This window comes from Antedon mediterranea, chromosome 6, assembly GCF_964355755.1.
Source record: "Antedon mediterranea chromosome 6, ecAntMedi1.1, whole genome shotgun sequence".
Lineage (NCBI taxonomy): Eukaryota > Metazoa > Echinodermata > Crinoidea > Comatulida > Antedonidae > Antedon > Antedon mediterranea.
In genome coordinates, this window is record NC_092675.1 from 9858879 (window position 1) to 10126205 (window position 267327).

The 267327-nt window shown below is 32.2% G+C and overlaps 7 protein-coding genes, 1 long non-coding RNA gene and 7 other non-coding genes across 31 annotated transcripts; 5 read left to right on the top strand and 10 right to left on the bottom strand.

Annotated features, from left to right (window-relative positions):
• Positions 1–1149: 1149 nt before the first annotated feature.
• On the top strand, positions 1150–11164 carry LOC140052218 (uncharacterized). Its single transcript, XM_072097679.1, has 8 exons — positions 1150–1245; positions 3243–3985; positions 5656–5829; positions 6164–6202; positions 6911–7000; positions 7904–8018; positions 8119–9279; positions 9683–11164. The coding sequence occupies exons 2-8, from the start codon at positions 3260–3262 to the stop codon at positions 9736–9738; spliced, it is 2361 nt and encodes a 786-aa protein (XP_071953780.1). The 5' UTR covers positions 1150–1245; positions 3243–3259; the 3' UTR covers positions 9739–11164.
• Positions 11165–14021: 2857 nt separating this feature from the next.
• On the top strand, positions 14022–46968 carry LOC140052266 (uncharacterized). Its single transcript, XM_072097740.1, has 6 exons — positions 14022–14201; positions 14291–14336; positions 39911–40144; positions 40585–40788; positions 41175–41282; positions 43771–46968. Exons 1-6 carry the CDS (start codon positions 14142–14144, stop codon positions 46728–46730), a joined length of 3612 nt encoding a protein of 1203 aa, XP_071953841.1. The 5' UTR covers positions 14022–14141; the 3' UTR covers positions 46731–46968.
• On the bottom strand, positions 28856–28928 carry Trnay-aua (transfer RNA tyrosine (anticodon AUA)). Its single transcript has one exon. It is a non-coding gene; the product is annotated as a tRNA-Tyr (tRNA).
• Positions 46969–54755: 7787 nt separating the features above from the next.
• LOC140052593 (uncharacterized) lies at positions 54756–170717 on the top strand. 16 transcript variants are annotated; one of them, XM_072098225.1, is made up of 32 exons: positions 64608–64645; positions 65127–65170; positions 80774–80925; positions 81563–81657; positions 88933–89310; positions 90642–90797; positions 92501–92650; positions 108193–108459; positions 110192–110340; positions 110834–111245; positions 119059–119154; positions 121434–121544; positions 123873–124060; positions 124853–124928; positions 127084–127140; positions 128114–128212; positions 128580–128646; positions 129840–129951; positions 130735–130784; positions 132141–132352; positions 138212–138439; positions 151193–151260; positions 152210–152377; positions 152997–153046; positions 153917–154031; positions 155093–155212; positions 157351–157465; positions 161996–162186; positions 162758–162849; positions 165859–165897; positions 167376–167542; positions 168253–170717. In XM_072098225.1, the coding sequence occupies exons 4-32, from the start codon at positions 81594–81596 to the stop codon at positions 168261–168263; spliced, it is 4008 nt and encodes a 1335-aa protein (XP_071954326.1). In that variant the 5' UTR covers positions 64608–64645; positions 65127–65170; positions 80774–80925; positions 81563–81593; the 3' UTR covers positions 168264–170717. The 16 variants fall into 16 exon arrangements, with proteins under 16 accessions (XP_071954314.1, XP_071954316.1, XP_071954315.1 ...); XM_072098213.1 differs by lacking the exons at positions 64608–64645; positions 65127–65170 and adding an exon at positions 54756–54948; XM_072098215.1 differs by lacking the exons at positions 64608–64645; positions 65127–65170 and adding an exon at positions 54756–54948 and having other exon boundaries at positions 162794–162849.
• Positions 170718–171572: 855 nt separating this feature from the next.
• On the bottom strand, positions 171573–176820 carry LOC140052165 (uncharacterized). Its single transcript, XM_072097602.1, has 2 exons — positions 176534–176820; positions 171573–174314 (listed from the first exon to the last, which is right to left on the bottom strand). The coding sequence occupies exon 2, from the start codon at positions 173980–173982 to the stop codon at positions 172963–172965; it is 1020 nt and encodes a 339-aa protein (XP_071953703.1). The 5' UTR covers positions 173983–174314; positions 176534–176820; the 3' UTR covers positions 171573–172962.
• On the bottom strand, positions 175593–175682 carry Trnar-ucu (transfer RNA arginine (anticodon UCU)). Its single transcript is given in 2 exon segments — positions 175593–175628; positions 175646–175682. It is a non-coding gene; the product is annotated as a tRNA-Arg (tRNA).
• Positions 176821–177953: 1133 nt separating the features above from the next.
• On the bottom strand, positions 177954–192578 carry LOC140051527 (uncharacterized). Of its 2 annotated transcripts, none has more exons than XM_072096774.1 (7): positions 192467–192578; positions 183661–183812; positions 183424–183521; positions 183040–183234; positions 182428–182778; positions 180430–180711; positions 177954–180098 (listed from the first exon to the last, which is right to left on the bottom strand). In XM_072096774.1, the coding sequence occupies exons 2-7, from the start codon at positions 183708–183710 to the stop codon at positions 178918–178920; spliced, it is 2157 nt and encodes a 718-aa protein (XP_071952875.1). In that variant the 5' UTR covers positions 183711–183812; positions 192467–192578; the 3' UTR covers positions 177954–178917. The 2 variants fall into 2 exon arrangements, with proteins under 2 accessions (XP_071952875.1, XP_071952874.1); XM_072096773.1 differs by lacking the exon at positions 192467–192578 and adding an exon at positions 191693–191962.
• On the top strand, positions 181819–181907 carry Trnar-ucu (transfer RNA arginine (anticodon UCU)). The gene is given in 2 exon segments: positions 181819–181855; positions 181872–181907. It is a non-coding gene; the product is annotated as a tRNA-Arg (tRNA).
• A 24710-nt stretch (positions 192579–217288) lies between the features above and the next one.
• LOC140052280 (uncharacterized) lies at positions 217289–222207 on the bottom strand. The gene is made up of 3 exons (XR_011845612.1): positions 221983–222207; positions 219266–219409; positions 217289–217895 (listed from the first exon to the last, which is right to left on the bottom strand). It is a non-coding gene; the product is annotated as an uncharacterized lncRNA (long non-coding RNA).
• On the bottom strand, positions 219841–219930 carry Trnar-ucu (transfer RNA arginine (anticodon UCU)). The gene is given in 2 exon segments: positions 219841–219876; positions 219894–219930. It is a non-coding gene; the product is annotated as a tRNA-Arg (tRNA).
• On the bottom strand, positions 221136–221226 carry Trnar-ucu (transfer RNA arginine (anticodon UCU)). The gene is given in 2 exon segments: positions 221136–221171; positions 221190–221226. It is a non-coding gene; the product is annotated as a tRNA-Arg (tRNA).
• Positions 222208–222746: 539 nt separating the features above from the next.
• On the bottom strand, positions 222747–222837 carry Trnar-ucu (transfer RNA arginine (anticodon UCU)). The gene is given in 2 exon segments: positions 222747–222782; positions 222801–222837. It is a non-coding gene; the product is annotated as a tRNA-Arg (tRNA).
• A 249-nt stretch (positions 222838–223086) lies between these two features.
• Positions 223087–223179, bottom strand: Trnar-ucu (transfer RNA arginine (anticodon UCU)). Its single transcript is given in 2 exon segments — positions 223087–223124; positions 223143–223179. It is a non-coding gene; the product is annotated as a tRNA-Arg (tRNA).
• A 1701-nt stretch (positions 223180–224880) lies between these two features.
• On the top strand, positions 224881–231251 carry LOC140051132 (uncharacterized). The gene is made up of 5 exons (XM_072096253.1): positions 224881–225015; positions 226234–226385; positions 227287–227462; positions 228898–229222; positions 229379–231251. Exons 2-5 carry the CDS (start codon positions 226235–226237, stop codon positions 229744–229746), a joined length of 1020 nt encoding a protein of 339 aa, XP_071952354.1. The 5' UTR covers positions 224881–225015; position 226234; the 3' UTR covers positions 229747–231251.
• Positions 231252–255206: 23955 nt separating this feature from the next.
• On the bottom strand, positions 255207–260418 carry LOC140051826 (uncharacterized). The gene is made up of 5 exons (XM_072097146.1): positions 260336–260418; positions 256495–256622; positions 256189–256364; positions 255701–256052; positions 255207–255597 (listed from the first exon to the last, which is right to left on the bottom strand). Exons 1-5 carry the CDS (start codon positions 260365–260367, stop codon positions 255254–255256), a joined length of 1032 nt encoding a protein of 343 aa, XP_071953247.1. The 5' UTR covers positions 260368–260418; the 3' UTR covers positions 255207–255253.
• Between the last annotated feature and the right edge of the window lie 6909 nt (positions 260419–267327).

Below are 267327 nucleotides of genomic sequence, written 5' to 3' on the forward strand. Positions count from 1 at the left end.
CTGTGGATCGTATGACAGCATATCGTGACCCGTATGATAAACAACTTTAATAAACAATGAACATGTCTTTTTGAGAACATCGATGTTCTACAATTTTAATGTAAACATTTTCAAATGACGGTACACATCATTTCAATTCACACAGGAATGAAAAACATAAAGAAAATGTTAAACTAAAATATTGTGTATCTTGATCAAATAAACTTTAAAGATTAGATTAGATTTCATGTTCGTTAACAAGTGATGACATTATTAGGATTTTTACAGTACCATCCAACTATTTAAACAGCCTGGTTAGAGGGGAACAGAAAAAAGGAGGGAAGTAATAATAAAATAACATTAAATACAAATGTTTCTTACAAAAACGTCGCTCGACCTTTTGACGTCACAGTTTTAATTATTGTTCGTTCGTCATTAAATGATGTTTAAATTAATATTCTATTTATTAATTTAAGAAATAATGAGTCCATCGGCTACTGATGTATAGAACAAAAATATATCCTAAGCTAAACTATACTGTGCATATTTTGGGGTAGGAGGTTACTCCCTAAGGTCGTAGTGACCCACATAGGCCTACCCCAACGTTTTCCCGAACCTTCTTCGTACAGACGCCGACAAACGTATACACTAATCAAATAATACTTGATCTACACCAGAATATACACACACGTCCATTCGCCAAAGCTATTTACGATAGAATGATTTGACCATTATTCAATGATAATTTAAATCCATACGTTGACAGTACATCCCATAGACTCTCTTCTCCCAGACGTGCTTTGGAGTTTGAGCATGCCCAGTCCGAGTTTCCAAATACCTTTTTTTTTAGCCGCAGTAAACAAGCTACCGATGGTAACTGTTTCCTACTGATTCTGTTCTCTTCTTGAATATAAATGCCTAGATGAGCGGCGCGAAAAGATATTAGGCTACCATGTTTCAGTCAGTCTTTTTAACTATGATTATGAATCGTAAATAAGAGAGATGTAAAATTAATGAAATTTATGATTAACGTTCTGATGTTGAGGGCGTTTTACCATCCATGTGCGCGCATAATCGAATCAGGAACAAACGTAACGTGAGTGCAGAGTGGCGTCTGTATTATTAATATTACATGCAGTCGATCCTCTGAGTGCATTTTTCTGTCATGTAGCCTAGGCCTAGCTCTAGGCCTATTTCTATTTTGTTTGTCCTATGAATCAAAGAAATTACGTTCTTTTCTATAATATAAAACTAAGATCCCTAATGGTTAGTATTTTACAATTTTTTTTTATGGTTTGGGTCCGATCTTTTTACCGATTTCATTCACATTTTACCTCATAACCAGGTTAAACCTAGGCCTAGGCCTAGACTAGCTAGGCCTACTAGAGTCTAGGCCTAGGCTAGCTAAGGTAGCCTACTAGGGGCCTACACTACTACTAGTTAGGCGGATTGCCTACTAGGCTAGGCCTATTTAATAGGCTACACTAGCTAGGCCTAGAGAGCTAGTAGTAGTAGGCTCTAGACTTGCTAGTTACTTGCCTAAATTACTCAGTATTTACTATTATTAGTATTACTGTTATATTATTACTATTTATTCTACTGTCAGTGTAGTGCAGGATAGTCGCCGCCAGCTAGGCCTAGCTACGTTTTAGTAATAGCCTACTAAGGCCTATTAGTCTATACTTATTTACCTCCGCCAAGGAGGTATATATGTAATCGATCGCGTGTGTTTGTTACTTGGCCAAATTGAAAATTGGCCAAGTATGTTGATTGGTGCGGTTTGTGTGTGGGTGTGTTTGTTTGTTTGTCATCACTCTAGCGCACACAATTTTGATTCGAATGACTCCAAATTACTACCATACATGTCACCTGGTGCAAGGACGACACTGCCCAATTTTGGTGAAAATCCGGACCACGGTCCCAATTCTGGACCACTTTTAAAAATTATTTTCAGACCTGCTAGTGTTAAAAGATAGGACAGAATTTTCAAAAGCCGGTGAGCAGTCTTAAATTAACAAGTAAACTAAAATTGCATTTTCTCGAGAACTACTTGTCCAAAAAACCTCATTTTTGTACAAGAGGCAAGAGCTATAATTTGTGATTTGTAATTTTAAAACATAATTTGATTTAATATACAGGCTTTTTGATGCGAATAGTTTAAAAAACCTATTTCTTTTCATATTCACCCGTGTGTGTTTCGCGTTGCTGTTCTATTGTTAGTCGACTGAAACTATTGTTAATTGAAAGGCTTGTTACATAACCGTTACACCAAACTCGTATACACATGATAGTAGTGGATTTAGCCTAAATCACACAGCATAAGACACACACTTTTGGTGAAAATCGGGTCATGGTTATTAGGCCAATTTTGATTTGGCCAAGTATCGCGCTATGCGCGAAGGCTAGTTTGTCTGTCTGTTTGTTTGTTTGTTAGCAGGATTACTCAAAAAGTAATTACAAGGTCTTAACCAAAATGAATGTACAGATAGATATGTGGTCAAGGACCATTCCATTAAAATTTGGGACCATTTCGGACCACGGTCCCAATTCTGGACCACTTTTTAGTATACTTTTCAGACCTGCTAGTGTTAAAAGATTTTATTCAAGAAAATTTTTCAAAAGCCGGCGAGCAGTCTTAAAGTAACAAGTAAACTGTAATTGCATTTTCTCGAAAACTACTTGTCCAAAAAACTTCATTTTTGTACAAGAGGCAAGAGTTATAATTTCTGATTTGTAATTTTGAAACATAATTTTATTTAATGTGCACGTTTTTTGATGCGAGTAGTTTAAAAAAACCTATTTCTTTTCAAAGTCACTCGTTTGATTTTCGCGTTGCTGTTCTATTGTTAGCCAATGAAGCTATTGTTAATTGTTGAAAGGCTTGTTACATAACCATTACACCAAACTCGCATACACATGCTTGTATTTAAATTAGCCTAAATCAGACCCACACAAATATATATATATATATAATCTTATGTAGGAGAATTTTACAGTAGGCGGAGGTATGCACTCTCGGAGTGGCTTTCTAGTTAGGCCTTCAAATGTATTGCCATCCTACCAGTATTGCTAGTAGTACAGTATATACAAATTGATTAACTGTTTTGTACATCATCGTCATTATTAGCAACTCTCCTTTCAAGTCTCCTATTTAAGTATCTAGGCTTGGCCTACTACTAGTTAACATTTTTATATATTTACCCTACAGGGATGATTACTTACTAAATTGTTGGCAAATTCATACTGTATTTTTTATACTGTAGGTCATCACAATTAGAAGATGAATGAAACAGAAGAGGAGTTTGAACTCGAACTACTTGGCCTCAACCAAATAGACTACGAGGTCACCAGTGAAGATGAACGTCATGAAATAGAGGAAGCTCTGTATCAATCTATGCATTATGCAAAATCTATAACTGTTCATGAAAACAAAGTAATACCAACAGCAGCACATAAAATTGAAGATAAATCTAAACTTCTACAAATAGATACAGAAAAGGAGGTTATTGCAACCACCAAGGATAAGCATAACATATTGAATGAGGATAATGAACACTCAAAGTATTATTTAAACCAAACATCCAAAACAACATTAATCATTGGTAAAAATTCTATCGAAAGTACTGTTACTGAGTCGGATATCAATATTGTTGGTTTAAAATCCATCAATAAAGGCCCTACACAAAACACAGATTCTACCAAATTAAAAGAAAATTCAATGAATAAAACTATTATAAAGTCAACTAACAGATTTTTTCAGGACAGTGAATCCGAAGATGATTGTTGTCTTATTGAATCTGCAAGTGAAGATGAAAATCTTCAGGTCCATGTTGCCTCAAACTCAACAACAATCTCAACAACAATGGATGCAACAACAACACAAGTGAAAACTCCAGTCAACAAGGTGAAGAGATACTTTGCAGAACCATCGACTAAGCCTATGACAGGAACATGTTTCAATTGTAAAGAAACTGGGCATTATATGAGTGATTGTCCTCAAGAAAAGGTATGACAATGGTGATGATTGGTTCTATGTTATGATATTTAATTACTTTTTATACAAAAACTGTCTAAATACTGATTAGGTTGATTCCAAAACTGAAGACCACCCTCTGTGACATGATTTTTTTGCGAAGAATCTGATGATTGGCACCTTTTAGAGTGAGATGTTTGACAATAATTTAACTTGTATCCTGGAAATAAAAATATATAAATCTTGATCGCACTGGACTTCTTAATTTGGTCTCAAAATTAACCGAGTCGCTGGCTAAAGTGACCAACAAAAGTCCAATCTGAACACTGGCTACAATTCCCACACAGGGTTAAATTAACCAAGTAAATTATTATTATTTATAAAGTGCCTTTCCAGAAGATAAATGCGCTGTACAGAGAGATTATAAAAAACCACACAAAAAAATGAACTTACTGTCGCCAAGAACCCTTCTTGTGGCGGGGGACATGAATGTTTATAAGTTGGATGGAGAGAATATTTAAAGTTGGACAATTTTTGTCAATTGAATTATTCTCTCCATTCAATGAATACAAAACATCCATTATTTGTATTATAACACACCTACTTTTATTCAAGTTATCTATCGTTAATCATTAATGAATGCTAGGCCGGAAAGGCTGCTAGGCCATTAAAAAAGGCAATACCTCAACTTTAGATGCGAAGTAGAACAGTTATATGGCGCCCACAGCACATTGATTTCTAAACTCAGTCAATAAAAATTTCTCAAAATGTTTATAGAAAGCTCCGTTGGATATTGTGCTTCGCCAACAGAGCAAACAGAATTTCTATGTTTTTCTTAAAACAAATGACAATAAATGATACTGTACTTGACTTAAACATGAATTAGAGAAAACATTAATTGTCACCACTAGATAATCACTTTTTCATAAGATAGGGCTAATTCCAAATAACATGTGATGTAAAAATTGCAAGAATATAACATGAGCTACAGTAGCCAGCTAGGTATGTAATAGTCTGTAGAGAATCTTGATCAAGTTGATTTCGCTGATGGAGTATAGAATGTGTTTTCGCTTAGTAGGATGATTTAAGTTCACTGGCAAATGTTCATCTATGTTGATTTATGTTTTTCTTTCATTGTCATTTCGTCTGTCCCATAAATCTTATCTTTTTTATTTACTTGTAAACCAGATAATTACAGTAGTCTTAATTTTAGTTTTTGTGCCAATTAATCACATGTTTTGTTCTTTACGCTGATAGATAATCATCTGCGGCACGTCCTAATTAAAGACTTCCGATCAGTAAGCCTACAGCTTATTTCAATGGTTTTTTTCTACAATCTCTTCTTAAATGCCCTTGGGTAACAGTCGCCCACTCTCAATTTTGTTGATATTTAACCACCCTTTGGTACAGTTTTAGCTTAAACTAAAAAGTAACATTTTTCAAACTTTTGCAATTTCTCATTTGTGTCCAAATTTTAATTTAATGTTGTTGTCATTTTCATATACTAATTACTGTAATTTACAGTCAAAATCATCTAAATACCTGACACTCTTTCAAAACCAGACTGTGTATTACATTACATGTAAATATACAGCATTTTGCCAAAAAAAAAACCTGCGATTCCAATGAAGTCCTGCTTTATGCAATTTTTCTTAAAGCATAATCTCTAAAGATTGTAACAAAAACTTTTTCTTTCCTTACAGAAACCTGTAACTTGTATTTTATGTGGTCTACAGGGTCACTACTACAAGAAATGTCCAAATCAGCTGTGTTATAACTGTGACTCACCTGGTCATGAGAACAAATCCTGTAGTAAGAAACGTGTACACTGGAGCACTGTCTGCAAACGTTGCTATATGCCAGGCCACGAGATGGTTGTAAGCACTGTATAATATAATGCACTTGCCAATTATATGACCCACTACACGACCCCTGGGAGATTTTTTTTTGTCATTTAAAAATAATCATTGAGGCAGGGATCCGCCAAAAAAAACCTAAATGGTATGTCACATCAATGAACAATGGTGTGACAGTGTCAATGTCCGTCACTTTACCACCCTTCATATCATGAAAAACATGGACACATTGCGTCAAAATGGATGTGTCATTGTCGTATAAAGATTAGACAATAGAGAAAATAAATATTGTTTATGGTTTTGTACTATTAATTGGAAACATAATGTACTCACATTTGATAATTGTTCTCTTTAGGCTTGTGCTGATCGCTGGAGGCAATTTCATTTAACAACAGTAAGTTTTTTTTTTTATTTGTTTTTTCCTTTAGTTGATAAGTAATGTTTGAAATTCAACATGTGCTTTGTAGAAGTAATTGTTTGGTATATCCCTCAGAAATATCTGCCTTTTGTCTGTACCAAACAGCACAGTCATAGTTAAATTGAATATTAATTATTATTTAGAAAATTAGTAAATTTGTAATGAAAAAAAACATAAAGTACAGTTCTGTTTAGTTAAGGACTTGATATTGTATTTATGTTTTCAATATTAGAGTAGATTGTATCATTCTTTAGGTAAATATTGTATTAATTCAGTTTCTGCTGCCCCATTCATCCATTACATTACTGTTTTAAAACATCTGGCATTAAACTACTACCACCACCAAAAGCCAATCTATGTAGAACTAGGAAGTCTATTGTTGTAAATCATCGCAATCATTATGTATAATCATGGAGAAATATGGTATAATTCAAATATTTAATGATAACTCTATACTGTAATTTGGGTTTTGATTTTTAATTGTTTTAACAGTATTTTAACATTGGCCTATTAACCATATTTTATCATTGGCCTATTAACCGTATTTTATCATAGGCCTATAGCTGTTTTTTAATTTGTAGTTGTGTTGTCTTAATGATGTCTTAATTATGCCAAGCAAAAACGAGCTTCCATTTTAAGTGGACCAATAACCTTTCTTGAAATTATATATTCTTTTATTTACAGAAAGCAAAACCAAAGTTATTGTATGGTGCTGAGGAAAGTTTGCAACATAAATATTGTTACAACTGTGGTAAAGAAGGCCACTTGGGTTATGTATGTTTTATATTTATCTACTTGTTTAAAGGCACTTTTATCTACTGGAAAACTACTGTATGTTTTTGAAACAGTGACATGCTTCTAGAGAGATATCTAGAGTAATTAACATAAAGTAAAGGAAAAATGATTTAACAAATGAAAATTACAAGAAAATTTCACTAAATTATGTACAAAGTATAAGTAACAAACGTAATTTAAGGATTTAATAACAAAGAACTAGTGAAGCAATTGCAGTAATTATTTGTAAGAAGATACAAGTATGGTTGAACCAAGAAAATACATTAATTTTTTATCTATTGTCCCATTAATATATTGTTTCCAAACAACAACCCAAGGCACTATCTACTCTTTTTTTTTTCACTATCCTACTTGTTCTATGGACACTTGGGTTATGTTTCATATTTTAAATATTAATACAATGCACTACCTAAGTAGCTCTTGTCAAATGTTCTCTCGTAGACAGTCTTAAACCTAACCTAACTTAGCTAGGCATAGATTTGTAGGCCTAGCTGGTAATTTAGCTGGAGGCCTAGCCTGATGCATTCTGGTATTTATAGCGGGCCACTTAAATTAGATGAACTGATATTTTTTACCACTTAAAGATGAACAAAATTATCGCAATAGGTCTATGAAGTATTTATTTTTATATAGAATATAGTTTGGGACCTTAAATTAGATTGAAAAATGTAGGTAAAGTAGCATTAAATGAGAGTCAATTTAAGACATATAAAGTTTGATGAAATGTTGTGTTTTGCTGCAAGATATCGTCAAAACAAATAACAAATCATTTAATTATTAATATTAAATTAGTTATATTTCTATATTTTACATTGATTTGCAAAGTCTATTTCAACCCACCTCTTTTTTCAATACAGTAACAGAAATTTGAATTTCTTACAGGAATGTGAAGATGATAGAATAGACCGTTATGTAAAGGTGTACTATCCATTTGTTTGTAACTATAGCCACAGACGATTTTCATATATGAACTTCACAGAAGAGGACAGTGAGTCTAGTAAGCCAGCTTTAGTTTAAGCTGTCCACATTATTTAATTAAAAATTAATAGTTATGTAATCTAGCTTACATGACTGACTGACTGTTTTTTGTTTTTCAGAAGTGTCCTCGACCCCACAAATTGAATCTCTCTCGCCAGAAGGTGTTGATGTCTGCAGAAAAAAGAAGACGAAAACAAAATTACTTAAAACTGTTAAAGAAACAGATGTACCTCTTCAAAATTCTGCAAAGACAAAAAAGGTGGATGACAAAATTCTGAAGATCATTGATGAAAAGGAAAATGATTTAGTGACAACGACCAATTTACACATTACATCTTTGCGTGCTGGGAAGAAAAGAAAAATAGAATGTGAAAATGAGAAAGAATTTCATAAGAAAGACAATAAAAAGAAGAAAACAGAAATTGGTTTAAAAGTAACCATTTCAAAATCAAAAAAGAAAAGAAATGTTCAATGTCAAGATAATGAGAAAATAAACGAAACAACGAATATCGAAACAAAACATGATAAAAAGAAGAAAAAGAAACGCAAAAAATTGAAGAACTCACAGGAAGTTTCTAAAGATCTAGAAATTCAAGAAAATAGTAGTAGTATAAAAGGAAATAGTAAAACCCAAATAGTTGCTGACAATACACAAACAAAAAGTGTTAAGAGTAGTGAAACCAAACAGAAGGAAAAAAAGGATGATTCGAATATTATTGATGCCTCTGAAAATAAAAATGCCATGACTACAAATGTGGCATCTTGTGAAGATGAAGAAGTCATTATTCTTAAAACGGTAAAAAAAAAGAATAACATCCTAAATGAAGATGATGTGATTGTTCTAAGTAGTGACCCAGAAGTGACCAAAGATGAAGTAATTGTCATCAGTAGTGAGGATGACACAAGACAGAAAGCTGTTCAGTCTATTAAAAAGAAAAAAAATCGTAATGTTATTTTATTATCTGATCATGAAAACGGCACTGGCAACAGATTTAAAGAAAATGACACAACAAGAACTCCTTTTGCTTTAGTTTGGGGGCTTCCTGAAACGGTTAAAAATACTGTTAAACCCCTCACGAATAAAATGAAACGGATGTTTGGAAGAAATATGAAAAAAAATGACATTATGTTACAGGAGGGAAAAAGGAAGAAGAAAAGAAAAAATAGGCCAAAATCAGCTTACAATGGCAATCAATTTATATGTAATGAACCTGGGTTAGCTCCAGCAGTGCCTAGAAGAAGGCGAAAGAGGAAAATTGCATCAACATTCCGAAAGTTTGGTATGTTTTGTATGTGTTTTTGTCATTTTAGTTTGCTGTTAGGAAGATGATGTTGAAATGATACTGATACCAACCACAGGTATTAATTAATTCTCGTCCTGACAAACTGTAATTAAAAATTTATCTGCGCCAGGATAAATTGAGAGCTTTCGATTTGCAGTGACCTTATTTCATGTTCAGTTTTTGAGTTGTCGCTCGACCCAATTTTGTTGACTCTATGTCCATGTGGATTCTGATAATCGCATGTTTATGCATTTGTACAGTCGTTTGTAAAAATCAAGTGACAAAATAATGTGTTGAAATGCATAATTGACAAATTAAGATCTCCCTAATATTTCAACAACTTATCCACAGTAATCATTTGAATCTATAACTTATATGATTTCATTTTTCTTCTATGTAGGAAAGAGGCTTGGTGCGAAGTCTGAAACAGCTAGTGTGTCTTATAAAATGGAATGAATGTGACATGCAGTAAACTGAACTGAAAATTGATAACCCTCTCCCCAAACCCAGAATATCCTATTATTTCTATTTCAATTTTTTTTTATGATCCTAGGTTTCCAACCAATTGTACCTGTATTGAATAAACACATGCAATATAAAATTACCTAGTAAAAAAACAATACTATTATTTACAACAAACAAAAACATTAAATGTTCGATAATAAGCAAAGTTTATAATTTATAGTCAATGATGAGTTGAACAGCTTTGCTTGATTGTTTTGTTTACTATAAATTGATTTATTAATAATACTTAAATGTTTGACTACACTAATAATTTGATAATGACTTACTATTACTGTATTGTTATGTCGATTTAAAAATAATCATACTTAATGTTTGACATACGTTTTTTTCCTAATGTCTGTACAACATTTAGTAATAAACATTTATAGCATAAATTTAGACAACCAAACAATCCTTATCTATACTGATTATTATAGATAATCTATACAGATTATCGTTTTTGGAAAGCTCATCCCATTCCATTATTTTCATTTTTCAGTATTTATGTCTGAAAGCTGGAATGAAATATATAGGTTGGTTCCCACTTGAATACAATGATTAGACTCAGTGAGTTTACCAACAAGCAACAGTTAGATGATTTGTCAGGTCCAAGTGAGAACCAAGCTTAATACACATTATTGTTATTATTTCAGATTACGTCAATAAAAACCAATTATATAACACAACAATGGTACAGAAAGGGGTACTACACTTGCTAGCCCAGTACTTGTACACAAATTATTATTTATTAATCATGTTGTCTATTGTTAAGAAATGAAATAAAACATGTCAAAAGTACTGCTTGAGAAATGTGTTATAATAGAAGGTAAAATGATAAATAATTTAAAAATTATGATTTTTTTTTCTTGTAAAACAAATTCGGTGATAAAATAATTAATGATGCATTATGTCTAAAATTAAGTACCTCCTTTATAATTTTTATTTTGGTAAAAATAAGTTTCATTCATCAATATGCAATGGAAAATGGAAGGTAGCAACTTTAGTTTAAAAACTTGATGGACTCTGGATTATTGGGTAGTTTAGAGACAAATTGACGAACTTTAGAAAACTATTTTGTAAAATATTACTCAATCATGCACTGGAAAAAAATGTATTTCTTCAAATTTTTGTTGAATATGCCATTTTTATGTTCCATAAAATCTTTCAAAAATTGGATCGGAAAAAAAAATTATTTACCTGAAAATAAGTCAATGGGTTTTTGGTTGAATTTAACAGTTTATTTTGTCTTTTAAAAGTTTTTTTCTTTTTCTGCGGAAGTTATTAACTTATTAAAACTACAAAATAGCATATTCAAAATCTGATTTCATTAATCTTCAGTTTTTATATTGGGAACAATATATCTTTAACTTTGTAATCTCTGTGAATCAAATAAAGTTTCCTACTGGGGATTTTTTTCGAACCTGTTTTCCGAAGTTTTTGAACTGTGTTTTTTGCGACCAGTGTAGACTAGACAACTTCTCTAAACGTTTGGTAGTTGACGTAGGCCTACTCTGGGCCGGGTTGAGTTTGGCAAGAAAAGTTTACTAGCGTGTATTTCCGAGGACTACCACTCTTTGTAAGGACGATAACGTAAATGTCATACTATTATTGGTGATATGTAGGATAACATCACGTTTGCTTTGGTAAAGGATTATCTTTTTAGTAAGGGTACATTCTGTGGACAAGCGCATTATTGCGATTTTATGTTTTAAGCATAGCTGCAGAGTGACGTCTAGCATTTCGGTTACCACTTCAAGGGACAAATCGGAAATTACTTTAAAATATAATACAATATGTATGAAATTAAATAATACTAAACTTAAACAATATTATTATAATTTAAACTATATATTATACCAGGGAAGAGTGAAATTACAGTGTAATTTAACACTTCCCTCATTCTCCGAAATCTTTATGAAATATTTATGTAGCTCGTAATTGGCTCTACTCCACCCTCAAGCGTTAATCCTAAATTGGTTCAAAATTTAAAAAAGAACATCACAAAGATTAAGGAATATGTGCATTGACAACGTAGTATGCGACAACTTATCGCATTCTATTAGCCTTCAAGTCCTCATAAATCATAAATAAATTTAAATTAAAATACAAAACTTGGTAAATAATGTGAACTCGGCGAATCTTTGTAGTTTTGCTAGTGTATACGTCTTCACCCGTTTTCTGCAGTTTGCCGAATTTTGTAAACTGTTCTACATCAGAAAACATTTCTTGACAAACTTATTAGAATTTTTGGTCGAGTTTGCCAACAAACGTTTGCCAATTTAGACTGAGCAACTTCTTCAAACAGTGGCAAACAAACGTTGGGTAAGTTGTGGAGAAATAAGTTTTCCATGGTAAAAAAGTAACTCGGACCAGTGGTTTTGTTGAAGTAATGAGATATATGCCTAGGCCTAAAAGTAAAAAATAATATTCCTCCATTCATCTTCTTTCATACCCAAATGATGTATCAATTTAAGATCAATGTTAATGTCACTACTTTCCTGAATTTGGATATTTAAAGTTAGTCTATAATAATAATATTAGAAACGATGATTTTTAAACGAGCAAAAAATAATCTAATTATAATCTACACTACAATTTCTGTAGATCATAATGGCAGCACAATTTGCTTACACATTTGCGGTCTTTATAAACGGACAAATTATTTTGTGGCTATACGTTATAGTGAACTATAATATCTCTATGGTCCGTATAATTCAATCAGGGAATGTTCTGATATTTAATTTGAATAACTGCCCCCAACGTTTGTCTAAAATACTATTTCACATTATTGAATATTGATATATCACGTTATTTCAGAATAAAAATTCCATATAGGCCTTTACAACAACAAAAAGGGAAAATCACACTAACATAAGATTTTCTCCCATTTAGTGAAGAAGTTTTAAGATCGTAACAAGATAGCTCGTAGTACATAACAAGATCATTTTTTGACTATTCAAAACTCTTTAAAACCACAGACGCACTTGCGGACATGCTCGTAAAAAGAGGGAATTCTCCTCGTGCCAAACATGTTACTAGTGCTTAGGTAAGCCTAGCAACATTCTCAATGAGGAGTTGTTATAGCACATCTCAAGAGATTTGATAGTTTAAAATCGATTATTATGTTTACGCATTTTAATGTGTTATAAAAGTATATGTAAATGTCACAATGTGAGAAGGCCTACTACAGTGTATTAACCATGTAGCACATTCAACTCTCTTTATTCGTCCGAAATTCTAGTGGAAAATTTTCTGATGTTCGTTAAATCCGAAAAAAAAAAGTGTATTGCCTAATGTCGGTAGTGCAATCTACCACCCATAAAGTATAATATTCACAGTGCATTTATTATACACCGCACATCCGGTATTGCTCAACGCGCTTCCGATATTGTAACATTGTTATATAATAGCTGAGACAACAATGCCGACATTAAAAATCGCAAAAATCGATATACATACTGCCCTCTATACATGTACAATATAGTGCAGTCTCAAGAAACTCTCCTTGGGGCTCTTTCTTGTATAATATTATTAAATACATTTTTTAATGATAAAGATGCTTCTTATTTTATTTTCTAATAAATATATTTAAGTAATACAAATCATTAAAATAAAGTGCTGATATTTTTAACTTGAAAAAAGATGATGATTCCATATTCATAAAAAAATTAAATTCTTGTCATACTTTTATTATAATACAATTTTTAAATTAGTAATAGTTTATCAGTCTAAAAATATACATACGAGGTTTAATATCATAACCGATCACTATGCACATGATTTTTCTTAAGATTAGACAAATATCAATGTATTTTGAAAACGCCTATATTATTAAACTATTATAGATTGATAGTATTATATTATAAGCAATTTGTAATGATAATTATGCTTCTAATATTATATTATTAATCAAAAGAAATACAAGCGTTAACAACTTTAATTTACAGCCTTAGTCATCTGTACCGTAATTCTACTGAAGATGTATTTATTATTTTTAATAATCGCGGTCGCTACGATTAATAAATATGCACCAAAAAATGTCCAAATACATCACAACCACACACATAAAGTGATATAATTGACCATAGAATTATGTGGAAAACCTCTTTAGTATTACGAACACACAGGAAATTCACAGGATTAACCAACGTCGAGCTATTGTATAAAAAGTCTATAATGTATATTGAGAATATCCACAGCGATATGAAAAGGTTTATTTTTTACGGGTGATTGACACAATAACGAAGCATGATTCATTCAACTAAAGAAGTTGTTTACAATATTCAACACAAACCCGCCGGCGGCGTCCAGAGAACGATGCATGACGGGACCATTACGAGCCAGTTGGGCTGAAGATGGAAGATGTCGCGAAAACGGCACTGCAGTGCTCGTTAAAGATTCGTCAAGGAAGAAAGGTAATCTATTGGAAATTACTTTTAAATCGTTGTAGAGGAACATGAGTTAACTGTGCTCCTAACTGGGTGATTTTTTTTTTCTTTTGCAGTGGAAGAATCGTAGGTGTGTTTTGTCGAAACGGAGCCCTATCGCCGGTAAGTACTTGCCGTTTTCAATCTTTTAGTACGGGCTTCGTGTACTGATTAAAGACCAGTCAACCGTTACGTGTTGTTTTTTATCCTGGCTTTTCATACCCTTTGCCTACTAAGAACGTAAACAACCTATTCATTGAAACTAACTACAAAGAGTTCTATTGGCAATGCATGCTCTCTTTTGTTCAAAATTAAAACCGGTATTTGGTCTCCTTTTGCCTCTGCCCAATGAGCCTGGTTTAGTCATCCAAACACGTTTGCATTTTATATTGTAAACACTTTTCCTCTTGAAAAGTTTTTTGCATATGTCGAATTTGATTAGAAGGAAATGATGAATGGTTAAATATTGGAGAAAGCAAAAACAATACATACAAATGCATCAGCGCAGGAGAATCGTAATAACAAAAGAAAGTAATCACAAAATCTCAACATTAGTCTATCTTGTCACACACCCATCAATCAGTTTTCAGTTCAAGAAATAAAGCATATGGATAATAATACAGTAATTTCCTTATATAAAACCAGTGATTTTTATTGATACAAAAATTCAATTTTTTAGAGGGTTAAAAACTCAAACAAGCAGAATCACTCAAAACAAATTCCTTTATAATTTGTTTGTTATGTACCTAATTACTCCAGACAGCAATTAATTTGTCAAGCAATGGTTCCTTTAAAGTGAATACTGCCTTGCTGTGATATATGTCCCTAAAAGGCATCTGTTTTGGATTGTTGATTGTTGCTATCTCTTTTGTTTTTCTAATATTAAATGTGCATTTTATTAGATTAGCTTTATCCAGGTGGCATTGATCTATATTCACCAGACAAGTTGTAGGCCCAGGTTTATTTTTTTTTCTGGAATCCAACAAAATACAGTAGGCCTGTATTCAACTTTATTTTCAAATGAAAAATTAAATTAAATTCAAATTCAAATTACATAGTAGGCCTAATGTTATGATGATAAAGACTAAGGTATAAATTGGAAACAAAATATTTTCACTTTATCTGTGTTTTCCATATTTTCGTTACTAAAGTTTTAAGTATAAATAATAACTGAAATACGTAGTAGTAACCTTAAATTGCATGTGTCTTCTTATCCTCTTTTGTAAATTATTATTAGTAATTAAAATGGAACCAAATGTTAATGATGCTTTCCTTGCAGCACATGGCAAGCTGCAACAACCTGAGTATTACTGCTTTTACAGAACAAAGAATACCCTTATAAATTTTTATTCATGTGGTTTAAACCCAATTATCAACTTAATAACTATTGCATAGTATATAGCAGGTTACTAACAACCATATTATTTACTTCAATACCAGACTACTATATTTCTATAATTGTTAACTTTAATTAGGTTAACAATTACAAAGGATACAAGTGTGTTACATCTTACAATTTAGCTGTTTATTTCATACAGTACATCTGTCAGATGTAGAGGGATATGCTCTTTTTTAATATTTTTCTATTAGCAAATGAAATTGATCAATGAAACTATTTTTATATTTTGTTTTTACAAAAATGATCTGCTGTATTCCGTACACTACAGTAGTGTGTTATAATAATGATCTGGCATTTAATATACAGTAATTTTAAATTTCACAACTAAGTTTGTGGACCCACATATACTGTAGGGTCAGTACAAGGTCCTAACAATTGCAAAAATTTTATTTTTATTGAAACTATATTGTAAATTGCATCTTTTACATTACATTTATTCCAGTGACAATAAGTGATTCATTGCTATATAATATTGGAGTTAAAATTACTATGTTTAAAAAAAATGCTTTTTAAAACAACACATTGTTTCAGACATTTGTTAGACCAAGGTGCTTAGACTAAACAAGTCTGGTAAAGGCCTGCTAGGTGAGCTTTTTCCTGTTGTAAATAGCTTAGCTCTCCATAATACATAAATCATCTTTTACAAGAGCACAGTGGTATTGAGTATTCAGAATTTAATAGCAATTTGACAAAAACAACTGAGCTGTTAAATCCTATTGTTTTAAAGCTGGCCTATCCCAGTTTTAGAACCAGTTTTATATAATCTATATTTGTCAACAAGTAGTTCGATGAATATTAAAAAATTGCACTCAAAAGTTTAAAGATAAAAGCGTTTAAATTGATGTACAGTAAATACCAACGATCAATGTTCATACCTTTTACAGTACTGTAATTCATCCCGTAATAATATAATCTATAAGTATAATTAAACATTCCTTTCTAATATCCATTTATTGGACATTATTTTTAAAACACAGGCAGTTCTACTATTAAAATTATTGAATTTGATGCAATTTTTACAACCCCTTACAATACAGTATGCTGTTACGTTCACAATAGTGGAAATACCTATTTCTATGTACAGTAGAAGCTAAAATGATGAATTAACTTGTCTTGAAAAGAATGGAATGTATCATGTCCTCATGTTTTAGTACAGTTCAGTATGTTGCGTTGCGACCAATTTTTATTTTCCTATCGAGAACCAAGCTCTGTAGTTTTCATGTAAAAATTAAGAAAATGAAACTTCATTTTCTATTTAGAATATACACTCAGTCACATGGACAGCTGAAAAGCCCAGTCAATGTTACTATTCAGGGTCACTGCTAGCCTGCAATGTGACCATTTCCCCCAAGGATTATCCCAGATTGCTAACAAGCTTCTGCTTGTAAACAAATCAAGCTATAGCTCAACAATCTGCCGAGAGACTTATGAGAAAATTAACAATAGCATTTTACAGCTATTTTTAGCCAGCACTGTTGGTAAACAATCCACTAATTATTGTATAGATTTTTATTTTAGTATTATTACTGACAATCCAAAGGCCAATTACTGACAATGTAATGGGTATCAGTGGCTGGATCTCAATGGAGATGCAAAAAAAAATATGCAAGCTGCAAAATCAAAACCATAAAGTAAAACAGGCAGAAAAATAATATTAAATGACAAAAACAAGGAATGTTTATAAAATGGTGAATAGTAAATTTATTATGTTCTTTAAGCTTGAGTAACCATGACAAATATTTGTATTAAAGAATAATTTGTCATTCGGGAACACTCAATATTAAAACAGTAAAGATATTATATATATTATTTAAAAACAAAATATATATTGTTAGAAAAACCATGGCGTGTTTATGTATGAAATAAGAGTGGAAATAACATTTTAAGGCTAGAACCTTAAAATATATGAGCCTGCAAACAATTTACTGGTTCTTTATTAAAAAAAAGGGTATATTGTTTTTGATTATGTAAACATTATAGGCCTAGGCTAATATTACTGTAGTATGAGTGATTTATTGAATGCTGAATTAGTTTAAAATACTGTTATGTATCAAGATAGACCTCAGAGTACTGGTAATAAAAGTTGTTTTGATCTTTCCAGAATACCAGTAGTTTCATCAAAAGAGATGTGCTGGTCTTTTTTGGACAGTAATTGTTGTAGGATATAATAAATCATAGTGCAGTGGCTTATAATAGAGTAAATCATAGAGTTGTTGTGTATAGTTTTTGCAGACAAAAATGCTTTCTTGGTATAATGGTTTGTCCTATTTTCCGCCATGTTTTTTGACTACAGTAATATTATGCTAAAAAATTTGACTTAAAATGCACCACAGAATCGATAGACCTATCAATGTATTCTGTAGGCCTAGTACTAAGGATAAATTAATGTTATTACTTGTGTGAAAGTTACTGAAATAATAATAATATACTGTATACAGTACTGTATGCAGATATGTTTAAAATTACTTTTTTTTATAACATACAATATTAATGATCAGTAAGAGTATTTAAACTGAGCACATGCACTACTGTAAAATGATAATGCTGAAATTGATTGTTATCACCTAACCACTTCCTTAGTTTTTAATTGATAAACATGTAATCTTTATGACAATATTGGTAATTTCATCATTTATGATATCTCTATGGTTAGGCTAAAGTTCAAAATTGTGACAATATTATATATTATATGCCAATTAAAATGCCATTCAGACAAATATAACAATTTAGTACAGTAGTACTTTTCTAACAACAAATATATTATACTGTATTTATTTATTAAGTAGTTGTAATAACTAGATTTTCTAACATTGCAGTTCAAAATATTTTGTGTTTTAAGCTGCTCTCACATCACGCCTGGATTCGGTCCGGTGCCCTGAGAAAAACATTGTTGAAAATTAAAGAATTGAATTTCTAATTGATTTGGACTCTGAATTTTGGAGCGATGGATCAAGAAGACATTTGTTTCAACACATTGTACATTTTTTTTTCTTTTGACCAATCAATAGTGAGCATAAAGGACCTCATGCTATGTCATTTGAACACAAAATAAGCTTTAAAAAATCCAACCGACCTACCAAATTTCTATTTAGGTAACATCACAATTTATTTTTTAAGCCACAGTACAAACTCATGCCTTTTTTTTGGTCGAAATGCTGTCCAAAAGACTTATAATTATATAATTTAAGTTTACATTTGTATTAAAAAATGTGATTCAATGTACCTGTACCTCTCAGCAGCTTGTACAGTGAGCTATACAATTTGTTCTTAAACATTATTTTTCTATTGTCTTCAATACCGCAATGTTTGTACCAATACAGTATTGCATTTTGAAAGCTGTGTACTTGAATAGCTGTTATCGTGATCCTTTGGAATTTTGTCTATTTACAGGTAGATTCATTTGAACTTCAGTTCTATTGTCTCCTTGTGTTGTTTACCAGTTGGATGCCACAGTACAGAATGGCGATATAGTGCCAATATCTATGGCCCTGTTTCTGCTGCCAACTAAATACCGTATATTATACGGTATTTTTTGAATACCGTATATATACGGTATATTTTTGGCAGCAGAAACTGTGCTCATAAAAAATATACCGTATTTTGTATACCGTATTTTCCCCACAAAATTTGTGGATAAAATACGGTATTTACAAATTTATACCGTATTTTTTGTACCCGTTTCTGCTGCCAATAAAAAATACCGTATTTTTTTTTTACATGACAAAAGGTCACCATTCGTGTTTTTATTTTCTGTCGCTGTATACACACATGTATAGATATATTCGGCGAAAATGTGGAGCGAAGACGTCACAGTTTTACTAAATAAATGTGTGTGGGGAAGCTAAAATGTCTGACCAACTAAAAGGTAATAAAAGGGACAACCACATTTATAAAGACATTTCTAAAAAAATAAAGCAGGAGTATCGAATAGACTTGTCTCCAAAGCAAGTAAACTCAAAGCTGAAGAGCCTGCGAAAGCAGTACAACATTGCAAAATACAATAACTCGGGGAGGGAACGAATTAATTGTCCCCATTACGATGTTTTCTGTGCTCTCACAACATCTCTATCACTAGGGCTAGGCTGTTGAAAGTGAGACGTAAAACTTCCTTTATTGCGACTTTTAATTATCGATCAAATAAATGAATGGCAATTTGGGTAAAAAAGATGAAATTTAACACGACCACCCAAGAAGTATTGTTAGCAGAAACGGGGTACTAAAAAATACGGTATAAAAAATACCGTATTTTTATACCGTATTTTTATACCGTATTTTGAGCAGTTGCAGCAGAAACAGGCCCTTTAATAGGCATACATCATACAGTAATAATAATAGAGATAGTTTATTTCTATGAAATTGTCCTGATCTATATGGTAATGGTTTTTTATGTATGCTGTAATATTATTTTGAGGTTTTTGTCTATTGAAGTAAATTATTAACCAAAATCTAATGTTTTGTCATGCATTATTAATTAAAAGAAAAAAAAAAAAAAAAACTCTTTAGTCTTCTAGTACAATTGTGTTTATACAAAGAGTTCTAAACAAGAAGATGTAACTTCCATCATAAAATTTAATGTATCAAAACATACAGATAAATTATTTATAATAAAGTATAGATATCTGAAACAAGCTTTCATTTGGTCCCAAGAGAAAGTTATGAATCAGCAATCCGAGGGCCCCATGAGAACAAATCTGGCAATTAAAATGGAGAAAAACAAAGCAGCATTAGCTGTTGTGCTGTATTGTCTGAGCCTCAGGACCCATACATAGTATGCTGAATAACAGAACTGACTAATTAGTCTAGGGAACTCCTAGTAAACAACTTGCTTTATCAATTTGCATACAGATTAATTTATAGTGATTAGCAGGCCTTCTACTTTACCTGAAAGATTAAATTTTCGAAAACAAATCTGTTTCATCTAAATTCAAATTAATTCTACTAAATACATTTCTGTAAGTTTTACACCTTTGTTTTTGTAATGAAAAAACCTGAAATATACAACTCTACATTTTTTATATGCCATATTAAAATGAAATTTATTTGGAAATAGTAAGTCATATCGACCTAAATCAAAAGAAGATGAACTATTTTTGTCATAGATCCCACAATTTACTTGAAATTGTATGGAATTGAATACTACCATGTCGAGCCATCAGTTTGAATGGTTACAGCTAATGCACTCAGAAGCCTTCCGTCAAACAAAGAACAATGAATGGATAATAGGATTATTAAAATATTCCTCCTGCAGAAAGTAATAACATAAAAACATTCTGAAAAAATTAATATATATTGGAATATTATTAATAGTATCAATAATATATGAATACATTTCCGATGAAATTTTATATTTATTGTTGACAATATTAAGATTATATCATTTATAATGATTGTGAGATTTACAACATAAATTAGATAATGAATATTAAATGATAAGCAAGATATAAAGTTAAAAGATTAAAGATGTATTCTGCCCCTGACAAAATAATTCTTTCGAAATATGCCATTTTAATGTCAAATAATAGTTATCCACTTTGACCAAAAATTTGGTCGAAAAAAAAATATTTACGGTACCTGAAAAAAAATGTAATTAAAAAAAAAAATCAAATTAGCCGCCAGCCATTTACTTTGTCATTTTAATAATTGAAAACATTTTTTTTCTAAGGAAATACTGTTTAACTTTATTAAAACTACAAAATAACCTCATACAAAGTATGATTTAAGTAATCTTAATTTTTCATATATTTGGTTGACAATACCTCTTTAAATTCTAGTATGTGTAAAGAAAGAGAGAGATCAGTGTTAAGGTTCTCCATCAAAAAGGGTTTTCCATGCTTACTATGCTTTTCACCAGTAGTGTATCAGATTTGTTCAGTGAAGCATGTCTAACCATATATTGTCGAGGTGCGTTAGGGATGTTGATTTTAATCGTATCCAACAATATAGTCCGTGGACATCTGTATAAATAGCGCAAGAGTTGTGCGCTTAAGCTTATTGGTGATTTCAGCATGAAGTTTTAAATTGGCACCGAAAGTGTGCAATGTTACACAAGGTGTTAAGACGATTGTTGATTTTAATAAATGACGCATCCATTATGAAATAGAATAGCGAGAGATAAGTATACAGTATATTGCAATTTCCGTATGACTCGTCAATACATGCAGATTTCGTCAATCTCCATCCCTTATGAATTACATACATCAATTGATATTGAACTGAGATCCTAAACTAGGTGAAAAAAGTAATACGTAAAGCAAATCAATTTTAACATTTAACAAAATAGTGATCATATAGGTAGGGGAAAAAACAGTTATATTAAGTAAACTGTAGTATATTATATCATAAAAGATGTCTAAAAAAACAAATGTTTTAAAATAATCCGCTGGGATATAAAAACCATAACAATATCATTTTTAGAATATTGGTAGCAAAGTAGAGCAATGTGATCATTTTGTAACATTATGTAAATGTCAAATGTAGTTTCCTGCCTTTCTACTTATTTATAACTTGATTTACAAAGTAAATCTGAGGATTCACATTGCATGCAGATATATTTGAATTAAACTGCATGGTTGAATTATCCCAATTTGCTCAATTCAGTTTGGTAGAGAATCTGTACAGTAGAACTACCACTGATTTGGGATCCTAATCTATCTGGTGATACTATCCAATGGCACGCAGACTTTCATGAAGTTCACAATAATGTTTGCATTTTCTGAATCTAATTTTTTTTTTTGTGGTTTCTACTTCCTGGTTGCCATAGCTTCTATAGTAACTAATTCACCTTGAAACAATATTTATATTAAAGTTGCTATAACGATTACTATTAAACATTGAGAAGCTACTTTGGGCATACAGTAGTATAGCGCTCAGCTGACTAAACCATCTAGCATTTCAAAAATTATTTAAAACCATTAAATCGTTTCGTTTAAAACAATGTGCATAAAAAACCCAAATTAGTACAAAAACACCATAACCTTTTGACCTGCAAAAATATTAGCCTGAAGAATAATTTACTGATTCTTTAAAAAAATATAATTACCGGTAGAAAGATAAAGCATCATGGGATGTTTGGTAAAGGGGAAAAAGTAGAACTACTTTGTCAAGAGACCGTCTTTTTAATTACTTTAATGTTATTTATTGTAAAAAGGTGTACGGTAATTTGGACTTAAAGTTAACCACGGAAAAATTAATAGTTATGATTTAACCAATATGCAAGCTACAGTATATATTAAAGTGGAATAATAGTTGTGATGGTTTAATGATCAACATTCTCTCCGTTTCCATATATCTGAAATTGTCAAACAAGTACAGTGATGTATTCATTTAAGATTATACACCATTAGTGAGCATCATATCTGAAATATCTGTGAGGCCTATTAAGAATCATCCAGTACCTCGCAAAAAATTTACCAAGATGAAGTTATCTATCTAAAGACTATATTGATGTGATATTAATCCTATTCTGTGACTGCATTTTAATTTTCTGCTTCAATTTAAGCGAACATGGTATCCCTTCGGATATTTATTCATATGAAGTGTTTCTGAAGTTGTTTACCGATAGAATTGATTACCAGCTAACTGTATCTTCGGGATTATGTATTATTACAGATGATCGGCAAAGGGATGATTTACTTTAACAGAAAATGAGTGATAATCAATGACTAGATACGGAAGGGTTTTTATGTTTTTCTTTCTTTCTGCTTCTATAAATAACATAACAAACTATTGATCCTAATTACACTGCTATAAATTTACTCTACAGTTATATTATCAACACATTACAGAATACATAATGTAATTATATTATCATCATTTTTGTTTGTCACCTTTGAAGTAATGCTTGCTTATTTTACATGTCCAATGATGTGATAGATAAAATCCAATTATTTATTGTGTAGCTTTTTTATTAAAATTTTAGAAAACATTCCTTATGTGGTTTGGACCTAACTATTAAAGTTGTCCTCTACAGTGGGATATCTTTTCTTAAGATGTTAATGTTATTATTGCAGAAGTTTTCACTGTTTTTTTATTTAAAAAAAATTTAGATAGAAAAAGTCTTTCAGTAGGGATTATGAAGTTTCTAATTGATTATTCTAAGTAGAGGTTTCAGTGTACATTATACAACATTGAATAATATGTTGATGAAACCGATTATCACTCTTTTATAGTTACGTGCTTTTGTGATCAGCATTCCAATATGTGCCGATTTTAAATTGCTGTTAGGTCATAGCAAATATATATCAACCTATATCTAGAGAACATCACAACAACAACAACATAGTTGAAGAGATGGAATGCTTATATGACATGCATGACCCTCCAGTCACCTCTTTTCTGCTTAAAAAAAGACTTACTTTCTGGATGTGATGATGGGAAAATTTATGTGTGAATGCCACAGAATAAAACGAGCATGTTTGCAGTAATGTGTGTACTTAAATAGTTTGTACATTTATATTGATGATTCAATGTTAAGTGTACAGTATGATGTGACTACATAAATTATGCAACTTAAACTCATCCATAATTCTATGGTATATGCTGTAGAGAATTTAACAGTATGTTAAATTTAAGTTTGTGAACATCTCTAAATTCTTAGCGAATGTTATATAATTAATCAATATTTAGCAGTCATTAACTTAATGTTTTAGATTAAACAATTTGTATTAAAAAAGGTGTATAAATGAGGAGAATTTAACAAATTATGTGAACATCTCTAATTCTTAGCGAATGTTATATAATTAAGCAATATTTATCAGTCATTAAATTAATGTTAAGATTCAACAATTCTGAATTAATATATATTATTCAGGGCTGGTTTATGTGCATTACCAATAACAGTATTCACAATGTATATTAAAAGAACAAACAAAAGGTATTGCATTGCTGAAAAACTCAACAGTATTGAACAATCTATTATTTAGTGTACACTGTATAAGATAGATTCAGTATTAGATTTGGTTATTTTCATCTACTGCCCAAAAATACTGTACCAATTTTAAAATAATGTATTGATTATACTGTAAGGTATGTGAAGTAGAAATCAGCTTTAAACTGTGGATAATAAAGTGTGATGTTTTTCCCTTACTGGTCAGTGAAGATTTATTGACTTTTACCAAGGGTTATAATGTCAACAACTTAGCAAAAACAAGAGTAAATATTATGTTATACAAGGGAAGATTTCTGTTAGGAAAAACTAGTCGTCCCATATAGATGTCTGTGTGCTATATGCAAACAGCTTACCTGATAAAATAACTTGTTTGTTGACTCTAGTCTATAGTTCATTCATTGAAACAAAACATAATTGGTTATTCTGATCATAGATGGCATCTGTTTTGCAGTGTAGTCCCTTTCAGTAATAATTCAAGCACTGAATTTTTATTCCATGGAAATGTTGGAAAATAACTTTAATGTGAGTCAGATAACACCATACAGTACCTTGATAGTTACCCGGTTCCTGGGTTCTCCAAGTGTACATGTCATAAGCAAGATATTCAGACTCAGTACATGAAAACTGGACTTTTTCACCAACCGTACTAGGCTGTGGTACCCCTTCCCTTTCACCAACCGTACTAGGCTGTGGTACCCCTTCCCTATCGCACAACTGACTTGTTTCTATAAGTATCATACAATTGCAATGATTATTAATGTTGTGAGCATACCTAAACTCATTATGTATAATAGACTGTACTTCACATTAATTGTTAATGTTTTGTATGGAGATGATTCTCTGTTAGTGTCAAATTGCACGCTTACATGCATAATTACATATTTCCAAATCAATTGGATTATTCGTAACAAAGGAATATTAAAATAATGCTGAATTAAAGACTTAAAAACAGCTTTGAAAGAAAATGAAAATATAATTAGTCATTAGTACAAATAATTATTTGTGATATTTTAACAATATAAAGGAAATTACAGTTATATTAAAGACAAACCTCCAAAATTTAAAGATGTATTATCCTCTAAAACATGGGAAATGTTGAGATAAATAAAATATGACTTTTTATAAGCCATTTTGCTGTTTTATAATAAACGTTGAAGAAAAAAAAGAAGGAATAATGATTTGGTTTTAGAATGTAGTATTTTATAATTATAGTAATTAGTGTAATAATTATACAAGTGTCTGTCTTTTAACATAATTGTGTTGAATGCACTGTATATAATCATTCATTGTTGTTCCAAAACTAAATTTATTATTGCCCATGAAAATAAAAAATTGTGGTGTTTTATAGATTTTTTTTTTACTGAATGATTTAAGAGGCGATTAACTGTGCAGGGCATAGTGGGTTCAAGATTGTATTCAACATTCTGTCTGGATAGCTTCTTTTATTGGGGTATTGCTAAACACCGCAAACCCCGCAAACCCCCGCAAACCTCCAAAAAAACATAGCAAACCCCATCGAACCAACATGAAAGTGATTGAATCATGTAGTGTACAACCCACTGGGTATATCCATGTAAAAAAAAAATTAAATTTCTACTGTTAACAATTTATTTTTGGGGTAAAACATCATTTTTTGGTCAAAAATGATTGCTAAACCCCGCAAACCTCCAAAAAAATATAGCAAACCCCACCGAACCAACATAAAAGTGATTGAATCATGTAGTGTACAACCCACTGGGTATATCCATGTATAAAAAATATTAAATTTCTACTGTTAACTATTTATTTTTGGGGTAAAACATCATTTTTTGGTCAAAAATGATTGCTAATTTTTAACCAAAAAATGATGTTTTATCCGCAAAAAAGTAGTTAACAGTAGAAATTTAATATTTATATACCGAGTGGGTCGTACACTACATTATTCAATCACTTTAATGTTGGTTCGGTGGGGTTTGCTATGGTTTTTTGGAGGTTTGCGGGGTTTAACAATCATTTTTGACCAAAAAATGATGTTTTACCCCAAAAATAAGTTGTTAACAGTAGAAATTTAATTTTTTTTTTACATTGATATACCCAGTGGGTTGTACACTACATGATTCAATCACTTTTATGTTGGTTCGGTGGGGTTTGCTATGTTTTTTTGGAGGTTTGCGGGGGTTTGCGGGGTTTGCGGTGTTTAGCAATACCCCTTTTATTGGCTTAGTGTATGTCAAGTTACATTCACGACTCTCAGACACAATTGTTTTGTTGTCGGTACAACAAAGTTTTATAATGCTTGGTGTGGGTGAGTAAATGCATGAGTATGTACCCTATTATCTTGAAGAATGGAACATTCTATAGGTGCCTATTCATTATTATGTTTTTTGTTTGTTTACCATAATTGCTTTCCAGCTTTCAGAGGAAATGGTAGATTATACATTTATTTATTCAAATTGAAACATAAGTATTAAAACATAGCAACAAAAATGCTGAATTGAGTTCTAATTTACATGAGGTAAATACAATACATCAAATATTAATATATATTATTATTGTTTATTGAATTTTGTATATATATTGAGTTGCCACAGGAATAATGATACTAAAATAATTCATCTTTTAACAGAAACTCACATAACAAGGAAAAGGAAAATATAAGTCAAACCGAATAAGTATCTATATTATAAGTGAGAGAGTTTGTCTGTCTGTCTGTTTGTTTGTTCGTTATACAAAATTTTGTTACTGCACATAATCTTACATATGGGGTATCAAAATGACCGCAATTGTACCGGGAATGTTCTAAGCTATATTTCAACATCATCCGCCACCTAGGATCCAAGTTAGGGACCAAAATGTGGTCAAACTCCCCACTTTTGATGTTTGTTCGTTATACAAATTCCTGTTTCTGTACGTAACCATACGTATGGGGTATCAAAATGATGGCAATTGTACCCGGAAGGTTTTAAACTACATTTAACAAAATTCCCCCGACTCCTGCGGTTTTTGTAGGAGGGGTGGGGGCGGGGGGTGGTGTGGTGGTTTGTGATGTCATTTTTTGCTAGGGCTCGGGGCTGTAGGCTATCGAATTGTAAAATTATACTACAAAAGTTTTACAGTATTTGAATTATCCTCAGCAAGGCGTTTGGGGAAATATAGATATAGATATTTTATTCATTAACCAATATGACACCTATTCAATTACACATTTAGCAAAGTACTTTTACCATTATCCAGCTATGTATCGGTCTCTTGGATTGTCTCATTACAGACCCAGTGGGGTTGGGAGATAGGGTTTGGGAGTTTGGGTTCAGGGGATAGTGGGGATTTTGATTGCTTACACCAGAATTGTGGTTGGAAAATGTTAAAGTATTTAATCATCCCTGGGAAGCGGATGGGAGTTTGGGGTGGGGATGTAGGCCTATCACAATGACCGAAACTGTATTTGGAATGTTTTAAACTACATTTGAAAACTGCCACTGAGGGATTATGGGTTGGGAGTGATAATAACATAATCTGTTCTGGAACCGGCTTCCACACATCACCCAGTGTATCTGGGGTGTGTTTGTAGGGGGAGGAGGAGCGAAAATACTAGCGTAATGAAGTAGCCTATATGATTGGATTGTACTAGGAAAAGTTACTAAATTTGAACTGTCCAGGGGAGGAGTTAAGGTTTGTTGATGGTGGCTGGGGTGCTGAAAGGAGAAAGAAGGCTGGGGGACCGCAGTATCTAAATTACATATTTTAATTATCAACCAATATGACACCTATTTATTTACACAATTTACAACGTACTTCAACCATTATTAGACCCATCGTAGCTATGCATACTCCTCTCAATTCGAAGCTTAGGTTAAAATTGAATTTGTCCATCACTGGGAAGAATTTGTTTTTAAGAAAGAGTATGGGGTGTTATTGAAGAGGGGTGGAGGTTGGTGAGTATAGACAGATACGGCCGTCGGTTGTTATGTACTGAGAAGGCTGTAAACTAATTTTGAAACCCGCCCTGGGGCGGGTATAATTGCTAGTATTATATATTCCTGTCCACCCAGGCAGCACTTGCCAGCTTTATACTATGACGTTATCCAAATTCCTTCACTTGCACTGATGAAGGGCTAGTGTTGCCCGAAAGCTCTGCTAACTTTTCTGGCTGTTTACTTTATCGTTTTGATTTAGCTTTTCGCTTTTTATTTTTGTATCTCCATTGAGATCCAGCCACTGATACCCACAGCATTGTCATTTTTTCAGTAATTTGCCTTTGGATTTATATATATATATATATATATATATATATATATACACACATTAGGCAAATATAAATACAACAGGCAAAGAACATTAATTTGAAACGATAGGATGAGTAAATCTGTGAGAAAAAGTCGCCCCAACCGAGACTCAAACCCGGAACCTTCTGCTTTATATGCAGATGTCCTAACCATTAAACCACTGGGGCTTTCATGGTATATTTCAAATCCGATTTGATAGCGACTCTTTAAAATTCTCGGCGTGGTACAGCGGAAATATATACTGTATATGTATATTATATTATTAATTATTAAATATAAATTATGACATCATGTTCAGAATATAGGTACAGTACATAGAAAGATCAATTGCGAGGTTACAGTTAATTTTTATACATTTTTTACTTTTTTTATTATTAAACTAGTTCATTCTTTTACAAAATAATTTAATATAATATACAATATCATATAGTATAGTTGTTCATATTTCATTTAAATAGTTTTGGTGCAGTGGTTGATATTGTATAAAATATAGTAGTAGTATAGTATACAATTTGCAAAACAGGTACATGTAAATCAATTCAATTCTCAAAATTAAACTTTAAAATAGGTTATTACTAAACTTCAATTTTTTTTTTTTTAATTTTTTTTTTATTTGGTAATTCTTTTAAATCTAAACATACATCCTTATATTGAAATTCATTCATACTTACTGAAATTGAATTTCCAGAACTATATTTCTGTTTTATCAATTAATAGATTTTATAGGAATCAGCAAAAATAGGCCCTGTTTCTGCTGCCAACTAAATACCGTATATTATACGGTATTTTTTGAATACCGTATATATACGGTATATTTTTGGCAGCAGAAACTGCGCTCATAAAAAATATACCGTATTTTGTATACCGTATTTTCCCCACAAAATTTGTGGATAAAATACGGTATTTACAAATTTATACCGTATTTTTTGTACCCGTTTCTGCTGCCAATAAAAAATACCGTTTTTTTTTTTACATGACAAAAGGTCAACATTCGTGTTTTTATTTTCTGTCGCTGTCAGATGTTTTACACACGTGTAGATATATATTCGGCAAAAATGTGGAGCGAAGACGTCACAGTTTTACTAAATAAATTTGTGTGGGGAAGCTAAAATGTCTGGCCAACTAAAAGGTAATAAAAGGGACAATCACATTTATAAAGACATTTCTAAAAAAATAAAGCAGGAGTATGGAATAGACTTGTCTCCAAAGCAAGTAAACTCAAAGCTGAAGAGCCTGCGAAAGCAGTACAACATTGCAAAATACAATAACTCGGGGAGGGAACGAATTAGTTGTCCCCATTACGATGTTTTCTGTGCTCTCACAACATCTCTATCACTAGGGCTAGGCTGTTGAAAGTGAGACGTAAAACTTCCTTTAATTATCGATCAAATAAATGAATGGCAATTTGGGTAAAAAAGATGAAATTTAACACGACCACCCAAGAAGTATTGTTAGCAGAAACGGGGTACTAAAAAATACGGTATAAAAAATACCGTATTTTATACCGTATTTTTATACCGTATTTTGAGCAGTTGCAGCAGAAACAGGCCCATAGAAGGGATGAAACTAAACTAAAAGTGATTGGGCTGTAACATAATATGTATTGAAATCAATAAAACAATTTAAATGTTTTAATTTTTAAGTAACTTAACTTTAGTTATTCCAAATTTGTTTAGATATATCACAACTCTGTTCATGTTTCCAACACAACATTCCAAAGATAGTTTGTTTACTTGTTTACTACTGCATATAGTTTTAATGTATTATATTGATATTTTTAATGTTTTATATATTGTATGTGTTTTTAAGCATCAAGGAAACCAATTTCATGTTCTCCTTGTTGTGTTCATGACAATAAAGATTTATCTTATCTTATCTTATCTTATTTTATATTATCTTATCTTATCTTATTTAACAAATTTAATATACAGTAAAATAATGATATTTTTCACACGATTTTGCATTGTTTAGGAAATTATCCCAATTGACAATATTGAGAAATGCAATAACAAAATTGTGTTTACCATGTTGAAATGTGATGTGACGTTATAATAACAATAATTTAAACCGTTTCAGCAGGCAAGGTATTCTGAACAGTTTAATTCAAGCTTGCTATGTTTACAGTGATCAATAAATAAGTTGTTCCAATCTCATATAAAAAGAAAGTCATACATCTCGTCTACTTGATACCAAAATAAATTTGAGAAAAACATGCTTCAACATTCAGTTGATATAGTCACATATTATATGTGACTATATACCTATATTATACCTATGTGTATCTATGTATCACCCAAATTGTTATCGTAGAGGCAGGATTTTCACATCAGGGGAGATTCTTTATTTTGTTTTTTTTAAGTCACATAGACTTAACAAAAAATGTCTAGATATATGGTACAAAATTATTTGTTCTTTTATGACAACTTACTAATAATAAATGCACATTTGTGGTTTAATGCTATTTGTACCAATAGCCTAAATCTTTCAATAATGTTAAATTATGTTAATTGAAAATAGTGATACTTTTGATTGCATGTACTGTTGTTGTTTTTAAACAATTGATCAGGCAGCTTTTAGTCTGGTCACTTCGTTGAGTATTGTTAATAACATGTTTGTTTTTAAGTGTTTATGACCAGTAGATAAACTGTCATGAACAATATTCTCAATTATTCTAAATATATTCATTCCTTCATTGTATTTTGGGAGAAGCGTGTCCAACTAAGCTTAGTGTAGATTATAAGAGATTTTACTTTAATTGTGTTTAATTCATCCAGTTTTAGAAAGGCCAAAAATTGCTGAAGCTTTCCAAGTGCTTAATTTTATCTGTTTTTTTTTTAATTCTTTGAAGATACTATGTTTTTGCTGTTTTCTCTATAATATAGTATAAAGATTGTTGAAAATACTTTTTGTGCACAGATAAATAACACCTTGCACATTTCTGGAAAAGTAATTTAGTTTCATATGCATGGTATTTGCAATTCTGAAGTTTACAAAAATATTTTAGCAAGAATGCTAACAAAATATTATTCCAAAATGATGAATGTGTACACCTTATGAATATAAACCAATCAACAGAGAACAACTTTAATACATTAGTTATCATATCTATCTGTATATTTTTCGAATGCCGAATTCAGTGTATTAACATGCATTTATGTTAAACGGCTGAGAAGCTGCGATAAAGGCTTATTTGACCCATCAATTATTGTAAATATATTAGGCTTCAGTACATGATATTTATTAGGATATAAGCCTCACTGATAAAATTTGTTTGCTATAATGTATGTAAATGCAAAGCATATGCATGAGTGTTGTATAATAATAAAACCCAATGTATTTTATAAATTGACTGTCTTTTAAATAGAAATTAAACATTATTTGTACCTTCCTGATATTTTAGATTATACCTAATTTTCAAGGTATTGTTTAAATGCTACTAATGTGGAAGGCAAGTAAACAAACAACAATGAAGTTTGATTTAATACTTTTGGGTTAAAGAGCAAATCAAGAATAGTAGAACAAGTGAAACAAAAAGAAAGTAAAGTAAAAAAAAAAAACAGGAAGATTTAATAAATAAAATCATCTCCAATTCACTATTTTAAAATAGATTCTTTGCAGGACATTAGGATGACCTGTTTTAAAACCTTCACATTTTAATCTGGTCCTGAATGAAAATGGGGCACAAAGATTTTAGGGTTCGGGGAGCAGACAGTCTAGGTAAATAACATCAACAGAACAACAGATAGTAATTTAAAATAAATTGTACAAAAGAAGTCATGCTGTATGGCTTATTATTGTGTAAAGTTCCAAGGTCAAAAAATAAGAGAAAATACTTGAAAAATCAGAATACCTTTTGTATATGACCAGCAGTGGTTTGTGTCAATGATCGATAGTGGAATTCAAGCACAATAGTTACAAATACTTTATACAATACACTGTGTATTAAACATTATTCGGGTCAGTATAAGCCCTATCTATTCTAGGTCAGAACAACTATGTTTTGAGAAAAACAAGTTTGTTTTGCAAGTACAGCAGAAATTAGGGAAATTACAAATATTTTTCATTCACTATATAATAAAAAAAGGAAATTCGTCTATTGTACTTTTAAAGTGGATATAAGCCTTAGTTTGTATGTTTAAACACAGACAAAAAATATCGACCAAACATTTTAAATTTGTAAAGTTATTATAGTATTAGAATCAAATAGATCAAAGTGTAACATTCTCAATGAGTTGTGCCTCTTTAATTTGGAGTTACCTTGCTTATTTTAAACTATAAATGAGCGGCAAGGAATACAATTAAAACAATAGGCATTAATGTTTCTTACTACTACAAAAATGTTACTTGTATCTGTTAAAATAATATAATTGTTCTTCAGTAGGCCAAATAATGTAAAAACTAAAAATTTAAAATTTTTGTTTTCAATAGATTCTATAGTAACTTATGCAACAAAAAATAAAAATGATTAAGATGTTATATTCTCTCAAGACTAGAGAAGAAAAGTCAAAATAGCATATTTGTTGGATGATTTTAAGTGATGATTAATGGCATCCTCCCTCTGTGGTTAGCCACCCAAGCAATTTCATCATGATGATGATTTTCAAAGCTGGTACTTAAGTAAACTTCTTAGCAATGTAATGCTATCATACACTGTAGTTGTGAAACACAGATGACATCAAGCCCTAGGGATATAAAGACAGGTGCATATTTTATTTACGTAATCATGATATTTGTGTATGACTAATAAACCTGATGTTTTCAACATTTTTTATTTTAATCAGAGAATAAAAAATAAATAAACAAATATTACTTATATAAAATACCCTGTTATAAATAATAACAATAATAATAATAAAATTAATCATAATAGAGTAAATACTGTATTACTAATTAATTTAAGATATATTTTAAAAAGCAATTCACAATTATAAAAATATCTAACCATTTAGTCATTAAATTGAAAAAATATATATGAAGATAGAAATTAGATTTAGATATATAAAAATGTGCTCCTTTCCTAAATGAATAACCCAATATATATAATCAATCAATAGGTTATTTGGAATTTGTGAATTGCTAAGTACAGTAGAACTCCTCCTATTTAAGAGGCACTTTCTCATGAAACGAATGAGTGTTAATATCTACGGCCAACCCCTGATTCACGGCCAACCCCTGATTCACGGCCAACCCCTGATTCACGGCCAACCCCTGATTCACGGCCAACCCCTGATTCACGGCCAACCCCTGATTCATGACTGTTTGGTTCCAAAAGTATAGTATACTGTATGAAGCAACTATAAATTGTCATGATTAAAGTATTGTTTGTTAAAATGTTTAAAATGAGCATGTTTAGATACTATTTAGTGTAGGTGTGTTAATGTTTGTGGGGATTGAGAGAAAGGTGCTGTAGAAAAACAGGATATTGCACAATACATTGAATTAAAAGCCTTGGAAAAATTGTTTACTAAAGACCAATTAAATGTAAGTTAAATGAACTTCAGTAACTCAAAAATGTGATGACTCATCGGTTACAAAAAAGAAGTTGCTTATTTTTTATTTATTTATTAATATGTATAAATTTACAGCCATATAGAAACTTTATCCTTGTGTATTTGATGTTATGGTACTGGTGGTAATAAGGTTGAGAATGGCCCTGTTTCTGCTGCCAACTAAATACCGTATATTATACGGTATTTTTTGAATACCGTATATATACGGTATATTTTTGGCAGCAGAAACTGCGCTCATAAAAAATATACCGTATTTTGTATACCGTATTTTCCCCACAAAATTTGTGGATAAAATACGGTATTTACAAATTTATACCGTATTTTGCGTACCCGTTTCTGCTGCCAATAAAAAATACCGTATTTTTTTTTTACATGACAAAAGGTCAACATTCGTATTTTTATTTTCTGTCGCTGTCAGCTGCTTTACACACGTGTATAGATATATTCGGCGAAAATGTGGAGCGAAGACGTCACAGTTTTACTAAATAAATGTGTGTGGGGAAGCTAAAATGTCTGGCCAACTAAAAGGTAATAAAAGGGACAACCACATTTATAAAGACATTTCTAAAAAAATAAAGCAGGAGTATGGAATAGACTGGTCTCCAAAGCAAGTAAACTCAAAGCTGAAGAGCCTGCGAAGCAGTACAACATTGCAAAATACAATAACTCGGGGAGGGAACGAATTAATTGTCCCCATTACGATGTTTTCTGTGCTCTCACAACATCTCTATCACTAGGGCTAGGTTGTTGAAAGTGAGACGTAAAACTTCCTTTATTGCGACTTTTAATTATCGATCAAATAAATGAATGGCAATTTGGGTTAAAAAAGATGAAATTTAACACGACCACCCAAGAAGTATTGTTAGCAGAAACGGGGTACTAAAAAATACGGTATAAAAAATACCGTATTTTATACCGTATTTTTATACCGTATTTTAAGCAGTTGCAGCAGAAACAGGCCCAATGAAAGTAATATGAAAATAAACCAGATCATTTATGATTAAATGAAGAATTTCATAAACTCATAAACTTTATTTGCATTTATTCATGTAAACAAATTATAATAATAGTCTACTTGAAACACTACCCTAGTGTGGAAAAAATCCTAACTGTAAATTATATGTCATTTATATACCAAAATAACTAACTTCTTTCAAAACAAAGACATTGTTTTAATATGTATTTAAATGAAGTGTGAAAATAAAAATTCTCATTGGTTGTGATGGTTATTAGATAAATATCCAGTAAAATATTGCCAGAGAAGGAATATGACTCCATATGGCAGTGAATGTTGAAATTAGCATATTGAACCTTGGCACAAGTTTGTTTTTAATGAGGAACAATAACGGTGTGTGCTTGTAATGATGCTGAAAGCTTTTTCTCGCTGGAAAAATGTAATTCATTAAATAAACTACACTTATTTTTGTAAGAGACTTAACTTTCCCAAGACTTAAATTTTCTCTCTTTTTTGAACAAGTCTTCTAATTCTTGTTTTTTTATACTACTCTACTACAAAATTGTCTCCTTTTATATTGTTTAATTATAAAAAGTTATGTGAGCTTCAATGAAACACTCTTGTAAAACAACAAGTATCTACACCACCACTAAATGGTTATTAAAAGCGCTTTTTGGGGAGGATCAATAGAAACACATCGGAAGTATTTAGATGGCAATTCAATTCTGTATTACTTCCTGAAAAAATGACTTTAGAAACGATTCTAAAAACTTCACCTTTGTGATTGACAACAATAATACAGTAATATTAATATTAACATCACTTACAATTAGTAACTAACCACAGATTTTGCCATATCTTATAAGACTTGTATACTCCTGTGGTTTGTATACAAGAACAAAATCTTTTCAATATAGTCCTATTGTTAGTCAACTAAACAATAGATCTACAATACCAATATTTGGTCATTGAATTCATAAAGAAGGTCACACAAATTATTCAAGTACGTGGATATATTTCTGACATAAACAGTTAAATAAATTTTATATTATAATTTTGATGAGCATTTATACATCACCAATATAACTTTTAAAATTGTGGACATTACAGTGTCTTTCAAAACAAGCATACATAACAAGTGATATTCTTAACAAATGCTTTATTATAACTAAAGACAAAAATAAAAGCAATTTGTTAATTTGTGTGTTCTCCCCATTACATCTCTTTTAAAAAAACACCTGTTTCTCTCTTTCTGATTTTATTTCCTTTTATCCTTCTTTCATTGTTGGCATACTGTATTTTTGTATATATTATATCTTTGTTAATTTTGTGTTTTTATAGTTTATTTTGTATTTACTGTTTTTATTGTTTGAGGGTCCCTAATGATCAGCTGATGCTGGATGGACCACCCTCATAAAATATTGTTGAACTTGAAATAAATAAAAAAAAAATTAAAAAATATTTTTAGTTTATCCAGGTAAGCTAGCCAATACAACCATTGGTTTGTTTATTCAGAAGCGGAATATAATTATATTAAAAATCACTATATTTTTAAGCAATGAAAAATATGGAATTAATTATGCAAATACAAGTATAGCATGAATCCAATTCAGTTGAACTTTAAAATAGGCTTGTATGTAGACTGAATATTTAGTGTAATTATGTTGTTTGTTTGTAATGAGTCTAATAAACTTGTTTATCACATATCTCGGAACAGTGATGTATGATATTATTAGCAATAGTTAAGCACAACAATTGCATTCACTAAGTGCAATTAACCATTATATAATCATCTTGTTTATGCCAATTTTCTCATCATAATTATTGCCTAATTAGGCAACTGTGACAATTTTATTTTTGTTGTGAAAATTAAACATGTGTTAATGCACTTGAGCTATATATGAATATATTGTTTCCCAACCAGAGATGAGAGGGATTATTACTCTTCTCTGTACACTTTTGAAACAGAGATATTTCAGAGTTATTAAAAATTGATTTTACAGAACAATTGCATATTTTTACCAAGACATTTTTTTTAGGTATACAGTACAATATATATATAGTACAATGTGTTATGCCATATATGGAATGATATTTTATGCTATTATAGAATGAGAGATTACTGGCACTGGCAGGGTGTTGATTTTAAATAAAGCTGTTGAAAAATATTAGCATCCATTATACATAATAAGGACCTGTTTCTGATGATGTCAGCAAATAACAAGTTTATTATTGTGTGAATAAATCACCCCCACGTTTTCATTGCAGTAGAAATGAGGACAAATTTCTAAAAGATAATGATTGAATAAACCAAGTCAATGTGACACTTAATACTGTAGGTATTCTACCTCTTAGGTCGTGTTTATACAACACCCTAAATTTGAACACGGCTTTAATTTTTAGCGTGTTGTTCGGACCGAGGTCAACCCACCTTAACGTTTGCTGTTATACTAGAAATCATGATACCGTGTTGTACCGGAAGTTTCATCAACACGCAGTGCATGCTAGGATAAAAGGTCAAATCGTTGATCGCTTGAATTGGCTGGGTTGTCAACAATCATCGTCGCCTCCTCGCTGTCCGATGTATTCGCGCGGTTTTTACCATTTTCATTATTGTATTCGTTCACGTTTGCATTGTTGTTTATTTTGTTCTCGGTTCATTTAAATTAATAAAAGTTATTTTAAGGGTTTCATTGTTTCATCTATACACTATGGAAGAAGATGCCATTTTTGCGATTTTAGTTTTTATTCTGTTTGGAGTGGAAAACGATAGAGGCCTACTGCCACTACGAGTTGGCCCCACTAGGCTAGGCGTAAGCTTGGTTCCCTCTAGAACGTAACGCAAGGACGTAAAGGCAACGCAAGCGTTTTAACCAATGACAAGCGAAGTTATATAGACAGTTAGCAATCACAAGCGAATAAGCCATCGATTGTGATTGGTCAATTCACTTGCGTTGCGTTACGTCCTTGTGTTGCGTCGCTAGTGGGAACCACGCTTAAGACGTGGTAGGAGGATGATTGCTGGCAGCGAAGCAGCAATAAATGGGCCCAATCTTGTTAGCAACGTCGCATGACATGATTGATATTACGACCTGTTTTAACGAGAGGTCAAAATATACCCTGAGGACACTTCCAACACGGTAACGGTGACCGGGAATCCACCAAATTTTAGGATTCAGCCAAGTAGCCTTTTTTGCAATTAAAATCTCATTACACGGAATCTCTTTGTTGTTATACAACACACTTCTCGTAGGCGTGTAGAATATGCTTGTAATAGCGTGTTGTATAAGCGCGCCCTTACAGTACATGGTCACCGATATCTAGGTGAAAGTTCTTTATCAATTTGAGCATCCAAGGTTGTGATGTATTATGTGGCATTATGGATTATGTAACATTAATAAGTATTATTTTTTAATATTTTGGAAACGTTATTTTAAATGAAGCAGTTCAATTTGCCAGTTTAGGTTGCTTTGAATTTGATTGATAAATAAAACATTTAAGGTATATTTATATTGAACTCAAATAATATATAGTATTATGTAATACTACGTTGTTTACCAATTTGTAATTATTGAATGATTGTAATAAGATCTTAAATTGTTCATTCAGTTAGTAATTTGATACCAACGATGGATTTATGATATAATACAAATATGTTATGCCCTTGGGAAATAGACATATGTCTTTTATAATAACCACAGTATTCTCATGGGACATTTGGGACTTTTCAGAGCCTTGTACCCAAAGATGTTATGTTTTCCTCATAAAAACATTTTTTTTTTAAATAAAAAAAGTTTCCAACTACAGCAAGGAATAATCGGTGAACCGCGAGTAACCACATTTCACGGCAGTTACATTAAGTGACTATTAAACGGTGAAAATAATCCAGTTAGTAGTTGTGTTCAGGCTTTGATCCACACCGGCTTCTAAAAACCATTCAAACACCAGCAGAAAAGAAACTGTATATGTTGAAAGACAGTGAATAACCTTAACCTAGAAATAGTTGTTTTTATGCATAGATCTGGGCATAATTGTCTTAAAATCATTGGGTACAGTATGGTATAGATGTGAAAATATTGTAAATTCAACTCAAAAAGTGCTTTTTTTGTGTGTGCATCGCTGAGCATTCACTGACGTTCTTTAAAGACAAAACTTTATTCAGTAGAACTTGTTAAATAATCCTATTTTATAATGCTTTGTTTGTTTCTCTTAAATTTTATTTTGTACGTAGTACAATGAACTGAACTTAAGCTGAATAAATGATAAGAACATTAAAAATACCCAGGAAAGAAAAATTAGCATTCAGAATATATTATGCACTATAAATAACCAAACAAAAGCTTTGCAAAGGATTTTTCTATTAAAAATTAATATCTACAATATAATATAAAAGTATTTTTTTATCCACTATCATTCATGCATATCATGAACATTTTTATAATAAATTTGTCTGTAATTCTTTTTATTAACCAACAAATAAATAAATTTCGTTCTTAAAGTTTTCAGTGCATCTCCAGTAATTTAGAATTTGTTCTGTGCCTGTTAATTGATAATACATTTTGATATATTAACATTGATTTAAATTATTATATAGTTGAATATCAGCGCTACTGGGCTAAAACTCTCAAGTATTTACATGCGGTTACAAACCAAAATATTTTTCAATTGTTGTTTGTTTTTGCAGACCAACTCACACTTTCCTTCTATAAAGATGATGATCGTATTACAAAAGAGGTCCGCAGGGAAAGAATCATCATTACTGACAAGAACTTCTGTGGAATTGATAGCGGACACCATTACCATGGCAACTCGTACATTACCACAGTCGTGTGTGTGGATCAGATTATCGCTTTGTCATTCTACTGTTCATCAACACAATTACAGTGGTATCATAGAATAAAACACAGCTTAAAGAGTCGTAAGTTATCATTATCTTTGTCTATACTATGAATTAGGTAGGTTGAAGTAAATGTTAAACATTAATCTTATTTCACAGCGTACGTCTCGTAAGTAAACAAACTTGTGATGTTTAATAGTTTTCAAACTTCTCAGACTATGAAAAACTGTCGAACATGCAATTTTAGAACTAAACATTAATAACTCTACAGTAAATAAAATGTTGAAAATAAGAATTTAAAGGTCAATTTATATACCACAGTACCACTTTTTCTGCATACTGTTAAGTATTGTTTACATGGAATAATTCAGTAATACTAATTTTAACAGAACAGAAGAAACATAACTTTTCTGCGCTAGTATTAAGGCAAACAAAAAATATAGATACAAATAACAATATTTGTCACGCAATGTCTGTAACAATTAATGTTAAAATAATTCATATTTTTTTATTGTTTGCAGTTATTGAATATAAATGTAGAGTAGTTATACCAAACCGAGGCAAATTGCCAGCAGGCCCGGCTATGTTGTACTTTTTTGACAACCATTTTGCTATTACGTCAGAAGTACCCATACGCCTACATGGATCTTGGTATTTAGAGGACCTCCAGTGTTATGGAACTATAGCTGGAGGGCTTTTGTTTGAAGCAAAACATAAGAAACGAGGTATATTGAGAAATTGCTTAAAATATTAAAAGATACAGGTATCGATTATTGAAAACATGATTTAACTTTATACATTACAAATTAATTATACATAATCACATAAATAATCAAATTGTAATGATTTATATATATTTACTTCCATTACATTTGACAGTGAAACAACCTTTAAAAAACATAAAAGCAAAACAACAGGCTTTTAATAGTGGAATTAAAAATACAGAAATTAAGTAAATATAATGTCCTAAATGTTACTGAAGATGAATAAAAGTAGTTGGAAATATTGAATGATTGTGGCTTTCTTAATTTTTTAGATTATCATTTTAAATACAAATTAGGCTAAATGAGAACATAAATAAAATGAGTTTTTTCTGTAAATTTCTTTTCAGGGTTTAAGTACGTTTTAATGACTAATCAAGCAAATGATCTAAAAAGTCATTTTGATGCTGCTTTTAATACTTGGTTACCAAATCGGTGGTCTCATCTTTCTAGTACATGTAAGTATGATTCATTGCGTGAATCACAAATACATTATACATAACCCCAGTGTTCCTAAGTAGGAGTTGAATGTAGTGTTAAAACATATTTAACAAAAAAGTGTCTCTTAATAGGAGTGTCCACTTTATGGTAGTATCCACTTTATGGTAGTGTCCCCTTTATAGGTGCGTCCCATTTATTATAGGTGCGTCCCCTTTATAGAGGAATAGAGGTGCCCCACCCCCCCCCCCCCCCCCGCCAAATAAATAGAGGATTTACGAAGAATTATAGAGGAATATGAGTTTCCCTTTATATTAATATCACTTTATAGGGATGGCCCTTAATTGAAGTGTCCCAAAGGTAGGGTTCTGTATTGGGATTTATTTTTCTGAAACATAAAATGTTGATAGAATATATTAAGATTAATATATGAGAATATAAATCACAAATGCATTCTATTATAAACTTGTTATTTGGTTTCATTTCAAAGATAAACATATATTATTTTGTTTTTCTAAAATTAATTTTTGTATTTTGGCTATAATTATTAAACTTGTCTATAGATCAGGCCAAGGCCATAACATTTCATATGCATATATTACATATTAAAGCAATAAAAATTTATTTTTAATTAGGAACAAAAGAAATAGATTTGAGAAAGAATAACATGGCGATAAAAAACGACTTAACCTTGATATTTCTTTGCAATAAACATGTGTTCTATTGTACTTATGCTGGTACTATTCAGATAACTGTTTTTGCATTTTATTTTAGGCGGAATTGCTATATGATGACGTGGGTTATAATGCGTCATGTACAGTGCATTGTCACATTCCCCCTTTTTGATAGACTAAGAAATTTGATATATTGATCCTCTAGATACAAGTAGATTTACAAACTTACATACAGAACACATATGAGTATGAAACTGGGATTCATTTTTTTTCTAAACAAAATATATTTAGACATAGACAATTGGAAATCTATGTAATAATTATTATTATAGACAGAATAATTGACCACGTGACTACCAGGGATTACCCTAGCTCCCAGACCACCAGTCTGTTTCTCTTTCTCTTTCCCGTATCCTTTATAGTTTGCATACAAATGTACTGCTGTTATTATTATAGGACAAGTTTATTTTCTTATCAGAAGTGACAATTTCATATGCTCTGCCATTGTAGTACATTAGGCTTTAATTGTAATGACCATAACACTCAGTTTTGTTTTTAGGTCTGATAGTAAAAAATGACATTCAAAACATCTAGTCAGCACTTTATTTTCCATTTAGATTTTAGCTGTCTGTTTTAAAGATCAAAACACAATAATGCCAATGCATGCGGCACAAATTACTGTCATTATGGCACAGAAATCGTATCTATAATTATGACGGTAAAGTGGATATTTAGCTGTTTACGGATGTTTTTCAGTAGTTTAACAGTGATGACATTGGCATTAAAACGATAGTGGCATGTCAAAACCACTTTGTTATTTTGTTACTGTGGTATACAGACACAAGACAAAAATGTGTACAGTTTTTCTATCATTAAACAATTTTTATAGAATATACCATTTTTAAAAAATGTTTTAGTTTTGTTGTTGTTGTGTTTTTGTTATTTTATCAATGGATTTCATTGTAATCAAACACAAAGATTCAATTGTACGACTAAGGTAATTGTAACCTTCTAAATTCACTACAAATTCAAGTAAACAATACTTAAACAGGATATAAATAACTAGAATAAAACAATAGCATTAGTTTGTACTAATGCCTAAATCCTGTGAGATAAACAATACAATCTCACTAGTGAGCCCAAATCATACACAACAAATTCCAGGCTTTATTTTTCCAATTTATATATTTTATAGTATAATTGTATGCGAGAAATTCAATTCATGTACTGACAAACATAATCCTCTTATATCTGCAAATGCATTGGCTAGCCGCTATGTTGGCTAGATTTTTGCATACATAATGTATTGTGTTATTGCAGCTTATAGAAAAGTTGGTTAGCCCATATTCTGTGACAACAACAGCTGCTATTTAACTTCTATTGTAGATCTAAAAAGCTTAAATAGAATTAGAACATTTACTCAGCAGCTTTATTACCTATTATGTAATATATTTTAATTTTTTGTGATAACAACTTTTTTAAAAATACACATATTCATTTTATTTAATATTCAACATTTTATTAAATATTTTTTAAACTTGTACATGCGGCCTTAAAAAAAAGCTACAATAACATTTAACAAACCCTTGGTTGATATGTTTGTTGAGAAACATTTAGATTAAAATTTAAGATTAAAATTTATCATCATCAGTTTAAACTCACAAAAACAATTCAATGTACCTTTATTGTCCTGAATAATTAAAGAAGTTATTTCCATGTATTTACTAATTTCCTTATCTAATTGTATTAATATTGTAAATTTCTTTCTCAATCAACTATCGTATGTATTGAAATACCAGCGTCTAAATACATTTTCCATTCTTCTTTCCTGCAGTGTCAATTTGTGATGATCATTTCACGAGACATCGAAGTGCTACCAACAATTCAGCCTATTCACATGGTGCTCAAGATTCCAATAACCATAGAAATAATGACGGCCATGATGGCACTGGTGCTAGCAGTAGTTATTATCAAACATCAGGTGTGAGTCAAGAAGAAGGAATGGGTAGTGGAAGTATACATGAGCCTGTAAGCTCTACTTGTAGCTCAAGCAGTGGTACACCAGTGAAATCATCATCTCAGAATGGAAATACAATAAGTGCATTACATCACACTGGACATTTGTTTAATGGTAAAGAATGTAGTCAGGAATCTGGAATAGACATGCATATATTACCAGTTGTAGCACAAGATGCTAAAGTTGATGAAACAGCAGGTCTTCCTTACAAGGAACGATTGTATGAAGTTATGGCTTCTTTTAAAAATCTAAGACATGTAACTACTTCAAATTCAAATATGTCACAAACTGTACATGTATTTCCATCCAAAAATGATTCCGTTCACCATAATATGTATGTGAACATGGATGATTTACCGGAGGACGAGCGAATTGCTCGATTGAATGACAAACGTTATCTACAAGAAAAGGATGCAGAATTACTTGAGCGTGTAAAAAGAGAATGTAAAAGTCCTGAACTGGAAAGGAACTCGAAATTAATAACACCAAAATATCAAGGACTTCAAACAAACGATCAAACACAAAAGACTGATTCTCTTAATGTGCAATATGTAAAATCTTCAGAAGTACCCTCACATCTTCAAGAGCATGTGGATACATACATCTTGATTCCAGGGATTATTCCACAAACTGGTGCAGCATCCTTGCCAGCAATTGAACCTCCTCCGCTTGGACCTAAGCCAAATAAAAACAAATGCGATATCAAACCAGAGCTTGGACCTAAACCTGCGGCAATTAGACCTCCTGAGTTAGGTCCTAAACCAATTCCTGGTCCTAAACCTGGTCATGGGCCAAAACCAGAATTGGGACCAAAACCAGAGTATTGTGCGTTTCCAGAAGTATTTAGTAAAGATAGTACATTGCCAGAATTAGGACCAAAACCAGAGTATGGTGCATTACTTGAAATAGGACCAAATTCAGACTATAATAAATTTCCTGAATTAGGACCAAAACCAAGATCAGAATTTATGCAAAAATCAGAGTCAGTATCAAGAGTTGTTCAGGAGGAAATACCTGAAATTGGACCTAAACCAGTTAATCAGTGGAATGATGAAGTTCCTGAGAGTAAAACATCAGATAATTCAAAAGATAATAATATTGACAATTGTGAATCAAATGTCTGCATACCTGCTCCCTTCGAACATGATAATTTGACGATACCAACCACTGCAATTCTTCTTTCTCAAACTGTCCAGTCTGACACACATGAAATAATCCAAGATAAAGAAGCTCCCAATTTAAATGTTGCCAAGATATCAAAATCTAAGAAACAAAAACACTCTTCTCCGAAATCAAAATCAAAACGTAATATTATGAGAGGTCGTTCAGGCAGTCTCAAGAGCAAACCGGAAAGTTATGACAAGCCAATCTATCGGAATCGTTCTGCTAGTGTTATGGCTTTCCAGTTTGATCAATTTGATGGTGGTTCATCATCTTCAAGTCTGCCCTCTCCAACTGAACCATCAACAAACTTTGAGTTTTTACCTCATAAACCATCTGTTGATCTGAATGCACTGATTGAAGTAGATAGCAGTGAAATTAAAACTGAATCAGAAATTGGTAACATTCCAGAAGAAATGCCTCTTTTAACACAAGTTCCTGTTCCCCCTCTACCACCAAAATCGACAAATTCACTAAAATCTCGTAAAGCACCTCCACGACCGGCAAAACCAATTAAACATGGAAATCCATTTATGGCAGCTGATGTTCAACCGGCAATTCCGCCAAGGAAGCGTTGCCAAACAGAACCTTCCTATGCTATGTCATCTAGTGATGGTTTTTTATTAATGGATCCAAGCTCAAAAGGAGATGATGGCTATGCTCTTATGAAACCAGCGTATCTAGACAAAATCCAAAATGCCAGTGACACAACATATCATAGCCCATCATTATCGCCTTTAAAAAGTACTTTAGATGCTACTTTACCAGGTTCAATTAAAACCACTGGATCTTTTTCGCATAAATTTTCATTTAATGTGGTGCCAAATAGTCCTATACATACATCTGTTGATGTAGAGACTACGATATCAAGTAAACCACAACTCAAACGATCTGCTACTATGACAGGTTCTAGTTTAGTATCCACAAGAATGCAACGTACATATAGTTTGCATGGTGATCACCAACATGCTCATGAAAATATACGTAGAGGGAGTGTTCCTGTGTTGAAACCCGATGAAATGTCATCAGCGAATAAAGTCAAAGTTGAGAAAAGAAGAATGTCTTCTTTTCGTCCTCGCACTGATGGTGAATATCATGCTATAGATAAGAAAAAGTTTGAGAAAATTAAAAATGGTTTTTCTACTGAGAATCCTATCAGAGAAACATCTAGTAATGGAAAAAGAGAAAATGTTAAAACAATTGAAAAAGTGAACCAACTTTCAACTGATAAAGTGGAAAAATCATCTAATGTATCAGAAAATAACATGAACAACATATCATCAATTACATGCTCCACTGGTTCTAGTAACAATTCTAATAACACAGAACTTAACGATGTAGACTGTGATATGGAAAGTAATAAACAAAGTTTAACATATGGACAAAGTGGTGCTAATCACATAGAAGATAACACAATTATTGCAGAATCACAGTTTTCTTTGCTAAATTGCATTGACAGCACTGATAATAAATCTTCCCTTCAAGGATCTATAGATAAAGTTTTTGAGAAGTATTCTTCCTATAAAGTGAAACTTGTCGACAGTGAATCCAGAGAAATGGCTTCACAGGGAGAGAAAACTGACATAGATGAAATGGAAAGTACATTTATAAACTAAAGTTCAGTCTACACTATCAAACAAATTTGATGTGCCCATATATGGACAGGATGATGTCACTACCATTTTGGTCACATCACACTTTTTGTCAAACTAGTTTAATAGTGTAGACAGAGCTTAATCAACTTTAAACTACTCCATGCTCATCAATATCATCAAAAAACTTATGATTACATATTTGTTGATGTTTACTGTATGTATTGTTTATTTTCAAATTATGAAATAGAATGATGCTCTCTCAAACATTTTTTTATATTGTAAACAGAGCGTTATTTGTATTTTGGATATTCTTGCACATAAATGATTGTAGAATTTTTCCCAAACAAGTATATGTAAATTTTCGCTATTTTAACCATTGTGGTCGCATGCTCTTGATTTTTATAGTATTTTTATCTATGTGAAAATTAAGATTATGCAGAAATTAAAAACTACCAGGGTGTATAGATATGTAAATGTAATGTATATCGTTTTATTTTATTTTGTGAAACAAACAACAAAATAAAAATAATCAGCTTATATACAGAACTAAATTCTATGAAAAATACTTTGCAAAATCACAATAAATGAAATGATGTTTAAAGCTTAGCTTATTATTATCATGTGTTTGACAGCATCACAATTTTGTGATTACCTCATATAAATAACTAAGGATATATGCTAGCTTGCTGAACTAGTGTTGCATTGTGAAAACAAAGATCGCTAATATCTCTGCAAAAAAATGTTGTTGTCACAATTTTACAAATCATCTTATGTGCAAGAATTTATGATGTACCAATAATAATAATAGTGCTTACATTACTGTCATTTGTTTTGTATGTATCTAAGTTTTTAAACAATTAGTTGGTAGTGGTGCAAATAATTGGTATCTTATAAGCAAGATGAACAAAAAGCAAGTCAGCTTTTAATTAAAAATGTTTTGTGTTTGGTGCAATAATGCTGTACATATTATTCATAAATGTTATATGTTTGATTATTTTATTGATTTCTTGAATTCACCTGCAAATTGTTAAAAAATGTGTTGTTGGCCTACTATTACTGTTATACATAGATAGGTTTGATTTATAAAAACGTTTCTTGAGGCTAGCTGTGATCTACTTATCTGGTTATTAATCATGACGCACTCTCAAGGTTCATTCAGCAGTTCTGTAACATAAATCTATCTTTAGATACTTAATTATATGTTGTCCATTTGTTTGTAGTTAACAATATATTACTGTATTAACCTTGGAACAAATAATCTGCTAATTATTAGGGCAGTAAGTGAGGGAAAAAATCTATAGTCACTAATTTCACAAGGAAAGAGTGCCACTCAACTTTCTTGGTTACCTAATAAGGTTAAAAAGACGTTAAAAGCTGATTTCATATTTCTAATATATTCCTTAATATAATCTTACAAAAGTCTTTGTTGTGTTTAGTTGTAAAACTATACACTCTTTGGAAAAAAATGGAGAAGTTCAATATATACACTAAAAATTGAATAGCTATTAAATGAACAAAGCATATGACACGCAGTGTTATGGTTATCACCATCTGTCCTCGACTACGTCTGCTGTGAGACAATACATCTTAACAGTTTATTGATTAGCATATAAAAGTCTTTATGTGCTTAAAATAAAATCCTTTAAAGCAAAATTCGCAAATGACTTATTTAATTTATTTGTAAATTATACACAAAATTCTGATAATAGATTGTTCCTTTTTCTTACTCTCAAGTGAGATCATTGATATGATAGATATAATATCTGAAGGCTAGAGTAGCATCAACACTCAAGGAAATCAAACTGAAGAGTGTTCAACACTAAAATGGCTGCTCCAAATCAGCCAGTTGGATAGAGATAAGGTTATACACTTCTGTAAAGATGTTCACACATATCTTAAAATCATTATATGCAAATTGAAACCATTTTTTATCAAAAAAACTCTTCTACAAAAGGAAAATGTTGGAAAAATTGTTTTAACTGAAAAAGAAAATATTTGTATAAAATACATTTATATGTGTTTTCATGTTAATTGAAATAATATATATGTTCATTAATAATAGAAAAAGCTTACCATTTTATTTGTTGTTGTTAGATATAAGAGTATTGATTTGGTTTATGTTTATATAATTGTTCCATAAATAAGGTAGAACTAACAAAAATCATTATTATGTATACTGGTATTTATTGTTCATCAAGGCAAAACCAATATTGATTTTAAAATAAAGATTTTAAATTAGAAAATGTTTGAAATATAAAATGGAAGAAAATGTCACAAAGAAAGAATATTTTGTACGTCCATGAAAATTTAACTGTAAATTAAAAAGTAGTTTTAAAATTACCTTAACTAATACTAACCATTGGATAAATAATATATTGGTTTTCTGTTAGAGGTATTACCAATGGTTTTAATTTTCTTTTCAAATACCATTATTATTCTTACATATTTTATACAGTATAACCTTAATTTTAAATTAGGATTATTATACCTTGAATTTAACTGAATGTACAGGTTAAAAGCTAATGTGGAATATGTTATTAAACATTTTAAAAGTTACCTTTTTCTTCCGCATTTTATAATTACAGAAAATCGTTGGGAAATTAAAATAATTTTAAGTTTTAAAAAAACAATTTTAACCTTTATCCTTTTATTGGCATTCGTGTATTTTAATTAAAAATTTAAAAATAACAAAAATATGTATTTTCTACCTGAAAAATGATACTAATTATGATATTAAAATCCGTTATTGAGTTGGTTTATTGTTAAAGTTAATCTCTATAATGTGCTAAAACGTTGTTAACCAATATATGTCAAGTGTAAAACAATAGTGTATGGTGTACTTTGTAATAATAATGTACAAATGACATTTGTACATTTTTAATTAATATCAATAACTATGCTGCCTAACTGTTGGATGCAATATTAACTATAGGAGGTAAAAATCTTTGTCTTCCTACTACTCAACAATAATAATCTACCGAAATAAAGCACTATTCTTTCTTTAGAGGTCTAGTACATTAATAGTTACATTGTTTCATTTAGTATTAGGACACTTTCCTAACAACATTCACCATGTTTACATGTTAGGAACAATAATTGTTACATTGTTACTGTATTATTGACTATTGCACTACTTCACCTTTATATTATAGCATCTATTTGAATTACAGTATTTATGTATAGACATACCTTGAATTATACAACATTATTTTTTTGTGAATGGTGTTGGTGTTATTCAATGTTCTACTCCTTACTGGTCTAAATAGTTCTACTATTGGTGTAACTAGTCACAGAAAAGGTGTAGAATAAATTATTAAATCTTTTAACTTTGATAAAATTGGAAGCACAGTTAAGAGTTATTTGAGAATAACATTTAGATATCTGTCACCTAACGTTGCTATTAGCAAGTAGATGAATACATGCTAGTTGAAAATCTGGGTTATCAGTGTATGTATTTTAACCTCATACTTAAAAATAATGAAACAAGATTGGGATTATTCGAGTGTCCAATCAAACGCATCAAAGTAATTCAGTATGCATAATTGCTTCCATATATCTTGGTATGTATTGATGAGATTTTAGGTCATTTTTTAAATGAAAAAATATAGTGAAAGAAACCTTATTGTAGGCATTCATCTTTAAGGTTTCATTAATAGTATAAAACTATGGTAACAAATCTGGGTAGCATCCAAAAATAATTTTTGTATTCTGAATTTTATTATTATAAATACAATCCATGCAGAGATTTTGTCAAAAAGCATTTTTTTTTTCTAGATTCGGCAAAAAAACATTTATTGTTTGTAAGAAGTAACTGTTGATTTAACAGCTGCCTATGTAGAGTATCTATTTTAGACAATTCCATAATGTATTCAATGGTAACAAAAAGCATAAAAATTGCAATAAAACCATGATAATTTTTTCATCGTTTGACATTGCGTCTTAAATTGAAAGTGTAAAATATGTTCTTAAGGTATAGATTCACCTGTCCTTATTTTCTGTACCGTATTTGGTTAAAATATTGAATTATTACAGTTGTATTCACTAAACGTTTGGTTTAATTCTAAATATTATAATGAACAAGTTGATAATTGGAATATCATTAAGAACAAAGTAGAAACTCCAAATTATGCAAATGTATTTTATAGAATAAGTGTATACATTTGTGTGTTTGATCAATGTTTGTCAATTTATGTTGTAAGTAGTTTGTTGATGTGGTGACTTTTTTTTTTTACTTTTAAGAGATTGAATGTCACATACTGAACAAACTCATAAACCTTTAGATGTACTGTATTATTTATTTGTAATATAATATTCAGTGTTTGAAATAAGAGTATATTGTAATGCAGATATCGGGAAATAAAACAATGAAGTCACTCTACTTCACTTGTGAATAAACAACTGTTCTTTTATGTCTTGTTATTATTCGAAACGAATAAAGAAATTAATCTGGTTTCGGAAACAAATTTGTTGTTGAATCGTTTTGTTCTCTTTAATCTGTCGTATTTATAGAAAACTAGATCTGCAGTTTTCAGTAAACACTTTTGTAACTAGAGGGCGCTACAAGTTAATAGATGATAGCTGAGCTAAGACAATTTTAAATTTAATCTTAAAACATTTACAATTTAAATATAGAACTTCTAGGTCCTTGGGAAATGGCACTTTACATGATTTGAAATTACTCACAAGTCTCATATAGACAATTTTTTTAAATAGAGCTGCTAGGTCCGCGAAAATTTGTTTAAGGTGTCTGTATTATTATTTACCGGTACTAAACTTTAAAACCACAAATTGTATCCAACCAGCCCATGGTTAGGGTTGAGCAAGCTAAGTCAATTTTTGGAAAAAATATAGCTGCTTATAAATTGCACTTATACTTTGAAAATGTCAGGCCTATGCCTAAACAAGTGAACATTGGAGGTTGCGTCCGTATGCATATAAATTGGTCCCGTGTTGAAGTCCTGCATAAGATGATTTTCTTATTGTTTACCTCCGCCAAGGAGGTATATGTAATCGGTAGCGTGTGTTTGTTTGTTACTTGGCAAAAAAGAATTTTGCCGAGTATAGTATTCACTTTGTTTGTATGTATGTTTGTATGTTTGTTTGTTTGTTTGTTAGCACGATAGCGCCTACAGTTTTCAAGTTATCGTTCTGAATTTTTGGGTGTAGATAGGTATATATTGTCAGACCATGCCTATTGAAAATCAACAAAATTGGTTTATTAATAACTTCACAAATAACAAAAATGATATTATTTTCAGACCGGCTAGTGTTAAAAGATAGGAGACAACTTTCAAAAGCCGGCGAGCAGTCTTAATAACAAGTGTACTGAAATTGCATTTTCTCGAGAACTACTTGTCCAAAAAACATCATTTTTGTACAAGAGGCAAGAGTTATAAATTGTGATTTTTAATTCTAAAACAAAAGTTGATTCAGTGTACCAGCTTTTTTATACGAGTAGTTTTAAAAAAACCTATTTCTTTTCAAATTCACCCGTTTGTTTTTGGCGTTGCTGTTCTATTGTTATTCAAATTAAACTATTGTAAGTTGATAATTAGTTTTGTTAGCACCAGCGTGCGTCCTTCCTTATTTCATCAGGTATATACTTACAGAACATGCCTATTGATTTTCAGGTAAATTGATATATTACTACATGGGTTAAGGCAGAGGCGCCGCAAATACAGCTTCAAGACACTCCTCGATCATTATTCTGGTCAATCTTGATTTTAGAAAGGTCATTGTTGCAATGCCGGAGTTGTTTGTATCAAAAAATTATTTAAACAAATTATTAACCCCAGCAGGATTTTAACAATGTAAAGCTAATACCTAAAGCAAAAAAAAATGTATCTTTCAACATGCTCCGAGTCAGTGGATATATTTTGCCAAGTATTTCACTCAGTTTCTGAGTGCTTTCATTTGTTTGTTTGTTAGCAGGATTACTCAAAAAGTAATTACAAGATCTTTACCAAAATGAATATACAGATAGATATGTGGTCAAGGACCATTCCATTAAATTTTGGGACCATTGTCCCAATTCTGGACCACTTTTTAGTATACTTTTCAGACCTGCTAGTGTTAAAAGATAGGACAGAATTTTTCAAAAGCCGGCGAGCAGTCTTAAAGTAACAAGTATACTGTAATTGCATTTTCTCGAGAACTACTTGTCCAAAAAACTTCATTTTTGTACAAGAGGCAAGAGTTATAATTTGTGATTTGTAATTTTAAAACATAATTTGATTTAATGTTCACGTTTTTTGATGCCAGTAGTTTAAAAAACCTATTTTCTTTTCAAATTCACTCGTTTGATTTTCGCGTTGCTGTTCTATTGTTAGTCAACTGAAGCTATTGTTAATTGAAAGGCTTGTTACATAACCATTACACCAAACTCGCATACACATGCTTGTAGTGAAATTAGCCTAAATCACAAACAGCATTAAGACACACACAAATATATATATATTTTTTTTGACCGGAGAAATCTTATGTAGGAGAATTTTACAGTAGGCGGAGGTATGCACTCTCGGAGTGGCTTTCTAGTTATTTTATTTTTCTTTAAAAAAACCATTTTGACGTGACACAAGATTGTGATGAAAACTGACAGACAGAGAAATATAATCAGAGCAACGAAACTGTTAGGCCTATACAATGAATGAATTTAGTTCTGAGATGTTATTTTGTTTATAATACTTATTGTGTTTAAAATCAGAAGAGAAATATTGTGACCTTATATTTTACAGCTATTAAACATTTTCAACAAAACACTAATCAGCAATTTGCGATTCATTTCATTGGTAGTTTCATATTATTGAATAATACGTTGTTTTAGAATCATGTTGTGAGGGTTAGTCTATGTAACGCAGACATTTCAAGTAAACTTCTGACCAATCCAACGCGACCAGACTGTTTTTCTGATTAAAGTACGGCGGACATCCGGTGTGCTAACAGTGTAGTCAAACGTTGCGCTACGAGTACCGCATACAATACAAGTATTCTTCGTCTTCCTTGCTGAATATAGCATGAATAAAGCTACGTACTTCATGAATAAAATAAGGACTTTTTAACCTATGGCTACATTCACAATTCTTCCGTCTTTATGGTGTACGTAGATCACGTATCCATAAGGTGTCTGTGTTATTTTTATTATTTACCGGCACTAAACTTTAAAACCACAAATTGAATTAATTAATGTCTCTAACCCGGCACAAATTTGTTTTGTTCTGCCTTAGTATTTGGAATTTTGCATTGTCTAAAATATAATTGTTTTGATAAATTATTACCCAAATAATACTTTATGTTATTATCGCTTGTAGATGCCAATTTCGATACTTCGGCTTCCATACTTAGAATTTAAATTGCATGATGACTTCATTTACGCCTGACAAGAAGCTGTCCTGATTTAAAAAACCAATAGATGATTATGTGACATCAGTTTAAATAGCATAGTATAAAACTACCAAATAACGAGAGGCAAGAAATGATGATGATTTGAATCATGGCTCGCCTCTCGTTATTTGGAGTCAGTTTTATTCTATGATCCCAAAAGTCATTAGCATTTGTACATACATTGTATTAACTATCTATTTATGCGTTAACACTCGTTATCTTATATTCATCGTGATTTCTTAAGAAGCATCTCGGTGCATTTTGTATCAATTTTTGTATATCGATGTATGAAAACTAAACTGATCTTGATTGGTCAAATGTTTGCGTAATTAATATATATTCTATGCGATGCGTTCCATTCTCTGGCGAAGAACTTATAATTCTGAACCAAATTATCCTTTCACACTCACACGGAAGTGCACCATCCATGCAGGCTAGATTTATGATGAATATGATTCTAAAATGATTTATCTTGTATTGATGGATTGATAACAAACTATTTATATTGATTAATAATTAGTAATGTGTAAATACATCAAGTATTTTAATTGGTGATATGAACTAAACCAGCAATTGTTAATAATGGTATATCTAGGATTATGAGTGTATAGCGCCACCACTGTAACTCATTTGGATACAGGAGGCATCACCTCTTGAACCCCGGTTCTTTTTAAGCGGACTCCAGCTGACAGGCGAAAAGGATACTAGCTCCTGCTGTGTACTTAAAAAGTTAGTTTAAATAAAACTTTATGACTGGGAAATTATGGCTCGATTTACTGTTAAGTTGGAAGGCGGTGCACCTTGGGGATTTCGTTTAAATGGTGGACGTGATCACCAAAGACCACTCACAATATCAAAGGTAAGATAGGCCCAGACTACCTTCATCGGCGGACACTGGTACCATGGTAGTACTTAACCTGGAGTAGGACCGTTCTTCAGGACCCTACCTAGTAAAGTGGTGGTACATCGATTCCCTGATTGCCTTTACTATGGATAAAGATAATAAGATATATAAAGGTGTACTGAGAAAAGGTTGACGTAACGTCTAGGCTACTACTAGTACTAAGTTATATTGGAAATTATTCCCACCACCTGAACAATATTGACAATATTATTGTATAATGTTGGAATTCTTGGTGGTTCTTTCTTATCTTATCTAGTTATGTGTAGAGTTAGAGATAAATAAAAGATAAAGCATGTCCGTGGGTTTACTAGATAAATGCATAATACAATTTCTAATCATAAATCCAACCTACTGTGTCATAGATAAATAACAAATTAAAACAAAGTTATGTTTTAGAATTTAACTGTCAAATTATTGGTTTTCTTAAAATTTTTAATCAAAGACACAACTGTAGATATATATTTGTTCATATAGTAATAACCAACTTCACAATTAAATTAAATTAAACAAATAAATCTACATTCAAACTCAATACGTTTCACAGAATGGAATTCTTTATATGATTTACCATATTTAAAAAGGCGCCATCTTCCGTTCCGTGAATCGAAACAAACTGTGAATGTAGCTTTATACACACATACATTTTTATAGTACTTTGCTATCAAGTCAAATACAACTCTACAAAAGTCAGAAACAATTTGGGCAGCCCAAAACAATGTCTGCTTTTTGGAAAACTTTTTAGATTTTTAAAGTCTGGGTGTCAGGTAGTTTATGAAAAGACTTTTATTATAAAACAATAATTTTGTTAAAGGATCAGCTAAATACATTCTAACCATGCTTGCATGCTTCACACATACCACATCTTTTTAGTGTTTGTTTTTGTTGCAGATAGATCACATCTATAGAAAGAAGATGATTGATGACTTTGCTAATTTTTACAGAAATGCTTTAGTAATAAATTACTTGAAAACCTGACAATGTTTAGACACAACAACCTCCACAGACTGGGCTATATGTTTTTATTGTTTTTCTGATATTTACCATCATTATATTTTTCATTTTTATTATTGACTGATTACTACTACTGTTGTTCGGAGTTGTTGACTGTTTTTGCCCAACTGAGATGCTGTTTCTTAATTACGGTTTTATTGTACGCCACTGACAAATTTATAAAGTTTCTTGCTTAAGTTGCTGGTGTAATTCAGCATGCTATCCAATCAGAATGTTTTTTATAGTATTCTAGAAACTTCCAGAAGGACGAAACTTCCATTTTAACGATAAGTGTTGCCCTGTGCCTAAACAACCTTTTTAACTAAGTACAACAATAGTCGCATTCTGTTTATTTTTTCTTTCAATTACCAATTACTAATTTTACAATGTTTATTTTTATTTCATGTGTATAATAACAAACTGCATTATGCACAAACTGTTGATACAAATTTCCCCTGGGGCTAGCAAAGAAAAAGAGATGACAATAGGATATTATAGAAAGGATTCTGTTGATGTAATTTTATAGGAGGTTATAGAAAATGTGAAAAGGCATTGCCTATTGAACACTAGTGAGAGCAGACAATAGTGGGGCGTGAACAATAGGTATTATAGTATGAATCATTAGATTATAGGTGAATTTCATCTAATAGTATCTTACCTAGATATAGCAGTATGGCGTAAGTAAGGAATATCAGCCTAACATTTGGGAGGCATTGGTTCGATACATGGCGTTGCCATATTGCTTGTATCAAGGCAAGATATTTCACTTTCATTTCCTTGTCCTTCGAATGAGATGTACATTTTTGTTTTTTCAAATTTATTTCCACACATAATTAATAAAATAATAATTATATGTTACAATAAACATCATGCATTTAAAAGAAATGTGTGGCTGGTGGAAAAATAAGTTCAAATAACTGTAAGGCTTACCCACCAGAAGGTACATACATGTGTCTCTAAACAGTTGTTTGGTCCCAGTGTAATACTAAATTCTAGTTTCATTGCAACAATATACTTTACAAAGTATAAATTCATGTTTTATGTCCTTACTATTATATTACAGGTTGGCATAAAATGTATTAAACAATTTGTTGGATTCAATTCCCAATTACATTACAATAAATATAGTATTAAGTTGTTTTGGTCCATCTTACATTACTTGCTGCAACAAAATGCTCTGTATAGACCAATATCAATGCTCTGTATAGACCAATATCAATGCTCGGTATAAACATTCTTCATTTATGTAGCTAATGCTATTATAATTTTTAAAAAGCGCAACATACATAAAAAGTGTAATTTGCAGCAGTCACACATTTGGCAGCGCATGCCTTTGGAATGGGACATATAAAGGATAATTTTCTTTTTATTAGGATTGTTTATACTAGGCAAGCTGTTACACATACACCGATGCCATGATAAATGAAGATTTGCATATTATTACTTTGGTATATTCTACAAAGCATATTATAATTGCCATATCTGATTACTGAAATTGATTTTGTATGTATAGTATTTTGGTTTTTACAATTAGAAATTGGAAACTCATTTTTAAATTACTTGATAAATTAGTTTTGTTACCGAGTATAGTTGATGTATGTGGGTGCATAAGATGTAGAGGTTTATGTTAGTATCAATTGGTGTACTGTAGTACAGTATTGCATATTTTGGAGGACTACCAGAGTGAGCTACTGTCTGCTGAGATCAATTTGACCATTTGCACAAAAATGAAACAGATTTTATAGAAACCTCACCTTTCAGTAGAGCGGTTACTGTATCATACATTTGTTTTTTCTTCTCAGATTAAATTCAACTTTAATTGAATTCTAAATGATACTATAACTACGCAATTAATCAAGAGAAAGTAGTATTTGCATTTCATCAACTTATTTAGTTGTTTATTCAGCTGATTGCCATTTGACTTTCATTTATGGCCCATGCCAGCATGACATTGGACTTACACATAACAGCTTACTTATTCCAAACTTAACAGAACTTTTACTGTATACTGTAATAGATAGATGGCAGTAGTACATACATACATTAACATTATATCACACATTTCTATAACAAACTCATCATCATACTGTTTATAACATTATTGAAATAAAAAGTACATCTGTAGTACTGATAGTATAACTGTTAACATGAAGAAGATAAAAATTAGAATCATTAAGAATGAAATCGCTTTTCTTTCATGCTTAACACTGATTACATTTTACATCTAAAGTTTTTCCCTATGTTGACCCGCAATGCAACGATGGGGAAATGGACACTTTTGACACATAGTTTGTTGTTAATATACAAGTGGGAAATCCCCTATTAGGACGTGGATTTAATAACCTACAAACTGGTTCTAACGACGCTATTTTTCTGTAGTTTGCAAAGGATTGTGTAACTTGACTGAAAAACTGCGAACTTTGATGTACCGGCGGGGGGAATTTTTACAATTGAGAACATTAGAACAATAGAAAGAACAATATAAACAGGTCCATCCCAAATTACACTCATAGTGATGTTGTTCATGCCTTAGAACAATATAAACAGATCCATCCCAAATTACACTCATAGTGATGTTGTTCAGGCCTTAGAACAATATAAACAGGTCCATCCCAAATTACACTCATACTGATGTTGTTCAGGCCTTAGAACAATATAAACAGGTCCATCCCAAATTACACTCATAGTGATGTTGTTCAGGCCTTAGAACAATATAAACAGGTCCATCCCAAATTACACTCATAGTGATGTTGTTCAGGCCTTAGAACAATATAAACAGATCCATCCCAAATTACACTCATAGTGATGTTGTTCAGGCCTTAGAACAATATAAACAGATCCATCCCAAATTACACTCATAGTGATGTTGTTCAGGCCTTAGCCAGGAGAAATCTTTATTGTTCGGGAGAACCCCTTGACATTAGCATAGAACGCAAATGTGTTTACCGGCGGAAAAAGTAGGCTACGATCGTTTTGCAAATTGCGAGCGCGCTAATATTGTATTGTTATTTCCGGCCAAATAGAGGTGCCATTTATCATGATTTTTACTTGCGAGAGTATCATTTCCCGCCATCTAGTGGTGTCATTTAACAAAATTCGCTTTGCCACTGTCTGTAAGCTCAAATACGCAATGCTGGGTCGCGAGAATTCCCAAAATAGGATCATGGGGTCGCAGTCAAAAAAGGTTGCGGAACACTGATCTACTCGATATACAATGTACCTGTATTATAAATGTTGAGTAATTATTTTCATGAAATATTGATAAAAAATATGCAAAAATATAAATTTCATTCTATTAATTTATGCAAATGGTTGTTGATTTAGGAAACGGGTTTCATCATTCTATTTTATACTTTGCAAATAAATGATGTGTATTTGTGTTGCAGCTTATATGAAAACAAGATTAACAATATGCGCGTGTGGATAAACATTTTTTGAGCAACTAATGACCTTTTACATAATGACATGGTTGAATGATTATGAATACGATCAGTAATCAATAGTTAAACGGTAAACCTGATTTAGCTGTTGCAAAAAAAACATATTTGATCGACAAATACAATGACAGAAAATCCATGGTCTATTATCGTTGATTTGAATATAGTATTATCTCGTTTTGTTTCACTCATCAACACAACAGTCATTGTATAAATATGATGATAATTTGTTGAGTATGTATTTACCTTAATTTACAATACTTTTATATCACAGTATTGTTTATAGTACTGTATAATGTATATATGATAAATGAAACCAATCTTAGCCATATCCGATCCATTTTCATATAGGATTAGGAATTTAATGAATTACAGTTTACAGTATGGTTATCATTATTCTATGTCATTTTATTTCAGTATACAAAATTGGTAAACAAGCATGTCATCATTAATTGACATTGATAGATAATTTTACAAACTGATAATTCATACTGATAAAACCTTGTCATCAAAATTCTTAGTTCAATTTGATCTCCTTATTTAAACTTTATAATGCTAACTTTGTAATCTTTATAATGGTTCTTTAATCTCTGAAATTAGTAAGTGACCTTTAGGCTGGATATTAATAAAGACCTCAATATATAACTCTACAGGTGTAAAATTTGTCTTGGTATGTATATCAGAGGGGTACAATGGTGCACCCCCTTTTATAGGTGAGATTTGACCAGGTGAGATGGAAATTAGTTTCAGGTGGTATGTATTAGTTTCACCATTATGTCAGTATGAGATATGTAATTTTAATATTATAAAATCAGTGACATTATAAAATGTGTAATTTAGTCCTCCATCAGTCTATGTTGTCCACAATACACAATATGTACCTCAACTATTATTTTATAAACAGTAAGAAAAGCTAGATTATCAATTGAAAGATATGTTTTAATATTATGGTTATTAAAAAACAATTAATTTTAAATGACTTTACTGTATAGTAGTAGTAGTACAGTAGATAGTAGGACTGTGAACATTTGTACCTAGTTTGTGATTGGATAATAACTTGAACTTGACCTCTGGTATGTAACCAGGCTCATCAGTGACATCAAAAAGGTCACTTGCAACAGTCCTGCTTAAATTTCAACCTCCTGGGATGCATAGGCATTAATATTTTGATCTTTTGGCTTTCACTAGCCTTCCTGGAATTCAATTGACAGCACTAGAGAGAGAGTATCTAACACCAGTGCACATTCTAGAGGGCACGTTTATACAATATTCTAGAGGCCTGTTTATACCCTATTACACGCATATTTAACATGCCTACGAAAAGTGATTGTATAACAAAGAGATTCCGTGTAATGAGATTTTAAATGCAAAAAAAGCTACTTGTTTGAATCCCAACATTTGTAGTGTCCCCAGGGTATTGTTTTGACCTCTCATTAAATAAAAGTATGTGCTGTGAATATTTTGACCAAATCTAGTACATATTGTGCTTTTTTGCATATTTTACTTTAAAACCAATTTAGCAATTAACATTATCGCTAATAAAATATTGGCATAATTTGGCAAATTTTAACATAGTTTTATTATCCTAATTTAAAACATTTTTTTTTAATTTCAAAAGCAGATTTAAATTAAACAAACATAACTTTTAAGTATCATACTTTGATAAATCCTTATAAACTCATATTTTAACCCATATTGCATATTAATACTGTATACATGAGGAAAATACAAATTGAATATACTGATTGTCTTGTCTCATACTACTTTAATTAAAATATCAATATAACCTGTTCAACTGTTACACATATGACCTGCCTATTTATTATTAGGACATGTCTTCTATAACATTATCTATGTCCTTATAAAGCAGGGCACATTCATTAAACAACCCATGGAGTTAAAGCCATCTCCAACTGAGAACCATCCAACACCAATTAATCAATCAATCATTTCAATTAAGTTGAATTCAAGATATATCATACTGTCTGCTATTCAAAACTTTCCAAAGTTAAAGAATGTTTTTTCTTGCTATTGAATAAGAATTATTTAGACTATTATTAGACAGGCGTCTAATGATTTGGATCCAGTGTGTTGTCCCAGCATCTTGCAGATCATTATTTCCGAATCTTATCACTTAATCAGCAGGATATGATTTCTTTAAGATATAATACAGATTTACAGATTATGTATAGTAGTAGTATACTGCCAGAGAGAGATGTAATATGTTTTCAGTTCTGTACATTACATGCGTTTTATTTGTCCTTACATTTAATTAGTATTGAATATGGTTTTAAATATTAGTAGAGGGCAGTGTTCAGATAGCTAATTATTAGCATCAGGGATAAAATAGTTTTCTAGTGTCTAAATTGACACCATAACACCAAAAAAGTGAAATTTCCACTGGTTTGTGTATTTGCTCTTCAGAATGTTATTACAGTATTTAACAAAAAGATAAATAAAAAATAGTAAAAACTAAAATATTTGTCAAAATACACAGATTAACAGAAGGCCCATATGAGGATACAGATAACTCTATATTTTAATAACAAGCTTTTGTTACATCACTAATATATCGATTATCATGAAAATCAATAGTGGTCTTTTAGTATATAGCTATAGCTATTTGCAAAATAAAAGAAATCAAGACTCAATAAAAAAAAATTATGGACATTATCGTGCAAACATAAATGACATTATTTTACCGATTTTTTTTGTATGTAATCGGTATCATTGTTTCATGCTGTACTGTGCTGGAGAATGGAGCAGGTGCAAATGGTTCCTCTGCTTTTCTTATTCTTTGGGTTATCTTAGGATTTTTTATTTTGTGCGTAAAGCTTTGTCAAACTTTATCAAACTTTCTGTGACAAAAAAAAATGTGATGTGCCCATATATGGGACATGATGATGTCATATTGCTACCATATTTGGGCATAGCACACTTTTTTGTGAAACTAGTTTGATAGTGTACAGTAGATATAGCTTAAAGCAGTTAGAAACATTGTATTATAGTCACTATATAAGACTACTAATACTATTATTATTATTCACTACTGAAGAAGAGGCTATCATGTAAAATATCATAGTGATCATAATTGAAAATGAAATTAGGAAAATTCCACAGGCGTTGATAGCACCATACATGTACAAAATATTTCTTCTCAATATTATTTCGATATTCAGTAGTATCCTTATCTTTTGTCCCAAGGCCATACATACATTGTATGCTACTCTTTATAAACAGAAACACTTGATAATATTTGCCAGAGGCTATATAGTAGCCTACAGGGGGGAGATAGTCAATTCTAATTTGATGATTATACAATCTATCTATGTAGTATAGTTATAGTATGTGTCAAATCTTATGTAGGCCTAGTTATAACATTGTATGAATCAACCAAAGTTGATAATACCAGGGAAGATATAATTTTACTCTTTCCCGATAATTAATGCTCCATGTTAATACTAGGGCTATTGTGAATTATTATTATGGGGGGATTGATGAATTTAACATATGCAGTCAAGTTTAGTTAGTGTTAAATTTTGATAAAGAAATTCACAATACCCTATGCTTGTGGATACCAGCTATACTGGGGAATTCCATGGTGCAGAGATTTTTTATTTCATTTTAACGTTAAATTAATTAAAGATTATGATTTTATGTAGTATTAGTTTTATTATTTAAATAGTATTATATAAACATTATTTTTTACCTTTAAAATGTGATACAGAAAATGTATTTCAAACATTTCTGAAAATAAAAAAAAAACAAAAAGGATAAATTTAAGAGATATCAAGTTCCAATAAAACAATTTTTAAACAAAATTACAAAGTTATCAAATTTTGTAATTCTGTAAACAAAAAAGTAGCTTTTTTATGTAAATTATCAGTACAAATGCAAATCAAGCATGTGTATATGTATCAGAATAAAATAGCTATTTTTTAATCTGTTTCCATCCACTAGCTTTTTGACATCCACCCCTAGACTCATGACTCGTGCAGATCCGGAGAAATTGGGGACATTTTTTCATTGTTGTACAGTATATCACACTGAAAAATGGCACCCTTGTCTGTACAGGGTTAGCACATGTACAGTACTTACGTATACTGTTATGTGATTGATCATTGCTGAAAATACTGTATATATTATTGCAGACTGAATCTATTAAAATAAATACCTTTAGTTAAATAAATATAGGCATTCTATACACGCTATTGCATAGGCTGAATATTTTCATGTTGAAGAAGCAAGTCTCAAATGAGAATAAGCAAACATTAACAGCTAAATAATGACTATACTGTAATAGAAATGTCAATAAAAATAAATGTTTGTTTATGCCAATCCTTTCAATGCTTTATTTGTATACAAATTTGATTGACAAGATACACTGTAGAATCTATAATATTTGTCATACAACATTATATCATCAGTGTCGTAACACAGGAGGAATGCCCCTGGATTAGCACTCCTAAGAAGCCCTCCAACGCTGGGTAGTTGCATTGCAGATACTCATGCTCTGTGCCCCCTTGAGCTCTGGACCCCTTAAGCTCTGGTGCCCCTTGAGCTCTGGGCCACCTTGAGATCTGGGCCCTTTGAGCTCTAGGCCACCTTGAGATCTGGGGCCCCTTGAGCTCTGGAGCTCTGGGGCCTGTGGTTTTTCCAGTGAGCGCTTATTGTCATTCAGCCAATGTATATCATACAAAATGTGTAGCTAAAGGTTTCAGCAAAAAAAAAGCCATTCAGTTAATACGATTTCATTATTTTAATAAAAATATATAATATAAAATTCATGTAATCAATATTATGGACTTGCAGATTTAATTATCAACTGTAGGACCTAATATTCAGTTCTCTGATTCAATACCTCATTCTTAGAAATTATAATTCATGCTATAAACAAGACATTTTTAAAGGTTTAAATGTTTTCTATTATTATTATTATTATTATTATTATTCTATATGCTTCAAAGTGTGTTCCATGAAAATTGGACTTTTGAACTTAAACTTTTGAGTATATTACAAGTACAGTTATCATTAGATGATATAAATACTCTGTAGAGCACCCTCTGTTGGCCAGCTTCATTGAACTGACAACAATCAATTACCTTTTAAATCTAATGTAGCGAAGGTAAACCATGGTAAATGTATGATATCTGTCTACAGATGAAGGAGGACCTGCAGCTTCAGTAGCTTCTGTTTACAGTACCACTTTTGGATATTTATAGGCTGTGAGTATTTTATCATTCAGTATGTTATTTAATGAGAAAAATGTGCATTTTGTTATTTTTCTTGTAGCTTCTGAAATTCACTATGGTTTTTTTAAAAAAAGATTATATATCACATATGTCAAATGTGTTGTTTGTTATTAAAGCCAATAGACCTACGTTTTTTACCCAATTTAAGGTCACACTACAATTTATGTAAAAATAAATACTATATGGACCTTTCGCGATATTTTTAAAAATTTTTAATGGTTAAGTGTGACAAATATGTCAATTCTAATAATTATTTTTAGCGGTCATTTATAAATTCAAATGTGTATTAATTGCATTATGATGAATTGTAAATGCACCCATTTGCAACATATGAATGAGTGAAAGCTCAACAATTAATACCTCTAATAAAAATCGTATTATACGTTGAGCTATTGATCATTGCTTGTATGCTTAGGCAAGACACTTTACTTAATGTTTGCCTCTCTCCACCCAGGTGTGTACAACTTTTTGCTGATTATTAGCTGGTGCATTGGTGGAGTATGTTTCCATGTTGTGTGTTTGATCCAAACATTGCTAGGCTAATAATATGCACAGTGCTTAGAGGTTTCACAATTTTAGGCGCTTTATAAATCTAGGATATTATAATTTTTGTTACTGTCTCTGATGATACAATGATTGAGGTTTACAGCCTATGATCTTTATAAACTGACCTGAAGCCTTTTCTCCTGCAAAGGAGAACAAAACTCCTATTCCCTAAATACTATAAGGTCCTATTGTGATAACTTTTTTTGTCTTGTTGATTCTAATATCCATTTGCATTGCGCGCGGATTGATATTTTCGTTTTTCTTCAGTAATTCACCCACTTTTCGATCGATCGTGAAACAAAGACTGTAGTATCGTCTGTGAGCTGTCCATACTCTGTGAACATTTCATTTCTTACTCATGGTCTTGTCAGAACATCGCAAAATCTATGAAAGATTTGCTAACAGTAACACAGTGGCATGTATATCCACTTTCATTCATTTCATTTGCCATTAGAGGAAACTTGCTTGATGATTTCATAAAAATTGGTATAAAAAACTGCAATCTGATGCCCATCTAGATTTTGTAAATATTAAAAAAGTCTTACAAATAGCCAAGTACATTATATTATTAGGTACTGTATACTCATTTAAATTAAAAGAATTTTTTTTCAAAACCAATTACCTATTTACTTTAAAATTAACCTTACTAAAGTCATTCGCAATATTATTGTCCTCTAATGACCCATATGCATGCAGTTTTCTATAATAAATAATCCCTTATTTATCTAGTGTTTGCATTTTAAGCTTTCTATTCAAACTATCATATACAATAAAAACAATTAGTATTTTCTTTGACGTGGAAATTGATGGTAAATTAGGTAAATGTTGAGGATTTTTGTTAATTAACGACCTTCAATGTAATTGTCGCATATAATGCCGGTCTACAGGTATAGTGCATTTACATATTCGTATTTAACTTCACATCAGTCGACATTATCTGCACATGTTTTTGAGTGCGCAGAATAACTTTCTCGCCCGTATTCATAAACCGGACTTTAGTCGTAGTTCGAGCTAAAACTTTAAAAATGACGTCATTTTAATTCATAAACCGAACTTCAACTAAATCGCCGACTAAATCAGGCCAACCTCGACTAAATTGAGAAGGATTTTGATCGATTTTTTTTAGTCCTGGAGGGGGCAGGCTAAATGGTCGACTAAATGGTTTTTAAACGATGTTTATGAAAAACGTAACAGTCATTGAGTTGTTATATTTGCCAGATATTGAAGAATGAAATATCTATTTTTATATTAGCTTAAATTATACATTGGTATGAGTTATAATAACGAAAATCATCTTTATTTACAACCAAATACAAATTACATTATTTTCTTCGCGCAAGAAGTCCGACTTGAACTACGTCACACCATAGCGACAATGGGAGATGCGGAAATTCACCATGCGATGGTATGTTTAGGGGGCCTAGCGCTTTCTAGAAAATATGAAGGTTACTGTACCGCCATGGTTCCTAAATATATTTTGAAGATTTTGTTTGTTGTTAATCAAAAGTACTTCACTGTTAAATTAATACTGATCTTGTTCTAATAATTAACGATTAAAATTATTTTTTATGTATATAGTCCGGATGCGTAAACAGTTTTGTAAGAAAATTGAAAGTAATATCAATGCGCAAAATTTCGTCTGCTCCTCAAATACTCTCTTGTCATTGGCCAATGTATAGTCTTTGTTACCCAGACGTGTGAAACTCGACTAAAAGCTCGACTTCATTAAGTCGAACTGCAAACGTCGACTACTTCACCTATGAATCAAATTTTAAGTAATAGCTCGAACTACGACTTTTTCAAGTCGAACTTCGAACTACGACTAAAGTCCGGTTTAAGAATACGGGTGTCTGACTTGGCAGTTGTGTAGTTGCTTGGCAAGTCATGAAAATGAAATGCTTTGTTTTGACACTCTTTTATGGTTAGTAAACTGTAAAGATGTCTTTTGGTGATGTGTGGATCATTGATAATCATTATTTTTTACCAGCGTTTCACATAATTTCATGCCAAATTATAATTTTGCGTAGCTTTTTTTGTGTATACAATTAATACCCCCAATACCAGACATATACATTCTGATTTTCCAGAAAGTCTGGTATTCAGAATGTTTTTTTTAATGGTAAAAATGAATTTGGAACCTTTTGGGCCTTGAGAATAGTCTGGTTTTGGGAGAGTTACTTTTTTTGTCTGTTTCGGGTGGCTCCTCTGGTTCCTTTTTTTAGTGCCTTTGCACTGCTAACTGTATATGCTAAAATTTAATATGATACACTATTAATATTATCACTATATTGCCATTTGAAATTAAACTCTCATCAGCTTTTATGCTAATGAACCAGAGTCCGCTTATTAATGAGTCATCACCTTGTAAATTATCTTGTATAACTTCACATATTCTGTCCAAAACATTTTGATAAGTGTGTATTATAGCTCATTATGTATACTGGTAACCGGTAGTAACGACCAATACTTGAGTATTCCCTTCCAGAGGGAGAGCTATAATTGCTTTTCTAAATATAGTTAGTGCCTGGAGGATGCTATCCATACTTTGTTTTCATCAGTGTAATATAGCCAAAAGTTGTGAATTGTTTTCACATTGACCTAATGACAACTATCTGATATATCACAAAAAGTGCTTTCAAATGAACGAGTTAATTAACAAAATAAACCATCAAACATTTAGGTGGTAATGACCTTTGATAGAGTTTAAAACTATATTTGTACACTCTGGCATTTAGTTTTAAATTTATTTGTACAATTGCAATAGAAATTTTTATTTTTTTAAATTAATAAATTACATAAAATAAATATTTATTTTCAAAAAAACAGTTGCAGGTAACATATTATTTTCTGTTTACTGTATGAATAAAATAAAAAATGAACATTATTTCATTTCAGTCTTGTACTGGCTGCCTATATTTGTATTAATATTACATTCGTAACTTGAAATTCACATGGATATGTAATCAAAATCTTCTGAAAAATTATTTTCTCATAAAATATAATAATTTGGTCTAATGATTTTTTAAAAATAATAAAGTTTCTGGTTGGTATAACAAATATATTCTTTGTTATAGTTTACACAGCTATAAAGTTGTAATATGCTCCAATTTATTTACTATTTTAACGTAGAAACATACTGTAATAAGAATAAACCTTTTCATAATAATATTTCTAAAATGCTTTACTGTCAATTGTCAATTACAACAGCCAATTTATTCCTTTTCTTATATTTTTTATATTACACATTGACAGTAAATTAATTTACAACCAAAAACTTCTTTTATCAGCCAAATATTTGTTCCTTTTAGTTATAAGATCATCTTGATCATCACACTAATTAAAAGACAAATGTTTCAAAGTAGTGTACAGTGTCCTATTATTTAGGTATCTAGAGTATGATTTTATCACTCTACAGTCATTGTTTGATATAATTTTGTTATTGCCTACAGTCCTATACCCCTCATATTTCCCATACCAAGCATACTTTTAATATATGAATATTCATTAAATATGGTAATTGCCATCCTAGGAGGAAACCCCCATTCTCAACACTGTTGATTAAAACACATGGGAGGGTCAAGTCTAATACAATTACTGGGTCATCTTGGCTATAAGCAGGTGTACAGTAGGTAAGCACTTGGAATACAACCTTAGGCATATTTCTTTACATCACAAGTACTTGTGTTTTTTATATCATCAGTGGATATTATATACTGTGAGCATACAGCCAGTTACCAATTACCCTAGCTTTGTTCATCTTGTCTCTGTGTCCTGATTTGGTGAGTAGTGTTGATTCTGTGGAATGTTTGATGAATTCTTAGCCCACAAGCGCTATTTAAATTGTGATTTTAGATCTGGGTTTCTTGACTTCATAACCAAATTTAGTGTGTATACTATATATCTAAAAATCACCATTGTTGCAGTTTACTGCCAGCCAATTCCATAAGCAGTATTGTATTTGTATGCATCATTAAAACATCAAGTGTGTTGTTTTTTTTATTATTATGTATTCTATGATAGTAATACTCTATGTTCTATATGCAAAGATGTATAATATAATACCATCTGTACATTCTATGCATGATACATTCATGTAATCACGTATGTTAATGTATCTTGGTAATAAAACAAAAGAAGTTTTATTTGAAGTGCAATTTGATTATTGTTGAATTCAAGAAAAATGTTATTCATACTGAAATTATATATCATGTAACCATGGAGACAACATTTGTATGTTTGGTATTTGCTTCCAGGAAGAATTTATATTACCTCATACCTCATATCAATTGTTTGGTTAAAGACACTAGACCAGCAATTTATATTACCTCATACCTCATATCAATTGTTTGGTTGAAGACACCAGACCAGTAATTTATATTACTTCATACCTCATTCATATCAATTGTTTGGTTAAGACACTAGACCAGTAATTTATATTACCTCATACCTCATATCAATTGTTTGGTTAAGACACTAGACCAGCAATTTATATTACCTCATACCTCATATCAATTGTTTGGTTAAGACACTAGACCAGCAATTTATATTACCTCATACCTCATATCAATTGTTTGGTTAAGACACTAGACCAGTAATTTATATTACCTCCATACCTCATATCAATTGTTTTGGTTAAGACACTAGACTGCCAATTTATATTACCTCATACCTCATATCAATTGTTTGGTTAAAGACACTAGACCAGCAATTTATATTACTTCATACCTCATATCAATTGTTTGGTTAAAGACACTAGACCAGTAATTTATATTACCTCATACCTCATATCAATTGTTTGGTTAAAGACACTAGACCAGCAATTTATATTACTTCATACCTCATATCAATTGTTTGGTTAAGACACTAGACCAGCAATTTATATTACTTCATACCTCATATCAATTGTTTGGTTAAAGACACTAGACCAGCAATTTATATTACCTCCATACCTCATATCAATTGTTTGGTTAACTAGACCAGCAATTTATATTACTTCATACCTCATATCAATTGTTTGGTTAAGACACTAGACCAGCAATTTATATTACTTCATACCTCATATCAATTATTTGGTTAAAGACACTAGACCAGCAATTTATATTACTTCATACCTCATATCAATTGTTTGGTTGAAGACACTAAACCAGTAATTTATATTACCTCCATACCTCATATCAATTGTTTGGTTAAAGACACTAGACCAGCAATTTATATTACCTCATACCTCATATCAATTGTTTGGTTAAAGACACTAGACCAGCAATTTATATTACCTCCATACCTCATATCAATTGTTTGGTTAAAGAAACTAGACCAGCAATTTATATTACTTCATACCTCATATCAATTGTTTGGTTAAGACACTAGACCAGCAATTTATATTACCTCATACCTCATATCAATTGTTTGGTTAAAGAAACTAGACCAGCAATTTATATTACTTCATACCTCATATCAATTGTTTGGTTAAAGACACTAGACCAGCAATTTATATTACCTCATACCTCATATCAATTGTTTGGTTAAAGAAACTAGACCAGCAATTTATATTACTTCATACCTCATATCAATTGTTTGGTTAAGACACTAGACCAGCAATTTATATTACTTCATACCTCATATCAATTGTTTGGTTAAAGACACTAGACCAGTAATTTATATTACCTCCATACCTCATATCAATTGTTTGGTTAAAGAAACTAGACCAGCAATTTATATTACCTCATACCTCATATCAATTGTTTGGTTAAAGACACTAGACCAGCAATTTATATTACCTCCATACCTCATATCAATTGTATGGTTAAAGAAACTAGACCAGCAATTTATATTACTTCATACCTCATATCAATTGTTTGGTTAAAGAAACTAGACCAGCAATTTATATTACTTCATACCTCATATCAATTGTATGGTTAAAGACACTAGACCAGCAATTTATATTACCTCCATACCTCATATCAATTGTTTGGTTAAAGAAACTAGACCAGCAATTTATATTACCTCCATACCTCATATCAATTGTTTGGTTAAGACACTAGACCAGCAATTTATATTACCTCATACCTCATATCAATTGTTTGGTTAAAGACACTAGACCGCCAATTTATATTACCTCCATACCTCATATCAATTGTTTGGTTAAGACACTAGACTGCCAATTTATATTACCTCCATACCTCATATCAATTGTTTGGTTAAGACACTAGACCAGCAATTTATATTACCTCATACCTCATATCAATTGTTTGGTTAAAGACACTAGACCAGCAATTTATATTACCTCATACCTCATATCAATTGTTTGGTTAAGACACTAGACCAGCAATTTATATTACTTCATACCTCATATCAATTGTTTGGTTAAAGACACTAGATCAGCAATTTATATTACCTCATACCTCATATCAATTGTTTGGTTAAAGACACTAGACCAGCAATTTATATTACCTCATACCTCATATCAATTGTTTGGTTAAAGACACTAGACCGCCAATTTATATTACCTCATACCTCATATCAATTGTTTGGTTAAAGACACTAGACCAGCAATTTATATTACCTCATACCTCATATCAATTGTTTGGTTAAAGACACTAGACCAGCAATTTATATTACCTCATACCTCATATCAATTGTTTGGTTAAAGACACTAGACCAGCAATTTATATTACTTCATACCTTATATCAATTGTTTGGTTAAAGACACTAGACCGCCAATTTATATTACCTCATACCTCATATCAATTGTTTGGTTAAAGACACTAAACCAGCAATTTATATTACCTCATACCTCATATCAATTGTTTGGTTAAAGACACTAGACCAGCAATTTATATTACTTCATACCTCATATCAATTGTTTGGTTAAAGACACTAGACCAGCAATTTATATTACCTCATACCTCATATCAATTGTTTGGTTAAAGACACTAAACCAGCAATTTATATTACCTCATACCTCATATCAATTGTTTGGTTAAAGACACTAGACTAGCAATTTATATTACCTCATACCTCATATCAATTGTTTGGTTAAAGACACTAGACCAGCAATTTATATTACCTCATACCTCATATCAATTGTTTGGTTAAAGACACTAGACCAGCAATTTATATTACTTCATACCTTATATCAATTGTTTGGTTAAAGACACTAGACCGCCAATTTATATTACCTCATACCTCATATCAATTGTTTGGTTAAAGACACTAAACCAGCAATTTATATTACCTCATACCTCATATCAATTGTTTGGTTAAAGACACTAGACTAGCAATTTATATTACTTCATACCTCATATCAATTGTTTGGTTAAGACACAAGACCGCCAATTTATATTACCTCATACCTCATATCAATTGTTTGGTTAAGACACTAGACCAGCAATTTATATTACTTCATACCTCATATCAATTGTTTGGTTAAAGACACTAGACCAGCAATTTATATTACTTCATACCTCATATCAATTGTTTGGTTAAGACACTAGACCGCCAATTTATATTACCTCATACCTCATATCAATTGTTTGGTTAAAGACACTAGACCGCCAATTTATATTACCTCATACCTCATATCAATTGTTTGGTTAAAGACACTAGACCGCCAATTTATATTACCTCATACCTCATATCAATTGTTTGGTTAAAGACACTAGACCAGCAATTTATATTACCTCATACCTCATATCAATTGTTTGGTTAAAGACACTAAACCGCCAATTTATATTACCTCATACCTCATATCAATTGTTTGGTTAAAGACACTAAACCGCCAATTTATATTACCTCCATACCTCATATCAATTGTTTGGTTAAAGACACTAGACCAGCAATTTATATTACCTCATACCTCATATCAATTGTTTGGTTAAAGACACTAAACCGCCAATTTATATTACCTCATACCTCATATCAATTGTTTGGTTAAAGACACTAGACCAGCAATTTATATTACCTCATACCTCATATCAATTGTTTGGTTAAAGACACTAAACCGCCAATTTATATTACCCCATACCTCATATCAATTGTTTGGTTAAAGACACTAGACCAGCAATTTATATTACCTCATACCTCATATCAATTGTTTGGTTAAAGACACTAGACCAGCAATTTATATTACCTCATACCTCATATCAATTGTTTGGTTAAAGACACTAAACCAGCAATTTATATTACCTCATACCTCATATCAATTGTTTGGTTAAAGACACTAGACCGCCAATTTATATTACCTCATACCTCATATCAATTGTTTGGTTAAGACACTAGACCAGCAATTTATATTACTTCATACCTCATATCAATTGTTTGGTTAAAGACACTAGACCAGCAATTTATATTACTTCATACCTCATATCAATTGTTTGGTTAAGACACTAGACCGCCAATTTATATTACCTCATACCTCATATCAATTGTTTGGTTAAAGACACTAGACCGCCAATTTATATTACCTCATACCTCATATCAATTGTTTGGTTAAAGACACTAGACCGCCAATTTATATTACCTCATACCTCATATCAATTGTTTGGTTAAAGACACTAGACCAGCAATTTATATTACCTCATACCTCATATCAATTGTTTGGTTAAAGACACTAGACCAGCAATTTATATTACCTCATACCTCATATCAATTGTTTGGTTAAAGACACTAAACCAGCAATTTATATTACCTCATACCTCATATCAATTGTTTGGTTAAAGACACTAAACCGCCAATTTATATTACCTCATACCTCATATCAATTGTTTGGTTAAAGACACTAGACCAGCAATTTATATTACCTCATACCTCATATCAATTGTTTGGTTAAAGACACTAGACCAGCAATTTATATTACCTCATACCTCATATCAATTGTTTGGTTAAAGACACTAGACCAGCAATTTATATTACTTCATACCTCATATCAATTGTTTGGTTAAAGACACTAAACCAGCAATTTATATTACCTCATACCTCATATCAATTGTTTGGTTAAAGACACTAAACCGCCAATTTATATTACCTCATACCTCATATCAATTGTTTGGTTAAAGACACTAGACCAGCAATTTATATTACTTCATACCTTATATCAATTGTTTGGTTAAAGACACTAGACCGCCAATTTATATTACCTCATACCTCATATCAATTGTTTGGTTAAAGACACTAAACCAGCAATTTATATTACTTCATACCTCATATCAATTGTTTGGTTAAGACACTAGACCGCCAATTTATATTACCTCATACCTCGTATCAATTGTTTGGTTAAAGACACTAGACCGCCAATTTATATTACCTCATACCTCATATCAATTGTTTGGTTAAAGACACTAGACCGCCAATTTATATTACCTCATACCTCATATCAATTGTTTGGTTAAAGACACTAGACCGCCAATTTATATTACCTCATACCTCATATCAATTGTTTGGTTAAAGACACTAGACCAGCAATTTATATTACCTCATACCTCATATCAATTGTTTGGTTAAAGACACTAGACCGCCAATTTATATTACCTCATACCTCATATCAATTGTTTGGTTAAAGACACTAAACCGCCAATTTTGACGTTTTGTACAAATAATGCATATATAAAACTTAGTAAATACATTAAAGATGTAGGCCTATTGTCCCCCAAAAACATGAAAAATAAAGATAGGCCATTTCGCAGTTTTAATAAAGTTATTTATTTCTGTAGAAAAAAAACAATCAACGCAATTATTTCACTAATAAAAAGACAAAAGAAATGGTTAAATTTAACCAAAAACCATTGTCTGACGGACAATTGAGGTATTTTTTGCTATAAATTACATTTTTGCAGGTAAATAATTTTTCATTTTAATCCAGTTTTTAGTCAAAGTGATATGTGACATTAAAATGGCATATTCAACAAAACATTTAAAAAAATTGTTTTTTTAGTTGGACAATATATCTTTATACCAGCTTATTCCTTATATTAAATGTGTGTTCTAAGTTTTATTTTAATAAAAAGAGAAAAACAATGCACTACCTAAGTAGCTCGATGTTGGGATATATTGCGGGCCGCTAACATTATTAAAATCGACTTATTTGTCACATTTTTAACTGTTTAAAGATGAAAAAAATATCACAATAGATCCATAAAGTATTTATTTTTACATAAAATGTAGTGTGTGATTTTAAATTAGGTCAAAACATGTAGGTCTAATGTCTTTAACTTTGTAAATGTCATAAGGTTTGTTTCTATTGCAAAAAATAACTGATTAAATATATACACAAAATTGATTGGGTATTAGAATTTCATTTAACCAATTTATTAAGTGCAAGATTGGTTCAAACTTTAAATAGCACAAATATTCAGAATACAGCTTTGAATACCCAGTTTTACCTTTTGAAGCAATAAAAACAATATAGTTTTACTAAGATGTTTTATTGACAAACTCTATTCACCATTACGGTTGGTAAGGTTTTAACCGGACTACATTTTCACAGAGGCTTGACAACCCGGTGACTTGAACAGAGATTGTTTTCTTGCGAGATTTGTGCAAACTGCATATTATGAAACGTGTTACGAAACGTTATTGAAGCTTTTTTCTCAGCTATTTTGTGATACCTTTTTCATGATGTTTTCAATATTCAGGTTGCATTATTTTATTATATTTGAAAATTGGTTTATTGGTACTACAGTCTGCAACAACCTTCTTCCTCACTTAACAGAGAAATAATTTTTTCTTTGATATGCCATGCATTTGCACATGATTTAGATATAGGTTTTAAAAATATATATTTTCTATTATTAGCTGGCGATAACTACATTAGCTGGGAGACAATTTTCGTTACTACATTGCTGTTGACCATTCTCGCTGGTGTTGATTTTTATTTACTACATAAGCTGTTGGGTGTTTCTACATTAGCTGGAGGTTTTACTAAATTAGCAGAGGATTGTTCTACATTAATGGTTGTAACAAGCAGTATAGTCTGGGTTCCAGACGGAGTTTTTTCTTAATATTAGTAAAAAGATAAATATTTTGGCACATATGGCGTTTCATACGTATACTACTTGATTTTGGATACTCCGTCTGGGGAAACACGCACAAGTCACGTGGTTTGACACGAATTCTTGGTGCATACGATTATCCGGTTGACTAGTTTCAGCTGCATGCGATTGGCTACTCACTCGTACACCGTTTTAATATTCATATTTCAGAATTTCAAAGACTCGACAACTAAGATGATGCGCATGCGCTATGTTACGTTTAGACAATGTGTACTTGGTTACATTTATGAAAGTTTCTGAAGGCTAGAAATTATTTTATATGCCTAGTAGTCTGGTAAACATTTTGATGGGATTTTTCCCAAGAACATGAAAACTCGTCTTGATATGATAGGCTATAGCTTCTCCGCAAATCAAACATTGAATGGATCATTTATTACGCGGAGATAATTTTGATTTAATTCCCACCCAGACCCTGTCCTGTTCTGTGTGGTCGTGTAGCCCTGTTGTTGTGTGCCGCCGGCAGTGGTGGTATGTAGGCCTACTTTATTGGCGTTTTATTTGGCAGGTCATACGTGCGAATTGAGTAGGACCTACGAAAGAGGCCTAGGCCAAGGACTAAACAATTAATAAACAAAACAACTTGGCATTACGATTTATATTTCAACAGTCTCGATCGTACATTCAGCACTGTACGTACTCGATCTTTTTCATTTTGAAACAAAATGATCATTGGTTGATTCGAAATCCATTTACATACCGCCCGCCCCATATAGCCAAATACGGTATGATAAACTACGTCATTCTTATCGGATGTTTGCGGTCTGCAAATCGATTTCTATACCTGTTTCACAAGTCTGTATTTTCAGACAAAAATCGTGGTCGAAATAAAAACAAATAAATAAAAAAAATAGATAATACAGACTTGGGGCAAGTCTACAAGCAGTACAGTACAAGAGCCCAAACTGTTATAGTGCTTTAACATAAAAACAAAAGCAGCCATAAATAATTGAAAGGAACCCTTTTTTCAACTTAGCTCAGCATCCAGCAGTTAACTTATAAAATAAATCAATTTAATGCTTCCTCACACCTGTTCACATACCTGTTCTAATTGCTATAGTAACATGTAACATTAATTGCTATAGTAACACATAGATATAATGGTTTTAACTTCCTGGTGATGCAATGGTCAGGACCATTGAAGTTTAGCTAGCCGTTTTATTGTGATTCTGAACTATATTATGGACCTCAGTGTCAGATATATGTTTTAAAATAATGGGGATGGGACAAGAGCAACATTAAAAATGAATTGTCCTTTACTTTACTTTTTAATTATTCAGAATAAAAAATAATGCAATGTTAAAACTCATTGGATTGGCTGGAGATTATAAGGCAATTACTAATTTAATTTTGAATTTTAATTATAATTTCTAGATTTTAAAGTTTGTTAATTTTTACTTATATTATTGCACAAAATATAATATTGTATTTCGTTATATAAAATTAACATTGTTCATGCAGTGATTAACTTTAGATTTTGAATGCAAATAGATACACAATGAATAATTGTTTGAATTTGCTGGTAGGATATGCCTGATCTCAGCGCATTATGACAACATGGGAATTTATTCTTAATTATTGTGTAAATATGCAGTATGATGAAGATGATATTCAGTTTTGAAAGATGCTTTTTGCCAGAATGAAAGGACAGAAAGTAGAAAGAATAAATAAAACTAATAATAAAAAATGTAAAGTAATATGTTGATTGATCATAAACTTTTACATGATGATGACTTAATAGAGCAGTACTTGACCTGGATTGACCTCAACTGATCTCCCAGTCATTAACTCAATGATAGACATATGAAAATCTCTAGAAGGTCCAATGTGTGTAGGAATTATAAATTCCAATGAAGTAAAATTATGTCCCCATCTGCATTTTTTTGACACAACAAAAAATCTTATTTAATTATTGATTCATAAGAACTGACCCTGAAAGTCAAGGTTATTTTGTTGGGTTAAAACTAATGTGTTTTTAAATTGCTGGGGCCTAATTTCTGCAGCATCAATACAATTCATAATTATACTGACCTGCATTTTGAAACTGTTTCAATGTGTGCAGTAACTATAACATGTCAACATTACCCAACATGCAATGCATTCAAATGATCAAATGGTCAAGATGTAGGTAGTTGTCTCAAGGCCATTAAATATTAATTTGGATTTCGCCTAAAATTTGCATGATAACTAGAAAAATGGTGCCAAGATCCAATCATCGAAATATACATTTTTCCATCCCCTGAATCCATACCGATGGCCCTTGATGGCCCTCTGTCCGGTCACTGCTCGCTACCCTAGCAAAATACTCAGTATACCGGAGATTACCCAACATTGAATTGCATAACCCCCTTTCCCTATACTACACTTCTAGATCCATCCCTGTGTATAAACAAACTAACCAAAAAAATTTTCTATGCCACTACATCTTCCATTAAAAATATGTTAAAGATTTTTGCCTAAAGCTAAAAGAATATTGCAGTGAACTAGATCAACATGTAGTTACCTTTGTTCTATTAAACATGAAGTCTACAGAACATTTACAACACTTGCTAAATTTAAATTACTTGAATGCTATTTTCTTTGCGTCATCTACATTACTGTATCTCATGAGAAAAACAAATTTAATACTATTTTAAAAGTAGCAAAATCTCATCAAAATTGATGTGCCTTGAAATAATAAATTCAACTGCAGTGAATATAAATTGACAGTCTACATATCGTGTTGGCCTAATTTAGATCTGTGAATATTTATCCAATTTATTATTTTGTAAGCTATTTATTTGTATTTCCAATGAACTATTGCATTCTGTATTACAAATGTTGACTATTGAAATAATAATCATTTATTTCAAATATTTGAATCGTTCTAGTTATTAAATTTTACAATTACCCATATTAGATCATTTATAAACAATAGGTAGATAGATAGATAGATATTGTGTAAAACTTTGAGTTTATCATAGCTCCTAAACGTAATATACTGTCTACTAGCACAGAACATTAGTCGGTATAATTCTCGATAAATGTATAATTCTCGATAAATGTTCCATAACAGAGGCAAGTGTTAAAGGTTATGGAAGGCTTAAAGCATTCATTTTAAAGGCTCACTGCCCATTTTATGTGAATATCAACTGAAGATTTTGCACTTAAAATATGCAAAGAATCTGATTATATCTTTTATTTCAAACATTACTTGTAATCCTATTGATATATTAACAATATGTATTGGTATATTTATTTCTTATAGAAACACATTATTTTTGCAAATATTTATATTTAAGAATTTCTGGTAAATATCACTATGAATAAAAATTTCGAAGAGTTTCTTTTTAAAATAGATTTAATTGGAGAATTTTATAAAATGTTGTAAAATCATAGGTAACCACAAGCTGTAAAGCAAAAGGACTTTTTACTAATATACTGTATAAGTATACTGCACTTTTCAAACTATGAAACAGAGGTGAATGTGATGGTAAATAGGTGACGATTTCTCCCCTTTTGTGAACAGCCTTGTACAAATCCTAGCTAAGGGCTTTACTTTGACACACAGTTTATGAATATATTACATTATATATAGGGCTACAACTAGTTTATTGATTGTCACCATGGATACAAAAAGACCATCTTGTTTTATTGTGAGTGATAACAAATTAATCAATTTCAGTCAATTTGTTACAACAAATAGTTTTAATATGATTGGCAGGAGAAGAAGATTTATGCTTCATTACATTTTGTCAATAGAGAATATAAAAACAACTGAAACTCATGTCCAAGAGCTTCAATTTAATTCAATTCTTTTATTTACATAGTGATTATCTTTGCGTTATTTAAGGGTTGTTGGACAAGTTTAAACTGCAAAGGTTTTCAACTTCTTTAAAGGTTCATGTCGTGTCAGTGTACACATCTAGCTCATATGCACTTGCTTAACAAATACTGAACACTCACTTTATTACGAAAGAGCCAATAGATTATCCAAGCTTGAATCTAAAAAGTATACCCTCTTGGGAAAGCCTGGTTCATCCCTTGTAATTGTAATAATATTATTAATGTTGATAATATATATTTGGATCAAGGTCATTAACACTGCACAGTAGTGCAGGCAAAATTAAGTAGTCTGTAATGGCTCATCCATGATACTGTAGTTCAAGGTACAGTAATATAGGTGGCGCTATTTTTAAATAGCTGTTAAAACAGCTCTTAACCAGCTGGATTTATTATTACTGTACTCAGTAATAATGCAACACAATATGGTGTTGAATATTAATTAGAACATCCTTTACTGCAGAGAACATTATATCATGTATAATCAATATTATATTAGTTTTCCAGACCCAAAAATATGTTTTAATGTTATTTTAGTGCATGCATCAATGGTGTGAAAGATATTACTTGATACAAACAAATTAGAACTAGAATAATTATTATAGAATATTGGTAGCTATAAGTAGCATTTTGCATGATATTGTTATACATTATTTTGATTAAAACAAAAATTGTTTGATTATTTTTCCAGGTAAATCCTGGTGGAAAGGCAGCGAAAGGACAGATCTGCATTGGAGATACTTTGTTACAAATTGACGGAATTAATACAAACCACTTGGATATATTACAAGCACAGGGGATTATAAAAGCTGTTAGAGGATCTTTACAATTACAATTATTAAGGTATGAATAGTTTGATATAGTATTCTTGTTTATTGAGGAAGCAAAGTTACCCACCCCAAAACAATTCCCAGTAAAATTCTGGTCATTTGTATGGATGTGTGTAATTTGTATTAGATAGTATATATTCATACATTTTCTATCCTCAAGTACATTGTCATGACTAAAGGCCAACTCAGAGAGCATTGTATGATGAGACCTGACCAGTCAGAAAATAAAAAATGTTTAAAGTTTCCCGACGACCTAAAAAAACTATCACAAGATGACTCGTCTTGACGGAATTCAACTCAGACAGCACTGACGATTCATGACATTTGTCAGGCCTCATAAGATGCTGTGTGATTTGGGTTTAAGGGGCTTCTTGGTATAAAATAAATAGAATAGAATGGATGATCCTTTAGGATACTGCAGAAAGAAACAACCAACATGCTGTGTAAATGGAAACAGAGAGCCATAGAAAGGAATTTAACTCTGGTATCTACAGTAGGCCTATCTGCTAGCTAGTACAATATATTATTTAATGGGTCATTGGCGAATTCACTTTTTGGCAGGGTCTATATAAGAAAAAAGATACTTTTTTTCTTGGCAAGTAACATTTTTTATTATTTATTGTTTTTTTTATTTGTTCTCCAATTTGTAGGGAATACGCATCAGATACCTCAGACGACAGCATGTCAATAACCAGTACAACAAGTAGTTCATACAGAATACTTCCAAATGATCAAGTAACATCAGGTAAAGTTATGCTAATTTGTTATTATGTTATCATATTGTATCCTATTATCTTTCAAGTTAATTGATGATCAGTATGGTTGTATTTCCTCTTAAACTATGAAGTATCGTATAGACTAGTGATAACTAATCTCAACAATAAATCAAGAGAAAAATGAATCTTAACATAAGAGAAGATTTAGGGCCTGTTTCTGCTGAGCAGAAATAATCGATTATTAACCGTTTATCTTTTTTAATCGATTATTTTTGGGCAGCAGAAACAGCGCAAAATAAAATAACCGATTAAAAATAACCGATTAAAAACACTCAATCCATTGCGTGTTTTAATCGATTATTTCTTGTTTTAACCGCTTATTGCGGAGCAGTTTTGAGCTGCAACACAAATAGCGCTTATTGACCCCCATTTTGACCTCTAGAGTATGGCAAACTCAGATCATTCACATCACAAAGCATGCTGTTTATTTGCGCAATATTGACGACGATCAGCAAAACAACGATCGCGATGTAGACCGAATAACAATCAAATGTTAAACATTTGATTTTTATTATTTTGTGGGGGAGAATTATACCGAGAGACTCCAGAGGTGTTACAAGTACACCGTTACATCCCACCAACAAGTACACCGTTACATCCCACCAGTCCAGGCTAACGATGTTTTACATGTCCTTTTTTAGGCCTGTTGTCTGTTGACTTGTTTCGGTAGAAATATATAGCCTATTTATAGGCCTAGCAGGCCGAAAATAGAACCAACGAACGGCAAAACAAACTTTTCTCGCCGACGTGTCTTCTTAATATAACATCATTATTCTGTTGTATGTAGTAAGGTAGTAGGCCTAGATGTTTATTTTACAGATAATATAGCTTTACGTAAGAGTAATTTTTAATCCTACATGTGAGAGTTTCAGTCAGCGATAGGATGTAAACAAACCAAATCTCATCGGCCTTTCATAACTTGAACTGCGCTGTGGGGGAATGATGACGTGATTTTAAAAATCGATTACCTGAATAACCGATTAAAGTCGTAGCAATTTTCAATTGCAACGCGATTATTTTTGTGGTTTGCGGTGACTGGAAAAAATCAATTATTTTGATGTTTTCAGCAGAAACAGACCCTTAGAAAGAAAAAAATGTCAAACGAAGTGTTATATATTAAAGGACAGATGTGAGCAAAAATGTTTAATTGTTCATATGTTGTAGTTCATAATAAAAGTGTATCCAGCTGTTATTTTTTGGATATCTTATTAGAACACTTGATTATTTGAAAAACATTCATAAGTTTCAAGTGGGTAAAATTCCTGTTGTGAGAAACTCAAAAGATACTGAACTTTATATTCACCAGTCTAGTTTCTGATGTTGTTATATAACCAAATTTGAACTCAGGAAACTCATAAAGTGAGAATTTTATATTTCTGTTGTTATTAACTGCACATGTGTGTTTAAAAATCTATGTACTACTCTAGTGTAGCAGATTTTTAAAAAAATGCTAGACTATAATGGAGACGTTTTGTCTTGCATCATCCGCCAACTTCAAACATTTATATAACTACTGTATTGAAGATGAAGGAAAATTTATTTAAAAAGAAAATAAAATGATGCAAATAAGCATATGCACTAAATAGTTTATGTAGATAGTTACACCCATAAAACTAGACATTTATTTGATTAGGTATATGCCATTTTGCTTGTTGGAATGCTTGTTGACTAAATTAACTAGCGAGTCATATGGCCGAGCGGTTAAGGCAGGGGCGCCGTTTATCGTACCTAAAGAGCCAACAACAACATCGGCAAGGGTTCGAGGCCGACTCGCTCCTAGTTCTGGTGGTGGAACAAGTCTTCTCGGATAAGGACTATAAACCGTAGGTCCAGTGTACACAGTTATAACCTGTGTGTACTTTAAAGAACCCAGTTCATTATTCGAAAAAGAGTAGGGGGTTACCCCGGTGAACTGGTTCACACAATAGCCTCTGTATCAGGGGGATTACCACCTATCTGATAGGACAGTGATTAATTCACTATTGGTAATCCTTGGCCACAGTGCCTAAAGACATAAAATAAAATAAAAATAAATAAAACTGAGACAACAAGTCTGAAAGCTTTTTACAATTACACCAAGCATCATTTTAATGACTGGTATCTTAATACTTCATCTCTTATGAACACAACAACAGTAATTACTTTTAATGGTACAGTTTTAGACAAATTTTAACTTTATGAATTTCAGTTTCCCCATATTAATTAAGTAAATAAATAATTAGAAGGCTTAACAAAGGTTCAGCAGAATAAACATATTACTATTCAAATTAGAACGTGAATATTGATAGGTGCATATATTGTGAATCACAATGAATCATAATGGATTGAATCAAATCATTAAAACATGTAATTCATTGAAACGGAATAATTTTTGAAATTCTGTATTAAATAGTTATATACATGATAGCTTTTAATTTCAATTGAAGATAGGTGTAAACTGATTTAAAAATATCCTTAGCAATTAATAAATCTTAGATTTAAACTAATCAGACAATGTTTAGGGTAGAGGTCCCCCTAAATTCTAATCCAATCAGTGGCCTACAAACTTTCCTTGCTAAACTAAAAAAAGAGGTGCAATCTTGGTTATTCATCCACTAATTTTTCCAAATAAATGAGGTTAACATGCATGATGCCATAAATTATATTTCATATGAATCATGTAGCCTAAAAGAAATGAATCATATAGCCCTTTAGAATCCATTAAATACAATTTCAAAATATTAAATATTAATGTTATAATTATTAAACACAGCATATTGATTTTCATTCATATCTCACAGTGCATTAAAACAGTTATTAAATACTGAGTTATTGAAAAATGAATTAAATATGTAAGAAATATACTAATATGCCTTGTACTGATTTGTGACTAACATACATTAACCTGGTTTGTATCATTATATTACAGGTATTTATTTATTTTTATCTGTTATTAGGTACATACAGGAGGGTATTTGGAAATAGGTTAATAAATCTATTGTTCATTGATAAGATTTTGTCAGTTAATTCATCATATGACAGCCTACTGTACAAAATTATGCATATATACAAATTTTGCAGTGTACTGTAAATTGTAATGGTCTAGCAATTTTAATTTTGGAGTGGTTAGTCAGTCCCCACTGAATGATACCATTATCTTGGTCCTCTTGAAAATTCTTCCCTCTTGATAGTTTGGCTTCTTGGCAGTTCGTGCCCTGATGTGATATTTCTTTTCCCTGGGCTTTGACATTTCTTGCCCTTGCCATTTCTCTTGCCACTTGGTTCCCAATATTATTTGCTTAAAATGACCATATACATTGAAATTGAATAGTGGAGGAGAGTTTGTAAATCATCACTTAACATTGAATTGACATTGAATCACTACCCAATCCAATTCTAAACCTGCCTCCATTCTTTTCTCCCCAGGCACGGATTTAGGTGGGGATAATTGGCTTTAGCCCTCCAAGTTTAACAGAAATGTCTTTTTGACCTCTTTTCAAATACATGTCTGCATTCTATGTGTTGTTGATATTAATTATTCATTCTATGTATTCAAATTGATTTATGCAGCTGCACTGATTTGGTAAAACACAATTTTTTCTAGCTTTAATGACAATAAAAGCTTAAATTATTCAACCTCTCTAGTCTCAGAGAAAACAGAGACAGTTACTGAGAATCAATGTGTTCAGTTTTTCTGTCTTTTTAAAGAAAAGTAATAACAAAATTGCTAAATGAATTGTTTATTTTACTACGTATAACAATTAATTAAGCAATGTAATTCCTGTTGGGTGTGGTTTGAATACACTAAATTAAACAATAAAACAAATAATTTTCATATATTTAACCAACAAAGTAAAAAACAATTTAGAGAATAATACAAGATTACTATAACTTGAAGAGTCAGCAGTCTCATGATCCTAATTTTAATAACAATATTATGTTAACAACTAAAGAAAACATCTAACTAATATGCTACTAGAAAATAACTTCCTACGACAGAGTCGGCATTTACGGTATATAGCTTTGTGTATGTGTAGCATCAGAAAAAGTGGGAGGGGCTTTGTAAACAGGCATTAACTAAAGTAAATCCGGTAGAGAAGGGTGAACGATAATGGTACGAATGGTATTTTAAGAGGTATTGTATTATCTAATATATATAATTATTTTTCCACTGTACCTGAAAAAATAATTTTTTTTGGGGCTTTTATTCTACATATTGACTGTATGTGAAATTTGTTTAAATAATTGCTTCTTTAAGACTTGTTGTACAGAATGGTAGGTTGTTCTGAGCTATAAAAATAATTCATGAAATTAATTTTAAAACATTAAAATGACTCCTCTCACCCAAATAGCACTTTAAATATACTTTGTAATAGGGTGTAAAGCACTGAAAAGGCCTTAATTAAATTGTAAATTTGTAGTGTTATTGGGTGACGCTGAATATAACTGTATCATCGCTTCTCTTGATAAGCGTGTATCAAATGGGTCTGTAAGATTGGGCGTGAATACCATAATTGAATAATGTTTGGCAATTGGAATCATTGCACTGAATAAATTGGCTATGAATGAATTGATGAAACAGATGGGTAGAATGACTACATAAACCTACTGACTCATCCTTGACAATCGTTCTACTTCATCATTCTAAAATATGAACAATAATCCTACAAATTCAGAAACTAATCAATTTTATTTGACTCATTGTTGGTGTTTCTCATAGTCAAATGTATCACAATCTTGTACGGATCAGATAAGCAATGAATATCAGATGAAGTATCAGTAGAAGTCACTATTACCGTACCCATGTGGTAGCTTCTCGCAACCAGGGAGTAGCTTCTCATAACCAGGGCATAGCTTTTCTCCAATTCTGAAAACAAGGTTTGATGCCAATGCTCAAAGGGTCACCAATTCAGTGTTCACTTAAAAGATGTATTGTCTCCCAAAAAACATGAAAATAAAGAATAAAAAAAAAAATAGGTCATTTCCCTGTTTATCACTTCTGTTAAAAAATAGTAAATACTGTTTTCACTTAAAAAGACAAAAAATATAAATTGAACCAAAAACCCATTGACTATTTTCCCCTTTAAATCACAGTTTTTTAGGTAAATACTTTTTGAATACAGTAATTATTATACATTAAAATGGTATATTCAACAAAAAACTATTTTTTTTAGGCCCGGGGACAATACAGTTTCTAATATTACATTGTCAGTCCAGTTATGGCAGTACATCCGATGGATACAGTATATGGATAATAATAGTACTTTACTATGTGAAACGATCATCCATCTTTCAATACACTAAAATAGTTTGTATTTTGTTGTTATGCAATGCTCAATTTAATCCATATGTCCCTAAACAAATGTTAATATGTTTAATAATAAAGTTGTTATGCTTCAAGACTCTAGTATATCATTTGATAAAACTGAAAAGGCCAAATAGTTAATAAACATTTAAATGCAATTTAAGAAAAAAACCTTTAAAAAAAGCAGGTTAGACTAACAAACGGTTTTATTACTAGTATGGTAGGCTTAGCTAGCTAATTATTTTAGTCCAAATTAATACATTTTAGTTTAATAATTTTGTTTTAATTTATCAGTATCATTACAAATCCCATTGAACACTTTATTAAGCTGTGAAATTAACACAACAGGTTTATTGGAATTGATTTGGCTGAATGCACTCATAAAATTAATTAGATTAATACAGATTGAATGATATGGGTCAAAGGCCAAAAATCAATTAGCTGCATCGTTTTCACCAACAGCTGTGTTACCCGAAATATGACGTTAATGTTGTTGAATAATGTATAGCAAGCGAGACTGTACTGTATATGTAATGTTATAGTGTTATACATAGTGATGCAACAACTTTAAGTATGGTTCATATTCTTGTCAATATCAGAGGCCTGTGGCCTTATTCACCGATCACACTTAAGTGAGATATTTCCCTTAAATATTAAGTATTTCACTTAAATCAATAAATATTTATGTATTTCCCTTAAATTGTATTCACTTTAAGATAGGATATTTTTCCCTTAGCGGAAGAGTGAATGGTGAATACGGCCCCTGGTTCAATTCAGATTCTTGTCAACACCTATAAACAGAGCATCAGTATTGCTGCCTATTTACTAAAATAAACAAGAAATATTTCTTCAATCATATCATATATTACAGGAAAACTTTTTGAGTTGATTGACATTTGTTTTGTGTCTATCACCCTCTATAGTTTACATCAATATAATTGTTTTTGTTATGACAATTGTGATAATAAAGTCAGTTATCTAAATTAACAGCTTTTATTATAATAAATACTTTTCTCCACTGTGGCCTACCCGCATTTTAAGTTCAACTAAATCTGTGAAATAAAGTGTTAAAAATATAAATGAACATGATGCTTTTTGTAGCATACTTGTTATTCTCTTGAGTATTTTAACCCTTTTAATAACCCTCTACAGGAGATATATGTTTTGAGGCAGAACTTAGGTTCTTAACCCTCAAGTGACCCATTCGGATTTCATACCTCCTCTAACTCTTTAGAGTCTATGCTTACTGTACTGTACCATCGCCTATAGGGATTTGTTTAGGTGAAATCAAAAAGGATTTACCTTTTTTTTATCAATAATAATAATAATGCAATTGATCTTGGCATAGTTTCTGTTGTTGTTAAAACTCCAATACAAAATTCCTAATTCTTACTTACTTTCCATTCTTGAATTAAAGGATGGAAACCTTAAAACATTTATAGAATGTGTTTTTATTTCAAAATTCCAAAATGTTTACATGTTCTTTTTGTCTAACACACAGGAGACATTACAGTGCCAAGAATTTTTGTAAACATTTTGAAACTTCTGTACATAAATAATCAATCTAAAAAACAATCTAAATATATACAAACAATAAAATCCTTTTTGCATGCAAGTTAAATACACTGTTATGTGGTCTATTGAATAAAACCCTCCCTATCAGTACATCCTCATTTTCCCCACTGGTCTCCTTATCTGTTGAATAAGTTGTCTATTTTAAGACAATTTATGGTGTAATAACATCTTGTTATACCATAGGCCATTATGCCAGTTTTGTATTTATATATTCAATACAATTTTTATTTTGCAATGTTTGATTCTTTCTTCTTTTTCTGTAAAAGGAATTCTTATCACATTGACATTTTTCAAACATGGTTGCCAATAAATTTGTTACTGTGAATCATATTCATCAAAATTATCTTCAGGGCTGGAAATAAATCATATTTTATTTTCATGTCAGAACCTGGAGATCCAAGCAAAGTTACAATTGATGATGATGTCATCAATGTGGACGGAGTTACGCTTGAAGGGTTTAATCCTGCCAATGTCTCAGTCACTTGTACCACGACCAGAAAAGTCACCAAAATCACCCGCAGCCGTTCCCCCTCCCCAGCTCGTTTTACAAATGATGTTGAAGAACACCGGCCATACGGGTATCATGTTTACACTTCTGAAACTGAGGAAGAAGAGGTAACCCCACCGGTAACAATTTATCAGAGCCAACCTCATGTGATCAGACCAAAACCAAAGCAACCAGGACCACCGGTACCACCAACACGTGGTAACCGTCCCCAGCAATACACCATTGGAGTGATATCCTCGCCACCCAATTTGAAAGGTTTGTCTCACGGTTTGCCGTAGCTTTCTAACGCTAACGGCATGTGCGATGAGGCAAATCAGCAAATTGTGCATGCTCAGCAACTTTCTTACAATAAAACCAGATTGTGGTCTAGAATAGGTTCTAACATTCACAAACTTGTTTGTATTTTTTTTTTAAGTTTAAGTGAGTGTTTTTTTTATTCCGTATACTTTTGCTTTACTTGATCTAACAGATTCCTGCAGTTGAAGAACCCCTAATAATTGTTACTTTCCCATCAATATTGTCTTTATTAAGAAAGATGGCAATTGGTTTGAATAATATTTTTCTATTTATAAAGCACTAACAATAGTTTATTACAGTAGTTTTAGACTGACAGCATGTAACAGTAAATTGTGCCATATGTAAAGCTATGAATCTTAAATTGAAGCTGCGTACTTGTCAGCAATATGTTATGACCTTAGAAAGAGTTTCTTTGCCGCCGACAACATATTACACAAATCTTGCAGATGACTGTCCCTGCTAGGATCTCTCTGTTAGCATATCGCTACAATTCATTCATTTGGATATTTATCTTTTTGGAATTATATTTTTGACATTTGGAAACATTTCTGGATAATTTAAAGCTCCGTTTTAGTTAATTGTCCATTACAAGATGTATGAGAGGAAAAATCCAGGTTAGTTATTAATGTTCATTGGTGTGTTATTTGTTGTCACTTTCAAATGTTAAATTTAATGTGTGCTCAATCTTTTGAAAGTCAATTCTGGTCAGTTTAAGCATTCATCATTCTTTATCAAATGATTATTAATAGCACAATAATTTACTTAGTTTACCTAAATTAAATTAATTTAGACATTCAATTAATCAATTGTATTTATTTTATGTTATACAAATTGTAGCCTGATGTATTGATACCAATGACAGATCTAATGATTGGTTCACAAATTGTAGCCTGATGTATTGATACCAATGACAGATCTAATGATTGGTTCACAAATTGTTGTTGTCACTGATTATTTTTAAATTACAGTCTTTGCATTTTTATTACTTTATATAATTATCATAATTAATATGTTTATCTAAATATGAATTTTAATTGATATGTTTCATTTAATTTTTTATGTTATTTCAGTTGAGTTCTTGTCTGTGTACCTTTTTAAAAATTTGTTTTTATTTTACACATTTAATTAGAAATCACAGTTTTTTGTTGTAAACTTTGTTCAGATTGTCTTTCATTTAACTTTTGGTTCATTTAAATTTTCGTTCTCTTCATGTTGCTTTAATTAATCATATCATTTTAACCTTTCTCATTCATTTGCTTATTAACCATATGTTTGTCATTCATCATTAGTTCGTCGTTTTGCTGATGACTTGGACCCTGGTTCCATGTCGGACACAGCGCTGATCCACGTACGTGGAAGACCGCCTTTACCTTCTAGAGGGCGACCTAGGAGAAGGAAAGGCAGAACAGCAATTTATGTCCAACCTTCCTGTAACGTCCCTTCTGGTATTAGATTTTAATATAATTTTTTTTAGAATTTGCATAAAACATCTGATATTCATATATTCATCTAGAATATTATGCAATCTGCAATTTTATCTTGAATTGTTTTTGACAAATTCATATTATGACCATTTTAGTAGGTTTTTGTTTAATTATGCGCTGTAAATTTTTAATTTGCATAGTTCTAGAAAAAGATGGATCTATTAGATGAATTTGCATATAAAAGAAAATTTTGCATATTTTGCAGTTAATCCATTCTAACAGGTTTTTAATGGCTATCTGGATTTAGACTAATTTAAAAGGAATGAAAATGTCTTTGGTTTACACCTTGATCCTTTAAAAACGTTTTTGTTTATTTGGCAACATTTTCTGGATGCTTAAAGAACCAGGCCTTTATAGTATTTTTCAAAATATATAAATGTTATAATAATGTTAATACAGTATGTTGATCTTATGTAGTGCTTAATGCAAAAAGCCTCTAAGCACATTATTACCCGAGTCATTTTTTTGATCAAACACGTTTGGAAACAGAGAATCAAACTCATGATTTCACAATTAATAGTTCAACACACTGCCCCACACGCCCTCACATTTATAAATTTGCACTCTTCATCTTCAGATACTTTGTCTAAATTGATGATCCATGTCATGTTCTTATTGATCACAATTCAGCCATATAATCATTGATATGACATTTATTTAGTGACATTTAAAGTGGCATTTGCATATATTCTTCTTTATTCATTGCGATTGGAAAATATGATTGTGATAAAACTAAGAAATATGCAAAATTACATCAAATAACTTAATTGGTTGATTGATAGACCATACTAATGCTTAAAATCGTTTTGCCATTACCAATTCTTTCCTGTCTATTGTCTAAGGTATTACAGGTATTTTCATGCTACAAAGACTTCTAACACATGATTTATTATAAATGTATAGGGAGGGAGTTTTGTTGAATGTTCATATCTTTTACCTCCATATGAAATTTGCCATTGAAGATGAAATGATTCCGCTATGTTTAAGCTTAAAAGTACAGTATTGAGATTACTTCATTATATCCAAATTTACTCAAACAAATCTTTATTGGTAAACCAGCACAGTTTCAGAGAATAATCTTTTTCCTTAAATTTTTTTGAAATACTTAATATAGAATGTTCCTACTGTACATCAAGAAAACATGATAATGCCTGTATACCCTTGACCATTCTTAACATTTTAGATAATTTAATAAAACTTATAAACTATAAATCATTTTGATTGCATGTACTTTAAAAATTAAAGTGGGTTTTTTTGGGGGGGGGGGGGGGTGGGGGGAACACATTCATTATCATCTGTTAAATCTTTAAAAATAATAGGTGTAAGAAAATATAACACCATGATGGTTTTTCCATAGATTTTTTTTTACTTCCAAGAGATTGATTATTTTATAGTCAACTGGGATTTTTCAATGTACTTGAACTGAATATATATTATATAATTACTTTTTTCCATTTTTATTTGGTTTTTAATAAATTTTAAATAATACTGTTTGATAACAATATCTTTGGAATTTTATATTGATTGGTAAATTTAAGTTCTAATGTGTTAAAGATCACACTGTTTTAGACATAATTTAAGTTTATCATTTCATATTGTGTTTATTTCTATTATACTGAAAGTATTATTGTTTACTGACATTAATTGATAAATTTGTTTCACAGTTAGGCCGACACATTCCCAAGATGATATGGCCACAGTCGCCTACTCGGCCCCTCCAGTGCCACCCCACCCTGAAAGTGACTGCGAAGAAGGACCCCGTGTCCCACAAAGGCCCAGAGTGAATAAGAGCAATGTACCTCAAATTGTGAATGGTAAAGTCCATATTGGAATGCTCATAAATACTGTCAATAGAAAGATTGGAATGTTCTATTATAATGCAGTGATAATACTTTAGAGTAGAGATTGTAGATTGCTAATTAATAATGCTCTTTTCTTCCAGATTTTCTTGTTTTCTCCTAATAGCATGCAGCAAATAATGTAGTGAATAGTTAGTGAATTATATATTGGAATGAGCATTATGTAATGTTTTTATTTGCATCCATTGTTTTTGGGAGGAACGATTCAAATAAAGTTACCTAAATATTAGCAAAATTAATGTTGGAATGTGAATTGTTTTATTAATAATTTAGTAAAAAAATGTATTGATAGCAATAGAATCATGATCTATCAAAAGAAGAATGTAATTTCTCTGCGTCAATTTTGATTAATATAGCTTGACATTTAGAGATGATATATGATATTTACCAAAATTGAATAACTTGGAATTTTAAAATTATCATCATTAATTGAACATTATTTTTTTATTACAAATTCTTAATGAAACCATATAACATAAACATAATAACACTATGGTAAATAAGACAATGTCACAATGCAGCTGCCGATAGTGATTGATGTATAACTTATTGTCTTATATAACCTACTATACAACATAGTCTGTTTTGGTATAAATGGAATATCTGAAAGTAGGTCAAATGCTTGTTACTTAATGTTTACGGTTAACAATGAATTAGTTAATTTCGGAAACACATTACTGCGTTTAAGCTCCGATTTTACCAAATATCAAAATATGCCACATGAAAATGTAATTATGAAATACAAGTTGGTTTTGGAAATGATTTCATTCTGTATTTGTTTATTTTATTTCTAATATAGACTGTCTTGTCTTTGCCATTTCCTGTTATGTTATAATAACACAATAATGGATATAGACAATATAAATAACTTTTCTTATTCCTGTATTACTTTTGTTACTTTTATATCTTGTACATAATTTAGTTTTCTTGTAAATAGGCATTACTTTTAGAACTACTTTTTTTTTCTTTTTTTTAATTACTCTGGAAGCACCTTCACTCAAGAAGTGTGCTACTGTTTCAAAGTATAGCTTCCAAATAAATTTATTTATTTAGTTATTATTATTGTACTGTAAAAGTAGATAAACAAGTTTATCTTTACAAATGAAATACAAAGTCTGACGATTAATTTAGAACTTTGTAGATGTACAGAACATTATGCATGGTGCCTCCCATGCATTATGCTTCCCCATGTATTATGCTTCTTTAACTTGATTTCGATTGGTCAGTTATTCTGTTTCATTCAGATCCAAAGACATTGGCAGTTTGCTTCATTGACGTAAGCATGACAGCAGGGTCTACAACCCCCAGATCAACTTCTTTAAAAGAAAATAATAAAGATCCATAAACAAAAGTTTATTAAATTTCCTACTCGTCCACATATTAAATTCAATAATTTCTTAATTCATACATTACAATGACAACTGCTTTATATTTTAATAATTATTTAATTACGTATAATTACTATCAAAGGCCTGATTGGTTAACAGCTATGAGGCATCTTGTCAAATTCTCAGCTGTTTTTTAGATATGTCTTCTATCTACCAAAAGGTTTAAATAACATTCCTATGAGAAGTTTGTGAACACTTCCTAGTGTGATAATGTGAAGTAAACTGTTGCTTACAAGTACCCTAAAGTAGTTAAGTCAAAAGATAGTAGGCCAAGAATATTTTATTATTTCCTTTAATTATTAACTTCCCAATAAGTTTTGAGAAAGATGCATGATATCTATTATAGCATTATACAGGTCGTCATGCCATCATGAGGAGGTGTTCAAATGTGATGCATAGAATACAAATATACTATATGAAGCACATTGAGACAACATTGACAATGATAAGATAGACTATATAGTTTATATAATTCATAAATGTTGTATATATACAAAAATGTTCCAAATAAATACTACATTAATCAATTGTTATAGTAAGATTGGACAAATATTTCTATTGTATTGAATTTAATGTGACTTTAACAGATAAAGTAAAAAATGTGTTGTACCGTAGACTACTACAACATTAAATGCCACATTGTGAAAGTGAACTATATAGTTAGCCTCATTGAAACAGCCAAAGGCAATGTGATATAGTTGATGATAGTCTTTGGTCCAGACAGCTGTCAAAACTATTTAACATAAAATACATAAAGAGAATACAAGTTTAAGAACTGGTTATTGGCACCCAGCTATCTGTTTACAAAAACAGTAAAAATAGTAACATTCAAGTTGAAATATGATTGTCATCCAATTATGGGTTAAAAATTTTATATTGGTTTAGTATTATATATCCAAATTAGTCTGACCTAGATTTGTAGCATGTCGTGTAGTTACAGCGCCATCAGTAAGGTTGTATCCCTACCTAGCCAACCAACCCTGTTCTCCACTTAATAACATAAATTTCATCATTTCAAAAACATGAAAAATGATGATTTAAAAAGTTTAAATAGGCCATTTCGCAGTTTTAATGAAGTTAATCAAGTACTTCCGTTGAAAAAAAAATACTGTTTTAACTTTTAAAAGGACAAAATAAACAGCTAATTTCAACCAAAAACCCATTTACTTCAAATTGCAGTTTTTTAGGTAAATAATTTGTTTCGATCCAATTTTTGGTCAATGTTAACAACTATTATGTTACATTAAAATAGTATATTCAACAAAAACAAAAATAAGGGGGACAACAAATTTTAAAAGGCCAGCCCATGATTAGTTGCTGTTTTAATTGATTAGAGTATATCAACTGGGCTACAATAAGTTTTACCCCAGGAGAGTTGTATTGGTTATCCGCAACGAAGTTGCAGGATAACCTCTTGTGATTGTACGAAATCATCAACATCTTTTTTGGTTATCCGCAACGAAGTTGCAGGATAACCTCTTGTGATTGTACGAAATCATCATCATTGGTTATCCGCAACGAAGTTGCAGGATAACCTCTTGTGATTGTACGAAATCAACCTGTATGATTTTTGTGTAACGCTTTTCTCTAAAACTCGCAAACATAACATTTCGGTAACTATCTTAACATATTGACATTTACGTAACGTCGTCAAGCGAAGCTTTTCATGACTTTTACAATTGCGCAACGTGACTTACGCGCGATTTAACGATTTTGTCGTATTTAACATAGCTCGACAACCAAATAACATTTCAACTTGAAACTTTGCAAAAGTTTAATTTATATCATGCGCTAACTTTCTGTTGAAAAAAAATTGCGTGTTTTACACAAAGTTACGCGCGCACGCGCATTTAAAATTTCAAAATGCGCAAAATTAATTTATAATCAACTTTCTACGCGTTTCATTTCGTTTTAAGCATGTCAAAAATTCCCACGCGTGCGCACATTTTTACGTGTGCGGTGCGCACCTAGTATTGAAAACGTACTTTTTTCACGTGATTTATATTTTTCCAGCCTTTTCTAGTAATTTTACCAAATTTTAAACAATTTCGACTTAAAGATACGTCATACGAGCACGTCGAATTGGACAATTTGCGCGCGTTTTTTATGAAAAGGTTAAAAAATTCGTTTAAAATATGCCTTTTTTTAAACAGTCGTAATTTCTAAACTAGACGGTCAACTTTTTGTGGATGGCATATTCTGGAAGTAGATGAGTTGTAGATATCGGATCAGGTATTAATATGGCTAACCGGACATTGTGACGTCATCGTATGGCCACGCGAATATAAAATTTAGGATTTTTGTATCTTTCGTCATAGCTCATCACATTGAATAGAGCGCATCTCCACTTATCCGTTTTCCATTTTCACCCCGATTTTGATTTTGTCTAGGTCAATCAAGTATCTTTCGCATGAGTTAAAAATATTTTAATTTTTTTGACGTCATCATGCCTAAAAATTTTAATCACGTGTGGCATCAATTTCATCTTTACAGTAAATTTTAATCTGTTATAGCTCGTAAGAATAAAACTTGATAATCACGATTAAAACTTTTTCTGGAAGCTATTGGATTGTAGATACGAAATTATGTAAAAATGTTGCCAATCGGATGTTGTGACGTCATCATATGGCCAGTTAAATAAAAAAGGTCGTATTTTCATCTTTTGCGTCATAATTCATTACATTTAAAAGAGCGCGCATCAATATTTCACGTATTCAAATTTCTTCTACACGCTAATACGTTGTTGCTGAGATAATTTCCTTTCGGAATTGCTACCTTCCCGTTTCATTTTAAAACCGTCAACATGTTAAAAATTGCAATAAATAGCGGGTCCCGTAATTTCACCTATTCTACACTGTATGTGATATGGATACAGATTATACTGTGTATACTATATATGAATTTATATATAGATAAAATTCAGCAATAACAACATATCATATTCTTCAGTTCAGGTCATAATGCCAACGTGAACACTTCCTTTTGTCCTCAACCTATCCCCTTAATGTTAATGTTGCACCACTTGCGCGGCGGATAACCAAACTCGTCAAAGTGACGAGTTACATGTCTAGTTGGTTATCCGCAACGAAGTTGCAGGATAACCTCTTGTGATTGTACGAAATCATTCTGTATGATTTTTGTGTAACGCTTTTCTCTAAAACTCGCAAACATAACATTTCGGTAACTATCTTAACATATTGACATTTACGTAACGTCGTCAAGCGAAGCTTTTCATGACGTTTACAATTGCGCAACGTGACTTACGCGCGATTTAACGATTTTGTCGTATTTAACATAGCTCGACAACCAAATAACATTTCAACTTGAAACTTTGCAAAAGTTTAATTTATATCATGCGCTAACTTTCTGTTGAAAAAAAATTCCGTGTTTTACACAAAGTTAGGCGCGCACGCGCATTTAAAATTTCAAAATGCGCAACATTAATTTCTAATCAACTTTCTACGCGTTTCATGTCGTTTTAAGCATGTCAAAAATTCCCACGCGTGCGCACATTTTTACGTGTGCGGTGCGCACGTAGCATTGAAAACGTATTTTTTTCGCGTGATTTATGTTTTTCCAGCCTTTTCTAGTAATTTTACCAAATTTTAAACAATTTTGACTTAAAGATACGTCATACGAGCACGTCGAATTGGACAATTTGCGCGCGTTTTTTATGAAAACGTTAAAAAATTCGTTTAAAATATGCCTTTTTTAAAACAGTCGTAATTTCTAAACTAAACGGTCAACTTTTTGTGGATGGCATTTTCTGGAAGTAGATGAGTTGTAGATATTGGATCAGGTATTAATATGGCTAACCGGACATTGTGATGTCATCGTATGGCCACGCAAATATAAAATTTAGGATTTTGTATCTTTCGTCATAGCTCATCACATTAAATAGAGCGCATCTCCACTTATCCGTTTTCCATTTTCACCCCGATTTTGATATTTTCTAGGTCAATCAACTATCTTTCGCATGAGTTAAAAATATTTTAATTTTTTTTACGTCATCGTGCTTAAAAATTTAAATCACGTGTGGCATTAATTTCATCTTTACAGTAAATTTTAATCTGTTATAGCTCGTAAGAATAAAATGTGATAATCACGATTAAAACTTTTTCTGGAAGCTATTGGACTGTAGATACGAAATTATGTAAAAATGTTGCCAATCGGATGTTGTGACGTCATCATATGGCCAGTTAAATAAAAAAGGTCGTATTTTCATCTTTTGCGTCATAATTCATTACATTTAAACGAGCGCGCATCAATATTTCACGTATTCAAATTTCTTCTACATGCTAATACGTTGTTGCTGAGATAATTTCCTTTCGGAATTGCTACCTTCGCGTTTCATTTTAAAACCGTCAACATGTTAAAAATTGCAATAAATAGCGGGTCCCGTAATTTCACCTATTCTACACTGTATGTGATATGGATACAGATTATACTGTGTATACTACAGTATATATGAATTTAAACAATAAATTTCAGCAATAACAACATATCATATTCTTCAGTTCAGGTCATAATGCCAACGTGAACACTTCCTTTTGTCCTCAACCTATCCCCTTAATGTTAATGTTGCACCACTTGCGCGGCGGATAACCAAACTCGTCAAAGTGACGAGTTACATGTCTAGTCTTTTTCTTAATCTTCTTTCTTTCTGTATGATTTTTGTGTAACGCTTTTCTCTAAAACTTGCAAACATAACATTTTGTTAACTATGTTAACATTTTGACATTTATGTAACGTCGTCAAGCGAAGCTTTTCATGATGTTTACAATCGCGCAACGTGACGTACGCGCGATTTAACGATTTTCTCGTATTTAACATATGTCGAAAACCAAATAACATTTAAAAGTGAAACTTTGCAAAAGTTTAATTTATATCATGCGCTAACCTTCTGTTGAAAAAAAATTGCGTGTTTTACACAAAGTTACGCGCGCACGCGCATTTAAAATTTCAAAATGCGCAAAATTAATTTCTAATCAACTTTCTACGCGTTTCATGTCGGTTTAAGCATGTCAAAAATTCCCACGCATGCGCACAATTTTACGTGTGCGGAGCGCACGTAGCATTGAAAACGTATTTTTTTCGCGTGATTTATGATTTTCCAGCCTTTTCTAGTAATTTTACCAAATTTTAAACAATTTTGACTTAAAGATACGTCATACGAGCACGTCGAATTGGACAATTTGCGCGCGTTTTTTATGAAAACGTTAAAAAATTCGTTTAAAATATGCCTTTTTTAAAACAGTCGTAATTTCTAAACTAAACGGTCAACTTTTTGTGGATGGCATTTTCTGGAAGTAGATGAGTTGTAGATATTGGATCAGGTATTAATATGGCTAACCGGACATTGTGATGTCATCGTATGGCCACGCAAATATAAAATTTAGGATTTTGTATCTTTCGTCATAGCTCATCACATTGAATAGAGCGCATCTCCACTTATCCGTTTTCCATTTTCACCCCGATTTTGATATTGTCTAGGTCAATCAACTATCTTTCACATGAGTTAAAAATATTCTAATTTTTTTTACGTCATCGTGCTTAAAAATTTAAATCACGTGTGGCATTAATTTCATCTTTACAGTAAATTTTAATCTGTTATAGCTCGTAAGAATAAAATGTGATAATCACGATTAAAACTTTTTCTGGAAGCTATTGGACTGTAGATACGAAATTATGTAAAAATGTTGCCAATCGGATGTTGTGACGTCATCATATGGCCAGTTAAATAAAAAAGGTCGTATTTTCATCTTTTGCGTCATAATTCATTACATTTAAAAGAGCGCGCATCAATATTTCACGTATTCAAATTTCTTCTACACGCTAATACGTTGTTGCTGAGATAATTTCCTTTCGGAATTGGTACCTTCGCGTTTCATTTTAAAACCGTCAACATGTTAAAAAATTGCAATAAATAGCGGGTCCCGTAATTTCACCTATTCTACACTGTATGTGATATGGATACAGATTATACTGTGTATACTATATATGAATTTAAATAATAAAATTCAGCAATAACAACATATCATATTCTTCAGTTCAGGTCATAATGCCAACGTGAACACTTCCTTTTGTCCTCAACCTATCCCCTTAATGTTAATGTTGCACCACTTGCGCGGCGGATAACCAAACTCGTCAAAGTGACGAGTTACATGTCTAGTCTTTTTCTTAATCTTCTTTCTTTCTGTATGATTTTTGTGTAACGCTTTTCTCTAAAACTTGCAAACATAACATTTTGTTAACTATGTTAACATTTTGACATTTATGTAACGTCGTCAAGCGAAGCTTTTCATGATGTTTACAATTGCGCAACGTGACGTACGCGCAATTTAACGATTTCCTCGTATTTAACATATGTCGAAAACCAAATAACATTTTAAAGTGAAACTTTGCAAAAGTTTAATTTATATCATGCGCTAACTTTCTGTTGAAAAAAAATTGCGTGTTTTACACAAAGTTACGCGCGCACGCGCATTTAAAATTTCAAAATGCGCAAAATTAATTTATAATCAACTTTCTACGCGTTTCATGTCGTTTTAAGCATGTCAAAAATTCCCACGCGTGCGCACATTTTTACGTGTGCGGTGCGCACGTAGCATTGAAAACGTATTTTTATCGCGTGATTTATGTTTTTCCAGCATTTTCTAGTAATTTTACCAAATTTTGAACAATTTCGACTTAAAGATACGTCATACGAGAACGTCGAATTGGACAATTTGCGCGCGTTTTTTATGAAAAGGTTAAAAAATTCGTTTAAAATATGCCTTTTTTTAAACAGTCGTAATTTCTAAACTAGACGGTCAACTTTTTGTGGATGACATATTCTGGAAGTAGATGAGTTGTAGATATCGGATCAGGTATTAATATGGCTAACCGGACATTGTGACGTCATCGTATGGCCACGCGAATATAAAATTTAGGATTTTTGTATCTTTCGTCATAGCTCATCACATTGAATAGAGCGCATCTCCACTTATTCGTTTTCCATTTTCACCCCGATTTTGATATTGTCTAGGTCAATCAACTATCTTTCGCATGAGTTAAAAATATTTTAATTTTTTTTACGTCATCATGCCTAAAAATTTAAATCACGTGTGGCATCAATTTCATCTTTACAGTAAATTTTAATCTGTTATAGCTCGTAAGAATAAAATGTGATAATCACGATTAAAACTTTTTCTGGAAGGTATTGGATTGTAGATACGAAATTATGTAAAAATTTTGCCAATCGGATGTTGTGACGTCATCATATGGTCAGTTAAATAAAAAAGGTCGTATTTTCATCTTTTGCGTCATAATTCATTACGTTTAAAAGAGCGCGCATCAATATTTCCCGCATTCAAATTTCTTCTACACACTAATACGTTGTTGCTGAGATAATTTCCTTTCGGAATTGCTACCTTCGCGTTTCATTTTAAAACCGTCAATATGTTAAAAATTGCAATAAATAGCGGGTCCCGTAATTTCACCTATTCTACACTGTATGTCACTGTATGTGATATGGATACAGATTATACTGTGTATACTACAGTATATATGAATTTAAACAATAAATTTCAGCAATAACAACATATCATATTCTTCAGTTCAGGTCATAATGCCAACGTGAACACTTCCTTTTGTCCTCAACCTATCCCCTTAATGTTAATGTTGCACCACTTGCGCGGCGGATAACCAAACTCGTCAAAGTGACGAGTTACATGTCTAGTTCTTCTTTCTTTCTGTATGATTTTTGTGTAACGCTTTTCTCCAAAACTCGCAAACATAACATTTTGGTAACTATCTTACCATATTGACATTTACGTAACGTCGTCAAGCGAAGCTTTTCATGACGTTTACAATTGCGCAACGTGACTTACGCGCGATTTAACGATTTTGTCGTATTTAACATAGCTCAACAACCAAATAACATTTCAACTTGAAACTTTGCAAAAGTTTAATTTATATCATGCGCTAACTTTCTGTTGAAAAAAAATTGCGTGTTATACACAAAGTTACGCGCGCACGCGCATTTAAAATTTCAAAATGCGCAAAATTAATTTATAATCAACTTTCTACGCGTTTCATGTCGTTTTAAGCATGTCAAAAATTCCCACGCGTGCGCACATTTTTACGTGTGCGGTGCGCACGTAGAATTGAAAACGTATTTTTTTCGCGTGATTTATGTTTTTCCAGCCTTTTCTAGTAATTTTACCAAATTTTAAACAATTTTGACTTAAAGATACGTCATACGAGCACATCGAATTGGCCAATTTGCGCGCGTTTTTTATGAAAAGGTTAAAAAATTCGTTTAAAATATGACTTTTTTTAAACAGTCGTAATTTTTAAACTAGACGGTCAAATTTTTGTGGATGACATTTTCTAGAAGTAGATGAGTTGTAGATATCGGATCAGGTATTAATATGGCTAACCGGACATTGTGACGTCATCGTATGGCCACGCGAATATAAAATTTATGATTTTTGTATCTTTTGTCATAGCTCATCACATTGAATAGAGCGCATCTCCACTTATCCGTTTTCCATTTTCACCCCGATTTTGATATTATGTAGGTCAATCAACTATCTTTCGCATGAGTTAAAAATATTTTAATTTTGTTGACGTCATCATGCCTAAAAATTTAAATCACGTGTGGCATCACTTTCATCTTTACAGTAAATTTTAATCTGTTATAGCTCGTAAGAATAAAATTTGATAATCACGATTAAAACTTTTTCTGGAAGCTATTGGATTGTAGATACGAAATTATGTAAAAATGTTGCCAATCGGATGTTGTGACGTCATCATATGGCCAGTTAAATAAAAAAGGTCATATTTTCATCTTTTGCGTCATAATTCATTACATTTAAAAGAGCGCGCATCAATATTTCACGTATTCAAATTTCTTCTACACGCTAATACGTTGTTGCTGAGATAATTTCCTTCCGGAATTGCTACCTTCCCGTTTCATTTTAAAACCGTCAACATGTTAAAAATTGCAATAAATAGCGGGTCCCGTAAGTTCACATATTCTACACTGTATGTGATATGGATACAGATTATACTGTGTATACTATATATGAATTTATATTTAGATAAAATTCAGCAATAACAACATATCATATTCTTCAGTTCAGGTCATAATGCCAACGTGAACACTTCCTTTTGTCCTCAACCTATCCCCTTAATGTTAATGTTGCACCACTTGCGCGGCGGATAACCAAACTCGTCAAAGTGACGAGTTACATGTCTAGTTGGTTATCCGCAACGAAGTTGCAGGATAACCTCTTGTGATTGTACGAAATCATCATCATCTTTTTCTTAATCTTCTTTCTTTCTGTATGATTTTTGTGTAACGCTTTTCTCTAAAACTTGCAAACATAACATTTTGTTAACTATGTTAACATTTTGACATTTATGTAACGTCGTCAAGCGAAGCTTTTCATGATGTTTACAATTGCGCAACGTGACGTACGCGTGATTTAACGATTTTCTCATATTTAACATATGTCGAAAACCAAATAACATTTTAAAGTGAAACTTTGCAAAAGTTTAATCTATATCATGCGCTAACTTTCTGTTGAAAAAAAATTGCGTGTTTTACACAAAGTTACGCGCGCATGCGCATTTAAAATTTCAAAATGCGCAAAATTAATTTCTAATCAACTTTCTACGCGTTTCATGTCGTTTTAAGCATGTCAAAAATTCCCACGCGTGCGCACATTTTTACGTGTGCGGTGCGCACGTAGCATTGAAAACGTATTTTTTTCACGTGATTTATGTTTTTCCAGCCTTTTCTAGTAATTTTACCAAATTTTAAACAATTTCGACTAAAAGATACGTCATACGAGCACGTCGAATTGGACAATTTGCGCGCGTTTTTTACGAAAAGGTTAAAAAATTTGTTTAAAATATGCCTTTTTTTAAACAGTCGTAATTTCTAAACTAGACGGTCAACTTTTTGTGGATGACATATTCTGGAAGTAGATGAGTTGTAGGTATCGGATCAGGTATTAATATGGCTAACCGGACATTGTGACGTCATCGTATGGCCACGCGAATATAAAATTTAGGATTTTTGTATCTTTCGTCATAGCTCATCACATTGAATAGAGCGCATCTTCACTTATTCGTTTTCCATTTTCACCCCCATTTTGATATTGTCTAGGTCAATCAATTATCTTTCGCATGAGTTAAAAATATTTTAATTTTTTTGACGTCATCATGCCTAAAAATTTAAATCACGTGTGGCATCAATTTCATCTTTACAGTAAATTTTAATCTGTTATAGCTCGTAAGAATAAAATGTGATAATCACGATTAAAACTTTTTCTGGAAGCTATTGGATTGTAGATACGAAATTATGTAAAAATGTTGCCCATCGGATGTTGTGACGTCATCATATGGCCAGTTAAATAAAAAAGGTCGTATTTTCATCTTTTGCGTCATAATTCATTACATTTAAAAGAGCGCGCATCAATATTTCACGTATTCAAATTTCTTCTACACGCTAATACGTTGTTGTTGAGATATTTTCCTTTCGGAATTTCTACCTTCGCGTTTCATTTTAAAACCGTCAACATGTTAAAAATTGCAATAAATAGCGGGTCCCGTAATTTCACCTATTCTACACTGTATGTCACTGTATGTGATATGGATACAGATTATACTGTGTATACTATATATGAATTTAAATAATAAAATTCAGCAATAACAACATATCATATTCTTCAGTTCAGGTCATAATGCCAACGTGAACACTTCCTTTTGTCCTCAACCTATCTCCTTAATGTTAATGTTGCACCACTTGCGCGGCGGATAACCAAACTCGTCAAAGTGACGAGTTACATGTCTAGTCTTAATCTTCTTTCTTTCTGTATGATTTTTGTGTAACGCTTTTCTCTAAAACTTGCAAACATAACATTTTGTTAACTATGTTAACATTTTGACATTTATGTAACGTCGTCAAGCGAAGCTTTTCATGATGTTTACAATTGCGCAACGTGACGTACGCGCGATTTAACGATTTTCTCGTATTTAACATATGTCGAAAACCAAATAACATTTTAAAGTGAAACTTTGCAAAAGTTTAATTTATATCATGCGCTAACTTTCTGTTGAAAAAAAATTGCGTGTTTTACACAAAGTTACGCGCGCACGCGCATTTAAAATTTCAAAATGCGCAAAATTAATTTATAATCAACTTTCTACGCGTTTCATGTCGTTTTAAGCATGTCAAAAATTCCCACGTGTGCGCACATTTTTACGTGTGCGGTGCGCACGTAGCATTGAAAACGTATTTTTTTCGCGTGATTTATGTTTTTCCAGCCTTTTCTAGTAATTTTACCAAATTTTAAACAATTTCGACTTAAAGATACGTCATACGAGCACGTCGAATTGGACAATTTGCGCGCGTTTTTTATGAAAAGGTTAAAAAATTCGTTTAAAATATGCCTTTTTTTAAACAGTTGTAATTTCTAAACTAGACGGTCAACTTTTTGTGGATGACATATTCTGGAAGTAGATGAGTTGTAGGTATCGGATCAGGTATTAATATGGCTAACCGGACATTGTGACGTCATCGTATGGCCACGCGAATATAAAATTTAGGATTTTTGTATCTTTCGTCATAGCTCATCACATTGAATAGAGCGCATCTCCACTTATTCGTTTTCCATTTTCACCCCGATTTTGATATTGTCTAGGTCAATCAACTATCTTTCGCATGAGTTAAAAATATTTTAATTTTTTTGACGTCATCATGCCTAAATATTTAAATCACGTGTGGCATCAATTTCATCTTTACAGTAAATTTTAATCTGTTATAGCTCGTAAGAATAAAATGTGATAATCACGATTAAAACTTTTTCTGGAAGCTATTGGATTGTAGATACGAAATTATGTAAAAATGTTGCCCATCGGATGTTGTGACGTCATCATATGGCCAGTTAAATAAAAAAGGTCGTATTTTCATCTTTTGCGTCATAATTCATTACATTTAAAAAAGCGCGCATCAATATTTCACGTATTCAAATTTCTTCTACACGCTAATACGTTGTTGCTGAGATAATTTCCTTTCGGAATTGCTACCTTCGCGTTTCATTTTAAAACCGTCAACATGTTAAAAATTGCAATAAAAAGCGGGTCCCGTAATTTCACCTATTCTACACTGTATGTCACTGAGCTGTATGTGATATGGATACAGATTATACTGTGTATACTATATATGAATTTAAATAATAAAATTCAGCAATAACAACATATCATATTCTTCAGTTCAGGTCATAATGCCAACGTGAACACTTCCTTTTGTCCTCAACCTATCTCCTTAATGTTAATGTTGCACCACTTGCGCGGCGGATAACCAAACTCGTCAAAGTGACGAGTTACATGTCTAGTTATATTAACATTGTGCATTCTTATACAGTAACTAATTTTTTGCAATCTAAATACAATCAAGGACATATTCTTATAATATAAACACATTCTGTTTTGACTTTGGATAACATCATTAACATATTAATAATAAAATGTGATTAAAGTTGGCCTTCTATAACGTATTGTTTTTAATTAGATTATTTTCAAAAATCATAATTTAATATTTGTTTAGTGAATTCTAGTACAAATGTTGATGATGAATAATTAAGTTTTAAATGACAATAAAAACAACGAAAGTCTGCAGCTTCTAATGGGAAGTTGTTATTGATGACTGTTAAAATACACAGCTTCCTGCTGCTCAAAACTATTTAAAAGACTTCATCAATTGTTTCATTCTTTAGACTTTAAATAGTTGTATTAAGGAATATTAATATATACAGGTAAAGCATTCACTTATTTTTTTCCATCCTATAATTTAATGCTATAACAATTCCTTTTAAAAACTTAACTATTAGCTAAATCCAATTCTAATACTAACTACTGAATATATATACTTTTTCGCAAATCAAAGACTATTCCCATATGTCACAATTCAGTTACTCATTTAGGCAACCAAAAGTATTTAGCAGAATTGCAGTACACATAGTTTTTGCAGGAATTTTATTCCATGAAACTAATAACTAAGTCTGTAGACTTGTTTTCAGATGGGGTCCTCCTGGTGGTGAATAGGGCAGTACACCGGGAGACGATCCCATACTCTTGATAAAAGAGTGTACTGCATTTTCTAATGTGCACATGAGCCATGTTGCACATAAGACCAACGGGTTGCACTATATATACCTACAAGTTGAAACACACAGAGAGTGCCGATGGGATTTGAACCATGGACCAAAGAAAACCTATGATCTTTCAATGTTCAGTGCACGAAACAGTTTTAGTATTAAGCACTGTCAATGCTCAAAGCACTATAATAGTTTTGTTGTTGTTATGCTACATATATGCATACTTGCATGAGTGTATAGCTGGTATATCATGTACATGCTAATTATTGAATACTCAGTTAAATACTATATTTTATTGTGTATGTAGCTAGATCAGTAGCCTAAATTGTGCATACAGGTGAACTATTGTATGCTTACATCATCCATTTCTCTTGATTTCGGACTTCATCCGTAGCATAAACAGTAAATAATATAAAAAACAATACTCAACAATCTAGACAACAGTTTAAAATTAAATTGAATCTAATAAACTATTTTTTTTGTATTTTGTTAAAATTTGAGATATTTCAAGATATGATCTAAACTACCTTATGTATTGGTCATACACATTATTTCTACAATTCTTTCAAATTATTATACAAAATAACAATTTTGATTGATTTTCTAATCAATATAATCAATCATTTGGATTAAAGATGATCATTGTTGATGAAGAGCCTCAAGCTTGTCACCTGCTATTTACATACAACTAATACATTATTTCTTAGTTTGAATAATTACTAATTGCTTACAGATTCTTGTTTGTTCAATTTCAAGCTTATATTCTAAACCATGGAGCAATATCATGATAATGTGATGATTTATCAGTGATAAATAACAGTGACAGGAACCATGTTTTAAGTTAAATTTTTTGAAGGAATCAAGGAATGTTAATCGGTACTTTAATAGATCAGTCTCTGTTATTTACATTTCAAAATTATTTTTACAGTTTTATTTTTTCTCTCTTCTTTAAAATCAGAGTCGTCCCAAACTAATGAAAATCCACCATCATCTAAAATGTTAATAAATAATAACCAACCAATCACATCGCAAGAGCCTGAGAAGACTTCACCAGAAACGGTTCACGCAAGAATGAACGGTACACATCCATCAGATGAATGGCCACCTCCGCCACCAGAATTGCATCTACAATTTGACGACCCAAAATCACCATTAATGTCGTCACCAAAATCGCCTAGCATACAAATACCAACACCACGTAAATTTAGTACTAGTCTTAAGCCAGGTAAAAACTATGCAAATTTGCTGTTTTGGTATTATACTATATAACTGTTTATTTATGAAATGCAGAGCTTAAAAAAATATTTTAAAAAGCAATTTTACAAATAATATTAGATACCTTTCGTAAAATTGACTACTGTATTCCATTTAGGATGTTTTATGGAAATTTACCTGCCAGCCTAGATCTTTTGTATAGTGTGAATATTTTGACTACAGGGAGACGGAATTAACCTCTCATATCTTGCATGTCTGTGTAAATTAAGCCTTTAAAGCACCGTTCCAATTAACACCTATACACAACTGGACACCCAATGCGCAACTGTAATATTTAGCTTTAACATTTAAAAGTAGGTCATGATATTCTACAATAATTTGGCCTAGATCATACAGTGACAAGGTATACAATATAGTAAATTGTGAGTAGACAATAAATGACACACAATAATACAAATATAAAGCCCCTTTCACACAGAGCTGTAAGACGGTAATATTGCGGTAATTCGCGAACGCCGGCTTATGTGTGAAAGGGTAAAAACCCCTTAATGCCGGCTTCCGTTAGACCGCCTCTGGACCTAGTAAAATTGCGGTAATATTACCGTCACGGTCGTAAGCCTGATCTGTGTGAAAGAGTCCACGATATAACGCCTGCTTACGCAGTGAAGCAAGGATAAATTCGGGACATTTTCCTTGATTGAGAAAGACTGTGGCAATTACTTTAGGCCAAATTATTAGATTATATCCATATATATATATTTTTAGGTTAGTTTATAAATAATACAATGGAAGAATACGGCCATAATAATAACAATATAACAGATGTTGGTCCAAAGATTATTTAACTTGCTGTAATGTACGTAAGCCTAGGCCCTAGTTAGCATAGTTCTAGCAGGAACATCCTCCGGTGCGCGCTCCCGGTGCTAGCTCATAACAGCTTCTGATAATTAAATTCGCGTCTATTTGTAGGCCTAATAGATTTTGTTTCTGTAAAATGGCAATCACGATCGGGCAGTTATTAGCACGGAGTGGTGTTGGGCAAAAATATAGGTTTTATGCATCGTAACCAATAAAACCAATAAAACTAAACGACGGACACACAAAACAACATCAGCAAACATGTGCGCGCATGGCATGTTTTGTCGCCGGCGGCGGACGAGGTGCCCGCCATTTTTTTTTCTCAAAAAGTGCGACTTCTATTTTATGAAGACAGTAATGTTTAAATTGCGCCTTTTCACTGTGGCCTTTCACACAGAAAACGGTAAAATTACCGTAATATTACCTTCTGTGTGAATGGGTTTAGACCGGCAATAACGCCGGCTTGCTTACCGCAATATTGCCAAAGTTCTGTGTGAAAAGGCCTTATGAAATATATTTTTAAAATAGTGCAATCATTTTTTTTAGGTTGACAGGAAAAATTGAAATACATTTGGTATTATATCAATTGATAAATTACATAGTTAAAGTTGTTATTATGTAGACATTTCTCTTCTAAAGCATGCTAGTGCATTCCAATTACGATATACCAACCTTACTCTCTAGGGTAGCATTCACAACATTCTTTCTTGGTTTATCAAAATATTAATAAATGGTTCCTTAATCTGGAAAAATAACCATTTAGCCTTTATGAATCCTCTTAGTATTCATTATTGACAAGTTTATCATATCGTAAAGAAGTGTGACATTACTACTTCTACTACTTGAAACTACTCCACTTTTTAAATTGTTGTTTGGATATATAGCTCTTTGGTCACCAGTGAAAACGAATGGCTCAACAAATGAAGGCAATGAAGAAAGGACTTTAAAAGTAGTGCCAGCAGTTTGGAGTCCTCAAGGAGATGTAACAAAACAGTTCAAGCCTGTGAAGGTAGAACTCACCCAGCCCAAGAAGGCAAGTGGACTTACCTGCTGCTATATTTAAACACTAGATGTTCTTCTTCATTCTCTCTTGTCATTCTGCTCTACTCTTTTGTGCATTTATTTCCATTATGCTTTTTTCCTCTGCTTGTTCTTTCATTTTCTATCTTTCCTTTTTATGTACTGCATTCATTCATTTTCCTCTTCTTTATCAGTCGTGCTCTTTCCTGCTTTTTGTGCTATTCCTTAATTCTGTTATTGTTTTCTCCTGATTGTTTTAGATACCTTCCATCTTGCTGTAATCTTTCTAACTCATTCTGTTTCTTCATGCTAATATTTGTGTTATCATTTCATTCCAAAATTTAATTTTCTGATGTATTATATAGTTATTGAGAACTATCAATTTGAATTTCAATAATGTTCTCAATTAATATCAAACACTTTTATAAATTCTTGTGGAGCAACCAATAATCCAAACTAAACATTTTAATTTCATAAAGTTTTTTACAATTAATGTCATTCTGTAGGTAAAATCTCCTGAGCCTCCACTCATATCGCCTGAGGAATCTGTACCAGTCGAGAAGGCTCCAAACACATTCACTAGCCCACCACCATTCAAACCGGCTTCCAGTGTCAGCAGCTCTCCCCCTTCCATAACCACACCGACACCCGTTGTATTTAGCCAGACGCCTGTTGTATTTAGCCCGACGCCTGTTGTATTCAGCCCGACACCAGTGACGTTTAGTCCGAAGCCTATATCTTTCACTCCAACACCAACTGTTCCTAGTCCGACACCAGTCATATTTCCCAAGATGCCTACACCTCCGACTACAACACCAGTACCTTTACAGAATGGAATTGTGCATAGCCCAACGAATGAAACAGTACAGGAGCCCACTAGTCCAAAACAGCAGATAACACAACAATTTGCTAGCCCAGGTAAAAATTCAACTGTTTATAGTTTGATAATTATTTCATGTTTTCCAATTTTTTTACAGAATATTTTAGTAACATTGATAATTAATGTAAAATAGCATTCTAGTCATTATTTATTTATTTTTTAATATCTATTAACATGATGAGGTCATCAGTATAACGAGTGTTATAAGTATTATGATTTGACAGCTATAAACTGATAATGCACACTAAAAGGATTCATACTAGGTATTAATTCGACTCAGTCATGCATATCCAAAATGGACCGATTACACGTTCAGTGGAATTTTATTGACCAATGAACATGCAATATGTACTAGTGACAGCCAATTAAATAAGTGCTTTTTTTTTCATTCAATATCGCGAATGTTCTAACAACATGAACTCGTGGGAGTGGTGATTTAAGGTGTCATTAATAGTAACATTAATGTTTTTAATTTCATTTCCGTGCCATACTATTTCTGACATATATTCTATGCGGAAGATATTACACATAATATAATTAGTGACACGCATTCCTTTACAGTCTTTGATTGCAACATGTTTACATGTTCGGTGGACATAAAATCAATGCTTGTATGTAGCAAATATATAACTTATTCAGGTGGTGCATTTTTTGGCACAAATCTTCAAATTGTTTTCTTAACTTTGCATACAGGATGTTTACTGTTAAACATCACAGCTGTAAGCTTTTGTAGATTACTACAAATTGGCATTGGTTTGTTTATCAAACCCGTATACAGTCATCATCATTTAGCCGTTTGTACATGTTGTGTCGTACACTGCAATGTTTTTACCTGTCCTGAATAATATTTATGGATTATTGTCATTGATATGGACGAACATTGAATAACGCGTAGAAAATTGAGTAACTATGAGAAAGGAAGATGTGATGAAACCAACTAAGTTTGGAGATAGTTGGGTTCCATTTTTTTACCTTGGTAAGATCAGAATATATTTTTGACTGAAATGGATGTAGTTGAGTTCTGTTTTGTTACCTTGGTAAGATCAGAATATATTTTTGACTGAAATGGATGTAGTTGAGTTCTGTTTTGTTACCTTGGTAAGATCAGAATATATTTTTGACTGAAATGGATGTAGTTGAGTTCTGTTTTGTTACCTTGGTAAGATCAGAATATATTTTTGACTGAAATGGATGTAGTTGAGTTCTGTTTTGTTACCTTGGTAAGATCAGAATATATTTTTGACTGAAATGGATGTTGTTGGGTTCTGTTTTGTTACCTTTTGACTGAAATGGATGAAGTTGGGTTTGGTTTTTTTACCTTAAAGATCAGAATATATTTTTGACTGAAATGGATGTAGTTGCGTTCTGTTTTTTGGCCTTGGTAAGATCTGAATTGTAAGTAATAAAGTCTTCAAATGTAAGGATAATTCAACACTAAATTGGAAATCTTAAGTCTATTACGTGCCTGCTTACCTGGATAAACCCGACAATAGCCCTTTTCCACGAAGTGCGAAACAAATACGAAAAGAAGAATTCTACCCGAATTCACCTCATAAAGAATGGTACATTCCGCTCTAGCGCCCTCTCGTGGGACCACTCCCACGTGTTACCGTCATCATTTCTTTTCGTACTGTCACGAAGACAAGACGAAGTTTGAGCGTTGCAATACGTCACAAACGAGGGAGAAATACAACCTTATCTGAAGCTAGCCGAGGCTAAGTTGACCTATTGATATACTATTTATATCTATTAGTATACATTGATTATTGATACGTTGGAAACCGTTGCCCTGTTTGGTTAATCTAACAGGGCAAAAATACCGTTAGACTAGAGAACTAGTTGTTGGATACGTTGCAAATCGTTGCCTCGTCTACGCACGAGGCAAAAATTTTTTCACATACCGGGACTGTTCACCGGCTTTGTGTAGCATTTATTAGAATCAGTCAGGCGTATCCACTGTTACATAGTACGTTAGATACTCTGTTAGGGTGTGTTTGTGTGCTTTGTTTAGGCCTTCTTCGTCATCATGCCAAAACAAGAATGCATCCAGTGCAGGGGCCCACGAGCAACACTTAAGTGGGACCGCCACATGCGGTGCGTTAGCTGCCGCACGTGCAGCCAGTCAGATCCGTGCGAAGTTTGCGTACGCTGGACGCCTGCTAAATTCGCATCGCTTCCACGTCCCGCGGGACGTGTTATTGAACAGAAAGCAGTTGCTATCGCACCTCAGGAGGAAGGCGCAACTGCAATGGACGTTCCGGCTGAGAACGTACCACGCGAGGAGGTGCCTGTTGTACTCGCAGCTCCCGCGCATGAGCCAGAGGCGGGTTCCGCGCCTGTTCCCGCTGCGGATACTGAGCTATCTCCAGCGGTTATTCAAGCCATCGCGGCAGCGGTGAGGGCTGCTCCACGGGACGAGCCCGCGGTGTTCCCTCAACCACGCCCTCCATATATTCCATATATTCCGGTGCCTCCACCTCAGACGCCACTGTCGTATTCTGAGGGACCCTCAATGGAGGAGGGATACACGAGCGACCGTACTATGCTCACGATCTCCGATGAGGAGAGAGCCGCGCAGTTGCGGAGGCCCGGCGAGGAGGGGCTACAGGCGCTGGTTAATAAGATTCTTCCGGCGGTATTGGAATATCTAGGCATCGAATACGCTTTTCGCGAACCGAAGCCAACCCCATCTACAAAGCGTTTCTCGACGTTTGGGGTACGTACGCCTCTCTGTAAGGTTACAACGTGCCCAGTCGTTCCTCTCGACCCGGAGCTGGTCGACCGCGTGGACGCTATCGCGCGCGAGACCAGTACGCGTAGACCGGCGCCGAACATTCTTTCATGCGCTTTTCCGGTACCTAGAGCTCAATTCGATAGGTACATTGTTGCGCCAGGCGTGCCTGATGCCGCCAAGGACCGGGTTCGGGAGGACCAAGGATTAGAAGCGGGAAAGACTACTTACCTTGCTCCGACGGCCGCGAAGACAGAAGATACGCTCCTCACGATCGATAGAGCGGCCCGCGAGACACTTCGAGTAACATCCGTCTCCGGCTACTTGCTGTCGTTTTTGGCCGATCCGGACCACCCGCGGGAGTTCGATACAGAGGTCATTGCGCTGCTGCAACAGATCACGGGGCTAATTGCCGACCAGCAGGCGTTTGTATCTTTAACTTCTGCCGCCGCGCGTCGTGTCAACGTACTACAAAGTACTGATATCGCGCCAGCGCATTATCGCAGGTTCACGGCTTCTGAGTCCCTCGGGGCTAAGGACTTGTTTTTTGGTAGTTTCGCCCAAAAAGAGGACAAATGGGCGCGCGAGAGGGAGGCCCGTCGGGAAACGCGCGCTCGTTTCCCACAGAAGCGTCGGGCTAGCCGCGGCCGCTCGGGTCCGTCCAGGCCACCTCCCCCTCTCCCAGCTCCGGTACCGCCGCAGTCGCGACCGCAGCCGTCGAATGTCCCACCGGCGCGGCCTGATACGCAGGCTTCTACATCTCGCGCGCGCACCCCATACGGCAACAACAGCTACCGATATGGCCGGACTGCACGAGGCAGGGCCGGACGGTCTGACGCTACCCAAAAAAGTGGTAGGCGTCCGGGTGCGTTTGCGCGCCGCCGGTGACGCGTTCGATGCGCCCGTCCCCCCGAGCGACGGGCAGGTGGGGGGTCGCCTAAGACGGTTCGCCCGAGTGTGGGAGACCCTGTCGGAGGACAGGTGGGTTCTCTCCACAATCAAAAACGGCTATTCCATCGAATTCACGAGCCCCCCGGTGAGCGGGGGCGCTCGGTCGACGAGGATTCCTCCAGAGCCACACATGAGACGTGCGCTCCTGGACGGCCTCTCCACCCTGCTCCAAAAAGGAGCAGTGGAGGAAATCGACGCTCGATGTACCGTCTCCGGGCACGAGTCCACCGTCTTCTTGACAGAAAAAAAGACAGGCGACTGGCGACCCATCCTAAATTTAAGGAGTCTAAACTAGCGGTTCATTCACCCCCAGAGGTTTCGGATGGAGACAATCTCATCCATCCTACTGGGTTTAAAACATGGAGACTGGGCAGCCTCGATAGACCTGAAAGATGCTTACTTTCACGTTCCTATCGCAGAGGCAGATCAACGTTGGCTACGTTTCAGAATCCTCGACCGTCTGTACCAATTCGTCGCCCTGCCGTTCGGCCTATCGACGGCTCCGCGCGTGTTTACACGCATAGTCAGAACGCTGGCGTCGTTCTTCCACAAACATGGCATAAGAGTGTTCATGTACCTCGACGATTGGTTGGTCGTGGCCCAGTCCAAGGACAGACTGATGAGCAGTCTACAATATGTCCTTCTCGTGACGGAACAGGCAGGTTTCATTGTCAATCGGGAGAAGTCGTGCCTGGTGCCGACACAATCTCCGTTATACCTCGGAGCACAGATAAATCTCGTTACGGGCTTGGCATCTCCATCCCAACAACGCATCGCGTCTGCAATGAGTGCAGTACGCAATCTAATATCTGCTCATGCTCCGACGGCTTACGAATGGCTCAGAGCACTGGGTTGTCTGGCCAGTTTCGTTGCCTTAGTTCCGTATTGCCGGCTGCGTATGAGACCTTTACAGCTGCATCTGCTGGCTCATTTCCGACCGCACTTAGACTCCCTACACAAAGTGGTCCTGTCGAATACATTCATTCAGACGCATCTCGAATGGTGGCTGGTGGAAGGCAGGTTGACTGTGGGAATGCCAATTCAAAAATCTCTGCCGGACGTCCGTATAGAGACGGACGCTTCCGAGACAGGCTGGGGCGGTTGCTCCAAGGCACTTCGCGCCTCCGGCCTTTGGACGGCCGAGGAGGCGCGATCCCACATCAACCTCCTAGAACTCTGGGCAGTCGAAAGGACCTTGAAGGCCCTTCGACATCACGTGGCCGGTCGTCACGTCCTTATCCATTCCGACAACTCAACAGTGGTAGCATATATAAATCGTCAAGGAGGCACGAAGTCCCCGACGTTATGCTACCACCTGTGGACACTGATGTTGTGGTGCATAGACAACAACATCATGCTCTCGGCTGCCCACATTGCGGGCAGCCTCAATGTTGTTGCGGACGCTTTGTCCCGACAAACACTATGTCCTACGGAATGGCGCCTTCTACCCAGCATCGCCGCACTGATATTCGACCACTTCGGGCGGCCTCACATAGATCTGTTTGCGACGTCAGACAACACGCAGCTCCCGACCTTTTGCACACGGTTCCGGGATGCACGTGCGTGGGCGGTGGATGCCCTGTCCATACATTGGGACGGACTATGGGCGTATGCATTCCCACCAATATCACTGATTCCAAATGTTCTGACGCGCATTCAGCGCCATCCTTGCCGGGTCCTCCTGATCGCCCCGGGTTGGGCTCGACAAGCGTGGTATCCACTGCTTCTCGACCTGCTCTACGATCATCCCCTGCGTCTTCCAGATCGCGAGGATCTGCTGACGCAGGGCCGAGCTCTGTTCCCATTGCGGAACTTACAATCCCTGCGCCTGATTGTATGGCCATTGTCAGGGATCAGCTCCGAGACTCAGGCATTCCAGATGGCCCTGCCGCCCTCGCGGCGAAATCTCGTCGGGAATCTACTCTTACCGTCTACAATAGCCGACTAAAACATTTCTTTACATGGTGCAGGCGACAACAGGTAGAGCCGGGGTCGATCACCCTCGGACAAGTTTGCGCCTTCCTGCATTACCTGTTCGAGTCAGGTCTTCAGGTCCGCACCATTTCGGGCTATAGATCCGCCATTGGCGCGATCACGCCAACACTTAAAGACGGTTCCTCTATATCGGCATCTCCCGTTATCACTCAACTGATACGGGGAATGTTCAGAGAACGACCTCCAGTCAAGGTCTTGATTCCTCGATGGGATGTTAACGTCGTCCTAGCCGCACTTACACGCCCGCCATTTGAGCCTATGAGTAAGGCTACTCTGTATAATGTCTCGCTGAAAACGGCGTTCTTGCTTGCTTTAGCATCATGCAAACGCCGAGGCGAGTTGCACGCTCTCTCCTTGGAACCAGGTCATGTTAGGTTTGAGCGGGCCGGCGTGAGGCTAGTGTTTAGGAAAGATTTCCTTGCCAAGACACAGACGTTAAAATTTTCGCCGCCTGCTGTGTTCGTTCCCACCATCACATCTTTTTCATCGGCAGACGGAGATAAGCTTTGGTGCCCAGTCAGGGCTCTTAAGTGGTATATCCACCGCACTAAGACGATTAGAGACGGAGTGTCTCACCTCTTCGTCGCTTCTGTTCCTCCATACCGCGCGGCCGCTAAGGCAACAATAGCGAGATGGGTCGTTGCGACTATTAAAGACGCGTACACTTCTTCAGACACACCGCCACCGGCACATATGCACCAAGTGCGCGCGGTTTCCACTTCGTGGGCGTTGTTCTCGGGCGTCCCTGTAGCTGACATCATGGAAGCGGCGTGGTGGCGAACACAGTCGAAATTCACCTCACACTACCTGTCGGACATCTCCGCTAACGTGGCACCAGTGGCAACGGCGATACTAAAGCCTCGACTATAGGTATGTATAAGTCAATTTTCTAACTTGTCACCCGCCGCCGACTAGATTCCTAGTCCGGTGCTACACTGGCTATTGTCGGGTTTATCCAGGTAAGCAGGCACGTAATAGACTACACAAACCAGAAATGGTGTTGGTAGTCTATAAGTGCTGCTTACCTGGATAAACACCCGCCCGCCGTCCCCTCAGACAAGAGGTCTTGAGAAATGATGACGGTAACACGTGGGAGTGGTCCCACGAGAGGGCGCTAGAGCGGAATGTACCATTCTTTATGAGGTGAATTCGGGTAGAATTCTTCTTTTCGTATTTGTTTCGCACTTCGTGGAAAAGGGCTATTGTCGGGTTTATCCAGGTAAGCAGCACTTATAGACTACCAACACCATTTCTGGTTTGTGTAATTAAAGTGCTTTTAGTAGTTAAGGCTAAGGATCACATGATCAAATTGCTTAGCAACGAAATATAGGAATATATTGTGTGTATAAGTGTTTCTATCATTTTTTAGATTAAATTTACATTTAAGTTATAATTAATTAGTTTAATTTAAATTTTATATTAATAAATTTATTTGTAATTAATGTCAGTATTTGTACATTACTTCAGTCTAACATTCTGAACTTGGTGCATGGCGAGAGTGATGATACATTCAGACCTTTTATGTGAAATATATTAATCTTATTATCACTTGCAAAGTTGATTCAATTTCAACATCACGCACTGTGACTATAAATACAGAATATTTAGTATACTAATTTTTCACTAATGTATTGTACATTATGCATACTCGGGATGTGTTATTCAATCTGTCATTCATATTATTATTAGTAGATTTAGGAGGGTATGTACAGGTATGATATTATTATTATTATACATATTGTACAAATTGTTAATGTGTTCAGGTAATTGTATTTATATAACAAAATAATTTCATATTGAATCATTATGAATGAAGTACCACATACTCCGTAAACTAATTCTAATTTTATTATATTTTATTTATAGATTTTACTTTATTATGTATATTAATCAAGAGGCTACCCCATATAAATAAATAATACAAAAATAATAAATAATTTTATTTTAATTTAAAAAAAAATTAATTTGAGAAATATACAATTATATAATTGCTTGAAATATCTTTTCATTTTTTGAATAACTTCATGAAATTAAAGATCTAATAAATATTTTCTTTTTTTACGATGTAGTATTTAATTTCATATTTCCCATGTTTGAAAGTTTTAATTAATTTAGATAGTACAGTAATAGAATATTGATATATATATATATGCATTTGCTAATACATTTTACAGTTAAGTCTCGTCCTCAACAAGGTCCTCCAAGACGTTCATCAAATCCGAGTGTGAACCGTTCGCAGCAAGCTGTTGGGAAAGTGGCACTGATTAGTGGTGAGACCCATGTTTGCCGTTACAATGTGTTAACTTGCCTTGAATTAATGCAGTGCATGCAACAAACACAAATATTAATCAAAAATAATACAAAATTGCAAAATACAGTCAACTCTCTCGATATTGGACCCTGTGGGGCTTGCCCAAAATGCATGAATGAATGGCAGGTTTTCTAAATAGAATTTTAATAGTACAGTAAAGGCAATCTAACAACAAGATGCTAAGCTCCAGGGATCAAATGGTTTATCTGTGGCTGCAACACAATCAGTTCCACGCCCCTTAAAAGACACCTCGCCATTCGGAGAATAATGTACATAGTAGTGTACTGTTGGTATTTGTCGAAGCCAGATTTGTTTTAATGGAAAAAATTATGTTGGTACCTTTTAGACTGCAAGAAAAGTCTGATTTTGAGTTTCTGGTTTTCAGGACATTTTCAGTAGTATTTCACTATTGTATATTTGGGTCATTCTTCAGTGTCTAAAATCGTGTCCCGATACTTTGGTGGGATGGAGACTGAAAATTCCTCATTAAAAAATAAAAATTCTTGACTTAAATCATAATCAACATTATTGTAAATATAATTAATTACATAAAACAAAGATAATTACATTGATATTGTTAATTTTTATAAAATGTTTCAGGCAACCCCCTAAAATCCTATGTCCCGATCGTACATCTTCAATTTTATGATCGCCGTATATATTTGATAACAGGACTTTTGTTATCGAAAATATTGTAAAAAGTTAGTTAATCATGATTTCATGCGATTATATTCTTCGAAATACATCTCTACATACATTAAATCTCAAACTTTAAAGTTTTTGTTTGGAAAAAGCTTGTCCCGCAGTTTTGTGTCATTTCCGTCACATAATTTAAATGTGCCGTCTACAGTTTAATGAATGGCGGGGAAAAAAATTTACTGTGCGTTGTAAACATACGAAGATATTGAAATAAAACTAGCCGCACATCATTTTCAATAAAAGAGGAAAAAAGCTAATAAAACGAGGTTTTAGAAAAATTACAGTTGCGTACCTTTATTGAATGTCATATCCGAACGGTATAGAACTCATTAAATAATTATAATTTCTGGTTTTTTTCAACTGGAAGTACAAGTTATTCATGGTATCCAGAAGTATGCAATCCGTCTCCGCTGTCAGACATGCCTACGATGTGATCCTAGGCTGTCCAATGTTAAATACATCATCTCTGTCACGGTCAGCTCCGTCACATTTCCCAATGTTTCGTTGTGACGGAGATGACGGCCCATGACGGATATGACTTTTTGTTATTGCCAGGGCCTTTTTTTGTTTTATTATGTTATTACATTGTATATCTATGTGACTATGGTCAATAAACATAATCAAATCATATCTTAAAATCATCTCGGTCACATGATTTTTTAAGTTCGTCATATCCGTCACGGTTTCATCTCCGTCACATGGATATTTTATCCTTTTAAATCCTAAGATATTTAAGTAATGAACGCAATTATGTGGTATATTGAAATATAAACAATATTCTTCTACTATGTCAATGGATAGTAATATTAGTTCAACAGAATTTTGTAAAACATCAGTGACAGTCATACTATTTTCTGAAAATTATTATTTTTTGGAATAGTAAATGGTTTTGAACGTATAACATCATACTAATAAATGTTAAAACAATCAATTTTTTGATGAATAGAGACAAAAATAATATATAGTATCAAAGAATTAATAATGGAAATAATTTTATAATTCCTAAACCGTTATTTTTTCTATCTTTGTATATTCCATAAATGTGACGGAAATGACAGTAACATAGAACCATGTATTTATAAATACGAATAAAATACGAAATATATAATAAAGATTGCGCCAAACATACGCTTGCCATGTAATACATGTTCATTTATCTGAATAAACTTTTAAAATTTAAAAAATGCAAATTTTAAAATTGATTTTTTATAAACCTGAAATTAGACACTTACTGAAGAATGACCCTCTTGTACAATATATTTATTATGGGACATTTGTCAATCAATGCCTCTTTGAATAATAATATACAATACATCATTTCTGTTGCATAGTATGTAATGTATGAAATAGTTTTCAACTTTTTAAAATTTTACTCTTAATTTTCTTATATAATAGAATTCTAAATATCTGCACAATATGCATCACATGAATCTTCTGTGTTCAATGATATAGGAATTAATGCTGTGCAAAAGTTGTGCTGCTCTGTGGTATTAGTAACAAATTGTTATACTTTTTCTTAAATTACAATTTTTAATTCAGATCCATCTGATCAGACTAAGTTGGAATTAGTGCAATTGCATGAAGTTGGAGGAAATGTGGTACATCGGGACCGTAACATCCATGTTGCACCCCAAGTTCAAGTAATTACAGGTAGGACTTAATTAATCTTCTATGAATATACTTCTTTTTATTACTATTGTACACAGTTCAAGACTATTAGGCAACGCCCAAACTTTCCACAAAAGTTAATATAGTATTTGGAAAAATGTATTTATTAACACACCCGAGTAGATTCTTACCATTTGATTGGAGGATGGGTTGTATGACATTCAATAACTAACTCCATTGAACTCTTACGTCATCTAGGGTGTAATTTTGTTATATGCCCGTTGAATTTTGTTGTATGAACATTCATTTTTGTTGCAATGAGCAACAATAATACACAAAAGACGAGGCTGTTGACTCTCGTTAAAAATAGGGGTGTTATAAAATAAATAATGAATGTTTATTATTGAGCAAAGAACAAATAATTTAATTTTGGTGAAAGATAAAATGTTGAATTTCACCTCATAAATTTATTTGTACCATTGCAACATTCATTTATTTATGAAACATGCATATTTTGCAATACAAATCATATGATTGTTTACACGTTTCTATTTATATGGATTAAATTCTTTGTAACCATGATTTATATAGCTAATATTTTGAATAATATTATGATTGAGATATTTTCAGTTTATTTTAAGTATATCGTAAGTTGAATAACCGCAATACAAGCATCACTTATTGATGTTTACTACGTAACAAACTATTAATAAAATGGATGTTGTGTCAAGGGAATTATAGTGACAGTAGTTACAAGCCAGTTGATGTATATAATCCTTGTTACCACACTACCTAAAAGAAATTGATATGCCATCAGTGTAATTCTCAATAAAATTGCAACTGGATATAAAATAATAAGTGATATTCTTCAATTGTCAAACATTTGTCAACATTTATAGCTTGCTAGTTCCAAAGATGATTGTTTTGTAACTAACATTGCAGTGAAGACACAGAGATGCAGTCGCAGATGCATTTAATTATAAAACAGTGTCTGCCTCATATTTTTACATTATTATTTAGACTACTTATGTTTATAGAAGTTTTTATATTTTTTAATTTAATGCCATATTCAATTTCATTTGTGTCATAGTTATTGAAATCACAATTAGAAAACTAGATTTGAACTCGTCACTACGGACGAGTTAGGTTATCCGCAGCGCAAACGCCACGTGCACGTCATACCGTGCACGTCATACGTTAGAATATTGCGCACAGAAAAACGATTATGCCATTGAAAAAATGTTTGTGCGCTCTATTTTGTGTCATGTCTAAGTATATACAGTATAACACTGTATACATACTACATACAGTGCAGAATAGGTGAAAATAAGTGACCAAAGTTATTGACGCTTTTGGACATGATGACATCACAAAAAAAAAAATGTTAAATCATGCGAAAGATAATTGATTGACCTAGACAATATAAAAACATGGGGGAAAATGAAATATGGATAAGTGGAGATGCGCTCTATTAAATGATTAAATGTGATGAGCTATGACGAAAGAGACAAAAATCCTCTATTTTATTTTCGAGTGGCCATACGATGACGTCACAATATTAGCCATATCAATGCATGATTCGATATCTACAATTCATCTACTTTCAGAATATGTAATAAAAAATAAAATTCACCCTGTAGTTTAGAATCTATGACTGTTTAAAAAAAGGCATAATTTTGACGAATTGTTGAACTTTTTCATCAAAAACGCGCGCAAATTATCCAATTCCATGTGCTCGTATGATGTGATTTTAAGTCAAAATTGTTTAAAAATTGGTAAAATTACTAGAAAAGGCTGGAAAAACATAAATCACGCAAAAAAAAGATGTTCGTTACCGCTACGTGCGCACCACGCGCGTAAAAATTTGCGTGTGTGTGGGAATTTTTGAAATGCTCAAAATGACATGAAACGCGTAGAAAGTTGATTAGAAGTTGATTTTTCGCAATTTAGAAATTTTAAACGCGCGTTACTTTTTGTGCAAAAATGCCATTTTTAATCCATAGAAAGTTTGCCCTTGATATGACTTAAATGTTCACTAAGTGTCATTACAAAATGACTTTTGGTTTGTAGTCTATATTAAATACACGCGTAACTTACGCCTGCGCGACTCTAAAGTAAAAAAACGAACGGTCCTGCACTTCTACAGATAGAGGTCAATCTTCTGACAAAGTTATACAATGTAATGTTGATAAGAATTTGAGATACACGTGACACAAAATTCTGGGAAAGAAGCCAAGTGCGGATAACCAATAATTCCAAACAAATGTTTTAAAAACCAATTAAATATACATAATATTAATGGAAGGTTAAAAAACATTTATTTATTTGTTGATTGATCTTATTTTTAATAACATTTTTATTATTTTACAGATAAAAGTAAAATACCAAAAGGTGCTATCTATCAAAAACAAATCATAGAGGGCGACGTTGTACATTATGATACTTACTACCCTGTAAAGGAGACAACAAGAACGTCACGAACCGTCCACCAAGAGAAGCCAGAATATTCTGGTATTGGACCCAGAGATGAAAGTGGCTTACCAGTAGGACTGCGACAGGTATTTTATTTATATTCAAAAATAGCTGTTTTTGTTGAATTTAGCATAACAGTTAAATTAATTCACAAATTCATTTTAAAGGTCAATTCCACTTTTTTAACATCTTTTGTTTATTATATTGAATATGCGACCATATTGATAATTTATTCATTTTGCATACAATTTGAATTTCTATCAATATGGTAGACATTATTATAGTTTACAGTATTGGTATATTTAATTTTCATTCTCTTAGCTAATTAGCTTCAGGATTTTAGAAGGCAAAACAGTAAACTCCATCTAAAGTGCCACTACATTGGCAATTAACAAATCATTTATTTTTAAACTTTATTTAAAAAATTAAATATCCATCAATTTTTATTATTTATTATGCAAATTTGGACACAGCAAAAGGTAAACTATGCAATATTTATTGACTTTTAATTTATATATACCGGTACTATAATTCATATTTCAATAATTAAATTTAATTCTTAATTTGAGACAAAATAGAACTAAAATGAAGTTTAATTGGAAAATAATGACTTCAATATACTTTCATTGCAAAAGTTTTAGAATTTGATAAAGTATTTAATAGAAATATTCATTTATGATATTGTATTATTCCTATATGATATAATTTTATTCACATTTATTTTTCAGTATCTTTGCAAATTCTTACTCATTAATTGTGATAAAAACATTACATAACATTAACATTGTATAATTCTATAATAATAATATAATAAAAAAAAATCTGAATAGAAATTTCTTTAATTATAAAGTTTGTTAACTTCTTCTTTTTTTCTGTAGCATGTAAAGGATGAGAATCGAAGCGACTGGTACAGACAAATGTACAAATCTATACATAAGATGGATAAGCCAGAGGGTATGTGTTCATTGATTGTCTTGAACGATAAAAAAATCAGTTATTCTTAACCGACTGTTTCAAAAGATTACAACTATCGGCAATTTCAAAGAGCAATTCAATTACCAGCAAAATACATTTCCAATTTAAGTGGAATGATTTTGTTTTAGTTCATTTCGTTCTTTTCTTGTAGTTTGCCATCTTATTCCCAGTAGCCGTTGTCTCTTGTTTATTATAAGATTTATTTTCCTATAGGATCAATAATACATTTGATATTCTGTAACCTGAAGGCTTGCTTTTAAACTCTTCAACTTCCATGAACTATTCTGTAGCCTCATCTTGTAATTATTCCCAGTACTATTAAATGTATAAACTTTACTATTATTTGCTGTGAATGCAATAGGCCCACGGCAGAAATGTATGTTGTGTTGAAATATTAAATAATATCAGTATAGTCATACAGAAACTATTTCAGTGACCCAGGTTCATAGGTATGGTATGCATGGTAAAAAGAAATACTAACTAATGAAATTAAAATTATGCATCATCTATTTTGTGTCGGCTGAGCAGGATAAAGCAGCAATAGCCTTCACTTTCTTGAGGGAGAGCTATAATAATGCACCAACATTTGTGGTGGTTAAGGCAGGGGTTCCACAAACCAATGATATACAATCAGCACATGTTCAACTTCTCGTCCATTGTTCTGGAGACAATCTTCTCAGATAAGGACATCTGGCTCGTGTGCACTTTCAAGAACCCAGTTCACCTTTCAGAAGGGTACTGTAGGGGTTACCCTGGTGGACTGGTCCATTCAGCCCCTGTCCTTGTGGACAGATGAACGGTGGCTTTTTGGTGGCAGCACTTGACACGAAGAGACCTTTGTTAGTTATTGTGTAGTCCACACCTGTACGCCTCAATTTAGCCCAGTTGGGCTGCAAGCCACAGCTTATTATTCTCCCACATTTATATCTAAACTTTTGTATCAAGACAGAATATTTGTAATTCTAAAAATGACATTGTTGTAAACTTACGAACCACAAGCAAAACATAAAACCATTTCCTTGGAACAAATATGAATTAATTTACTGATACACACATTTACAATTTCCCATTTAATTTAAATTTATATCCAAAGATCTGCTCTTAATCTTTAATGTTGTAAATAAACCTCAATATTCAACAAATATATGAAATGAAGCTGTAAAATATTGTGATTAAATTCCATTCTGCTCTTGTCAAAATACATTACTTTGTACATCTTTATTATTATGTTATTCCTATCATCAATTTTACTGCATCTAAATTTTAATAGAATTTTTGTAATGTAATGATACCAACACTCTAACACTCTAATTTTCTCTGATTCATCTACAGAAGAAGACAATAAGTACATGAGATTTTTAAGAGGTTAATAACATATTAGTTTATAGTTCTAATTGTACACCTGTACTTTATGCATGCTTAATATTCTGCATGTTACTCAACAAAACAACATTGTTTATATCTAAAGCCCAAGCGTTGTACCACGAGGCCTGACGAGTTGTCTAGTCGGTAAAAAATTTAACACTTTTGGTGTTCTTCCGATGACCTAAAACTATGCCCGACGCTGTCTCAAGACGACATGTTTTGGCTGGATTCAACTCGGACAGCACTGACCAGTCAAGACGTTTCGTCGGGAACCGTTGTACAACGCAGTCGAAGTTGGCCTTAATGCAGTCAGCTCTATCAAACACTTGGACATCATTGGTCTGTCTGGAGTTTGAGTTGGTTTGCAACAAAATGATGGTTACTAAAACTTAAAATTAAACAGATTTAGTACATTTTTCAGTTTAAGCTTTTTTCACAATCTTTACCCTCCATTTTTCAGTTTAAGCATTTTCTGACAATTTTTTTTTCAGAGGCATGATATTTTTAAATTTTGTTTTAATAAATTATTCATAGCATGTTTATGATTAAGTTAAGTTAATATTGCCACTTTTTATCGTATCTTATCCTTGTAAGTTCTTTTTTATGTGCATCATGTATGCAACCAGATACAACTGAATGTGAAGAAAGTATTTCGTTCATTGTAAAGCATGCACATTTTGTATGTTATAAAGTATTTAGCAGATAAAATGAATAACAGTGTACTCGTAATTACCCTATTTATTACATATTATTACATTGTTTTCCACAGAATGTGACCCGTATAGTCCTACATACAGTTTCCCTGATGATAGGAAAAGTGAAGATGGTAAGATTTTATATTGTTTTTTGTACTCTCTAATAAGGCACCTGCTCTGTTTGAACATGAATTTAATCAACTTATTTATCTCAGGGTATGCTTTAAGAATCTATGTATTTAAATTATTAACAACTAATTACAATTAGATCTAATAATTAACCCAAAAGCTATATGTTAAATTGTGGCCCTTCAGCACGAATACATACGGCCTTACCACATTGAAATACCGGTTTTCGTCAGATCAGACCATCTGGGAATATCGGGATGCTGTATATAGAGCTGGTCCTATTAGGCATTTGAAATCAGCACTGCCCACTCTTATGGCAGCCTAATAGTATCTGCCTCAGAGGTATTAGCTTATGCCTCCCTGGCCTCTCCTCTGATCAAGGTGAGCACTGGAAAGAGAGAAGCCTTAACTGACATTGTCGTTTGCAATAGACGTCTGCCAATAATAAGCATGAATAAAATGTGCATTCTGTGGAATGCAGTAGTTTTCAAAAAAGAAACATTCCAAATAAATAAATAATGTAAAAAATAGAGCCTTTCTCCAGCTATGCAGAAAAGACTGTGTTTTTATTCTTAAGCATAAAATAATATGTTATAGATTTGCATTTCTAGATTTGACAACATATTAGATGATACTGCCCTCATAGTTGAGAATGTACTGTGTGAATTAATATCGGTGTGCTTTATCTTACTAAACCTCCATTGATGATTAAGCCTTTTAACTAAAATGGGTGTCTAGTATCAGAAAATGGTATAAATATGGTATATTAACATCTGAGTAAAATCTAAACATATTTTGTTGCCAAATTTTACACCTAGGTCATAGGGTTACTAGATGGAAGCACAGCATAATATTTTGCAATTTACTAATAAAACTGACATTTTTTGTAAAGAAATTCTTGTTATTATTAATACAGCAAACTACTAATTTTATATATTTCTTAACTCTTTTCACTGTAACTAACATGGATTTCAGAAATTGTACAGACATTAGATTTATTTATACCAATGGAAATGAAATCATCTTCCACTACCAATACTACTCCTACTAATCAGTTATCTTCTCTTAATAAAGGTGAGACACTAACATGTACTGACACTACTATATTTAGCTTTGATTTAGTGTTAATGATAGCTTAGTAAGTTATAATTTTACATTTGAAAGTTTATCGCATAAGCATGTGATAATGTTTGTATAAGTTAACCCAAGATACAACAATTTATAATCATACAGACTTTTAATCAAAATCAATAATAGATAAAAGGAATTTTTGCTTGTTTTATATATTTTTTATCATCTTAATAAGGTATCGGCAATAACATAATTATTGTAATAGTTGTCGTCGTCGACGCCATCGTCATATACACATACGCAATAAATTTATCTTTAATAATATTTGTTTGTGGTTGTTAAATTCAATTTGATACCAATTTTCTTACAGGAGAAGTGGTAATGAGACGTACTACGAAAGTCAACCCATCAGAAAGAGCGGATGCACAAAAAAAGAGGTACTCCGATGGCATATACCTACAGTATTTATCTAAGAAAGGGTAACATTTTGATTTTATCTCCCCTCCTTTTCTGGAAGCTTGCTGCAGTATCCGTGGCTGATTGCTATAAAATTGGGTCAACATTTAGAAGGGTGATGTTTGGCTTACTCAACTCATGATATTTACAATCAAGCCAGAAATATTGATTTGCCTGCTTTCAAATATTTGTTTTTCTGAAGCTTAGTATAACTGACATGTAATCCATGCTGTATACAGGTATTATTGAAACCTGTACATTGGTATTGTATGATATTATACTATACTTTATAACGAAATGAATACAGAGTGAACGTTGTTTTGGATTGGTCAATTGATTTGTAGATCACAGGTCAAGTTTTTAGTTGTATTAGGTCATCATGTTTCATAGAAAAACCTGATTACAATGTAAAAGGGTAGAGCATGAAGAATTTTAGATATAGGTCATTAATTTTACAGTGTTGTGATGCTTCTAAGGTAAAACATGAAACAAGTAATACAATCGCAATAATTTATTAGCATTGTAAACATATTTTCACAAATATCATGAGTTTTTTAAACCTTTACATTGACTCTTTGGAATACATTGCTTTGATGTAAAACCTCTGTCTGGTGGCAGTCTGTGGTCTTGTATGTATAAATATTACAAATATTTTAAGTTAAATATTAAGTTTAATATATAACTTAAAGCAGAGCATTGGTTGGTTACTATGTTAACCAATAAGATTAAATATTTTTTAAGATGAGGGAGGATGTTGAGGTCGAGGTGCCCATATGACAAACAGTGATTCACTACCTAAATTATAGTAAATCACACAGTAACCATGCTTCTAAATTAAACATAGAAAAGATGATTGATTTAGTGCTACTTTTCTAAATGCATGAAATTTCATTCAATATGATATATTGGCATGCTACATTTTACTGTTTATCACATCATTCCGTGTACTGTAAATGTTTTCTTATAATGTATCTTATTTGCTTTTGGAAATTGCAATAATAAACTGCAATACTAGAAACTGACTATAACATTAACAAGAGCATTATCAACCTTAAGACATTACATTCATCATTAAATACAGTATATGTCATTCTTTTATTCAATTCCATTTTGAACAAAAGATTTGCATTCATATAATTAGTTAATATTTTAAAATATTTTATTTTTTGTGAAGTAATGTACAAATAGATGCAAAGAACACAATAGACAGATACCAACAACAGCCTGGAAGTATACTTAACTATGTGCCTGGAAAATCATCCCTGTCTGAACGTGAGCGAAAGCATGTAAGTGAGCTGTGCATTGATTAATGAGAAGGTTGTAAGTGCAGTCCTTGTTGCAAACACTATGAGACACTAAATGTTAAGTGGTTATTTGTGAAGAAATTACAGAATGGTTCACTTAGTGCATAATCAAGTTTAGAAAACTGAGTAATAGAGTAATTTTTAGCCTCCTTAATAAATTTAGAGATTTTCCATTGCAACAGTATCTCATGATGTTTGTTTATAATATTTAAAATTGATTATTTTATAGCATCGCTTATTGTATATTGTTTGTTTTTTATACATTTTAAATTAATTTTTAAATTTGTCCTTAATGTTTTAGCACAGAAAGTGTCACTCAGTATAAAGACAGAATAAATAAATAAATCCCAAGCAATTCAGTTTTTTTTTCTGATATTTTAAATAAAAAATAAATAAATAAAACGAATACAGCATATCAATTATATTTATAATGATTAATACCAATACCAATCCTATAGTTTTAGGTTTAAGTTTTGACCCCCCACACTACCAACATTTTGTTCATGATGACCATGTAATTGGCCTTAAGCTCTGTCTACACTATCAAACTTTACTATGTGACAAAATAATGTTATGTGCCCATATATGAACATGATGATGTCATATGACTACCATATTTTGGCATATGACTACCATATTTGGGCACATCAGATTTTTTTTGTCAAACTAGAGTGTAGACAGAGCTTTACAACAAGATTATTTCATTTCCAACTTTTGGAAATTGTTTTAAATACTAATATAATAATTTTATTTTATTCATTTTAGTCACTAGCACAAGAGCAATTCAATCCACCTCCAGAAGACACACAACCCAAGTTAGTATTTTGAACTTAATTTTTCCAACGAAAAACACATTTTGGCTGGAAAATGAATTTAGAGCAAATTATTGTAACAATGACAATAAATGACAATATAATTTATAGCGAGTCAAATGGCTGAGTGGTTAGATTCAAGGACAATTCGGCCCTGAGACGATTCGGCCCAGGACTTTTAGTGGGCTGAAACGTCTCACTTTAGACCAAATTCATATTCATTTTTTTGGTATTTATCCAGTTTTTAAAGGTGTTTAACAATCCGTATTTATTGATATTGACAATCTTGATATAATATATATAAAAAATTACTAAAAAAACTTAATTTTATATTCAATTTATTACTTCGAAAACCCTGTTTATTTCGTGCATTCGCCAAGCGACCACCAACAAAGGGCGTACCTTGTTTACATCGTTCGCGTGACTAAGAAAATTAGTATTTTCGACAATGTTTTCAAAAGGTTTGCTTTATTGCATCTTTATCCCTAGTAGTACTACCCCATAGTCTCTCTGAAAATAAAGTTTGGGGAAAAAAGCTTATTTTATGCTTATAAATGCATATCAAAGCTGATAAATTTAAGTGTGCCGAATCGTCTCAGGGCCGAATTGTCCCGGGCCGAATAGTCCTGGGCCGAATTGTCCCAGGGCCGAATTGTCCCAGGGCCGAATTGTCCCAGGGCCAAATCGTCCCGGGCCGAATCGTCTCAGGGCCGAATCGTCCCGTTACCAGTGATTAAGGCAGGTGCGCTGTTTACCATATCTACAGGGCCAACAATAATCGGCATGGGCTCAAGGCCCACTCGCTGCTAGTTCTAGTGATGGAACAAGTCTTCTCAGATAAGGACTATAAACCATAGGTCCTGTATTAGGACCACTATCTGATAGGACAGTGATTAATTTACTATTGGTACTTTTTGGCCACATGTCCCTAAAGACATTAAAAAAAAATAAATAAATTGTTTGTAATGTGTATGACGATAGACTATTTTTATTGTTGTTTTTTCACAAGTAATTACTACTATAGAGTTGATCTGCAGATACAGCATTTGATCTTTGACCTAAAATATTGAAGAATCTAGAGGCAATGTTTATCCTTGGTACGCCCCCTATAATCTTGACATTAATCAAATTTTGACACAACTTTACACCCAATTTATTCAAATCTGAATGTTAGATGTTTTTAATGTGTCATTATTTATACTTATGTGTCACACATACCCTTGCCCCATTTATTATATAAACTGAAAATCAATAATCATAATCAAGAGTTTATCTTTCTTTCAAATGTATAAATCATCTAACGATCATTATTATTATGAAAAATGCCAATATTCCTATATAATGCAATTTTTTTTTTAGTTTTCAGTCTAAAACTCAAACCGCAAGAAAACTATATGCACCACCGCCAAATGCTTACACAGCCCCACAGCAAAAGCCACAACAGCAACCACAACAGCAGCAGCAAGTAGTTCTAAAACCAAGTAAACCAGTGGGAGTAGATCATGGTGCTTATAAACAACTGATGCATGGAGGCTATATACCTGGAAAGGGACTGCGGAAAACAGCAGCAGGTAGGACATTTTTTATAAATATAACATTTTTTGTACGTCCTTTAATTTGATAGAATTTCTTTCTGTAAAGCACAGCAGACATTTTGTAAACGGAAAATCAGTAATAGAAAATCAAAAAAGGTTGATTTATAGTTATTTATCATTAAAGTATTCAAGGATTAAAAATGAATCTTTTTTTTCCAACCAAGGTCACACTTTATTGCATCAGTAATTGTAAAGAATAAGTTTAAAAAGCTTACAATTTGCACATTAGCCATGAGAAAATTAATGTCTTATTTATGTTTTGTTGAAAATAAGATCATCATAGAAGAATGATATAATGTGAGCATTATAGTATACTTTAAATAGAGAATTGATGAAATAGCCATGTTATAAACAAAATTGATTTCTATATATTTGTCAATGTACATGTGTAGTGTGATTGTTTTTTTTTTTCATTAAGGAATTATTTGTTTATAATTACTACTAATCTATAATATTTTGTTCCTTCAAGTTCTCTACTAACAGAATCGTAAAAGGTTAAAAACACAATAACAGTTAACAATTACTAAATGTATACAAATAAAACATAAACAAAAGCCAAAATTTGTTGTTTAATTTTGTTATATATTTTTCTCTACTATAGAAGAATAAACACAATAAAAAAAGTTGTATGAAAGTTTATTGTTATATCGAATAAAATAATAATTGTGCTTTTGTTTATATTTATTTGCTTATGATTCTAACAATATTTTCTTTTTCACAGACGCTAACACAAATCACAGTCTTAACCATCAAGCGTGTTTAGACAATGTTTCTAATTTTCACGAAAGAACTTTTAATAACCTTAGAAATAGTACTAATCCAGTAGAAATACCTAAACATAGCAAGACCAGTGGACAATCATTTAGAAATACATCAAAATCTAAAAATGATCAGTTAACAATAACACAAAATATTGGACTTTTGTCTAATAAAGTTTCCACAAACTCTCAAATTACCAAATTTACTTCTTCCGTAATACCCACTCATGCATACATGTATTTTAATTTGCACAAATCAATAAGACTCTGGAATGCAATTAGCAAATCTAATTGTGTATACAACAATGGTTTCAGTGAGTTTGCTAAGGAGATGAACGGTTGCAGTGATGACATTTTAGTCTCACCATTTTTGCAGTCAGTTGTAGCTGAAGATATCTATCCATCATGCTTCTCTTCCTCAGCTTTTCCAGCAAAAGCTGTTTCAGAATTTCCAAATATTGAAGGATCAATAGAGGAATTAAAGCTTCCACAATGCTCTTCCATGCTGTTGAAACCATCTTCTTTCAAAAGAAAATTATTAGAAGAGCCATTGAAATGCAGGTGGCACAAAGTATCGCCTACAAAGCAGTTGTGTTCACTCGTACCTGATGGGCGTCTCACTTCTGAATCGGAACTTACTAAATTAAATTTGGCATACATCGATAAACTTGAGCACTGCAATATTACAGAAATGTACCTCCATAGTCTAGATGTAGAACATTTTAACAATTCTTTAAAGTCTCCTCCCATACAGAAAAAAACTGTGTGTTATCCTGTTCGTCCAGTTTTCCGAAAAGCTCGACCAATGTTAGGTGGTGCACCTCCACTAAATAAAGAAGTGCCTTCACAAACAGCACCAAAGACAGAATCAACAGAAGTATACCAAAAACTTGCCAATGAATCAGCCGAGCATTCTTCCAGAGACTGTAATCATTTAAACAGCAAAAGGGAGAATTTGTCGAAAGAAGGAGATAATAAACAAGAAGGTGAATTATCTAATAATAAAGTGTCTGATTCAATGCATTCTGAAAACAAAATCATAAAGCAGAACAGATACCGATCCAGACAAAAGAAGAATAGAAAAAAGACAGAAAAGGATAGTTCAATTGATAACTTCAGCAGAGTAAAATCCTTAAATAATCTTCATTCCAATGGGCCTGCTTTTGATTATAAGGATTATGTTGCAGAGTTAAGAGGTGCAGGATCTAGAGAATCTAAGCAAGAATACAATGACCTTATTAACTTTTTTGATTCCAAATGTTCAAAGTCACAAGTTAAACGCTCAAAATCATTGCCTAACAATGATATGCTTCTACAAAATGAATCTTTTGAAGATGATACAGATGGTGCTTCAGCAGTAAGTCTTGCATCCAGAAAAGGTTCTGCCATTTATGAAAGATCAAGTCAAATGAATATGCTAAAAGATAATTTTAAAAATGACACCAAAGATTTTAGGCATGTTAAGAGTGGACCTGAAGATCTTAGGAGGCCAATTGGAAAAATTTGGGATCGTGAGGATACTGTAAAGGATAAGGAACCAGCACCTTCAAGGCTCTGGCTTAAGGAACTCAATGACATTGAAAGGGAGCGAAGAGGAAACCCACCAGAGAAAAAAAACATGCCTACCGCCACACATAGTTCTTCAGTGAGAGAAACCTTACCAAAATTAACAAATAGTAAACCAACTGTTGGTGATCATTATCCAGATCCACTTAAGTTTGTTAGGACAGAACTAAGACCTCAACCGAAAATAAAACTTAAAAGGGATCCCACAATATCTGTTTTATCTGCAGTGCCAAAGAATGTGAACCTACTAGTGAAACCAAAAATAACAGCTGAAGTAGAATCAGATAATCCATTCAGAAATGAATTCTTATATGATGAAAGTGGTAAGGATAAGATAGCCACTGTGAAAGATGTTGATGCAATTATTGGTGGATATTTACAAAAGGATACCATATCAGATGCTACATCAGAAGCAGAATTGCTTCAAACACTGGCTGAAATTGAAGACACAGTAAAGGACATAAAAACCATAAATGCTAAACGTCCCTCACCAGAATTAGAGACATTATATGTGCCATCCAAAACAAGAGGCAACACAGTAACCCTGGCATTAGATGACGGCAACCTCGAGATCCAGTTGCAGGAATCAGGTTTGTCTTCTGATAATGATAGTTTTTCATCTACCTTTTTACAACAACATCAATCACACAAACGGGTTGATGAAGAACAAGTTAAAAGATCATCTGGGGAAACCTTAGAAAGCACACCTCAAATGTTTATTCCTTCTAGGGTTGTTGAAGTTAGTGATTGTGACAATATAAATCCTTTAGACAAATTACGAAATAACTATGTTATTGAAGTTACAATGGAGAAATCTAGTGTTGGGGATATAGATAGTTATCGTAATGAAAGTTCATTTAGTCATGAAGAAACAAGCACTTCAGAGTTATATAGTAGTTTAGATCATTGCAGACCTATATACCAAACTGAGAGCATTCCAGTTAGAAATGGTCGTAAACCAAGATTTACGCAGAGAAATGGAGTTTCATCAGCGTTATCAAATAGATCCAATCCAACGCCTATCTCAGATTCTTACAATGGTTATGATAGAATTTCAGTAGATCCTAGATTAGGGGTTGGCGAATTAGACCATTGCTTTAATACTAATAAAGTGCATGACATGAAGTATTTACCACAGCAAGAGGATTTTGTAAACATTCCTGGAGTTGAGGATATTGTACAGAGCTGGAATGAGAGAAATAGTCATGCTCTTAACGCATCTGCGCCAGCTTATTCTGATAATCTTGATGAGCCTACAATGGCATCCAAATTTAGGTCAGAGAGTCAATTAAGTAGCAGTAGTAGTAATTATAGGGCAGAACCTCAAGTTTACATGCCAAAAATAAAGTCAGTTCCACCTGACTTCAAAAGAAAAAATAAAACTAAGATTAAAAATAAACGGAATCAAAAAGAAGCGAGCTACAACAGTGTCTGTGATAACAACTTGAAAGAACATCCGCATGGTTGGAATGGACGGTTCCAAGATGGTTTATCCTTGGATGGAATGTGTCATGATCAGGCTAGAAAAGATTCATCAATACAAGGTTTTGAATTGTTGCTGGATTTTTTATTTATAATCAAATTAAGCATGTACATCTCTTCACTCATGTCATGTCTGCATGCACTTCAAGGGCTTTCATTTGACAAATATGGGTTCTGGACTTTCAGGTGTCAAACTTTTCATGTTTCCATTCATACTATCACCAATATATCTAGATTTTAGATTGCATGCATCTTTATTACAACAATACATCAACAATTCAATACAATTAATTCTTTCATTGTAAATTGCAAACATAGAGTATATACTTTATTTATCAACATTTCTTCATCGTATAACAAATTTCACTTGTATTGCACAGAACATGTCAACATTCATTCATATTCTTTGTACATTATATATGCTTTTGTAAAACACCGATTAATAAAGTGTTGATGTACTAATGTGAAAAAGATGCATATAAAGTAAACTACCTCCTGACAATCAAATATTTTTTTAAAGAGAATGTCTGACTTTATCTGAAAATTTATGTCTGAAAATTATTCAAGTAGATTAAAGATTATCTTTTTAAAAGTAAATTGAAGGACAATTCAGCTTTAATTTTTACTTTAAGAAAGTAGATTGAATATATTTAAAGTAACAATCTATTATTGTATTGCCTGTGGTAGTCTTGCCGATCAATTTCAAAGGTTTTCAGTTTAGTCATTCCCGTCCACAGCCTGTAGACATTATATACATTAATTGCTGGAAAAAAAGTATATGTTTTTGGTAATATTAAGTTTACAGTACTAATATTGCCTGAGCATATACTTTGCATTTTTAAAACAGCTAATTTAGCAATTGGCAATAATCGATAATACTTACTATGTAACTAACTTTTTTTCTTTTTTTTTTTTATTTTTTTCTGAAAAGAAAACCTCTGATTGTGTTATCATTTCATAGTTTCACTTTAATAATCAATAAAATATTTTATAGTTACAAAATAATATTATCTATTTCATAAGTGAGATTAATGTAAATTTTTCTAGTACATCATGGAACCATTTAAAAGATTATGTAACATCTGACTTGATTTGCCTATCTTAATTAACCTCTTAATTTGTGCCTACTTGTTCTTATTTCTATAACTGGATTTGGTTGTGCCTATCCCAGATGTTTCAAAATGCTAAAATTTTGACTTTTTAACATCATAATTAATTTGTATCTTGAAATAATGTTGGAGTTCTTAAATATAAAAATGTAATTATTCCTATACAGTCCTATACAACTATGGTATAGAAACCACTTTCAATTTCTTGATTGCTTCTGTATGCTATATTATGGCGTAATTCTTTTATGTTGTGTACTATGAGTATTGTTTTATGGATATAATATGTATGTGTGTTCGATGTCTTAACCTAAATAAACATTTATGTTGCCTTTAAGCCACACATAACTATTGCAATTTAAATTCCATGATGCGTATTTGAAATATGCGTGGCTGGATCATGTGACACTGCATATTTTATGTTTTATAATGTATACACAAAAAACGCAATCTTATTTTTTCGATTTATGTGCCGGGCTGGCGAGGATGACATAATAAAATGTCAAAATATCTAATCCTAAAATATACTGGCATGTATATCATTCTTAACATTTAAGAATTGTGTAACATGGTTAATGTCATTTCTACTAACTTCATATTCTGTTACAGTTGTTTGTTCCAAGTTTCGTCTTCTGTCAGTGACTGATCTGTTTTTATATCTCAACTATCTTATTTTCAGCTGCCATACAGTATTTTAGGAAATTATTAGATTTAGGATCAACTTTACAGTATATCATTTAGATTTCAATTTAATATTATTATACTTTACATTTCAACTCAACTATTAATGGTTTGCATATTTTCTTTAATGAATTTTATCCAAGTATAATTATTTGCATAATATGCAAATGACTAATTTACATACTGGTGCATGTCAGAAGTGTCTAACCACATCCTTCTCTCTTACAACTTTGCGTGAACAGATATGCAACAACCCATAAAGTCGAACATCGCTAACGTTCAGGATCTTTCTAAAAATGTCAGTAAAAATCAATTCAACGGTAAAGATCCAGACAGAAACTTGTCTGTTGCTGTGCCACCTCCAGCGAAGCTACCCAAACCACGTTCAGTATCTAGCAGCAGTGGCGGTGGGATGTCTGCAGCTGAGCAACTTAATGTGATGTCAGCACCGCCACAAAGGCAACCACAAGGTTCTATTCCAGATTCTTTTTTCCCTGTGTTTTAACTCAATATTTGGTTGTTTGCTGTTTGTTTTAATGGTCTATGTTAACTAATATTTTAATTTTGGAAAATGCTTTATTCATTTCTAATATTAATGTCTTTATTTCCCATTTCTATTAATTTAACTGACAGTCTTTGTTACTGTTTGGTGGAAATACCTACCTTGTCATATGTATGTTTTTATGCTGCTAATAAGTTTCTATGCGTCATTAACTCAAATATTTATGTTGTGTATTAATATTATAGTTAAATGTAAAAGTGAAATTATTTACCAAATTCACATTATTATTTATTTACAGTGGTAAAAAAGAAAACAGTCAACATTATTTGTTCTGGAATATATATATTTGTCTTGTAATTTGTGCTTTATATTATATTTGCTCTAAATACGCTTATAGGTAACATATATTTTGTTTGGTTTTATAATACTCTTCTATCACATTCACATCTTTGATGTAATGGTTGACTAATATAATTATTATTCCAAAGAAAGATTACTGAAAAATGACATTGCTGTGGGTAACCAAGGCTGAATCTCAATGGAGTACAATCAGGTTCACTTTCTCCAAATATTATATAATAAATGACATACAATAACAAAAATGCATTAAAATCTATAATAGTAAATGTATATCTTTATAGATACTTTTTAGGTAAATGGTATTCAATTTCCAGGTAGAACTAATGGTAATAAACAATAAGGCCCTGTTTCTGCTGCCAAGAAAATACCGTATTTTATACAGTATTTTTAGAATACCGTATATATACCATATTTTTTTGGCAGCAGAAACTGCGCTCATAAAAAAAATACCGTATTTTGTATACCGTATTTTCCCCACAAAATTTGTGGATAAAATACGGCATTTACAAATTTATACCGTATTTTTTGTACCCTTTTCTGCTGCCAATAAAAAATACCGTATTTTTTTTTACCTGCGACATGAGGTCAACATCGTGTTTTTATTTGCTGTCGCTGTCAGCTGTTTTACACACGTGTATAGATATATTCGGCGAAAATGTGGAGCGAAGACGTCACAGTATTTACTATTTAAATCTGTGTGGGGAAGCAGCGGTGGGGAAGGAGGGGGTTGAGAAGGAGGGGGTGGGGAAGCTAAAATTTCCGGCAAACTAAAAGGTAATAAAAGGGACAACCACATTTATAAAGACATTTCTAAAAAAGTAAAACAGGAGTACGGAATAGACTTGTCTCCAAAGCAAGTAAACTCAAAGCTGAAGAGCCTGGGAAAGCAGTCCAACATTGCAAAAGACAATAACTCGGGGAGGCAACGAATTACTTGTCCCCATTACGATGTTTTCTGTGCTCTCACAACCTCTCTATCACTAGGGCTTTGAACTTAAACTTCCTTTTTTACGACTTTTAATTATCGACCAAATAAATGATTGGCAATTTGGGTAAAAAGGATGAAATTTTACACGATCACCCAAGAAGTATTGTTAGCAGAAACGGGGTACTAAAAAATACGGTATAAAAAAATACCGTATTTTTATACCATATTTTGAGCAGTTGCAGCAGAAACAGGCCCTAAGAGGTTCACTTTTTCTAAATATTATATATATATTCTAAAACTTAATAATAAAGAAGATATCTACAAAAATAAGAATTTTATGCAGTATACTGTTATGTATATGTTCTTTCCACTCCCAAATAACATTTTAAAAGAGACTAGATTTGGTTGATGAGCTGTGAACTCTGACCTATATATTAATAGTCTTCACACTGGATATTTTCACTACATTCCAATCACAATATTATTTAAGTCTGTTAAGTTGTTTTTATAGCATCTTTTGAGCTAGGTGATATAGTTCCTTAATTACTTATTGTAGGTGTTGATAAAATATACTTGTACGTATGTAGGCGGTGTTTTTTCTTTTTCTTATTTAGTTGGAAAACGGTTTACAGAGAAAAAAATAGATAGAGGAATACAAACGCATGTTGTTATTGATAGATAGATTTAAGTAAAATCTAAAATCTACTAGTAGTTTATGTAGGGTGTGGGAGGGAATTAATAAGTGGGAAAATGGTTTCCTGAGGGGGAAAATAGAGCGTTGTTTCTTCTTGTTGAATTATAAGATATGTTGTTTGATTCTGAGAATTTAGTTCCCACACATGCTATTATTTGAATAGATTTCCTATGTGGCACCAACTCAATCTCAATTCCAATTTCCTCGTACTACTCTCCCATCAGTAAAAAATGTTCTTTTCTATTATTCACCATGACGTAAGTTGGGAAATTTACCTGATTAAAAAATAATTTTAAAGTCTTTCTTTGAGCAATCTTTGATGTCGGGCAAGATCTCTAATGAAGCAAAATTCAATGTTAATTATGTAATGCATCCAAGTTAATGAATAATTTCTATGGTAACTGATCATTATTTATGATTTTCAGTTTACGTAATTGCATCTTGCTGAAGGAAATGTGGTAAAAAACCGCTATAATTTAGAAAAATAATTTTCTACTATAGAATATTATATTCATTGTTTTTACTTTATGTCAACTGATCATCTGCATCGTGGAGTTAAGTAAAATATACTTCTATTCTATCTATGTCTTTAGGGATAAAGAATAGCCTACAGTAATTGAAGATATAATTTTTTACTCACCTGTCTGCATACTTTACATTATCAATCTACAATTTCTTGCTATGAGACATACATTATACTGTTTATATAATACCTAAATAATACCTGTCATTTGATTTGACGATTGTGGGTCACATGGCGTGCAATAGTACGCACTATTAAATGATCGTTTATTAGTACTTTTTTTCGTGTAAGATAAAAACAGCGCAAATGTAATTGTTATGACTGGTTTTGCAATTGAAGTACATATTTGGAAAGATGTATATGTTAAATTTAGATCAAAAAGCCATTTAAATTGGCTTTTGATCGTTTTTAGGATTTTGATTAATTAATGGGAACATCTCTACAAGACGTGGAATCGTTGCAATAAACTAATTAGCCTAGATGATTTCCAGTTGCCTGTTGAAGTTTTGTATTGCTGCCTTTCAACCTAGCTAGCCCTGTTAGTATTAGGCTAGGCATTTTAGCCTTGCTAGGCCTAGGATTGTTTGGTTGTTTTCATAATTACCACTACAGTAGGTACGTTTATAAAATCCATATCAATAATAATATTTAATATAATTATTAAAAACCAAATGTTACTGTTTTAATCATTGTGAATCAAATGTCTTGGCTTGGCCTACTTTTTATTTGATTCAAATGAGAGGAATCTATTTAGATGTTTATAAAACAAATAATGAATGTTTTATATTCGTGTAATGATACAAATAATGGCAATTGGTGAATGATGAAATGTTAAATATCAACTCTGCTTTACCTCGTTAAAATTTAACCTTTCATCATTCACCTCATGACATTATTTGTATTATTACACTCATAAACATTCATTATTTGTATAAAATTTGACTAATATATATCGGAAAACACCCCTATTTGGGGCAAATTCATTATAATCATCAATAAATAATTATCTAACTCAACTTAATTTTAAAACAGGGTTACATTAGGTGTTTAAAATCAGTGCCAAACATATGAACCAACTTTATATACCATCGAGTAAAAATTCTAGAAGTAATGTGCTAAATTTTGCCCTTACGTAAATTTATATATAGATACAATAATTTGTAGGCATGAGTTTTAAAAGAGTTAGGGTTAGCCTTTAGGGTAACCTTTATCAATGAAATTTAAGACAATATAAATGAACAGAATGTCTGACCAATATTGAGTTATTGAAAATCTTTGATCAAGTTTCATTAATTTAATGCATTCACTCCATATATTACTCCTGTAATCTGATTACAATGTATTGTATATAGAAAATTAATTAAATTTCAAGTCTATAAAGAGTTTAGGCTTCTGAAATACCTTCTAGGTTAGGGTCATGAAAACAAGGACATTATTAATTTATAGAATGAGTTTAATTGGATAGATGGAGGAATTCATATCGGTTTAATCATTTACCGGGCCTCCTCATCTTGATATCATCTTTATGGGTTGTCTCACTCTTCCTTATCGGTTGACTAATTCTCCCTTTGGAATGCGAGATTAGAAAACGTAGGCCCTATAGCGTGCAGCACCAAATAGGCTATAGCATTCAGCTGTTGGATACTGATCATTCACATCATAGGTATTTTGCTTGTAGGAGGTTCAACTCGGGTTAGCAAAGCAAAGAAGTGTTAAATTAAAATGCGACACAGATAGTGATTACAACTATAAAGAAGTTTCAATTACCGTACCGTACGATAGGAATAGTTTTCTGAATAAAAATGAGTTCATAAGATCTACTGCAAAATTCTAAAACTGAAACAAGATCTACTGTGTATGTTGTATACTTAGTATCGCCTAAAATTATAGGTGTATTACGTTCTTACAAACTGAACAGGAGAATTTATTGCTATATCTGATCCTGTTACAAATTTTAAGTACATAAAAGTGATACTTTTATTTACTTTTACAAGAAAATTACATTATTACAGTATATTTCTACTGAAATCTTTTTTTTTTAATATCGAAGGATTCTGCAGACTAGAATGTGCTACAAGATTTGATGTAGTGTGTTTATTGACATTGATTGCTGACGTCTTCGAAATACAATTTGAACTAAATTGATTATTTTGCTGAAGATTGTTCTACATTTTGCTATCATTGACGTTTGTGCAGTAGATGGGTTATTATATTCTTAATTGATTTAAACACATAAAATTACAAAATTCAGTTTTATTGGTACATTTTTGGTCAATTTAATAAAGTTTGAACTCATATTTGAAGTCTTAAGTTGTGTTGTTTATTTATGAAGCATTAGAATCGTTCACTTTGTTAAGTCCAAGTGGCTATTGGATTGCCTATCATGTGATGAAACTGGATCGTGCTTTGTGGATTACTAACTATTGTGACATCATTTAATGTATTCTTATTCTACGAATCTTGGTATTCGTTTCACACCCACATACTGAAGAATACCAGAATAAATTGAGTTCAGAGCTGTACAATTATTTCAGGTATATATATTTCTTGTGCACATATGTGATCTATACATTGGACAGGTTGTAGTATTTTTTTGCTGTTTCCAAAGTTAAATTTTTACAATACTCTGAACATTCAGTTTGTTTTTTTTGTTCCATTTGAAAAAAAAATGCGTGTTGGTTGGTGTTGGTGTTTTTATTTTGAAAACTTGACATATGTCTTTGTGTGAATATCCATTATTTTTGTTATACACTGTATCACCAATGCGACTATGTTATATTTAATGAATTCTTTATATACACGCACCTACTGTATTGTATTGTATTGAGGTTTTTTCATTACGTCATTCAGTTTCAATTGAACATTTAACTGGTAGTTTTCATTGGCTGATGATTCAACGGATGTGGCTATTGATTGGTTAGCTTATATTATCCCTCAGGCAGCTGTCTATGCATTGCTATATTATGTCAACAATCAAGACTAAATTCAGACTATATTAACGAAGGTTTTGGCAATAGTAAGACATCTAAGGAATATTTACCATCTTTGAATCTGTAACTTCTATGCTGTGTTTTCAGAAATCGTAAATGTGAAAGAAGAAGAAGTTGACTTTTATCAAGTACATTTATTAGTAGATTGTTGATTCTTTTTGCTGTTTTACTTATTCTATATTAAATAATCATGATTTTTCTACCGTTAAACAAAAAGATGGTTGAGAACCTTACGAAGAAGAGTAAAAATAAAGGACCAAAGTTAAGTGATAAGAGGCACATGAAATCAAAAACGGATTCTTCCATTATAATAAAAGGAAAGATCAGCCACTTGCGAGCGAATGATGAGATGACGCAAGCTTTAGGGCATTCAATGAGTGATACCGACTTACACCGTGCACGGTTACACGCTCATTTTTATACCGCTGCTTCACAGCGTGGTATTAAGAAGCCAGCACCTTTGCAAAAAGGTTGCTTACTCGTTCCCAGACCTAGGTGTCTCATCCATTCAAATTCACATTCTGATGTGCTACAGCTTAAAAAATTAGCTGATGCGCTCCCGGACGTTTCATCGAAAACCCGCATTTCAACTACTTCAGAGAATGAAAAAGATTCGAGTGCTGAACCAAAAACTGTTAAGAAACCATTAACTTTACGAGAGAAGTTTAATGCAAGAAAGTCACGGACTGTTGTTGGAAAGAACTAAGAATTGCAAAAGAAATATTTGACATTGTTTGAGTACATTTTAACAGTACAACAGTGCAGTCAATTATTGACATTTGTTATATCATATTTGTAATGTCTTTATGATGGTACAGCTTTTACAAGCTAGTTTTATATGTCCATCTATAGGATAGTGAAAGATCTCCAGCATTGGATTGTTGCAGTGCAACTTTCTAGCATTGGATATCATGTTTGTGAGTTTGTATTTGTTTTCTCTCCCAGTGTTCCGTATTTAAATACACAAGAATAGTAGTAGGAAGAAATTAATCTAATTTCCATGCAGAAATGTGGATAAAATAATTATGTCAAGAGATATAGAAAAATATTTATGTTCTTACTTCATATATACACCATAGGGTAATATCGGTTTGTTTGTTATTTTTTGTGTATTAATGTGCAACTTTTGATTATTACGCAAGACATTTTGTAAAAATATTCTGTTTAACACTAATACAATAGTAAATCTATTTGAAGGGCGTAGTACTAGAATATAAGAAAGTGGTGATGGTTATATCTGTTGGAAATTATTTAAATTTATCAACCATAGAAGTACCGTATACTAAATTCTATATATTTATATAAAGAATCAACATTATTTTGATATATTTATTTTTTTTGACTGGTGATACATTTATAGTCAATTTTATTTTATTATCCTATGACATTTTCAAGCTGTGCTTGAAATATTGAGAGTAACAACCGATATATATATATATATTTTTTTGGTTATTATAACTATTTCTATCTATTGTATAATGTAAGTTAAATCAAACTATTTATTATAAAATTCAAATTTATTCTTTAGAGAAACTATTAATGTTGATACTTTATAATGAATAAAGTTGAGGATATAAGTTAATATATTCTGTGTAGGTGTCCTTAAAATCAATATAGTAAGAGCGTGTAAGATATTCTAGAATTAACATATATTAATTCATAATAACGTCACATAGCCTGAGGTACCATACCTTTTGAAGGTGTTATGCAAGAAATGTTAAAGCCAATATTCATAACTTAACATTAACTGGAGGGTAGGCTCAAATTGAGGAATCAATTTATCATTTGAATTCAAATATATTGTGTACACTTTAGAAGCACAAACAATTGTTTTTGTGCCAGGCTAGATACTGTTGGGAAATCACTGTAATCCTCTCCAACAGCATCAAAATAACATTTCCTTTTTTCACAGAACAAAGAATAACAAACCTTTTAAAACAAATACAGTATATAAGAGTCAAATTAATAATAGATAATTACTATTGGAAATACTTTCTATAAATAAATAATACTACTAAAGCTACACATAATGCAGTTCAGAAACAACGAAACCTCTTTCTAGTAGGCATTGACAGTTCTTATCTTGTAATTGGTAAAGTAACTTTCTGTTTAGGTTTGTTGGAATAAATTAGTATTTCTCTACACAAACTTAAAGGAATAGATTAAAGCTCTGTCTACACTACCAAACTTTATGTGACAAAAAAATATGATGTGTCCATAATATATAGACATGAGGATGTCATACCACTACCATATTTGGGAATACCACTACCATATTTGAGCACATCACACTTTTTTTAACTAGTTTGATAGTGTAGATAGAGCTTAACAAATCTAGTGGATGCGTCAGTGGTTTTTTCATAACATGTAGAATATGAATCATAGTACAAGATAACGTGTAAGTCTAATGCTATTTTGTAATACTTGGTTATATGTATTCTTTAGCTATATGTATCTATATAGTGATTACTGTTTAACTTGCTCAAAGTCAGTAACAAAAAGTATGGTGATTTCTTAGACCAGTTCCATTTTTAACTGCAATCTAAGATGAACAATTACGATGAAAACTTTGTAATTCATATCTTTATATAATATCATTCATATTACTAATATTTTATATTCTATATTTAGGGCTGGCTCCTATAATATTATATGCACAGTTTTTAATTACATTTTTAATATTGTACCACTAAGTGGTGATTTTGTTACCGATGGTTGAACTGACTATGTTACTTGAAATTTATCAAATTTAAGAGTGGTTTTTACACAGTAGGTTGTATCCAACAACACTGTATACAAAGGTAATTAATATGTATTATAATAAGCATATTATGTTGGAAGCATTTTGTGTAAACAATTTCATCTTGTTTCAATAATGTAGACTAAAGGTAAATTTCATAGTGTAAAATTTTACAGCTAGACTTCATAAGTTGATATGTCGTTAGGTTACAAATAGAGTCCTCTGGAGCCACACATGGTTTTGCAGCATAGTCTTGAAGGGATGAAGGTGTGCCCCAACTCTCTCATATGTCCTTAGAGACCATGCTGAATTTGTAGTACAGTATTTGTCATCTTGATAGGCAGACAAACTGAAAATCATTCTCACAAATTAAGTACATTCCCTGCCTGTCTACAAATTTCCAGATTCATCCTCTATGGATGTTGATAAAACTGAGTGTTGTAATGATTTCTATAAAGAATGCTGATCATTTGCCTGGAGTGGCATTGGTTTTAACATAACACTATATGATGTAGAGTGTTCAAACAAAATTACACTTAACCGCATTCTAATTGGTTATTGTTTATAACCACTCATTCTTCTATATGTACCAATTTTACTTGATTCTGCAATTATATACAGCAAAATACATTTAAAATTATTATACAAGTACGCATTTTTGTGTGCCATGATATAATATAGCACAAAATAAATTTAGTAACAAGTAACAGTATACTATAGTTGTTTTTGTATTTGTCAATTATCTTCTAAGTTCTGATTAATTCAATTCTAGAAAATATTAGTGAGCTTTTGTATCAGAATGGTAGATGAAAGGGGACGGTAAATGAACGGATATGGTAATTTATACAATGCGCAATGCATGCTTATATAAGCCCAGTATACTGCCCTATTTTGAGATTTTTTTTCAAAATTGAGAATTTTGTCTTATTTGACTCTTGGGGTATATTTTATCATTGAATTGACCATTTATCCTAAAATATGTCTATAAATATGAAATTTATAATAATTATTATTATTATTGGGGGTATCTACAAACACTTTTGAATATTTTGACAAACGGCCTCAATTACAGCAAATGACCAAACAGTATGATGAATATATAATGAGACAGATCAATGCTCTTAGGAGAATAGCCTTTTCATATATTTTGTAAATTTTTTACAAATTACCTGATCTAAATTACATTTATAATTATTTCAACTAAATGTTTTGGTAAATTTTTATCCAAAATCAAACAAAATAACTGCAAAGGTGCCCAGTTTTCGAAGTATTTCCTGCCATTTTTAAGTACAAATAATTTGTAAAAAGGCTTTATCTGCAATTTGACCCCCAAAATAAAAAATTATGTCAGATATTTTTCAATAATGTGCTTTTGAAATATATTCATTGGAAAATAAAATACTACATGAACTTTTGTAAACAAAAGTAGCTTTTTGTACATAAGCCCTTTTCTTAAAGTATGGCAGTCATATAGTGTACTACGTTTTGTTCATTATCGTGACTGTTTTGGTTGATTTTACGTACGGTTCAATAGACGAAGCAGAGTTTATGGCTCATTTTAAAACTTTTTACAAATTAAAAATGGCCGATCAGTACGAAAAGGATGCATGATGAGATTTTTTTTTTTTTTAATAAAAACACTTTTTATGTATATTTTAGTACGCGTAGGCTGTGATTCTTCTGGGTTTATATTTTATAACAAGCATCCTCGAAAGTTCCTTTTAAGGTTTTGATTATTTGTACTTTCAGTCAACCTTTTGAACTTCGCTAACTAATACCTAGCCTGGCTAACCCAAAATTCTCAAATAAACCCACCAAGCCCATGTGTACAGGCCAGTGGACTATGTCTAGGAGAAGGAGGCTGACGCTTCTGTCTCAAATTGATCATCACGAAACATTAGAGTGATACCAATTAATGGTTATTTCTACATTCTTTTACAATGGGATCCAAGAAATAATGTTTTTTTATTTCTAAATAATTAACTGTATTGTATTTTTGTTATCATGATAAATAAATAGGAATAATAGTATTGGCTGGATTTTCTGGATTTATACTTCTATGATACTGTAATTACCATGACTATTTGGAAAGTGGCTTACCTGTAAAGAACTCAATTCTTTGAATACTCAATAAATGTGTTTTATGTGTGTGGTGTCATTGGCCACAATAGTGAAATTTGAACTTGAATATCATCGTACATGTCCTAGTTTCATTCTTGTTTCTACTGGTCATCATTGATTATAGCATTTTTAACATCATACTGTTGCTTTTGTAATGTGTTTTTGTTTTATCTCCCTTTGTTGTCTAATGAATATTTCCTATTGTCTATTCTCCTTAAATTTAGACACTCATAATCATCTTTATAAAACATCTGCTCTCTGATAATAGTTTACAAATAAAATATGTTTATACAGCCAGTCAACAGCCTCATAATTGCACTGTATTCATATAGTACATATTTCCCATAGATTTAAATTTACTCATTAGCCATCAATAAACATTATTATAATATTTGTATTTATTAAATCGAAACCAACAGCGATAAAAAGGCCACTAACAGGTTTGATAAATATAAAATATACAATATCGTATATTATATAATATACCTGTAAACGAATAGGCCATCCGTATGACATCATCTTTACAAATAAGATGTTTTTAATTAAATAAAACTTTTACTGTGTTCCTTTTTTCTGCCTGGTTTAATGGCAAATGTTTTGGTTCTAAACACTGATTAGTAACCCATAGTAATACTAAGAGAGTATAATCCTATTTCTTAAGCATAACTCAATTTGTTTAATTAATAACCTGAGTCTCTAAGTACTTGAACCTAATTATGAATTTAGCTTCAAATTATTGAATTTAGAAATGGGATTGTCTTCCATCCATCCACATGATCTAATTAAATGATGGTATCTATTCTAAAGAATCTAGGCTATATAAACAATCTACAGAATAACTTAAGATTGTTATATAAGTAATATGTTTTGTGAAGTCTCTACAAATCTTAATATAGTTAATTAGATAGTAATTAGCAATTATTAATTAACACAAATCCAAACTATTATGACAAAAGCAAATATTGTACAATTAAAACATTAATGTATTTGTTTTTATTTTAAATAAAAGCAAATTTGGAAAATGTTTATAGATACTACAGTAGTTAGACTTGCCCAAATTATTTGTTCATGTTTTTAGTCAACGAGTCAGCATTTTGATTTTTTAGCTCAAGTATTATGAGGGCATGTGGCACTGATCCTGAGAGTTCTAATCCAACACTCAACGCATTGCTTGTATCTTTAGGAACACTTAGCTTATGTTTGCGTCTCTACATCCAGGTGTATTGCGCTGATTTCTATGTAGTATGTTTCCATACATGTTTTATCCAAAAAAAGGTCAGGATAATAATGTGAAGCACTTACAAGCATTGTGCAATAAGCACTATATAAGAAGAAGAAGAAGTTTTATTATTATTATTATGCATATGAAGTGACATACAGTATTAATCTTGTTACCAAAACTACAACAACCTATGATAGAGTGGGACTTTTCCATACCATTTTGCTTTTAACTGTATACATAACAATATATTCTGTGTTCTTTCGTTATTGTTACTTTAAAAAAAATCATCTTTTATTTGTAAAATTTGTATTATATTGTCATATTGCATATTTTTTGTACGTTTTGTTTATTTTTTTTTTAACATGTCAATATTTATGAACTAATTTGTATTCCAGTGATGAAAAACATTTAACATTCACAAAGAATGATAGATAAGTTGTAACAATTGTTAATCAATGTTGTAACAAATTATTGATATTTACTGTTATTCTTGTCTAATTACTACAGTACATAAACCATATTATACATATACATTCATCCATTTCTGTCCAAATTATTTACCGACCACCTCCATACAACACCCTCACCACATGAATGCACATTTTTATATTGCACTTTTTATATTTCATTATGGTATAAAGGATCTAGTTACACCTTAAAAATGATGGGTAATAATACTATTTTGTCAGATAAATGTTAACTTTAAGCTTTCTATGTGAATGTGTTAGATTCAAGGTACATAATCAATCTTGGTTGTTACACCTCATCCTTGATTCCTTTGTTATAATTCAATTTCAATTTCAATTTATTTCCAGTATATAATAAAATAAATGCAATGAAGTGATTATGTGGGGGGAAGAGTCATATAAGTCATAAAGACTTTAAGTTTGACCCACCCCAAGATATAATTCATTATTTTCAAATTTTTTATTCACAATTATTCTGTCAGATGTTTTTTTTTTTTCTTTAATTATTAATTCAGCATTGCGCTTTGTTTCCTCAACTTGGCACATTTTCCTTTAAAATAAACTCTTAGTATTTTTGTTTGTTTTTATAAAACAATTCCAGCAGCTTATATGTCATGCTTAGCAACTTATCTTATGTCAGATATTTTAATTGAGATTGGTTTTGTTTACAATGCAGAAATCTTAAGAAGTGACGTCAATGCAAACTACAAAGGGACCAATGCAAGGGACAAAGCTGTAGTTGAGGTAACGTCACTTTTATCAATAAATGGGAAGGTCCTTGTCAAAAATGTCAAGATACAATTTACTATTGTTTAAAATAAAATACAAAAAAATAACAAATTCTGCTACCTGTGTGTATGCTTAAACCATGTCATCATATCACTTCTGATTATCATCAAGGTGCTGTATTACGATATTATTCAAAATCCTTATTTTAATTATTTTCCTGTCCATCTTACATTACCAAACTCATCTCTGAAAAATCATTATTCATTTCAAATATATTAGGAGTTTTGGTGAACGCACCACTTTTTTTTCTTTGCTTACATCCACTCTTTCAAATTAAGTACCGCTTATTACAAAACAATCACCACAATCAATTATTAAAATATAAATATAAAAATCGTACCAAAAAAAAGTTAAAAGATGGCAAGGTTTCCAAAAGTGGATTGCTACGCGCGAGTCACCACTCAAGGAAGGCATCACAAAACCAGGGCTATTATTTAGCATAATTCAGGATACAGTGTGCCTTTGATAATTTTTGGGGTGGAATTTGCACAATATATATGTTTGATTAATACTAATATTAAAGAACGCGGTACATTATTCAAAAAGAATATACTGATCATATTATGACTGGACATAGTCTTGTGTAATAACACATATTTCTTCGTTTTCAGTAAACTTTCTGAGGATGCTTAATATTTATTGAGTACTTAGTATGATAATCATCGATTCTTGTTACATAGGTTTTATTGGTCTCTAGCTACACACATACATGTATGAGCTCATTAAATAGGTACCACCTCGCTATAAAGAGGAGTCTGATGTCTGATAAAAAAAAGAAAGGTGCTAAAAGTAAAATAAAAATAATATACTTATGTTTGTTTCGACTATTGTTTGTGTATGAAAATCATGAATGTAACACTATTGCTATCTTTTAATGGTATTTCATTAACTTATTTACATTTAGCGGGCTATTGAAGAGGAAAGACAGAAACGATTTCGGTTAGAACAAGAAAACCAGAGATCCAGGCGTCATTCGGACAACACTGCCGGTAAATCACCTATTATCACGGATGAAAGATTTGGTAGTTCACCAACTGCAGGGCATCAACATAGCCGATCTCCATCTCAGGAGGTAATATAAATGATTTCTGTTTTTAACATTGACTTTGAGTATAAACATACCATTCTTTAAACATAAATTGGTGTTGAAAAGGGAAATTCCCAAGATGTAGTGTGCGGGCATATGCTTGTACATGTTCTGTTTACCCATCAACGTCATTATATTTTCCATGAAATACAATGAGCAATTTGGTCATTAGTTTTGCTGGTATAACCATATGCTATAGTAAAGATTTAGTAATTAAAAACATGTGGTTGAATTTAATTGTATCATATTTGTATTGGGAAAGTTTATAGGAAATTTGAAAATAAACTGCCATCTTGGATATGAAGCCAAGCCAAATTCTCTACTTAGGTGGTTTGTGCTATTGCATAATTACATAGGGCATCAACATTTCAATACTGGGAAGGGTTAAATCTACATTGGAGTGGGGTACGTGAAGGAGTACCTGCTCTGAGGTGGTATAGTTAGTATAGTATTATAAATCAACAAAGAAGTATTTCTAAACCTCCTGGTGATATACTGAATATTAATTCATTCATTTAGAAATCATAAAAATGAGGACACTTGTGAGACTACTAAAAAAAAATCCATATATATCTGAATTTCGTTTTTGTATTACTTTTTGCAGTTTAGGGCACATGCCATTGCTTTGTACACTTTCTCAGCTCAGTCTTCAAAGTAAGTTATTTTCACTATGCTCACATTATTGCTAACATTGCCATACATAAATACTGTACAGTCAAGTTCTAACAATCTCCAGCTCACCCAATATGGTACTTTTTCCGGAAAGTGTAGTTTTAGGAATGAAATACATAACAGCTATGAGAGCTCACTGGGTAAACTCAGAGGACCAGAGCTTAGTGGTCCCAGAGCATGAGAAGCCCAATGCAACTACCCAGCGTTGGAGGGCCTGTTAAGAGTGGTAAACCAGGGGCCTTTGCACCCAATTATGCCACAGGGCATACTATAATTTTTGTTTATCTTCACATAGAGTTGTGCACTTGCTGTATCTAAATATATATATATATATCCATTAATTAAAGATTGAACAGTATTATTTAGTGCCACTCTAGTCTGTTGACTTTATTCTGTCAGATCCAAATCAGCTTCACTTTCTAGATACCAGGTATCTGTAGACATTTTTGTAGACAGTTTCTGTAGAAAATTATTATTTTCTTTCTTCCATATCATTGTCATAATGCATTTAAAACAATGTTATTTAGCGTAATTTGTGAGGTATGACGTTGTAATACCCTCATAACTAAGCCCACTTGAATATATAAGAACAGAAAGTTCTTTTATTTGGCCTGCTTTAACCATTGGCTTCTTTTTGAGGTTTTATAGTATTCTGTTATTAGATATGAACAAAATTAAATTATGACTCTTTGAGGAACACAATTTAGTAATACTGTACATTTAATTTAAATGTATTATTTAGCATAATACCGTAATAGGAAACTGTAATTTGTCGGTTTATTTATGATTTTTTAAAGTGAATCCTGCATGAATAATAAATAAAGCTGTAGAAAAATGTGTTCTTTTTCACAGAGAGTTATCTTTCAACAAAGGTGATACCATTTACCTAACAAGAAAGATTGACAATAATTGGTATGAGGGGGAGCAGTATGGAAGAGTTGGCATATTTCCAGTTAGTTATGTAGAGGTAGGCCCTAAAAGTAATTGTATGTGTTATTACATCACCATTTCCATTCATTTGTTACAAGATTTCTTGTATTAATCAATAAGTTGGTTATGTAACATTTGTATATATTATGTTGATACACAGCCTGCAATTATTGGTGTCATTTTTTTTTATTACATAACATTTAAATCATACAATATGAGAATCTATATATTTAAAAATTCATTTATTTCCCATTTATATTATCAAACAGGTTGCTCTGTCTACATTATCAAACTTGTTTGACGAAAATGTCTTCAAATATGGTAGTGATATGCCCAAATATGGTAGTGATATGCCCAAATATGGTAGTGATATGCCCAAATATGGTAGTGATATGCCCAAATTTGATAGTGATATCATCGTGTCCATTATGGGGACATCACATTTTTTTTGTCACATAAAGTCTGCTGGTGTAGACAGAGCTTATGAAGCAATCCATTTTGTTTGCCTTGACACAAAGCTACTTTATAGTAGTTGAAATTATCATTCTTTTTACACAAACTTTAAAGCTTTCTTATAATAAATCATGACTTTTTAATGCGTATATGCAAAGAGATATATCTGTTTGTGTATCTGCATTGTGAAGTCATAATTTTAAATTTGCCTGCTGTGAGTGTACAATCGAGATCTAGCTGTTACACCATACCATATTCAGATTAAAATGAGTTGTATCTATTAAATTAAAATTAAGCCATGAAAGCCTTATAGTAATGATACTTTGAATCTCTCTTGGCCAGCTTTTCACCTCTTGCAGATGTTCTCATCCTTAGGGACATTTACATGTTAGGCAACGGTGGATATTTAGATTTTTCTCGTTGAGTTCAGGAAATTATATCCATTTAACGTACCTACAAAATAGTTGCTATAGCGATGAAATGGCTCTTCATTTTAGGTGGGAGTGATTGATTAGTAAAACATTCATTAAAACAAAATTCATTCGTTTTATTTGCTTTGAATCACTTGATTATGAGTTTCAATCCACCTTGAACTTAAAAATATAACCTATAAGATAACTGACTATTATATATTCTATTTGCTAGATTATCACGACATTGGAAGAAGCGCGCAATGCACAGATTTCATCGCCATCATTTGAAGGCAAAGCAAAAGCCAAGTTTAGATTCACAGGAGAGACGGCCATGGAACTTGCTTTCAAGAAAGTAAGTGAAATCTCCTCATTTAAATAACAATAATACTGTAATGATATCCTTGAAAAATCGCCTAAGCATATACAAACTGAGAAAAAGGCTAAACCCAAACTGAAATATGTGTATACGCCCTCGTTGCTAGAGTTTGGTCTTACTTGAATCCTGGTTAGCACCAGTTGAGTCTATCACATCTTTTAGTTCAAGATGACTTAATTATTTATTTTTACCAGAGAAACTTTGAATAAATGTCCCTGAATGTTATCAAATAGATTTACAATCTTGAGAATTTGCAGTACATCTCATACCTGTAACATCTAGTTAATTAGAATTTGGTGAGGCTTACATGCAAATATGATTATTTTTCCATGAAAACTTACGTTCATAAAGTTGCATTGTAATTAAATTATATGGAAACAATGAAAATGAGTATAAATTTACTGGTTTATTTTTCCTGGATTCTTTCTCATTATGATAAATTTAATTATTGAATAATTTTATTTCCAGATTCCTTTTTAAATGAAATTTAAATAATTTGTCTTGTTTTTCAATCTTGTCTCTCTCTCTTTCGGTCATCATACCTTTTCCAATCTGACCACTAATAAAGATAAACTACAAGCATTAACATGTTTTATTTGACATCATTACATTTAATGCTACCCACGATATTATAATTATAATAGTCATGGCATTTGATTTTTAGTGTTTCTTCCTTCTCATTTTAATTGAAACGTATTGCACGTAGCTCTTAACAACAAGAGGATGAGGTAAACACTTTATTTCATCATGACTTCCATGAAATGTGTCGCACATAATTGAATGTTACATGGTGAAATATAATCTGTTTATACTATAATGTAGTGTAAAGTGTTTCTTCTCGGTAAATGTGTTTTAGACATGGGTGTAATTGCTTTTCATTCTGTAATTTATTCGTGGATGATAGTATCATCATTTAATGATGGTTAGATGTGACCTTTCCATGCAAGTATCTCATAAAACATTCTAATGATAGTAGACACATTGTATTTTTTTTGTTTGGTTTAATTTGGAAACTGAATCCAAAATAAAGGCTTATAACACAACATTCATCTTATTCCATAATTTAAAAATAATTCTAAGAATTTAAGATGTAACAAAATATAAAAAATGAACTATAATAATGTAATAATAAAAATATGTTTAGATAATCCAATCTCATAACAGGATCAAAACATTTGTTATAAACATATTAGTATTTTAAAAAAAAGATTAAAGATAAAGTTTTTCTAAATCTATAATATTATAGAGAGAATCAAGAAAAAAGTTTACTTCTTACTTAACGTCAGTTCTCAAAATAGATTGTGTTAAACGATTGCCTGATTTCAAACTTTATGTGACTGAAAAAGGCAGTAAACATCTGAAGAACTAACTTCACTAAAATGACCATAAGCGAATTTATTCAAGACATGGAGGAAAATAAACAAGACATGATATTTTACATAAAGAAAGTTTTAACAAAGTCTTTGGCTGTGGATTTTTTTTTTATCATGCTGAAAAATCCAAACATGCGACAGGATTTGAACACAAGACCCTGGGATCGGTAGCCAAGTCTCTGAATTATAAAGCCGCTACAACTTCACTCTAATTACGTGGAGGTGCATAAGTTATTCTTAATTCATTATGAAAGAAAACATATTGCAAAATATGATTGGCAGATTAATTTTTATAAATTTCCATTAGAAAGCAATCAAGCTAAGAAATAATAGAAAATATATTATACGCAAAAAATATATTCTCTGTACAAGAATAATATACTACAGTATTAATGATGATGATGATAATATTTATAAACATATTTGTTCATGGTGCTTGGACCGCAAAATTGGGGAATAATTTATCTGGAGTTTTGAATGAATTATAGTTATGGTAGAGGGCAGTGTTTGTAATTGTCACACCTTCACAGTTAATTTATTTGATTATTTGAAATCGTTTTGAACAATTATTTAATCTATTTGGTAAAGCATTAGGACAAAAGTGCATGTTATATATTTAAAAACACTCTTTTACCATGATAAAACGTGTGAAATTGACAAGCTATTAGAGTAGTTGATAGGTAATGAATCTGTTTACGACATAATGGCTACTCATTTTCATATATCTATATATTTCTTTAGGGTGATTACATCAACTTAACTAAGAAAGTGGACAATAATTGGTGGGAAGGCAGGATAGGCAACAAGATTGGAATATTCCCAGCATCATATGTTGAAGTTATAAAAGAGCCACAGGGTAAGTACATTAAGTTATTGTTACAATCATAGATGCAAACAAACCAGTGCAAATGATGGATTCTTGTACTGATTTTGCAATGAGAAGAGATGTGTGTGTGTCCCATACCATATCTTACCAATCTCATCGATTAGTGCACCAAACTTTTCTGTATTTTCTCTCTCTTGACATCCAAGGTTTCTGAGACACCCTTCGTCTAGGGTAGTTGGTGGCACAGTCCTGGTTCTTGCGCTGCCTTCCATATGGTGGTGGCTCACACAAGCACTTAGGGCCAGTCACTTTTTGAGATCTTGCTATTTTTTATTTAGTTTTTTTATGTTTTTTTCTGCACAATTTTTATTTTTATATAGTCTAACAATTGTAAATGAGTGTCCCAATTAACACTTTGACTGCCAAACACGAAGATCTTCGTTTTTGGAAACACAACCCTTGACTGCCAAACACGAAGATCTTTGTTTTTCGCGTTTTTTTACGAAATCCGGTAGATAGGTTAATTATTGGTATATACTATAAATATGGACACTATATTCGGTCTGGACCGTGAATATTTTACTTTTTGAAAGTAATTAATCTGGTTACGAACGATTGTCAAAATGGTACCTGTCGAAATAACATACACCGCGCATCACAGTAGCGCGTACAGCGATGGTTTGGCGCATTGTGTATCGGTCGCGCGCTAGCTATGCCGCCGAAGCATTACAAAGGTTTATGTGGATTGGCATGTTTGTTTGTTATCTGAATAAAAAATAATGGATGAATTTTCAATATGAAGTCTTTAATTTTATTATTGTATGTATACCCTAATTGTTTTGGTGTTTCAATGTAAGTGGCCGAGTTTCACGCAACAAACTTGTTTAGAAATGGTATGAATATTATCATCAGTTTACTAGCTAGGCTAGTAGTACTAGGCTATAGCCTAGGCCTAGTCGTAAAACGGTTCTGGACCAACTTTAGGCCTAGTTAACTAGGCCTGGTGTCTTTACTATGTGGATTTTGGGGAAACATTGATGTAAGATTTATGATTTATAAAATGTAATACATTTTTCGATAGTGATAACTTGTTTTTAAGTAAATTTTTCGTTGTTGGTTGATCTCACCAGGCGATATTTTCATATTGTGATGTCTTGCACAAAATCGCGAATATCTCGACTTTCTTGCGCGAAACTACGAAAAACTCAAAAAGTGGGTTACTTTCATTTTACTATTACGATTTACATATTGCGATTTGAAAATTGTTCTTGGTACCATTGTAAAGCTAAAATCTTTATGATTATTTTAGTCTAAATTACATGTAAATCAGATACATAGTTTCAATCAGCTTTAATAAAAACATCAAATTGGGCTATAAACGCTGGCGGTGGCAGTTTCTAACTGGAAAAACCTCTGGCAGTCAAAGTTTTAAACAATATTGGTTGCCATGGCACTTATATTTGTTATATTGTATTCTATTTTTAATGTTCTATGGAAATAAATATATCAAAATAGTCAAATTCCTAACTTCCTTTTTAGGAAACCCAAACATTACAACCCTTACCAAGTGTTTCTTATTCATTCAAATCATTTATGAAAAAAGAAATGTTTTGTTGTTTGTTGTAATTTCAAATAATATAATTGTGTTTGTTCTCTGCTGCACCATACAAACCATCTAATAAGTTGCCATGGTTTTTCAGCTTGCCAAACGTATGAAAATTGAGTATGATAATCAAGGTACACAACATAATAGTTCTTGTATTATATAACATTATTGAATTCATGCATTCTATCGTTTTTGACACATTAAAAAATGATTAACATGCTATATTCCCCCCAAAAAATACATTTCTTGTACTTCATTTTACTTAGAATTGTTATTCTAAAAACATCATCTTCAATTTTGACCTTGCTTAGGATCTTGGAAATTAAAATGCAATTGCTAATGAAAATGTAACATATAATGTTACCATAGAGATGTATATCTCTTCCAGACTTTAGCAAAACAATGTCATTAAATTAATCATTAATGAAGATTGTAAATTCACCGTCAACTAGTACTCAATGAACTTTTTGAACGGCACCAACGAATTTACTGACTCTTTGTTCTTTATTTCTTTCCATATAATTCTAGCATATTTCAGCGTTATTTTAACTTCTTGTCTTTAGCCGTAAATTACTGAAATTAAACATTAACAACATAACAATAATAAGCAATGTAGAATAAATCTACAATAAACGATTATCACAGCTTCAAAGAAATACCGCATACCTAATACAGAGTCCCAAATTGACCCTTGACCTTACATGCTCACTCAAGCGGAACGACAATATGCCCATCACATATTTCCTTGCAACGCACGTGCGATGAAATCATAGTACTTAGGCAATAATGCGGTGTCTGTTCTAGGCTAAATTCTATATTAATAATAGTCAAATAAATTTACGATACGCATCAATTACTTCTATAATGATTCTAACATTAGATGCATTATTCCATATCATGATAAATGGTCAAACAATAAAAGTATGAGCAATCTAAAACAATGAATAACTCTCAACTACTACTGTGGTGAAAACAATATCGCCGCCAGCCTCTCAATACGAGCGAAACCCAACAGAATGCTAGCTCCAGGTGAGAACTTATACTCCTTTGATATCATTATAATTAACATAAAGTAAAACAAAAAAAACATAATGAACCATGTATTACCGGTTCTGGTGTCGTAACCTTTTTACAACTTCTTATGGCTTTTAAATCTTGCGAAGACATTCGTCAGCACATCACATTCTTTATCATCATGTCTGCCCAAAGGACCGCTCCAAGAGTGGGGGCACTATAACTTTAAACTACTGAAGTCAAATCAGTACAAAGATCAAAGAATAATGTTCAAATTTTTTCTCAGTATCATAATCAACATGGTATTTTGATCTATCAACATTGTTTTCATCCCTGTGTTGCAGTATTCCTCCTCGTGATCAATGTTACCATAGTTTATTCATCTTCTTACTGGTCTTTATTTATTTCTATACTTGTAATCATCATTTTCATTCATTTCCTTGCTTGTACTTTTGTTGCTTTGTATCAATATACTGTATTCATTAACATGATTGACATTGTCATCAAGATACAAGCAATGCACAGGTCAATATTGGTTGGTTGTCAGATCAATTTAATATCTGTGGTCTCTTTAGCTCATAACAAGCGAACATTTTCTTAGATTTTTTAGACAGTTTTTGGAAGATAAATAAAAATTAAAGTAACATTTTGGGTTGGGCAAAAATTAAAAATATATTGTGTGACAATAAATGAAGTTTTTTTTGGTGTCCTTTTTTCTTAATTTCTATCCCTGTTTTTCTTTTCATCATAACAATCTCGTGATCAACATCATATTGAAGTTTTTTATCATATATTATAGACTACTCTCCATAATGCGTACATAAATAAATATATAAATCTAAAGCAGTAGCAAGTGAAGACGTTCAAATTGTAGTATTATTTTGAAGTATGCCCTCTATAATTCATTGAAGTCGCACACTGTACATGTTTGGGAATATCTAGACTGACATTCCTAACATGTTTCACATACCATCTATGAAAGTTCAACTTTGTTGAAGTTTGCACAGGTCTTGCTCTTAATGAAGTTAATATTGTTTGACTTAAGTAATTCATTGAGACATCGGTCACAAGAAACCTTTTTACACTAAATCTTATTTGAAAGCATTATTTAACACGCACATAAGTTTATTTTATATTAAATTAATTCTTATGTTGTATTCGGGTCAATGGCTATGTATATAATAAATTTCCTAGGAAAGAAAGAAAGAAATATAGCAGTTGATACTTAATATAAAATGTTGTCTGTTACAGTATTTTAAAAAATAAACAGTATATTAAGTAAATATTAATTAAATGTTTTTCTAAAGACTGAGTTTTTATACTGTGGTAGTAGTTTTACCTTCATTATGTTATAAACATTTAAATCCATTGCACTAATGATTGCTGCAGCCATTTTCCAAATAAACTATAACAATAACTTGCATGTATTTATTGAGCAGTCAAGAAATGAAATGTGTGTTATTCAACACTGTATCAACTGTTATATAGCATAGGTGGATCCAATAGGACCCAGTCATCCCCTAAGTTTTGAAAATTACAATACAGTATATAGCATATTAGTTCAGCCACTGTACAGTGCCACATTAATTTACTTCCCCTTCCACCTGTTTCACAATGTCTTTGAGAATGAATGTTAAGGTAACATGTTTTCCATGTACATATACAATGTAGATAATAAAGACATAATATCAAATCAATGGGAAGCTAAAATAAATATTGGCATAATTTCAATTCTATTGTTATTATCTATATATAATAATGTATACATGTTTGGTTTTGAATATATCATTTTTCTATTTTACTGCATTGCAGTAGCAATATATTATGCTACTCTATGAAATTACAAAAAAAGGCATTAGAACTAATTGAATTGGGAGCTTTTAAGATATACAGTACTTTTACAATTAACTGATTAGAATAGAACTGTTGCTTCTTTTTAGGTAATGTTCAACCCAAGTCACCAGTTTCTAGGACGACACCATCCCCAAATAGAACAAGCCCTTACCAATCCACATCATCCACACCCTATCGTCGTACAAGCCCTCAAAGTCAACAAATGAGAGTACAACAGGAAAACCCGAAAAGCTTTCAAAAGCAACATCAAACTTATTCCCAACCGCCAAAGGTACAGGTAACTATCATTTGATTTGTTAAAAAAGTAGTTTTCGTTTTACAATGGCCTATGAACTACACATATTGTGTCATTTACATCTGGACCTACAATGTGTGAATGTCCCAATGTCCATGTACATGACTAGTTTTGACCTACAATGTCCCAATGTCCATGCACGTGACCAGTTTTGACCTACAATGTGTCAATGTCCATGTACATGACCAGTTTTGACATACAATGTGTCAATGTCCATGTACATGACTAGTTCTTACGTTCTAGGTTGTCGCAAATCTACAGCTCCATTTTATATTTGGCGGCGGGGCAATTGATTTCAACACCTGTATGCTAATTTAGAACTGGACACTCTTGAGGCAGCCAGAAGAAATTAAGATTTTTGAAATGCATAAAAGTAGAAAGGAAATAGGAAATTTCTGTGGAATTTTTTTTTCATCAGGGTTTTAAAGAGAATTTCCTGTACAAATTAACAAAATTAAACTAATTATTTTCTACATGGAAATTATGATTTATATATTAATTGCGTATGTAAAATAAAATTTATATTAAAAATGGTTAATTATTTTTTCAACAGTCGGCATTTTTACCACCTGCTTCTTCTTCATTCAAGGTAAATGAAGTATCTGGGTATAAGGGAGGCGGAGTTTCTAAGCAACCACAAGACACGTAAGTACAGCTTATTATTTGTACTTAGCATAACTCACTTACCATAGAATTGATAACTCTAATTAGTAAACCAGAGCCAATTTTTTTTTTATGATTTATTTAAATTCCAAAAGCAATCAGAGATAATTGGGAAAACTTAAAATTGATATGCTTTAATTAAAAAGAGAATCAAATGTATGTTTACGTGCTTGTCAATCCCAAGGTCTAGGGTTCAATCCTGACCTTTGCTTCATAGTGTAAAACTACTCCACTCCCGAAGTCTCAATTGTAACTTTTTATAAGCATGAAGTTTAGTTTATCCTGTAATTGGTGAGTAAACTTGCTGTTGGATGTGTATACAGTAATAAAAAAAGAATAATAATTAAGGTGAGGAGTTCTGAAATGCAGCGTGCGAATGCATTTCATATGGCCCGCAAATAGCTACTGCAAAAAAAAAAAGAGTAAATAAATAAAAGTAATGTTAGAAAGGGGGTTAACTCTTTAAAGCTGATGTGTGGCTACACTGCAGGTTGACATCCAGAAACCATCCATAGTTAATGAGTTCATGAACTAGCCCTGACAATGTGTGCATCTTTATAATTTATTGACCAATCTAAGTGTCAAAGGTTAACAATGTTACAACTAACAACGTTAAAATTGAAATTATTAAAATGTAAATTATTATGTACTGATGTTTTAACCTTACAAACACAACATTAAAATATTGAAATCAAATTTTAAATGATTTATTTAGATTCCATTAAGAATTTTGAAATTATTTTTGCATAATAACATTTTAAAATGTTTGCGTATAACGTGTTGCAATATTTTACACAACCTAGTCCAATCTTGTAAAGATATCCAAACATCAAACTGTACAGGATTTTTTTCAGTGCTCACTTCTCCCATCTCCATTGTTTGGCCAACAATAAATATAAACTAATTGTAATGTTTATCATAATGTTTTAAAATGTTTATTGATTTCGATGCATTCTATCCTATTGCCTCAGCAACATATTCATTTAAAATACTGTTTGTGTGTAACTTTTTTTCTTAATGTTTCTACTTATTTCATATATTATAATATCAAATCATAATTAATTGATTGCAATATAAGATTTTAAACCTTTGAAAAAAAAAAACATTTAAATCTTTGTTTCCACAGTTTATTTTATTAATTATTCTTTAAATTAACTAACTAAATATTCTTTATTCATTTTCACAATATTATCTCAAAGATTCTAATTAATATATAAGATGCCCGATTGTATACATGAATCAAAAGTTAAGTAGCAATTTAGAAATCTGAAGAAGATCCCTGGATACCACAGATTCCATATCACATTCTTTATCTATATGATTTCACCAGACTCATCTTATATATTTTAAGCAATCAAGCTGTGTATTTAATTATTACTTAAGAATTTCGTCATTTGTTTGTTAGCACAGTGCCTACAATTTTCAAGTTATCATTCTGAATTTTTCAGTGTAAATAGGTATATACTAACAAAACATGCAGGCCTATTGAAATTCAAGAAAATTAGCTGCACAATTTATTTTAAAAAAAGAACAGTTTTTTTTAAATGGGCCAAAATATCAACATTTTGCCAAGTACTTCACTTAGTCTTCACTAAGTGCTCTCATTTAGTTATTCTTTCTCATTCACAGAATATGTTATCATAATAAAAGTTGTTTTAATGGTGTTTTGTATTGTTTTAATGGTGTTTTGTATTGTTTTAATGTTGTTTTGTATTGTTTTAATGGTGTTTTGTATTAATGGTGTTTTGTATTAATGGTGTTTTGTATTAATGGTGTTTTGTATTGTTAAAATCATATAGAATTGTTGTATTTTGTTCTTTCTTATACTATCCTTTATTATTTAGATTTGTATTCAATATTTATGAATAAATAGATTACAACATTACATATTAAACATTTTGTGCACAGTATGAATTCAGAAAATATGAATAGAATATGAAACTATATTTTGTTATAAAAGAGAGGTTTCGCAATCTTACGAATAATACGATAACGAAAACGGATATGTCACGCACACGTATTCGTTTTCGTAAGCCAGTAAAAATCTGTTTCGCATGGCAACGAAATATTGAGGGTGCCATGCAAAATATGACTGCAGTAAATGTGAGCGAAGCGCAGGTACTTGTTGCTTGGTGCTTGGTTGCCTAGGCCTAGCGTAACACCAAAGCAAACTTTAAAAACTGCTATTTATCAAAATTGACCTGGCATTTTAGTAAATTACTTTCAATAAATCTATAATTATATTATAATCATGAATCATTCCTGATTCAAATGCAAAATGTGCAAAATAGATCAAAAACTATACTCGTTTTGTAGTTACGAATATGACTGGTGATATTCGTCAACACGAATACGCTTTACGAATATGAAATGGGGATCAGCTCAAAAGTTTCACAAATGTGTGACGTTTTCGTTATCATATTCGTAAGGTTGCGAAACCTCACTTTCACCTTCTCTAACGAAAACAAAAGTTTATTAATAGTATTCAACAAATTTGTAGAATTTATGTAAATTTGCATAATATCACCTGCATATAATTAATATAAAAAAAAAAATATTGTATTATTTGAATCACCTGATAGTATCTCGATCAGATATATTGTCCCTATTCTGATTTTTTTTTATGCCATTTTAATGTTAGATAATTAGTTCACTTTGTCCAAAAATTGGATCCCCAAATATTGGTTCCCCACAAAAATGAATTACATTTGAAAAATATAATTTAAGGCAAAGAAATAGTAAAATTGTCTGTCAGAAAATGGGTTTTTGGTTAATTTTAACTGTTTATTTTGTCTTTTTATAAGTGAAGTCATGGTTTTTAACTTCTATTAAAACTGCAAAATGGCCTATTCAAAGTCTTTTTATAAATCTTTATTTTTCATTGTTTTGGAAAATACATCTTTAATATTTATGTTTTTCTTTATTGTTAATTATTTGTGAATTTTCCACATAATATAATTATTATTTTTGTGTTTCATTATCTATTTTAAGCTGGCACGTGATAGATTTTATTTACACAAAATTTGATCCGTATGTAAAATCATTTATTGTAGTCGCATTTTCTTTTAAATTTGCTTTTTTGTATATTTTAAATGTAGTTTGGTACAATTTTGTCACAATCATAAAAAGAACATTTATAGTTCTTGAATTAACTCCAATGATTCATTGCTTTGTTGTGTTGTTCTTTTATGCATTCTTCAATTTCACATCTGCAAAAAGGAACAACTTGTAACCAGGTTTGCATAGTAGGAAGAATGAAAAATCTCCCAAGATTTCACAGGGGTCCCCATACTGCGCATGTGTATTGCCCGTGAATTTAACTGACCAATCACAGTACACTAGTAATAAAATAGCGCCCCTAACTATGCAATGACATTACTTTCTCCCAAGATTTCTCACAGTTCACAGATGTGTGTATGAAAGCGTGTAATAAACCGGGAGATCAAACCTGGTTACAACTCGTAATAAAGAGGTTTCGCAATCTTACGAATACGATAACGAAAACGGATACGTCACGCACACGTATTCGTTTTCGTAAGCCAGTAAAAATCTGTTTCGTATGGCAACGAAATATTCAGGGCGCCGTCCAAAATATGACTGCGGTATATTTGAGCGAAGCGCAGGTACGTGTTGCTTGGTGCTTAGCTGCCTAGGCCTAGCGTAACATCAAAGCGAGTGGGGACTTTAAAAACTGCTATTTATAAAAATTGACCTGGCATTTTAGTAAATTACTTTAGTAAATTACTTTCAATAAATCTATAATAATATTATAATCATGAATCATTTATGATAGATCAAAACCTATACTCGTTTTGTAGTTACGAGTATGACTGGTGATATTCGTCAACACGAATACGATTTACGAATATGAAATGGCGATCAGCTCAAAAGTTTCAGAATGTGTGACGTATCCGTTTTCGTTATCGTATTCGTAAGGTTGCGAAACCTTCCTATTACCTAGCTATATTAACATCGGCAAGGGTTCGAGCCTCACTCGCTCCATAGTTCTGGTGGATCGTAGGTCCAGTGTACACATCTGGCTCATGTGCACAAGAACCTAGTACATCTTTCGATACGAGTAGGGGGTTACACCGGTGTAATAGTATACACGCAGCCACTGTCACTCATCAAGAGGGCCCCTTGATTGTCAGCATACACTGTTTGAGTCACTCTCTCTATAAATAGGGTATAATAAAAAATGGAAAATAGGTGTTGGTCGTAGTACTAAATCATGAATTACTCCTTGTTCTTTTTTTTGAAAAAGTGTAATTTTCAAATGAAATTTACCTTTATTTGTTATTTTCTCTATAATTTATTAATTTTAATTTGTATACATTTAATGTGTTCTCTTTATTTGTTTAAAATATAGTATTTTCTTTTTAAATTGTCTTATTAGTTGTAGCCTTTATTATGTAAAGTAGTTTTGTATTATTACAGTGTAGATTAAATAAAAGAAATCATATCTTTACAATCTAGTTGTTACAAATGTAATTTTTCTATACTTACAGGTACCGAGCAATTTTTGCATATGCGCCTCAAAATGAAGATGAATTGCTTTTAGAGGAAGGTGATGTAATTTTAGTAATGGAGAAATGTGAAGATGGGTGGTTTGTGGGTACATCTGCAAAGACTGGCCAGTTTGGAACCTTCCCTGGAAACTATGTTGCTAAGTTCTGTACGTATTAATTATGTATCAATATCATTTTATAATAATAATAATTATAAAGTTCAATTTTAGCTGAAAAATTAAGGGCATCTGTAAGGCTACTTTCACATCACCCCTGGATTAGATTCGCCACCCTGAGAAAAATATCACAAGCGTTGAGCGTGCTTTCACATCGAGCACGAATTCGGTTATCAGTTGTAAAGCGAGGTTATTCATGCTCACTTCTGATTCTGATTTCAGAAAACAATTGGATTCTTGATCCATCGAGTCCGAATTGGGTACGAATTTGGATGAATGATCCTATGCTTTATTACAAAATTTTTCTCAGGGCACCAGTCCGAATCCGGGCATGGTGTGAATTCAGGAGTTTTTTTGCCAGTACAAAACAAATTCAGATTTATTGTTTCTTTCAGAAATGAATTATCTTAATACACTTCATGTGCACATTTACCTACCAATCCTGACTTGAGGCCCATGTTCAATTCTGACCTAGTGCCAGGGTTATAACTCACTGTCAACTTTTTGTAAACCGCTCCCTAAGCCCCAAGTGTGACATTTTAAATAGCTGTATATATTTCTGTATATCCTTAAGTTAGAATATCCAAGCTATATAATAAATTAATAATTTCATATTTTATCTGTTGTATACATTGTTGTATATAGATATTTTACCATTAATATTTTGATTGATTTATTATTATTGTTGTTTTATATTTTAGATCCTGATTGAACAGATGAATAAGACGAGGTAATATTATTCTTCATTTGGCTAGATGTTGTTTATTAATCCTTTTGCTATTAGAACCAGTAGTCGGATTGTTTCAGTTTTACAGGACACCGGTTTAAACCGCTGTATATTAAAACAAATATTCTTTTCAAGCAATAAATAATGTATATGTATGTTGTTGAATTAGGTAAGATGCTATTTATTTTCTTCTCTTTTAAAATACTTTCCTCAGAGGTATGTTATATATATATATAAATATCATTCAGCTTATAGGAAAACAAATCTATTTATATCAGACAGGTACAATAAACTATGTTCAATATAATTATGAAATATTACATTACATTTTTATATTTTTTCATATAGTTGAATTCATTGCAATAATTGAATAACAATGTTTAGATATAATAAAATTTAAATATAATAAAATTATTATTAAATTAATTTTTAATATTAATTAAATATCTAGCAGTAACTATATCACTTTAAAAAAAATTTTGAGATGATCAATTTTATAGAAAACAAATTAAATTTAGATATAATTATAAGCCAAAGTATTGTAAGTTTATATAGAATATTAAATTGTAAATCTCAAGAAATGCCATCATTTCATAAAGAAATTAATAAATTGTAAAATAATTTAAAATAACTTACACAAATTAAATAAAAAAAAAAATCAGTAAATTTTTATAATAAATAAATGATATGAAGAATAGACTTTATATACAGTTATATTTAAAAATAGTTTTACAATTATTAGTTTGTTTTCTTGCACATTTATAACAATTCAATTTGAAGCTCTAGTTTGACAGAAAAAGTTTGATTTTGTGCCCAAATATGGTAGTGATATGACATCATGGCCATTATGAGAACATGATATTTTTTGTCACATTGAGTTTGATAGTGTAGACAGGGCTTAAGCTTCAATATGATGAATTCTTTGTGAATTATCAAATACATTATTTATAAATTTATAGTAAACAGCTCAGTATTCATGCCATTTAAAAAAAAATGGTTATATTTTGTAAAGTCTTCCTGCTAATTTGTTAGTTTTATATTTCTAAATAACCAAATAAGGCTGATATATTTCCGCTTAAGTTATTTTATGCTTCCTTATAATAATGTAGATAATGCAATTACTTATAGATATTTTTATTTTGCTATGTTAATGTTGTTTTAGTAGTGATATATTGGCTAAATTATCCCTGCTATAAATTATTGTAGTTTGTTGACGTGTTTCACTTGTGCTATGCATAGTCTCCATTATCCTCTGTCAGGTTTTTGAGTAGCCTTTTAATATATAATTTTTAATTTCTTTGTTTACACATTTTTAAAAAATCACTTTAATCCAGATATGCCACCTAAATACATTTTGTAAAAATTATTTAATTATTATGTCAACTATTTTATTTGTTATTGACATTAGTAATTTAAAGATAACAGTAAATTAAAAAAACTTTAATATATTTAGTATCGCTGTATGTTTGTGTAGTTAAAATCGGTTAAAGTTTCAATACAGTATGTTTTTGCACCTATATAGTTGTTTTTTATTTAATAAATGTTAATTATATTGTTTTGAAAGGAAAATGTATGTCCAGTGTTTAGATATATTTTTGAACTAATTACGCACATTTTAACAAAAAGTGAGGAACTCTAAAGCGCCCTGCAATAGTACTAAATTGAAACCGTGACTATTTTGAGGATTAAATAATTATGAGAATATGTTAATGATGATAAGTTATCATTGAGTTTAGGAAAGATAATGTGATTAATACATTGACTTTCCATATTTACAATATACAATGTATTTTAATGATAGATTGAAACAAATTATTTAGACATTTTTGTTAAGTTGGTTTTGAAAATAACATGTAGTTAATGCATTGATTTTATGATTTCTAATTACTGTACACTTAAATATAATTATAATCCACCTATGAATTATATGGATTTAGATATTGGATTAATATTTATGATTTAGTTTTAAAGATGATTTTAATGTCAAGTAGATTGGATTTGGTTTGTGTGGTAGAAAGATGTAATTTAATGATAGTTACCACGATTAGTTGGCGGTTTATTTTAACATAAAGATTTGACAAAATATAGTAATTCATTTTTTGAGATTTCTTAAAATTGATTGAGAAACACATACATATTAACATAAATTAGGGAATTGTAATAATAAATTTCAAGACTCTTTGGATAAAATTTAAAAAACTTTATATTACAAAACATCAGCGTGTATATAAGATTTATAATGCATTTTCAGAGTATTGCGTAGATATTATTATTATTAATATATCTTGATTTAACTATTAACATTAATTTATTTATTTAATTAAGAAGGAGTGTTGTTTATATTGGCGTGTATAGCACTGAGACTGCGCAGTTAATCACATTATTGTTGTATGCACTGCCGTTCTTAGACATTAAAGTGACACATTTTGCAACTTACTATTTTAGTTGTATCATGTTTGTTTGTATTTATTAATCAACCCGTAGTCCTTTAAGCCGTGTTACGCAGCCAATAAAAGCCGATAATTAACCGATAAAGTTCCTGTGGAAACGGGGTTTAACCGATATTCCGCTGGAGAAAAATTAACCAATAATTATCTCATTCAAATCAGATAATTATCGGATAAATCCTTGCGTTGTGGGCTACTCATTTCTAAATCATCACCAAGTCCTTTTATACAGTAGTTTCAGTGTGACACGAAATTTTGAACTATCGTTATCTATATCGTTATCGTTTGTTTTTGCCAATTTTAACACCCGTCCCTAACATTACGGTTTACCCCAAACTGTTGGAAGTTTCTTCCAAATTACTAAAGAGCAAAATTCATAAAGGGCTGAAATTCATAATCGCTGGAATCACCTCGTTAAAGAAAACGGAAATATGTCTAGTTAAATTGACAACAATACAATTCTCTAAACGTCAAGAAACCGGTACCGGTACAGTACCAGCTGCACCATTGCTTTGGTATATTCCAAATTATGACATGAACAAGTTTGATGTGACAATAACTTTTAATTTGAGGACTAAATGTATGTTTCACAGCACATTAAGATTTACGAATTCAACAGATGTTTCGAAATGTGAACGGCTTCCAATCAACTTTATTCATGTCAGCTGTCATGTTGTTTTCACATATATATCAGATCAGCTTTTCACAAAAACTCTGAACATATCACATTATAAAGCTTGGTTCCCACTAGGAAGCAACGTAAAGACGTAGACGCAACGCAAACAAGTTGACCAATGACAAGCGCGACAGTTCGAATAATCCATCGCATGTGATTGGTCAAATCCATTACGTTGCTACGTCGTTGTGTTGCGTCTGTAGGCCTAGTGGGAACCACGCATTGGGCATTCCACCGTCTTTGAAGTTGTCTGTTTCTTGTTTATAGTCCCATACTAGTAAAATTCACAACAAAATAAGCATCAGACAACATTATACCTTTCCGACATTTTTATTGCATATATTTTTTTAATTTCAAGATATGAAATCAAAATGACACTGTGTAAAAATGATAAATTATCGTTATTATTTTATCCAGTCTCCATTATAGGCTATCGACACCTAGTATTTCCCCGGATTCTATGACGTCGTGTGAATTTTACTGATGCCATTCTTCTCTTGTGTAATAATTACATTGCTTTTCTGTGATTAACAAAATGGAGGCCAAAACTACACATCAACATCCAAAATCTAGGCAGATACACCAATCGATTTCTACTCAACATCCACTCCATTTGAATGATTTATTAGTAGGCCTAATGCCTACTATAATGAACAGTTGATTCCAGCATTGCATTGTTCAGTACACTTTTCCTTTTCTTTATAATGTTTTTTTTTCCATACCTTTTCCTTTGATAAATCAGATAACTGTTCATTTTGTCACGGATACATTATTAAATCCAGTTCTTACAATAATTTAGATTCTTTTATACTAGAGAATGTGCTTATAAAAGTTTCTTTTTACAATTTTTATCGAACGAGTCACCATCATTTTGAAATTCCAACATTTGTCTATAAAACTACATGATTAACTAATCAATTTATACGGCTAATTTTCAAGATCCGCAAAAACACGATAGACATATAATAATGTATATCAAGTTGTCTCTTTTTATCATTTACCAACACAATTTTTAGTTGGTTAAATAGTTTAAATACATATCTTTTTCATATTTTATTGCATTTAACAACATGCCGAAATAATGGATATAATTGGGTTATTTTGTTGTCACCAAACCGGATTTTGATTTGGGAATTCATAATTTAATTTTGCAAGAACATGATGCTGACCTCCATTAGATCAAAGGTTTTATGTTTGGTTGCGACACGATCAGTTCCACGCCCCTAAACAGAAACCGGATAATAATGATACTTGAAACTGTAAGCGTATAGTATGAATTTGTCACAGCCAATCCTAAGATCAAAGGACTGTTAAAAGTTCCTATCTTGGCAAGGTGAGCTCAGTTGTTGTTAGATTGCCTTGTTGTCACTAAAATAGTGTGAATTTTGATGTCTTTTCCGTTGGAATAATGTCTTTTGTTATCATCAAATAAAATGTTTAATCATTGCTTTGTGAAAGTTTAATTTTGATATCATATTTGAAATATAAAAACACACTAATGTTTATTTCTAATCTGCAAATTCCATAACCAACGTCTATACTATCAATTAAAAAAAAACGTTTATAAATCTTCACTTTGTGGTAGCCACATTTTCGGACCTTTTACCGGACGAATTTTTAACGCAGATTGGTTGTGTCGACTGATTCTCGGAGATGTAGAGTGTTGCTCAAATTGAACTCTTCTGCTACGTACTGCCGTAGAAGGAATGATCTCCTCTTCTTCTTCCTCCTCGTAATAATCTTGAACCCATGATTTGGGTCTTGCGTTAAAGTCGCTTAGTTTTTCTTGCCTTGCCTTCTTCGTAGAGATTCGGAATTCACTTTTTGGCAACTGTGTATCAAGAATTCCAAGATCGAACGCGTCTTCTGAGCATTCTGAGCTATTCGCCCAGCCGGTTGGCGCACGGTTGTAGTTCATTTTGAACGGCTCAACTTCTCGATGAAACCGTTTTAGACGTTCAGAATCACCTTTCCAAGATTTGGTAGAACGAGGCCGAAATCCATTGGTGTAACTGTAATCGACTTGTTCTATTGATCTTTCTTGACTTCGTTGTTGAACTTTCCTAGGAATGCGTGGACTTGTGACGTTTTGGAATTTTCTTGTAGCGGGTTCCTCGTAGGTTTTATCAGCAGAGATGGTTACTTCTCTGAAGGTTTCTTCCCATGGTGAATAATTCCTAACTTGCTTTTTCTTAAAGACTTTGTCGTCATCGACAACGTGTTGATCTGTATGTTCACGAGCACGCACAAACATTTCCGCCGCTCGACTCCCGCGTTTTCCCGTAATTAGCTCTTTACTTTGAATTTTAGGCCTAGACGGCGAAACCGTCCGCCGTTTCGGGCGGTCTTCTTCAGCCATGTGTTGGGGATTCACGTAATAATCCTTCGATTGACTAGTGTGTCGCACCGGCTTCGGTTCGTATTGTTTAAACTTTTGTGATTCAGGAGCATATTGTAATTCATTGTGAGGAATTTCATACCCTGCCTGTTGTTTCATATACATCATTCGTCCTTTTGAAGCAGGATAGCCTGTCAACTCGTACATGCTTACACCGTATTCCTCAGCGTATGGTTTCCACATCTTAATAAAACAAAAGTTGTCAACTCAATACTCAAATTATTTTCTCATTTGTACGAAATAATAAAGTCACATTGACAGCAACGTTAAAACGCGTCAGTAAAGCCGCCTTGATTAAATCGTTTCTTTATTTTTTACTGACCACGATAGTGTATATTTCCACGTAGTGTCCATATATAAATTTCAGTCAATAACGCCTATAAAGTCGAATCACAGTTTGTTCATAAAGTTTAACAGCTGTCCAACTGCGATGCTGTAACGTATATTGCGTTAGGACGTCATCAGACACGTGTACGCCTCAGGGGCATGCGTTTTACCTGTTCTGACTTCTCTCCCTATGGATAAAATTAAATGAAATCATAACATAATACAGTAGGTTGTTTAACGTTAAAGTACTTAGTACTTTGCCCCAGTAGGATCAAGCTAGGATTACGATAAGTTTACATACTGACAAACTGAAACAATACTGGATTCGACCTAGACCAGTCAGTGCTCATACAAATTATTAAATTAATGTTGAATTTTTGGTTTACTCCAAATACCTATCAATAATTTTACTGTATAGTTCATTGATTTTTTTCTGTTATCTTGTTGTGAATATGATTTGAAATGCAATAAGTTCAATAATTTATATTTTGCCATGCAATATTATAATTTTACTTATAAGCTCATAGTTTCTAAAACGTCTGTTTCTGATTGGACGTGTTTTATCGCATTTGTGCTTTTCTAGTCCAGAATGGCTTTACATTAAAAGCTGTATGATCCTGAATAGAGATCAAACCATCATCAAACTGATTAAACAAATTAATATTTCCCAAAAGAGATTTAAAACAGACTTTCTGCTTGTTTTACCGATGGTAAACAATTCGTTCCATTTCCATTTATTCATTAAGCGATTAAATAGTCTCCAATACATAGGCCTAACGGTATATTTTTTATTAAATAGTCTCCAATACATAGGCCTAACGGTATATTTTTTAATAAATAGTCTCCAATACATAGGCCTAACGGTATATTTTTTATTAAATAGTCTCCAATACATAGGCCTAACGGTATATTTTTTATTAAATAGCGTACACAAATTAAATAAAGAGAAAACCTTTTGAAATGACTGAGGGTTTTTTTTTTTTTAATGTTAGTTATAAACTTAAATATATATTGTCCCAATACCCCCACCATTCGCTTAAAGTGACTATGCCATTTTAATGCCACATAGGCCTATTAGTTATTCGCTTTGACAAAAAAAATGGATTGGACACAAAATTATTTAGGTCTACCTAATGTTGTTTTGGTTGTATTTAACCGTTTATTTTGTCTTTTTATAAGTGAAAACATATTTTTTACAGTTTTTTTTCTCGAAAGTGATTAACTTTAAAACTGCGAATAGCAACATTGTCACATTGGTTCACGCATTAGACACATGCGTAACATAACACACACGTTCACTGTACATTTGAACTTGGTACCGTACACCTTTGTGGGAACATTGCGTCTTGAAGGTCATTTACGATTATTCTATATTAAAAAGTTTAAAAACGAATATTTAATCTGAACGATGAATATAGAAAACAAACAATGACAATAAATGAATTAAAAAAAAAAATAAAAAGGAACATCTCCGGTGGGACTCGAACCCACAACCTTTGAATACCATCACATTGCACATTAGAAGTCCAACGCGCTATCCATTGCGCCACGGAGACATCTGAATGTCATACATATGTTTGTTGTTTCATAGATACTTTTTAACAATTAATTAATTATTAACGATAATGGAACGTGTATCCTAATCTTACGTATCCGTAAAAAACTCAAAACGGTGTGTTTAAAATACAGAATAGGCCTATAGCAAATAAAAACGCGTGATTTGAGAAACCCAGACAAGATAATAATCTTGTTAAAAGTCCACTGTGTCCTTTAATACTGACACAACTGGACACACCAGGGGTAAAAAGACCCTTCTGATGATGAAAATTAAATTTACGCCAACCCTATTTGAATACTGCGACTTATTCATAGCCTAACTGTACATAATGATGAGTCGTATATGCATATAATGTGAAACATTTTGTATCAGATTGAATTATAATTTTACAGTGAGTATTAGTAACAGGTTCCCACGATAAACTTATAAATAAGTCTACTTTTTATTTATATTTTCGTGTTTATACATATCGTTTGTCATTCCACCAATTATAAAAAATTGAAATAGGCCCATCTTTATATAAACGCTTATTCTTGAATAATATGTGATTTATTTTTTAATTTAAACTACTAGTGCGCACATTAATGTATAATAAAGATAACCCAAGTGTTTGCTTATTATCGCATAATGTGTAGTATTATTATAATCATCAAATACACGATAATTGTTTTAATTTTGAGAACTACCGTATCTTAACCTATACCGGTAGGCTACATTGTTACCGTACTTCTTATATCACTCGCAGTCGCACGAAATAAAAAAATCATATTTCCTTCAATTATGGCTAAATCAACAAGACAATTTTTCTAAATCCCTGTCAGGTAATTTATGAATAACCATAAAACTTACCTTCTGTTTTGCCTGTAAAAACGTCTAAAATACAGCCGCCTTTTTATTCTGAAGTGACAAGCAGTCCGGTTGGATCCGTCAACGTTAAATTCCCAGGCAAGTCTGTTGCATTCTACCCAGGCCTCAGCTCGATCGCTCGACAGATAATTTATTCATCATGGATCCATATTTGGAGGTGAAGAGGTGACATGTGCCCAGTCCGTCTCACTGAGAGGTACATTTATTTTCAATGAAAAGACTCATTAATAGCGAATACAATTGTTAGTATATCGGGTACTTAATATTTATAGAATGGTGTTCTGGTGTGAACCTAGGCCAAAACGAAATTTAAATTCCCAATTTGTGGGAATCGGTATCTAGAGGCTATATGTATCCCTTGTATCCACTTAGTGATGTAGTCCTATTGTAATGTAAACATAACATTCATTTTCCCGGCCAAATTTTGACCTTTATTTTTTGACATAAAGTGTTCAATTATATACTAGATCACGATGCTACGTATAAAAATATAGGAATATTACCGCATAATAATTGAATTAAGCTCGTATTTTAGGTGATTTAGCAAAAAAAAATCTTCGACATAAAACGCTTAATTACCATATAAGACGATGATAACACAATATATGGTTTTATAAGATGATGATTTCAATGTACGCGCAATATACAAATATTAGACCATAAGATGTTTTATTATTAAAACAAGAATGATTTAACAATGGTTTGTTAAAATATTTATTTATTGCAGTTCAAAGGCAAACTCAAAATGAACATTCAATTCTAAAAATGATGATTTAAAAAAAAACTAGGTCTATAGATAATAATTTTGGTGAATTACAATAAAAACTCTTTGTAAAAGCTACAACAGAAAAAGATATTCTTAACGAATTCGATCGGAAATTATTTAAAAAAAAGCTTTAATTTAATTAATAGCATTTCAACATGTTTAAATTGACGTATGGTGTTGTATTGTTTACTAGAATAAAATTATCCAGATTCAATATTGTTCTCTCCACCGCACTTTCTATAACGATTGTTTTACAATTATTATCATTATGAGTATTATTAAAGTAACCTACATTTTAAATGTTGCCTAATTTAAATAATTTTTATTCATTATATTATTTCCAAGAAAAATACAATACCATATCATGATTGTATGTACTGACTACTCTGGCAAACACACGAATACAACTTCCGTCCTTCAAAGTATCTCATCAAAAAAATACCTTCTTTACATCCAAAATACCATCATCATGTAAAAATAACTTTCTTTCAAAAAATATGACTTAATTTATTAGTGAAAACTAAGCTGACGGCATTATTCTCAACTAGACTCGTACACACGACCTATATCCACAATGTAATTACGTCATAGAAAGACTAATAAGAGAATATACACATAAACAATCATCAAAATACGTAAAATTAGTACATTATATTTCACATAAAAATAACAAATAAGGCTAAAAATAACAAGAAGTGACTGAAGTTGTTCAGAACATAAATAAGCAAGATTAATTGATCACACTCCTGTTTTGACGGTTATCACTATTTTTAATTTCATAGATACCGTGGTTAAAATACATTTCTATTTAGTTTCACATTTCAAAATATATTCGCATGATTAGACGCAAAATATATTGAAAACAACATAGGCATATTTGGCCAAACGAATTATTTATTGTTATTTACTCGAAAACAAAAGTTATCTAAAGTTTCGCCATCGCATATTAGAACAAAATAATTCTAAATGCCCGATAATGCTAGAACCAAGATAAAACCATCAGCTCCTCATTACAATTTTTTTGATTGATTTAGTTCCTTTCAAAAATTATTTCAGAAATGTAGTATAGATACGACTGCTAACAGACATTATAGATACACATTCCTAGTTACCTGATTCTGAAATCAAATAAACGCAGGTTCTACGATCTTTTAACACACATATTAGCCTATTATAATTATTTTAATGAAATACCGCAGATGAAATACAACAGAATATTTAAAAATATCTTTGTTAATATTATTATTAAGTTATTGAACGACGATTCGATTTATATCAAGACAGATAGATCAAAGTCACATGGCACATAAAAAGTAATTTGTAGGCTTTAGTTATATTGTAGGACTATGGCTAGTAATTTATTCTAATAACACTGCTGAGTATGGGTATAGAACCAAACATCAGCCACATAATAACCTAGTTAGGCCTAATATTAACAATTATCTAATACAAAGGTCTTCGTGTTTTTTTTTCTGAGTACACGTGAAGAATCTGTCTCTTTATTTTTTTTTACCGTTTTGAATGTGTTAATAATAATTCCTTCAACTTACATTATTTCCTAATGAGAATTCTAGACATATATTATATAATATATATAGTATTACAGATCGTCGCTTTCCACAATAACTGCGGACGTTGGACTGGAGTAGTCCCTTGTAGGTGAGTCGTGTTGGGTGGGAGATCGGAAACCTCTGGGTTTAGAATTAAAATTAGGTACCTTGTGTGGAACAGTGGGAAGACCCGCATTTGGCTTGAATTCATTAGTTATCGAAGACTCTGATAAGGGTGGGGAAATTATACCTGGTGTACTGTCTGGGGACGTCCAAGACCTAGGATTTGGACGAAAGTTAATTCGTGATGAGCCTGGACTAGCATTGACGTCGTTGTGCGTATTTCTGGCGTCAAATTTTGGCTGAAATCGTGGAGGTAATTCACCATTTGTCGTCGGTTTATCTGTCGATACTTCATCTGCTTTGAATGTCGGCCTTGCAACAGTGTAACCGGACTTCTTCGGCCTAAAATCTGGCACGATTGTAGACGACTGCATCCAGGAAGCCGGTGGTTTAGGTTTTTCAAATTTCTTAGTGAATTCAATAGGTTTAGTGCTTGTGTTTAAATAATCAAACGCGGCGTCCACCCTGCCTTTAGGATCTTGTGAAGCAGCTTCCCAGGGGGTTATTTTTGGTTTACTAACTGGAGCTGTTTTGCCCTGCATAGCAATAAATTCCAAGGATACATTGAGTGGTTCATCGCGTTCTGATTTCTTGAGCACAACTTGCGGTGCCGTCATCGTCGGCTTCTCAGGCACCACATACTTTTCAGATCGCTTTCGCCGTTTTTCAAACATTTGAGCACCGCGTCCTGTTTGTGACGTCAAATCCTGCACAAGAATGTTACATCGTTCTGGCGGAAGTAAGTCGTGTCTACACTTCTCTTTATCCTTCAAGTTGACATTGAAGTCAATAGGTTCTATAATTAATTTACGCACTGGGGGTAATTCGGGAGGGGGTAACGGTATAAATCCAGGAGGAAACATTGATACGCCACCTGAAGGGCCTGTGGTTGTCACTTCTTCAAATACCTCTGTTGTGGTGGTCACCGTTTCGTCAGGTCCTTGTCCAACACTTTCTAATGTCCATTTGGCACTTCTTTTTCGCCGCTTTGCGAACATTCTAGCTCCTTTTGTGTTCTTATTGGTCGGGAATAATAATAGATCAGAAATCGTTTTGCAGGCTTTACGGACATCTTCCGGATGTACGTCTGCGTCGACGGAGACTTGAGCTAAAATATTTGAGTATTGAAAATTTTATTAATATTAATAATCTGAATTACCGTCTGTATTATTTTATTAATCAAATATCATTAAAAACCACTCCACATTCACAGTGTAATGACATTAACCATAGGCCTACTGAGTCCTTAGTGTCGTAATGATCTAAATCGTCATCATAATCATCTCTGCATCAACATCATTAGGCCTACAATCATGATAATCATAATTAAACTCTGTAATCTTCATCATTCATCCAACATAAACAACAAATAAGTAATGTTGGGTTTCAACAAATAAACAATCATCATCATGAGAGATAATATTGATTGATCAACTAACTTTTAATTTCCTTAGGATTCACTGGAATTCCTGCTTGTAAATTGCGCAGAATAACACTCGGGTCGTTAATCTTATCGTCTCCGTTTTTCAAACTAGCCGACTCTGGGAGTGGGGGAGTGGGTGGGGCTGGTGGGATGGGTGAAGTGTTTTCTATGTCATTCTCAGTATCAAGTGTCATTAGAGTTGCATCCCCAGGCGCTGCAAAGCTGATCTCGATGGTATTAGGCTTGTGAACGATTGGCGTAGTCCATGTGTTAGTTTCCACATTGTTCATTTTGATTTCTATAAAATAAAATTTCAAAAAAAGTATAAGCCTAATGTTAAAAGTAGATAATGGTTGTTGGGTTATTTGTTATTTATATGAACTTAAACTCTCTTTTAATTCGTGATTTCTTTAATGTTAACAGCATTTTACAATTTTTTTAGACGTGACGTGGTCATAGCCTAATGTACTTAAATAAATATAGGCCTAAGTCATTACAGTAGTACAGGGAGACCGGGGGCGCTTTGAAACAGGGTCGATAATTTTCGATACGAACAAATTGGCCGAAATCTATTTACCAAGTAGGCCTATCAGCGAATTTCGATTATTAATTCAAGAAATATCCCTATTTATTAATTTTAACACCTGAAAGTAATTATTAGTGACGTCACTTGATTATAAACAACTAGTGTTTACTATTTTTTTTTAGTGTTTCAATGTACCCCATGTATATTTTATAACACAATGTCCTGTGTTTTTTCATTATTTTAGTCATTTTAGGACTTAGGCCTAACATTTTGTATTATTAATTATATTTTATCAGTATTGTTAGATCCATATTATTTGATGATTTGCTAGCATTATTATAGTTTATATGTTTAAGCATATATACTGATTGCCGTTTCAATGCACCCCGGGATATTTTGGAAGTTTCAAGACAATTTTTTTCAGAATTATTATCAAAAACACAAAATTTGTTTCAAAGCGCCTAGCCTCTGTCTCCCCTAATAGCAATCTCATTTTATTGAGAAACTTCATTCTCCCCAAGCCCTATTCCACAACCCACCAAAAATAAACAAAGAAAAAAAAACAACAGGCAAGTATTGAGAACAATGAGGATCAACCATGGACCTATGGATCAACCTTTGTACTAATGATTGATAGTAGGCATACTGTATAACTCATTCTAAATTATCTCCAGATTACAGAGGGCGTCCTTTAACCAATTATATTTGTGCACCACTTTATTGATTACAAACTTCTAATCACATTACGAATTAATATTTTAGTAAAACTGCAATGAATTTATTTGGAAAATTTTAAAAATGAAGCAGCAACAGTCAAAAAAACAATATAAGAGTCCATCAAAAGAACTAGTTTGTTTAATGCTATTCACAAATCAGTTCGTCTCCGTGGCGCAATGGATAGCGCGTTGGACTTCTAATGTTTAACAGCTGGCATTCAAAGGTTGCGGGTTCGAATCCCGCCGGAGATGTTCTTTTTTTTTTTTTTTTTTTTTTTAAACTCTATTTTTTAAAACTTTAGATTAAATAACAACTACTTTATGTTTTACAAATTTTGTTTTCTATTTATATTTTTCGTTTTGAGTTTTTTTTTTTGGTACATAAAAAATTATTTCCGTCACAAGAAACATGCAATAAAAAAGAGGGCGCTATTTATATTCAATCCCGAGCCATAATATCCATGGCTCTGATTCGATCATCTTCCTTCAGTCACCAGGATAATAAATCAAAGTTGAGCATTAAAAAAAAACCAACATTATACCGGTATTCTATATTAAACTTTAAGCTGTGTGACATAAAAATGTAAAGTGTAACAATGACGAAGTCGATGAAATTATTCATACATAAATACAGTGTGTATTGTTGATGTAAAGACACAGATACAGTATATTAATAACACAACAGGCCTATTTTATAATTTGTTTTATGCGAAATAACGGTAAAAGAAATAGAATAGGAAAACGAACGTCTAAAACAACATTATTATTTTACCTTTTAAAACTGTATTTTCATTGGATATAGGTGGCGTCCACGTCCTTGCGACAGGTGCCGATACAGGTGTAGTAGTAGCCGCTGGCGACCAGACTTGATTAACTACCCCATTTTGTAGATTGTTTGTTACAGTAAACTGTTTTTTGGGAGAAAGATGTATTCCAACGTCTGGACAGTCATCGTTAGTCCGGCGAACGCGTGACGTGGTTGTAGTGGTAGTTTTCTTGTAACTAGTCATCACTTGGGGCTGGTCGGCATCGCTTGATTGCTGTTTGTGTGGGGTTGCTGACCAGAGTGGTGCTTTTATCCCCGGGACTATTGTAGAAGGTTGGAAACGTATACTATGGAATCCTGTATTGGAGTGACAGCCAGAAAAAGAGAAAGAGAGAAAACCGTCACGATCTCAGTTAAATTAAATTGCCATGCTGAGTTGTTACAATAATCGTTTATTTTTCCACAAACAACAGCAAACCCTCTCTTCATCATCCACCCACACCCTCGACATTTTTATTACTCGACGTCTTAGGCAAAAATCATGAATAATTCATCAGATAAATTATGGGAAGAATTATGACATTATAGGGAGACGTCGAATCCCGGTCGTCAGCCTACCTTTAGGAGTTGAATTATTGGTCTGTGGTCTTCCGCCATAAAAACGTCGCTCCCCCGTACTTGTTTCTGCTGTTGATTGTTTGTTGTTAACGCCCTGCTGGTGTAGAGCTTTGGTTCTCGTCTGTTCTGTTTTCCCATCTTCGGTTTGGAGTTTCGTCACCGTGGTTTGTTTAACAGATGATGTATTAAGGCTTACTAAAATTAAACGAAAACTTTTATAATACAACAGTAGTTAGAAATAATATAATTAATACTATTTATATAGTCCGCACATGAATTAGAAAATAGCCTGATACTCCGACACAAGCTATAATAATAACGCACAATTAAATAAATGTGTCTTTACCGACATTGGAAATGGATATAATAATATATGAAACTTACCTGTCGAATTTATTTTGGGAGAAATCTCTATTTTTGCAGTCTTACGAACCGGTGAAGTGACAGGTTTTGCTGCCTCCGAGTCCAGAACGTTATTCTTCCTATCGAAAATACGATATAATTTCAACAACACGATTATAATTTTTTTGGCATATGTAAATAACTTTACAACAGGGTCTCGTGGCATTAATGTTAATAAGAATACTTGTTTAAATAATTTCAAATTTAACACTATCTTACCGTTTTACCTCTATGATTAGCATATCTGTAGCATTTTCCACGTGCGTCATCGCGTCGTCTCGTGACGCGTTTCCGACGGGTTTTCCGTTTATTTTTACGACTATGTCTCCTTCCTGGAGTTTCGCATTGTAAGCCTTGCTTCTTCTTCTGATCTACAAAGAATAAATATGTATACAGTAATTGATTGTATACAACTAATTTACCGTTCGGCTGGTATAACTTAGGTTCAACATAGTATTCAACAAGAAATTCTGGATTCGTAAAAATGGGGTTGATGATACCAGTCATCGAACTGTCAATTTACACCAAGAGAGTTGTATAGTTTTGGCGATATCTGAATAAAATAAAATTTCATTTAGTTTGGAAAAACTGCACAATGCCTTCTGTTCGATGTGTTTACACTCAATGTGGTGCTGTACACAACTAATCAGTGACCTGCAGCGACGCTGAAAAGAAGTGCATCAATTCATAAACAAACTTAAATTTTAATAGTGACCTTTTCATCTTTATTCAATCATAGTTGCTCACATTCTAGCAGTTCGACCTAATTTGAATGTATGATTCCAGACGAAATTTAACACACGGTAAGCGAAAGTGGTTCCAGTTTCCTAGAGAGAAGATGCTAAAACAACATCAATGATTGTATCTCTTCTTCTGGAAAGGGCCGAAGATGAGCCGACAAAACGACATATAGCGGCCTGCTGTGCGTATGCCTACAGGGAAAACATCCACAACCGACCAACTAGTCTAAATCAGTCTTTCTATTCAGTTATTAAGCAGGCAGTCAATACTCATGATACTAATCAACGAACAAATAGGCCTAATAGTAATCATATTAGAACTAATATTAAATATTAAAATAATATAAATAATAAATTCCATTTTACCATTGTTATGTTTTGTAACAAATCAAGTTCTTATGTTTTCATTTATTTTGTTTAAAAAATGCATGACATTTTGTTGATGCAAAACAACTTAAACCGGTTACATTATTAAAATTATGTTAGTCACGACACATTTCACCAGATTTAAAACTAACCAAATTAAGCTTAGTGACATTCACATTCTTGTATACGATTCGTCCATTTCGTTATAAAAGTAAAATAATAGCATTAATGCTATAGCGACGACTACCATCCCATTGCCTTATATGGTAATCGTTGGGCTAAAGTGTTACACGTAAGTCACTAATTCAATAATGTTAAAGGCTATGAACATTTGCTGGGAAATAATGCTATAATGGGATTTACAGTGAGACATTGTAATTCACCAGATATCATGTGTAACTAATTTCACTGAAGCGATCGGATCATTAAAAATATATAGGTGATTAGACAGTGACATATCCTAGTGAGTCGACGTGACCCCTACTAGTTGTTGATGAGAAATCTGGGCCTGTAGATCAAGTTCATCTTTTTAACAATCGGTTGGTTGTGATATCCGTTATTATTTCGAATGTATAAGTAAAACAACTCAAACTTCCATTTTATAGGAAAGAGGTGTCCTTTTCTATGCTTCTAACTACAATTTAATTAGAAAGTGATCATTGAATATACAACGTAACGCGGCACTGTGATTGATGAAACATGCTTTATTTTCTTATGGCATGGTAAATATTTTCATTTAAGGGATATAGGGTGATCTGTCTTTTAAGTGCTATTTCTATCAATATGACTGTCAATTTGTACTGTATATTCCGTCTACAGGAATAAAGTATAGAGAATACTTGAGTACGCGCACTGATATTCAATTATCATTAAGAAATTATTTAATGTTACATACAGTTATTACAGTTAAAAAGAAATTAGGAGACCATTAATTTATGATATATGATATATCAATGCAACATTAATTGACGATTCAACTTCTATTGATTAAGAACGTCATACGTGACGTCACAATTAAATCTAAAATAAAATGCAAGCATATTTTGTATTTATATGTATTTTGCACAGATGTCTATTTTCAAACCTCATCGTGAACAATAGTTTTTGACTAATGTACAACTATACATTTTTGAATGATTGAGTGATTTTAGATTTAAATTATGAACAAACAAAAATGATTCGTTGCATTGTAGGCCTATTGTATTCAATTTGTTAACAAGTGGAGACCTTACTAGTAAATAAAGTATAATATATAATACCGTCATCTGTCTTAAAATGTTGTTGAGTACAAAAAATTAAACCCATCTATTAATGATTTTGTAGTTAAAAATGGTTATGGTTGTTCGTCGTTTGAAATTGGGTTTTATAATTGGAACCAGGGTGACAAATAAATGGAAAAATAGGTCACATGATAAGTACAGGCTACCAAGTGTTGACATAACATAATGATCAGTAGGCTGCCATTAATGTCATATAAATATATGTAGGACTGAGGTGAAAAGAATAAAACCGAAATAAAAAACACAGCTGCAAGACAACCAATACATTAGTATGGAACGCTGAGTGAATCATATTAAGTTGCAATTGATCACTGGAATAAAAAATAAAAAGATATACTGTAATATAAACGCAATAAAAAATTATTATATTAACAAATGCCTAATTTGACTTGAAAACACGCTTGAGAATAAACTATACTAGCCCAGTTCCGCTTTTCTTAAAATTGGTAAAAAACAGTGTATAGGCCTATTAGTATAAAGTAGGTTACCAAATACTATACGGTTTGCTTGTGAGATCTTTAAAAATCTCTGTATGACGCCTACCACCTTGATGGCTTGTGGTCTTTGAAGAAACACATGGTATTTTGACTAAATTCTAGTCCAAAGAAAATGATGGCTTTATCGGGAAATCGTAATTGATGGAGTCATGACCGACGGGAAATTGTAAACAAACTAAATTGATTGAATAAGAAAGAACCGATTTGTTCCGGCAAAGATCACGAGCACACGCAGGCCTGGTACCGAGAGCCACCATGGCGTACAAGAACTTTTCGAATATGATTCGTCAAACTCTGCTTAAGTATGTTCTGCAACAACGTAACATGGCGGCTATCGGATTGCAAAAACATTAAGTTATGGTGATAGAATATATTATATAGAATACCTTGTGTTATATGATCTATAGTATAAGTTTTGATAAGTTGATTTAATTTCATACCATCTGTTTTTATAGAATGACAGTGCAGATGGAAAGAGAAATGGCTGGGTTCGTGAGCCAAAATAAAGGTTAGTCCCCAGAATGTACTCGTTTGGATGAGACGTAAAGTCGTCGGTCTAAAGTCACTCAACGACTGATTTTGTAATTGTTTTCCTATTCACTTTTACTCCAAAGCGGTCCGATTTTTGCTTGAATAAAGTTCAAGTGCTCCACACAGGGAGGCCATAAATCAAATGAACTTGCGGTCGTTCCTCTTGAAGATAATTTCTTATAATTAATAATTTTTAGTGTGATGGAATTCTTTGAGCAACAACATAATGCCATCATGCTAAAATACAATAAATACGTCTAATTTCATACAGTGTACATTGTCTGATATTGACCTAGAAATCAAATAACGTTTTAAAACTGAAATTAATAAATATAGTTATTCTTGTATAACATGAGGGAAGGTAAATTGATATTTATGGAGGGGTATTTACACCTCGACCACCAGTATAATTAATTACTGTATGCGATGAGTACGATGTTAGATACAGATATAGTATACAAAATATATCTTCAAAAATGATTAACGTACTTGGCTTCCAATCCCAAGGTCCCGGGTTCAATCCTGACGTGGTTGTAACTCACGACTCGTTCAACTCCACTCCCAAGCCTCAAATGAAATAGTGAATCCTGAAAGTAATTTCAGTTGTTCGATGTTGGATGATGCGTAAAAGAACCGATATTGATAACATAATGTGGCACAAAATAAGTAACCTAACGAGCAGATAATGCTTTTATTTAATAAAACAATTGCATTCACTATATCCACCTATTATACAATGAATGAAATTCACACTTGAAGTGACCATCCATTGAGGGATTTTCAGCTCCCAATCATCTGCTAGATCGATATGCTAGGCCTAACGGTTTTATCATTGTAATTATTACAATAAATTCCTCCATTGGTATGTGAGGTTCGACTATACACAATTATTGGAAATCGGTTATATTAGCGGCTTTTATGTTCATGATGGTATGCTTATGTACATACAGTACACTTGTTATTCGCCGTTGAGCTTGTGATCGGGTCGGCGACTTTACAATGTAATCATGCGATTAAACCATTATGGATTTTGTATACGTACAAGTGCAAAAATATCAATATTTATATAAACAACCAATTCTAAACCGCCTGATGATAAACTGAAAATGTATTAATTAATTTAAAACGATAAAGATAAGGAAATCTGTGAAAATGAGAAAAGGTCGTTTCAACTGAGATTCGAACCCGGACCCTTGCAACATTTGAAATGCTTTGAACAGATAGAAAAAATATCACCGGTTTAGTTATGAATTCAAATGATCACAGGCGTGGTAATCACCATGATCTGCAATTGTCAAATTTTACAACGTTAATTGTATATTCTATAATACCTCTATAGCAACTGAATAGACTGGTCCAATTCACTTTATTTATGTCTGTTACTTTAATTGAATTAATGTAGAGCGTAAAGGCCTACTTTATGATAGTGGAGGAAGAAGGGTTTATTTAAATTGACATGTTGTGTAAATAAGGTGTTATTAATTAAACCTAGGTCATCCCCAGGAGATGGGATCAGCCAAAATCTAGTTCTTTAGAACCATAATGCATGTCACGTTAAAAATTGCTGTGATGTCATATTGTTAGGAGAAACAAAATTGAGATGTGATTAGGCCACTTTGAAAGTTGACATTAATGTATCAAACGCTGTAAATGTGCAAGGATTAAACCGTTTGACTAGTATTAATCAAACACGACGAATGTCATAATATCATTATAAATAGCATTAATCAATGTAAAGCGATAAGCCGGCTAAATAACTATACTCTGGATGTTAGCAATAACATGTACGGTATATCATTACTTGACTCGAAAACAACACAGTTTGTAAATAATCCTACTTTACAATATTATAAAGTATATTACAGTACTACATTGAAGTATTTCTGTTTTATCGCAAGCTGAACCGGATTGGAGCTGACGTCACCCCTTTCAAACTCATAAAAATAATTAATTTAATAGAATGAATAAATGTAATTCTTTATGCTATATAATACAATACTCATTTCTCCAAATTATAAATTTAAAAAAATGTTTTCACCAAATGTATATATATATATATATATATATTTGTTATTATTTTATTAATTAGAGAGGCCTATGCGTTAAGTTAAATCTTGGACAAATAAATCTCTCGCGCTCTATCCCTGGCAGCCCAAGGGCGAAATCTGGCATGACGTCATAACTCGACATGGTCGAGGTGGCTGGGGTGATTACTTATTAATTGCTATTAGAAAAAAGTCTAGGCAAATGTATTTTGGATGATACCAGTCACAGGATCGAGTGGCGACAAAAACACAGCATATATGAAGATGAGCACTACAGCAATTAAATTATAATATATGATAAATTGTCAGCTGTCGCAGTTGACTTTGGAGCCTACACAGTATGTGCACAGAATAACTATCATGTGCTGGCACAACATAAAACGCTTAATACACACTGAATGATACCTAAATACATGGAGTTAACACGCGTGGATAATGTGAGTTTCACTGTTGTATAACGAAGTTGGGATGCCGAAAGTTACATTTTTGAAATGTCACAATATTACTCTATACCATTTTGTAGAAGTAAAGCATCTAGCGTACATTGTAAGAACATCAAACATAGTTCTTCTCGTGTAAAAAGCAATTAAAACTGGAGGTCCACTTTATAGTACCCAGATGTCTATCAGCCCCTGTCGTATTGTCAATGGAGGCTGCCGTGGGTGTATGACCTAATCTAACTTTCCTCAATTTAGGTTATATATTATCAGGAAAACAAACCAATGCATCTCAGTTTAGTTTCCCACTCCTCATAAGTTTCTAAAAGTCTAGGCAAATGTCCGGTTTGCATGATACCAGTCACATGCAAGTTTCTCCAGCACAAGTGTATTCTATGCCTACTTTCTTTACAACTGATTTTTATTATGAGGCCTACATTTGATATATCTTGTGACAATTGAATTGAACTACTGTATTTTAAAAGTCACATAAAACGAATTCCGATCCGGGTTCGTAAATTCATTTAGGCCTAACAATACAACTCATTACAACTATGTAAAGGATTGGCCTCTTGTAATATTGTATGTATTATTTTCTATGTTTGTTGTTTTAGCCAAAAAGTAATTAAAGCCGTTAGAAAGTTCTTTCCTATCTTAACCTTTAACATTTGTACAGCCACATTTTATTCTGTATATACGAATATCTTTATTTATGTATCTCAACATTCTTCAGTTTTCAAGTACTGTATAGGCCTATGTCATGTAGAACGACGTAGTATTAAGAATGTTAATGAGACAAGAACGCAATATGATACGCAACAAATGCAGACATTATGACGTACACATTGTATTTTACGCTACAATACAATACTGGTGTATTGAGGCTCACTAGTTCAATCCTCGTTATTTATTCCATTAAAAAAAATGGCCAACGCTAACAGTACAGTCACTCTCTTGTACGGTCCAGGTACACATTCTCCTTTTTTTATATTAGTGTATATTTCTAATGTGTAAACAATAAAATGTACATACACAAACATTGTATTCAATTAATTGCATGATATAACGTTCTCATCAACTGCACATGTTCGTTCATAGAGTATTACGCAGGTAGGCTAAGTTCTGTCTGTCAGGTCAGAACTTTTAATTTAAAACAGTTTGTTCTTGTCACGATTGAAAAATATTTCCAAAATTGTATCCGTGTGCTACTCATTTACAGTATTTAAATACACGGAAATTTGAATCAATTTTCTTGCAGGCCAGGTGTTGGTAGGAACTCAAAGATCACGTATTAATTATCCAATCATACTTTTACGCGGCACCACGCGTGGCTGGTTCGAAAGGTGACGACAAATTGACGTCACAATTTACAGTGCGTACTTTTAAAACTTCAAAATATTATGATTAAATGATAAACTCGTGTGGTATACTAAACAATAATGATTTTAAATAACGTTCAAGAAGGCTTTATTCTTTTTTTTTTTTGCGGTATGATGGTTTATCATTTATATGTTTAAAAGATTGAAAATGATACGATAAAAGTATAAACTGAAAGTACAGTGTAAGACCGGTTTGTATTCTGATAATGACGATCGATCAACACAGCTTTTTGGTTTAAAATACACACAATCTTATCAAGGATACTTGTATTGGACTATGACAAGAAATTGATTATTTGCAGTATCGTTGTTCTTTACTTCATAAAGTAAAGTATGGCTTAACTATTCCTGACTATATAAATAAAAGTAAATCATATCAAGCACAAATGAGGCCTAGATAACCAATCCAATTCTCATGGACGACGTATGCAATTACTAAATTTTAGGCCTAAATACAGGCACGTAGCCAATAACTTTCGGTAAATCTTTTGGGTTGAGGGGTGTGTGGGGATTGGCCCTTATTAGGCATGGAGGCTCGATGGGTGTCTCCGGGAAGGTTTAAATACACAAGAAGTCAACAACAAATGTCTATCAACCCATTTTAGCACGTATTTACAATAACCGCGCTAAATCCTAAAATATTATAACTTATTAAATATCGTTCCCCAAATAGGGTTCATATCACACGTCGATCTTAGTATTCATCAGTGAAATTTGCACTTGAGATGGTTTGCTAGCTATCTGGGCCTACTGTAATAGCTGGGGAAAATGCATGGAATTCCGATCATACTAACAATTGATACGTCATTGGCATGTGGTACCGTGACATAATGATAGTCGACAAACCATCTTTTTCATTCCTTGAAACAGCTGACCCTGTTTTTTTTTTTCAACATAAAAAAAACCAGACGGTTTATCAATATTTTATTACCGAACATGAAACCATAGAAACATCTGGTAGTTCCGCATCACTTACCTTTGAAATCATGAGTGGGGAATTTGTTCCAGCTCCCCCTTGCAATCTAAACCCCCACGGTGTACCTCCGGTAAGATTAGCACATATTACATCCTCGTTTACCATCTTTCTAGGCCTATTATACCGTTTGTTGACAAAATGGTAGCGGGTTCGAAACGTCGTTGGTCCTGTCAAACTTTATTTTCCTAGTGCGTGTTTATTGCTCCTGGTTTCGGCTTGGCGATTCCATTCTCATGTCACTCATGCAATTTGATGCTACCAACACACGCCTACCACAACATGACGTAATAATGAACTTTACAAAGCTAGAGGGCAGTCTTACATCTCATCTTTTAATGTCAAAGTTAAAAGCTGTTCATTTTTCAAAGTGCTTCTTTGTTAAATAATTGACCATCTCGAAACTTGCTATTTGGTTTAAAACAATTATTTAAAAACTAAAACTTAAAATATTCCATAAGCAAGCTTCTATCCAGACAACTTTAGACCTACTGATGCAACAAACCGCTCCTTGTTGATCTATTATATTATTTGAACAGTAAGTAAGGCATGCATGGTTATTAATTCGATAAATAAAGTATAATACAATTACAAATTGCAGGCATACATGCTCTTGAGGTGAATGGTTGATTTTTAGATGGGGTGATATTTTTAATGTTTCTCATAATCGTTTAGATTTTTAGATTCAATATACAAAATATAGGCTCTGGATGACAATATTATTATTATCAACGATGAATATAACTAAAATTACTATATTTAAAAAATATAGCTTACCAATGTACAACCAAGAAAATAATCCTCTCAGAGTAAGAAGCCATAGTTACATTCACTATACACATATACTATCACACTACTACATTATACAGTTATTTTTGTATCCCAATCGTGAAGACTAAAATACTGCAACTAAGCGATTGGATAATCAACAAGGTAGGGGCGTTCCTTAAGCACAGACCTATCACACGGCTACAAGACGACCCCTGTGAATGTGGAAATGGCACTGACGTACATGAGAGGGGTCGCGCAGGGAACACAAAGGCTTTATATCGGTTATGTTCCGACGACGATGGCTTATTATTATCCCATGCATTCCAGTGTTTTTAAGCTGAGTGTACCTCATTTTCTATTGTTAATGTGATATAAAGATATACTTTTATATTTAAGAAATTGACCTTTGTATCGGAATTTAAATAGGTTCACAAACTTGACCCAGAAAGTCCGAAGGAGAGTTTGTCCAGGAAGGATCTAAATCTCCCTACTCCAATCCAGGAGTTCTTCTACGCATGTGTAGATATCTACTACGTCATCATATATATATCGTATTTTACTTGCGGTCCGGCCATGTAGTATTTTACTCGTACTTCGCTATTTTCTACCGTATTACTTAAATATCGCTTTCCCAGACCATCCTCCTCAGCAGTGGTGGCGCCAGCGGGGGGGCTACGGGGGCTCTAGCCCCCTCGTCGGGGAGCCTAGCCCCCCCGTCGGGGAACACGGGTACTTTTTGTCGGGGAATATAATATACAGTAAAAAATGTTCGCGTTCACTTCATATAGCTTCAGCGCCTAGAAAACCACGACGTTCCATTGACCGTGAGAGTACGTCAGAGGGCTATTATGCACTTTTATGCATTCATTTATTGCCAGCGATCTAACTTACTACTAAACATTAGCTAGGTACGCACTTGTCTGGCGGTATCCCTTTGTACGAATCGTTCAACGTTGGGTCGACACGCGTGATATCAAGTTCCATCCAGGGACCAAAATGTGTAATGTAGTTATTTTCCAGGCGAAGTTTACCGGCGGTTACCAAAGGGAATACGGGTACTTTTTGTCGGGGAATATAATATACAGTAAAAAGCGTTCGCGTTCACTTCGTAGCTAGCTTCAGCGCCTAGAAAACCGCGACGTTTCATTGACCGTGAGAGTACGTCTCAGAGTGATATTATGCACTTTATATGCATTCATTATTGCCAGCGATCTAACTTACTACTAAACAACAGGGGCGCAGCCAGCAAAAAATTAAAGGGGGGGTCAACCAATATGTGAGTATTTTGCGAGCGAAGCGAGCAACCATGGGCTGGGGGCCAGGGGGCCGCCAAGGGCCCCCGGTTGGGGTCCAGGGGGCTTTGCCCCCTGGAAGCTTTGGCGGTCTAGGGCAATCTAGATCATTTGAATCGGTTTACGCACACACAAATATGACAATGTTAACACTAAAAAACTGAAACAAAGAAAACAAAAAACAACTCTCATTTTCATTACAGAACATTTTTATATTCCAGGCTGCCACAGACAAACACTTTTTTTCTTGCTTGTTTGTTGATTTGTGTAGAGAGGCTGTAAACTCAGAGGAGGAATTATTTGAATTCCTCCCTTTTCACCAATACAAAAGTTGCATGAAATGAACGTAGAGATGCAAAAGTTTGAAAAAAGAAATTAGAATGATAGCATGGAGGGAGTGATATTATTAAATGAGAACCGTAAGGTTAGAGTTCATACACTGTGCAAGTCCAAGAAGCTATCTTGGCTCCGTGTGTATGTGAGACGCTTATCATACCCAGTACATACAATATTTTGTTTAAAAATATACCTATTTTGTTCGAATGTATAGTATAGGTGATAGCTTATACATAATTGTAATAACTAACTTCTAAATTATTATCATACATTTTACGTTAGTTACTATAACGGCGCTCTTGACATCGCGTGATGCATCTTTAAACATAAGTTTGGAACATACATTCTTCTTGGCTTGGAGACAGAATTCGCGAATGACATTCTCTGTATTAATGTTCATGTTCATGTTAAAGTGTATGTTCATGAGGCACAATCCCAAAAGCTGCTCATAAGACATGTGATTTCCCAAACAGGTTTTCGTTCTCCATAAAGTCGAAAAACTCAGACGTTACGGGCATAGGCCTACGCGATTAGAAGAAGTGCACGCACATTCGGGAACACATCTGGATCCGCTAATTTTACACAGTCGCTTCCATCACTGAAGCTCGGAATGAAGATGTTCGTGTCTTGGCAGATCATCGTACCAAATTCAAGTTCCTTGAAGACTTCTTCAACATTACACTTCACTATAGACTCGGGTGCTACGCCAAATATTTTAAAGCATGGCCTGTTATCGGCAGAAAAACGGGTTTTTAACTCGGTTTGTAATCAAGAAGTTGATTTGGTAATACTGCTCGGTAGTAATCTTCCACAGTATCTCCAGGATGATTTGATCTGTATTGTTGTCTCATGTTTTTATTTATTTTTTCTAAAAAAAAAGGGGGGGGGGGTCAGGACCCCCGTGACCCCCCCACTGGCTGCGCCCCTGAACAATAGCTAGGTTCGCACTTGTCTGTCGGTATCCCTTTGTACGAATCGTTCAACGTTGGGTCGAGACGCGTGATATCATGTTCCATCCAGGGACCAAAATGTGTACTGTAGTTATTTTCCAGGCGGAGTTTACTGACGACGGTTACGTCGTGTACTGCGTCGACGTACGCTACACTACAGCAGCAAAAACGAATTATGTTAATTGTTCGTATGTTCACCAATTTTTTAATTTACAAGTAACCTTCTCTGTACCGTGGGGCACCTAAAATAAATTTTTCATCCATTACTAAACAAAAAAACATGCCATTTTCGCTTAGCCAACAACTTATTATAGCTAAGTTATTACATTTTCAATGTCCTGTATGTCATGAATTTCTCACCACTCGGAAGTCCAGATGGTACGCACGCATACACTTGGGAGGAATAAACTTATTTCCCCGACTGAAAAAGGTCTACGCTTGCGTTTTTTAAGCCTCTAGGCCTGATGTTTCCAAAGTATAAAATGCAATTTTTTGAAGACCTGCAGCTCTAGTTTTAAACAGTTTCTTAGCTCAGCCCCAACAATAAAGCTGGTCATATTTCGAAGTACAAGAAGTGCATTTTCCGGGACCTAACATCTCTTAGCTCAGTCACAACCATGATAGGGACTTATATATTTTGTTTCATGTTTTAAAGTATAATAAGTCCAATTTCCGGGACCTCCAACTCTATTTTTCTAAATTTTCTTTGAAATTTTATTTTTTAAATTGAAAAATATGGATTGAAACAGTCATCGCGCATCGTTTTTTTGCACGCAGTATTTTATTTATGCATTATAAAAAATGGAAAAAATGGCTACCCTAAATCTGATTAAAATGACCTCAAATGACGCTAGAACGCGTTGCTTCCGGGGGCTTCGCCCCCTGGATCCCCACCGGGGGCCCTTGGCGGCCCCCTGGCCCCCAGCCTAGTGATGCTCGCTTCGCTTGCATAGCCCCCTCGTCGGGGAATGTAGCCCCCGTGTCGGCAAGATCCTGGCGCCACCCCTGCTCCTCAGCTATATAGGCTAATACACATGAAATTATGAAATTACATGACATTTATTATTTGTCATCCTTCAGGGCAGGTATTGTATGATTCCACTGTACATAGCCGTATACCTGCCCTGACGTATGACAAATAAGACAGCATTATTTTATTATTTGTCATCCTTCAGGGCAGGATTGTATGATTCCACTGTACATAGTCGTATACCTGCCCTGACGTATGACAAATAAGATATTGATTATTTGTCATCCTTCAGGGCAGGTATGGTATGGTTCCACTGTACATAGTCGTATACCTGCCCTGACGTATGACAAATAAGACATTTAATATTTGTCATCCTTCAGGACAGGTATTCCACTGTACATAGCCGTATACCTGCCCTGACGTATGACAAATAAGACATTTATTATTTGTCATCCTCCAGGGCAGGTTATTGTATGATTCCACTGTACATAGTCGTATACCTGCCCTGACGTATGACAAATAAGACATTTATTATTTGTCAGCCTTCAGGGCAGGTATTGTATGATTCCACTGTACATAGCCGTATACCTGCCCTGATGTATGACAAATAAGACATTTATTATTTGTCATCCTTCAGGGCAGGTATTGTATGATTTCACTGTACATAGTTGTATACCTGCCCTGACGACGTATGACAAATAAGATATTGATTATTTGTCATCCTTCAGGGCAGGTATTGTATGATTCCACTGTACATAGCCGTATACCTGCCCTGACGTATGACAAATAAGACATTTATTATTTGTCATCCTTCAGGGCAGGTATTGTATGATTCCACTGTACATAGTCGTATACCTGCCCTGACGTATGACAAATAAGATATTTATTATTTGTCATCCTTCAGGGCAGGTATTGTATGATTCCACTGTACATAGCCGTATAACTGCCCTGACGTATGACAAATAAGACATTTATTATTTGTCATCCTTCAGGGCAGGTATTGTATGATTCCACTGTACATAGCCGTATACCTGCCCTGACGTATGACAAATAAGACATTTATTATTTGTCATCCTTCAGGGCAGGTATTGTATGATTCCACTGTACATAGTCGTATACCTGCCCTGACGTATGACAAATAAGATATTTATTATTTGTCATCCTTCAGGGCAGGTTGATTGTATGATTCCACTGTACATAGCCGTATACCTGCCCTGATGTATGACAAATAAGACATTTATTATTTGTCATTCTTCAGGGCAGGTATTGTATGATTCCACTGTACATAGCCGTATACCTGCCCTGACGTATGACAAATAAGACATTTATTATTTGTCATCCTTCAGGGCAGGTATTGTATGATTCCACTGTACATAGTTGTATACCTGCCCTGACGTATGACAAATAAGATATTGATTATTTGTCATCCTTCAGGGCAGGTATTGTATGATTCCACTGTACATAGTCGTATACCTGCCCTGGCGTATGACAAATAAGATATTTATTATTTGTCATCCTTCAGGGCAGGTATTGTATGATTCCACTGTACATAGTCGTATACCTGCCCTGACGTATGACAAATAAGATATTGATTATTTGTCATCCTTCAGGGCAGGTATTGTATGATTCCACTGTACATAGTCGTATACCTGCCCTGGCGTATGACAAATAAGATATTTATTATTTGTCATCCTTCAGGGCAGGTTGATTGTATGATTCCACTGTACATAGTCGTATACCTGCCCTGACGTATGACAAATAAGATATCGATAGTCTAATCTATACCTTACTAATTCTCTAAATGATTATGTTGAATTCGAACTATTATTTACTTTACTATTATGTTATGTTATGTTATGTTAAAAAATGTTGCAAATTTAGATTTTGTTGCCTTTTTTCATATATACATCACTAGTGTCTCGTGTGTAATTAAAACAATATTTAAATCGAGTTATAATAATTATGTACAATAATCGGTACCGGTGTCGATCACTATGAGTGTAATTATTTAGTTTATCTGAAAAATATTCTTAAATTATATTATTTTGATCGAAATAATGATTTTGATATAATATTGATTGTTCAAAATGTTACCCTAAAATACAAATCTGCTGTTGGTTATTTTAAGTGTTTTATTTATTATTCTAAAATAAAGATATATTATTTCAATTATAAAATAAAAGTCACTCGTTATCGTGAATGTGTTTGTATTATCAACATTGTTGATCACGAATGGAGCCTCGGGTATTTGAGCTGTTGGGTACGGTACCGAATAAAGTGAAGAAAAAAAAACATTTTTTTTCAAAAATGATTACATACTTCATGGATAAACCCATTTTGGGTGAGTTCCTAAGAGTTTGATGTTTGATGATTTGGTACAGGAAACAACTGCTCTCTTTATTTATTGTTTTAGCATTCTACTGTGTATTTATTGTCAGTCCGAGTCCGTATCACGTATTTCTAACTCAGCTGAACGCCATTTAGGCTATGGGGCATGAGCCAAAAAGAGGCCTAGAAAACGAATTTCGTGATCTCCTAACGGGGGGGAGGAAGATATTCACACAGTTTATAGTTAATAATTAGATTAACACAAATTCAGCCGGTCCCGCTTTCAAAAGTTACGCAATAAGTGTAATTTTAGGTGTAAAAAAATCGAATTTCTCAACATAAAGAAATACATAGAAATAGCGCCCTCTATTTTGTATATTTTCTGTTAGTGTTAGTACTGGATAAAATACAATCGTTCCATTGGAATAACTTATACTGTATCTTTCTTTCACATTTAACATGCAATATTTTTATCATAATTTTGAGATTAATATTGTAGTCCATGTAAGAAATGTATCTGTTAGTAAACCTTAATTAATATTTATTTAAGCACACTGAAAAGAAGATGCATTTTCAATCTTTATAATTCATGACTATGCTGTCACAAAATATTTATTAATATTATCTCTCCTATATAATTGCAACTTTTTGTTTTCATTGGATGCATAACATAGAATTATAATCAATTAGTAATAAATCAAATGTTGCATTATTGTTTTCATTGTAGATGTATAACATAGAATTATAATCAATTAGTAACAAATAAATGAAATTATTACAGCAAAGTTACTTATAATACTCCTGTTTCTTAATATTGCTTATCATCTCATGGGTTCTTTATTTTATACTTTCTCATGGTTCATCCGTTACGTTACAAAATAGTTAAGTTACAAAATAGTTTAATATACATTTACATTTTATAGGCATATTAATGTATTGTAAGCATCAAAGTAGAAAGTTTCTTATAATACTCCTGTGTCTTAATATCGCTTATCATCTCATGGTTCATCCGTTACGTTACAAAATAGTTAAGTTACAAAATAGTTTAATATAAATTTACATTTTATAGGCATATTAATGTATTGTAAGCATCAAAGTAGAAAGTTTCTTATAATACTCCTGTGTCTTAATATTGCTTATCACCTCATGGGTTCTTTATTTATACTTTCTCATGGTTCATCCTTTACGTTACAAAATAGTTAAGTTACAAAATAGTTTAATATAAATTTACATATTATAGGCCTATTACATTAAAATCATGTAGACCAAGTAAAATGAACATTTGTAAACCATAAATTACACTTAAACTACACTAAAAAGTTCTTCCTGCTCAAACTCTTCCTCATCATCGCTATCATCTCCATCAATTTCAAACATCTGATGTATGAAGAAGATTGTTACAGTTTTTGCACGAGCATAATTCTGTACAAGAGAATCCTAAGGATACACAGCATTTTTCATTTGCAACCCCTTCATTGCATTTTGACTTTTTACATGACCAGGATGACAATTCGAGAATGCTGTGTAGAGCAGGTTGCTTCTCCATCCAGTCAATTACGAGTTTATTATCGGCCATCTTCCACCCATTTCCAACAGGAGATGGAGCATTTTGTTGTTGAATAAAACTAGCTTTGTGAATTGAAGCTTGAGAATTGGCATGCTGAATATGTTTATATACAGTATCTTTATTGTGTGGCATCATATTTTCAGCTCTTACATTCATTGAGAACATTGCATACCTTACTTCATTGACAGATTGGTTCTTGTGACAATACTGTACAGCCTACATACAAATGTTTCTAGATCACAAAGTAATTTATCTGAAAGTTTGCTGGTAGAATTGCCCAATGAAAAGAATGCATAAATTAGAGTTTTCCATTACGAGTTTCATTGCCTTCACTTTACCGTTCCCAAAAAAAGCGCTGACTGAATCGCATCCTGTAAAGCAATGTAGTCTAATTAATGCATTTGAAACATCATTTCCAATATGTTCCTGAATAGCCTGCAGATGAATTGTTCGGAGATTAGCATCTTTTCCAGTATTGAAATATAGGTGAGAGCCATGCAGACTTTTGCAAAATGCCAATCCAATAATAAAAACATCATCAGTGTCAGGGCTGATTGTAACAATATCTTTACCACCATGGTGTGCAGCATACTTCGCATACAGAAACATTCTGGTGTCTGCCTCTTCTTGATTAAAACTTTTCCATTTGATTCTGAAATAGAATTGCATAATAATGATGATGTTATGAATACATTTATTCCCTTGAGGTGATCTGCTTCACACATGCTTCATATTTGAAAGAAGAACTTGATTAGCAGATAAAAATGTTTTCAACTGTTCTGGAATTTGCTGTTCGGCTTTTGGTATTTTAATTGTTTGTGAGCCGATGGCTACTCTTCGACTTCGTTCAGCATTTTTTATGCAGTTTGTGTAATTGCTACATGTGATCGCAGAACTCTCCTTCGTTTAGTAACTCTTCTGTTGACTCTAATCCTTGAAATTCTTCTGTAAAAAAAAAGAATACTAATTAATATTTATGATTCTAAATGTTTGTGTAATAAATATAATAATATAATCAGTTCAGTATCATCTATACACTATTTAATATTGCAGTACAAGAATTCAAATAATATGTCTCAAATAACAACATAAAGCATCAGGTTGGTCCATTCTGTCCTTGCCTGAGGCTACTTGCCAAGGTTTGCATGCATTACCACATTGAATAATAAAATGCAAATGTTTTTTCCCAAGATGGAGGTACCATCAAACTAGGTCCACTACACAATAATACTGGGGCCACCCTAGCTAGGCCTAATTCATATTGTAATTATGGGTTCATTTTTTTGTTGGCCCAGATATTTAAAAAAAATTATATACTAGGCCTAGCCTACTCTACGTAGGCTTAATACATATTAAAAAAATAAACTTTGTAGACTACCCACCGCCAACCTACCTAGTAGCTAGGCTTTTTTTAGCAAGGCAGTATGATATGAACTAATTACTGGGCCTAGCTAGCCTAGGCTAGACCTATCATTAAAACAAATAGAATTTACCTTCTTCATTGTTGGATGAATTAACATCCTCTATTTCATATTTTACTGCTCGCCTTTGTTTGCTACAATCAGTGAAATATTGATAGCATCTTTTTATGACATCCAGCGTCGCCAGGAATTGGTAACAAGTATTGGTAAAGCTCCTCTCAATATTTTCAAAAGGATTTGCGGCTACAAAACTCCTTTTGATTGCCGCTTAGATTGCACCAACTTTTTGTACACATTAAAAAAGTTTTCCATTTGGTTTCTGTGAATGTTAATATTGTCCCAGAATTAGATGTATTGTGTCAATAACAACGTTTTTGATCATCAGAAGATGACATCTTCCTGCTCCGCGCTCCAGAAGAACAACACATGTTTGTTTACGATCGTCTAGTAGCCGTATCCCGCTGTGTAAGGGAATCTGATTGGACAGTTACTGTTGCACAGCCCCATGAGTTAAAAGACAAATTTTTTGATTGGTCAATTGTGCGACCTGTACTGACCTACAAAAATTTTCTATATCGCAATAAAATACATATAAAAACAAACATATTTCGTTGACGCGTAAAATTTACAAGCGGGACCGGCCAGTTTAAGGTTATCTATATTTTTGTTATAATTGTCATAGCAATTTTATTCTCCCCCCCGATAGGGGATCACGAAATGAAACGATAGAAGGCCATGCCCCATAGCCTAATTAGACGACATACGCACCGAGTATATAGCCGAATAGGGGGAAACTGCGGACCTTTAGGGCTGCTGTCTGAGCTTATGTACAGGATAAAGTTGCTGTCATTGGTGTTTTTGTCATCCCCAATATGTACTGCTGCCATTAAAAAAAGATTCAACCTTGTATCGCTTCACATGAATAAACCCATTTGGGCGTGGCCCTAAAATGTTGCTGTTTGGCGCCCCGTACAGGATAAAGTTGCTGTCATTGGTGATGTAATCATTAGTAGCCCACTACGAATGATATCCAACAAAGTTTATCCTTGTATCGCTTCACATGAATAAATGCATTTTTACCCCCCTATGTTATGATCCCCACAGGCCCAATGTACAGGCTGTGACCCGGCAGCAATGTCGAATATTGCATCTCGCCCTATACGCACCTTACTACATCATCAAACCTTTTGTATCTTTTCACAAGAATAAATCTTCCGGGCGCCCGGTCTAATACCATGTAGGCCTACCTAAATGAAGAATCAGCCAAACAGAAAATGTGATGTTCTAAATGAATGTATTATTACATACATTTATTTTTAAAATACAAAACTGTAAATAAAAGAAAGTAAAAATATTCAATCTAATGTTGAAAAATAAGAATTTCTTTTTAATGATCCAATATATTTGAATCAAATCGTCGTAAAACTTACGTTTTTACTAATCTATAGTGCCTCATAGTATAGTCAATACAAGATTGCCATTAATATATATATATAGACAAACAGTCTATGGTACTGGAAAAATATATATATAAATACGTACGAATGCGCATTTACTGCAGCAGGCCTCATATTTACAAACAGCGGGGAAAGTACCAGATTGCAATTTGTTTCACTTTTTACTTCATTCACGTTCATTATACAATTCCATTGTAGGCCTACAATGTCTATATTAGGCCTATGTATTTTGAGGCATAATAGTATTGAAAAAACATTACTTTTTTTTCACCATCTAGGTGTGCATTGTGTGGGCCTGTAGGAAACGGCTATGTACAGTGGAATCATACAATACCTGCCCTGAAGGATGACAAATAATAAATGTTTTATTTGTCATACGTCAGGGCAGGTATACGGCTATGTACAGTGGAATCATACAATACCTGCCCTGAAGGATGACAAATAATAAATCTCTTATTTGTCATACGTCAGGGCAGGTATACGGCTATGTACAGTGGAACCATACAATACCTACCCTGAAGGCTGACAAATAATAAATGTCTTATTTGTCATACGTCAGGGCAGGTATACGGCTATGTACAGTGGAATCATACAATACCTGCCCTGAAGGATGACAAATAATAAATTTCTTATTTGTCATACGTCAGGGCAGGTATACGGCTATGTACAGGGGAATCATACAATACCTGCCCTGAAGGCTGACAAATAATAAATGTCTTATTTGTCATACGTCAGGGCAGGTATACGGCTATGTACAGTGGAATCATACAATACCTGCCCTGAAGGATGACAAATAATAAATGTCTTATTTGTCATACGTCAGGGCAGGTATACGGCTATGTACAGTGGATTTACCGGAATCATAGTAGGCATAGAATGATTAAGTATTCGTTTACGTTGATTCTCCTTTTTCCTACAGCATAAACATAACCCGATTATGATATCTAATAATATCTTTTTCAAAAATGTTTGGTAGGCCTACACTTTAATTCCATGTATATTAACCTATATAGCTGTGGGATGTCTGGGAAAGCGATATACATTATATTTAAGTACTGTAATACGGTATAAAATAAGCGACGTGTGAGTAAATACTGCATGGCCGGACCGCAAGTAAAATACGATACATATATGATGACGTAGTAAATATCTACACATGCGTAGAAGATCTCCTGGATTGGAGTAGGGAGATTTAGATCCTTCCGTTTGTCCAGATGTTTTAATGACCATTTAGTTTATAATAGAATCCCTAAAGAAAACACTTAGCTTAACTTTGCGACCGTTCCCATCGTAAAACAATTAGATTCTGACAGTTTTAAGCAGAGATTTGACAGGGCCAATTCATCATTGTAACCTCCCCAGATAAGATCAATCACTCCCACTTAAACACCCGTGGATCAACTTAGGACCAATCGTTACCCTCACAGATGATGTAATGACATTATGCAAATGAACTGAGCCAATATACTCCCAAGTTTCAGAAGGGCCCAGACACACCTTACAGCCACCTCACGGAGCACACACCTCACAGCAGACCTACACACTTCACACCTCACTGACAGCATCATTGATCCTCCGCGTTCCTTATCTATACTTATAGTTGTATATTGTACTGAAGTATTATACTGAATAAATAATATATGTGTTACGACAGTCAAGCGAGTCAGAGTCCTTCTTTAGTACAACAACACCCGCAACATTATATTACATGGTGGAAGACCCGAATTTCATAAGGAACGGAGTGAGAAAACAAGAAATAAACACTTAACAAGACACGAAGACGAAGACGAAGACAAAAATAACCATATTTGTTTGAAAGGAGAGAAATTTACTTTGACTCAAAAGACAAGCTGAAATTATATTTGAATGAGATCGAGACAAGCAGAAATTTTATCAAATTATTACCATTGGATGAAGACAAAAAAGATAATCGAGGAAGACACAAAAGACAAGCTGAAATTATATTTGAATGAAATCGAGACAAGCAGAAATTTTATGAAATTATAACCATTGGATAAAGACAAAGAAGATAATCGAGGAAGACCCAAGAAGAATCAAAACAGAAGCAAGCGGACAAGAACTGTTTCGTTTAGAGACTTTCAACTTCACGCCGTTTTTTTTCGATCGTTTTTTTAACATTTACCTTTTTTGAACATTGATGAACACCTATCGCATTTTTTTAATTCGTTGTTTGAAAATTTGAACATTGATGAGCACCTTTAACATTTCTTTAATTCGTTGTTTGAACATTTAGACATTTTTGAACACTTTTTGCATTCCTTTAATTCATTTTTAATTGGATCCGAAGCATTTGGGGTAAGTCAAAGCCATTTTGATTTTGATTTGTAACCTTTATTGAAAAAGTGAGAGTTTACATATATATACACTAAATTGTTTTGATATTTTGATTAATTAATATTATAAAGTATGGTCGACGTTGTTGATAACGAAGTAATTTTAAATGAGCCCGTCAATCCTCACCCCGTGCCCCACCTAAGACAAACCGATTTCCTTCCCAAAAGATATGACGGTTCCATAACCGATCACGACCAATGTAGTGCACATTACTTATCGTTTACCGACTACCTTGAGGCCCACACGTTAGAAAACCCTGTAAACAATGCCCAATTAATTAATGTAATAAGTATTTTTAAACGTAGCCTTCAGGGCCAAGCTAGACTCTGGATTGAGGGAAAGCAGTTCGATTCACTAGAATCCTTAAAAACCCAATTCATCAACAGGTTTAGTAAAAACAAATCAATCTATGCGCACATAAGAGAATACGATTCAATTACATACACCACTGGCGACAACGCCGAAAAGCACTTAACCAAAATCAAACAAGCCGCAGACAGAATTGGATACGCTGACCAGCAGATAAAGAATAAATTTATTTCGACCCTTCCACCAAAATGTAGAGCAGCTGTAGCCATGTCCACCCCAATCGATGCCACTATTGAAAATATTGTAAATAGCACACAAAATTACCTTGACCTTTCCGTAGATGATGCCACACGGGAAGTTTCATTCAATATCAATAAGGAAACAGATAGGCCTAATAGTCTCGAATCGCTCCAACATGAGATAAATTCTCTCAAGTTAGACATGGCCACAACAAAACGATCCCTTAATGATGATACTCGACGCTCACGTTCCCCCACCCGAAATTATATCCCAAGACGAAACCGAAGCCCAAGCCCATACAAACCCCGATTCCAGACCCCACCGACCCCAAGATATAGACAACCTCCCCCAACCTGTTATTACTGCGGGAAACCAGGCCACATAGCAAGGCACTGCCGACAACAAAACCGCTCTTACGGAAACTATCCCCCGCCATACCCATACCAACAGTCAAACAATTACTACCCTAGCCACCAGCAGGATTTTTAAAAAGGGGACTAGATGCCGCCTATAATCTGGCCCCCCATACTAAATACGACAATTTTAAGGCAAAATACTTAGGGAATTCAGATAATATTGATTTGTTACTTAACGACAGAAATTACGTTAAAGGAAATTTACCAGATGGTAGAAATGTTTTAACTTTATTTGACAGTGGTTCAACTAGAACTATAATCTCACAATCGTACGTTAATTCCTCACTTTATTTATCGCGTTTAAAGCCAGTTAAAGTGAACACAACCAAATTTCGATTAGGTAACGGTGACTTCTTATATGCCAACCACTTAGTGCAATTTGAATTATTTATCCAAGGACACAAATTTAAAATTTCAGCATTAATCGTTAAAAATTTGACAGGTATTGACCTGATACTTGGAACCGAAACATTGTCTGAACTCGACGGTACTTTAAATTTTAAGGAAAACACATTTCGCATTAGACCAAAGATTTTTAGCTTTCGTCCTGTCCACAAGATTTTTCTTAAACCCGGTGATACTAAAACAGTTAAATTAAAAGGAAGGGTTCCCGCCTTTGTACGCAATTCCGATGTTGTTCTACATGCAACCACCCATATTTCAAAACTTTGTCCATCAGACATGTTAGTAAAATTACACAGAGGAGAAACCAACATTGATATCACTAACAACACAAACAGAAACGTATCTCTAAATACACATCAACCTATCGCGAGCCTTCACTTAACCAACCTTGTAACAGTTACTAATGACCTACCAATTGACAGAATAAAGTTGACCAATGACAACGCAAACAAGTACCCACATTTAGAACGTACAGACCCATTGCTAACTTTAACCGAGGAAGAAATAATTAGAAAACAAGTTGATTTAACAGACAGCGTTTTAACACATAGAGAAAAAGAAGATTTGTATAAAACCTTACAACAAAACAGAAACGCATTTTCACTTTATGGTGAACTATCTAGCTGCCCAAACTTCAAAGCCGACATACACCTCTCTAACGATGAACCATTTTTTATTCGCCCATACTTCGCGACAGACAAAGACAAAAATGTTATTGAGGCCGAATTGAACAAATTAGTCAAATTAGGAATCTTAGCAGTAGGACACCAATCGTATACTTCCCCTGTCCTTCTTGTTTCAAAGAAAAATTCAAAAGATAAAAGAGTTGTCACAGACTTCCGCTATCTCAATTCCAGGATAAAACGTATTAATCACCCATTCCCATTATTGGCCGAAACTTTGAAAACAATAGGTAACGCTAATGCACAGATTCTTAGCGTAATTGATTTGAAATCAGCGTTCCACTGTGTACCATTAGCCGAACATGCCCAACAATATACAGGTATAGCTTCATATCATGGTGGAAAGCATTATTATTATAAGAGATTAGCACAAGGATTAAACGTTTCGCCAGGTATATTTCAAGCAAAGATTGACGAAATTTTAAATGAAATCCCAAATTCTAGAGAATTCTGTATCGCCCATCATGATGATATTATTTTATTTAGCCAAGACAAATTTGCTCATAAGCAGCACCTCGTTTCCGTTTTACAAGCCCTACAATTAAATGGTTTTAGAATTTGTCCAAAGAAATGTAAGTTATTCAAGAATAAAGTGCAATATATGGGACACACCATCCTGATTAATTCTTCAGGACACGCATGTATCACACCATTAGGCGACAGGTGTGCAGCTATCCGAAATTTGCCAGTCCCACGAACCCATAAAGAAACTAAACGATTTATTGGTGCAGTAAATTATGTATCCCATTTTTTCCCTCAAATACAATCAATTTTACGTCCGTTACACACACTCGCAAGCAAACGCCGAAAATTTTGTTGGTCTACTGAACACCAGAAAGCATTTGACGAAATTAAACAATTAATGGTTAAACCACCAACTCTTCAAATGCCTAGAAAAGAAGGTAGATTTACGCTATATAGCGACACTTCAAGAACCGCAACAGGTTCATATTTAACACAAACAGTAAACGGTAAAGAACACATAATAGGTTATTATTCCAAAATCTTACCACAAGCCTGTCAACGATATAGCGTCACAGAATTAGAGTTATTTGGACTTTACATTAACGTTTCAGCATTTCGACATTTACTAAAGGGTTGCGAATTTGATGCATTCGTAGACCACTCAGCAATTGTACAAATTTGGAATTCAAAAGATCAGCCATGTACACCCCGTTTACAGAAACTAATATTACGATTGTCCGGATACATTTTCCAAATTGGTTATAAGAAAGGAACTGAATTAGTTTTAGCAGATTTCCTCTCCCGAGCCCCTCGTGATGACGATTCCGAAATTGATCAAGTTGTACCCATTGCTTTTAATATTACAGAGACTGAATCTCTTAACCCGATTACAAACACATCTACTTGCAGACCAGTAACAAGGTCATACGCCAAGAAAATGGGAATAAATATACCTGACCTACATAAACCCAAACCAGTACAAACGCCCGTCATTAATCAAAACCCAGTGACAACAAACACGCGACCTACACCTCAACCTTCCACTACACCACAGATAATCACGAGACAACAAACAAACGCACATCGATCACCGCCTATCATAACGCCACCTATCGTAACACCACCCCCAATACGTAATGTAAACATTCGACAACCTCCAGAGGAACGACTAGTAGACAAAAACAAGCAAAGCAAAGATATTACACATCGAAACGTACCAGTTGAATTGTATACATCGCCCAAACCACTAGTACCCAACATAACTGAATTTAAGTCAGCACACATCCCAAAACAACAAGACTTAGATAGATTAATGGATGTTATTCAAAGAAAGATAATTAGAGATTATAACCTCCCAGTAGACGTTAAACAATTACGTGTTGAACAAGAAACTTCACCATTTTTTAAGCCAGTTTACGATTATTTAGTTCATGATATCCTTCCAGCTGATAAGAAAGCAGCTCGTGCAGTTCAGAATAAGTCAGAGCAGTACATATTGTGCAACGGTTTACTATTCCGTTTATTTTTCCAAGATAAAGGTGGAGAATTTGTATTGCAATTAGCTGTTCCTGAAAACTTAGCAGAGACTGTTATTTCTCAGTATCACGACAATTTGTTAAGTAGCCACCAAGGTACGATGCGTACTTACCTTACTATTAGGAAATTATTTTACATGCCTCTTATGTTCGAGAAAGTCAACAATTATACCCAAGCGTGTCTTAGATGTCAACAATTTCGTCCCAAAACCGATAAATTACGTCCTTTACACGATCGAGTACCAGCAACTTACCGTCCCTTTCATACACTCAGTCTAGATTTTAAGAGTATGCCAACTTCACCTTCAGGTTTTAAACATATTATGGTAGTATGTGATGAGATAACTAGATTTTTGATTTGTGTACCTTTGAAATCCATTGATGCCGAAACAATTTGTGAAGCACTAATTCAAAAGGTCATCAGTATTTTTGGACCCCCATCTCGTCTTATTTCAGATGCAGCAACCTCCCTTACAGGAAAATTATTAACACTATTATGTAACACCCTTAATATTGATAGGAAAATCATCAGCGTCCACAATCACGGTAGTTTACAAGTTGAACGTCATATCCGCACCGTATCGGACCTGTTAAAGGTCAACCTTAACCAATTCGGAACAGATTGGGTTAGATTTGTATCAACAACATGTTATGCTTATAATTCTTTCTCATCCCCACATCTAGGAAACCATTCCCCTTACGAATTAGTTTTTGGCCGCCAACCTCCAAGTTTGACCTCATTAGCATTTAACCCTATTTCAGGATTGTCTCATTCCTATGAAGAATACTTTGAACATCTCAAGAAGAAATTTCAAAACATTTCACAGACAATGCTACAATTACAGCGAACACAACAAAGCGTCCAAAACTCAAAGATTTCCCAACGCTTAGAAAAAAGTCCAATTTACTCAGTAGGACAACTCGTATATTTATACAAGCCAACATCATCATCACTAACGGCAAATTCAAAGAAAATCGCCGCAGAATGGGTCGGACCATTAGTGATTCATGAAGTACTAGACAGAACACACTACATCCTAGCGACGATTAAAGGAGAAATACTTCGCGACGTATTCAATTATAACAGACTGAAACCCTGTTTTATGAGAACGCCTAAAGAACGCAAAAATTTTACACATCTCCAAAAACTTAAACAATTGTTGAATGAACCAACTGATGATAATAACGAGAAAATCCAAAACACCATTAATGTAGTAAATGACGAAATCAATGTTGAATTTGTAGACGAACATGATAGGACACCCACCCAATTGCAATCAGATACCCTTACACATCCAACTAAGATAGAACCCCTTAACTTGCAACCTTACATTGACTGTGTAGAGAACAACATGGGATTAGCAGCCCCATTCCAAATGAAAGAAGAACAAATAAAGGAACAAACTAATCTAATTATGACAGCACCTAATGATTCAAATATGACATTAAACCGAGGTAGATTTAAAGCAGGACATTTCCAAGTTTTAGTTTCGTATTCTAAACCGACTTCAGCCAAACGCAACACTGATAAAACAAAACACGAATCTAATGACCGCAAATTTTGGTGGAATATTGACAGATATAACGATACAGATAAATTAATTAAAGAGATCATTAATGATAAACATATACCGATAAGTGGATCGCCAAAACGATTCATAAAACGTTTGTATAATGCAACGAATTACTGATTTAATTTTTTTTGCAAGATTATTTTTAAATTACGACATTTGCTAAATTAATGATAGCATAGTCTACGTATTTTTGATGAGATTTGTTTAATAATGATGTGATTTCAGTTAAAAGAGAATTGAATTTATGTTTAAGTATTGATTTTGTAACGAGTTTTTTGATAATGATTAATTTTGAATTTTGAATGATCGATATATTGAGATATTGAAAAGAACGACAATCATTTTGTAACAAATATTTTGTTGAACCTTTGAGTCGTTAATCTCAAGCATTAATTAATTGATATACAAGAACAGGAGATTTTCTTAGTACTTTTAATTGTAATTTTGTTGACATTGAGTACAAAAGTCGAATTTGTCGATTGATTGAAATCGTAATTACCTAACACACATTTGTTTCTTTTAAAGTTTTAAGTGATTAAGTTTGATATTTGATTTTAGGCTAATCAGCCACAGTTTCTTGAATTTTACGTTTTGATTTGATTGATTTATATTTGAAGGCCATTAGAACGCGATAAGTTGTCGCGCTATTTGATATATATTCATTGTACATATTCTCTAAGTTCTTTAAATTTGACCAATTGACGTTTGATTAACGCTCGAGGGAGGAGTAGAGCCAATTACGAGCTATATATATAAACAACCGGATGGGCAGACTATAAATAAGTCGCACGAGCGTATCAAATATACAGTATTTACTGTCGAATTATAAGTTAATTTACTTTTGTGAGATTGTTATAATAGTTGAACTTGAAATTTTATTGTTTGAGTTTTATATCGTTTATTTAGTTTAATATTGTTTATTTTAAATACATTTTAATTTTATTTATCTTAATTTTAGTCAATTCCAAATTTCCCCCTAAAATGGAATCCGAAAAGCTTGACGTTACACAGTTATGCTTAAAACACAAAATTCAAATGACGCCCCTGTCCACGGAATGTGCCCTTATAAAGAAGATAATCCTTTACCAAAGCAAACAAAACGTAATTCTCCATATTACCAAAATGATGCCATTTACTTTAGATTCCTTGAAAAGAGTTTTATTATTCCTTTGCGACATCCGTCCAGCAGACCAACTGACAAACCTCAAATTAAATACCCTTTTACACATTGGCAGTTATTTATGTTGTTTCGACAAAATGTCCTCCCCATTATAGACTACATTTGGAAGCATAAGAGTGAACCAGCCCTACTTGACTTTTCCACAATCGACCTTTCCATTAATCTAGACGGCATCGCCACTTGTATACCAAACACACATGCATTTCACAGACAACATATTTATTCTATGACCCTCCTGCTCTTAGCAATTACAAAAGACATCAAAGCCCCACAATGCACAACATTTTTTTCAAGAGTCCGACAACAAACAGGCATCATACCCCAAGACGAATTAAAACCTAGCGAACACTCACCATTTGGATATGTTGTAACTAAATATAAGAAAAAACTATATTCGCACATTCGTAACATGCAGTACCTGGAAAATAAATACAAAGATACCCCCTGCCAAATTTGTCAATGTAACCCCGAAATTAAAAACTTTCATACTGATTGTACAATCAACAAATGCTGCGGAACATTGTTTCACAAAAATTGCCAACAAATAAACAAGAAATACCAATGCTTGAATTGCGGTATGGTATATTTGAATGAGATGCCTTACACTGCTACCTACATATTGGACGACGGCACACTGTGGACTACATCCCATTATTATCGATTAATATATGATTGATTTCAATTTATCCTTTAAAAATTTTTTTTTCTATTTCAAATAATTAACGAGAGTCGACTTCTTGACCGATGTTTTTTAGGGAAACCCAACCGTTGTGATGTTTATATTTCGGTAATCCGAGTGTAGCATGCCTCCAAAGCAACGGACCCACAATTATGTCGATCTTGAAGAACACTTTTGTTTTTTTTTATATACATTTTTTGTTTCAAATTTTATATAAATTCCGGAATTTTATACCAAATTCATTTTTAATTTCATTTTTTTAAGAGAGAGAAGAGAGAGAGTGAAAGTGATAAGGTTACACTTCAGAGTCAATGGTTTTGGCTAACTCAATTTTGCATATATGTATAATAATGTTTTTTTCTTTTATATAACTTTAATTTTGCATGCCACTATTATAACCATTTTTATATGTTAAATAGATTAGAAAAAAAAAAAGGGAAACAGAGGGATGTGATATAAAGATATACTTTTATATTTAAGAAATTGACCTTTGTATCGGAATTTAAATAGGTTCACAAACTTGACCCAGAAAGTCCGAAGGAGAGTTTGTCCAGATGTTTTAATGACCATTTAGTTTATAATAGAATCCCTAAAGAAAACACTTAGCTTAACTTTGCGACCGTTCCCATCGTAAAACAATTAGATTCTGACAGTTTTAAGCAGAGATTTGACAGGGCCAATTCATCATTGTAACCTCCCCAGATAAGATCAATCACTCCCACTTAAACACCCGTGGATCAACTTAGGACCAATCGTTACCCTCACAGATGATGTAATGACATTATGCAAATGAACTGAGCCAATATACTCCCAAGTTTCAGAAGGGCCCAGACACACCTTACAGCCACCTCACGGAGCACACACCTCACAGCAGACCTACACACTTCACACCTCACTGACAGCATCATTGATTGTCCGTTCCTTATCTATACTTATAGTTGTATATTGTACTGAAGTATTATACTGAATAAATAATATATGCGTTACGACAGTCAAGCGAGTCAGAGTCTTTCATTAGTACCTCAACAACCCAACATTATATTACATTAATTTACATGCCTAAATAACCCACATTTGGATGGTTTCCATAGGTTGAATCGCAAATAATTTGACCAATCCGAATCGATAGATTGAATGTTGCTTGTGATTGGTCAAATTCCTACTGTTTTTCATCTATTAGAAACCATCATGGTTATAGAATATAGAGCCTACAATATAAACAAGAAATATTTCTTACAAAAAACGCCGCATAACTTTTTGACTGGACAGTTGTAAGAACAGTCTTCATTAATCTAATATAATAGGTCGGCCAATCAAAACGCAAGTGAACAATTGGGACTTTACTTGTGATTTATGTCATTGGCCTGTCAGCACAGTCGTTTCTTTCTACTGTAGAATTAAACGCACAAATTTGTATTGGGAATAATGTATGTGGTTATTACTATCGCATTTAGGTATTGATAATAATAATAATATGGCTTTTGAATATATAATTACTGTCTGTAGAATAACATTTATACATTTTCGGTTCGCGATGAAAAGTTATATGAATGGATTTGTAATAGGTATTTATAATAATAGTATATGGGTTGTATTATTGCTAAGCTATCACCAAATCGCGTTATAACATTATTTCTCAGGGTTTTTTGCACCATTGATCAATACCAAACGCGTATCGGTATTATAGTTTTTAATGAATCATTACATTAATAAAAATACCCAATTAAATCAATCGCGTCAGTCCAATTCCGACTTATGTTTCGATCACATAGTTCTGTGTCTACACTGTCCCAACTAGTTTAACAAAAAAAGTGTGATGTGCCCAAATATGGTAGTGATATGCCCGATTATCGTAGTGATATGACATTGTCATGTCTATATAATATGGGCACATCATATTTAGTTTGATAGTATAGACAGAGCTTAAGGATTATATTTAAAAAATGTTTTCTTACATTTTGAACGGAAGTATTTATTTGTTTATAAGCCCAATTTTCCAGTCTTAATTTTACATTTTGAAAAAAAGTATTTATTTGTTTATAAGCCCAATTTTCCAGTCTTAATTTTACATTTTGAAAAAAAGTATTTTATTTGTTGATAAGCCCAATTGTGCAGTCTTATTTTACATTTTGAACGAAAGTATTTATTTGTTGATAAGCCCAATTTTGCAGTCTTATTTTACATTTTAAACGAAAGTATTTATTTGTTGATAAGCCGAATTTTCCAGTTTAATAATAATGACCCCTTCCACAGTGCTTATACCATATACATTTTACATGATATTGACCGTGGGTTCTTTACGCCTCTGATGCATTTGTTTTTATTGTACCTTTTTAATAAATTATTATATGTTTAGGCCTAATCACACCCAATTTAATGAAACGGTCAGATTCCGATTTCAATTGAACGAAAGTAGTACTTTATTTATTATTCATTGATAAGCCAAGGGTCCCATGGCGTTAGCCAATATCTTGAGCATTTGACTCTTGTGTCAACCTGTAACACAAATCATTCTTCAAAATCTAAAGAAAGAACCTCACACGTCTTTTTTGTGAGCGATACACTGGATATGCCCACGGAAATAATATGTGGACATTGCAAACAATCATAGGCCTACAGTAACAAACATAACATGGCTAATAAGCATAACATTCAGACTTGCTTGTTTTCTAGTGGATTTTTATTTACTTTAGCATGTAGAATAAAACTAGTAACAGTGGCTATATTAATAATTATACTGATTATCCTTGATGTTATCGCGTCTAATAATAACATATTTTGTTGTTGATAAGCCCAATTTTTCAGCCTTGATTTTACATTTTGAACGAAAGTATTTATTTGTTGATAAGTCCAATTTTGCAGTCTTAATAATGACCCTTCCACAGTGCATTTTACATGATATTGACCGAGGGTTTTTACGCCTCTATAGGCACTGATCAATACCATAATTAATGTACTTTTTTAAATGAATATTGAAATGTTTCAACACTCCCAGATTTCCTCATCTTTATCGTTTCAAAAATTAATTAAATAATTTTCAGTGTATCACCGGGCGGTTTGGAATTTATTTCTATGCCTGTTGTGTTTATATATATAATATTAAGTATAATTATGAATTCACCAACACTTTCAGGCCCGGGGCCGAGTTTGTGTAGACCAGACTTCCATGCACAGCCACATGTTAAGGAATATGAATCTCTTTATGATTTTAATATGGTTCGAAATGATATTACACAACAACGATTAGACAGCAACTGTGCAAGAGTCAAACTAATAAAATCGGAATGATCAATTAATTGAACATTTACAGCATAAGGCCCATACACTAGGACGATAACGATCGACGATAAATAGACAAATGTGCATTTTTAATACATAAACCAAAAGAAATATAAACAATTCCTTTGATGAAAATTATATTTTCACACGTCCAATCAAATGACGTCATGATTAGTAAGACCAATAATATCGTGACAATACAGCGATTTTATTGTTTTTATTTATCATGACGTCATTTGATTGAAATTTGAAAAACATTATTTTTATCAAAGACAGCATAAATGATTATCCTATAGGTCTAGAACGAAAACCTTTCTAATTTCTTTTGGTTTATGTAAAAAAAATGCATGCTATATATTTATCGTCTGTCGTTATCGTCATAGTGTAATTGGGCCTTTATACACAAAAAATAAATTGATTACGAAGTTACATGTCATTTTCACCTATCACCAAAAAACTAACCTTTTCAAAACTAATTAATTGTTACGAAGCCAATTTATATTATATATTTCATTAAAACTGAACTTTACGGTAAATGAAGAGTAAGTATCAGTTAATATGAATAATATAACTAGTAGGTCTATGAACTTGCGTCCAGACACAGAACTGTGACATTACTATCATAAATGTTGAAACCACTTATAAAACCTTTTTTTTTTAAGAAAATATAATTGTGTTAGGAGAAGGCTAATAAACAAATAGATAATGTTCAAACCTTTTTCTGGATTAATTAATGGAGCAGGCGTTCCTAATAATCTACTGTAGACTGATTGTTCACCTTCTGACGATAATTGATTGGACCCCCCACGGCATCTGATAACCAACAAAAAATTTACGAGGACTGTTTCAATGATTTAATATCTGACGGCGTATTATTATAACATTGGCCTTAGATTGAAAGTCAAAGAAAGTCATTGTAAATACCTCCCTTTGTGTTGACAGAGCCAAAATAAAGTTTTGACCATTATCGAATGATTATTTGACAGTGACTTATTATAATACCGGCCTGGTTGACAGCAAAAACGAAGTTATTATTTATTGATCAAGATTTTACAGATTTCCGTCTACATCTCAATAATACTGTATTATCAGCAAAGGGTTTCATATAGACTCTCTTCTCCCAGACGTTTTTTGGGTCCAGCAGCTACCTATAAATTATAGTCGAGTTTCCAAATTCACAAAACTGTCAGTCTATACTAAAGCTACCGCTATGAAACAGCTTATTAATGAATGTGTCCTCCTGGGACATAACTGGCTAGAGCCGCGGCGCGAAAGGGGTACAGTATGCGGGACAGTATGCGATATAGTGACAGCTTAAATCATTAAATTATGTCTGTGTAAACCGAAGCAGTACGCCAATTAAAAATAAAATAAGGGTTATATCGTGTTTTACATTAGTTTTACTATTATTTCTTCGCCTGCTAAAACAAACATTAATTAACTTAAGATAATTAATACGATCCTCTGTAGTTGATTGTAAACTAATCCATAAATTCCTAATCAATAGAAAATTTGACCCAATCAAAATAACAAGAATTATTTGTTCGATTGTTCGGACGCCATGCGTCATCAAGTGTCTAGCGGCATCATCTAACCATGGCTCCAGAGAGATCGGCATGACAGGTACATCTTATAATAATTGATCATAAAATCAATACATAAGTAAGTTAAATTAAAATATCAATTAAAGTAACAGTCTACATGTTTATAAATATTGACCAATCAGATAAAAGGATACTACAACAATTAAAAGAAATAATTACAGACCCTATGAACAATACATAACGGAAATAGAATTGTGTAATTAAATTGTAGAAAGAAATACAAATCAGGACCAGGTCACGTACTCAGAATTATACACGCTATGTGCACTGTTGAATTTAACGAAAAACAGTTTTGTTTCCAATAATTCATTAAGCGACTCACGAACAGAACGACACATTTTATCGTCCGTTTTTCTTTAATGTTCCATTCAGCAACGATCAACAATAAGACTGTAATAAAATAGATAACTGTTAAACGTTTGGAATGTGAAGGAAAGTGTTTCTCTATTGCACTACCCAGCGAACATTTCGCACCTTTGATTTCCTCGCTGTGAATTATGAACTTTTTAAAATATAATTTATTATGTAGGCCTATAAACGATTAGTTTAGTGGTACTGGATACATTGTAGAGATATATATGGGTTGTGAGTTGACACACTCTCCACACTTTCCAATTGGTATTAATTAACTCGTTTAGAAATCTGCCTTGAAATTCTGTTTAGTTCTAATAAAAATCACACCCTACAATCAAACGCATCTGCGGCCTAAAATTAAAATTGTCCTGTAGGTGAGAAAGAATAAATAAAAAAATTGCTTAATCCCAATTGTTATCCCAAAATTGACAAGTACGTTTTGGTAGAACGCCCTAGGAAATTTCCAATCAATTAAAACAAAATAATAAAAGCACCTTAAGTTTAATTAGTTTAATTATTTAAACCCAATCAATTGACGCTGAGAACATTTTAATTTGAATTGATTATCCATTACTTAGCACTCGATGAAAACTTAAGTTGTAAACAAGGTTGTATATGGATAGGATTTGTCACGGCCAATATCACAAGATACCATGATTAAAGGTAGCCAAGCGTTTTGACTGTCTGCCATGATATAGGCGGGTAAACGCAAGAGAAGTTAGCCTGTGTAGAGACGTGGTGTTTGAAATTGTATCAGAATCTAATCACCCGTACTACAAAAAACGGATCACTCTTCTAACTCGGTTCTTGATCTGTGTAATTATACACAATTGTATGATTATACATCATATACTATACATGTTTAGCTGTGTCATTAATTGTCTTCCAGACACCGTAATAGCATTACTGTTGTGATTTTATGGATATTAACTTCCACGTCGTTGATTCATCATAGCCTTTTGCTTGAGAACTGCAATGCTTACAAATGTCCGTCTCCGCCTTTTTTCCGGACCAGTGTTTGTGACTAAGCGGGCGTAAACGCTCGTCTCGAACACGGCAATTGCGGCTCCGCTCTCCTGTCTCCGGACAGTAACACAGCTCTGCCAGACCTAGCCTAGCTTGGTATAAAGTAATAGAATTCAGGGTCTGAAGGATATGTGAGATGCTTGTAAGCATGTGTGAGGGGAGGTTGTGGTGTCAGTGACAGTGAAGACGTGAGTTGTTAATCAGGTAGCCGGTCGGCGACAGCTGAATTGAAACTATATAAGGATTATTGTATATATCTATTGTATCCCTTATTGTTGTGGATGGTAAAACAACAGTATCACTCACAAGTGTAAGTATTTTATTACAAATCTGTTGACATATATATAATGAAATGTGTGGAATATAATAATATAACTTACAACTTAGTGCGTTGATACAGGCGATACTTGTCTACCAAAACCGTGCTAATTAAACCAGTAAACATCGGCAAATAACTCATTCATCCCTACAGTCTTGGAGTATTCGAAAGCCAAAAGTACGAAGGAATTATAATACTTCTGTTTCTAAAGAAAATATATTGTATTTTTAGATCGTTTTAAAAGGGTAAGTATTTGAGCTCAAGTGCCGTTTACGGCCTTTTTTTCCCTAATTTTGTTATTTCATACGCATCGAACAACGAACAACTCGCCAATTACAGAATGGATGAACTATAACAATTCTATATTTATACATTTGAGGTTCGGGAGTGGATTTGAAAAAGTCGTGAGTTACAACCCTGACACTTGGTCAGGATTGAGCCCTGATTAGAAGGCAAGCACGTTAATTATCTAGCTACAGCTCCACTTTCATTCTGTTTAAAGTTAAATTATAGAAATAAATAATGTCATATTATTATTGGGCTTATTATCTTAATCTTGAACTTGTATTTTAATTAATTTCATTTTAAATATAATTTTGAATTAATAAGAAAAAAATATTGCAGTAAAAAAAAGAGCATCTCCGGTGGGACTCGAACCCACAACCTTTGAATAACATCGAATATGACCTTAGAAGTCCAACGCGCTATCCATTGCGCCACGGAGACCACATATATCATATAGAACTAAATGAAACTAGGCCTATACTTTAAATAATTTACTTATTAAAAAATAATAATAATGCGTAGGTCTAACAGCGTAAACATCATTTTGGCAGAAAGCCCTCTTTATTATTAATATTTTATTAATTAATTATGATGATTGAAGTGGGCCTAGTTTCGTTTAGTTATGGGGTCTTCGTGGCTCAATGGACTTCGAAGAGTGAAATACGATGGTATTCAAAGATCCGAAGATGCGCTTTTTTTAATGCCATTATTTTCATTTCATTCATACCGTTTTCTTTTACAAATGCTGTTGCAGAAGGCTTAAAAAGTACGTGCACGGCGTGGTCAATGAATGTTTACTTAATGTTCAGAAAATACCCGTGGTTAAATCACGTACATACATTTTAGAAACAAGTTAACAACTACTGGTACAATCTCTCATGATATATTATTAGATAAGATTTTGTGGTAGGCCTATAAGAGGAGTTCCGCTAAACTGGTTCTCAAACTATCTTAAACAAGAAATATTTCTTACAAAAAACGCCGCTCGACTTTTTGGCTAACATTTTTAATCATTTTTTTAAATTCATCTTTCTTTAGATACGATTTATTATTTTTGTTTAAAAATCATTTTGTGTAAATATAGTCTGACCTACTGAACAAAAATATAATTATAAACTAAACTAGTATATGTACATATTCCAGGGTAGGAGCATTAACTTCCTACTGACCCGGCCCAGGATGGGAAATGAATGTATTTTAAAGCTACTGAATTTACATATCTAGGCTTATTTCTAGACGAAATATTATCATTTAATTTTGTCGGCCAACAATGTATCTCTTACCAAGGAACACATATTTTGAATAATTTAACAGATTGTGTAAAACAATCCCCCACTTTAAGTTTGTTTAAGCAGACGGATTAAAGCAACATTATATCAAGAAATATTTAAGTTAAGTAAATCACATTTTGTTATTTTGTTTTTTGTACACTAATGTTCGATCTTTTTTTGTTAGGGTTACATGTTTAAAGCATTTTTCCATTATCATTATTTTTATTGTATTTTTAGGCCTATCTGTTTTTATTTTGCTTATGGAATCAAAATGTCGATGATTGATTGATTGAAATCAAATACCAAATAAGTAATTTGTGGAAAAAAGATATGAATTAAATACAAATATTTAAATAATGGAATTTTAAAAAATAGCATCTCCGGTGGGACTCGAACCCACAACCTTTGAATACCATCGTATTACCTCTTTAGAAGTCCAACGCGCTATCCATTGCGCCACGGAGACCACATTTAGTATGCATAACTAAATGAAAGTACTGCTATACTTCAAATAAATTACTTATTAAATATTAATAATAAACAGGGCATTATTGGATACTGTTGAAGAAGGCTGAAGCATTACGTATACAGTAAAAAAAAAACATTATGGCATAATTATCATCAGTATTTTTCCTTGCTGTTCGGTTTAGAAAATATCAGTGGTTGAATTTATATACAAAAGAATTCATGTGCGGATAAAAGTTATGAATGAATTACAAATAATAGAATTTTTTAAAAAAAGAGCATAATAATAATAATAATAATAACACTAATAATAATAAATAATAATATATTTATACAGGATAAAACAATCAGATAATAGTGTATCTGTTTTACATTGTGGTCCTGTTGCACAGAGGACTGAAATATAACATCTACTGTAAAGAAAAATCATTAATATTGCATAATTATCATCAGTATTTTTAGGCTACCAGCTGTTCGGTTTAGAAAATATCAGTGGTTGAACTTATATACAAAATAATTAATGTGTGGATAAACGGTATGAATGAAATATAAATAATGGAATTAAAAAAAATAGCATCTCGGTGGGACTCGAACCCACAACCTTTGAATACCATCGTATTGCACACTCTGCGTATACGATACGAAACTAAACTAAACTAAGCCTATACTTCAAATCATTTACGTATATTAAAATATTAATAATAAACAGGGCATTACTGTATACTGCTACAGAAGGCTTAAAAAGAAAAGAAAATACCTGTTGTTGAAGAATTAAATACCAAAGAAGTAATGTGTGGAAAAACGGTAGGAATGAAGAAAAAAAATAGTGGCATAAAAAAAAGCATCTCCGATGGGACACGAACCCACAACCTTTCAAAAACATCGAATATGACACTTAGAAGTCTAACGCGCTATACATTGCGCCACAGAAATAACATTTAGCTACACTTCAAATAATTTACTTATTAAATATTAATAATAAACAGGGCATTATTGGATACTGTTGCAGAAGGCTGAAGCATTACGTATACAGTAAAAAAACCATTATGGCATAATGATTTTTACATGCCGTTCGGTTTAGAAAGAAGAAATAAATACCAATGAAGTAATGTAAACGGTATGAATAAATACAAATAATGAAATCTTAAAAAAAACAGAGCATCTCCGATGGGACTCGAACCCACAACCTTTGAATACCATCGATTTGCACACTTAAAAGTCCAACGCGCTATCAAGTGACAACACGTTGTATTCACAACTAACTGAATATAGAGCTATACAAATATATTATATATTTTAAATATTAATAATAAACTTGGCATTGTCGTTACACAGAGGGCTGAAATATTACCTGTAGGCCTACTGTAAAGAAAAATCATTATGGCATAATTATCGTCAGTATTTTTAGGCTACTAGCTGTTCGGTTTAGAAAATATCAGTGGTTTAATTTATATACCAAAGAATTAATGTGTGAATAAACGGTATGAAAGAAATATAAATAATGGAATTTTTAAAAAAGAGCATCTCCGGTGGGACTCGAACCCAAAACCTTTGAATACCATCGTATTGCACACTTAGAAGTCCAACGCGCTATCCATTGCGCCACGAAGACCACACTTTGTACAGTATACAGAACTAACTGAAAATAGAGCTATACAAATAAATTACTTATTAAATATTAACAATAAACTGGGCATTATTGGATACTTTTACAGAAGGCCTAAACATTCAACGTATAGTAACAATTATGGCAAAATTACGTTTACTTGCTGTTCGATTAAGAAGATACCTGTACACTAAAGAATTAATGTGTGGAAAAACGGTAGAAACGAAGAAAAAAAAATAGTGGCTCAAAAATGAGCATCTCCGGTGGGACTCGAACCCATACAACCTTTGAATACCATCGTATATCACCCTTAGAAGTCCAACGCGCTATCCATTGCACCACGGAGACCACCGTATACTAAATTTGGAGAAAATATGCCTATATTTAAAATTATTTACGTATTAAAATATTTTTAATAATAATATACAGACAGACAACTAAACGAAACTAGGCCTATACTTCAAATAATTTACGTATATTCAAATATTATTAAAAAGCACAAAACATTGCCACAGAGGGCGAAAACAGGGATATACTGTAGTATTCAAAGCATTTAGCCTACTTATTAAAATATTGAAATACGAATAATAATAAGACTCGAACCCACAGCCTTTGAATACCATCGTATATCACCCTTAGAATTCCAATGCGCTATCGATTGCGCCACGTATAATACTAATGTGCAAAAGAGGGAAGGGAGATGAATAAAATAGATAAAGATCAACTTTTAATCGAATGAATAAAACACAGCAGTTTAAACATAAACCATTTCAGGTGGGACTCGAAACCACAGCATTAGAATACCATCGTTTTAAGAAATTAGTTGGAACAATTTTCAACCTATTACCATACACGGTATTTTTGCGTAAGTGTGATATACGTACACAGTCAATGTACAGCATGGATCTTTGTTCTTTCCCCAAAAAATAAATTAAAAAAAGATCAAAATCCAAGTTAGGTTTAGGTTGAATGTTTCATTTAAGTACATTCATCACTTCCTTGTAGTCTATAATGTTTGAATAAATCTGTAAATGTTCTGTTCAAAACAATAAATGCATGTTACTATTATATTATATTATGCAAGTCACATTGCAGGCACTCAAGTATATAAGCATGGAGGAAAAATTTTCACCTATGAAAAGAAAATTGAATTAGCGCCCTCTTTTATTGATACATCTTCAACTCGGTCAAAACAGTATGTTAAAAATAACAAATAAGATATATTTTAAAAAGGGTTTTGTAAACTTGGTGCATTTTGAATTGACTTAAGAAGATTGTTTCACTGTTTAGGAGCTGCAACTGCATATGTTAGATCACCATAGGTGACTAGTATCAACATTATTGTGTCTTAAAGTTGATACTTCATCATGTTATGGTAGATATTCGGTGTGTTTGAAACTAATCAATGTACTTGAATATGTTAAACATTTGAATGTATTCAACCACCATCTTCCTAACATTCCAACTACACAATTCCACTTGAAACATTTACTTCTAGTAATTTCAATGTACATACAACGCTTAAACCATGTATACAATAATAATAATATGTATTTCAAAATAATAAGTAGGCCTACTTATACTTATTTTATTCATGCTTAAACCAACGTTAACGCTACTAAGATGTAAATTTACAATTATTTTATATTCATAATTTGAATTAACAATTATACAAAAATGAATAAATTCTACTAGCTTTTACTCACTAGAAAGTACGTATTTTATTTTTTATTGTATTATGCAAATTTTGGTGAAAATAACAGTTAAATTTACAGCTAGGTATTATTAAAATTACGGTATAAGTACCGATACCAAACCCAGCGTTTTAATACCAAACGTTATCTCAGGACGCCCTCACTTGGTAAAAATAATCAAAACTTTTGTTACTGAGCTCCTCCCAATTATTAACAAGAATAGTCCATTGTTGCTAAATCGGACCAATCGTATCAAACAGTGTAATTAATCTTCAACTCCGCCTACTTTAAGAAGTTAATGCCATTATATTTGAGTAACTTGTTTCTAACCAAATTCTCATTCTCTATTGAGAGGTTGTTTAGTTAACCACGACTAGGCTACACTAGCAACTAACTTGTGTCAATATTGTGTCATCTGTTAAAAATCTTCAACTACTTTTAAAGTACAGGCTTTTTTTATTCTATTCTATTTTGGAATTACTTATATCAGGTACGATGATTTTCTTTAATTATAATGAATAATACTGTATAATATTTATTTTTTTCCCTTGTATTTAAATTGTTGATTTTCTTTAATAAAGTAATAGGCTATGTGATATATTTAAATGTATTGGTTTTCTTTCAATTTAAATATAAAATAAAGGTCAATGTGTTTCTGTTTAAAGTATTAAGTTTGTATTAGAAAAAGTTAAGTTCACTTAAGTAAACACAATTTATAATTGCATTTGTAGTTTGTTACTAAAATGTATATGTTTAATATGAATTATTTTAAGGGGGGTTGTTTTGATGAAACGATTAATTTTATCATCTTATCGTCACAATGTATAACGATAGTCTGAAATCGTTAAGAAATGATATTGTGTTAAATAAGTTGGATTTATTTAACAATCATTAACACAAAATTGTGGTAATATTTAAGTTCGTTATCATTGTTCACTGATAACCCGACTGTATAATATGATATCGTTTCCTTACAATGTTTGCATTCAATCAATTCATTATAATATTAAACTTCATTAAACTTCATTGAATTGAGCTTTACCTTTTATTAAATCATAATGGGAATTACTGTTTTAACATTAAACCGTTTTCTTTTTCATCTTAAAAATAAAAATCCTAAAATTTAGGCAATAAGTTTAATTGTTTTCCGATACAATTATTATAAATTAAAAGTAAATTCTCAAAAATGTACATTTTCTAAAGTTTTAAAATATCAAATTTAATAATTCTACAACTACTAATTCCGGGCGAATTTCTTTTTATATTATATTATATATATAATAATAATAATATAAAAAATTCGCCCGGACTTAGTAGTTGTAGAATTATTAAATTTGATATTTTAAAACTTTAGAAAATGTACATTTATTTTTTTTTTCAGATACAATTATTATAACTTAATAGTAAATTCTTAAAATTTGGCCTACATTTGCTAGTTTTTAAATAGCAAAGTAATTAATATTTTAATCATTTTATACCGTTAGGCATATGTCTCATTTTCAAAAGAAAGCAACAATTATTAAATACTAAGTACTATTTCTTATGTTTTTATCATGACTTAAAGTATTTTATATAATTCAGAATGTTTAAATAAAACGACTAATGAATCATAATTAATTAATAATTTTTAATTTTATCATGAAGGTTAGCATAATATGTAAAATAAATATAATTTATTGTTATATATATTATATTATTTTTTTTTTAGAATGCAATATTTTGGTCAAGTTCGTCATCCGTTATTTACACCAGGAACTATGGATCCAATCTACGGGTTTTACCCAGGCTCGTACCCAGCGCCGCCACCACCGGGTTTCCATCCTTCTGGACAGCCTTTAACACTAGCAGAACGGCTTGCAGGTAGGCCTAAGTCCTGAACATTTATAGGATTTCTACCAGCTTAATGTAATCACTATAATAGCTTATGCCTTATTTAACGCTTGCCTAAATACAATTAAAAAACGAGTTATAAGTCAGTTTTAATTAACGCTGTGGAATAATATCCCAACATTCCTACTTTTAACATCAACCAATGAAGCATATTGAACAGAAACTGCTAATCCGAATAAAAAGGTTTGAAAACTATTAGATGCTTATAAAAATTCTATAAAAATGCCAAAAGGCATTGAAGGTTAATCACTTGAATAAACGTCCACGCGTAAAAGAAAGGTTGATACCCTTTAAATCAGGTTACCCTCACTCAACTGAAGATTAAAACATGATTTCAAAACTTCTCTACGCATGTCGTGTCTTAGCATACTTAAGATTGGTTAAAGGTGTATTCACTAATTTCACAATGACCTACAAACTTTATTTAATTCTATCAATTGAATAAGAAACTTTAATCGTTGATACCCTACGGGACTTTATCAAGCTTAACACGAATGACAATTGCGTACAAATAGCGCCGCAAGCATAGTTATTTGGTAAACATTCTCAATTTCCATTGAAAAGTATTAAAGATTGGTTTATTTAGGACTCTAAACTCGAGGGCTTAAAAGTAATTGTCGAAAGTTTGTCAACTATTGTGCGAGAATTTTAGCATTAGCAGTTTTATCAACCTAAGCTGGATCTAATAATTTTCATGAACTTGTTTGCGGCTTTGTTATGAGAATGCAAGTTTTTAGATCATTGCCCTTACAATAAACACCTTCAAGTTCGAGTATATAAACTAATTAAATTTAACAAAGACGATATTTCAAGCACTTTTTATTTTCTTAGTATTTTAAATTCGACACTTTCAATATTATTCTTTGATTAGATATTTTATTGGAAGCTAAATATGGAGCGCATCGTAAGCAGCGTCGAAGTCGGACAGCATTCACCAATCAACAGCTTTCTACCTTGGAAAAGGCGTTTACGAAGACGCACTATCCAGACGTTGTAATGAGGGAGAAATTAGCTATGTGTACTAATCTTCCAGAAGCTAGAATTCAGGTAAGATAAAATGTTTTACAATATAATTTGTTTCCTTTTAATAATTCATTCATTCATAAACATCTATTCAGTTATTTGACAATAATAATGAATTAATAATTAATAATGAATTAGACCAAACCGGTCTACCGAAGATGCTGTATCGATCACTTTGCATAGGATCTTAGAGCATCTCGAACGTGATAAAAGATATGCTAGGATTTTATATATAGATTTTAGTTCAGCATTTAATACGATTGTACCGTATAAGTTACACACTAAGATGGTTGAAATCGGTTTCGATATTTCTATATGTAACTGGGTGTTAAACTTTTTAACTGATCGACCCCAACGTACTAAAGTGGGTACCACTATACCAGATAAGCGTATTATAAATACAGGTGTACCACAGGGCTGTGTACTGTCGCCCTTTCTTTTTACTTTATTTACTTATGACTGTGTTACCTACTACAGTAACTGTCACATCGCTAAATTTGCGGATGATACTACCATTGTAGGTCTAATCAATGATGACAGTGATGAGTCTAATTATCGCAACCAAGTTAAACGAGTTGTAGACTGGTGTAACGAAAACAATCTGTTCTTGAATGTATCTAAGACTAAAGGAATGGTTGTTGATTTCCGTAAATCACTTAATGTCAAATATCCAATATTTATTAATGGTATATCAGTTGAGTTTGTAGAAGAATTTAAATTCTTGGGTATTTATATTTCAAATGATCTGAAGTGGCATATTAACATACGTAACATTATTAGAAAGGCCCAAAGAAGAATCTACTTCCTACGTAGACTTAAATCATTTGGTATAAACTCTGTAATAATGTCGTCCTTCTATAGGTCAGTTATAGAGAGTGTAATAACGTATTCTTTAACGGTATGGTTCGGTAGCGCTACCGAAAATGAAAAGCGTGACCTAAATAGAATAGTCAAGACCGCATCGCGTATAATTGGATCTACACAACTGCCTTTGGAGAACATATTTTCGGATCGTCTTCTGAAAAAGGCAGTGGCTATCAAAGATGATCATTTTCATCCGGCCTCTAGTATGTTCCAGTTGATGCGCAGCGGTCGGCGATTTCGTTCTATTAAGGCCAATAAGGCACGATTTACAAATAGTTTCTTTCCAGGATCTATTAGAGCCTTAAATATGATGTAGACTTTTTTTTGTAATGTTCTTGTTTTTTGAGTTCGTGTTGTGTCCGTTGGATATTGTGCTCCGCCAACAGAGCAAACAGAATTTCTATGTTTTTCCTAAAACAAATGATAATAAATGATACTTGACTTGACTTGACTTATTCTCTATTTATAATTCTATTTTAAAAAGTAATAAAACTAATGCATATTGCTTTAAAAAAAGTATCTTACCTCACATTGGACACAATATAATGTGTGTTTAGTTAGCGCAACAAAGATAACATTATATATATTTGTTTAGGTTTGGTTTAAAAACCGACGTGCTAAGTACAGAAAACAGCAACGTAACCGATGCGTAGACTCAAATACCACAGATGTCAAATCTGACGCTGAAGATAAACCAATTCAAGAAGATATCGACGTAGAGAGCGACGAAGCTGGAGAAGATGATGTTGACACTAAGGCTACTATAATCAAAGAAGAAGTTTCATCATCAAATTCTCTTGAAAACAAACATTTTCCATCGAATGAGATGAAGACAGATCTTATTAAAACTGAAGAAAAAGAGGAGTGTGTAGAGTTAAACAAAGATCAAGATGAAACCAGAAAAAGCCCATTTTCACAAGGTATTCTTAACATTTTGGTTGCAATTTGTGTATTTCGTATTGGATTATTTACATAATAAACAATTTACAATAATATTTATCTACAACCTATAAATCATATTTTAAACATATTGTATGTATACTGTAAACTATGTTGTATTCTTTATATCTGTACAGAAAACAACATCGATTCTGGAAGTGACATCGAAGAACCAAAGACAAAATTAGTCAGATCTACCAAAAGTGCAGCTTCGCCGACATGCCGACAGAACCCATTCAGCTTTTTTACAGTTCCTGACCGAAATGTTAACTTCTTTGGTGGTAACATGTTCCACCCTCAGCAACCAGGCTTCCCTCGACCATTGCCGGGATTTTTTCTCCCACCCATGCCTGGCTTTCCCGCTGCAATGTCACCGGGAAAAGACGGAGTGCCTCCCACAACATTCCACCCTTACATGTCGGCTTTGCCTAGTGAGTTCCAACATACAAGTATTGAGAGTTTGAGGTTAAGAGCAAGACAGCATAGCGCCACTATGGGTCTTTAATGCCATATTCTTTCATGTAATACAAAGCGTATGTCAAGTAAAAACGATTCATACAATATCTAAGCAAGTCTAAGAGAATTGCTTTCATTGGCTTTTAATTTAAATCCGTTCTAAAGATACTTAAAATAATTATATAGATACTTTATTATACAGTTAAAAATATAATATGTTGACCAAAAGTAATGAATTGTAATAATTATAAAGGTACCAAAGACATGTTCATTCCAAGCGGTTTAATGATATATGGCTTTATCATGTTAGAGATAATTTTGTGAATGTCGCTATGTGTTAATTAAGAAACTGTTACTACTGTATACAAACGTTATGTAACTATCAAAGTATTAAACTCTAAGTCCAATTTAACTCAGGAATAACGAAAGAGAAAAGTATTTTTTGAATTTTTTAACACAAATACTTAAAGCAAAGAAGGAAACACAAATCGCACAAAGTTTGGACCAATTACCTATATACGACGTATACAAATTTAAGTGTGAGTGCGCATTTGTGTTTTATTGTTTATTAATAACATTCATTGGGGTAAAAATAGCATAATTAACGTTATCACACAGGAACTATATGGGATGGTCGATTCCAAAAAAAGTGCAAATCCAGAATATGAGTTCATATTCAAATTATTGGCCTACACTTGCATGATTGTTGTTAACGTCGTGTCTTGTATCTTGCTAGTTTTAAAGAAATCTTGCTTTTATGTAGAAAATTGTATAGAATATTGTAAATAATGAAATAAAATAGGCCTATAACAGCCAACTCTTGAATATCTTTTTATAGTTTTCATTGCATTCATTAATCTACATGTCTACGGTTAAAATCTAATGTTCTACTTAAATTTTTTTTAATGCTATGCATAAAGAAATACAACTTTTCAAAACTAATGGAAATCATGCATGAAACGTACATCAGATAAGAAGAACAGCAGTAGACAGATGAATCAAAGCTTACTGTAGTAGAACATTCCTGGCCTACTGTACCAAGCACAGGCCATGATGAGTTAAAATTATATGGCCCGAAAATGTGTTTATATAGCCCGCTAATGTGCACTGGATGCATGATGGTGGACTTGGCCTAGAACATTTTTACAAAGTAAATAACTTCTTTCATATATAAATGCCCATATTGTGATACAAGATAATAATAATATGATATTTAAAACACAAAATACCTTTTTGGTTAAATTTTCGTTTAAAAAAATTTCATCTTGAGAAGCAGGTTGCCTAACATAGGAAATCATTAGGTTGACATTGATAGACTAGGCCTACGATATGGACAATTTGTGGTCGTCATGTATTATATTCGCGGGAAACTAAATTTATGTTAAGGCCTCTTTCTTATTATTAAACAAGACGTATGTATGCAAATAAAACGACACAATATGATTAATAAGAAACTATATTTTTTTCAAGCGGAATTGGGTAAAACATCAATGAATGCTTCATAGAAAACGATCGGTAATAAAAACACCATATTAGACAATTACTTTATGGAGTAATTATACTGTACTGTGTACTGGATTGAATATATTTATGTATCTCCTGCATAAACTAATGATTAAACCAGATAGATGTACATTAAATTAATGTTTACATTTCTTTGACTAAGCAAATCAAAGTGTGGTTAGAACTATTACATCACAACTGATGATGTACGCTTAGGCCCACTGAATGAAACGGAAGTAATGCACACGTTGACGAACACATCAATTGACTTAATGATTCAGTTTTGGTGTAAATTTTGAATTATAATACCGGAGTAGAGACATGGATAACATTACCAAACTTCCGACACTAATACTAAAGCCTGTTTTCCTGTCGACGCTATCGTCGTTGATTGTTAACAGTTCAACGACGATCGTTTGAAAACGATCAAGTTGAAATGATAACGATAGCAAGTACCTTTTCCTGTAAATCGTTAAAATTTCAATGTTTACGTAGAAGATCGCCGATTATTGTCAACGATAGCGTCGACTAACGTCGACAGGAAAACAGGCTTAAAATTACAATGAAATTGAGAGTACATGTAATATTAACGGTGTTCTCCACTCTGGAAAACATCATCAGTGCAGTTTTACAACAAGTCTAAATACTATATTATATGAATAATGTGATTTTATATTTACATAAAATATTTAGATAGAGTTTTTAACAGGTTATCCTGGTTGCTCCTGACAAGATTGTATTGATGAGAAACATGCCGAATTTAAATATTATTATTAATTATTATTTATCATCGTCATTTTACTTCACACAATTTTCCCCAAGATTAGGTAAATTTAAACTTTAGGCCATACTAGGGTTCAAGTGGGTATTAGGCTAAAATCAGATCAACTGCCCCTCAGCGTATGTTCTGCGATTTCGTTAGTAATCCCAGGTATACTTTGTCGAAAAGAATTTGTGCTTGTAATATTATTTACGGTTGATGTCAACAACCTTACAAAAACCTAATAGTCATTCTTAAAATCTTAGTTAAAGTTAACGACCTTTCTGAAAATAAAATCTGAATTTAAATGAAAACAATTTTTATATTTATTTATTTAATTTGCATAGATATTTAAATTATTGTATATGATTTATCTGCTCTAATATTTTAGCATTGTCCAGTTTTCTTTTGTCTATTTAGTATAGAATTTTATAGACGGTTATTTTAAAAAATTAAAACCTTTAGAGGTAAAATGTTGCTTAGTGTATTTATTGTATTATTTAATTATTATCTAAAATTAAACATTTATTGTTGAAAGTGAAGAATGATTTATTCTGCCAATTTTAATCAACATTCAATTTACAGGTTTTGTTTCAGAACTATAAAATGCAAAAACAAAATTTTAAACTGTAGGCCTATATGAATATTGATTGTTAGAATCCAAAGTAATTTAAGTGGAGAGAAACATTATATCAACAGATAATTCCTGCTCCTCTCTCCATGAAGGTTGTCACATAATTCTTTGTATTTCATTCTCTTTTTTTTTATTGTATTTAGGCCTATACGTTTCATATGGACAGTTTGTCTGAAATAAAGTTGATGAATTTAAATTTATATTAAAATGTTATAATAATAGAATGAATAACCTTAGAAACCATATTTCTATGTCTACTTGTAATTTATAAGCTTATAATTATATTTTTAAAAGTTGTCAATCATATTTCGTTAAAAGCATCACTGTTTACCACTTTAATACTCTAAGATTAAGATTGGATTAATTAAAATAAATTTGCTTGGGGAAATCGAGAGCCATATGTAGAATTGGATAGCACACAATGACTCAAATTGAATTGGGTTCTCACTAACGACACCAACAATACCCCATCCTTATTTATACACCCTTAGGTCTTAATACATGTGAGAAAAGCAGAAATGGTAACAGAAATTCCCCATGAATTAAAAGTTGTGTGCGTTAAAACTGGAATTTATATCGTGTTACATTTTGGAGGGTATGTACATATCCCGGGCTATTGTTAGATATTCACTTGAGAAGTTAAATAGATATTAATACGTATTTCAGAATTTAACTTCGTTGTTCGTCTTGGATAATAAGTTATTTACGGTTAAACAAGAATGGTTTTATTCACAAAGCGCATCTGTCCCCAGTGGACTCGATGAACGACCTGATGTTGAGAGTAAGGTCTCCGGGGTGAGCATTGCATTGTTGGGAACGGTCCCATAAAGGGTTTAACTCATATCGTATGATTATATTTTCTTGAATCCGACAAAAGATCTGCTATAACAATCTATAGATGCTAATTTTGTTCCCCGTGTTTGTGATCTTTTCAAAGATAATAAGACAGGGTATTATATCGGATAACACGCATTACAGCTATACTGTATGGTTATAACAATTTTTGAAAGAAAAAAAATAAAAGTTTTACTCGTACTTATTCGAATTTTCTAGCAGGTAAAATTAGTGGTTCATTCCATTGAATGTTGTTATATTGAAGTATAATAATGCGTGTACTATGAAGGCACCAAGCGTCAAGACTATACAAACAAGCCACGATTCTAATATTATTACCACTGATTATTACTAAGATGATAATAGGCAGGAACTAATTAGACCGGTACTTTTTTCAATTTATGCTATTGTTTAATTCTTAGATGTTTTCCTGTCGCTTGTAAAGGGGTCAATCACCAGTTATTTAAGGAAGGAAGGTATTTTGAAGGACAAACATTCATAATTGTACATAACACTACCACTTTGAACCTCATGACGTTAAGAAACCATGTGGATTAAAAAAGTAAAATGCATTTTTGAATTATTGGAATTTATAAATACATTTATACATTAAAAAAAAATCTTTGCGCAAAGGAAATGTTCTCTTCTATTGGTGTACTACAAGCTATATGTTTATTATATGTACACACAAATAAGTATATTACAGATCGTATTCATAAAGTTAAAATAGGATGATAATGTATAATAACTACTTCAAAGTATAGCTGCTTTCAGTAGTTCAGTGATACATATTTTCGTAATAGTAGAGCCAATTAAAAAGAAATATTTATCTTTAACATTACTTTTTAATGAGAAAACTATATAAATAAACGTTGGTCTCAAAAAAAAAGAATAACAAATTAGTATTATTATTTATATAATTAACGTAATTATTTAAATTGTTACCTCTTATAAGATTTGCATACCATTGTTATTATGTTTTTAAAAAAAATAAATAATGCACGTTTTATGCCTGCCGTTACCTTATAATGATACATCAAGTAAATATGAATTGGTTGTCATTGGTATTTACATTATCCACCCACTCTCACTTTTCAACAACATGTTATGTATCAACATAACTTTCAATTTGACATTTAGAATTCTATAATAACCAAAGGCGTGTCCGTTTTTATTATTATTTTCGTTGCCAATAGCAACCAGAGAATGGCCGGGCTATTTAAAACACGTCAGCCCATCGCTGTCGTCGCAACAACTTCAACACAACAATATAATTCATGTTTTTCATTATTATGTGCTGCTGCAGTACATGAAAATAAGTAGTACATTACAACCCCTCTTTTGGGACACCTCTTTTGAGGGGACATACCTATTTACACCTTAGGTACCGAAGATGGTATACGTAATGACAATGAAGGTCAATCATTTTAACCATTTTCAATTTCCTGATTTTCTATTGTGTAAAATCTGAATGAACACATTATTTCAGCCATATTATTTCTTTCATTTTCTAATTTTTATGTGCATATTCTTGTAAGTTAAAGAAACGAGTAGGTCTATACAAATTGTGCATAAGAGGGTTATAGCCTATACATGAATATAGATTCCATTCTGTATCTCAAATATAAATTCAGTCCTCGTAAAATGTTGTACTTTAAATTTAATCTTAGTACCTGTCAGCTTAACGGGTTAATCCAGCGTTAAGCCAACTGTTGACTATGCATCTTTGACCAAGCACTACCAACTAAGTCTGTTTGCTGATCTAATGGGAAAAGGGCAAACAGTAAATATTTGGATACCTCACTAATAATAATTAATCATACATCTATAAAGACAAGCAATTATAATAAAAGACATTGACACTTTATCTGGGTTAGAATCTGATTGATTGACCAATTATGAGTATGATTGACATTTTGGATTGAGTAGTCAAGTGAGTAGCGTTTGATCGTACAAGTTTAGTACGGTATTATTTTGTAAATCCTTATTGCTTCCGGTCGTGTATCAGGGAAAACTTGGTAGACATGCGCTATGATCTTCTTTGAAAATAGACATCTTTTTTTTTCTCTTTTGTGGCGCAAAAACACTTTTATTCACATTCATATTATCTCATATTACATAAAATCGTATTATTTAACTTGTAACATTTTTACATATATGAATTCTGTATTACTCCTTTTTTCATTAATTTTCTTATATTTTGTTATACACTTGACAGGATCATCATTATCACCTATCCCGTTTTAAAATAGTTCACACATTTTCATTTGTTTGTTTTCATTTTACAACCCGGATTATACAATATATTTATATACATGATAAAAAAAACAATAATAGCTCAGTACCACCAGTAACCCGTATCACTGTAATTCTTTTTCGGTTAATCGTATCACATTAGAATTATATTATCATAATCTTATTTCTTAAAGCTACCCATTTTTCTATACTTGTTTCTTTATTGTTATATGTTTCACATTCAATGTTATATAACATATTGCTTTTAAATGAATTCCATAAAGATTTACCCACTGGCTTATTTAGTGCAGATAACATTTTTATTCTATAAATAGTAAATGCTGCAAAAGTGTAAATATAATCTATTAGCTTATCTCCCGTTCCTAGTATTAATTGTTTAAATGATATATTATTGTGATTTAAACTTACAAAGATACTAAGCATTTTCCTCCAATATTTCTGAATAAATCTACAACTAAAAAACAAATGATTTTCATTTTCAATTTCTCCACATTTGTCACACGTTTGTGTTTCCTTAACTTTCCACTGATACAGCCGTTTGTTGGTAGGCAGTATTCTATGTAACATCTTATAATTGAATTGTGCTAATTTCTTATCTTTCATTTTACATACTTTCCGTAACCAAGAAGTTTTCCAATCAATGTTGTTATCATTGAAGTACTCTTCCCATTTTAGTTGTGACATTGGAATAATTAAATATTCTTTCACAAACCATGAGTATATTAGTTTGGTAGTATTAATCTCATACTTGGTCCCAACTAATTCATCATTATCATCAAAATTGAAAATATCTACCTCCTTAATAATACGTTTCCATTGAATTGGTATTGCCTTAATAATGCACAAATACTCATTTAACCAGTTTGTTTTACATTGTAGTTTCACCAGTATTTCGTTTGATGTTAAAAAAGTGTTCTTATTAACAATGTCTTTAATACTGATAATGCCACTGTCAATCCAATGCTTGTAGAAAAGCGATTTTTTTTTTATTTTTTAGTTTAACGTAGTGGTTTCCCCACATTTGTCACACGTTTGTGTTTCCTTAACTTTAACCAAATAGACATCTTATATGAAATATTATCATAATAAATTTAACCAGAGTAAAAAACTTACTTTAAGCACACTTGATTCAAAGTTTCCATCTTTATTGGACGATTCCAAATCATCTTAATCATCATATATATTTTTAAAATCAATATCTATCCTCAATATCATTTCCCTCATTTTGTATTGCATATAACTGTTTTATCATTTTAAGAGTTGCTTATATTGGATAAGTGTAATTCCTATAAAAGACTTTCACTACACCTATTGAAAAATATATGTTCTTTCATATAAAAGGCATTAAAACTTAGAGCTTTATATAATTATAATTGTTGAATTGAATGCACAACCTTGTATAGAATTTCAATAGCGAAACAAAGCAAACTAAGCCTATTAATTCGACGGACGATTTAGTTTGATTGTATTTTGCCTTACATTAGTGTAATCATAACAGTTAAGCTGTGATTGTTTAAGATTTCAGAGTAAATTTTGAAAGAAGTGAATAAACTAAAATGAAAGCAGAAAGAAGAATCTAATATCCCGAGGGTCTATGGTAAACCCTACTTTAAGGCACTTGATGTGAACGACCTGGACAGGGGTATGGATACTTGAAATTGTTCGGTTAGCTAGGTTTAAATCCATCAAAGTGTACTAAAAAGGGTGCTAACCACAACGTTATTTTAAAGCTATGGTAAAACGACCATTATAGTTATTTTTAAGCTAACGTAAAACACCAATATATAGTAGGCTTTGTTCAGTTAGTGCCATAGTTTGTTTTTGTTTATATAACGATTGGAGAAAATGATGCGCAACATTTATAACAGGATAATGAATGAATAAAAAATCAATCAGATACTTTGTTGCTTTACATTGCCAACACATACCTGACCATTTGATACAAAAACCAAATGCTGTTTTAAATATATATTTATGTTAAATTTATTTTGAGAACAAAACAAGGGTTCCACCTCGATAATCCGAACGTACTTTTAGGCCTAACAATAGGTAAAGTACTTTAGTAGGCCTACGCCCAACCACGGTGTGGTTTAAAATGTAGGTCCTTTTAGTTAAGTTCATACCACAATTGTATAATAAGTGTGATTAGATTAATCAGTACCACAATGTATTTACAAATCACGACACCTCTTCAAACAAATACATATACTCTACAATAATCTTATGCTGTACTTTTTATTACGATTAAATTTACTTAATTTATGCACACTTATACGGAGTACGTGACTTTGGACTTATTGTATCCCTGTTAACCAAATAGAGTTGGTATTTATTTTTTAACAACAATAATAATAGATTATCGATATAAATTCATCCTCATAGTCATCATCGCCATCATGTGATAATTTTAAAACATCAATATACCTTATCGAAACTTTGTATATGTGGTATTATTTATAGACACTATCAGGACATCATAATGCATACCGTAATGTGTACTAGAGTATACATGTCAATCAATTAATTTATTTATAAATCAATTGTCTATCGATCAATCGTTTTAATTTTAAATCATTCCAACGATCGATCAAATAGAAAATTATTTGAAAAATGTTCAATGATGAGTTTTAATGTGTAAATGCAGATTGTTCTAGAGCCTAGATTCAAACAGTAGTGAAATTCCAATCTTTCTTCTCAGTTATGTTTTTTCCTTGGAAGAACATTTGGTAACTTTTGAAAATATGACTTAGTTTAAGCAACTCACTACTCTAAACTAAGGTATCTACAACACCAAAAACTGACTTTTAGAGATTGAAAGCCGAGGTCTCCGCAAATCTGCCGTGTTGTATTGACACTATACTGTAATCAGTTCTTCGTCTTACATCGATCAAAGGTGATCGACGGGTCTAATTTTTGTCATTTGTTTAATTACGTTTGCAACGTCAAATTAAATTCAAATCTATTTCGACTTTAGGCAAATGTTATTCTTCAATTTAACAGCAATAAGTTGTTTCTATACATAGTTTAAACTGGTAGCAGATCAATAAGGGTTATTTAAGGACATGTCAATTTCTTGTTATGCCTTGGTTAGACTAATTTTCTGCCTTTTCAATTCTTTTGTCAACAAATCGCATTTCTTCATAAAAATATGGGTTATCTTTCTTGCCTTAAGCACGGTCCAGTATATTAGGCCGTTAGACAAATCGTTATTGTATTACTTTAATAGGAGGATTATAGCAATACGAATCCAATAATATTCTAGACTTAACACATTTGATTCGTTAAAGGGACTGTGGATATTTCGTGGTATACAAATCACAAACAATATCAGAGGACGCGAGGTGGCAGTAAATGGTGAATTGTGAAAAGTATATTTGAAAAAAATTATATATTATATTTTTTAAAGAAATGTTACGTCGGTTAGTAAATATGACATATTCGAATTGATTTCAAATTTTGTATTCCAATTGTTAATATTATGTTCTATTTAGTAAAATAAATCTTACCAAATCAAATCAAGTTGCAGGCGCAAATATATGGAACAGTTTACCATTTAATATTAAATCGGCACCAACAATTACGTCCTTTAAGGCTAGATACAAATCTCATTTCTTTTCATAAACACTGTATTATATTTAATTAAGTTTCTCTTTTGTATATTTTGATTAAGACAGGACCACAATGTAAAACTGTTATCTGATTGTTTTATCCTGTATAAATATATTATTTATTATTATTATTAAATCAAATCACATACCGACGATTTATATCACAAACTAATAAACACATTCACAAAAAGGAATGAAACAGATTAAACATAGAACACTTGCTGTTTCGAACAAAATGACGGAATACCGACAATTTATCCTATCCTACCGAAAATAAGATGTAAAAAGATGTTAATTTTCTAAATATCACTTGATGTTGCCTCTTTAATAGCTTGTGGCAGATAATTCCAAAGACGAGAAGACGAAATTGTTTGAAACATTAAATTTATTTTGCATAGATGATCTTAATGACCAGGAAGCTCATTAATGTAGGATGGCGAAGTTGAGTTCAAACTTTTGTAAGTATAGAGTCAGCAGAATCTTGAAACTAATTTTTTCTCGGCCAGTGCAGAGAAAAAAAAACAATAGAGAATGCAATTACCTTAGTAATAATAATTAGCCATGTACACTTGTTGTTTCGGGAAAATTATAGAATATACCAGTTCACTGACATTTTATTCTTATTATTATTATTATTATTATTAATTTTAATATTTGAATTTTTTGCAATTGGAATTCATACAATATAATACTATGCTATAAAGCATTAAATCACAAAACTCAATAAACACATCGACAAATCAAATATTGTACAAAAGAATTGACGAGGAACACTTGCTGTTTCGAAAAATGTTTCTATTGTATTGCGCTAAAATGTAATCCTATTTTATAATTCTTCTAATACTCCATCCAATAAACGCGTATTTAATTGTAATAATTATGTTGATATGCCACAGGTAATAAACTATGACTAATCATAGATTCTATACCTTAAGGTAAGGGTTTGTACCTCAATAACTCTCGTATTATCCAGTTTCATAAAGCTTATTACACATTATCATTCAAGCGACTGTAAGCTAAATTTCTAAGTGCAAAGTCAGTAACCCTAAAACGAAATAAGTACAATATAATAGTAAATTATATATAGATATGTAGTTAACGGGTGGTGGTTGACCCCCAGTGATGCATTACAACTAAAACATAAACAAGCATTCAATTAAATTATGTTAGTGGACCAAATAGTATGATATAGGCTATTATTTAATGTATAAATTATCATATAAGACGACTTACGGCAAAATAAAATAAATAGTAATATATAAAATAGATCAAAACGTTTTCATCTTAAAGAAAAATCTCAATTAGATAGTTACTATGGATACACAATTTTTAAAATCATGATATATGTCGATGTACTCTTTAAAAATCACCACCTGTTAATACGATCGATAAAAAGGTTTTGTGTATTTTAGTTTATTCTATAGAAACCTGTGAAAATAAGCGGATTTTAACGTTGAACGTCAAAAGAGCCACCGGCTTGCCTAAATGTATATTGTTAGGTGGTTACGTGGGCTATTATTGTATGCCATACCGGTAGTGTAATGAACTATAATTATATAGGGCAGACAAATTGAGAAACAGGTCGTGAACTAGAGTAAACCTAGATTGTCTGATTAAGATTTGTTGTGTTGTTTTATCTATTCTCTATACTTAATAAATATTCTAACACCTGCGTCATAAAGATTTATGTTTAGATTTAAAATATTTCATAAAGATTTTGTGGAATGAAATGATTATGTAATTGTGATTTGTAATCGAATCCACTAAAAACCTCCTAAAGAAGAAAGCCGCCAAATAATACTGGTATGCAACAAAAATGTTTTACATCTATTAGACAACACCATTGGTAATGTATCTGTTTAACCATTGGCCATTAATTGCACACTCATCTACTTTGTTATATAATTGAAAATACTTGGCTTATTTATCACTATTTTTGCTTAATTCAAGATACTTTAGTTAAAAAGTGCTTATAGTTAAAATGTTGAAGAACTTTGTCATCAAGAATTTAAAAAGAAATATATGTAAAAAAGTTATTTCAAAAACTGATTTAAGCAAAATGCATCGTCCTATTTAAGAAAAATGATGTAGGGCCTACCTAATTATTGGGTTTATTTTGAAAATCAATAAAATCAGTGATTTATATAAACAAAGTTAAGATGATTTTTTCTCTAAGCACGTTTGATAAATCTGGTCACGGTAATTAAAGATAATTGTCCCTTTGATTAATATGTAATTTTAATGTCACATAATTATTGTTCATTTTGACCAAAAATTGGATCTTAAAAAAAATATTATTTACCTGATAAAAATATAATTTAAAGCAAAAAAACATTGTCTACCAGCCAATGGGTTTTTAGTTGAATTTAACCTTTTATTGTGTCTTTTTACAAGTGAAACATTTTTTTTAAATTTTGTTTCTACGGAAGTGATTAACTTTATTAAAACTGCGAAATGGTCTATTCACATTTTTTAGTAATCTTAATTTGTCAAGGTTTTGGATGAAAATACATCTTAAACGATTAATTTTGTCATTTTATGAGTGAAAACATTTGCATTTTTTGCCCCTTTTCCCCAACGGAAGTGATTAAATTCTGATTTTATTAATCTTCATTTTTCATGTATTTGGAGATCATACATCCATCATGATACATCTTTAATAAAAAGATCAGATCGAAATAGAAAGTGTAGGCCTATCTATCATAAACAAATAATTTACATTTACATAATTTATTTCAATGTTAGTATTGTGAATTTGACTGCAACTCTCAAGGAACCCAGGGTCATTGTGATTGCAAATTTCCTGCAAATCTGTTGCAATTTTGTTTTCAAAAACTCTCATCTCGAAAATGAATAAGCTCTCTTTTTGTAAAAATTACAAACGTTTGCAAGGTATCCGTCGATTACTTACACCTTACTAACTAACTTAAATGAAATCTTGCATGGATTGACTTAAATAATAGGCATAAAGCCTTGTGTCAATTATTCTTTTTCAATCGGTTCATCATAATAGGCCTATCGGCTCAATCGACTACCTCTTGTTTTCTATTATCAAACCTGTCTCTAACAAGTTGATAATCAAACTTTATATTTTCACAAATTACAATCATCGCTTCGTTGTCATACTTGATGTTCGACTCTGAATAGCCAGTGAAACATAACACCAAATCCGATTTTCACAGAATATTCGATAAAAGAAAATACGCTAAAGAAAATTTCTATTTCAATCAAAGACATGAATGAAACATGCGGATATTTATTATTATTATAAAATATGGTGCAGTATCAGAATTATCAGTTGTCACTATAAGTAGAAAACGGCCATTTTGATATTATCGATTGCTTCATTATGTGTACACTCTTTTGTTTGTGTTTGATGGCTATTAATGTTTTTGAAAATGATGTGAAATAAGTAAATAGAAGATGATGTTGCCGGTTGTCGAGAACAGTATCAGTTGTAAATTGGTAAAATAACTACAACATTTCTAAAACCAGGTATGTTCAATAATGATAATAAGACAAAATGAAGGAAACTTATAATAATAATATCAAACGTTCATTATTATCACCATCATTAGGCCTACTGACTTTTATAAAGTCTATGCAAGGCAATCTAACAACAGGAAGCTGAGCTCCGGAGATCAAAGGGCTTATGCCCTCAATTTGATGTTGTTATATTTCCTTGGTCTATGTATGTAAACCTAATCTTTATATTAGATACGAAACAATTGAAAATATATGTCGACATATATCATTCACTGAGATCAATATGTGTTCCATATGACTATCATATTGATTGACACAGATATTTCGATATGAGATTTTGTAAATAATCCCCTCTTTGCTTCCATTTTTTGTGAATACATGTAAACCTGTCCAGACTGTGACATGTGTTATAATTGTTGAACTGTTTGTCTGCAATCAGTTATTAGCAAACAATTGGGTTAGATTTTTTAATAAAGTCATTTAATATGACTGATGTCGGTACATCATGTTTAAACCTTCACTGATCACGTATAAAAGATTTCAACTGTTAACAATAGAGGGAGGATTTTCTGTCAATATCTTTCGATCCACTCGAGACTGAGACGCTCCAAAGCGTTTCCATCGATAAAAATCAAATTCTAGAACAAAATTTGGAACACAGTCAAAACGAAACCACTAGTAATCGTACTAAATGATACTAGTTTGTTTGGAATACTCAACGTTTTTATATCGATGGTATCACAGTAGTAATATTATAGCTTGATACGAAGTTAACTGTGTTTAACTTAATTTAAATCTCATTCAACAAGTATTTGAGTGATAATAACAGAAAACAACGACACTCTAATCAATGTGATTCCGGATATGAAAGTGATGCTCTGTATTATAGTATGGATAATTGTCGACAATGAAATGGGGTTATGTTTGATAGTCAAGGATAATTATGATATTAGCAAAGGTTATTTGTCCGTAACCTAAAACTGTCATGGATATGACTTGCTAACGTACATCAAAGAGAGGAGTTTGATTATGAAATAAGAATTGTTTGAGCTGTGATTGGTAATTCGAACACAATGAATAGACTCAACTAAAGCAATTAAATGATGATTAAAATTACAGATTAATGCAAACATTGATCTTTTTAAACTTAGTGCAACGCATCTAAAGGACGATGTAAATACACTGATAATACCTTTGATAACAATAAAGGGCGCCGCCAGCGTAGTAACTACAATGATTAACAGTATATATATTCATTATAAATGTTTTCCTTCAACTGATCTCTTTTCTTTTCAAATCTTATTTATTTATACCTTTCGTATTAACCAAAATTATATGCACCTAGAAAATGCAAATTGAAGAAATTCCATACGTCAAAAAATGAGAAGTATGGAGAAAGAAAACGCAAGAAATACATATATAATTACATAAAAAAGATTCAAAGTAAGTTATTAATAAGTTTTGGTTAATTGTATGGAAATTTCATTCCTGATGTCAAAAATAGTGAATTCCAGCACGATTGCGTATATTACTTTGTTTGGAGTTTGTATATGATAACTATAATACAGTACTACAGTATGTAGATCAGTATTGAATACTGACTTTTTTGTATATTAGTCCTATAACTATACTACTGTATGTAGATCAGTATTGAATACTGACTTTTTTGTATATTAGTCCTATAACTATACTACTGTATGTAGATCAGTATCGAATACTGACTTTTTTGTATATTAGTCCTATAACTATACTACTGTATGTAGATCAGTATCGAATACTGACTTTTTTGTATATTAGTCCTATAACTATACTACTGTATGTAGATCATTATTGAATACTGACTTTTTTGTATATTAGTCCTATAACTATACTACTGTATGTAGATCAGTATCGAATACTGACTTTTTTGTATATTAGTCCTATAACTATACTACTGTATGTAGATCATTATTGAATACTGACTTTTTTGTATATTAGTCCTATAACTATACTACAGTATGTAGATCAGTATCGAATACTGACTTTTCGATATATTTATTTTATAAGGTAAACCATTTTCATTATAGTTGCTAGTAACATATGTCAAGAAATCTCTTTTGAGTTGACTCTCTTGGATTTTGTACGCTGACTTTTGTCTGTGTATACTTATATATTCCAATTAGTGACAACAATAACTTAAAACATCGCAATTACACGGATCGCGGCACCTTTTATGCAACTGAAACTATGGCATCCGTCGCCGAGAAACGCTCAATAACTACTGACTTATCACATTTCTTCATTTCCCCAAAAACGTTTTATAGAATAGAAATCTGATAGCAACTTGTGGAAATTATTCAAAAGACGGGAATAAGCAACAGATCGGATTTATGAAAGCAGGTCTGATTAGATTGCAGAAGAAACGTTTTAATATGATTACAGATTATTGCTTTTGCGATTAATAACTTATGATTGGTTATATTACGCGTTTTGTTAAGTAATCGAAGATAAAATTGAGTTATATTAATGAATTCATTTTAGATATTGCGGTATCAAAATGTTGCTGTTATTATCAGCATCACTATATCGTCATGTAATTATGATCTCAGACTATGTAATTAAACCACCCAACCTAGACTATTTCTGTCCATTAACAAATTTCGTTCTTGCCAATATTTTCTGCAGAGTAGGCCTAATGTTAGTAAAATACAAGACAACGGACAGTAACATTAGCTTGGTGGTTAACGTGCTTGCCTTCCAATATCAAGGTCCAGGGTTCAATCCTGATCTAGTGCCAGGGTTGTTGACTCTATTGAAAATATTGACAAGAACGAAATTCGTTAATGAACACACAAAAAAACTGTCAATTCCACTCCCTAAACCTGAAATGAGTTTATAAGCACGATAAAATAGTTTATCCATCCTGTAATTGACGAGTTGCTCGCTGTTGGATATAAAATAATAATAAAATAAAATGTATACACGTACGTTTAAAACTCAGGCTGTTTGATTTACTTTACATTTTTAAACCCGATAAACTAATTACGGAAAAGAGAAAATATAGAATTAAAAATAACGAATACAGTTACCAGTTACCAAGTAAGTAAGTACAGCATAGATCCCTATAAAATTATAAATATGTATTCAAATAATGTTATTAACATGCAGAAGCATACAGTGCAGAGAGCCAAGGAGAATTTAGAGGTGAAACACGTTAATTTGTTTGACTCCTCAAAAGATATAATAAAGAAATTTTAGTCCAATTGGGAAATAATCCTAATATTTTTTAAACATTCCCAGAGATCCTATTGTATTGTGATTTAAAAATGATAATCCAAGATTTTCCCGGGCTTAGCGAATAAAGCAGATCGCTTACAACAAAAAGTGTTCACAAGTCACTAGACTTACAAAGATACTACAAAGAATCTTTATTTTCCTATTCCCCTCCAGTTATTCTCAGCTCTATTACACTATTGTTGTGTTGATACTTAGTTGCAAACTACACACCATACGTAATATATTTGTTACAATCAACACAATGTATTATATGAAGTTGTTATTTTGTTCACCAGTTCTTAATGAGAACTTGTGTCCAATTGGTTATCCTATTATTCGCGTTTAACGCGCACAAACGCATGCATATTGGGTTACATAGAAAAGTTGTATACTTCTCTATACAACATTATTACAACTGTGCGGCAACACGCGGCAACGAGTTACAATTACAGAATTTAACTCGTTTACATCGCGTGTACCAATCATGTATCGTTTACACAGCCACACGTCTGGGTAAACCTTTCCGATAGGTCACTTATCGCGTATCATAATTTCATCAAATGAAATCAAAATTACCATTACAGAAAATATCTCCGTACATTTACAAATACAGTAGATGATAAACATGAAAATCGCCAAAAGTGTGATGCCTTTCTTTTATGTGTTACAAAAAAAACTTTGAAAGCTAGTTTATTAGTTTTAAATAGTGTAATGGCAAATCGCGACTTCTGGCTTAGTTTGAAGCATATGGAGAGTATAAATGTAACAGGACTAGCCCAATTTTGTTCCATTTATGGGTATATCATTCTTTAACGCAGACATTGATTTGGTAAGTGATACTTATGAACTATGAATTGTTTACTTGTTGACTTTGGATAGTTCCCACATTATTAGGTTGATCTGAGTATTTTCCACACAATTCGAACGGGTGCAGGTGTTTCCAATCACATCTAAATTTCACACTTTTGTTTCCTTTCTAAAACATATTTTTACTAAATGACCTTGATATTACGAATGCTATAAATTCACTTTACATTTCATTTGTAGGTCATCTATTCGTATTAGAGAATGGTTAACCTATCCAATGTGATACAGTTAGTAGGACCTGTTAAAGGCTTTTTTTTGCTTGAAAAAATAATTGTTTTTGTTGAATATGCCATTTTAATGAAAAAAATAATTAATACAGTTTCATTTCCATTAGGTTTTTTGCAGCAACAACGAATATTGCATTAGAACGGTTTCTTATTCATTATTATATTCATGAGAAAGTTGGAAAATCGATATCGTCAAAGCAGTTTAATCTTTTCTATTTAACTGTCAACTAAATTCTTTTAGATTTCCCTTCTTAATTACAGACGCTGCCTATTATTTCTTGAAACGCTACATTTATTCAGATATAGTTTCGATTTCAGAAAGTGTTTCTCTTTACCAAATCGAATATAAGCATGGCTTAAAAGAGTTCTCACAATGGCCAAACGTAACTGCTTAATTTTAGATTGTTGATTCATCTCAACAAATCGCTCTTTACGCTCCGATGAACGGCATTTTAGACTGAGTATCTATAACAAAACACAACTCAGTTAGTATTAGAACAATATCATAATCGATATAATTAAATGCAATTTCTCCAATTTCATAACCGCCATCGGCTGTTCTTTTCAATGTGATTGTTCAGATACTAAATAGATCCTCTATCAACGCTGATAGCACCCGAGAGGAGAGCCTTTGCTCATTAAGTAGCTCGGGAAAGTTTAGGTGGTGGTTTTCTAGGCCACATGTTGCTCTGATATTTAAGGTAGAATCGATTGGCCCATTTCATAAGATTGTCACAGAGATCTTGTTGCGACTACGGCGCCAATAGAAATAATGCTTAGTGAATATCACCAGATGTAGGATTTCCTAGTTAAAAAAATGATCGACTTACCTTGGAACTCCACTGTTATCTCAATCCATTGCTTTTTATTGTTCAAATATACAATACAAAGGCACTTGGTTATTGAATTTCAATTCAAATATGATTTTCAAATACTGCCAGTTTATGATACAATTGTGATGATTTCAAAATTGTAACATGAAGTACTTTCAGACCTGCAAAGGCCACCCACCTACTTATAGGCCTAAAGGTAAAAAACACCATCATTGTAAACGATTCCAAAAAAACGTTAAAAAATGTAAAATTTCCATTCGTAAAATTTAGACATATGTTTTAAATATTAAACTTTCTTTGCACATAAGCGCAACTTAACAAGGTACATTGAATTTGTACGGTTGCTAAAACAAGAAAAAAAAGAAATATAAGTTTTGATAATGGAATGAATACTAATTTAAAATGTCTTGTGGTTGTCCCATATCATTTCTTTCATTTAATTAAATTGTTTATCACCACTTTTTTCATTACAAATGTTACTGGATATGTTTAAGGTTACTTGGACAAAATAGAAAAAATAAATAAAATTCATTCCTCATTAATAATGTTGAGTCTTCAACAAATCATAAAAAGGCTCATTAGCCAGAAGACTTACAACAATTATTATTTTTATATAACGATCTCATATTCTATCGCAGTTGCGTCCGATTTAGCCATTTAATTTAATTCAAAAGCACATATTGGCCAGGCTTTTGTACGTATATTGATTATATCGAGAGAAAATATGTATCCGACACTATTTGTCCGAATATTATTTATAATAGATGGTTAAGCGTTTTCGCATCTCGCTTATTGACGAGATTGTAACATAATCCGAATTCTATTTATCCACTAATGGTCACATGTCTTTAACCAGAAGACCTTCGTGTCAGAAAAGGTAACAGAAGTAGAGGATAATATCGTTGATGTACATTAAATATCCCAGGCTTTCATTGTTTAAATTATGTATTTCTTATGGTTTATACTCTTAAGTAGAAATCGATCGTCATAGTTTGCAACATACGGTAATGTATGGGTTGTTTCAGCGATCGAAATTCTCAAAACGTGCTTATGAATTATAGTAATGAAAGTGTCGAACTTCTGTTATACCTGGACTTGTACAAAAATAGGGTTGGTACGGACTGTTGAACAGTCATGCGATGGTGTTTTAGCATGACTATGGAAAACAGTACACAAAAAAGTACATAATACCAAATACTTCGTGCCTCGTAATTTCAAAATTAAAATGTAGCACATACTATCACGCATTTAAATTTGTTTTCTTTTTATTAGTTAACTTGGTGTTCAGAATGCAATATAATAATAATCATAATAGGCCCTAATTGTATAGCTCATAATAATAAATAAGTTGCGCATTCAAGATGTATTGTCCCCCAAAAACATGAAGATTTATAAAAAAAAAAAGACTTTTAATATGCCATTTTGTAGTGTGAATAATGTTATTAATAATTTCCGTATAAAAAATAAAAACAATAATGTATTCACTTATAAAATAAACGATTCAATTTTAACAACCCCATTGACTTCCTTGAGTTAAAAATTGAATGGAAGTGAGTAGCTATTATTGTTAAATATGTATTGTCCCCCAAAACAAGAAAAATGAAGATTATTTAAATCAGACTTTAAATAGATTTTTTTGTAGTTTTAATAAAGTTCACAATGTTTTCACTTTGCATATTAATTGTTAAATCCATTGGCTGGCAGCCAATTTGACCCTTTTTGCTTTAAATTACAGTCTTTTCAAGTAAATAAATTGTTTGTTTTGTCAAAGTGGAACTATTTTGTGACATTAAAATTGCATATTCAACAACAACAAAATATTTTTCAGGGGGAAAAATAAATCTGTAATGGCATATTCCACAAAACAGTTTTAAGGGGGACAATATATCTTTATTTAAGTCATTATAAAGTAAAGTTTCAAAACCCCGAATAGATTCGTTCCTGGGCTTACACGGAGTAACTCTAAATGTTTTAGAACATTCATGTTAGGCCTAACCATGCTCTTCCACTACATACCACAATTAGAAAATCTCTATTGCACTCAATAAAAGATTTCTGTAACTTGTCTATAATGCGCAAATGCTTAAGGAACCCGACCTAAATAAAATAAACGTTATCGACCGTGAACAAACATATGTTGTAAACTTTATCAATTTGTACATTGTGGTGTTGAGTAAATGTGTATTTGTCTATAATGTTTCAATTGCTGTTGCAGTTTTTCTTTATAATTGTAACATAATACGAACTAAAGCAACATTTTCAAATTGTTATTTTAGATTAACTATTATTATAAAAATCACCAAAAAAAAAATATATTATAATAATTTTAGCTTTTAAGATGTTCTCTTTCTATGAATGAATATATACTCAACTCTGTCCTGCATATTCTTAATATCAACCGAAAAAAATAATTCAGTGGAAAACTGATTAAATGAAAACAAATAATATGTTTAATTATATTTCGTTGTCTATAACCCAAACATATTGATACCTTTTTTTATGATAGAATTATTATAAGCATCCATAGCTTTTGAAACCAAATTGACAATATGACCTAAAGAAATATATTCGAAATGAAATTACAACAGTTAGGCTGTTTAGAATTCACGACATGTACACAGTAGCTGATGGTGGATATAGAATGATTAGTAGTTTAGCGTATGACCAGCTGTGTTTGTTACATACTGAAAACAAGGCTATTTGTGTATGCCACTAATACTAGACGTTTTTAATTAATTGACTGGAAAATAATAGTGTCCCAACTATACCTACAGTTTCCGTGGATGTGAGCTATTCAAATATGTTAAAAACTGATGAGAAATCAAGCTACTGTAAAACATAGAGGTCTAATCACTATTCCACAATGCTTTGTTTCAAAGTAGGTCCTATCAATAGCAACTTGACATTTTTTTTGTCGTTTTTATCGACTAATATACTTAAAGATGTATTGTCCCCCTGAAAAATACTTTTTAACCATTTTTAGTCGCGTGGAAGCGACTCTATAGTTCACTATGTCGGTCGGTTGGTCGGTCTGTCTGTCTGTCGGTCTGTCGGTCTGTCTGTCGGTCTGTCTGTCTGTCTGTCGGTCCAGTATCACTATGCGTTTTATCGCTTTCTGACCTTATCTTGATATCAGTTTAATCTAGCTAAGTCATTTTTCACAGTATATTTCTTATGGCCAGGAATCGATGTGGTTATGTTTTCAGGGTGCGCACGATTTAACGAAATCACGTTTGTAATCATATCTTCACAACCATGAATCACAATTAAATAAAATTTGGTACTCATAAATTTCAGGGCATAAATCATCATATGGCAATACAATTACGTGCGTAGCGCATGTAACGCATGCGTACGCGTGCTTAAAATTTTCAAAATTTATTTTCGATGAAATAAGAGTACATTTCAGGCAATTTTAAGCGTTTACAAAATTGTCATGAGTGCGCATATTTTTGCGTGCGCAATGCGCGTTAAATGTTATTTCGAACTCTTTTTGCCCGATTTCTGTTTTCTTGACTTACTTTTCAACTCGAAATTACGTTATACGAGCACGTCAAAAGTGACAGGCTACGCACGTGTAAATTAAAAAAATATAAATGTTTTTAAACATTTCAACATTTTTAAACATGTTCAGTAATTTCGGTCAGTATAGTTCACTATGTCGGTCGGTCGGTCTGTCTGTCGGTCTGTCGGTCTGTCGGTCTGTCTGTCGGTCCGGTATCACTATGCATTGTAGCACGCGACTTAATGGCTGTTGGCCTTTTTTAATATGCCATTCAATGTAACATAATAGTTATCTACTATAACCAAAAACTGGATCGAAAAAAAAAAAACTGTACTTTAAAGCAAAAAATTGTCAAATTGGCTGCCAGCCAATGGGTTTTTGGTTGAATTTAACCATTTATTTTGTCATTTTATAAGTGAAAACATAATTGTTTTGGGGTTTTTTTCTACGGAAGTGATTTAATTTATTACAACTATAAATAACATATTCAATTCTGATTTAAATAATCTTCATTTTTCATGTTTTTTGGGAACAATACATCTTGAACGATATAGATGTCTCCTTAAAAAAGTTTTAGTTGAATATGACATTTTAATAACAGTTATTCAGTTTGAATATAAATCAATGTGATCAGAAAAAAAAATATTTACCCGCAAACACTGTAATTTAAAGCAAAAAAAATTCAAATTGACTGGAAGTCAATGGGTTTTTTGTTGTCTTTTTATAAGTTTAATATTTCTTTCTACGTAATGAAAACTTGATTAAAACCACGCAATTTATTATTCTTCATTTTTCATGTTTTTTTTCATACATCTCTAACTATAGGCCTAATGTCTACTTTACAAAAAACAGTTTATGGAATATATGATATGAATAATAAATGTGGTCGATTTTACACAGTTGTTATAGTGATTTACTCCATGATAGATTATCTTTCCAGTTCTGAGCAACGCTACGCAATATCACTTTGATTTCGATGTATATTTTAATGTTATGTTGAGGCTATTTTTTATATATTTAGCCATGTCAACTTTCAGATTAACGCGTATTATTCTAATATCAGAAAGGTTAAAAGTCTTTAGTAACGGTAAAAACTTAATATCTTTTAGTCGCTCGCTGTATTCTTTATTGTGATACTGTGGGTTTTCAAGTCTTTTTCTGATTCAGATTATTCGTTTTTCTTCTATATTTACCAAATAGTAAGACAAGATGACCACTGCGATCACATTACAAGTATATTACAATCTAAGCGTTTAGCAAAGACTGATTAAGCTCTTTCACAACAAAGATACTTCCTAATTTCTGTCTATCATTAACGATTGAACAGTAAAGTTCACGACATTAGGCACGTTACTCAATCGTCAAATGTTCTCGTTCAAATATAACTATGGTAGCTGGTGTAAACTGGGCTTCTTGATTGACACCACCATAGAATCTCAGCATTTAATAGACTTTGTATATCGATTATCAAACAAAAGAAGAATAGTTGCAGGAGGGAAAAAAGCTCATCGCAAACAGATACATATTATAACTGAGTTTGGAATCTGACGGTTATTTAAAGTTAAGCTGTTAGCTTTCAATTGTGTCAATCGTATAGTGTTTTAATGTAGGATTTAAATATAGGACGAACGATGACGGATGCATAAATCGCTCCGGGGAGCGCAATTGGATAAACATGAGTGAATACCTATTTTCATTCCAAGAACGTTTGTAGAAATTGAAGATAAGTTATTAGTGGTAAAAGGATGACAGAACCCACAAAAGACAAAAAACAATGTATCATGGTTGAACTATCATATTACCGGATCGAATAAAATTACTAATTTAGTTTTGTTTAAACCTGGTGAAAATTTAGGACAACATGTTAAATTCTTGAATGAAGTTTCAAAAAATTAGAGAAAAACCATTAATAAAACAAATAAAAAATATATTAACGTATCAGTATTTTAACATGGCCTATTAACAGTATTTTAATACTGGCCTAAGCGTTTTTGCAATTTGTTGTATTTTTGTTTGTAGTTTTATTGTCTTAATTATGCTAAGCAAAATCAATTTCGATTTTAAGTGGACCAATACAATTTCATGAATCTTGAATCCTGGTTACAGAATATATCTTCCAAATTATTATTTGGGAATGTTTTAAATATTAGATGAGATGAGATGAGAACATTTGTTTAGAAAATTTAGCTAACCTTAAACAGTTCACTCCATTTTATCTAAGCCTGAAAGGCGTATAAGATATAAAATTATAGCATAGGCCTAAATGTTAATAAATTTTAATTCAAAGAGTATTTTAACTGCTTCACAAAATAAGAATATTAAGATAACTCGTTAATTGCAGTATATTTAATCATTATGACATTTTTTTTCGGAAATAAACTCTATTATAGAATTCAACTACATTATTTCTTCATTACTGTTTTAAATGACTACTGTAGGCATAGATAAAGTAAAACACGTCTTTCTTTTGCAGTTTGAAATTATTTAATAAACGACAAAACTAATCCTATTTTAAAATCCTCTATCATCACATTAATTTGATTATCCTTACGTATTTCAATTATCTCACAATTATTAATAGTCACGATTATAAGTGAAATCGAGATGTGAAATTATTGATGAAACTTAATTCATAATTTAATAGACCACAACTGTTTGATTGTCTCAATTCAAATTAGTAATGGAGATACAACAAAGCAAAATTAAGGTGTTCTGTTTTTAACAAACCAATAAACTTAAATGGTAGTATAATCTGGTTGATTCGTTTGTTAAAAGGAATTTCTAAATTCATTTACTTCCGCAAACAAGATGATCATTTACAACCAACAAAGCAAAACGTTCAACCATACCATTTTAAAAATGTTAAGATTGTATTTTTCAAATTATTTATTTTATCAATATATCGGCTTTTAGGAGTAACAAATGAAGTGAATCAATGTTAGTAATGTACACCATAAGTTCAAACAATGTAACAATCTACTTGTTATAATTATGTATTTATTACTGGTAGGACTACACGACTAGATCTCATGTAGGTAACACTTACTTAAGAAAACATTGACATTAACATCAATTTTTACACATTTTTCTTTTTACAAATGTGGTATATAGCCTATGGGTACCACGAATAATTACGAGTATATGAACAAGAAGCCAACCCGACAACGTTGTTCGACATTGTTACGACTATACGAGTATTAGATATGGATATTGCTTCACAATATAATAATTATAACAATCAGATAAGAAACATTAAAATCTATATTCATTCGTAGTAATCAAAATTATGTCTTGTTTTCTATGCAATTTAACGGTATGGTTCGGTAGCGCTACCGAAAATGAAAAGCGTGACCTAAATAGAATAGTCAAGACCGCATCGCGTATAATTGGATCTACACAACTGCCTTTGGAGAACATATTTTCGGATCGTCTTCTGAAAAAGGCAGTGGCTATCAAAGATGATCAATTTCATCCGGCCTCTAGTATGTTCCAGTTGATGCGCAGCGGTCGGCGATTTCGTTCTATTAAGGCCAATAAGGCACGATTTACAAATAGTTTCTTTCCAGGATCTATTAGAGCCTTAAATATGATGTAGACTTTTTTTTGTAATGCTTTTGTTTTTGAGTTCGTGTTGTGTCCGTTGGATATTGTGCTCCGCCAACAGAGCAAACAGAATTTCTATGTTTTTCCTAAAACAAATGATAATAAATGATACTTGACTTGACTTGACTTGACTTAAACAAAGTTTACTGAGAAATGAATACCACAGATTATAGTTTTTGTAGATGTTACTGTTTTGCATAACTTTTAGTATTCATAGATGGTACAAATGCCCTGCTTCTCATTCCAACTTCATTAATGGTAGATTTTGGAACTTTACTTTCAGATATGAAAGGGATGGACATGTGCCGTGGACCAAGCGCGAGGAAAGGATGAAACTGAGGGGCTAGATAGCTCGGTAACATGGATCCTTCTGGTAAGCCAATCAGAGGACTTGGTGAACCAAGCAAGTGTGGTCTGGCTAGAAACTGATGAGATGAAGGAACGGGTGGATACATACTTCTAAGGCGATGTTGAAAGTGAAAGTTTTCGTTCATCATAAAACCGTTGAGTATGGTTTGTGATGGAGATACTGAAAAAGGAAAAAGATATGATAAAATCTAAAACATAATATATCAACACTTCCCTGCTATTTTGTAAAATATTTATTTGTAAAAGAATGATTGCTGAAATACCTGAATACTGACGCATATTAGATTCGTTCAACAATGCATTGTCAGGTTCCTTAACATCAGGTGATGTAATGACGCCGTCATTTTGATTGTCTGCTCTGTTTCCACCAATTTCTTCTCCAGAACCCCTTTCTTCATTATGCTCAATTACAGCATTGCTCTTGGATTGGTCTTCATCCGCGATTTCATACTTTGAAGCTGTTGAGGTTACTGGCATTGATTGCAAGTTTTCACTAGGAGCAGGAGATAGTACAGAGTCTTCTTCCTGCGTTGTAGATATTCTGCTGCCTACTGCATAGTGTTCTTTGTTTCGTTCTTGTTTCCTAAACTTAGCACGTCGATTTTTGAACCAGACCTATCAAACACGAGTAATGTAATAAATGTCATAATAGTTTTTAATAAACAACACAATTGTTCAAAAATTCCTTTAAATTACATTGGAAGGTTTGGAACGATTTTTATATTACATTGTTATGTAGGCCTATGCTAACCTGTATTCTTGCCTCTGGTAGATTAGTGCAGATGGCTAGCCTCTCCCTCATCACTACATCCGGGTAGTGTGTTTTAGTAAAGGTTTTCTCAAGCGCGGCTAACTGTTGGTTGGTAAACGCCGTCCGACTGCGGCGCTGCTTACGGTTTGTTCCATATCGTGCCTCAAGTATTATATCTAAACACAATTAAAATAAAACAAATTGGTGTATTTTTCTTCTTGACTACATGCTATCATTATTAATAAACACAAGTTCTACGTTTCGAAATAGATAAAACAAATTGCCAATTGTTCTCGCAATGTTTACCTGCTAACCGCTCTGCCAGTGTTGAAGGAGGATGCCTATAACCTAATGGGTACCTTGGCATTCCATGGCTAGGCATATTGTACATGACGGCGTTTGTGCTGTATGGGTGAAACTGGTGAGGATGCATACTAAAATTATAAGGTAAAAACAACATTTCATATAGCAATAATAACAGTAATCAAAATTGAGAAATACACCGTATTAGTTAATTCACACAAAGGTTTACTCAGTTTCTGACGTCATTGGTGCGCATCAGGTGTCATTACACCCGACCTATTTGATATAACTACTATAACAAGAAAACGTCTAGATTCCTTCGCGATTACAAACGTCTGTATTAACTTTTATAAATCAATCCGCCCATAATATTTGAATACGATAAATGTAATCAATTATTTCATTGCATGTATTGTAATGTTTCTATTATCTTGAAATTTAACCTTATTTTGTTTTTTTTTGTGTACTTTTTGTATCTTTCAATGTTTCTTGCGTTTCAGCGCATTCTTTCATTCACAAGGAAACACTTCTGTACTTTAAAATAATATATTTACGATCAATTGACACCTCTGTGTTATTTTGTGTTACATCTTAAGGTACATTAGATTTAATCATCATTCTCACATCTTGTTTCAGAAAATTACTCTACGCTAACGCCTTTCTTTTAAATGCTGATCATTACTTCATCGATAACAGAAATATGATCGTTTAAATTAGATTTTGTTGTCAGTTAATTCACAGTTTTCCTAAGTTTCGAGTGCATCACCTTCAATTATGATTTGTACAAGATCGACAAAATGAGAAACTCAACCCTGTCTAATTCGTTTAAGTCCATCTTTCAATCTTTTGTCTGCGTCTTTCGATAGATTTGGCTCCTCGATCTTCCCTTAAGAATAGATGCAAAGCAAGTTGATGCAATGAATTCGTATCTCTAGAGACGATAATTGAATTATTAAGCAGTCCCGCTAGAGCCACCAGCGGCGTACATGCTATAGTTCTGTTTAAGTGCACAAACACGCGAATTATAATCATAGTTGAAGGGTGTTAGCGCAACTCATATGATTTGCCGTGAAATTCTTTTGATGAAAACTAACGTTTGGGTAAGAGGATTATTTTCCTTGCTGTAATAAACAATTAAAATCAAAGATTATATTGCTAATAATCATGTAGGATAATTAAAGCTGATGTCATTAGCTAAATATTACTATTGCAGCTGACTTCGCCATAATTGCCTTTAATCCGTATGTGTTATAATTATTCATAAACATATTGCCGAAAAATTGACTTATCAACTAACACTCAAAACAATACAAGACTTATAATTGTACCACGCATGAATTTACTTATTATGTGAATAATAATATTGTAATGCCTCTTATCCAAATTACAATACCCATTGTTTTCTTCGTTGTGTAGCTATTAACTCTATATTATATTCTTCAGATTCCCATTGTTTTTGCGCGTGGTATTTGATTTGTATTGACAACCCAAGTAATTTTAACGTTAATGTTTATACTTTTATTAGTTAAAACGACAAGTAACAGAGTTGGCTTATGAATTAGTGACATCGTTATCTCTTATAATTAGTGAAAGGGAGAGAGAGAGTTGGTTTGAGAAATTAATAATAATAATAATAATATTATGTTGTTTTAATTTAATTTTTTTTTTATTTATGGATAGTATCTTCATAAATATAATTCGATACCTTGTATTTGGATTTTCTGTTTTCATTAGGCCTATGAAGTGATGATATTTTTATTGTAAAAATATTAAAGCTGCATTTTCACCCCAAAAAAGGTAAATGTTGCAATTACCAAAAGTGTTCATACATACTTAATCTTACAACGAATTTAGAAAATGATGCTTTTCAATATTTTCTAAATTCATTCCAAATATTTTAATATTAATATACGGTGTCGGTACGTCGGCCTACTAATAAAACATATTTTGTAATTACAGTTCAGTATGATTGTTTTGAAATCGGGTAGACCTTTCGATATTCTATTTGAATATTGTGTTTGTCATTAAAAGAAAAATCTGGTTCAATAATATTCATCTGATGAGTTAATTTACTTGCGAAGCCATTATTCTCATCCAATACCTGTTTAATGTGTATTTATTCTTACTCTATTTTATTTGTCCAAGAACAAGATCATGAAATTAGTCGCTATATTCGTTAATCTTACTAACAAACTTCCAATCTATTTGCTAGTGTCGATTACAAAGGCCAATCTACAGAGAGCATTAAATGTCTGTTATAATTTGTCGAAAGACGGGTCTCAATTGTTTATGCAAACATCATTGTGAGCATAGCCGTTTTTAACGTCGTTTCTTGACCAAACATGTTCGATCAATTGCTAGGCCACATTAATCAGTTTCAACACAGAATAATTCTAGGTTTTAACGGGTTTTAACTGTACTCTCGGAAACAAAATCAAACACAAGTAACGAATATAAGAAGTGTTTGATAAGTGTGTATATATAGTGGTAGTTATTATAGTAACAACACGTTCAAAGGAGTTGATAGGTATAAGTCATTTCTTAAGTAAACCCTTTAGCCGGACTTTGATGGATTAGTGTAGTATTATGTGTAGTAAGTGATGTTTACTGTATTGTCCGTGTATGTAAACATTAAATACATTAGTTGATTTTGGTATAAGACTGAATGAACACTAATTACTGAACCAATAGTACATTCTATTTGCGTTCTTATATTTATGAGGTTGAATGAATGAATACCTTAAGGATCTGTCCAAAAAACTATTAGATATCCTCTCTATTTTTAATTATCGCATTTATGAGTACCGGTATTACTAAATAAAATATGTGCTATAAAAATGGTATATATATAAAATAGACATATCTAGTTTTATGCCTTGTGTACAAACACATTGGCCATCAATCTGAGGCAAAGTGTTATAGAGTAGGCCTAAATTCATTTTATGCAAAATTAGATTTTTCTTTATATATGTAAGTTTCAGTTTACTTTTATATTTTAAAGACTCAAAATTATTAGGCCTATATACATCTTAAGTCCGATTTAATTAATTTAAACCTTGAAATTGTATCAGCAAACTTGTAGTCAGTAATTGTCTAAGTAAGTGATAAATGGTGGCGCAATCCGATTTTCCAAAATTGCCAACATTATTCGAGAAAAATTCCAGGGCAATAAAATCTATGATTTTAGCAGGTATTTCTATATATTGTTTAATATAATCCGACAATTCAGTCGTTTGGTACGAATGACCAAAATAAAAAAAATGGAATAAGCAAACAATTGAATTACAGTAAATCATAAATAAAAAGAATTTATTAAACTCGGAATTCTTACTTAATATGAAGAATATTATTTAGTTGTTATTAATTTGTTTCCTTTTTAGGTATTAGTAAGGCGTATAAATGCAAACGGAAAAATGGAAACCTATTTAGTTATAAAAAAATAATTTCGTTGAGTAAATCGCTCCAATGATATAATTGTTGTTATCATTACACATACCGCAAACATCTATCCCTATAATATTTTTTATGCACACATTGAATAATATTTAGGGCCCATTATGCAATTTTAAAATGAAGAATGTTTATAATAATATCCTTCTACCCCCTAAAAAATGAAGATTAATATAAAAAAATTAAATTCAATCAAAAACAATTTGCTTTAACATTTTTCCGATAAATACTTACGATCCACTTTTTGGTCAAAGTGATAACTATTATTTGACAAAAATGGCAACAAAAATATATAACAAAATCATTATATTTTGTTTAGTGGAAAAATATATCTTTACGAAGTTAAAATTTTGAATTCTAACTGTTTATAACACAAATACACAGACAACCTTACCGTTCAATTTCACGATTTATGTTCTGATCCATGGTTGGCTAAAAGTACTCTGATCACACCTGTATGTGTACACGCTATCTGAGGGCACTAATCACACTCTAGGTAGTGTTGCACCTTTTTATTGACTTGCCGTTACCAATTAACATCTTCTAAGCTTCACGACTGTTCCATTCCATTAACAGGTAGGTGGGCCTACCGAATCCCACAATTCTTATGAAATGTAATAACATTTTTTTTAAATATATATTCAGTAATAAATGTCATAAAGCAAAGTACGAAAAAATGACAATGTTGTGTGTATCAAGGGGTGGACCACAAAGGAGATACAAAATAAAATAGCTAATATAAAAAGCTAAATAAAAACGATAAAGTAAACCAGTCAGAAAAATTAGCAGAGCTTTCGGGTAACATTGGTCTTTCATCAGTGCAAGCATGGATTAATTATTATTTGTTTGCATTTTTTGTTTCATTATGTGTTTTTTTTAATATTACAGAACATAGCACTTTTGACATCGTATATAACTTGATGGATGTGTGTGAAATAATTAAAATGATCAAATTATTTACATTGCTATTCTTTGTATATCATAATATAAACCAAATTCTAGTCAAATATTTTCATTAATTCCAAACTCTTACTATAGTTAACCTGCAGCTGTTTCCGCTAATAAATGCAGTTGCATATTTGTAACAACCCAGATGCCAACTCGTACAGAATTGAGCAGATGCAGTTAAATTTATTTATTTTTTTATGAATTCAAACAAGTGGTAACATACAACAATGCCACAATCAAACAATTTCAATACAATCACTGTGCCAGAAATAATGCTTAAGTTTGGATAAGGAGTTTGAGAGGTATGAATGAAAATCTCCCTTTGGGTTGTTGCTTAATGAAATACGATTATTAATAAACCGATTGCTCGCTAAGAGGTGTGTATTAATACTATTGAGGTGTTTAAATTTGCCCCTAACATTTAGATTAGATTTAGATGATTGACCTCATCGTTGATGATTAGATTTTTCAACAATCATTTTAAATAATTGACATTGTTTAGTAAAAATAATTCGAGGTAAACTATTATACAAAAGGTGTGATATAAACGTGGAAATATCCATATAATGAAATAGAAGTTCATGTATAAGTTCATGTATAAGTTCATGTATAAGTTCATGTGTTCATGTAACGCTATATGTCATAACTTTAAAAAAAACTATGATGTCATAACTTTGATGTCTAACTAACTATGATTCGGTTTAACATGAACATTTTCACAATAATAATATTATTGAAAATGTGTTCGAGCACGGATAATGCACTATGTATACAGGCTCTCATGGGAACGGTGAACTAATTAATATCTACAACTCATTTGTTTTTAAGAGGGAGTCATAATTATAGAAGATTTTGATAACATTTTAGTTAATTTTTTTTTTATGAAGTTTTATAATCATACGAAGCCAAATGAAATTATTTGAACATTTTAGTTAATGTTATCTATTTAAAAAAAGAAACGAAACTAAGTTTATCCGACTCTCAAAAATTGTTTTGAAGCTTTAAACATTAAGTGTCTAAAGGTGATACATGAAACTTATCAAATTTTATTAATACAAATAATTATTTCAATATATGTAATTGTCTTTTATTTTGGACGCTTTAAAATCGTATTCCATCAATGGGCGGGCCTCCTTGACCGTCTTTTAAGAATAGAGTATTTAATTATCATCCCACTTATATCAACTAATTTTTGTCATTTCATAGACTAAGCGGAGACATACAAAACTGTTAAAACCCTCAACCTTGGACAAATATGTCCGTATTTGCTTTTTAAATCTCATTTAAAAACATTTTCACGTATACATCTTATTGCTTATGTTAAATAAATTAGGCTTGTACTTATATAAAAAATAAGTCAAGTTTTGCACAGTGATTTTGGAAACTGGATAAAGAATTAAAGAAACATTTTTTTTTTCTTTCGGAAAATAAATTTTAAAAATCTCTCCCTTTCAAATTTAGTTTTGCAGTTTGCGATTTCAACTACCACTAATATAATTGTTGAACAATTATTTCCAATTACAGTATAAATTTAATTCTTTTTTAATACATTCTTTTTGTTTATTGTATACTTGAGCTACCTGGTGTAATTGTAGCGCACCTATTTTGCTTTAATTCCTAACATAGGAAAGTGTATTAATAGAACCATAGGTCTGATGGATCTGAAGGCGCTCACGCAACCCCTACCATAATTGTTATCAATAACTTTGAAACGATGTAACAGTTAACAAAAATATGATATGATTATTGATGAATCAAATTTCGTCTTAAAATCTTTTAAAAGTATAATTACCAATAATTGAATACTCTTCTGAATTTACCCAGTCAGTAAGTCTACATTTGAAGATTTCAATCAATCAAATTTATTTTCGACTACCTTCAACGTTTGTAGTTTCTTTTCAAAGCGAGAAAATGAGATGATATGCGTGATAGAATACAAAAGTGAACAAGTGATGGTTGGTCTCTGATTTTATAACAGTTACATTAATGGTTAGGCCTATTTGCTGTGCTTTTGTTAAAATTATCGATTATCATTTGAAGTACTTAGGACCTCCTCTACATTTAAAGCAGTTTTTGTTCTGTTCAGATGACTTGAGCTATTAATATAATACTTTCTTACATGCAACAGTTCTTAATGATTCGTTTATCGTGAAATAATTATATCTTTATTGAATAATTATTTGATTGACTTGCAAAAAGAAATCAGAAACGCTTTCAGGTAAGTAATAGCGAAAATAATCAATATAATATGGTCGTCCATCAGCGAAATGCATTTATATGAGAGTTAAGTTCTGAGTGTATACTCAAACACACAATAAAAGGTCAATTAAACAATTGTCAAATAGTTGTGATGCAAATTGATTACTAAATTTGATAATGATCTGATTCAATAATTTAAAGGACGTCATTAAGGGAACTCTACCATAATGATTGAGAAACTGTGATAGAGCCATGATTCTGGCTCGATTAAGATTATTGATGATTTTTAAAACGGTTCTTCTGACGAGAACACCTTTTACAATTTTAACCAAACCATATCATCTTTTGTACTTTACGTAAAACTATTTAGTTGGTTCCTCTAGATACTTTTTAAATTTTGTAACAGTGGGTTATTTTAAACATTCTCTATCTAAAACTACCGGTAATTGTTAAGAAATTATTTAAAATAATAAAAACAATTAAAATTCATTTAGTTTAACAATTCATTAAAAAAATCAACTGGGTTTAAACGCTGCTAAAGGGTTTCCACAGTCTACAACAGTCAAAATACAAAATATGAAATTAACTTTCATAAAATTACATTGAATAAACTATAATTGTATAAAATTATATCAAATAATAAATTTAAATTCATCAATATAAAAATGATGATGAGTATATTTAATTTTAAAAATTAAAAAAAATAATCGGGGGTTTTTATACATTTATAAGCATTTATTTTCTTCTGGGATTTCCCTCTTTCCATTCATTTTTTTCTTTGTATTATGCTGCTTATTTGTGTATGTTTTTTTAAAAATGGTAATAAAGAAATATAAAGAACATAATATACTCGCTGGGATATATTTCTAACGTATTTTTATCAAGCATTTGTTTAAGTTTATAAATGGCAAACTGTTCTAAAATTCTCAACACAAAATACATTCTAATTTCCATTTTTGAAAGTAACAATTTACGTAGGACAAATATTTACCTTTCTTCCTGCGTCATAGACTGATCCTAGTATTAAGTATTTTATAAGTGATATATTGTTTGAACGAGGTTCTTGTTTTGTATGGGATTTTAGTATTATACCAGATTCGAGATCCGGAAAGACAATCCAATAATTCCAAGATTATGCTGAATAAAAAGAATATACAATTCTGCTGTTTTTGTATTTTTTTAATCTTTAGCCAAACTTTCTATATTGTATTTATTTAAGATCATCTTAAAGATAAGTTTAAGTATTTGAAATAATTTATGATATAGCTTTTCTATTCAAATGTTATAATACCGCATAAATATGGATATTATTCAGACATATTTACAATGTCATTGTTTCCACTCAGACCTAAACAACAATTGTTTGTTTAACTTGTGCTGTAAATTAATTGAAAATTGATTGGCACTGTGGTTGCCACACGAACAGTGTTCTCCCAGGCTACCTAAATTACATGAGTTGTTACAAATTAATCCGTTTGGTAAAAGACTGATTAATTATTAAACAATAACCGCAATCAGTCGTTTAGTGGCAAAGTCAAAAACAACTTAACGGTTATTGGAAAATTCAACGTGAAACAAAGGAGACGATCTTATCCCGAATTCACCGTTGCTGAACTAATAAAACCTGTTACTGTATTAAAAAGAAAACGAAAGTTTATTTAATATTTCAAATTTGTTGTAATTAGTTAAACAAAGGCATATCAGAGACACATTTCGCTTGTAACTTGTTGATTTAAACAATTGATATCACATCGGTAAAGAAAAACATGTAATTAATTCGCATTGTTTGTGGACTATAGTATTAATTATGTATTGTGTCTAGTAATTTTTATCAATATTTGTAACTGGTATTGTACAAAAAGATCAATCATTCAGGATTCAATAGATCATGTATTATTTCTTCATGTGCTCAACGCGTTTGCTGTAAATCCATCCATGTTTCCGAAAGTATTTTTCACGTGATCTTTTTTTGTTGTATTGGTCTGTTGGAACTTACATACAATTTTGTTTTTCTTTGTTTAAAAAAAACGGAATGTAGGCCTATTCAGCACAATAATATCCATCAATAAATTCAAACATCATATAATATATAAATTTACTGTTGTCTATCATAGGTAATTCATTGATAACCGTGGAGCTATAATTTAATAGTTCCATTATGGTATTATAGTTATAAAACATGATTATGATTGTATACAACTTAAACTCGTTGTCATATGACATCTTTCTTATGACGATAGTAGGCCGGTTATATCGTTATCTATAAAAGTGAATTAATTCGTTTGAAGTGTAAACATTTAAAACCAAAATCAGTTCTTAATAAATCTTTCTTTGTGCTTAAAAGTACTTAACAATTCACCACAACGCCTCCAGTCTCTCTTAAGCCTTGTTTTTAGACAATATTATTTTGTAAACAATAACGCCATTTATAATAATCATTCTAATTTTAAGTGGAAATATAATAAGACAATTTTGTAGAAATCAAAGCACTGCGCTCACCTTGTCAAGATAGGAACTATAGTAATAATATGCGCGCTTGATTGCGACAAATACTGAATGTACACGTATTATATTCTCCGTGGCGGCCGCACGCCATATCTGTTAAGGGGAGGAACTGATCGTGCCGCACCTACAGATAAACCTTCGATCTCGGAGCTCAGCATCTTATTAGATTACCTTGTTAAAACCAATGATTTGACAATCCAAGCTACGCTACGTTACAATCGTTTTTTTGTTAAAGACTCAAATACAAGTTAATACATTAAATTATTTTTATTTATTTTAGTTAACTGGACACTTACTTGAACTTGCAGTCCCATTTCAAAATTTAATCTAATATAATATTGGTCCCTATGTGGTATGGTGAAATATTATATCAATGAAAATATGAATTTGATACAATAATAAAGCAATAACATTTACAATTATAGAAAAATGTACAAAAAAAAAAGATTTAAAAATCAATGCGTTTACAAAAAACACATAACCCCAATTAAATTAAAGGCAGAAGCAAATAAAAAAAGAGCAAAAAAAACCCCCAAAAAACAAACACAATTTATTACATAATAATAAATCGGTGTGTAGATAATAAAGCACTGGTGAGTTATAAGCCAAACACCCACGTGTTTATCCAATCTTAAAGTCTTTCTGAAAGTGTTCTTAGATTTCAGTTCACCATACTCTAGGCTTAGAATGGAAATCCTCCTGTAGAGATTTGATAGAAATTGTTGAGACTGAATACAATGCGAAGAAAGTTCACGTTACAAGCATACATCATATAGCATGCATGGTATGGATTGCTATTACGTTTGGTGAGATAATACCTCAGATTTTGACTTTTGTTGACACAGAGATTATTTGAAGCTTAAACTTATTTTGGCAAATCTCGTCTGAAAAAAGCGCAAAAGTAACGTGGTTTACACGACGAATGAAATAAGTAGATTGAACAATTTAAAAAGAGAAGTCGATAAAATAAACTATGTTGGTAATTTACACCATGTTAATTCAGAAGTTTCTCACTATTACACTATGTTTTCTTTTATAGCCTTTTGTTTCGGGAACAGCAGCTTATATCGCTAGGGAGTTTACTTTTAAATGATGTTGTATCATATTTCATGTATAAAAGAACTTTGGATGTGCAGAATTATAAGGTGAATAGTTTTAGAAACTGCCAATCATCACGATTGTACAACTCTAGGCTTACTGTGATGCTTATACTGTTTAAAGATTACATTTGGATGACCTCCGTACTAGACCATGACCAGCTAAAACTATAGTTTTATATATACATGTAGACAACTTCGCTCGCGTACCATCTAGGTCGTGTCCACAGATGGTTCTCGAATACACAGTAATTTCAGCGTCAAAAAACTGGCGATTTCAAATGTACGTACCGCAGGACTATGAATACATTGTCGTTTTCAGAAACGAATAAATAGACACGATGATTAATGTGTGTCTAGAATTAGCACTCTGGGAATCAGACCTACTTCCGAAGGAATAAGTCCAACTTTTTTATTTGAACTCATTTAAACAAACACAATTTGTGTTTTGTATATAAAATCAGAGTTGAGGGATGGGGAAGAGGGGGAAGAACAATTCATTTTAAATATATTCTTTATCCACTCAGTAACGAAATATTGTTTTAAATGTTTTAAAGGCCTATCAATAATATAACACTAAACACAGTAAAACATTAACGATTTAATACTTTTTTAAAACTGTCCCTGTTATAGTCGA

Bases quoted from the DNA above. Each gene is read 5' to 3' on its own strand.
- LOC140052266 (XM_072097740.1), top strand. From the start codon at position 14,142: ATGGAAGATGTCGCGAAAACGGCACTGCAGTGCTCGTTAAAGATTCGT. The intron at 14,202-14,290 runs GTAATCTATTGG...TTTCTTTTGCAG, and splicing joins AGATTCGTCAAGGAAGAAAG to TGGAAGAATCGTAGGTGTGT. The intron at 41,283-43,770 runs GTAAGTATGATT...TCTTTCCTGCAG, and splicing joins GTCTCATCTTTCTAGTACAT to TGTCAATTTGTGATGATCAT.
- LOC140051527 (XM_072096773.1), bottom strand. From the start codon at position 191,797: ATGGTAAACGAGGATGTAATATGTGCTAATCTTACCGGAGGTACACCG. The intron at 183,522-183,660 runs GTAAGATAGTGT...TATTTTCGATAG, and splicing joins CTAATCATAGAGGTAAAACG to GAAGAATAACGTTCTGGACT. The intron at 183,235-183,423 runs GTAAGTTTCATA...GTTTAATTTTAG, and splicing joins TCCCAAAATAAATTCGACAG to TAAGCCTTAATACATCATCT.
- LOC140051132 (XM_072096253.1), top strand. From the start codon at position 226,235: ATGCAATATTTTGGTCAAGTTCGTCATCCGTTATTTACACCAGGAACT. The intron at 226,386-227,286 runs GTAGGCCTAAGT...TTCTTTGATTAG, and splicing joins ACTAGCAGAACGGCTTGCAG to ATATTTTATTGGAAGCTAAA. The intron at 229,223-229,378 runs GTATTCTTAACA...ATATCTGTACAG, and splicing joins AAAAAGCCCATTTTCACAAG to AAAACAACATCGATTCTGGA.
- LOC140052165 (XM_072097602.1), bottom strand. From the start codon at position 173,982: ATGTGGAAACCATACGCTGAGGAATACGGTGTAAGCATGTACGAGTTG.
- LOC140051826 (XM_072097146.1), bottom strand. From the start codon at position 260,367: ATGGATCAGAACATAAATCGTGAAATTGAACG. The intron at 256,365-256,494 runs GTAAACATTGCG...AATTGTGTTTAG, and splicing joins ACTGGCAGAGCGGTTAGCAG to ATATAATACTTGAGGCACGA. The intron at 256,053-256,188 runs GTTAGCATAGGC...CGTGTTTGATAG, and splicing joins TACCAGAGGCAAGAATACAG to GTCTGGTTCAAAAATCGACG.
- LOC140052218 (XM_072097679.1), top strand. From the start codon at position 3,260: ATGAATGAAACAGAAGAGGAGTTTGAACTCGAACTACTTGGCCTCAAC. The intron at 6,203-6,910 runs GTAAGTTTTTTT...TTTTATTTACAG, and splicing joins GGCAATTTCATTTAACAACA to AAAGCAAAACCAAAGTTATT. The intron at 9,280-9,682 runs GTATGTTTTGTA...TCTTCTATGTAG, and splicing joins ATCAACATTCCGAAAGTTTG to GAAAGAGGCTTGGTGCGAAG.
- LOC140052593 (XM_072098213.1), top strand. From the start codon at position 54,853: ATGGCTCGATTTACTGTTAAGTTGGAAGGCGGTGCACCTTGGGGATTT. The intron at 108,460-110,191 runs GTAAAAACTATG...TTGGATATATAG, and splicing joins TAGTACTAGTCTTAAGCCAG to CTCTTTGGTCACCAGTGAAA. The intron at 152,378-152,996 runs GTAATATAAATG...TACTTTTTGCAG, and splicing joins GCCGATCTCCATCTCAGGAG to TTTAGGGCACATGCCATTGC.